At 50.9% G+C, this 230,535-nt stretch overlaps 4 protein-coding genes across 9 annotated transcripts; 2 read left to right on the top strand and 2 right to left on the bottom strand.

The window, feature by feature from the left end:
* The first annotated feature begins 816 nt into the window (after positions 1 to 816).
* Positions 817 to 20,776, top strand: ADCY3 (adenylate cyclase 3). 2 transcript variants are annotated; one of them, XM_082047866.1, is made up of 20 exons: positions 817 to 1,915; positions 5,162 to 5,311; positions 10,915 to 11,045; positions 14,193 to 14,304; positions 15,296 to 15,423; positions 15,587 to 15,745; positions 15,829 to 15,991; positions 16,068 to 16,211; positions 16,323 to 16,465; positions 16,543 to 16,704; positions 16,787 to 16,874; positions 16,977 to 17,093; positions 17,296 to 17,555; positions 17,643 to 17,724; positions 18,144 to 18,302; positions 18,573 to 18,719; positions 18,840 to 18,953; positions 19,025 to 19,151; positions 19,347 to 19,471; positions 19,992 to 20,776. In XM_082047866.1, exons 1-20 carry the CDS (start codon positions 1,241 to 1,243, stop codon positions 20,172 to 20,174), a joined length of 3,369 nt encoding a protein of 1,122 aa, XP_081903992.1. In that variant the 5' UTR covers positions 817 to 1,240; the 3' UTR covers positions 20,175 to 20,776. The 2 variants fall into 2 exon arrangements, with proteins under 2 accessions (XP_081903992.1, XP_081903991.1); XM_082047865.1 differs by having other exon boundaries at positions 16,787 to 17,093.
* A 927-nt stretch (positions 20,777 to 21,703) lies between these two features.
* On the bottom strand, positions 21,704 to 28,525 carry CENPO (centromere protein O). Of its 2 annotated transcripts, none has more exons than XM_082047179.1 (7): positions 28,417 to 28,525; positions 26,947 to 27,227; positions 25,886 to 26,055; positions 25,401 to 25,512; positions 24,122 to 24,381; positions 23,504 to 23,675; positions 21,704 to 22,444 (listed from the first exon to the last, which is right to left on the bottom strand). In XM_082047179.1, exons 2-7 carry the CDS (start codon positions 26,975 to 26,977, stop codon positions 22,320 to 22,322), a joined length of 870 nt encoding a protein of 289 aa, XP_081903305.1. In that variant the 5' UTR covers positions 26,978 to 27,227; positions 28,417 to 28,525; the 3' UTR covers positions 21,704 to 22,319. The 2 variants fall into 2 exon arrangements, with proteins under 2 accessions (XP_081903305.1, XP_081903304.1); XM_082047178.1 differs by having other exon boundaries at positions 26,947 to 27,252; positions 28,417 to 28,477.
* Positions 28,526 to 28,529: 4 nt separating this feature from the next.
* PTRHD1 (peptidyl-tRNA hydrolase domain containing 1) lies at positions 28,530 to 30,309 on the top strand. Its single transcript, XM_082048389.1, has 2 exons — positions 28,530 to 28,764; positions 29,563 to 30,309. The coding sequence occupies exons 1-2, from the start codon at positions 28,555 to 28,557 to the stop codon at positions 29,731 to 29,733; spliced, it is 381 nt and encodes a 126-aa protein (XP_081904515.1). The 5' UTR covers positions 28,530 to 28,554; the 3' UTR covers positions 29,734 to 30,309.
* Positions 30,310 to 32,871: 2,562 nt separating this feature from the next.
* On the bottom strand, positions 32,872 to 220,904 carry NCOA1 (nuclear receptor coactivator 1). 4 transcript variants are annotated; one of them, XM_082049706.1, is made up of 23 exons: positions 220,657 to 220,904; positions 162,475 to 162,640; positions 103,118 to 103,224; positions 97,933 to 98,099; positions 72,452 to 72,546; positions 68,274 to 68,451; positions 66,070 to 66,249; positions 64,621 to 64,716; positions 63,348 to 63,488; positions 62,438 to 62,585; positions 57,842 to 59,189; positions 53,327 to 53,501; positions 51,206 to 51,391; positions 49,200 to 49,326; positions 45,292 to 45,460; positions 40,566 to 40,880; positions 39,644 to 39,745; positions 37,910 to 38,309; positions 36,596 to 36,770; positions 34,967 to 35,150; positions 34,140 to 34,229; positions 33,365 to 33,422; positions 33,147 to 33,268 (listed from the first exon to the last, which is right to left on the bottom strand). In XM_082049706.1, exons 3-22 carry the CDS (start codon positions 103,201 to 103,203, stop codon positions 33,378 to 33,380), a joined length of 4,407 nt encoding a protein of 1,468 aa, XP_081905832.1. In that variant the 5' UTR covers positions 103,204 to 103,224; positions 162,475 to 162,640; positions 220,657 to 220,904; the 3' UTR covers positions 33,147 to 33,268; positions 33,365 to 33,377. The 4 variants fall into 4 exon arrangements, with proteins under 4 accessions (XP_081905829.1, XP_081905830.1, XP_081905832.1 ...); XM_082049705.1 differs by having other exon boundaries at positions 33,182 to 33,271; XM_082049703.1 differs by lacking the exon at positions 33,365 to 33,422 and having other exon boundaries at positions 32,872 to 33,271.
* Between the last annotated feature and the right edge of the window lie 9,631 nt (positions 220,905 to 230,535).

Below are 230,535 nucleotides of genomic sequence, written 5' to 3'. Positions count from 1 at the left end.
GGGCATTGGAACAGGCTGCCCAGGGCAGTGCTGGAGTCACCATCCCTGGAGGGTTGGACAGATGGAGATGGGGTTCTCAGGGATGTGGGTCAGTGCCAGGGGTGGGGTAATACATGGACTCGATAATCTTGAGGGTTTTTTCCAACCAAAATGTTTCTGTGATTTGGGCAGCGTAGCCAAAGGGGGATGTGCTGGAAGGGAACCCTTCAGCTGGTGGCTGTGGCCTCAGGGAGGACCATGGGGTGAGTTAGGCTGGCAGGTTATTTGGGTGCAGGGGGTGAATGTCCCAGCACCCCCCTCACCCCCTGGGGCTGGGGTCCCTGGCACCCAGCGAGGCCGTTGGTTCAAGGTACGTGGGTCCCTGTGGGGAGCTGGGAGCTGCCATGGGGAGGGGTTGGGGGGGACTGGGGTGATGATGAGGATGGAGAGGGGAGCAAGAAAGCAGCACTGGGACCCAGGGAGTGGTGCCAAACCAGCCGCCGGCACCGAGAGGGTTACAGGGGGCGGAGACGCTCCGGGACGCGCCGGTACCGGCACAGCCGGCGGTGGGTGCGCGGCCCCGGGGAAGCCCTGCCCGCTCCATCCCCCGCCACCCCCGGAGCCGCTGCCATGGCCCCGGAGCCTCCGCTGCTTCAGCCCCGGCCCCGGGGAGGCGGCGGGGGCGGCGGGACAGGGCGGCCCCGGCCGTAGGGAGCGGGGGAGGCGCTCCGGGCACCGGAGGATGCTGCCGGCGACCGGGGGAGGCGAAACGCATCGTTCCCCGGGCTGCGACAGGTGGGATCTTCACCCCGCCACACCACCATCACCCCCTCCCCGGTCCTTCTCCATCCATCCCTGCGGAACGGAGCGGCTGGGAAAGGGGGAAAAAGAGGGGGAGCGGGGGGATCGCCCCCCGAAGCGGCTGCCCTCGAAGGAGGAGCGGGGAGGCATCGCGACATCTTTCTGGCTCCGCCACGTTTCGGTTGCAACCTGGCAAGTGCGCAAGGGCTGGGGAGGGAGAGCTGGCAGGGATCGCTGGGCTCCCGGCCTCCCCACGCCGCGCCGGCCTTGATTTATCCTTATTCCCTTTTTCTCTCCTTCGGCCGCTCCTCGGCACGCAGCCGGATTTGGGGTTACGGCTGCGGGAGAAGGGGAGAGGCCTCGCGGTTCCAGGGGGATGCTGTGGGTGATGCCCCGCTGAGCATCGGGACGCGGGGGACCGCGGCGTTTCTGCGGCGCCGGAGCAGGGACAGGTGCCGCGATGCCCAGGAACAGGGATTTTTCGGAGCCCGAGTGCTCGGCCGAGTACTCCGCCGACTACTCGGTGAGCCTGCCGTCGGACCCCGAGCACGGCGTGGGTCGGACCCACGAGGTGACGGTGCGCAGCTCGGGCCCCTGCCTCTGCCTGCCCCGCTTCATGCGCCTCACCTTCGCTCCCGAGTCTCTGGAGAACCTCTACCAGACTTATTTCCGCCGTCAACGCCACGAAACCCTCCTGGTGCTGGTGGTCTTCGCCGCCCTCTTCGACTGCTACGTCCTCATCATGTGCGCCGTGGTTTACAGCGCCGATAAACTGGCCCCGGTGCTGGCGGCGGCGGCCGGGCTGGTCGCCCACGTCTTGCTCTTCATCCTCTGCAAGTACCGGCTGCTTCCCGAGCGGGTGACCCGCAGGTTCCTGCCTTATGTCCTCTGGGTCCTCATCTTGGCCCAAATCTTCTGCTACTTGGGGCTCAACTTCTCCCGCTCGCCCGAGGCCAGCGACACGGTGGGTTGGCAAGCGTTCTTCGTCTTCTCCTTCTTCATCACCCTGCCGCTGCGCCTGGCGCCCATCGTGCTCATCACCACCGTCTCCTGCGGCATCCACACGCTGGTGCTCGGTGTCACCGTCGCCCAGCAGCAGCAGGACGCCCTGGACGAGGGGACGCTGCTGAGACAGGTACGGGGCTGGCAAGGGGACATGGGGACCCTTGGGGTGGTGGGAAGTGACGGGCAAATCATCTGTTTGGTGTTTCCATGAGTTACTGTCGCTGTCCCAACATCCTGAGCCTAAAGTTGTGTTTGATCCGCGCCCTGCGAGCTGATTGTGGTGTTTGCTGGGAGCCAGGGGGCTCCCCAAAACTAGGGGGTGCTGGGGAGTGCGGGAGCACCCACCCATGCACACAGCCGTGGGTCCATTCCCAAGAGCCACCATGGACACACAGGCTATGGTTGGGCTGCTGGGGAAATTGAGGCATGGGGGGGGCTGCAGGCTCCCCCACCCACCCTGCCCAGCAGCCTTGCTGGGGCCGACTTGCCTTCAAATTGCAAAAATGGCCAAAAATGGCCATTTTGAGCAGGAATGTGGCAGGATCCCAGCTTCCGGGCTGGCAAACAAACAGCCACCGGCGCTTTCCCATCGCCAGCCCTGCGCCTGGGCCAGAGCCTGGAGACTCTTTGGGGTGATTTTCTGCACCAGCAAAGGGGCAAAAACAGCGTCCCCGAGCCCAAACGTGGCCCTGAGGATGGGCCACCCATTCACATACACAGCAAAGGAGGGGACGTGGGGGTCGGTCGGGGGAGAGCGGTCCCTGGCCCATCAGGTTCTTAATATTTCCTGGGATTTACCTGCCTGGAGCAGCTGAAACCTCTTTTTATTCCCTAAATCAGTGTGTTTCACAGCTTGGCCGTGTCCCTTTCCTCCTGCCGACGTCCCCATCGAGCTGGGGAGCCTTTCCCTGGCCAGGGTGGGGGGAAAAGGAAAGAAGCCCAAGCTGGGAACTTGTGTTGGCGGCTGCAGATGGTAGAGGAGAAAATCCCACTGGAAGCATCGCTGATGGAGTGGGCTCCGTGGAAGGATGCTGCGGGAATTGGGGATGCTCCGGGTCAGGTCCCAGGAGACCTCCAGCTGCTCCCAGGAAGGGAAACAAGGGCTATTTATTCACTTTTTGGAAAGTTTTGGGAGCGTTGAGCCTGTAGTCACAGCAGGAGTTTGGAAAATGGAGCCAAAAAGCCCCAAAACACTGGTTTTTTTTCCCCTGTCTTCAGGGCGTGTGGTTTGGGGCTGGGACATCTGATGTCACACGGTGTTTTGCTAAGTAAAGTGCTTTTTGGGCGCAATTTCTGGATTGGGTGCTGGGTTGATGGTGTGGGTGCCCTCCCAGCAATGCCCATTTGGAGGAGAAATCCCGGTGCAGCAGCGGCTTTCCCAGTTTTCACTCCCCACCTGGGATGTAAACGCGACACGTGGCTGATGCAAAGCCATGAAAACCTCTCGCTGCCAGCAGCCCCGGTGCGGGGAACGCGGGGGGGACGCGATGCCGGCAGCGGGCATGCGTCGCCGGCACCACCGCGTTAATCATTGCCGCGGCACCGAGAGGCCGGGGCCGCCAAAACCTTGGCAACGCCGCATGCCCGCCGCAAATAACGGGGGAACATTATGTCCAGAAAGAAACATCAGATGCTTTATTATTATTACTATTATTATAGCCAGTGGTGCAGCGCCCGGAGGGCACCGCTATTAATAGGGTTGTTGCTGGAGCGGGGCCGGCGTGGACCGATGGGGGGTTCACGAGAGATGCCGGCAACTCCTGCCAGCAAAGGCTGAATTGTTGGGGTTCGGTGGTTTTGGGGCTGTTTCTGCTGTGGTTTGTGCACAAATATCCTTGAGCTTGGTTCTGTTCGGATGGGATCCCAGCAGGATGTGGAAGGAGGGATGAGGCTCATTCCGCCGGCCACGCTGCACGTGTCTTGCTCTCGCTCCCCCCCAAATTACTGAGCACAAATAATAACGGGTGACCATGCCGGCAGCGGGGTCTCCTCCCTTTGGGGTGCCAGGAGGTGTTTTGCAACTCAAGGCGTGTGCTGGGGGAGGATTTTGGGGCTGAGCATCCACTGCAGGGCTGCGGGATGCAGCTGGAAGATGCTCAGCGTGGGACATGGCTGCGTCGACCAGCGTGTCCCAGGGGTTTCCAGTGGCCCCCGAGCTGCCCCATCCCCATCCAGCCCTGGGAAAATGGCCCGTTGTCATGACAACCCAAGAGGCTGGTTAAAAATAGCAAGTGGCTGCTTGTTTTGGGGATTTCTCCTCCTCGCTCGCCGTCTGCCGCGCTGTGGGTGCAGGGGGTTCCCGGGGATCCCCCCACTGCGGTGGTGGGACCTGGGGCAGGATCAGGCCCTGGGGCACCAGCTGGGGGTCCTGTGTTTATTGCTGCACCAGGTTTGTTTCATCCGTGCCTCAGTTTCCCCCGTGTGGAAGGGGTTGGTAGCTGCTCCCTATCTCCATGTGATGAGACCAGGCTGCTGTTGGGTGGTAAAAGCCCCGAGGACAGGGACACCCAGGGACCAGGGTCACATTGGGGTTTTCCTCTGACCAGGCTGGGATACAGGAACAAGTGAGGGGACAGAGTTGGTACCAAGGAGGGGACAAAGTCCACACCGGGAAACTGGGGACAGGACAAAGATGCTGAGCGCAACGTCACATCCCCAATGGAGAAGAGCCCAGAGGTGGCTCCGTGCCACTGAGAGGGACGTAGAGGGGCAGGAGTGTGAGCAAATACACGATTTTAGGGTTTGGCTGTGTTTTTATTCACTTTCTCTGCACAAAGGGGTGCAAACCCCATGGCAGAGGGGACGGGAGCGGTGGCACGTGAGCCACTCGCCTGCAGCGTCACTGTCCCCTGTCATTGTGCCCGGTCCCTGCCGACCTGCTGCCTTTTTCCAAAACATCTCTGCAAGTTTTAATGAAGCGGCGTCACCCTCCGGGGACAACAAGCGCTCCTGGGATGCTCAGGGTGTGGTTCCCCGGCTGGATCCCTCCTGCAGAACCACTGGGATGGTCCCCTTGGTCCCCGTGAGTCTCCCCAGTAGATAATGGTGGCTGTGGGATGGTCCCCTCGGTCCCCATGGAGTCTCCCCAGTAGATAACGGTGGCTGTGGGATGGTCCCCTCGGTCCCCATGGTGTCCCCCCAGCAGATAACGGTGGCTGTGGGATCATCCCCTTGGTCCCCAGTGAGTCCCCCCAGCAGCTGCTGGTGGCCATGGCTCAGTGCTTTATCCCCAGAGTGTATTTTAAGTCCTTCTCCACCACTTGAATATATTTTTCCACTCTCACCCAAACCAGGACTTGCGGTGACACCGGCACCGTCCCCGGGGCCTTCTCAGTGTCTCCGCTCACCCCTTGTCTCCTTTTCTCTGTCCCCACAGATCCTGTCCAACATTGCCATCTACCTTTGTGCCATCACGGTGGGCACCATGTCGTACTACATGGCGGACCGCAAGCACCGCAAAGCCTTCCTGGAGGCGCGCCAGTCCCTGGAGGTGAAGCTCAACCTGGAGGAGCAGAGCCAGCAGCAGGTGGGAGCCACCGCTGGGCAGGGGACAGCGCGGGGACAGGGCATGGCGATGGGACAGCGGCCTGGCTTTGGGATGTGGACACGGCACCCGCCCTGCGCGGTGCGGAGGGACCGTGGCGGGTGGTGATGGGGACAGGAGGAGCCAAGGTGGGAGGTGCATTCGCAGCTTTGCACCCTGTGCTCAGTTTGGGGATGTTCCGCGTGTCCATCCTCTCCCAGATCCTGCCACGGCCACCACCAGGCTGTCCCCAACCCCAGCGCAGACATGTAGCAGGTCCCCAGGAGCAGCTGTATGGCAGGTCCCTTGGTGGGACCACAGAATCCCGGCCTGTTTGGGTTGAAGGGACCTCTGGGGATCCCCCAGTCCAACCCAGCTGCTCACGCAGGGTCACCAGAGCAGATCACACAGGTGGGTCCAGGCGGGTTTGAATGTCTCAGAGCAGGAGACTCCACACCCGCTCTGGGCAGCCTGGGCCAGGCTCTGGCACCTCCCAGCAAACAAGTTTCTGCTCATGTTCACATGGAGCCTCCTGTGTTTCAGTCTGTGCCCGTTGCCCCTCACCCTGGCGTTGGGCACCACTGAACAGAGTCTGGTCCATCCTCTGACACCCACCCTGAGATATTGATCCATTGATCACATCCCTCTCAGCTTCTCTTCTCCAGCTCAACAGCCCCAGCTCTCTCAGTCTCCTCATCACAAAGATGCTCCAGACCCCTCAGCATCTTTGTGTCCCTCCGCTGGACTCTCTCCAGTAATTCCTTGTCCTTCTTCACCTGGGGAGCCCAGCACTGGACCCACAACTGCAGATGGGGCCTCCCCAGGGCAGAGCAGAGGGGGAGGAACAACCTCCCTGACCTGCTGCTCACACTCTTCCTCATGCACCCCAGATCCCATTGGCCTCTTGGCCACAGGGCACATTGGTGACTCACGGTCACCCTGTTGTCCCCAGAACTCCCAGGTCCTTCTCTGCAGAGCTGCTTTCCAGCAGCTCAACCCCAACCTGTGCTGGTGCCTGGGGTTGTTCCTCCCCAGCTGCAGGACCCTGCACTTGCCCTTGGTGAACTTCATTGGGTTCTTCTCTGCCCACCCAGCCTGGCCAGGTCTCACTGGATGGCAGTGTGGCAGGTCCCCAGGTGCAGCCGCGCAGCAGATCCCTTGGCAGGGCCACGTGGCAGGTCCCCGTCCCCATGCACAGTCACATTGTGGGTCCCCAGGTGCAGCCACGTGTCAGGTCCCCATCCCTGAGCATGGCGTCACAGCACGTCCCTGTCCCTGAGCACAAACACACAGCAGCTCCCCATCCCCAGCCAGGTCCCCATTGGCAAGAGGAGCAGCCAGAGGGGACCCGGTGTCGCGGTGCAGCCGTTCTAGAGCCCTGCTGGGTGACAAGCTGGGCTAATTTTAGCACCTTATCTGGGCCCCATCGCCGTCTCCCATCTCTTATCTGCTGGACTCACTGCCAGCAATTTGCTCCCAATGGCAACAAGAGACACGTGGTGGGGCCAGGTCAGTGCCACCAACGTGCTCTTTGCTGCAAAACCTGGGGGGACGCTCCGATGGCTCCTAAGGGGTTGGGTTTGGGGGGGTGTTGGGTGATAAGGGCAAATCCTGGGGCTGGGGGATGCTCTGGGTGAGGGAGCCTGGGAGACCCCGGCTCATGGCTTTAGAGGGATCCAGGAAGGGACGTGGGGATTATTGTCACATGAGCTCTGTTTCCTTTGGGAACTGAACTAAAAACAGCCCATGATCCTGCAGGAAAAGCTGCTGGTGTGGGGCCGAGGCGCTGGGGACAAGGGGTGATGCTGGATCCATCCAGACCATCGGTGGTGCTGAACCAGCAGCCCCGCGGGCAGGACTGAGGTTAATGGGAGCTGAGAGGGGCTGGGGAGCTCCCGCGTGTGTCCCCGGCCAGCAGCCCCTGGGGACAGGGACAGGGATGGGGACACGGTGCCGTTTCTCCAGCAACGGTCCCACCACGGCGGCGTGCAGAAACAGCCCCGTCCTGGGGGAAAACCCACTTCATTAACCAAGTTACTCACATTCAGTGCAAATCCCCGCGCGCAGCCGGGCAGATTTATCCTTTCTCTGGTTCCAGGGCTGTGGGGACAGCACTGGGTGTGGTGTCCCCAAGTGGGCTTGATCCTCATGGGGGACCTCGGTCCAGTCCTGTGCATGGATGTGGGGTACCCTCCACATTTTAAAATCGATAAATCCTCCCTGGGGTGGTTTAATCCAGGTCTGTTCACCCAGCCCTGGGGTAGGACACCCCAGGTCAGCTCACAGGGACCTTGGGGGACATCGGTGCAGACCCCAAAGTCACCCCCAGCACCGTGTCCCAGGTTTATTTGGGATAAACCCTTGGCCAAGCCAATGCATTTTACTTCTCGAGCTCCCAGCGGGGGGCTGAGCTCTATGTAGCACCTACAGAAAGGATATGGGGTGGCCAAGCAAATTTTGCAGCTGGTGTCCAAATCAGCATATGGGACCATCCCTCCTTCCCATGGTGACAGGGACAGGGAGGCTGGTGGCACAGAAATGCCGCCCTCCTACTCTCCCCTGGCTGGGACTTGCTCCCACTTGCAAACATTTTTGTGAGAACTCATAAAATAAGGAGGAAAATGGTAAAAGCAGCAGCTGGTATCCCTGGCAGAGCATGGCCAAGGGGGACCTGGCACCCATGGGTGCATCCCCTCCACCTGTGGGTGCGGGTTTGGGGTTGCAGTGATGGCTCCCAGCTCGCCCTGGGACACCCCGTTCCGAGCTCAGTCTGCTTGTTCCACCTGTGGCTTGTTCCACTCACTGTCCCCACGTGTGGGTGACATTGGATCAAAGACCTGCCCGCGCCTTGGGATCCTTTGGGGACGGCAGCTCCAGCAGCCGCGGCCCGGGAGCTTGGAAGCGACAAGCGCCAGGAGCAGAGGAAACGGCCTCAAGTTGTGCCAGGGGAGGTTGAGGTTGGATGTGGGGAACAATTTCTTCCCCAAAGGGCTGTGGGGCATTGGAACAGGCTGCCCAGGGCAGTGCTGGAGTCACCATCCCTGCAGGGTTGGACAGACGGACATGAGGTTCTCAGGACATGGGGCAGTGCCAGGGTGGGTTATGGTTGGACTTGGTGATCCTGAGGGTCTTTTCCAACCAAAACGATTCTGTGGTTCTGTGCAATGTCACTTTGCTCTCTGTCCCCATGGAGAGGGGAACGCTCAGACCGCAGCGCATGCAGCGTGTGTTTGCACCATGGGGTTGCATCGTGCATTTGCAGCATGTGTTTGCACTGTACATTTGCACCATGCGCTTGCATTGTGCATTTGCACTGTGCATTTAAACTGTCATGTGCATTTGCATTGTGCATTTGCATTGTGCATTTGCATCGTGTATTTGCACCATGGGTTTTTTGGTGCGTGTGCATTTGCACGGTACGTTTGCACCACGCATTTAAGACTGTGCATTTCCACCATGTACTTGCATCATATATTTCGAGCTGTGCATTTGCACCATACATTAAGACTGCTATTGCACTGGGTATTTGCACCATGCGTTTGCATCATGCATTGAAACTGTCACTTGCGTTGTGCATTTGGGCTGTGGATTTGCACCATGTGTTTGCATCGTGCACATGCACCATGCATTTAAATTGTGTATTTGCACCGTGCATTTGCACGTGTTTAAACTGTCACTTGTATCGCACACTTAGACTGTTCATTTGCATCATGTGTTTACTTGCACCGTGCATTTAAATTGTGCATTTGCACCGTGCATTGAAACAGTCATTTGCATTGTGCATTTACACTGTGCATTTGCACCGTGTATTTTAGTGCCAGTGTTGGGGTAATGGTTGGACTTGGTGATCTCGAGGGTCTCTCCCAACCAAAATGCCTCTGTGATTCTATGATTTAGACTGTACCTTTGCACCATGCATTTGCATTTAGGCTCAGTCTTTGCACCACATATTTGCACTATGGACTTGCACCACGCGTCGCTGCTCTTGGTCTTCACCTGGTCACCATCTCCCTTCCCCGCTGAAATAAATAACTTACGCTTTTTCTATGGATAAACAACATTTAATCCTTTCCTTGTATTCCTTAAACACGTGTTCATTAGAGCATCAGCAAAACAGCGCTGGGCGCGTTGGGGATTCGCTCCGCTCAACGCGCACACTTTTAACAATAAGAGGTGTGCTTAAATACAGTAAGGTGTTACATATTCATAATGAGCCCAGGAATGCCTGTACATATTCATAACCTTTCCCCGCTTCTGATTAAAATGAGTCTCAGATACCCATTTCCATAGTCTCCTCCTTGACCCCTCACTGTTGCGCCTGCTCGGTGCCACTTGGTGAATTTGAGGAGGGTTCTTTGGATGAAGGCTCCTTCAGCTTCATCACAGTGAACTTTGTACCTGTGGCTCATTATGTTGAATTGACTGCAACCCAAGCTGCCCAGTCGATTGAAACCAGCCTGGCGACCCCTTTTTGCTGTAAATCTTCGTTATCTTGTCTCAAGTTTACAGCCAGGTGCAGTAAAACTTCTTGGCATTCGATGGGGTTCTGTTCTTCTTAATGTGAAAAATGCAGTTGTGATTCGTGCTAAGATGTTTAATGTTTACAGATACAACCAAATGAGGCACGGGCTCTGAACCTGGAAAAAGGAAAAGGTGGTTAAGCTCCATGAAACTTGTATATGAAGTTATATTGACAGAGGGAACTAACATTTTAAGGGTTAACTAAAACTTATAATGGGTGCCTACTAACGAACTAACACTTTAAGGCTTAGTCACACAATAAATGCTTAGTTTAGAGCTTTATGTTAAGAAGAACAGAACCCCATGGAATGCCAAGATCAGAAGTTTTACTGCACCTGGCTGTAAACTTGAGGAGACAAGATAACGAAGATTTACAGCAAAAAGGGGTCGCCAGGCTGGTTTCAATCGACTGGGCAGCTTGGGTTCCAGCCAATTCAACATAATGAGCCAAAGGTACAAAGTTCACTGTGATGAAGCTGAAGGAGCCTTCATCCAAAGACCCCTCCTCAAATTCACCAAGTGGCACCGAGCAGGCGCAACAGTGAGGGGTCAAGGAGGAGACTATGGAAATGGGTATCTGAGACTCATTTTAATCAGAAGTGGGGAAGGTCATGAATATGTACAGGCATTCCTGGGCTCATTATGAATATGTAACACCTTACTGTATTCAAGCACACTTCTTATTGTTAAAAGTGTGCGTGTTGGGCGGAGCGAATCCCCCGCGCACCCAGCGCTGTTTTGCTGATGCTCTAATGAACATGTGTTTAAGGAATACAAGGAATTGGATTAAACGTTGTTCATCCATAGAAAAAGCCTAAGTTATTTATTTCATTAACATAAAGCTCTAAACTAAGCATTTATTGTGTGGCTAAGCCTTAAAGCGTTAGTTCGTTAGCAGGCACCCATTATATGTTTAGTTAACCCTTAAAATGCTAGTTCCCTTCATAAACAAGTTTCATAACTTTTTACATGGAACTTAACCACCTTTTTCCCGGTTCAGAGCTCGAGCCTCATTTGGTTATGTCTGCAAACATTAAAGATTTTAGCAGGAATCACAACCGCGTTTCTCGCACCGCTGTCCCCAGGAGCGGCTGATGCTCTCCATCCTGCCCAAGCACGTGGCCGACGAGATGCTGAAGGACATGAAGAAAGACCCGAGCCAGAAGGAGATGCAGCAGTTCAACACCATGTACATGTACCGCCACGAGAACGTCAGGTAGGATGGGGAAAAAAAACGCCCTTTTTTTGGCAAAAAATGTGCATTTTCGCAGGCCTGGCTAGAAAAGAGGGGAGAAATGGGGGTAGTTTGCAGTGGGAGGGGATGGTTGTCAACCCGACCGTGGCTTGTGGGCACTTTGTGGCTTGCAGAGCATCGTGTGCAGGGCACGTGTGGGCGACATTGGGCCAGAGACCCACCTGGGCCTTGGGATCTTTTAGGAACAAGCAGCTCCAGCAGCGCGGGCCCAGGAGCTTGGAAATGTCACTTTGCTGCAGTCTGTCCCTATGGAGAGGGGAGCGCTCAGACTATAGCGCATGCATTGTGTCTGCATTGGGTGTCTGCATTGAGCATTTGCACCGTGCATTTAGACTCTACATTTCTACCCTGCATTTAGACCGTGTATTTGCAGCGTGTGTTTGCATTGTGCATTTGCACCGTGCATTTAGACTGCATTTCTACCCTGCATTTGGGCCGTGTATTTGCAGCGTGCATTTGCACTATGCGTTTGCATTGTGCATTTGCACTGTGCATGTAGACTCTGTATTTGCACCATATGTTTGCACCGTGCATTTAGACTCTACATTTCTACCCTGCATTTAGACCGTGCATTTGCATTGTGTATTTGCACCATGCATTTAGACTGCATTTCTGCCCTGCATTTAGACCATGTGTTCTCAGCATGTGTTTGCACCCCACATCTGCATTGTGCATTTGCACTGTGCATGTAAACTCTGCATTTGCACCATGTGGTTGCACCGTGCATTTAGACTGCATTTCTACCCTGCGTTTAGACCGTGTATTTACAGCATGTGTTTGCATTGTGCATTTGCACTGTGCATTTAGACTCTACATTTGCACCGTGCATTTAGACTCTACATTTCTACCCTGCATTTAGACCGTGTATTTGCAGCGTGTGTTTGCATTGTGCATTTGCACTGTGCATTTAGACTTTGCATTTGCACCATGCATTTGCACTATTGCATTGTGCATTTGCACTGTGCATTTAGACTCTACATTTCTACCCTGCATCTAGACAGTGTATTTACAGCGTGTGTTTGCATTGTGCATTTGCACCATGCATTTAGACTCTGCATTTCTACCCTGCATTTAGACCGTGTATTTGCAGCGTGCGTTTGCACTGTGCATTTAGACTTTGCATTTGCACCATGCGTTTGCACCGTGCATTTAGACTCTACATTTCTACCCTGCATTTAGACTGTGGATTTGCATTGTGCATTTGCACTGTGCATTTAGACTGCACTTCTACGCTGCATTTAGACCATGTATTTTCAGCATGTGTTTGCACCCCACATCTGCATTGCGCGTTTGCACTGTGCATTTAGACTCTGCATTTGCACCATGCATTTGCACTATGCATTTAGACTGTGTATTTACAGCGTGCGTTTGCATTGTGCATTTGCATTGTGCATTTAGACTGCATTTCTACCCTGCATTTGGGCCGTGTATTTGCAGTGTGTGTTTGCACCATGCGCTTGCATTGTGCATTTGCACCGTGCATTTAGACCGTGTATTTGCAGCGTGCGTTTGCACTGTGCATTTAGACTTTGCATTTGCACCGTGTGTTTGCACCATGCATTTAGACTGCATTTCTACCCTGCATTTAGACCATGTACTTGCAGTGTGTGTTTGCATTGTGCATTTGCACCGTGCATTTAGACTGCATTTCTACCCTGCATTTAGACTGTGTATCTGCAGCATGTGTTTGCACTGTGCATTTAGACTCTGTATTTGCACCATGTGTTTGCACTGTGCATTTAGACTCTGCATTTCTACCCTGCATTTAGACCATGTATTTGCAGCGTGTGTTTGCACCATGCGTTTGTATTTTGCATTTGCACTGTGCATTTAGACTGCATTTGTACCCTGCATTTAGATCGTGAATTTACAGCATGTGTTTGCACCCCACATCTGCATTGTGCATTTGCACTGTGCATGTAGACTCTACATTTGCACCGTGCATTTAGACTGCATTTCTACCCTGCATTTGGGCCGTGTATTTGCAGCGTGCATTTGCACTATGCGTTTGCATTGTGCATTTGCACTGTGCATTTAGACTTTGCATTTGCACCATGTGTTTGCACTGTGCATTTAGACTCTCCATTTCTACCCTGCATTTAGACTGTGTATTTGCATTGTGCATTTGCACTGTGCATTTAGACTCTGCATTTGCACCATGCATTTGAACTATTGCATTGTGCATTTGCACTGCGCATTTAGACTGCATTTCTACCCTGCATTTAGACCATGTGTTCTCAGCATGTGTTTGCACCCCACATCTGCATTGTGCATTTGCACTGTGCATGTAGACTCTACATTTCTACCCTGCATTTAGAGCGTGTATTTGCAGCATGCGTTTGCATTGTGCATTTGCACTGTGCATTTAGACTTTGCATTTGCACCATGTGTTTGCACTGTGCATTTAGACTCTCCATTTCTACCCTGCATTTAGACCGTGCATTTGCAGCGTGTGTTTGCATTGTGCATTTGCACTGTGCATTTAGACTTTGCATTTGCACCATGCATTTGCACTATTGCATTGTGCATTTGCACTGTGCATTTAGACTCCGCATTTGCACCATGTGTTTGCACCGTGCATTTAGACTCTACATTTCTACCTTGCATTTGCACCGTGCATTTGCACTGTGCATTTAGACTGCATTTGTACCCTGCATTTAGACCGTGTATTTGCAGCGTGCATTTGCACCATGTGCTTGCATTGTGCATTTGCACTGTGCATTTAGACTCCGCATTTGCACCATGTGTTTGCACCGTGCATTTAGACTGCATTTCTACCCTGCATTTAGACCGTGTATTTGCATTGTGCATTTGCACTATGCATTTAGACTTTGCATTTGCACCATGCATTTAGACTCTGCATTTCTACCCTGCGTTTAGACCGTGTATTTGCAGCGTGTGTTTGCACCACGCGTTTGCATTGTGCATTTGCACTGTGCAAACTAAACTACGCCTTGGGGCCCTTCTGTGATTTACGGAGCATCGTTTTTCAGCCATGTCCCAAAATATCCATTTTCCTGGTGAAAAAGGCGAGAGGGGAGTTGGGGATCCCGAGGGGGCCGGGGGGTGTGACACTGGGGCTGAGCCGCTCGCCCTCGCTCCCCGCAGCATCCTCTTCGCCGACATCGTGGGCTTCACCCAGCTCTCCTCGTCCTGCAGCGCCCAGGAGCTGGTGAAGCTCCTCAACGAGCTCTTCGCCCGCTTCGACAAGCTGGCAGCTGTGAGTGTTCAGGAAAGGGACCCAGGAGTTCGGGAGAGGGGACCCAGGAGTTCGGGAGGACCAAGGAGATTGAGAAGGACCCAGGAGTTCAGGAAAGGGACCCAGGTGTACGGAAAAGGGACCCAGGAGTTTGGGAGGACCCAAGGAGATTGGGAAGGACCCTGGAGTTTGGGAAAGGGACCCAGGAATTCAGGAGGGACTCAGGAGTTTGGGAGAGGGGGCCCAGGAGTTTGGGAAAGGGGCCCAGGAGTTTGGGAGGACCAAGGAGATTGGGAAGGACCCAGGAGTTCGGCAAAGGGATCCAGGAATTTGGGAGGGGCCCAGGAGTTTGGGAAAGGGACCCAGGTGTTCGGGAGGACCCAGGAGTTTGGGAGAGGGGACCCAGGAGTTCGGAAGGACCCAGGATTTTGGGAGAGGGGACCCAGGATTTTGGGAGAGGGGACCCAGGAGTTCAGGAAAGGGACCCAGGAGTCCGGGAGAGGGGACCCAGGTGTACGGAAAAGGGACTCAGGAGTTTGGAAAAGGGACTCAGGAGTTCGGGAGGACCAAGGAAATTGGGAGGGACCCAGGAGTTCGGGAGAGGGGACCCAAGAGTTCGAAATGGACCCAGGAGTTCAGGAAAGGGACCCAGGAGTTCGGGGGGACCTAGGAGTTCGGGAAAGGGACCCAGGAGCAGCGCAGGTCTCAGCCAACACCCGCCCTGGCTCCAGGCAAAAGCCGCATCCCCGGATGGGGAGGAGGAGGTTAAAATGTTCATCGCTCTGGGATGCGGGAGACGCCCCGCGCTGCAAAAATAGAGTTGGGAAAGGCGGGGGGGGGGCCCAGCTGAGCCCTCTGGGAAGGCGGGATGGGAATGGAAAATCCGATTATTTGTGTCCGTGCTGGGCGCTGGAGCCGCCTGAGCGGGTCAAGGTCAGGATGGGGGAGGGATGGGGGGGAAGGGAGTCCAAGCTGATGGATTTGGGGGTGACACCCACCCCCCCATCCCCAGAAACACCACCAGCTGCGCATCAAGATCCTGGGTGACTGTTACTACTGCATCTGCGGGCTGCCCGAGTACCGGGAGGACCACGCCGTCTGCTCCATCATGATGGGCTTGGCCATGGTGGAGGCCATTTCGTAAGGCTTGTCTCCTCTGGGTGGGGGGGAATCACCCCCCCAGGGTGGGCCGGGGTGCACCCCAGGGGTTCAACATGCATTAAAATACAGAGAGATGATGATTAATGATGGGGGTCGGGATGGGGATGGGTCACCCCAAGATCATCCTTGTGTTCCCCCCCAGCTACGTGCGGGAGAAGACCAAGACGGCGGTGGACATGCGGGTGGGGGTGCACAGCGGGACGGTGCTGGGGGGGGTGCTGGGCCAGAAGCGCTGGCAGTACGACGTGTGGTCCACCGATGTCACCGTGGCCAACAAGATGGAGGCGGGTGGCATCCCCGGGTGAGCATCTCCTGGGGGGAGGCGGAGGGGGACACACGGGGTGTCCCGCGCCCACGGGTGACGCTGGCACCCGGTGCCGGCAGGCGGGTGCACATCTCGCAGAGCACCATGGATTGCCTGAAGGGCGAGTTCGAGGTGGAACCGGGAGAAGGTGGCACCCGCTGCGAGTACCTGAAGGAGAAGGGCATCGTCACCTACCTCGTGGTGGTCCCCAAGCAGCCCCTGCGCAACGGCATCAATGGGGTGGTGAGTGGGGGGACGCTGCGGTGAGCTGGGGCTGGAGGGGACACCTCATTGCCACCCACTGCCTCCCGCCTTGCAGAAGCTGTCGCTGACCTCTTCCCATGGTGGTTCCCCACCGTTGGTCAACACCAAGGAACTCAACGGCAGCCTCAGCCCTGAGGAGTCCGAGGAGCCTGATGCCAGGGTGAGGGGCACCCTGGAGAGCGGGGAGGAGGATGGCGAGGTACAACCCGTGCAAAGCGCATCTCACCTGCATTTGGTGGTCACGCTGGGGTGGTTGGACATCCCACCGGTGCCGGCGTGGTCTGGTTGACACCTCGTTGTGTGGGTGCAGGCAGTGAACCCCTCCTTCCCCAACCCTCGGCGGCGGCTGCGCCTGCGGGACCTGGCCGAGCGGGTGATGGACGCCTCGCAGAACGAGCAGGAGCTCAACAAGCTACTCAACGAAGCTTTGCTGGAGCGCGAGTCCATCCAGGCGTGAGTGACGCCGGCCGGCGGCGCAGCTCGGCAGGTCCCTGCTGCCACCGGGCGCTGATGGGCTGTGTCACCAACAGGCTGAAGGGGAAGAGCACCTTCCGGCTCTCCATGCGCTTCATCGACCCCGAAATGGAGACGCGCTACTCGGTGGAGAAGGAGAAGCAGAGCGGAGCTGCCTTCAGCTGCTCCTGCGTTGTCCTTTTCTTCACCGCCTTGGTGGAGGTCTTCATCGACCCCTGGTATGGCAGGGACCTGGTGGGGATGGGTGGTCCCATGGCCCTGCTGGGCTTCAAACCTGTCCCCTCTTGGGCTTTTTGGCAGGTTGGTGGCCAACTACGTGACCTTCGTGGTGGGGGAGGTCCTGCTGCTCATCCTCACCCTCTGCTCCTTGGCTGCCATCTTCCCCCGGGTGAGACAGGACGGGCTCACCGCTCGTGGTGATGGGTCATTGTGGTGGCTCATCGCTGTGTCCTGCCTGGGCGAACCCGTCCCCACTCTCCTCTCCTTGCAGGTCTTCCCCAAAAAACTCGTGGCCTTCTCCACCTGGATTGACAGAACCCGCTGGGCACGCAACACCTGGGCCATGGCCGCCATCGTCATCGTCACCATGGCCGACATCGTGGACATGGTGAGCCACCATGGGGCAGACCTGCTCCAGCCTCCATCCAAGCAGCCTGGAATTGATCATTAAAGCAATTAGCAGGGCTGCACTATAGGGTGGAAATTCAGGTTGGGTCACCTTGTCCTGTCCCTTTGGGTGGCCATGCAGCCCAGGGAGAGGTGACCCCCATCCCCACGTCCCCCTCCTCACGCTGCCCTCGTGCCCCCAGCTCAGCTGCTGGCAGGACCATGGTGGGACAAGCAACATGACGATGGGGCCACCGTGGCCGGGTGGCTGCGGGGAGCAGCCCAAGTACTACAGCTACATCGCGCTGCTGGCCTTGGTGGCCACCATTATGCTGGTGCAGGTCAGCCACATGGTCAAGCTGACCCTCATGGTGCTCATCACCGGGGCCACCGGCACCGTCAACATCTACGCCTGGGAGTATATCTTTGACCAGTACGACCGCCGCCGTGGCCAGCAAAGCATGTAAGGGGTGGCAGGGGGGTGGGCACATGGTGGGGAGGTCACAGCCATGGCCACCACCCACCCACAGCTCGCTCCTTCTGCTGGCAGGTCCTCACTGGTCCCCTCCAAGTACTCCATGACGGCGATGATCTTCATCGTGATGCTCAGCTTCTACTACTTCTCTCGACACGTGAGTGATGCCCCGGCCCTGGGAAGGTCCCTCCCTTCTGCGTCTTCACCCTCAGCCCCTTATTTCTTGCAAGCTCCAAGGCAGAAGGATTTGTCCCCAGCTGTCAACAGCATCTCCAGCTCTTCTCCAAGGAAGGCCACCCAAGGGCTCTCCAGAACCACAGCAGTGCAGGGGACACCTCCGTCCCACCCCCATGGTTAGGGGTGGCCCCAAGGTCCACGCGTGCCCCATGAGTGTCCTGTTTGCACCTCCGAGCAGGTTTCATGTCCCCAGTTAGGGCTTCACCTTGTCCCAGAGCCTTCTCCCAGGTTGTCCCCAAGCCCAGACCAGCCCCATGGTGACCAGGATGCTCCCAGTGCTCAAGGGGACCCACCGGCGGGTGGGAACTGGGGGTGCAGCTGTGTTCCCCCCACCCCCAGGTGGAGAAGCTGGCCAGGACCCTCTTCCTCTGGAAGATCGATGTCCATGACCAGAAGGAGCGGGTCTACGAGATGCGGCGCTGGAATGAGGCCCTTGTCACCAACATGCTGCCCGAGCACGTGGCCCGGCACTTCCTGGGCTCCAAGAAGCGGGATGAGGTGAGGAGCATCTGGCAGGGGATGTTTACCCCCATTTCTGTGGGTGGGGAGTCCTCTGGATCTGGAGGCTTTGCCATAGGTTCTGGCTGAGCACCTTTGGTTGGATGGAGATGATGTGTTGGCCATGCAAGGTGAGGCTGAAGAGCACCCTCCTGTGTTCACACATGCCAAGGGATGATGGTTTCACAGGACGGTTTGGGTTTGCTGGAGGTGCTGGTGTCACGTCTGGACATGTCCCCAGCTCATGGCCACTGTCCCTCCCGTCCCCAGGAGCTGTACAGCCAGTCCTACGATGAGATCGGCGTCATGTTCGCCTCCCTCCCCAACTTTGCCGACTTCTACACAGAGGAGAGCATCAACAACGGGGGCATCGAGTGCCTGCGGTTCCTCAACGAGATCATCTCCGACTTTGACGCGGTGAGTCGGGATGGAGCCGGCCATGGGGACGGCGTGGGGCTTGGCCAGGCCTTCTCTTCTGGGGGCAGAAGGACCTGCCATGGCGCTGGGATGCCTGAGGGTCTTGTCTCCATGACTCAGCTCCTGGATGAACCCCAGTTCCGGTGCATCACCAAAATCAAAACCATCGGCAGCACCTACATGGCCGCTTCTGGAGTTACCCCCGATGCCAATGCCAATGGCTACAGCACCAAGGTGAGAGGTCCCTGTGGTGGGGGGGACAATGGGCACGGGGTGTGCAGAGCTGACCGGCGCTGCCCTTGCAGAAGGAGACCCTCTCGGATAAGGAGCGCTGGCAGCACTTGGCCGACCTGGCCGACTTTGCCTTGGCCATGAAGGTGACGCTGATGAACATCAACTACCAGTCCTTCAACAACTTCATGCTCCGCATAGGCAAGTCTGGGAGCGTGGGGCAGGTTCTGCCTTGGTGTCCCCTGTCGCATCTTCCCCACCAGCACTGGGACACTGGGCAGCAGCCAGGCTGGGGTGGGACCTCATTGCCCCAACCCCTGGGCCAGACTCTCCTGCAGCCCTGTCCTGTCCATGTCACCAGTCACGGAGGTGACATCCACTCCCTGTCTTGCACAGGCATGAACAAGGGGGCCGTGCTGGCGGGTGTCATCGGCGCCCGCAAGCCGCACTACGACATCTGGGGCAACACGGTGAACGTGGCCAGCAGGATGGAGTCCACCGGCGTGATGGGGAACATACAGGTGGGGTGACAAGGGGAACCCATCATGGAATCACAGGATGGTTTGGGTTGAAGGGACCTTCCAAGCTCCCCCAGTGCCACCCCTGCCATGAGCAGGGACATCTTCACCAGCTCAGGTTGCTCAGAGCCCCGTCCAGCCTGGCCTGGGATGTCTCCAGGGATGGTTCATCACCACCTCTCTGGCCAACCTGGGCCAGGCTCTCACCACAGCCAGTTTCTCATCTGGCCTGACATGGGTGCAGCTGTGGGGGCGCTGGAGCCCTCAGAACACGGCTGGTTTGGGTGGGAGGGGGAAGGTGCTGGCAGGAGCACAGGTGCGGGTTGGAGCTGGTGGAGGGGCTCCTGCAAGCTGGGGATGGGGCAAGGTGATGCTCAAAAAGGAGCACCCCAAAACAATGGGGTGGCAGCCAGGCTGGTGGGTAGACCTGTTGTCTGAGCAGCACATGGGGGGCCCTGCTCCCCATGTCACATGCCAGGTGCGCACCCCCGCAGCCTCCCACCATGTCCCCTTGTCCCCGCAGGTGGTGGAGGAGACTCACCTCATCCTGAAGGAATACGGGTTCCGCTTCGTGCGCCGGGGAGCCATCTACGTCAAGGGCAAAGGGGAGCTGCTCACCTTCTTCCTGAAGGGCCGGGAGAAGCAGGGCTCCTTCCTCAACGGCTCCTCCGTCACCCTGCCCCACCAGGTGGTGGACAGCTCCTGAGTGAGGGTCCCACGACCACCCGCCACCACGGCCACCACCTCCTGGCACCGAGCCGGGGGGATACACGGCAGCGGGGAACGTCCATCCCACCGCAGCCCAGACCTGAAACCAAACTGGAGACACCAACCCCTTCGCATGCCGGAGGTTTCTCCTGGGGGATTCGCTCCGTTGCAGGAGGGGGACATGAGGCCACCCTGGTGGGATCCTCCGAACGGTCACGCTCACGCACAAGCTCGCAGACATGGGGCTGGGGACATGTTGCCTGTCCCCAGGTGTCCCAGGCTTCACCAGGCAGGTGGTGACACCATCGAGGGGACAGCATGGACATTAAAGTAGCATCATGGACCGGCCCCGGCCACCATGTGCTCGGCATGAGGAGATCCAAACTCAGGGCTGGCTGGGAAGCCACCACATCACTCCTGCGTGCCAGGAGCTCCGAAGCAGGAGCATCATCCGGGGTTTTGCTGTTGGTACCAAGTTCATCCTCGTCACAAAGCACCGTAGGTAAAGCGGGGAGATGGAGAGTGCAGCGCCGCCTCGGAAGAAAAAAAGAACCAATATTGTGTATTTCAGACATATAAATATATATAATATAAGATGCAGATGGACATTTATATTTTTAATTGTGCCTGTTCCCTCCCCGCGCTCGTCTGGACGCTGGTGTCACTTACTGTCACTTGATGGAGGAGCAGGGACCGGCCCAGGAGCGGACGGGGGTGTAAAACCCGATGGCGCCAGGGCCTGGGGGAGGCTGGAACCCTCAGAGTGTAATTATGCCGCTAATTTCTCGAATAGAAGCAGCTGAATTTCACAGTCGGATTCTGCGCCTGCTTTGTTCAGGGCGGGGGGTGGATGTGGCAAGAGGGGTTTGACCCCCCGTGCCAGGGGATGTGGGGTTTTGGGAACGGTGACATGAGTGATATGGGAGTTTAATCCCCACGGCACGGGGTAGAAGGAAATAAAATCGACATCAAGCAGCACCCAGAGGAGCCCAAAGTGACGCTGGAGTCTTGAATCCCAGACCTGCCTCCCTCTGTCCCACACAACCAGGGGGGTGAGCCCAAGACCTGGGTTAAGCCTGGCTTTGTGACAGCTGCCTCAGTGACAAGCTATGGCACTTTAGCAGCCTAAGTGCCCATTTTCCATGGAATTCCCCCCCAAACCCTGGCCCAGACCTGCACCCCACAGCAAGGTCTGGGCTCTGCCCAAGGTTAGGCAGGCACTTACCCATAAACCTGCGCTCTGCAAGCTCGACCTGCCGTCAGGCCAGGGTACCACTTTTTCCACAGAATTAAAAGTGATGCGGGACGATGAAAAGGCCTTTGGTTGGAGCACAGGTGGGACCGCTACGCTGGAAAGGCAGAGGTTACATTTAAACAGGTTGTCCACGCTGGACAAGAAGCTCTAACGACCACAGAAATAAATTAAAAAATTATAAAGTGTTTGCCCTGTTGCTTTATCACACGTGGGACCGGCTTAAAAATAAGACAGGAGCAAATACTGTTATTTAAACCACATTATAATAATATATTGCAATTTAAACCCTATTCTATTCTACTCAACCACGTTATAAGGCTCAAAGAAAACAGATTATTTTTAAACACCACAATTTCAGTAACTTATATTTGATTTATTTAATGAACAAGTCACGGAAGGACTGTTACAAACCAGCAAGTTTTTAAAGATCTGAGCCAGACTTGAAGCAGGAAGGGATGGCAGCAAAGCCGCCCCGTGCCTGAAGGGAAAGAAATCGCGGGGGTGACACTTTCTGGAAAGTTCAGTGTCACTTCTGTCCCTCGGTCGCTTCCAGCTTCTGACACAAAGTCCTTTATGGCCGTAGGGCGCAGCTTATTCCACTCGCTCCCCTCTTTTTGAGGTGCACGGTGCTGATCTATAAATTGTCGTCCTCAAAACAGTGAGATTTTGCAGTTCAAATACAGTTTCTGATTTCAGCCACGCGATGTTTCCTGCAGCTGTGGAGATGGGCGCTTGAACAAGCGAAGCAGCACAGCGCCGAGGAGAGATTCCCTGCAACAGACACCCCAAAGCCTCAGGAAAACATCGATTTCAGGATCCAAAGAGGCCAATAGAGAATATTTGCCCATCGAGCTCGGGGAGACACGTTTCCAAGGAAAGGCCGGGCGGTCACCAAGCTCCATCCACCTGTTCCCCCGCGCTGCTGAAGGAGCCGAACGCTTTGTGCAGGGCCAGGCGGCGAAACAGCTCCGAGTGCGCCGCTGCCGTCTCTGCGAGGGCTGTGGGAGCGTCCGCTGGAGACAAAGCGATGGTTAAAAGGGAAAGAAACACCATTTTGCCAGCATATGTACAACTGTTCGCTTCTCTTTTCATCCCTCGGGAGTCTTGCGCTTGCCCTCACCATGCAGTTTTTTTTCTTATAACCCTTCTCTCTCCTTCCTGCGCATCCTGCAAACCCCATGGGATTTGATGGCGGTGAAAAGCACAAGTGCCTTCAGAAACACCCATGGCTGGAGGGCGAGGACAGTAACGTGGGAGCCTCAGCCACGCAGCTGCTCCCTGAGCTCAGAAAAGAACTGGAATTTAGAATCACAGAATAATTTTGGTTGGAAGAGACCCTCAGGATCATTGAGTTCAACCATAACCCACCCCTGGCACTGCCCCATGTCCTGAGAACGTCATCTCCGTCTGCTCAACCTTCCAGGGATGGTGACTCCAGCACTGCCCTGGGCAGCCTGTTCCAATGCCTGACAAGGCCATAAAAAACCCCCAGAAGAAGGACTTGGGGTGCTGGGGTGGGACATTGGCCATGACCCGGCCACGTGCGCTGGCAGCCCAGAAACCACCCGTGTCCTGGGCTGTGTCCCCAGCAGCGTGAGCAGCAGGTTTGGGGGGATTCTGCCCCTCTGCACCTGTAGTAACAGGACAAGGGGTGATGGTTTTAAACTAAAGGAGAGAGATTAAGGCCAGACATGAGGAAGAAATTGTTTGCGCTGGGGGTGGTGAGAGCCTGGCCCAGGTTGGCCAGAGAGGTGGTGGCTGAACCATCCCTGGAGACATCCCAGGCCAGGCTGGACGGGGCTCTGAGCAACCTGAGCTGGTGCAGATGTCCCTGCTCATGGCAGGGGGGGCACTGGATGAGCTTTTAAGGTCCCTTCAACCCAAACCATCTGTGATTTGATGAGTCACAACCACTTCAAGACCCAGCACTGATCTCACACAACCCCTTCTACCATCTTTTCTCCCACAGAAATGACAGCTCGCTCCCTTCTGTCCCTGAACTCAAAGAGAAAGAAACCCCGTCCACCTGCAGAGTGACAGGACGGTCTGTTCACCCCACACCATCCACTTACGTGCGCAGGAAATGACAACTTCGGTGGGGAGGCTGCAGCAGAGATCTCCGTAAAGCAGCCTCGCGTTGAACGGAAAGGTCTCGCTTTTACTTGATGGGTTGTAATTAAAGACCAACAAGTTACACAAGGAGTTTCTTTGCATGGTTCCTTCTAGCCGATCTGAAAAGTGCTCCTGGAGGGACAAACACATTGAAGTTAAGAAGACAGAACAGCAGGGTAGGAGTAGGAGCTCGATGAGCTCCAGCCCAGCATGTCTATACACTCTGGGGTGGCTGTGTGGGAAAGACTTTTAAATAAAATAATGCTTGGCCACATCTTAAGCCACATGCTCCAGCGGCTTTTTACTACATTCCAGCCAAGGGACCTCCGGAGAGGAGGACAGCTTTGCATTTGGCAGTAAATTTTTAACGAGCAAGACATCCAAGGAGGTGATAATTGACAGGACAGACAGCTGAGTTCATAGACACACAATAATTTGTGATGTTCTAAAAAAGCAGAACTGTGGGTGCTCCAAAGAGAGAAAACAGCCCAGATTCCCCCCAGCACTTCAGACACTCGTAACGCTTGGTACATCAACGGGAAAAGGATGGTGAACAGCATCATTACAGCCACTCGTACCTGTAACTGGTCTGCCTGGTACCTCCTCCCTACGTAAGCGTTCAGGTGGTCGGACAGGACGGACAAGAAGCGCCTGATGTCTGTCTGCAAGTACTTCTTGGCGATCTGCTCCATGGGGATGAAGGTGGGGACGGAGTGGCGGTGAATCCGCACTTGCGGCTCGGTGAGCAGGTCCAGGTAGTAGGAATCCAAGTAGGTGTCCTCGTAAGCCGTGCTGATGCAGAAACACACGCCCTGCTTGCTCAGCTTCCCACTGATCCCTTGGGGGAGAGAGAGGGTTTATTCAGTGCTTCTCTCATCAGAGGATCACAGAATCATTTCGGTTGGAAAAGATTCTCAAGATCATTGATTCCAACCATAACCCACCCCTGGCACTGCCCCATGTCCTGAGAACCTCATGTCCGTCTGTCCAACCCTCCAGGGATGGTGACTCCAGCACTGCCCTGGGCAGCCTGTTCCAATGCCCCACAGCCCTTTGGGGAAGAAATTGTTCCCCACATCCAACCTCAACCTCCCCTGGCGCAACTTGAGGCCGTTTCCTCTGCTCCTGGCGCTTGTTCCTGGGGAGCAGAGCCCGACCCCCCTGGCTCCAAGCTCCTTTCAGGCAGGTCAGAGATCAGAAGGTCTCCCCTCAGCTCCTGTTCTCCAGCTGAACCCCCAGGTCCCTCAGCCGCTCCATCACACTTGTGCTCCAGCCCCTCACCAGCTCCGTTCCCTTCTCTCCACTCACTCCAGCACCTCAAGGCCTTTCCCGTAGCAACGGACCCAAAACTGACCCCACGACTGGAGGTTTGGCCTCAGCAGAATGACACAGTTCAGTAAATAATAGACCCTGCAACATCCCATAGGCCTCCTGTGAAAGGCAGGGAATTACAAGGTTATGGGTCTTCCAGGTTTTGAGACTCTAAAGGCCCCAGGCACAACAGCAGCATTAACAGGGAATCATAGAATCCCAGAATAATTTGGGTTGAAGGGACCTTAAAAGCTCATCCAGTGCCCCCCCTGCCATAAGCAGGGACATCTTCACCAGCTCAGGTTGCTCAGAGCCCCGTCCAGCCTGGCCTGGGATGTCTCCAGGGATGGTTCAGCCACCACCTCTCTGGCCAACCTGGGACAGACTCTCACCACCCTCAGCACAAACAATTTCTTCCTCATGTCTGGCCTGAATATCCTCTCTTTTAGTTAAAACCATCACGCTTCATGTCAGGCTCATTTTCCTAAATTTAGCACCCCAGAAATGCAGCCGTTGGCAGAGCGCACGCGAATCTCGAGATGTTACCTGTGAGGTAAAAGACCTGCAGCGTGGACTTAACTTTTCTTATCTTCCACTCTAAAACAGTCTGAGCACTGTGCTGTGCTGGATCTGACACAACTCCTTCTTGCCCATGTTGCTACAAAAGGCAGAAGAGAGGTCAGAAATCACTGGCATGAATGTGTCACCTGCACTCAGGCTACAGAGAAATAATAAACAGCTCTGAGAAAAGTGAGACGGGTTTTCAAGTAGAAGAAGGGAGAAATGAAGAAGAAGAGGGGAGAAAAACTCAAGTGAAGAATTCAGAAGTGACCTCCAAGCACATAGACCCAGCAGTTCTGGACAACACGGTACTGAAAACAGGGGACAGCAGGACTGTATGTCACTTAAAAAGGGAAAAGTTACAAGTAGGAGTTGGCTCTGCATGAATAAGTTCAATAAATCCACGTTCTGAGAGCCGGAGTGCACCAGAGCCCTCTCTGAGCCAGGTCTCTGCGGGAGCCTTTTCTCACCCCCTGCTCCTGCAGTTCCACTTTAGCCTGCAGCTCATCCCGCCGCTGTCGCAGCTCCTGCACTCTCGCTTCCAGCCTGGCCAGCTGCTCTTTCCGCTGCTCCGCTGCCGCTTGCTTCACGGCCGCCTCGTGAGCCCGCGCCTCCAGCATCTCCAGGTGAGCGAACACCCCTGAGAGGAAAAGCACAAAATGCTCAAAAATCCAGGCTGTGGTTGTTCACAGTCTGCACTGGTTCCATGCAGGCACATAAAGAGACCACTTACAACAGCTTTTCAAAGGGGCAGAGGACAAGCAAACATCTGGCAAAGGAGCTTTTGGGAATTTTAAACAGCAACGCTGAATGCCAGCAGACCCTAAACACTGCCCCACACAGAACCACAGGCTGGCTGGGGTTGAAGGGACCTCTGGAGATCCCCCAGTCCAGCCCAGCTGCTTCACGCAGGGTCACCAGAGCAGATCACACAGGTGGGTCCAGGCGGGTTTGAATGTCTCAGAGAAGGAGACTCTGGGCAGCCTGGGCCAGGCTCTGGCACCTCCCAGCAAACAAGTTTCTGCTCATGTTCACATGGAGCCTCCTGTGCTTCAGTCTGTGCCCGTTGCCCCTCACCCTGGCGTTGGGCACCACTGAACAGAGTCTGGTCCATCCTCTGACACCCACCCTGACATATTGATCCCATTGATCACATCCTTCTCAGCTTCTCTTCTCCAGCTCAACAGCCCCAGCTCTCTCAGTCTCCTCATCACAAAGATGCTCCAGACCCCTCAGCATCTTTGTGTCCCTCCCTGGACTCTCTCCAGTAATTCCTTGTCCTTCTTCAACTGGGGAGCCCAGCACTGGACCCACAACTGCAGATGGGGCCTCCCCAGGGCAGACACCAGCGAGCTGAGCTCCTGAGGAGCAGAGCAAGTGACCAAACACACCCTAAATTAGCTGAGAGTGACTCCACACATGACTCAACATGCAAGGGGATCACTTCTGCCCCCCAGCCTTTCAGGGTTCACTCCTGCAGCAGGACACACTTTGCACTGGGCTGTCCCACACCCTGCACCCCACAGCTCACCCTCCGCTGGATGTGCTTTCCCTTCCTCCATCCTCCCTCTCCGCTCTCCTGTGAGTGGGCAGGCGGGTGTCAGCCCCCCTGGCCAGGCTCTGTCACTTGAAATGCAGAAATAACGTGGGGGCAGCGACAACTCTTCCTCGGGGGGGACGTTCCTCTTCCTCAGGGGGCTTTCCTCTTCCTCCAGAAATTTTCCTTTTCCTCAGGGACCTTCCTCTTCCTTCTGGAACCTTCCTCGTCCTCCTGCTGCTGCACCAGGACTCCGAGAAGCGCCGAGGGCAGGTCTGGCACCACACATGGACAATCCCACTGAAAAGACACGTTATAACCCCCCATTTTCTATGCACTCTAACCCCCCGTTTTCTATTAGCTCTCCCTCTTCACATCAGCCCCATAAGGAAAGCAAGGACAAGATTAAGTGGCCTCTGCGAGAAGGATGAGCCACCACAGACCTGGGGGGTGACAGGAGGCCCTGGGGGGGTGACAGGAAGCCCTGGGCAGGGGGTTAGTAACCTAAATACTGAAACTAGTACACAACACACCACACAACATAACACACCACACACCACACAACACACCACACACCACACAACACACAACACACCACACAACACACAACATAACACACAACACACAACATAACACACAACACAACATAACACACAACACAACATAACACACAACACAACATAACACACAACACAACATAACACACAACACAACATAACACACAACACAACATAACACACAACACAACATAACACACAACACAACATAACACACAACACAACATAACACACAACACAACATAACACACAACACAACATAACACACAACACAACATAACACACAACACAACATAACACACAACACAACATAACACACAACACAACATAACACACAACACAACATAAAGGTCTGAAGGAGGCTTCCAGTTTTACCTAAATGCTGATCTAAAGGATGCACCACACACAGGGAAAACCCAACACCAAACTCAAAACGTAATGACCTGTCAGAGAATTACTGCTGGGCAAACGGTGAGTCTGAACACCTGTTAATCCGCAAATAACTGCAATAATACAATTGCCAGCTTTTAATATGGATTTCTCCGTTTAAACGGCTGGTCTTCCCACCAACAGCTACTTTTAAAAACAAAGGCTATTCAGTGCAAGTTTGCATAATTACATTGATTTTAAGAGTAATGCATCGGTTATATATTTATATGAAGCATTGACATATTTAACTTTTTTGTTTTTTTTAAGACAGGAAGATGCTGAAAAGATTAAAGATGAAGGACTATCCAGGAGGCCCTGGGGGGTGGACAGGAGGCCCCGGGGTCTCCCCACACGGACGGGCCGGGCTGGGCCGCGACCCCCAGGGTGTCCGCCGAGGGGACGGGGACGCTGGGGGAGCTGGGCAGCAGAGGGGGTTGAGAGGACCCCCGGGCCGGTTCCCCAACGGCTCCGCACTCACCACAGCAACCGCCGCTCGAACTGCGCGCCACACCGGCCCCCGGAAAGACGTTTTGCCGTACAACAAAATGGCGGCGGCGCTGCCTCCCGACTTCCGGCCGCGCCCCCCCAGCAGGCTGTGCGGACGCCGTACGGCAGCATGGCGGCACCTGGAGCGGCGGCGGCGGCGCTGGTGCAGTACGTGGTGCTGCGGGGGGACCTGGCGCGGCCGCCGCTGTCGTGGCCGCTGGGCGCGGTGGTGGCACAGGCCTGTCACGCCGCGCTGGCCGCGGTGCATACGCACCGCCAGCACCCCGACACCGGCGCCTATCTGGAGCAGGGCGGCGCCATGCGCACCGTGGTGCTGGAGGTGCGCGGGGCATGCCGGGAGCGCCGCGCTCAGGGAGGGGGCGGCGGCCATTTTGGGCGGGAGCGGCGGAGCCCTGAGGGGAGGGGGCGAGCAGGACAGCTGTCCAGGCGGAAAAATAAATGGAAACCCACCGTATTTTGGAAGTTTGTCCAACCCCTGTTGGCTCACAGCCCTTCCAGTGCTTGCAGGGGCTGGTGGTGCAGCAAGAATACAACGTCTTTTGAATAAGATGTGAAGTACAGGAACTGCCCTCCCCTCACTGTGTGCCCTGGGGAGACCACACCTGGAATCTTGTGTCCAGCTGTGGCCCCTCAGTTCCAGCAGGACAGGGAACTGCTGCAGAGAGTCCAGCGCAGCCCCCAAGATGCTGCAGGGAGTGGAGCATCTCCCGTGGGAGGAAAGGCTGAGGGAGCTGGGGCTCTGGAGCTGGACAAGAGGACACTGAGGGGGGACTCATTCCTGGGGATCAATATGGAAAGGGGGAGTGTCAGGAGGATGGAGCCAGGCTCTTCTGGTGACAACCAGGGACAGGACAAGGGGCAATGGGTGCAAACTGGAACACAGGAGGTTCCACTTAAATAAGAGAAGCAACTTGTTGGGGTGAGGGTGGCAGAGCCTGGCCCAGGCTGCCCAGGGGGGTTGTGGAGTCTCCTTCTCTGCAGACATTCCAACCCGCCTGGACACCTTCCTGTGTAACCTCATCTGGGTGTTCCTGCTCCATGGGGGGATTGCACTGGATGAGCTTTCCAGGGCCCTTCAACCCCTGACATCCTGTGATTCTGTGACTCTGTCCCCCAGGCTCCGGACGAGGCAGCGCTGGTGGCGCTGGCAGAGACCTTGAAGCAGCACGACATCGACCATGAAGTGTGGACTGAGCAGCCCGAGAACGTGGCCACTTGCCTGGCGCTGCGGCCCTACCCCAAGGAGCGGGTGCACCAGCACCTGAAGAAATTTAAATTGCTCAAGTGACTGTGACCAGGCAGCTGCTTCTCATGGGGAGAAGGGGCTTGGGGAGGCTGCCATGTGCTGGCAGCATGGGGCTAAGAGCAGCAGGATCAGAGAATCGTTTTGGATGGAAAAAGACCTTCAAGATCGAGTCCAACCATAACCCAGCCCTGGCACTGCCCCATGTCCTGAGAACCTCATGTCTGTCTGTCCAACCCTCCAGGGCTGGTGACTCCAGCACTGCCCTGGGCAGCCTGTTCCAATGCCCCACAGCCCTTTGGGGAAGAAATTGTTCCCCACATCCAACCTCAACCTCCCCTGGCGCAACTTGAGGCCGTTTCCTCTGCTCCTGGCGCTTGTTCCTGGGGAGCAGAGCCCGACCCCCCTGGCTCCAAGCTCCTTTCAGGCAGTTCAGAGATCAGAAGGTCTCCCCTCAGCTCCTGTTCTCCAGCTGAACCCCCCAGGTCCCTCAGCCGCTCCCATCACGCTTGTGCTCCCTTCCCCAGCTCCGTTCCCTTATCTCAACTCATGTTACACGGTGTAAAACGGGCTGTTTGGGGGGAAGATTAAACATCATTCTGTGCAGAAAGCAGCTGCGTGTTGTATTAATGCCAGCGCAGGCAGATTTTTCCCATTCTGCCACACTTGAAAATATCTCAGGTGCATTTAAGGGGCGTCTCTCCCACCTCCACCCCTGGCTCCGTCGCGCTGTGGTCGCTTTTTCCAGCGAGCCCAGTTTGTCTGTGACTTTATTTAAGTGGAGCCACATGAACAGCAGACGGCAGCATCGGGACTCGCTGCGGAGCTCGCGCCTCCTTTACAGTAGAAATGTTTGAAGCAAAATCACTTTAAATTAAAACAAAACGCGTTGTCAGCGAGAAGCGCGTGTGTCCCGCCTCTCCCCGTCCTGCTCGTGCTGTTAATTCTGCCGTCACCCCCCCAACATTTCTCGTTTCCCAGGTGAACGCAACGCGGCTCTTTGTGGCCGTGAACTTGGGCCGTCGGCACAGAAACAACCAAACGTTCGCTGGCAACTCGGGTCCTTTTTCTCTCTTCTTTCGGTCGTCTTTAACTCTTGTAAATGTCAATACCAGCGCGATTTTTAGAGAAGAGGGGAAAAAAATGCCCCATAGCCACCCTCCGCCCCCCATAAAGTCAGCAGTGAATATTAGAAGCGACCCGCAGCTTAAAAGAAAACAGATTTATACAGAGCTCAGAGCTATTTACAGTGACAGGCTTGAGGGGGAAACAAAAAATAAGCTATCTCCCAACAGAGAATTCAATTATTATTATTATTTTATTATTATTATTATTTTAAATAGTTTAAGCTACCTCAGCTGTTAAACACAATCAAAGCAGAAAGAACCGACTGCTCAATTTTATTTCATATTTAATCAGAAAATTTTATCTACAATAATTGACAGAGCCCTCCCCCCATCCTTCCCCCTAAAAATTATTGCAGTTTTTCCCCAAAACTGTTCTTTTTGTATCTTTTTTTTTGTCTTTTTGCATGTTTTTCTTCCTCCTGTTGTCATATACACATTGTAACCCCCCCTCCCCAACCCCGGTTCGTTCGGAGGCCTTGAAACCAGCATAAAACATGGAAAAAATGGTGGGTCAAAATACTCTGTTTTTCTCTTTTACTTTAAAACCGACAAACTCACGATTGCTAGAAAAAGCTGATTGTACGCACAAGCGGGCGGGGGCGGAGGGGAGAGAAGGGCTTTGTTTCTTTTTCCTTTTCGTTGTCGAAGCGTGAATTAAAAAAGCGGCTTTTTCCCCCCGCAGAAATCCAGCGCCGATCCCCTTCGGTGCCCCTGCGATCAGTGACAGATCCAGCTGAAACTGAGATTGGTTTTGTCGTCTTCCTCCTCCTCCTCCTCCTCCTCGTGCCGCCGCCGGGAAAGCTTCCTCCGCATGGCGAGGCCAGCGGCGTGATTTACAAAAATAAGAATCATCTGTGGTTTTGGCTCGAGAAAGCGACCGTCCTGCCTCGGCGCTGCGCCGGCTCCAGCGCTTTGTGGAAGTAAAGGGGAAAGGGAAATGGGGGAAGAGGGAAGGGGAAAGGGAAAAGTGGAGGAAAGGAGGAGGAAGAAGGAAAAGGGGGGGGGGAGAAAAGGGGAAAGAGGGAGAAGAAAAGGGGGAAAGGAAGGAAAAAAGAGGGAAAAGGGGAAGGAAAAATAAGAAAAGGAAAATAGGGGGGCAAAGTAAAAAGGGTGGAAAGGAAGGAAGAAAAAAGGGAATGGGGGAAAGGAATAAATAAGAAAAGGAAAATAAGGAGGAAAAGCGAAAGGGGAAAGGAAAGAAAAGAGGGAAAAGGGGGAAGGAATAGATAAGGAAAATAAGGGGGAAAAAGGAAAAGGGGGAAGGAAAGAAAAAAGAGGGAAAAGGGGGAAGGAATAGATAAGGAAAATAAGGGGGGAAAAGGAAAAGGGGGAAAGGAATGAAGAAAGAAAAAAGAGGGAAAAGGGAAGGAATAAATAAGAAAAGGAAAATAAGGGGGAAAAAGCAAAAAGGGGAAAGGAAAGAAGAAAGAAATGAGGGAAAAGGGGAAGGAATAAATAAGAAAAGGAAAATAAGGGGGGAAAAGAAAAAGGGTGGAAAGGAAGGAAGAAAAAAGGGAAAAAGGAGAAGGAATAAATAAGGAAAATAAGGGGAAAAGGGGGGAGGAAAGAAGAAAGAAACAAGAGGGAATAGGGGGAAGGAATAAATAAGAAAAGGAATATAAGGGGGAAAAAGCAAAAGGGGGAACAGAAAGAAGAAAGAAACAAGAGGGAAAAGGGAAGGAATAAATAAGAAAAGGAAAATAAGGGGGGAAAAGAATAAAAGGGTGGGAAGGAAGGAAGAAAAAAGGGAAAAAGGAGAAGGAATAAATAAGGAAAATAAGGGGAAAAAAGCAAAAGGGGGAAAGGAGGAGAGAAAGGAAAGAAAAAAGGAAAAAAAGAGGGAAAAGGAAAAATAGGAAAAGGAAATAAGAGAGAAAAAAGGAAGGAAAAAGGAAAATGGGGGAAAAGGGGGAAGGAAAAGCAGGAAAAGGAAAAGAGGGGGAAATGAGGGGGGAAACAGGAAAAAAGGGGAAAAAGTGGGGGAGGAAAAAAGGGGGAAAAGGGAAAAAAGGAAAAGGGGAAAAAAAAAAAAGGGGGAAAAAAACCCAACCCTCCCCCCAATAAACCGGAAAAAACAAAAAAGACCCCTTTTTGCTCCAAACACTACGAGCTGAAGAATGGCTGCGGGTTGAGATATCAAAAATCTCAGAAAAATATATAATATATATATATTTATATATCTCTGTACGTCTTCTTATTTAAATTTCACATTCCTCGAAAAAAAAAAAAAAAAAAAAAAAAAAGAAGAAACCAACCGAAAAAAACAAAAAAGAAAACCAAGCGGTTTATTCAGTCAGTAGCTGCTGAAGGAGACTCTTCTGCTGGCCCGGCGGCGGGGGCGGCGGCCCGGCGGCGTTTTTCGGGGTGCCCAGAGGAGCCGGCGGATTGAGGTAGGGATCTCCTACCAAATTCACTGTACACTGCACGTCGGCAAAGACCTGAACCTGTTGTACCTGCTGGGACACAAAAGAGATAAGAGGGGATTTTAGCGGGGCCGGGGCAGGGGCCGGCGGCGGCGGAGCTGGGAACTACGTGAAGCGTGAACTCACTAGAGAACTTCCTCTAGTCTGGAGCCACCCCAGAGAAGAACTCTTCTGTCTTCTTGTCCTATAAAAAGAAAACCGCTGCAACTCATTCGGCTCGGGTCCAAAAATTAAAAATAATTTTAAAAAAATGAGGTTTTATGGGGAAAAAAATAAAGCCTCAAGGCATCCCCTGGGGGAAGGTGGTTGGTGGGGTGGCTGCGGTGGTGAGCGAGGTCCAGCGCGGCTGTTTGGTGGAAATTCAAAAAGAGTTTTGGTGTGTTGGCGGCGCTGCCGGCGCGTCCCCGCGGGCTCTGCGGAAGGGGACGAAGCGGTGGCATCATCGGTGCTGCGCAGAGGGACGGGGACGGACGCCGGCCCCACGGCTTCCCCCGGCCAAATTTCCTCGCCGGTGACAGCCCGCGGTGACACAGGGGCCACCAGTGATGGCTGAGCCTAGGAAAGAAACCCTCCCGGGTGACAGCGCGCCGGGGCGAGGGGTGTTTAGCACCAACGCTCGTTTATTTTCATTTTCCAGCTCGGCTGCGGCGTCACCCCGCTCTTCCACACCGGTGAAAATGGTGACGGCAGCGGCGCGAGTTTGGATGCAAAGAGGGTTTGTGAGCGGCACCGATGTCCCTGCGGGCTGGCTGTCACCCAATGCCGGTGGCTTCAGCCTGACCCTGCCACGCGGGGCCAGCTCCAGTGGAAACCCCGGTACGGCCGGGGACTTTCAGCCTTTCTTGGGGGGGGTTTAAACTCCTGGGGGTACCTGAGATGTGCTTAGCGGTTTCTTACTGACCTGCGCCCCATCTCCTTCTGTTTTCAAAAGGTCAGTGGAGGAAAGCTGGTTGCAGTAAAGGCCTGCGGGTCTCAGCGCCGCGTCGTTTACCTGGCAAAAGCAAAATCCGGCTCAGCCGGGGCTCCTGGACGTCGGAGGGATGATCGCCGCCTTCCTGAGCTGAGTTTTGGGAGGATTTGGGGAGGACGGGGGGGGTGACTGCACTGCCAGCACCCTCCCTGCACTGTGAGCTGCAGGGTTTTGGGGGGACCCCAGGAGGACCTTGTTCACTCTTCTCCCCACCTCCTGCACCTTGACCTGGGGCTGCTGCTGGCCCTGGGGGTGTCTCACCGCCCAGGGAGCAGGAAATGTCACCCAGCTCACTCCCTCATTGCTGAGCCCTGTGGCTTCTCCCCGGGGAGGCTGTGAGCCCCGGCCCGCAATGCTCCTGCACCAAACCAACGAGCCAAGCGTGTCCTCCAGGAGCTTCACGGCACCGAGATAAACCCCGGCAGCTGAAAAAGCTGGAGACATCTCAATCTGGCCAGGGAGGATCTCATGGAAAGGCCTCGTATCCAATCGTTCCCGTTCCCCATTTCCCATCCCCAGCGTTCACAGTTCCCTGGGGACACGTGGCTACAAATGGACCCACCATGAGGGCTGGAAGTTCTGGAGATGCTCAGCATGTCCCTGTACTCCCCAAGGAAACATGGGACACCCCAGAGCACCATGCGAAGGCAACTGGACCGTTGCTGTGTCCCCCTTTGGGCACCGGTACCCCCAGGGCCAAGAGGAGGGGACACCAAACCCCCCGGGAGCTGGTGACCATCCCGGGAGCAGGGACTGACCTGCTCCGAGCACATGGAATTCATCCCGGGCATCTGCAGCGAGTTCATCTGCATCTGTCCAGCCATGGGGTTCATGTTCTGGACGTTGGTGTTTCCTCCCGCCATGGAGACAGTGATGCTCATGTTGTTGTACATGCCCTGCTGAGCGGGTGCTGGCTGGTTCTGTCCCGCTTGGCTGAAAACACTGGAAAGAGGAAAAAAACCCGTTACTCGGGTGCCCGCAGCAGGTCCTGACAGGTCCCTGGGGACAGCGGGAGGGACAGGGAGGAAGGGAGGTGGCTCTCGGTGCGATGGGGTAGAGCAGGAGAACCGAGTGCCGAGAGAGGAATCGTTACGGGGTTTCGGGCTGGATTAAGGGCCAGTCAGATGCAAAGCTCTGGTCTGTGTGACAGCGAGCTGTCCCCTTCATGTCCTTCCAGTGTCTTCCTCAATACCTGACTGTCCCCACTCTGCTCCAGGCAGGAGGACAACTCCCCATCGCCAGGCGAGGTGATGGATCCCACCTCATCCCACCCAGTAACCTGCTCCACGCTGCTTGACCAAGACGGGTCAGCTGAGCTACCTGCACACAGCCGAGGCGTCCCCAGGTGAGCTTTTTGGATTATTTTTCCCCATTTCTGAAGACCTGAAGCTCAAACTTGACTCATGCCAAAAAAGGCAACAAGTCTGGTGACTCTTCAATTTGCCTCCGTGAGTCAGAGCTGGACACACCTTAAGAGGGTCACACAGTGACCTGGGACCTCTGCTCTTGATTCAGTTTATTGTTGTGTTTCCTTAGGCCACTTTCGTGACACCTAATTAAGCCACTTCTTTAATTAGAAGCCAAAGACCTGCTTCATGTCTTACTCAACACATGCTCATTCATTTAACTGCTGTGGGCTTCGCATCAAGGTGATGACGAGGACACGAGCTGATGGTGACTTCTGGAGGACATCGTGGAAGGAGGACACAGCCTGAGCTCGGCACGTGTCCCCAGCCAGGTGTCACCTACAGGCAGCACAGCCCCTGCCAACACACCTGGTGGTGACCACCACCTCAGTGTCACCTTCCAGGTCAAGAGAGGTTCTCCTGCCCCTCTACACTGCCCTGGGGAGACCACACCTGGAATCTTGTGTCCAGTTGTGGCCCCTCAGTTCCAGCAGGACAGGGAACTGCTGGAGAGAGTCCAGCGCAGCCACCAAGATGCTGGAGGGAGTGGAGCATCTCCCGTGTGAGGAAAGGCTGAGGGAGCTGGGGCTCTGGAGCTGGAGGAGACTGAGGGGGGACTCATTCCTGGGGATCAAGATGGAAAGAGGGAGCGTCAGGATGGAGCCAGGCTCTTCTGGTGACAACCAGTGACAGGACAAGGGGCAATGGGTGCAAACTGGAACACAGGAGGTTCCACTAAAATCTGAGAAGCAACTTGTTGGGGGTGAGGGTGGCAGAGCCTGGCCCAGGCTGCCCAGGGGGTTGTGGAGTCTCCTTCTCTGCAGACATTCCAACCCGCCTGGACACCTTCCTGTGTAACCTCATCTGGGTGTTCCTGCTCCATGGGGGGATTGCACTGGATGAGCTTTCCAGGGTCCTTCCAACCCCTGACATTCTGGGATTCTACCTGTGTCACCCAGGCTGTCCCCACCACGTTCTTACTTGCTGTTCCCCATGGCTCCTTGCTGCCAGGTCTTCATGTCCGGCGACTGGTAGCCCGGTGTGGGTGGCGCCGGCTGCAGCATGGGGCTCTGCGATGGCGGCAGCTGCGGTGACATCAAGGGGCTGCTGGGGCTGAGCGATGGGGCAAAGGCGGGTTCGCTTTGCTGACCCATGCCTGGGGAGGACAGACGGTGTCAGCAGTGCTGAGATCCCCCCGCAGCAACACCCGTTCCCTCCTCCTCCCCTGCAGCCGCGGGGCTGCTTCTTCCACAAAGGGCATTGGAACAGGCTGCCCAGGGCAGTGCTGGAGTCACCATCCCTGGAGGGTTGGACAGACAGAGGTGGGGTTCTCAGGACATGGGGCAGTGCCAGGGGTGGGGGAACGGTTGGACTCAATGAGCCTGAGGATCTTTTCCACCCAAAATTATACTATGACTTTCGGTCTTGGGCTCTCTGGTTTTCATTTTGTGCAGCCGTATTGCTCAAATGTCAACATTTCAGGGATGAAGGAGCAGAGAAACCCCCTCCTCAAGTGTTTTCCATCCTCTTTAGCATCACACCTGGCTAGGAAACAACCAGGGGAACGATGTGATGATGATGCCAAAGGGGGTTTCTGCAGGGCTCCTGCAGCCACACTGTCATTTTCGCTACTCATAGGGATGTCCGCCTTACTGAGACCCTGCACTGATGCTTGACCCGTCTGCACAACCTCTGTGCGGGCTCACCCGTCTCCTACGAGCTGGGTGCCCACACGAGCGGCACGAGCTGCCTGCAGCTCCTTCCAGCCATCTCAGCCTTGGCCGTTTTCAGAGCAGGTATTTCAAAGGAAGCTCAATTTAGAGCATTGCCTCGCAGTTCAGTTTGCAAGGAAAGAGGGAATTATTTACGCAGATGATATCGTCAGAACATGGTGAGAGCCTGGCCCAGGTTGGCCAGAGAGGTGGTGGCTGAACCATCCCTGGAGACATCCCAGGCCAGGCTGGACGGGGCTCTGAGCAACCTGAGCTGGTGCAGATGTCCCTGCTCACGGCAGGGGTGCCACTGGATTGGCTTTGGAGGTCCCTTCAACCCAAACCATCCTGTGATTCGATGATTCTATGATCTTTTTTGGGTTTTTTTGAGATTCAACCAGAAAACGTCCCCTTGGGAGGTGGAGACCAGAGACTAGACCATTTCTCAGGCTGGGTGAGATGGTTGGGGATGATCCCAGGGTGACAGATGAGCATTTTCGGCATCCTGGGGGGTCCCAGCTCTGCCCCCCGCTCCCTCCCCACCGCCAGACACCTTTCCCATGCAACCAACTGCTCCACGTACCCGATCCCGAATACTGAAAGATGTTCTGCTGCATCTGCGGGGTCATCCCGGCGCCGAACTGTCCTCCGACGGCGCCCATCATCCCCCTGTTCACCATGCTGCCGCGGTTAGCCAGCGCGGCCTCGGGGTTGGATGCCAACGGTGAGAAGGGGCTGGTGGAGGTGGGAGGGTTTCCTGGGCTCGTACCGTAATTTGGGGGGTAAGGGAACTGCTGGGGGGGCGCTTGGGGCAGGCGAGCGGCTCCGATCTGCACCGGGAGCCCGGCGGAGGGGGGGAGGTTGTTTCCGAAGCTTTGCTGTCTCATCAGGATGGCTCGTTGCTGCATGAGCTGCCGCTGCCGGTGCTGCTGGCTGTAGAGCTCGCGCTGACGCTGCGCCAGCATCTGGGCGTTGAGGGGAGGCTGTGGGGAAGGAGGGGGACGCCCCAGTTATCACCGTTACCCTCTGGTTCTGGCAAACAGCTCAGAATTCCCCCCCACGTCCCAGCGTGAGGGCTGCGGGTGTTCCCCTTCCCCGGCTCGGGGCGCTCGTCCTCGGAAAGCTGGAAAAACCCCCAAATCGGCCTGTTTGCGCCGCCACAGGGCAGAGCAGGTTGGTGATATTGAAAGTTTGGCCTCTGGACGTGCTGAATGTCAAAACTACAGGGGCCAGAGCATCCCCCATGCTGGGAAAAGATACTGTGGGTCACCTGGCTGCCCCATCCGCCCCTCTCCTCCATGGGACCCACTTGTGCCCTCACCGGGATGATTCTGGTTTAGTGCTGGACTATAGTTGGACTCGATGATCTCGAGCGTCTCTTCCAACCAAAATGATCCTATGATTCTATGATCCCATGAGCCATAGCCCAGGGTCCCTGACTTGGACTCTTTCAGTTGCAAAATGTTTAAAAAACAAATATCTCACAAGTTTTGCCAACACCGCAGGCTCGTTCCCCATATGGCCGAGCCAGATGTGTTGCAATTAATCACCTTAAAAAGCCCGATAAAGCGGCTGAAATCAGAATGCAACGGGAACCATTCGGTCCCTTTTCCTCACTAACGCTCCCCATGACACATCGGGGACGTCACAAAAATGCAAAGGCTTCTCCAAAAAATGGGATAAAGTCACCAGAACTCAGCTGCGCTTTCCAATTTCTCCTCACACCCAGCAGATGTTTCATCCACTTTATTAGAAGCCAAACAAGAACTTTAGGGCCTGAGGGATTTGCAGGATCATTAAGAAGATTGACTAGAGATTCTGGTATTTAAAGGACGGCATCTCTTTCCTAAAGATCCTTCTCAATTAAATGCGTTAGCACATCCTTGTCTAAGTAATAACGAAGTATTTATACCTTAAGCAGGTGGAGGAGCTGGAATTAAGGCTGAAGCCAAAAAAACCCAACCCAGAGCAGCTCATCTTGCAGCATCTCTCTGCATGCAGAGAACTTTTCTGTCCCATTAACTAAAGAGACCAGGTTGTGCTAATCAGGAGGGATTAACCCCTAATTTGGACCCAAGAGGAAAACTAAGACACAAGAGGGGAATTTTTCATGACACAAACATTGGAATAATCTCCCCAGGGAAGTGGTGGATTCCCCAACATCGGACATTTTTAAGGTTCAGCTGGACAGGGTGCTGGGCCAGCTTGGCTAGACCGGCCTTTTGCCAAGAAAGGCTGGACCAGATGATCCCTGTGGTCCCTTCCACCCTGGGATTTGACGATTCAATGATGTTTTTCCATGCCGCATCCCCCTTACCTGCGGCGTGATCTGCTGCTGCATCCCCGCCCGCATGTTGATGCCCACCGGGGAATTGGCTGCAAACTGGTTGAGGATCGCTTGCCGGTTTTGATGGATCAGCTGGAGAGGAGGAAAAAAACCCAGGGACATCTTAAAAACTCTGATTCAGAAGCTTCCCATCCCTTCCGATTGGGATGTGTGGGCTGCAGGTGGGACTGAGGGTCCCTCCACGCCCGGGGATGCGGAGGGGGAAAGAACTGAGCAGTGTAGGGGAAAGGGACCTGGGGGTCCTGGGGACAGCAGGGTGACCATGAGCCAGCACTGGGCCCTTGTGGCCAGGAAGCCAATGGGACCTGGGGTGGGTTAGAAGGGGGTGGTCAGTAGGTCAGAGAGGTTCTCCTGCCCCTCTGCTCTGCCCTGGGGAGACCACACCTGGAATCTTGTGTCCAGTTGTGGCCCCTCAGTTCCAGCAGGACAGGGAACTGCTGGAGAGAGTCCAGCGCAGCCACCAAGATGCTGAAGGGAGTGGAGCATCTCCCGTGGGAGGAAAGGCTGAGGGAGCTGGGGCTCTGGAGCTGGACAAGAGGAGACTGAGGGGGGACTCATTCCTGGGGATCAATATGGAAAGGGGGAGTGTCAGGAGGATGGAGCCAGGCTCTTCTGGTGACAACCAGTGATAGGATGAGGGGCAATTGGTACAAACTGGAACACAGGAGGTTCCACTGAAAGAGGAGAAGCAACTTGTTGGGGGTGAGGGTGGCAGAGCCTGGCCCAGGCTGCCCAGGGAGGTTGTGGAGTCTCCTTCTCTGCAGACATTCCAACCCGCCTGGACACCTTCCTGTGTAACCTCATCTGGGTGTTCCTGCTCCATGGGGGGATTGCACTGGATGAGCTTTCCAGGGCCCTTCAAGCCCTGACACTCTGGGATTGTGTGAATTACCTGCTGCTGGCCCTGCAGCCGCTGCTGCAGCTGAAGTCGCAGCTGGTTGGGGGCCGTCGGGGGCCTGTTGAGCGTCTGCCGGGGCTGCATGGCCATGGTGGTGGGGAAGGCGCCGCGGGGCGGAGGGACCTGCACCGGCACGGCTCCGAACGACGGCTTCTGCCTCACCATGCCGGGGAAGGCGCCGGGGAGGTTGGCGGTGGGAGAGGCGGAGGAGTAAGGCTGGGGGTACATGCCGGGTTTCTGCTCCATCATGAGCGGTGGGGTGGCTTGTTGGGGTTGGAACCGTTCTGTCAGGGCTTCCAGCCCACCGCCCTGGTGAAAGCAAAAGGGGGGAGGTAAATATATCACTTTGGAGCCCCGCCGGCAGCTGTTTTCTTCTGGGAGCGCTCAGAGCGGACGGGGGGCCCACTCATGAGGATGCTGCTGCCTGGAAGCCGCATCCCTGGGCTGAGCACCGTGTGGGGGAGGCCATTAAACACCCGCTCCCCGGGGCCTGGCAAACCTCAGGGGGATGGAAATGGTACCTTTTGGCTTGCTTGGGAGCAAAGACCAAGGCCAGGCTTTTCGGAAGGGCTCACGGCTCATCTCTCTGGGCTGGCAGGGGGTTGCAGGGGAGCGGCAGGTGATGCTGCCTTCCTCTGCCTTCCCCTGCCTTCCTCCACCTTCTCCTGCCTTCCTCTCCCTTCCCCTTCCTTCCTCTGCCTTCATCTCCCTTCCCCTGCCTTCCTCTGCCTTCCCCTGCCTTCCCCTGCCTTCATCTGCCTTTCTCAGCCTTCCTCTTTGCTCCCCTGCCTTCCCCTGCCTTCATCTGCCTCTCCTGCCTTCCCATGCCTTCCCCTGCCTTCTCCTGCCTTCCCCTGCCTTCATTTGCCTTCCTCTGCCTTCATCTCCCTTCCCCTGCCTTCCTCTGCCTTCATCTGCCTTCTCCTGCCTTCATTTGCCTTCTCCTGCTTTCCCCTGCCTTCCTCTGCATTTCCCTGCCTTCTCCTGCCTTCATCTCCCTTCCCCTGCCTTCCTCTGCCTTCTCCTGCCTTCCTCTGCCTTCCTCTGCCTTCCTCTGCCTTCATCTGCCTTCCCCTGCCTTCATCTGCCTTTCTCAGCCTTCCCCTTTGTCCCCCTGCCTTCCTCTGCCTTCCCCTGCCTTCTCCCACCTTCCTCTGCCTTCTCCTGCCTTCCTCTGCCTTCTCCTGCCTTCCTCTGCATTCTCCTGCCTTCCTCTCCCTTTCCCTGCCTTCCTCTCCCTTTCCCTGCCTTCATTTGCCTTCTCCTGCCTTCCTCTGCCTTCATCTGCCTTTCTCTGCCTTCCCCTTTGTTCCCCTGCCCTCCTCTGCCTTCCTCTCCCTTTCTCCGCAGGGTTTGCTGTGCCAAGCTGCTCATCTGGTCTCCAAACATCAGCACGCTGGGCTGGACCCAACCTGAGGCTTGGAGGATCAACCTGAACATGGGGAATAGTTTGTGCTCTCTCTCTCTCTCCTTTCCTATTGTTACGCGGCTTTGGAGGGAAGCCCAGCTGGAGGAAGAGTCGCCATCTGCTCCAAAAGCACCCTGGACCTGAGTATAAGGTTGGTGCAAAAGTAATTGCGGTTTTCGCATCATTGAAATTTCCCATTTGATACTGGAATACATTCCTAAATCAATGTGGTTACGTCATGCATCATTTTAATGAGCTTTTCTTGCTTTATGTTTTTTTTTTTGCTACTGACTTATTACTTGCCGTTTATTTTAGATTTATTTCAGACTGTGGAAGTGATGTCAGGCAAACAGCAAATCCGAGCGATTTTCTTACTCGAGTCCAAAATGGGTTGTAAAGCTGCAGAGAACTCTCAGCACCAACAGCGCGTTTGGCCCAGGAGCTGCTGCCGAACAGACAGTGCAGTGGTGGTTCCAGGGGTTTCGCAAAGGAGACAAGAGCCTTGAAGGGGAGCGTGGTGGCCACCATGGGAAGGAGACAACGACCCATTGAGAGCACCCATCGAAGCTGATCCTCTTACAGCGACACGAGAAGCTGCCGGAGACTCAACGTCCACCGTTCTACGGTTGTTCGGCTTTTGAAGCAAATTGCAAAGGTGAAGAAGCTCGATAAGGGGGTGTCTCATGAGCTGACCGAAAATCAAAGGACTCATCATTTTGAAGCATCATCTTCTCTTCTTTTACACAACAGCAAACCATTTCTCAGTTGGATTGTGACATGTGGCAAAAAGTGGGTTTTATACATCAACCACTGATGACCGGCTCAATGGTTGGACCAAGAAGAACCTCCAAGCACTTCCCAAAGCCAAACTTGCACCAACAAAAGGTCACGGTCACTGTTTGGTGCTCTGCTCACTGATCCACTGCAGCTTTCTGAATGCCGGCAAAACCGTCACATCTGAGCATTGTGCTCAGCAAACGGATGGGATGCACCAAACCTGCAATGCCGCAGCGGCATCGGTCACCAGAAAGGGCCCGATTCTTCTCCACGCCGCCGCCCGACCGCGCGTCACACAACCAGCGCTGCAGAAGTTGAACGAATTGGGCTGTGAAGTTTTGCCTCGTCTGCCACGTTCACCTGAGCTCTCACCAACCGAGCGGCACTTCTTCAAGCATCTCCACAACTTTTCGCAGGGAAAACGCTTCCACAACCAGCAGGATGCAGAAAACGCTTTCGAAGTGTTCATTGACTCCCCAAGCACGGATTTTTATGCTACAGGAATAAACAAACTTATTTCTCACTGGCAAAAATGTGTTGATTGTAATGGTTCTTATTTGGATTAATGAAGATGTGTTTGAGCGTGGTTATAACGATTTAAAATTAACGGTCCAGAACTGCAATTACTTTTGCACCAACTTAAAACAACCACTCCTATAAATTCGAGCCTTATTACAGCTGGGGATGATTTCCACGCCAGTGAATCACGGTAAGAAGATCTGCACTGGTCTAGCTTGGCTCCGGCACAGAAACGTGGTGTTTGAGCTGCGAACCCGTGGAGAAATAACACTATGGAGCCAGAATCCTTGATCCGAGTCCCACAGGCGATGAGGAGGTTGTGTTAAAGGAAACCGTGCACACAAACCACCCTCAAATCCCAGCGCTCTGGGGACTTGGGGAGATGGTGCCCACCAAAGGGCTGGGGTGAGATATGGGAATGGTTGGGGGGGAAATATACTGCTTAGGATCAATTAAGGTCGGGGGGGGCGGAATAAATTGCTTAAGATAAATTAAGATGGAGTTTATACAGATACCAGGATATGAAACAGCTGCTGGCGATGGCCAGAAACTCCAGACCTGCTGAAATGGGGCTTTTTTACTCTTCTCTCCCCAAATCCCCCCATTTCCAGCCTGCTTAAACTGGGTGCAGGTATCTCCAGCCCACCTGTAGTGGGTTTGGTTAAACCAGACTAAATCCCCAGACTTTGCCCCAGGGGATGCGAACCCCCACCTGCCAATAACACATCCCAACTCTAACATGTTTTCTTCCCAAAGCTGCCTTTATGCTGATGTGTTGTTTCTTTAAAGACGTATTTCAAGCCCAATATTTCACAGAACTATTTCAAAACCTTTCGGAGGTTCAGCTGAAACCACGGAAAAAGCCCAAGACTCCCATTCATGGATGGGAGTGACGCTGGGTCGGGGTCCAAATGTGAGATAAACCCCCAAATCAGGTTGTGCTCGGCAATGGAAGCGCCGGATCGGCGTGGGAACACTTGGTGCCATCCCGGGGCATCTCAATGCAGCGGTGCAGGGAACACTGAGCTGCTGCGGCTGCATCTTTGGCAAGAGCATCTCTGGTCCCTCCTGCCAGAGAGGCTGAATTTCCTACCCCTGATCTGCAAAGAGATCAAACCTCCCCGTAGCGCAGCCACAGATTTGCCACCTCTGGGCTTAAATGATGCAGGATGAGGCCCGGAGCAGCCGGAGGGATTTGCTCTGAGAAGCTTCTTAGGACATCCCATAAATGAACAACCTTTTGAATCTGTTCCTTGTTTTGGAGAAAGCGTGCATGTGCTACGGGGCATGGAAAAAGAAACAGCTCGATGACAAACCCCAAGCGATCCGTCTGCATTGCCTCATTTTCCACGTCCCTCGCTGTCTCCCCCTGCCATGCCTGGGTATTTATCAATCTAAATATTCATTCGGCCCCTTCCGAAGCATCTGTCCCCACGGGTCTCTGCAAACGGAGTCTCCACCGGAGCTCAGCTGCATAAAACAGGGCCCCAGCACCACTAAAAACAAACCTAAGTCTTTTCAAGCCCAGACGGAGGGGCAGCTGCACTGTAAGCCTATCTCGACGGTAAGGGCTGTGTGGTTTCATACCAGCGAGGCCATTCGATATATAATTAGGCGGCACAGCCCCGGCTCAGGAATCCCGGGCTGTGGGATTCCAGCTGGAAGGCTCCTCCGTGCCCTAATCCCCGTGGCGAGGCGGGGACGCGGGACACCCTGCCAGCTCACCCGATACACCACAAAACCGCTCGGCCGCCTCTTGACCGGGCTGCCCGTTCCCATGGGGAATGGCGTTTGAAAAGCCAAGTGAGAGATTGTATTTCCCGGGGCTGTTTTCCAGCTTTTTTGGGTGGGGGGGGTGGGAGAGAACGGCGTGGTATTAAGTATCGCCTCTGAATCTGATGCGCTCGCGCGTTCCCGCTCGCATCTGGCCTCCCGGCACCGCCAGATGTTGGGAATCCTCCTCCGCGCCCACGTGGAGCCCCCATGTGTGACCTCCGGGAGCGGTTCCCTCTTTACCTGGACCAGCTTGTCGATGCCCAGAGCTCGGTCCAGCTCGGCCAGCTCGGTCTCGTCTTTGCCGCTGAGGAAGGAGACGAGCTGCTCCAGCAGAGCCTTCTCGTCGTTCCGCCCCTCCGGCGTGGTGGGGGGACACAGGAGCTCGTCCAGCTGCGAGGTGATGCACTGGCTGCGGAGACAGCAACGGGACGCACCGGTAAGGTTTCACAAAGCCGGGAGGAGGTCGAGCGGGAAGATGCTCGAGCGACGCGCCCCCACCCGCTGCGGCGCCCGAACCCCGCGGGACGCAGCCCCGTCCCGCCTGAGCCCGCTCAACCTCAAGCCTTGTGCCAAAATCTGCTTTTAAAGATGAGCCTCTCCACGAAATAAAGCCCATAAAGTGGTTTTTTTTGCTATTTAGGAAGAAAACTTGGGTGCTTTTGCTTTGCTCCCGCAGGCGTTTTGGGGAGGAAAGCGGGAGACGGAGCAAAACTTGTGCCGGCACGAACGCAGGGAGGCTTGGACGGAGCAGCTGGAAGCAAAGCAGCTGAAGGCAAAGGGGAACGTTTGAGCTGCAAAAAACCATGATTTCTGCAAAGCTTGCTCGATATTCTTTGGGAAGAAGATTAATATGTAATGAGACACATTCCAATGACGTGACTAATTGGAGTCAATGGGATTTGCCGGGTCTGACAGGCCGACGAGAGCCGTGGCACATCACGCTCGCCGAGAGGCACAAAGGCGAGGGCTCCAACGTGCCAGCGGTTCCCGAGCAGCCGACATGTTTATCCTTTCAGCTCCAGATGAGGACCAGATGTACAGCACGGAACCGGAGCCAAACCGAGCGCGGCCGCTGCCGCCAACACACGCGGCCTCGTCCAGGGCAACGAAAAGACTCGGCGCTGGGGTTTCTCACACTGTAGAGCGGGAGCAGAGGGACGGAGGGGAAAAGCGGGGCTGGTTTCACTCCGTAGCCACAGTCCCTGCAACTTGCTGCTTGTATCAAACCCTGTTTTGAACTTGCCAAGGCCAACGTTTGCTGCGCAGGCGTCGTTCTCGCAAAGGAATAGGAGGCCAGGCTGCTGCTCCGCGTTAACAGGCAGCTGGAGGCGAAATTCAGGTTGGCACCGTCTCTTCAGCCCGTGCCGGACCAAAAGTTGGTTTATAAAGAGATCAAGGGGACAATATAACTTTTATATAGTGAATAAACCTCCAGCACGTCCTGCTTTGCAGCCCAACCCAGCTTGCTGATCCATCCCCATCCTCTGCCCGCCATGGTGGGCTCCAGGTGAGTCTCTGGGCAGGTGACAGGGGACATCCTGGTCCCCGGTCACACTGGTTTCGTGTTGCAAACATTTTCTATCCACCACAACCCTTCAGGTTTGGTTTATTCTGAAGGTGAAAACTCTGATTCTGCACGCGGTGAGGAGGAAACATTCAGCTGCTCGCAGAGCTGGCGTCAAATGCTGCTTGAGGTCCCGTCAAACATCTCCCTGGCGTGTTCTCCAAGCGCTGCTCTGAAAGGTCTCCAGCCCGCACAGATGTCCTGGGAACCTCACGCAGCTCAGATGGCACCGAACCGGCCCCGGGTGGCGTGTTTGACCTTGGGGGTTTAGAGGAACACGTGAGAACAGCGACTTGGACTTGCTTGGAGGAGACCTGGACCCAGCCCAAGGCGTCCGTCTGCTGCAGGAGCCACAAGAGCGCTTGGGACACGGAGAGGGGACGTTGCAGCCGTCCCGCTTTGTCAGGAGGCAAAGGCAAAGGATTTGGGGAATGGGAGAATTTAAAGAAAGAAGCTCCTGTTCCCCAGGACACGCAGATCTGGGCACCAGCAGCTCCTTAAGCAGGACCAGGAGCTCAGCCCACGTAAACCTGCCAGCTGGGGAACCTGCGCAGCCCCCAAAGCAAATCTCTGCTGGCTTGATCGTAGCTAAAATATATTTCTTTGTCCTGTAATATCTGCAGTCCAAAGGCTTTGTCTCCTTGCTCTAACTGTGATCTCCAGTGTGGGGACAGGCTGGGACCAGGGGCATCTCCCAGGACGAGCGTGGCCTCCACAGCTGGAGCACATCTGCAGGACTTGAGGACCAGAGGCTTTTCCCCAGCAGAATCCCTTCTCTCGGCTGCAGTGGAAGTTGGATTTTGGTCACCGTGCTGCTAGCTGGAAGTGTTCAGACCCCACCAAGATGCTGCCAAGGTGGGCCTGACCCATGATGCTCCACCAGAAATACGGTTCCTGAAGATACGAGAGGGAACGGAGCTGGGAACCAGCTTCTTCCAGCTGCCCACAACCTCTACGAGGAACTGGTGCCCAGAGACCCTAACTGAGGAGGAACCGATGCTCACCAGGACGAGCAGCCCTCCAGCTCTCATCTCACTGTCATCTCGTGGTCCTGCTCCATGTGTGGATTCTACCGGTGGCTCCACCACGTGGAGAGCCCAACTTTGCTGTAAGGAGCCAACGGAGCCAGGAGATGTCCCACCATGCAGCGTGGTTCTCCTTGCTTTCTCCCTCCTTGTCAAACCTTAACCACGCTGCGGTTTTTAACGCGTGGTTGAAACCATCACTCTCCAAAGGCAGGAACTGTGTGAGATTCGTTACCTCCACATCTCACCAGGCTTCGGGTAGATGCTGCTGCTCCACCGCTCCGACCTTATCTCCTGGCCCAGGGTTCTGCCCTGAAAACCACCCGAGGAGCTTTTCCCACCCGAGGACTCCCGGGATGCAGCCACCAAACTCTTCACTCCTTGATATCCACGCAGATCCCAAACCTTCCACGCCAACACCGCGCTCCCCGGTCCATAATCCCGCTGCGAAGGGGGAGCGGGGAGACAATCCAGCTCCTTTCCTCGCAGCTGCGCTGGCCAAGGAGACAGAACGGTCCCCAGCCAGCCGACTGACGCAGTGCTTGGAGCACACGGCTGCTGACTAAGGGAAGGTCATTTTTACCCCAGAAGCAGCATTTTAAGGAACATTCGCAGCTTCAAACACGGGCTGATTTTTCTAGCAGCTCTGCCTTTTGCCAGGTAGGCCCCACAAATTTATCCCATAAAATAACACCGCCGGCAAGGCTTAAAAAGGAAAGTTACTTCCCTTAGGCTGATGTAAATGCTAAATTAAATGGGGATTTGTTTTATCTCCCAGCTCTTTCAAGCAACAAGCGGCTAAGCCTTTCCAGCAGAAGTCCAAGATCCAGTTGCAGCAGCGGAGACCACTCAGGCAACTCTCTTCTTGGGCTGAGTGAAGAGCTTTGAGAAATTAATCCAAATTTAGCCCCAAGAAAAAGATGTTTGGCTACCGGCTTGCTCACTTACAACTCTTACACGTCTTCTTAAGGACGGGAAAACAGAGACTGTGCTCGTCTGCTAAAGATGTTAATTAAGAGAGGAAATTCTGCCTCTCTGCAAAGCTGGGCTTTGGCAGCCCAAATATCTGACCTGCGGTCTCCTCCAACGCGTTTCTAGCCAAGGAGTGACGTTGTTCTTTGGGCAGATCATCACCCCTCGGCTGTTCCGTGGGGCACGGACCCAAAAAAGGTGGTTAGAGGACCGGAGGGGGTTATTCGATGAGAGCTGTGATCGTTTTAGGTGAAGCCAAACACGCGGGGACTGCGAAAAGCTGTAATGGCGTGAAAACACAAAACCATCCTGTGATTCTCTAGATCCCACCGCTGCCCCGGCGAGAGGGGATTCTGGACAACATCAACCCAAATATTGGCAAGGGACAGCGCTTGGAGTATCCTCCGCAAGACCATGGGTTTGTGGATTATTCATGTCCTCACATCCCTCGGGTGTCTCCTCTCAACCCACGTCCCTCATCTACTTGTGCGTTTGTCCCTAAGAGAGGTGACCCAGGCAGGTCTTGCCAGGACACCGCGATGTTGTCCCGGCAGAGGTGGGGAAGGCGCCAGCCCCGCCGTACTTACTCTTCGGGTTTACTCATGGCACCCCGGTTCATGGCTGCCATGCCATTATCCGGCCAGGGCATCTGCTCCCCCATTCCCGGCTGTCCGAACTGGTGATCCGGCACCCCCATCTCCAGCTCCGGCATCCCTAGGGGGCAAAAGCGGGACAAGGGGAGGAAATATTAGTGCTGCCGGGGTCAGCGGGCAAGCTCAGAGCAACGGGTGTCCTAAAACATCCCCAAAAGGGACACCGAGATTCACCACTCCCAGCTCTTTCCAACCCAAAGTTACAGATAGCAGGTGTGGTTTCCCAACCGTTAATTATAAGCATGAAATTCTGGGTGAAAATCTAGGCAGGTAACGCACACGCATCAGATATGCATCACCCTGTATGCTCTCTATATGCAAACGCTATTAAAAAGTTTCCCTTTTCAGCACATTTCTAGCAAGAGTTTCAAAATTTAGTCAAGTTAGAGGGTTTCTTCTTGAAAGCAAATTGTTACTACTGAAGATTTTAGCTTAAAACCCAAAGCCCACACCCGTTAGCATCTCCTGCCTCTCTTCTGGAGGAAAGTTAATTTGCACGGGGAAAAGAGCCAACGCAATTAAATTAAGTTGTAGCAGAACGTGGAGCCCAAGCGCCGGCCAGAGATTTATGAGGCTGGAGACTTTACGTCATCCCATTTGCAAAAGGAATCGGGACCGAAGATCAAACGGCACCTCGGGTGACGCAGCCTGTGGAGATCCAGGGAGGTGGAAACCGGAGGGGTCAGCACATTTCTGGCCAGGGTGGTGATGATGCCACATTGGGATGTGCCATCGGTGGCCGCCCCTTTGCCAAAACCCCTGAGTTTCTAACAGAAATACTGATGGAGGCAGTTGCTGAAGATGAAAATCTCTCTTCTTCTAACCAAGCTCAGCTGTGCTGATTCTTTTCCCAATAAAAGATGTTATTTGCTTGAAAACACCTGTGGTTACGCAGTGCCCGATGTCTTCGCTGTTGTCACAAGGAGCCACCAGCTTCACGTGCCACCCGGAGCGTGGGGTTGGTTTTAAAAACCAGAAAATAAGATCCCAGAGGGGCGGAAGGTCCAGCTCAAGGATGCTCAGCATCCCAGCGCACGCTCTGGCACGGCAGCTCCTGCCGAGCACTCCTCCATTTCTCAACATATCTTAAAAAAAGCCATAAGGTTGCTCGGCAACAGGCTGACACCAGCGGTGCCACGGCAGCTCGTGGCACAGTCACGGTGCGGCTTGTCCCCAATCCTTCCTCGTCTTGCCCCAAAACAGTCCCCAGGCTCATTGATGCTGAAGATGGTGGACTGTCGCAGGCAGAGCATCATTTATCGGGGTGTGGGTGGCCCTATTTGAGGCAACCAGACCTCCAATCCTGGGGCAGTTCTGGGCCCCTCACACTAAGAAAACCCTTGAGGTGCTGGAGCGAGTGGAGAGAAGGGAACGGAGCTGGTGAGGGGCTGGAGCACAAGTGTGATAGAGCGGCTGAGGGACCTGGGGGGTTCAGCTGGAGAACAGGAGCTGAGGGGAGACCTTCTGATCTCTGACCTGCCTGAAAGGAGCTTGGAGCCAGGGGGGTCGGGCTCTGCTCCCCAGGAACAAGCGCCAGGAGCAGAGGAAACGGCCTCAAGTTGCCCAGGGGAGGTTGAGGTTGGATGTGGGGAACAATTTCTTCCCCAAAGGGCTGTGGGGCATTGGAACAGGCTGCCCAGGGCAGTGCTGGAGTCACCATCCCTGGAGGCCTGGACAGACGGACATGAGGTTCTCAGGACACGGGGCAGTGCTGGGGTTGGGGTAACGGTTTGACTGGATGACCTTGAGGGTCTTTACCAACCAAAATGATTCTATAGTTCTCTAATTCTGTGGATAAGCACAGCTTGGGAACTCGCTGCTGGTGAACAGGGATGCTCGAGCTCCACTTTGCCACCTCTTTTCACCCATGGGACTCCCTGGAAAGCCTCAGCATAACCCGGAGGAGGTGGCGAGGAGCGGGTGCCCGTGTCCGTACGTACCTGTGTCGGGTGGGAAGGGGTTGGGCGCCGTGACCGTGCCCCTGCCCTGCTGGGCCGGCCCGCGGGCGTGCGGGCTGCTGCCATTGCTGGTGGGACCAGGAACCGGCCTCAGCTGCGCTGGCTCCAGGGGGTCGCAGAACTCAAAGGGCGTCCGCCCGGCCTGCACGCCCTGCCCGCTGCTCAGCGCTGCAGGTTCAGTCCATTATTTCAAAAAAGAAAAAAAGAGGAAAGAAAAAGCACAAGTCAGATGTCTCCCCAGGGCTCGTTGCGAGATCACCGGTGCTCAGCGGATTGGGGAGGGGAGCGGGTGTCAGGAAGCTTGGAGGGCAAGAAGAGGGTCACAGAATCACAGATCACAGAATGGACTGGGTTGGAAAAGCCCTCAGAGATCATCGAGTCCAACCCTTGGTCCAACTCTAGTCCGTTTACTAGATCATGGCACTAAGTGCCATGTCCAATCTCAGCTGAAAAACCTCCAGGGCCGGTGAGTCCAGCACCTCCCTGGGCAGCCATTCCAATCCTGACCACTCTCTCTGCACAGAATTGCTTTCTAATCTCCAGCCTCAATTTCCCTTGGCAGAGTTGAAGCCCATGGCCCCTTGTCCTATTGCTGATGCCTGGGAGAAGAGCCCAATCCCCACCTGGCTAGAACTGCCCTTCAGGTAGTTCTAGAGAGTGATGAGGTCGTGGTGGGATGTCACCTCGCCTGAAGCTGAGAGCTCGGTCCCACGTGTGGCTCGGTCACCCGCAGCCACCCTGGGGCAGCATCGTGTGCAATAGGTGACGGTGACAACAGCCCCTGGGCAGCACTGTAGCTCCTGCTTGTTGTGTGGAGGGTGAAGGGATCCAGAAGCTGGGCTGGCACCCACAACCCAGTAGCTGCAGCTTAAAATAGTCAGCTGGGCAGAAGAATTAATCAGCTGGCTGTATTAAAGGCCACATCAAGCAGGCTGTGCTCCCTCTGGGGTGACCCCAGCGCGGGAGCCGTGTCCCCCGTAACCTGGCAGCTCAAGGGGATGATCAGCAGCGCTGCTCCCCGCATGGGCAGCTCTCACCTGCTGGCTTTAAATCAATGAAAGACATGTCATTAGGCCTGGCATTATTCTCCTTTTTATTTAGATAGGGTTTTTTGCAGGCTCAGCTGCAGTTTGCCATCAGGGAGCACATCTCAAACGTTCCCGTTGAACTGAAAAACAAATGGAAGAGGCAGCTTTGCAAACCGGTGGCCACGGGCCACGGCTGTTGGCCACCTCTCTCCCAGCCAGCAGCACCTCTAAACCCTTGGGGAGCAGCTCAGGGGCACGTTACTGCCCCCCAACATGAGTGAAACCCAAGGGCAGCACCTTCAGAAAGGCTCGTGGTGGAGCTCCTGGGTGGTAAACGCTATTTAGGACCCTGTAACCCAGGAGAGCAACAGCTGGCATTTCAACCACGCTCACCCTCCTCCCCGCTCTACTTTGGATGTGGGATTCCTTTTGCTCCGAAGGCAATCAGCCCCGCTTTTAATTATGTCGCGGCATGACGAATGTCCCCGCTGCTGAAGGTGCCAACTATGTCAGCCCTGGGACAAGTGTCTCCTTGGTGAGGAACTGTGAGGCTTGAGCGAGAAACCTCGTGATGCATTCAGCTCAGAGGTGATGGCTGAATTGGTTCATGGCTACGGAGACGGGCCTGACAGCTCTTTGTCACCTCCCTGATGTGTCCCCAAAGTGGGGAGGCACAGCACGGCTCCCCAACCCCTCTGGGCTCAATGCAGAGGCAATAGCCTCAAGTTGCGCCAGGGGAGGTTGAGGTTGGATGTGGGGAACAATTTCTTCCCCAAAGGGCTGTGGGGCATTGGAACAGGCTGCCCAGGGCAGTGCTGGAGTCACCATCCCTGGAGGGCTGGACAGACGGACATGAGGTTCTCAGGACATGGGGCAGTGACAGGGGTGGGGTAACAGTTGGATTTGATGATCTTGGGGGTCTTTTCCAACCAAAATGATTCTATGATCGCTGTGGCCAGATCCAGGCTGGTGCTGCGCCAGCAGAGCCGGTGATACAGGAGACCCTCCCCTCGCACCCCCGGCAGGGACCCGCTTTGGGGACGATCCCCGGTGTTCCCCGCGGCCGGACACGTACGGTTGAGTCCCGCGGGGGCTCTGGCGGCGGCGCTGGGCGGCAGGGGGGCCGCCAGCATCTCCGCTTTGACGGCCACGCCGCTCTCGTTCCTGTCCGCTCCGCACAGGCCGGGCAGCTGCGCCGCCTTCTCCAGCGAGGGCAGCAGCTGGTCCAGCTGCTCCAGTTCGGCAGCAAACTACGGAAGGAAAGAAAAGAGAAATCACGGGTGGGTGATTGAGCCCAAACGCAAGACCAAGCGCTGCTTTCGCATCCACGTAGCCCCCAGTGCTGCTCCCCCAGCCCTTCACAACTCGCGTGGATAGAGAACCAGCCCCATGTCCCCTGCCTGGCCACACGCAGACCCTGGGGGGACAAGGACTGTCCCCCCGTACATGGGTCCCCACCCTGGAGCCTGGTCCTCAGCGGCAGCTTCGAGATGCTTGTGTGCTGCAATTAGCGTAATTATTAATGGTACGCACAACCTCCAGTTGTTTGAAACGAGAGATAATTTGCTTTGTTAATATACATACGCTTACGTGGAAATGATAATACTAAAGAATTGGTCTTTCCTAGGAAATAGAAGTGGCTTTTTGGAATGAGTGTCCGAAACCAACGCTGGTCTGGGGTGTGTGATTCCCCTCAGCGGCCGATCAAAATATCATCCAGCTTTTCCAGCCTTTGTCAGCGCTGCGAGTGGAAATGTAGATATTATAGCCAGGGACCTGAATAAATGGGAAAGCTCCTGGGAAAGGGATTTGTACCGGTGGCTGAACACGCGGTGCTGTAAAGCAGCAGGTTGGGATGAAAGGGGCTGAGATAAATGGGCTTGAGCTAAGAAAACTCTTCCAAATAGTGTAATTTCTCCACCTTTAAAGCTCAAGTTTGCAAAGCAAAGAGAACCAAAGCAAAGGGGAGACATCCACAGTACGGCAGAAATACATCTCAAGTTCATCTCTTCCTGCAGGAGGTTATTTTGGAAGCAGAGGGAGAAGGAGGGCACAGAGGCAGCTGCAGGCACCCAAAATGGACATTAAGTGGAGTTAAAATGGGAGCAGTGAAGCTCTTTCGTTGCTTGTTGGGTTTGTGAAGAGGTCGGAGGATGGAGAGGTTGATAGGATGAGAGGAGACGGCCTCAAGTTGCGCCAGGGGAGGTTGAGGTTGGATTTAGGAACAATTTCTTCCCCAAAGGGCTGTGGGGCATTGGAACAGGCTGCCCAGGGCAGTGCTGGAGTCACCAGCCCTGGAGGGGTTGAAAAGGTGTTTAGACGAGTTCTTAGGGACATGGGTTAGTGCTGGAGTTGGGTTCTGGTTCGACTTGGTGATCCTGAGGGTCTTTTCTAACCGAAATGGTTCTATGATTCTATGGAGACACAGGGTGGCTGAATATTCCTGGGCAGCTTCTCCCCCAAACCTTCAGCTCCCGGGACAAACAAGGTTCCAAAACAAGGAGCAACCCAAAGGCAAATCAAGGGACAACATCTCTGCCCGCGGATGGAGAGAATTCTCCCCCCGAGCGCCTTGGGCAACAAAATCCTTGCACAAATTAAATAATCCCATGATTTAATTGCAAACTTCACATCATTCAAGTCTTCCTTTCATTTTTTTTTTAACTCCTGCAATTCCTATTCGCTCTTTTCTAAGCCTTACCTAAATATGTTTTGTTCTCAGCCCGCTAACAGGTGACTCTGAGCAAACCTGGGTTAATTCCATATGATAAATCCAGGAAGAAAATAATTCCTTCGAGGCTGACGAGCTCACCCCACAACTCGTGTCGCTCCTAATTGATATTTTGATACTTAAAATAAGAAAACAAAAATCTAGCAAGATTTTATTAGAAACGGCAGCTCCCCCTCCCCACCAGAGGAGCCTCTAACAGAAAACACGTGGAAATGAAACTCGGTCCTGAGCTGCTGAGCAGCAAAGGCTTGTTCGCTCCTCAGAAAAGCCATTTTAAGAGTCCGCAAAACCCTCTCCAGGCTCTTAACTCTTTGGAAGCGCTCGGTACGTTCCAGCAAATAATCCTGATGCTCTCCAGCTGCCGGGGGAGGGATATTTGGAACTGAAAAGCCACGGAGGAGCCTAAAAATGCTCAGCTGCTTCCAGCATTGCAGGAGAGGGGCTGGTGAACACGGCCGGGCTGGAGCTGGCCCGCTCCGCGCGCCTGTGTGCGGGCACAGCGCAATTAGCTCACACAGCCTCGTTAAATTAATAGGGCTTTCTGGCCTCTCTGGGGGATGGAGGACCTGGAAGCAGCACTGATGCTCAGCAAATCGCAGAATCACAGGATGGTTTGGGTGGGAAGGGACAGTTAAAGCTCCCCCGGTGCCCCCCCTGCCATGAGCAGGGACATCTGCACCAGCTCAGGTTGCTCAGAGCCCCGTCCAGCCTGGCCTGGGATGTCTCCAGGGATGGTTCAGCCACCACCTCTCTGGCCAACCTGGGCCAGGCTCTCACCACCCTCAGCACAAACAATTTCTGCATCATGTCCGGCCTGAATCCCCGCAGGACGCTCCTTCTGCAGGAGCATCAGGGTGGGTACCCAGCTCTATGGGCATGTTCACTCCGCACCAGCCAGCTCCAATCTGCCTCCCAAAATAAGAAAGTTTTACCTTGGGTTTTCCTTATCCAGGGGCAATTTATGTTAATCCAGATCACAGAATCACAGAATCATTTTGGTTGGAAAAGACCCTCAAGATCATCAAGTCCAACCGTTCCCTCCTCCTGGCACTGCCCCACGTCCTGAGAACCTCATGTCCGTCTGTCCAACCCTGCAGGGATGGTGACTCCAGCACCGCCCTGGGCAGCCTGTTCCAATGCCCCACAGCCCTTTGGGGAAGAAATTGTTCCCCACATCCAACCTCAACCTCCCCTGGCGCAACTTGAGGCCGTTTCCTCTGCTCCTGGCGCTTGTTCCTGGGGAGCAGAGCCCGACCCCCCTGGCTCCAAGCTCCTTTCAGGCAGTTCAGAGATCAGAAGGTCTCCCCTCAGCTCCTGTTCTCCAGCTGAACCCCCCAGGTCCCTCAGCCGCTCCCCATGATGACAGATCTCACACGGGAGGTGATGGGGAGGTCCCACCATCCAGCCGATGACACCAGGAAAGTACATTACAGAAAGAGATAACGAGTGCGATTCCCACTCGCCTATAGAATAACCGACTGCGGCTCCCAAGCCAACTGAGCCCTTAACCTTATTAAGAGACTTATTGTGTGTTTGTCACCCCAGGCTCTCCCAGCTCCGTTATTCATCCCCGATCTCCAAAGCCGCAGCCTGTAAGCGGCGATCAGCCCCGCTCTTCATGTCAGCCGCTCTCTTCTCTTTGCTTAAAAAGGATTAAGCAGCCTTATCCGTGTTACCATCTCCCCTGGCTTTCAAAAATAAGAAATCTCTTCTATTCATAGCGGCGTGTAATGAATATTTATACCCCCAAATCTCTATTGCAGAGATCTGTCACTGGATTATTCAATTTAATAATACTTTTAGGAGAACTAAAAGGCCCGTATAATTGCTAATCGCAGCCAACAAGAGGGCAAGGGATTGAAAATTCCCTGGGACACGAGGCCTGAATGTGCCCAGAGATGCAGAATTAAGAACCTTTTTGCATGGCAACGTGCACGTGGTCTTCTCCTCACTCAACCCACCTCCTGCAGTGATGTGCTGTGTTTCTTTCTCAGTTTTATACGCTTCCCTAACGCTCCTTCCCTTCCCAACATCACCTTGAAGGTCTGAGCTACCAAAACATGAAGCATCTGGACAAGAGGGGACAGCAGTGCTGGAGAAGGTGGCATGAGCACTGGAGGAGGTGGCACCAGTGTTGGAGAAGGTGGCACCAGTGTTGGAGAAGGTGGCACCAGCACTGGAGAAGGTGGCAGCAGCACTGGAGAAGGTGGCAGCAGCTCTGGAGAAGGTGGCACCAGTGCTGGAGAGGGTGGCACGAGCACTGGAGGAGGTGGCACCAGTGTTGGAGAAGGTGGCACCAGCACTGGAGAAGGTGGCAGCAGCTCTGGAGAAGGTGGCACCAGCGCTGGAGAGGGTGGCACGAGCACTGGGGGAGGTGGCACCAGCACTGGAGAAGGTGGCACAAGCACTGGAGAGGGTGGCACCAGTGCTGGGGAAGGTGGCACCAGCACTGGAGGAGGTGGCACCAGTGGTGGGGAAGGTGGCATCAGTGCTGGAGAAGGTGGCACCAGCACTGGAGAAGGTGGCACCAGTGCTGGGGAAGGTGGCATGAGCACTGGAGGAGGTGGCATGAGCACTGGAGGAGGTGACACCAGTGCTGGAGAAGGTGGCACAAGCACTGGAGGAGGTGGCACCAGTGCTGCGGAGGGTGGCACCAGCACTGGAGAAGGTGGTATCAGTGCTGGAGAAGGTGGCACCAACACCCAAAGTTGTGGCAGCCACACAACATCTCCCCACGCTTCTCCCAGCCCCACCACCTTGCTGTGGAGAGCCCACGCCAGCAGATTTGGAAGAACCTGCCCCCAAAACCCAACTTGTCAGGAGCATCCCACCAGCACAGACATGGATGGGCCCACTCACCTGGCCCTGCGTCTCCAGCTTGACCTCCTCCGTGGCAGGAGGTTTGGCGAGCGGCACCGGGGCCGTGTTACAGGGCTCCATCTGCTCCGTCTTCTCCACCTTCACCTTCACGTCGTCCAGGCTCAGCGCCGGGGCTGCAGCAAGTTCCTTCTCGTCCTTGTCCAGCAGATACCTCAGGAGCTGATGATCCTTGGCGTCTTTTTTCTTCAGCGCGTCTGGCTCCAGTTTGACGTCCGAGGTTCCCGGCAGCTGGCTGGGAGCCGCGGGGGTGGTGGTGGGGTTCGGCGTGCTCTCCTTCTTCTCGTGCTCCATGGCCAGGGTGGTGATGTCCGAAGGGCTGCCCTCCTGAAGGAGTCTGTGCAAGATCTTGTGCCGCTCGGTCAGGGAGCTGTGGGAGGAAGGGCAGGTGCTGCTGGGAGGGTTTCCGGAGGCCAAGGTGCCACCGGTGCCCGCACAGGCCAACGAATCTTTGCAACTCGTGTCCGCGTCAGCGTGTCGAAGCTGCTGCTCCGCCGTGCTGGCCAGAAGCTGGACCAGCTTGTGGCTGGTGGCTTGGGAGCACTTGTTGTCCCCTTCTGAGAGCCTGTCATTGGCATGCAGCATGCCCGAATCCAGCGGTTTGCTGTCCCCCGCCCCGCCATCCGACTGGATCATCTCGCTGAGGATGGAGGCGATCTCCTTGCTGTCCTTGGACTCGGCTTTCATGGGCTGCATGGCGAGGCGGCCGGGCGAGCTCTGCGAGCTGAGCTGTCTCAGCACGGGGGGTGGTGTGGAGTAGCCCACCGGGGTGCTGGGACCTTCGGCCAAGCCCTGCATGGAGTTCATGGGGGCGCCGGGAAAGGATCTGGCGGCACCGGTGGCGCCGCCGGCCCCGCTGCCGCTGTTGGCCATGCCCACGGGAGAGTGCATGGTGGGCATGGTGGGCGAGAAGGGATTGCCGGGCACGCGGGCTCTGGGCACCAGCCCCGGGCTGACCCGATGCCTCGGGGACATGAACTGCGGTGGGGTGATCCCCGGACTGTTCATGGGGGAGCTGTTGAGGTTCAACGTGTGGTTACTGTTCTGGGGACCGGCTTGTCCCTGGCTTAAGGCAACGTTGGCTCCCATCTGGTTCCCAGGTGAACACCCGAAGTTGGTTTGGCTGGTGCTGGAGTTGCTGTTGTTGTGGAGGCCGGCGCCTGGCTGCTGGTTGACGTTGGTGGCCAACATGCTGCCGTTGGAGGGGGGGATGGAGGGCGGCAGGGCCATGCCTTGGCCCGGGGAGATGCTGGGGTTCAGCGAGGGGCTGACCCGGGGAAGGGCCATGGCGGAGTTAGTGTTCTCCTGGGGTGAGAGCATGCCGTGATCCCTGCGGGAGAGGAGAAGGAGAGGAAACGTCACAAGATGCTTTGCCCAAACCTTCAGTGTCACTCAGGCAGCTCCTGCCCCTCTGTCCATAGAATCACAGGATGGTTTGGGTTGAAGGGACCACCAAAGCGCATCCAGTGGCACCCCTGCCATGAGCAGGGACATCTTCACCAGCTCAGGTTGCTCAGAGCCCCGTCCAGCCTGGCCTGGGATGTCTCCAGGGATGGTTCATCCACCACCTCTCTGGCCAACCTGGGCCAGGCTCTCACCACCCTCAGTGTGAAAAATTTCTTCAAGTCTGGCCACGCTGCAGAGCTCTGAAGGCTGGAGAGCAGCAGGTCACAAGCCCTGGTGGTCTCAGCCTTCCCATCTCCACCAGCCCTTCAGGATGCATTGCAGCCCCATGGATGGGGTACAGCAGCTTTAGCATCTCCTCAGAAACATGAGGCTGCTCGTGATCACAGCTGCCCCCCGGCTAAACCCCAAAGGCTGGGTCTCTGACCCCATAGACTCTGCTGGGTCTATCGTACCCCCAGGGCTGGAGGACCATGCTCTGCAGCATTCTCCTCCTCCAGCCCCCTCGTGTTTCTGCAGCACAGCCCAGGTCCATGGCCTCACCTCTCCCTGTCCTGCCAGTTTGTCAGAGCCTCTCCCTCCCCAAATATTTGAAGTTCTCCAGGGCAAGGCAGAAATCTGAAGCACGTCTATAAACCTCCACCTGAACTCCTGGGGCCACCTCTTTGAGAAATAAGAATAATCAAGAGCAACAGAGCTCTGGCTTTCAGCCTCAGATTCCTCATGGGGATCACACCTCCAAACCAGCATCAGAGTGGGTGGCATTCAGAGATTGCTTCTTCCACGCTCAGGATCAGAGCATCCCCACACGTAGGAAGTCAAGGAAGGGAGCCAGGAGGCCTGCGTGGTTGAATAGGGAGCTGTTGGGTATGCTCAAGCAGAAGAGGAGAGTTTACAGGTCATGGAAGCAGGGGCTGGCCACTTGGGAGGAATATAAGGCTGCTGTTAGAGGATATAGGAAGGCAGCTAGGATAGCCAAGGCCTCCTTAGAATTACAGCTGGCGAGAGGGGTCAAGGACAGCAAAAAGAACTTTTTCAAATACATAGCAGATAAAACTAACACCAGAGGCAATGTAGGCCCACTGATGAATGGGGTGGGTGCCCTGGTGGCAGAAGATACAGAGAAGGCAGAATTACTGAATGCCTTCTTTGTCTCTGTCTACTCTGCCGGAGGCTGTCCTGGGGAGCCCTGTACCCCTGAGACCCCGGATGAAGCCAGGTCAATGGAGGAGTTTGCTTTAGTCGATGAGGACTGGGTTAGGGAGCAATTAAATAGTCTGGACATTCATAAATCCATGGGTCCAGATGGGATGCATCCGCGGGTGCTGAGGGAGCTGGCTGAAGTCATTGCTGGACCGCTCTCCATCATCTTTGCCAAGTCTTGGGAAACGGGAGAGGTGCCCGAGGATTGGAGGAAAGCAAATGTCACTCCAGTCTTCAAAAAGGGCAAGAAGGAGGACCCGGGTAATTATAGACCGGTCAGCCTCACCTCTGTCCCTGGGAAAGTAATGGAACAGCTTGTCCTTGGTGCCATCTCAAGGCATATCAAGGATAAGAGGGTTATTAGGGGCAGTCAGCATGGCTTTACCAAGGGTAGGTCATGCTTGACCAACCTCATAGCCTTTTATGAGAATGTAACAAGGTGGATGGATGGTGGCAGAGCGGTGGATGTTGTCTACCTTGACTTCAGTAAAGCCTTTGACACAGTCTCCCACAGCATCCTCACAGCTAAGTTGAGGAGGTGTGGTCTAGACAATAGAGTAGTGAGGTGGGTTGCAAACTGGCTTAGGGAGAGAAGCCAGAGAGTGGTAGTCAATGGTGCGGAGTCTAGTTGGAGGCCAGTATCTAGTGGAGTGCCCCAAGGGTCAGTGCTGGGGCCAATATTATTCAATATATTCATTAACGACTTGGACGAGGGAATTGAGTGTACTATCAGCAAGTTTGCTGATGACACCAAGCTAGGAGGAGTGGCTGACACGCCGGAGGGCTGTGCTGCCATCCAGCGGGACCTGGACAGGCTGGAGAGCTGGGCAGGGAATAACCTGATGAAATTTAACAAGGACAAGTGTAGAGTCCTGCATCTGGGCAGGAACAACCCCAGGTTCCAGTATAGGTTGGGAGATTACATATTAGAGAGCAGTGTAGGGGAAAGGGACCTGGGGGTCCTGGTGGACAACAGGATGACCATGAGCCAGCACTGTGCCCTTGTGGCCAGGAAGGCCAATGGCATCCTGGGGTGTATTAGAAGGGGGGTGGTTAGTAGATCGAGAGAGGTCCTCCTTCCCCTCTACTCTGCCCTGGTGAGACCACATCTGGAATATTGTGTCCAGTTCTGGGCCCCTCAGTTCAAGAAGGACAGGGAACTGCTGGAGAGGGTCCAGCGTAGGGCAACGAAGATGATTAAGGGAGTGGAGCACCTCCCTTATGAAGAAAGGCTGAGGGAGCTGGGTCTCTTTAGTTTGGAGAAGAGGAGACTAAGGGGGGACCTTATTAATGTTTATAAATATATAAAGGGTGAGTGCCATGAGGATGGAGCCAGGCTCTTCTCAGTGGCAAACAATGATAAGACAAGGGGTAATGGGATCAAGCTGGAACACAAGAGGTTCCACTTAAATTTGAGAAGAAACTTCTTCTCAGTGAGGGTGACAGAGCACTGGAACAGGCTGCCCAGGGAGGTTGTGGAGTCTCCTTCTCTGGAGACATTCAAAACCCGCCTGGACATGTTCCTGTGCGACCTCACCTAGGTGTTCCTGCTCCAGCAGGGGGATTGGACTAGATGATCTTTTGAGGTCCCTTCCAATCCCAAACATACTGTGATACTGTGATACTGTGATACCACTCACGGGTCCTCCTTTCGCTGTAGGGAATCACAGAATCGTTTTGGTTGGAAAAGACCCTCAAGATCATTGAGTTCAACCATAACCCACCCCTGGCACTAACCCATGTCCCTGAGAACCTCATGTCCGTCTGTCCAACCCTCCAGGGCTGGTGACTCCAGCACTGCCCTGGGCAGCCTGTTCCAATGCCCCACAGCCCTTTGGGGAAGAAATTGTTCCCCACATCCAACCTCAACCTCCCCTGGTGCAACTTGAGGCCGTTTCCTCTCATCCGAAGGGACACTTTGATTCCTGGATCGCACTGACACGGCTCTGGAGCGGTGGGGTGGGGACGTACCTGTCGATGATGTGGATGCCCATGATGAAGGGCTGCATCTCTGGGCTGGTGGGGTAGCACAGCTTACACTTGGTGTGGGCGCTGAGCACCGTCCCGTCGCTCAGGGTGAATCGGTACGAGGGGCTGAAGGCCGTGCCGCGTGTCATCACTGAAGGAGACAACCAGAAACACATCATTTCCCCCTTAGAAACTCAAGGCAGAAACCACAACACCCTAAAAGTACCAAGAAGACGATGGAGGGAGCAGAGAAGAGAGAGAACCTGCCTGGCACAATCACCTTCCCAGCAAACAAAAGCACACACTGCATGTGTGCCAACCCCAGAGATGTAGAAAATAAGAAGGTTATGAATAACCACAGTGGCACCAAAATCCTCCCAGTTGCTTCTTCAGCTCCAAATTCTAAATCTAAACCCACCCAGTGCCACCCTTGAGTGCTCAGAGCTTCTGAATGGCCACACCAGCACAGAATGTCCAAGCTGGTGAAGCCCAGCCCGGCTGGGAAGGTGCAGCAGGATGTAACCCCGGCAGAGTTACAGCTCTCCGGAGGCTCAGCGACCTCCTGCTCCTGCCTTCCCCACCTCTCTGTCCTGAGAATCCTCATCAACAGAGCAAAGATGCTCATCAAAGAGCTAACAGAGCAAAGATGCTCACAAAAGAGATGCTGCTACTTCTGCTTAAACGCTGGGGATGGCGTTTGCAGATGGCATGAGAAAAGAAATGTAAAACCGTATTTAGCTCATATTTGTCTCAATTCTGTATTTCCTGAAAGGCGAGAGGAGCCCCTCCCGCGTTACTCAGCCCTTCCTCCTCCCTGCTTGGCGCTTTGTGATTATTATCGCAGCATCCACTTTTCCAGAAAGGGTTTATCCGACCAGGAGGACCACGCTCCGTTGGGAAGAGGAGCTGTTACCTTCTTGAAAGAGCTGTTTGGCGTAGGATGGCTCTCTGCCCTGCGGCTGGAAGAAAGCGTAGATGCATTTTCGCACCAAATCCTCCCAGCCCGTCCTGCCGGCGGCTCGCAGGGAACTGGTGTCGATGGAGATGATTTTACCTGGGCAGAGAGAGAGAAGCCACGTTACTCAGGCACAGCATGAGGAGTCCATCAGCAGAAACAGGTCTGTCAATGTGGAAAATGAAGCCAGGTCCTATTTGGTGTCAGGCAGCAGGTGCAGGAGGACACCAGGATGTCCTCCAGAAGGAGGTGGAGGTTCAAGGAGTTTGCTCTGGGTCCTGCGCTGACCTCTACGCACACCTTGGCCAGTCAAAGCAGACACAAAACCCAACAAGAAGAACTTCATTGTGAAGGGACCCCCATTATCCCAGATCTTGGGTCCCCAGATTCACACCCCTCACCTGGTGGGACACCCTCCAGCCACCCTGCCCACACCAAGGAGATCCTCCAAACAGGACCTGCCGCCTGCTTTTCCCTCGAAACAGAATCATTTGAGTTGGAAGAGACCCTCAGGATCATTGAGTCCAACCATAACACGGTTGGAAATGAAACCTCAGGTAGCTTTGCCGGCTGTTTTACAGCCACGGGCAGGGAGCAGTGGGCAGAGAAAACATTCACTGAGGATCTTCAGGCTGCAGGGAAGTCCAGATGATTACCCACCAAAAAGATGGTCACCAGAGTGACCATCACAACGCAATATTTGAATGAGAGCAAACCGGATCTGAAATGTTCAGGGAGACCAAGGTTAGACATGAGGAGGAAATTATTAACCCTGAGGGTAGTGAGAGCCTGGCCCAGGTTGGCCAGAGAGGTGGTGGCTGAACCATCCCTGGAGACATCCCAGGCCAGGCTGGACGGGGCTCTGAGCAACCTGAGCTGGTGCAGATGTCCCTGCTCATGGCAGGGGGAACTGGATGAGCTTTGAAAGTCCCTTCAACCCAAACCATCCTGTGATTCCATGATTCTAAGGTGACAACTGTTTCATTCCCACCAACCAGCTACCTCGACAGACCCTGAAACCCAAGGGAGCAGAGAGGGGTTGGGTGCAGGACATGGCTCTGGTGTTCCTGGATCGGTTGAGGTGTCTCCAGTTGAGGTGTCAACTCCATCGGTCCGTTTGCAAAGGACAGGACCACGCTCACGCTCTGGGGTCCTGCACCACTGACCCATCCCCACCCCAAGACAACAAATCCTCCGGAGCCAGGACCCCCCAGCATCACTGGGACGTTACCTGTGGTGTCTTGCTTGGTCACGAAGGATTCGGAAGGGGCGACGGCTGCCGGTCGAGGTAATCGTCTCGCAATGCATATCAGACACGACTGGAAATCTGCCAAAGTAGGAGAAGGGACCAAGAATATGAAAATCAGACACTACAGCCACCACTTGCAATTTAAAATTTTAATTTAAATACCACTGCTGGGCTTGATTGCCACATCCTGCCCTGGCAGAGTTTACCCTGAGCCCTTCAAAGCAAATAGGCTCTGTCTAAACTCTATAAAATTTGCTGGAAAAGAGGTTTCCAGCACTTGGAGAAATTAATTGTAAAGGCTTCTCAGATCTGGCAGCATTGTACAATAAAAGTCAGTACTAAAAGCCAGCAACTGTCGGCTTCGGGCAAAGGATTTGGTCATAAAATACCATAATTTATTCCTTCCAGTCATGATCTCTTGTGTAAACCGCAATGGATTAATCCAGCTAATGCGCTGGAAAAATAATAGCTGGGACACCAAAAGGAGAGTTGTCAGGGCACTAGCAGGAAAGCAACGGCCCCCACGGTGCCAAGGGAACCCTGACTGTCCCAAATCCCTGCGGACATCTGCCTGCAGGGAACTGATTCAGCCCAAAAGCGTGAGAGCAGCACTGTGGTCTGGCCCAGTGCAAGGTCCTGCACCTGGGTCGGGGCAACCCCGGTATCGGTCCAGGCTGGGGATGCAGGGATGGGGAGCAGCCCCAGGAGAAGGACTTGGGGTGCTGGGGTGGGACATTGGCCATGACCCGGCCATGTGCGCTGGCAGCCCAGAAACCACCCGTGTCCTGGGCTGCGGTCCCAGCCCCGTGAGCAGCAGGTTTGGGGGGATCCTGCCCCTCTGCTCCACTCTGGTGAGACCCCCCTGCAGTGCTGGTCCAGCTCTGGGTCCTCAGCACAGGACACACATGGAGCTGCTGGAGAGGGGCCAGAGGAGCCCCAGGAATGACCCGAGGCTGGAACAGCTCTGCTGGGGACAGGTGAGAGAGTTGGGGGGTTCAGCTGGAGAAGAGAAGCTCCGGGGAGACCTTAGTGCGACCTTTCAGTGCTTAAAAGGGGCCGAGAAGAAAGATGGGGACAGACTTTTGAGCAGGGGCTGTTGTGATAGGACAAGGGGTGGTGGTTTTAAACTAAAAGAGGGAGATTCAGGCCAGACATGAGGCAGAAATTGTTTGTGCTGAGGGTGGTGAGAGGCTGGCCCAGGTTGGCCAGAGAGGTGGTGGATGAACCATCCCTGGAGACATCCCAGGCCAGGCTGGACGGGGCTCTGAGCAACCTGAGCTGGTGCAGATGTCCCTGCTCATGGCAGGGCTGGCACTGGATGAGCTTTGAAGGTCCCTTCCCACCCAAACCATTCTACGATCCCCATCCCAGCCCCCCTCCTGTCCCCCCTGCCCAAATGCCATCTCACAAGCAGCGGACACTCTCTCCTACCTTCTCCCTCCTCCTTGAAGGACTTGGGCTGGGACACGGTGAAGCACTGCATCACCTCGTAGCGCTGACGAGCCTCCTGGTTCTCGGTGCCCGGCTCGTCGGGCGGCCGGATCAGCATCCTGCAGCTGAACGTGTGGCTGTTGCGCCGCGTCGCTTCCTGGGGCCAAGGAACTCCATTGACTGGGGGATGGAGGAGAAAAAGAAGGACTGTTAGGAGCTGTGCCATGCGCATGTCCCTCTGTGACTTTCTGAGGAGGTAGGTCCTATCATCTCCATTTTACGGGCAGGGAAACTGAGGCACGGGGTCTCTGAGCCACTTCCAGAGCCCAGGAGGGCTCCTGGCTCTTGCTGTTGTACTTGAATGCCCCCTCAGATGATGCTCATGGCACCTTTCCAGCAAGTCCAGCTAAACATCTCCATAGGGATGGGGAGCAGCAGCGAGACCTTTTAGTACTGCAGCAGCAAATCTATCCCCTTTTTTCTATAACCTGCCTTTTCCAAAAACTTCTGGGCAGCAGCTGAAAGATTTCACTAGCCCTCTACATCATCTTTGTGGATATCCATCTTCAACCCATGTGGTCAATGGGGCAGAGCCCAGTTGGAGGCCTGGATCTAGTGCAGTGCCTCAGGGGTCGGTGCTGGGGCCGGTATTATTCAATATATTCATCAATGACTTGGATGAGGAACTAGAGTGACTGTCAGCAAGTTTGCTGGTGACACCAAGCTGGGAGGAGTGGTGACACTGGAAGCTGTGCTGCCATCAGAGACCTGGACAGGCTGGAGAGTTGGGCAGGAAAAATTTAATGAAATAGAACAAGGGCAAGTGTAGAGTCTTGAATCTGGGCAGGAACAACCCCAGGTTCCAGTGTAAGTTGGGGAATGACCTATTAGAGAGCAGCGTAGGGGAAAGGGACCTGGGGGTCCTGGGGACAGCAGGGTGACCATGAGCCAGCACTGGGCCCTTGTGGCCAGGAAGCCAATGGGACCTGGGGTGGGTTAGAAGGGGGTGGTCAGTAGGTCAGAGAGGTTCTCCTGCCCCTCTGCTCTGCCCTGGGGAGACCACACCTGGAATCTTGTGTCCAGCTGTGGCCCCTCAGTTCCAGCAGGACAGGGAACTGCTGGAGAGAGTCCAGCGCAGCCCCCAAGATGCTGGAGGGAGTGGAGCATCTCCCGTGGGAGGAAAGGCTGAGGGAGCTGGGGCTCTGGAGCTGGACAAGAGGAGACTGAGGGGGGACTCATTCCTGGGGATCAAGATGGAAAGGGGGAGTGTCAGGAGGATGGAGCCAGGCTCTTCTGGTGACAACCAGGGACAGGACAAGGGGCAATGGGTGCAAACTGGAACACAGGAGGTTCCACTGAAAGAGGAGAAGCAACTTGTTGGGGGTGAGGGTGGCAGAGCCTGGCCCAGGCTGCCCAGGGGGTTGTGGAGTCTCCTTCTCTGCAGACATTCCAACCCGCCTGGACACCTTCCTGTGTAACCTCAGCTGGGTGTTCCTGCTCCATGGGGGGATTGCACTGGATGAGCTTTCCAGGGCCCTTCAACCCCTGACATTCTGGGATTCTGGGATTTTGCCACCAGCAGATTATCAAGTTTTCATGCAACCTGCTCTCCAAGAAGAGCCAAGAGGCTTGTAACATCCAAGGAAAGGCAAAATACACAGCCTGAAACTGGGTAACCACAGGGAAAAGACAATGCCTGAATCTCTACAGGCTCAATCCGATGAGTGCCAATAGATTTGGGTGTTTAAAGACATCATTGTATTCACCCAGAAGGAAGATGAGTGTGAATTTCAGCAAAACTTGTATTTTTAAGTCAAGCTACTTGGGAAAGGCTCATCTCCCTTCTGTGTTTCTTCCAAGGTGGGAGGGGATGAGGGATCAGGGGAGGCTGGATCTGGGGAACAATTTCTTCCCCAAAGGGCTGTGGGGCATTGGAACAGGCTGCCCAGGGCAGTGCTGGAGTCACCATCCCTGGAGGGTTGGACAGACGGACATGAGGTTCTCAGGGACATGGGGCAGTGCCAGGGGTGGGTTATGGTTGGACTCGATGATCTTAAGGATCTTTTCCCATGTGAATGATTCTATATAAATAATATACATAAAAACCACTCTAAGGCCAACATCACTGAAGACACAAGAGTGTTTTTTACAGTGCTCTCCAAGCACCAGCTGATTAAAAAAACCAACCTCAAGCGTTTTCTTACCCAGAGACTTTGGCAACAAGTTCTTGACGAACTCGGCGTGATCCCCCACGTGCAGGATGCTGTAGACACTGGTGTTCATGAGCTCCTCCTGGTTATAACCCAGGTAGCTGGTCACGTTCTCGGAGACGAAGACGATCCTCCCTTCGCGGTTCACGACGAAGAAGAAGCCATCCAACGCCTGCAAGGGGAAGAAACCCAGCTCAGGATGCTCCTTGACAATGGACAACCCTCCTCTGCCTTGATCCCCGCTCCGTGTCCCAGCAGCGATCAAATAACAGCCCGTTTGCTTCAAACACGTCTTCAAGTCCGCAACCTCCTCTGCTAAGGACGTTCCTGCCACTAAGGACGGTGCCAGCAGAGGAGAAACGATCCTCTGCCAAGGGCCAGAGCAGGCAGAAAGGCTCTAATTTGGCAAGGCACTGAAATTAAGCATATGCTTGATTTGCTTAATTACAGCCCAAGAATGACAGAGCCTTTGCATCGTGCAGAATGAGGGGTTTGTTTGGTTTGTTGCTTTTTTTCATGCGTTTAGGATGCAAGTGGCAAATTCAGCCCTGGAATCGAATGGAGGAGGACAAGCACGACCCAGACCAAACCACACACCACCGGCAGATCTTCTGCTTATTTTAACGAGGACACCATCACGGATTTTAATTAACTGCCGTGGTCCGGGGTGGTAATTTCTTCCATAGCTTTCTGGTGCTACAAAATAAACTCAGAGCTGAAGAGCCCAGTGCTTGCACATTGAGCCCTTGAGATGGCTGATTGATGATTTACGCTCTTCCAAGCACCTCAAATGTTTAATCCAAGCAAGATTTGGTTTTTCTGGAGCCTAATTCCTACTTATCCTGCTCATGGACAGCGAGCTCTGGTGGACTGTGATCCTGCAACAAGACCTGGTCACATTGCAGAGCTGGAGATGGTGCGGAGACAGGAGAAACTCGGGATGCCCAAAAACTGGTACCCACAGCATCGCCTTCCCCTCCCCATCCTCCCATTTGCCTGTGCTGGCAGCGAGGGGCTCCGATGGAACTTTATTTAATGCAGTTTCTAAATAAAACCCCAGGTTTTGCTGTAGAGCAACACTGAAGGGCAAGAAACGGGAAGCATTTAAAAAAGAGAAGGAAAAAAAGAAAGAAATCGTTTGTTAAAATGGTTCTGGCAGATTGGCGGCAATTTTCCTTATTCGCAGCCGTTGCCAAGACAACCAGCCTTTGCTCTTCAGGCACCCACAAAACAGAAAAGGCCCCTGGATGGGTTTTAAACCCCACTTGGACCCTTTTCTCCAGGTGATGCTGGTTTTGGGGGCCGGGGGAGCCGGGAAGAGGTGGCGGCTGCTGGGCATCCAACTTGCACACCCCCCATTCCATTGAATTATCAGAGTTAAATTCCATTAAATTACCTCATCAGCTTAATTAGTTACGGAAGTCAAGCCCGAACAACAAGTCAAAGAGGCAAAAAACCTTCCTAAAAATGAACAAAACGCTTTTTAGCGGCCCTTTTCACCTCTGCTTTTCTGGGTCTGCAATCCCCCCTGAGCCCAGGGCTCCCGAAGGAGCTGGAAGTCACTTGGGGGATATTTTTTCGGCTGCGGAGCCCTTGGGGACCAGTGAAACCACTAATTGCTCCTTGCAATCAATCCGCATGGAGAATAAAGTCAGCGAGGGCTTGGCATCCGCATGGGTTGGGGTCAGCGCCTCAAGCGCACGGGAGGAGAACGATTAAGAAATGATTCCTCAGCTTGTATAGATAATAACCATCGTCTAAACACGGGCTTTAAACCACATAATACAGGGTGAGTTGTTTACAAAGCGGCATCGACCGAGCAGTAATGCATCGATACCCGGCCCAAGAGCGGAGGGTAATTTGGAGTCGTGAGCTGGCTGATTTAATTAATTTCCTTTTGCTTTCCTACGCGAGAGCTCAGGTTTTCCAGGGCTGTTTCTATTATGATGTGCTGCTGTCCTCGCTTCACTCCCCAGCACCCAAGGGCCACAATGAGCCGCCTTTTCCCACGTGTGGACACGGACACGAGGGGACCGGCCCAGCGGAACGATGCTCAGCATTTCAGCGACGGAAAGGCACGTTTCCAAAGACCACACTGCAAACCAGGCAGATTTACAGCGGATTTAGGGACGCTGCTCTCTCTCACGGATTCATTGGCTCTGCCGCTGCTCTCGTAGGATGATTTCTCCCAATTTAAGCCAAATCCTGGTGTTTTGTTGAGGTTCTGCCTTCTTCTCCTGCATCGCTTTATATTCCCGTGCCTGTTTCACTCCTCAAAACCTCTCCAGACTAATTTCTAAGCCCCTCCTGCATTTTTCACAGAATCACAGAATCCCAGAATGTCAGGGGTTGAAGGGCCCTGGAAAGCTCATCCAGTGCAATCCCCCCATGGAGCAGGAACACCCAGATGAGGTTCCACAGGAAGGTGTCCAGGGGGTTGGAATGTCTGCAGAGAAGGAGACTCCACAACCCCCCTGGGCAGCCTGGGCCAGGCTCTGCCACCCTCACCCCCAAGAAGATTCTTGTCAAATTCAAGTGGAACCTCCTGTGTTCCAGTTTGCACCCATTGCCCCTTGTCCTGTCCCTGGTTGTCACCAGAAGAGCCTGGCTCCATCCTCCTGACACTCCCCCTTTCCATATTGATCCCCAGGAATGAGTCCCCCCTCAGTCTCCTCTTGTCCAGCTCCAGAGCCCCAGCTCCCTCAGCCTTTCCTCCCACGGGAGATGCTCCACTCCCTCCAGCATCTTGGTGGCTGCGCTGGACTCTCTCCAGCAGTTCCCTGTCCTGCTGGAACTGAGGGGCCACAACTGGACACAAGATTCCAGGTGTGGTCTCCCCAGGGCAGAGCAGAGGGGCAGGAGAACCTCTCTGACCTACTGACCACCCCCTTCTAACCCACCCCAGGTACCATTGGCTTCCTGGCCACAAGGGCCCAGTGCTGGCTCATGGTCACCCTGCTGTCCCCAGGACCCCCAGGTCCCTTTCCCCTACACTGCTCTCCAACAGGTCATTCCCCAACTTACACTGGAACCTGGGGTTGTTTCTGCCCAGATTCAAGACTCTACACTTGCCCTTGTTCTATTTCATTAAATTTTTCCCGCCCAACTCCCCAGCCTGTCCAGGTCTCTGATGGCAGCACAGCTTCCAGTGTCACCACTCCTCCCAGCTTGGTGTCACCAGCAAACTTGCTGATAGTGCACTCTCTTGCCTCTTTTAAACCCAGCACCTCTGTATCCAGCTCCTGCTTAACTCCACCCACACGTTTCCAGCACCCATTTTCCAGCCGTTCCACAAATTAGACCCCTCCACCTTTTGGAGATGCAGAAGAGGCCAAAAACGTGACTTGGGGGGGTGGAATCTCTCTCCCCAGGTATCCTGAAACCCAGCCTGGTTTTCTGTCTCAAAAACGATGCCACATTTTACCTCCCAGCTCTTGGACTCCCACCAGAAAAAGGCAGAGTAAATCATCGGGCTGTGTCATGTCAGCAATTAAGCTCTTACAGTTAATTAAATGAATCAGATGTGACTTCCTTTTGGGTTGCGAATGTGTAATCTTCTCAGGTGGGTTCAAGGCATGAAGGCGGATGCGGGACGGTGATCGTCAGCCCCCCCAACCCAACCACCCCCTGAGAAACTGATGATTCTGATTCTGTGAAATCACCGGTTGAGCCGTTTTGGATTTGAAGTTTATCTCTGGGGCCTGGATATTATAAAACTCTGACATAAAAACCTTCTCCATACCCCATCGGGTCCAACTCGGACCTTCCTCCTGAGACAGGATTCTTTCTGATTTATTGATGCCAACAGAAATGCGAAGCGCCCTCCTCATCCTCCCTATTTTTCAGAGCACTGGAAGATCCAGATCTGCTGAAAACCACCCACCACAAGACTCAACTCACCTCCAAACCAAAAGCAACTCAATATTTTAATGCTGATATTAAGAAGTTACGCAGAACAGCTTCAACTTAACCAAGTCCACGTTCCATCAAGAGTCACTTTCCAACGCATTTGCTGACGCGAAGGACTAGAATCAGTTTAACTGCAACTTAGGCCAGGGATGCAGCTGGGTTTAGAGCATCCCAACTCTGTCCCCGTTGCCTTCCTCCTCTGTATTTCACTTTCTTAGGGCAGTAGCGGGACCTCAGAGCATCAACCACATTTGAGCACCCACCTCTAGGAGAAGAGGTCCCAGAGACTCCTTCTCAATCACGCCTTGGCTGCTGGACGAGATGTCGGACTTCTGCACTTCATCATCAGCCGCTTTCTCTGTAGCAAAGGAAAAGGGATGGTTTAGCAACAAAAAAGTCACTTTACTACTGATTCATTGCCTATAATAACATTTTTAGGGACATGGTTTAGAGGTGAACTTGACGGCATGAGGTTAACATCGAACTCAATGGTCTTAAAGGTCTTTTCCAACCAAAATGATTCTATGATTCTAAAATACTAAGAGGCAATACAGGATGTGCACCAAAAAAGTCCAGTATTTGCATTTCATCCCTCAGTCCTGTGAAGATATAATGTCATTTCTATTTATTCATTATTATAAAAGAAAAGCACTCATTCGATCACCATCTACCGCTAGAAGGAAGGAAAAACCCATCTTAGGCAGAAAGAGACATCCAAAATCAACATTTTGAAAAGGAAACGGTATATCCAGTTTAGCGTGAGCTACAATATTTGATCTGGAACTTCTCGGACAACACTTTGTGAAAACAAACCCGCTGGGAGGAATTCACAGAGAACACGCTGTGCCAAAGGGATCCTGCTGGAGGAAACATAAAGCAGCTCGAACCAGTGATATACGGGGAATATCATGGATGCTGGGCAGCTGGGGATGGGAAAAGAGCATCCGACACAGAGCGGGTGATGCTGCTGAGGAAAACTCTTATTGCTGAATAATCCCTTTGGGGAAAAAAACCAAACAAAACAACCCTAAACTCATAGAGAGGGCCCTGTTATTCATCTCGCACTCCCCCGAAAGGCGCCAGCCATGACGCGCAGCTTCTCCGAGGAATTCAGGGTAAATCCAGCAGCCAAAGGCGGGTGGCAAGTGGGATGTGAGAAAGCTGGTGATCGCGGGCAAGGGAGCCATGATGTGGCTGGGGTGTCAGGGCTGTTCCACAGAACCACAGGATGGCAGGGGTTGAAGGGCCCTGGAAAGCTCATCCAGTGCAATCCCCCCATGGAGCAGGAACACCCAGATGAGGTTACACAGGAAGGTGTCCAGGCGGGTTGGAATGTCTGCACATAAGGAGACTCCACAACCTCCCTGGGCAGCCTGGGCCAGGCTCTGCCACCCTCACCCCAACAAGTTGCTTCTCCTCTTTCAGTGGAACCTCCTGTGTTCCAGTTTGCACCCATTGCCCCTTGTCCTGTCCCTGGTTGTCACCAGAAGAGCCTGGCTCCATCCTCCTGACACTGCCCCTTTCCATATTGATCCCCAGGAATGAGTCCCCCCTCAGTCTCCTCTTGTCCAGCTCCAGAGCCCCAGCTCCCTCAGCCTTTCCTCACACGGGAGATGCTCCACTCCCTCCAGCATCTTGGTGGCTGCGCTGGACTCTCTGCAGCAGTTCCCTGTCCTGCTGGAACTGAGGGGCCACATCTGGACACAAGATTCCAGGTGTGGTCTCCCCAGGGCAGAGCAGAGGGGCAGGAGAACCTCTCTGACCTACTGACCACCCCCTTCTAACCCACCCCAGGTACCATTGGCCTTCCTGGCCACAAGGGCCCAGTGCTGGCTCATGGTCACCCTGCTGTCCCCAGGACCCCCAGGTCCCTTTCCCCTACACTGCTCTCCAACAGCTCATTCCCCAACTTACACTGGATCCTGGGGTTGTTCCTGCCCAGATTCAAGACTCTACACTTGCCCTTGTTCTATTTCATTAAATTTCTCCCCGCCCAGCTCTCCAGCCTGTCCAGGTTTTGTTTGCTCCTCCACGTCCACAGCGTGGAAAATCCCTTTGCCTCTCCAGATGTGACAAGGTCAGCAGTGTCCCCATTGCCATGGGACACAGGTGAGAAGAATCCCTGATGGCTGGGAAGCGGGCACCTCTGGGGCTATGGATGTATTTGCAGAAAAGAGATTAATTACTGCTTAATTACACCATTTGGGCAGAAAATGAGCAGAAAGAGGCAAGTGGGAGCTAAATCTTAATGGAGAGGATACCTGCTCCGTTAATCATGCATTACGCAGCGAGAGGAAAGCAGGGACACCTCAGCCTGCAGATGCTTTTTGCTCCGGTGATGTTTTGCTCCGCAATAGGAACAGGCAAGGTCCTGGGACAGCCGGGGGGGCAATGGGAATTATCAGCTGTGCAGGATGCAAAACCACACGGGACACCCGAAGCATCCGTGGTCCAGGCTCACACAGGCAGCTCTGATTAAATATGAAGAAGACTCTCTGTGGGTAGCCAAAAAATGACTTGGAATGTGGTCTTCTTGTTAATTTTACACTATTTACAAGGTTTTCCCGGGTACCGGCACCACAAATTCAGCCTCGTAGCTGAAAATAAGCTGTGTTCTTTCTGTATAACTGTTAATTGTTGGTATAAAGAAAGATGCGGGGGGGGTGGGATGCGGCTGGTGATTCGTGCACAATGGGTCCAGGGCGATGCGGCCCCGTCCTTGCAGGAATAACATCCCGGGGGTTGCCGGGAAACCAAGGGGATGCTCAGCAAGCACCCAAGGACCAAACACGAGTGTGGTGGGGGGAGCTGGAGGAGGAACGTCACCCAGACTGGCTTCAAGAGGGATGGCAGCAAGTTGTGAACACAGCAGGACAAGGGAAAAGGCTCCTCAACCCCCCGTGCGTCGCGCAGGACCTGGAAACCCTCCTGTGCATCAATAAACACACGCTTATCAACCAAATGTCTTTGTGTACCAACAAACCAGGCCGATGAAAGTTCCCAGAGGGCAAGAGATGTTTTCTTGGGATAAATATCCATTAAATAAACAGCTGAGAGGTTTCTAGGACTGTTGGAGGTTTCCTGCTCATCCCTCTCGACGTTGGTCTCCGTTTCTCATCATTGTGGCACCAAGGCAGCTGTTCCCCCCACTCATCCGTAAGCAAAAGCTAAATTGCATTTGTTGTTTTGCAGCATGTTGGATGCAAAGTTTATTACTCAACATCAAATCACATTTGCAAAATGCACAGATGCGGCACTTTAAACCCTTCACCTCTGCGTCCTCTCCGGACTTGACACATCTTTATCCATCTTCAAGCTCACTTTGGGTGTTTCTCCTTCCCGACTCCGTCCTTTACTCCCTGAAGGGTTTGCCCAAAACTTGCTCTTGTGGCCCCAAAACCAACAAGCAACAGGCACCCCCTTTCCAGCATGCACAGGTTTTGGGTGCTCAAGCAACGGTCTGACTTCAACCCTAAAATCCCTGACCCCTGCATCCTGCTACAGACCCCCTGAGCAGCTTATCGTGTCCCCACGGGCCTCAGTTTCCCCTGTTTCAAGCAGAAACCAGAGTTCACCCCACCCAACCCACCTCTGAGCGACGATGGTTAAATGGTGAAGGAGCAGCACCCCTGATGCAGACACCCAAATCCCTTCCAGGGGTGGGAAAACTTGCCATACACCCAAAACCACGCGAGCTGGTGGGTGCCACAGCATGAGAAATGGCTGCTTTTACTTCCATACCCTTAATAAATTGATGCACTTAAAGGTGATGCGCAGGTTTCAGCTCTAATCCTCTAATTGGGCTGCAGGATCCTCCTCGTGTTTCGGTGCAATAGTTTCATCTGCCCGTTATTTGGGAGGATCGGAACGATGTGCTGGCACCGTCTCCCTCCCGCACAAGTTCTTCTCCTTCCCACCTTTGCAGCACCAGGATCCAGGAGCAGATGAATCCCTTAAAAATCCTGCTCGTCTCCTCCGAGCTGACACATCCCAGAGATGCACCAGCATCAGCGCATCTTCAGTTCATGTCCTTAAAGCAGCTCTTTAGCTTTTCCATCCCGAGCATCAAGGAATACACGACAAGCAAACCGCTGGTTTGCACCTTAACCCATTCATCTCAATTTGATTGCTATTTTTCCAGCGTTAATTGCGGCTGGCAACAGGCTGATGCACTCGGGGAGCGGGCCAGGCATCCCCTGCGCTCAATGCAGCCAAACACAGAGCAAATTCCCACTTCCCCGAGCTCGTAATCTGATTATAAAGCCGGACAGACAGATCCACAGGAAAACAAACCAACGGGAGCGACACGAGCCCCGGCGCTGCTGCTGAGGCTGCGGGGATCCAGCTTTGGCAGCCTCGGGCACCGTAAATCCCCATCGCACAATAAACACCAGGCACGCCGACGGCCCCGATTGGAACTTCACGGCCGCAAATGTCATTAAAGCCTTTTCTTTTTTCTTGCATAGAGGAGCTATTTGAAATGCATTCCTCAAAATACACCCCGTTTTTCTGATATCCAGAGAGATATCTAGGCGCATCTGGAGTCTCTAGGAACCGTGGGGTCCTTGCTGCTCCAAAAATATCATTGGATTTGAATGGTGAGATAAGTGTGCTATAAGCAGGTCACCCAATACCACCGATAGATACCGCGGATACCTGATGCCCACTGTGGTGCCTGGGAACACCACGGACGCTTTGAAAACAACCTTGTCCCGTGCCAGCCCGGGCAGCCAAGCTCAGTGTGGGAAGAGGTGACATTTCCAGCTCAGCCTCGCTGTTCCGCGGCCACACGAACATCCTGGCTTGAAGCAGCTGATTCTTTGCAGGATGAAAAGAAGGGATGGAAAGGGATAGAGGATGCTGCTAAAGCACAGCGAGACGGGGAGTGATAGACTCATAGAATCGTGGGAACACAGAATCATTTTGGTTGTAAGAGACCCTTAATATCATCCAGTCCAACCATAACCCACCCCTGGCACTGCCTCATGTCCTGAGAACCTCATGTCCGTCTGTCCAACCCTCCAGGGCTGGTGACTCCAGCACTGCCCTGGGCAGCCTGTTCCAATGCCCCACAGCCCTTTGGGGAAGAAATTGTTCCCCACATCCAACCTCAACCTCCCCTGGGCAACTTGAGGCCATTTCCTCTGCTCCTGGCGCTTGTTCCTGGGGAGCAGAGCCCGACCCCCCTGGCTCCAAGCTCCTTTCAGGCAGTTCAGAGATCAGAAGGTCTCCCCTCAGCTCCTGTTCTCCAGCTGAACCCCCCAGGTCCCTCAGCCGCTCCCATCACACTTGTGCTCCAGCCCCTCACCAGCTCCGTTCCCTTCTCTCCACTCGCTCCAGCACCTCAAGGACTTTCTTGGTGTGAGGAGCCAAAAACTGCCCCCAGGATTTGCAGTTTGCCCCCCCCAGGTCCCAGCACAGGGACGGTCACTGCCCTGGGCCTGCTGGCCACACTATTTTTGATCCGCTCGGGTGCCCTGATGCTGGAAGCGCTGCCCAGCAGCACAAACCAATGGGAACAGATTGGGCATCACCAAGAGCCGCTCTCCCCATCCCCAGCCGTGTCTGGGGGTACCGCAGGCTGCTGACGGGGGGGCAGCGCCTCCCGGGCTCACGCGATGGAAGGATGGCATGGAGAGGCAAAGAAAAGGGGGGGTGGGAGGTGAACAGGGTGATAATCAATCCCCCTGGCAAAGCGAGGGTGACAGGGGGGTGACAAGCTGCTGAAACAGTGGGGAGCAGCCCAGGCCGGGGGGACAGCAGCAAGTCGAGGTGTGCGGACGAGCAGCCGATCTGTTTGGAGCGTTTTCCCCGCTGATTTTAGAAGACGTCAACGCACAAAGTCCTTCTTGTTAATAAGAGACCTAAGCATACACAAGAAAGGCAAACTGTTCTTTCTGTTCCTCTACAAGGGACGGCCCCCCCAATAAACTGCCTCACACCCTCTGCCCCAAAACCACATCGCGCAGAGCAAAACCGAAAACTGTGGCTTTGGCAAGCGGGTGCCAGCACCCCCATGCCCACACAGGTGCAGGGTCACTGGTGTTTTCCCCTTTCTTCGTCTCTTTTCCCTCTTCGCATTATTATGTTTTATTTTCCCAACGTCCCCAGTTCATCTTAGTCGCCTCTATTCCTATTTCGGGTCGTCTGCTCTTTCTCCACCATGATTTTGGTGGCACGGGGTACAGCAAAACCATCCTACACTCGCCTCCCTCCGCTTCCAGACTTCTGTAGCTAAATCCCCAATATCTGGAGAAAATCAGGCACCCAAAACAGGGAGAAATCCAGCACCTAAGGCAGGGAAAAGGGGGAGAGGAGCTGCGACCTCCTGCCCACGGCCAGAGACCTTCCCCAGAGCAACGTTGAGACCACGACCACGCAGCTCGAGGATATGACCAGAAAAGCCCCCAAAAAGCTGTAACTCATCATGTTTTACCCAAAACATGTTGTGTTACAACAAGACAAAGCCCCTTGGTCTTGGGGAGTCAACCCCGGCCCGCAGGCTCCAACGCATGGAGCTCCAGTGCAGCATCCAGCGAGCGCTCCAGTCTCTCCATCTTCTCCATCTCTTAAATCTTTTCAATTAAAATCATACCAGCTGTCTGATTCTGCTCTTCATGTAAAATTTTGCAGCTGAAATGCCTTTTGTTTTTCCCCCAGAAATGGGAAAGGAGTATCCAAAAAACCAATATATTGCATGTGGGTCTTCTAAAACAGAACACAAAAACTACAAAATACAGTTTTGTTGAGAAACGTCATGAACATAGAAAATCAGAACAATTGTTTCCACTTACCCAGAGCAAAAATTTGTAATAAATTGCGTTTTGCCTGGAGTTGCGAGGAGCTCGTTGCTGCTCCCCAAGGAAACCCCCACGGAGAGGCCCCGCGACCCAAACGCCGCCCCACGCTCTCCAAGGGCTCGTTTGCAACCCCGGATTTCTATGCGCAATGTTCATTCTTCATTTGTCGTGACAGCAGCCCCAAAAGTCCTTAGGTTTGGATTTTTCTATTCAAAATTCAACAGCTCAAAGGCAAAAAAGCCCAAGTGAGGAGGATTTGAGGCCGTTCCCAAAGCGCGTTGGGTGCCCCGGTGGGTACCAAGGATGCAGGACAAGATGGAGACGTTGATGTGATGCCTAGAAAACGCGATGGAGCACCAGGCACAACATCTCCCCGTCCCTTTCCGCAGCCTCCCGGAGGGTTATATCAGCTGAACACCCCAGATCTCAGCCAGCTCTGTCTGAGCAAGCTGGGAGGAGTGGTGACACTGGAAGCTGTGCTGCCATCCAGAGACCTGGACAGGCTGGAGAGCTGGGCGGGGAAAATTTAATTAAATAGAACAAGGGCAAGTGTAGAGTCTTGAATCTGGGCAGGAACAACCCCAGGTTCCAGTGTAAGTTGGGGAATGACCTATTAGAGAGCAGTGTAGGGGAAAGGGACCTGGGGGTCCTGGGGACAGCAGGGTGACCATGAGCCAGCACTGGGCCCTTGTGGCCAGGAAGCCAATGGTACCTGGGGTGGGTTAGAAGGGGGTGGTCAGTAGGTCAGAGAGGTTCTCCTGCCCCTCTGCTCTGCCCTGGGGAGACCACACCTGGAATCTTGTGTCCAGTTGTGGCCCCTCAGTTCCAGCAGGACAGGGAACTGCTGGAGAGAGTCCAGCGCAGCCACCAAGATGCTGGAGGGAGTGGAGCATCTCCCGTGGGAGGAAAGGCTGAGGGAGCTGGGGCTCTGGAGCTGGACAAGAGGAGACTGAGGGGGGACTCATTCCTGGGGATCAAGATGGAAAGGGGGAGTGTCAGGAGGATGGAGCCAGGCTCTTCTGGTGACAACCAGGGACAGGACAAGGGGCAATGGGTGCAAACTGGAACACAGGAGGTTCCACTGAAAGAGGAGAAGCAACTTGTTTGGGGTGAGGGTGGCAGAGCCTGGCCCAGGCTGCCCAGGGGGGTTGTGGAGTCTCCTTCTGTGCAGACATTCCAACCCGCCTGGACACCTTCCTGTGGAACCTCATCTGGGTGTTCCTGCTCCATGGGGGGATTGCACTGGATGAGCTTTCCAGGGCCCTTCAACCCCTCACATTCTGGGATTCGGTGATTCTGTGATTTTTAAAAGATGAGCAATGAAAAAAAAAACAACAATCCACATCTGTAATTTCTCAAATGAGCAGCTTTGATTTCCAGTTAATTAAAATCAGATGGAACAGACTCAGTGCACCCACGGACCGAGAGCGTGACAGAAAGCTGGGCCATTAATTAGTGCCTAATATGGGGTTCAACAGCCCCGCAAACCCAACAGGAAAATAAAAAGCCATAAAAATGAAGTCCTTGGCAGAAGGTGTGCACCGCCGGTGGAGCAGGAAAGAGATGATTTCAAAAAGCCACGAGAGGAGAAGACGACAATGGCATTGATGCAGGAATGTGGAACCAGACTGCAGAAATGGCATTTTTTCATGGTTTTAAGTGGTGCTTGAAGAGGACGGCGTGTCCAGGCCTGTCTGTGAGGTGAGGGATGTGTTGGGGGAAAGACTCGGAGCATCACCGAGCTGGAGGTTCCTCTAAACCCAAATTCAAGATTGGAAGCTGCGATTTGCCCAACGCCCCCATATTCAACGTCAGCACATTCCCACGGAGGCAGCTGCAGAAAACCCGGCCCAGAGCCCTCCTTTCTTCACTTCCACAAATACCAGATTCCTCCAAAACACTGTATGGAAATCAGCAGCTCTTGGGTTGTGTAACTTCTTATACTAGTGGGAGGAAGGAAATTATCTGATTGATGAATTTTAAAAAAAACTGTGGAAAAATACAATCTGTGAGATTCAGAGCTTGAAAATACCAGTGCAAGAAACAGAAGAGCAGATCTTAGGATCCTTCCGACCCCTGCGCTCGCCGGTTTTACACCACCCATTGGGATGGTCTATCGGTGACAAACCCAACCGCGACGCCAGGTCACCCTGGGACACCGGAATGAGATCCATCCCATGGAACATGGGACATCTGCGATGGAGACACTTCCACCTGAGCTACTCGCCTTGTGCTCTCCTTACAGACAGAGCGAAGAAAAAGGTTTTTTTAGAGGAGATTTTGCCAGATCTATTTTAAATTCTTATGCTAAGATAGAGTCTAATTTTGGGGTTTTGGGGTGTCGCGACCCCTATTCCACAGACAGCACTCAACCAGCTTTTGTTCTCTGTCTCTTTTGCTCTGTCTCTCCTTGAGGCGGCCGGACCTCCAATCCTGGGGCAGTTCTGGGCTCCTCACGCCAAGAAAGGCCTTGAGGTGCTGGAGCGAGTGGAGAGAAGGGAACGGAGCTGGTGAGGGGCTGGAGCACAAGTGTGATGGAGCGGCTGAGGGACCTGGGGGGTTCAGCTGGAGAACAGGAGCTGAGGGGAGACCTTCTGATCTCTGAACTGCCTGAAAGGAGCTTGGAGCCAGGGGGGTCGGGCTCTGCTCCCCAGGAACAAGCGCCAGGAGCAGAGGAAACGGCCTCAAGTTGCGCCAGGGGAGGTTGAGGTTGGATTTAGGAACAATTTCTTCCCCAAAGGGCTGTGGGGCATTGGAACAGGCTGCCCAGGGCAGTGCTGGAGTCACCATCCCTGGAGGGTTGGACAGGTGGACACGAGGTTCTCAGGACATGGGGCAGTGCCAGGGGTGGGTTACAGTTGGACTCGATGATCTTGATGGTCTTTTCCAACCAAAATGATTCCGTGATTCTATGACGGCTCCATCTAACGCTCTCAGAGCCGTTTGCCAACAGCCTGTCCTCACCAGCCCATGGTGGCACTGGGAGGTCGCACTAAAGCCCAGGGCTGGTCTCAGCAGATACCAACCTCTCCAACCACTGCATAAACCATCAAATCCTAAAAGGATGAAACCACACAGACTTGTTCATCTGCCAGCACAGATTCGCAGGTGGGATGCTGGATTTATAATGAGGTCAGTGATTTCAAGGCAGCTTTTAAACCACCTGAGAGAAAGATACAACAGCGTCTACATAAATGCAGCAATGACTTATTCTTCCGCTTGCCCAAAAAACTCTTCAACATGGATATTTCAGAACCAGGACAACACCTCATGATGCTTTGGTGCAATTTGCCATATGGAGCTGGTGGCAGGTCCCAGCGGCAGGAGGGCTGTAGCCACCTCCACCACATCTACAACCAGCCCCAAGAAATGGACACTCCTGACAGGCAACAATCCAACTCTGTAACGGGGCTTCAGCCTGGTCATCCCACACTCAAGCAACATTAGAATCATGGAATCACAGAATAGTTTGGGTTGAAATGACCTTTAAAGCTCATCCGGTCCAACCGCTGCCATGAGCAGGGACATCTTCACCCAGATCACCTTCCGTGGCTATGGGCTGCTCACCTGTTTTGGCTGCTCCTCCAGCTGGTATTTCCCCTGTTCTCCCACACAGAGGATAAAGATTTCGAGGGCAGGAATTTTATTTGGCTTTTTTTAACTTTTTGCTTATTTTTTGAAATATGTATCTAACCAGCAACAGGCACAACCAAGTTCCTCAGGACCCCACGACGCAAATACATCCCTAGTCTTGTTTTAACCCATTTGACCCTTACTATAATTTGCAAAGAACGTATTCCAGCGTTGCCCTCGTCCTCACCAACGCACTCAACCAAATGGCAACCGGTGACATCCTTCCAAGTGAGGACCTCAGGGAGGACGGACAAGACACGTGGTTCCCTTTAACGAGCCTAAGACATTAATCCCCGTTAACACTCCCATTTTCCAGCTGAAGAAGCGCAATGCACAACCACAAACGCTTCTGCAACTCCTCCTGGAGTGGATTAAGAAGTTCGTTGGCATCTTCTGAGCGGCCATAACACGCCGCATGAACGCTCGTAACCCAAAAGCAACCAGAGTTGGCTTCAACCGATAGTGGTTTCGTGCCCCATGGTGGTTGACCAACTGGTGGGTCTCTTGAAGGACTCTGGGTAGACCTGATGTACCATCAGTGTACAACAGCACCAGGAGTACAGGTTAAGATCCAAGACACCACTCCTTACTCCAATCAACAAACATCACTTTGGCAAAGTTTATATGGAAAACTCTATTTTTCTGCATCTGATGAAACCCTTGTGCGGCGGCGAAGGGCTCAGAGGAAAGCGCGCTGCCATGAAACAGAAGGAAAAGGGCTTTTCTTTCTGTCTTCACACCTTTTAGAGTTAAACATTAATGGTGTCGAGATGTCTTAAGTAAAAAAAGGCTGGTTGTCTGAACAATGTCAGGAAAAATTATATGGTGCTGAGCGAAATCAAAATTAATGAGCACTGAATGCTGACAGGAGAGAACAGGCATAAGGAGCCGAGACTTTTTTATAGTCGACGCTGAGATCAGGCAGGTAGAACATTTCCATCTTGCTGGGGGAAGGAATAAAGGGAGGAGAAAACTTTAATCTCAAATTTAATTCCTTCAAAAACTGTGTCACCTCTGCACGGCCAAATCTGCAGAGATGAGAAAGGGCTACAAGCATCTCCCCCCCCGATTTTAATGCAGCCCTGGCATAGCCTTCCCTCTCCTCCTGCAGGCATAAAATACATCGCAACACCACTTTAACGATCCGACTTAATTAATTTTGCAAAGAATTAGACTGTCTTTTCTCAAGACGTAGCAACTTGAAGCCCTGCGTGTTCAAGTCCAAGAGAACTTCCTATTAAAAATTCACTCGTGTCGACTGTTAAACCAGCTCGATGCTCAAGTTGCATGGGCACGGCCAAGATGCGAACGGCACCGGCGAGAAGCCGCCGGCCAATATGTGCTCACAATGCAAAGCTCGAGCGCGGCGAGGGGGGAGCGCAGGCGGCTCCTCCAACCCGACTGCCTTGTGTCTCCCACCTGTCCCTCCGCGGCGGCAAAGGGACGCTTGTGAATCTGCAGCCATGGCGGGGATCGACTTGCGCCAAAGGGATCTGTTGGAGGCCAAGGGAAATGTTGTGGTGCGGCATAAATGAACTGAAGGGTGGATGGAACACGTGCGCATGAGTGTGATCAGTAGGTGCACGTGCAGCTCCAGGCTGGGAGATGCCCCTGGGGGGACAGGGATGGGCAGGAATGAGCCACATGGTATGGGAAGCTACAGAATCCCAGAATCCCAGGGGTTGGAAGGGCCCTGGCAAGCTCATCCAGTGCAATCCCCCCATGGAGCAGGAACACCCAGCTGAGGTTACACAGGAAGGTGTCCAGGCGGGTTGGAATGTCTGCACAGAAGGAGACTCCACAACCCCCCTGGGCAGCCTGGGCCAGGCTCTGCCACCCTCACCCCAAACAAGTTTCTTCTCAAATTTAAGTGGAACCTCCTGTGTTCCAGTTTGCACCCATTGCCCCTTGTCCTGTCACTGGTTGCCACTGAGTAGAGCCTGGCTCCATCCTCCTGACACTCCCCCTTTCCATATTGATCCCCAGGAATGAGTCTCCCTCAGTCTCCTCTTGTCCAGCTCCAGAGCCCCAGCTCCCTCAGCCTTTCCTCCCACGGGAGATGCTCCACTCCCTTCAGCATCTTGGTGGCTGCGCTGGACTCTCTCCAGCAGTTCCCTGTCCTGCTGGAACTGAGGGGCCACAACTGGACACAAGATTCCAGGTGTGGTCTCCCCAGGGCAGAGCAGAGGGGCAGGAGAACCTCTCTGACCTACTGACCACCCCCTTCTAACCCACCCCAGGTACCATTGGCTTCCTGGCCACAAGGGCCCAGTGCTGGCTCATGGTCACCCTGCTGTCCCCAGGACCCCCAGGTCCCTTTCCCCTACACTGCTCTCTAATAGGTCATTCCCCAACTTACACTGGAACCTGGGGTAAGATGAGAAGATGGAGGCACATGGTATGGGAAGCTACCCAGGGGAGGAGGACTCACGTGGTATGAGAAGCCACCCAGAGAAGATGGAGCCACATGGTATGGGAAGCTACCTAGAGAAGATGGAACGACATGGCAAGGGAAGCTACCTAGAGAAGACAGAGCTGCATGGTACAGGAAGCTACCCAGAGAAGTTGGAGCCACATGGCATGGGAAGCTACCTAGAGAAGATGAAGCCTTCTGGTATGGGAAGCCACCCAGAGAAGACAGAGCTTCACGATATGGGAAGCTACCCAGAGAAGATAGAGCTGCATGGGAAGGGAAGCCACCTAGAGAAGATGGAGCCTCCTGGTATGAGAAGGCACCCACAGTAGAAGGAGCCCTGTGGTATAGGAAGCCACCAGAGAAGATGGAGGCTCCTGGAATGGGAATCCACCCGCAGAAGACAGACCAAGCCACACTGGTGAAGACTGATGGCTTTCTTGTTGATCTGCACAGAGCCTCCTCAGGAGGACCTCACCTCCAAAATGAACTTTAACTCTTCCAGTGCAACCATCACCTACAGAACTGTGGGTGCAGCACCAGATGCTGGATGTTCCCAGTGGGTACATGAAGGCGGAGCCCTTGGGTGCTCCCTATCCCAACATGGGAGAACGCCTGGGAGAGCAAGGAACCAGGCTGAACATCCATCCTTCCTGGAAAATACTGCAGAGACCCATGTGATGGAGTTCTGCGCCTAGGAACAAGGTGCAGCTACCTGCAACTAATTTTTTAAGGACCAAATCCATTATTTCCAGCACTTGGGTTAGTCCAAACTATTCCCTGTTCCCATAAGAAAGTGTCCACGCACATAATTCACTGTCTCAGCACAGCAGCTGCACCAAACCCAGAGCAAACACCAGCCTGGAGAACCTGATCCACCACTCCAGCATTCGTCAACCCTGCTCATTGTAATATGGACTTAATGAGTTAAAGGGTAGTTATAGAATAATAGAACAGTTTGGGTTGGAGGGACCTTCCCAGCTCCCCCAGTGCCCCCTGCCATGAGCAGGGACATCTGCACCAGCTCAGGTTGCTCAGACCCCCGTCCAGCCTGGCCTGGGATGTCTCCAGGGATGGTTCAGCCAACACCTCTCTGCCCAACCTGGGCCAGGCTCTCACCACCCTCAGCGCAAACGATTTCTGCATCATGTCCGGCCTGAATCTCCCTCCTTTAGTTTAAAACCATCACCCCTTGTCCTGTCACAACAGGCCCTGCTCGAAAGTCTGTCCCATCTTTGTTACAGGCTCCTTTTAAGTAATTAGGTGAGACTGGAGGTTTAATTAATGAATGAAAACCTGTCTTGGAAGGCGGACTTCCCAAATAATCAAGGGCAGGAGGAACGGTGAGAAGTATAATTTCAAACCATCCAGATGGCGTTGTTGGTTCTCAACCCAAGGCTCTGGTGAGGCTTTAAGTGCCACCAACCCCCCCGGGATGAAATCATGGGGCTCGGGGAGGCAGAAGAAGCCAGATGAGGAGCTCGACAACCAGGCACCGGGGAATAAAGCGGCCCCGGAGGGAGAGAGACGGCTCCTGTGTCTCTCACGCTCGTGTCCCGGCAAGTTTGTTTGCTTTGCCCAACCACAGCGCTCGGCACAATAAAAGCCATTATCTCCTTGTACAAATCTCCCTTTATTTCCTCTGCTCACAGGAGCGTTAGGAGGATTAAGGTCTAGAAAAGTTTGTTCAGGGGAAGATTGGAAATGAAAACAGTCAGACTTGCATTGCTGACTCCAAGTATGGGGTTTTTTTCCCTGTAAGAAAATAGGTTTATGGTGTTAGTTCTTGCTTTTTAGGCATGGAAATGCTCGCACCGCCGGCCGCTCTCATGGGTCAGTAATGAGATGGGCACTTGCAGAGATGCTTTAGGGTGAGTTTGCCTCTGAAACCCCTCTTAGATGGGACTAGGTCAGATGAGACGCCTCCAACACGGCTGCTAGAAGAGACGTGCGATGGGCCTCGCTCATCCTGCTCCTGCAACCAAAGGGATGGAGCTCATGGGATCCACGAACCCACTGCTGATCACCAACCAAACGAACCGGAGTCCAGAGCAGAGGGAGGAGAAGCTCCCAGGACACAAAATCCTGCCCGGCTGCCATCCCGGGGGGAAGATGAATCTTCAAATAGGTTTTGTCCATCTCTACAAAGGGCAAGAAGGGCCACGAAAAGGGTTTGGAAAAAAGGGGATGTTTTTCCTCTTCCTTTCCAAACTCTCTTAAAAATGAGATTGAATCGAGGGAAAAAACACAGAAAAAAGGAGTCAAAAAAAGCGAATCTAAAGCAGCAGAAGGCAGGAGGAGGAGTGATTTCTACAGGTGGTTTATGAGTTCCCGCATGATCCCCACGCCTGTTACATCCTATCAGATCCTCTTCTTACGGCGAGGTGCTAAAGGATTTATTAGTTCTTGACAGTGTGAGATGTTTAAAAGCTTGAGGATGTAATAACCAAATGTTCACTTGTTAAAATAACGGCACCGTTTGGAGAGGTCTGTGCAATTCTTAGCAGCCTCCCCTTCCCCTTGCTCTATATTTAAGTTGCCAGCTAGATTAAAACTGTCAGGGCAGGGATGCGAATCTTATTGACATGCTTTGTAGGTGGTACGGCTCCATAGAATAAACATATAGAGGGGATGCTGCTGCACAGGCAGAGATTTTTATAGTACTGACCCGGGGGAGCTTGTATCTGAAATCAATCCCTGATCGAAAGCGGATTATTCCAGAAGATACAGAGACAGACTTCGCAACGTCTGCGGGGAGCGCGGGATGCAATCTGGTTAACGTTTCACCTCGCAACCGAACTACGGAGAAGGGGAAGGCGTGAAATTCCCCACACCCGCCCCAGCAAACTCGTCACCCCTCGTGCGCGAGGTGCAATTAATTACTCTGATAACGGGGAGGTTTCAATCCCGGGAAGGGCGTAGGAGGGAATGTGGGGCAGGGGTTTCAGGCGGATGCTCAGGAATCAAAGTGAAGATTCTCGCCCCGACTCTGCGCTGGCACAAGTTGCTGCCGTAGGTGGGAATTTCACTCTCGAGGCATTTTTCAGAATCAAAATGTTCAGATTTATAGAGATGGGCCAGTCTGACTTCCTGAAGACCACAGAGCCATCAAGGTTAACTTCTCTAGCAGCCAGCACTTCCCATTCTTCTTAGTGTTTATAGCATCACCATCACGTCCCCACTCCATTTCCCCCCCTTCAAATCCATTCAACAGAGCTCAAGCTGCAAGACATCTTCTCCAGCCTCTGGCTCTGGATCTTGCAATCCCCTTCCAGCCTAGGCTCCCGTTTTGTCCCACCACCACCACCCACACGTAACGTCACCCAAGAGAAGCCCACCTTGCTTTCCATCGCACCCCAAGTTCACACCGGCTTCGCTTCCAGGATCTCCACATCTTCTTGAATAATTTTGTACGTCCTTTCACATCCATGAAGATGTTGGACGGCACTGAGATGTAGCAGAGACTCCCCAAAAGCTCCATGAAACTCGATTTTAAGAATAAAGGCGTTTCATCAAGATGAGGGGAGGTCACCAGTGTTCCTCTGGCACCCGAGGTAAGATGGGCAAAACACACACCAGCTCAAGGGTGGGTTGACCGAAAAGAAGACCAAATGGTAACAAAACTACCCAACTGCTCTGCTAAACTGTGCTAATTTCTCCCAGATTCCGCTACTTGAAGGTCATGCACTCATCCACCAAGAACATGAGCTTTGGCTACAAGTTGGAGATGCCTTAATGGAGGTGACAAGAACAAATAACCACCGTTACCTCCAGTATACCATGGGTGGTACCAGCAACAACCTAATGCTACTGGTAAGAAAAATCATGTCAGTCTGGGCCAATTCACTCAAGAAAAATCAACTTTACTTGGAAGAAGTACAGAAAAGAGCTGTTGGGTTGATGAAAGGAAAGGTGTAACTACTTGACACCAAGATCCTACGAGAGCTTGGTTTGTCGGATAAGTCAAGTGAAGGTAGAGAACAAGAGCAACAACTTCATAAAAATATATTAGGGAAGAGTCATAATTGCCAAACCGAAGAAAAAAAAAAACAAATTAAAGGGCAATGTTGGCACAGAAACGATCCGAAACTCATTTCCACCCAAACCGAGCAGGTGGTTTCATGCTCTTCAGGATCTCAGAAGGATTCCTGGAAGGATGAAGTTAAACAGCTCAAAGGACTCGATGTGTTTGTTCTCTGTTTACCTTGGCCCAGCCCCACACTTGAGGCCTTTCAGGGGGCACCTATGGAAGCCAAGGAGGAATTCCCCATCCCCGCTGGCGTCTCATGTGCCCTCCAGGGCTCGGTTGTTTGTCTTTCTCTGGAGCCCTTGAACAAATGGGGCAAGATTGGCCACCAAGACGGGATGGACATGGTGCCAATCCCCCCCTGCACAAGCAGCTCCATCGGGATCAACCCAACCACCAGATTAGGGAAGAATAAAGAGTTTTCCCATCTGTAAGAGCCAGCAGCGTTGGTCAAGAAGGTCCTTCCTGACCTCAGGGATGAAGGTGGAGGAACCCGGAGCCTGCCAAAGCAAAACTCCCCTTTTCTGACCTCCCTTGAAGCAAACGAAATCAGGGTAACTCTGCTAAAAGTCAATGCATTTGAAGAGGAGACTACAGCACCAGGCTGACAGTTGTAGCCTGAAGACATTCCAATCTAATTTTAGATTTGACACAAACCTTAATGTGGTTTTAATTAATTAAAAAAAAAATCCTTTAATTAATGTAAACCCCTTAAAGCGGTTTTCATTTACTCCATTTCCAGGAGACGTTTCCACTTATATCGCTCCTCAGCTGCCGTTCTGCCGCTTGCTTTTGTTCTTCAGTCAAACCTCAAATGTTGCACCTAAACTTCTCTTTATAATGCATTGTTAGCCTTTAAAGTTGGGATGCTTTGAGCTCAGACTATTTCTTGAGCCTTTGCTTTAATAGTTTTCCAAGCAATGGCGTTTCCATCTCTTCTCTGACTACGCAAAAACTCTACAACTTGTTCTTCCACTGCATGAATGTCCTCTTGTGGGTCTACGGGAGGATCTCTGTGTTGACTCAGCATATGAAAGTGACCAAAAATTACACTTGAATTCTCTAAATCCTGTAGTTTCTCTCAATTTCAGTTTCACACAAGGCAAAGGTGGTGGTGATGTCCTCCTGGTAGCAACACCCACCTTGGGCAGCTCTCCAGGCCACCAAGGAAGGAGCTCAGATGTGATGTGGGAATGCAGCAGGACATCCCCAGGGTCCAGATCCCCTGGGACCTCTCTCCCCTTGGCTCTCCTGATGGCAACCGGTACTTGGTAGAGCGGCTACTGGCTCCTGTCTTCAACCTGCTCCATCTGCATGTCCAGCCCGGGCACCACATCAATGTGACCATCGCACACTGCGTCCAGTTTTGGGACCCCAGTGTAAGACAAACTGGAGTGAGTTCAGTGGTGGCCACCAAGATGGTCAGGGCTGGAGGACTGATCCTGAGAGCAGAGGCCAAGGGAAGGGGTTTGCTCAGCCGGGAGAAGAGATGGCTCAGGGGCACCTGACAGCCTGCCTGTGCCTACAACAATTGTAGAAGCATTTTGGTTGGAAGAGACCCTCAAGATCATTGAGTTCAACCATAACCTAAATCTAGCACTAACCCACGTCCCCAGGGTCCTCATCTATACATCTGTTCAACCCTTCCAGGGATGGTGACTCCAGCACTGCCCTGGGCAGCCTGTTCCAATACCTGACAACCCTTTCCATGAAGAAATATTTCCTAATATCCAATCTGAACCCTTCTTGGCGCAACTTGAGGCCATTTCCTCTTGGAGAGGAGTTATGGAGGTGCTGGAGCCAGGTTCTTCACAGCAATGCATGGTGAGAAGATGAGAAGCAATGGGTGCAAATGAAGCAAGAGATGTTCAGGTGGGACAGGAGGAAAATCTTGTTCATCGTGAGACCAGCCAAGTCTTGGAGCAGGTTGCACTTGTGCTTCTCCATCCTTAGGGGCTTCCAAAGCCCAACTGGGTAAAGCCCTCAGCAGTCTGGGCCAATGCCAGAGCTGACCCCGCTTTGAGCCCACTTGTCAAACACCAACACTATCTGAAATGGAAATAAGCTTGATGAAAATGAGGTGGTTCCAGCTGCACAGAGACATCACCAACCCCCAGTAAAACGTTCAGTTTCTCCAAAAGGACACTGGATTACAAGACGGGAAAAGGAAGAGCTGAAAGAGCATTCAAAAATATAAAATGCAAGGAATAATGCAAGGATAAACAAGGCAGAGCACGTTATGCAGAAGGTACTTTCCATCAGCGGAGTGGAGGCAGCAGCTCCAAGGACCTGAGAAATTTAACCAGAAACTGGAAATACTGCCTGGGATTCAATGCACGTCAAGAAAGATGCGTTCGAATTGGCGTCGGTAAAAGAAGGATATGCAGACAATTCAGGAAGATCCTAAATGAAAAAAAGACTAACTACATTATCCTGGCAAGACAAAACCAAGTGAGGGGGAAGGTCCCAAAGGCTCCATCCCCTCCTGCACTGGGGATCTCCAGCTCCATTGCAGACACAGTAACGTGGACTGGGGCTGGATATTTCCTCCAAGGTTGAAGGTCCATGCAGAGCCCAGGGGCTGCGGCCACAAACCCCTGTGGACTGAGGGTACCGTGGGAGCCTGGAGCTGGGCAGAAGAAACCAGCTGGTTTAACTGGGCTGCACCAGGCTCCTCTGCTTCGGGGCAGAGCTCACCAAGGGGCCTCGGCTCAGCTTCCACACACCGCACGCAGCTACTCGCTCTGTGGTTTCATGGGAGTGATTTTATGATCTTCACTCATGTACCACATCACTTGGCTGCTGGGACAAGAAGGGGCTCTTGACTCGGTGCCCGAGGACAATGTCTTCTCCTCCCCGAACCTCACGCTGCTGTCACAGGCCGTGGGAGAAGCCTCTTCCCAGACCACTGCTAAATAGCAAGCCAAAGGCTTTTTTGTTCTCTTTTGAAAGCTCATCATGTGTTGGCATCCCCAAAGCCAAGCAGAACCTCAGCATTTGTTCTGAAGAGGCTTCCAAATGTCCCACTGAGGACCCAGGACCTCAACATGCTCAAAGCTGTCCATGTATATCACAGAATAAACCCGGGGCCAGATCTAAGCATATGACAAGACAGCAGGGAAACTTAATTAAAGGAAAGCCACTGACAGCCCAGTGATTGTGTGCAACAGAGCAGCCAAAATCAATAATTATTTCATATACTTCAATTAATGAACCTACTGTATTTACCCAAAAGGATAATTACTTCCCCAAGTAGGTTGACTTCCAAATGGGGGGTGGTCTTCAATTCAGGGTCCTCCTCTTTTTGGGCTGATGTGCCCTATGGACAAAGCAGCACAGACTTGCCTGAAGAAGCCTGTGTCCCAAAAGAGGACACTTCCATGGAGTAGAGGAACAAGCTGTGGAATTTTGGTGTAATCTGACAAGAGACAGAAATGCTCTTATCTCTGAAACCTCTCAAATTATTAAAGTAAAGGCTCAAGAAATAGCCTTCTCCTCCTCCCCGCCCAAGGTAACTGTGCGGGTTAACACATTAACGTTTGAGGAAGCAAGCTAATTCTTCACCTAGGTCCCTTTTAAAACATCCTGATTCAGGTCACTATTCTGTAGAATTATTACAGAATAAAATGGCATTAATTAAGATCAGATTTTTAAAAATTTTCCTTATCCATCTATAAGAATCAATTCAGCAGCTTGGGCACAGAAAAGCCAGGATTCACCGGGGCCGAAGGTGCCACACACGGGGTCATACGACCCTCCATGGTCACAAGAAGCTTTGTACTGAAGTCAAAGCAGTGACTTGGGGTCCTTCAAGAACCAAGGCGAGTTGCACAAATCCAAGCAAACACAGCACAAATCCTTCATTTTGGCAACTACGGAGTAAATCTGCCGGGCGTTTTGGACCTCGTAGGAGCAGAAACACATGAGCATCACCCCAGGTGTCCTGGCGATGCCGGGAGCCGTGCGGCGGATGCTCCTGGACCAGGTACCTGCCGGCTCTGCGCACCGATTGCTGCAGAAGCCGAACATACGGCGGCTCAGCGGGAGAGACGTCAGCGATGAGCAAATGCCGGGATCCGGGGGAAGGAGGTGCCTTGGATGATAGAGTCACTGGTGATGCCTTCGGAGCTGTTTCAAGGGCAACCCTCTGCGGCTGTTTGAGTTTGTATGCAGGGGAATGAAAAGCTCAATGCTACGTGATTTATTCTGTTACGGTGCTGGATTTATACTCCTGCTCTGGAAGGAAACAAAGCAGCCTATCAAAGGAGAGGGTTTCGGGGAAAAGATCATCTTAAAAAGGACACTTGCAAGGTTGGGTGCTCTACAAGAGAGATGAGATGCCTTTCAGTACATAAAAGATAGGGAAAGACTTTTGAGCAGGGCCTGTTGCAATAGGACAAGGGGTGATGGTTTTAAACTGAAGGAGGGAGATTCAGGCCAGACATGATGCAGAAATTGTTTGTGCTGAGGGTGGTGAGAGCCTGGCCCAGGTTGGCCAGAGAGGTGGTGGCTGAACCATCCCTGGAGACATCCCAGGCCAGGCTGGACGGGGCTCTGAGCAGCCTGAGCTGGTGCAGATGTCCCTGCTCATGGCAGGGGGGACTGGAGGAGCTGGGAAGGTTCTTTCCAGCCTAAACCACCCTGTGACTCTATGACTCCTCTGCTGGCTCCCATTCCATCAGATCTCTGCATGCTGCTCATTGCCCCTTCCATAAGCGAAAGGTTATTGCCATCCCAAAACCTGGGTGTTTAATTGAAAAATTCTTCCAGGGCATAAAGAGAAATACTTTTCCAGAGCCTACAGAGTGTGGTGTCATGGGGTGCTGGATGCTGAGGCTCTGCCTCTCCTTAGGGCAGGGGTGACCCCAGCCTCTGTGAAGAGTAGACATCAGGCATTCCATCATGTGGTGATCTGCACGTCAGTGCAGCTTTTCCAACATCTCTACTCATTTTTGTACTTTGCTGTATGACCAACATGACTTATTTTTACATTTGCAGCCACACATCAGCTGCCTTCCTGGTGGCAACTGAGCCTCCTCCCTGTCCTGCAGCCTCTTGACTCCATCGCATCGCCGCCACGCTGCCTTGGTGGCTTCTTCTACCACCTCTGCTAACCCTACAAGCCAAAAAGCAACGCACGTTGAGCAGCAAAGCTGTGCAGGTTACTGCCATCCATTGGGCTTTGACCACAGCAGCACTTCTCTGAACTAAAACGACCTTGAGAGAGCTCACCTGCACGTGATGGATGGACACCAGCTCCATCTCACAGCGGGGGTTCCGCAGCAGAATAGAATCACAGAATCATTTTGGTTGGAAAAGACCCTCAAGATCATTGAGTCCAACTGTCAACCCACCCCTGGCACTGCCCCATGTCCTGAGAACCTCATGTCCGTCTGTCCAACCCTCCAGGGATGGTGACTCCAGCACTGCCCTGGGCAGCCTGTTCCAATGCCCCACAGCCCTTTGGGGAAGAAATTGTTCCCCACATTCAACCTCAACCTCCCCTGGCGCAACCTGAGGCCGTTTCCTCTGCTCCTGGCGCTTGTTCCTGGGGAGCAGAGCCCGACCCCCCTGGCTCCAAGCTCCTTTCAGGCAGTTCAGAGATCAGAAGGTCTCCCCTCAGCTCCTGTTCTCCAGCTGAACCCCCCAGGTCCCTCAGCCGCTCCATCACACTTGTGCTCCAGCCCCTCACCAGCTCCGTTCCCTTCTCTCCACTCACTCCAGCACCTCAAGGCCTTTCTTGGTGTGAGGGGCCCAGAACTGCCCCCAGGATTGGCGGTTTGGCCTCCCCATTCCCAGCACAGGGACGGTCACTGCCCTGGGCCTGCTGGCCACACCAGTGCTGGGACCAGCCAGGATGCTGGTGGCCTCTTGGCCACCTGGGCACACGCTGCCTCATGCTCAGAAGACTCACCCCAGGAGGGAACCTCCAGCATCCACGTGCTGGGCACAATGTCCATCTGAAGGCCAAGAGGAGGGGACCCACACACAGCCCTGAGGAGCCCAGGAGGGACTCTTGGAGAGACCTTCTCCTTGCTGACCTCCGTGCTGCCCAGGGGACACTGGTGGCCTTTCCTCCTCCTTTCCCCGGCCAGCAATGCCCACAGACACAGCCCAGGCCCCGCAACTCAAACCACCCAACTCGAAAAAGAAAAAAAATCAAGAAAACTTTTTGTGGGACGGACAAAAGCTGAAAAATTAACTGTCTGGCCTCTTCCTCCGCTGCGTTTATTGCTGTCTTGGCAGATGAATGTCAGGTTGCTGCCACAGCCGCAAACCGCGTGTTCTGCCAACTGTACATTACTAACGTTGGAAGGTGGCCAGCCCTCGGAATCTTTTCTAAAAGCATTTGCTTCATACTTTAAATAGCAGCCCGGCAGGCGGGGGATGGGAGGGAGGACTCGGCCCCTGCGTTCGATCCATCTGCCCGCTCCTCTGCGCCCCAACCGCGGGGACAACCCACGCTGGACGTGCAGGGGGGGGACAGGTGGGATGTGACCCCCAAACCCCGCGTTCGATCCATCTGCCCGCTCCTCTGCGCCCCAACCGCGGGGACAACCCACGCTGGACGTGCAGGGGTGGGACAGGTGGGATGTGACCCCCAAACCCCGCGTTCGATCCATCTGCCCGCTCCTCTGCGCCCCAACCGCGGGGACAACCCACGCTGGACGTGCAGGGGTGGGACAGGTGGGATGTGACCCCCAAACCCTCCCGGGATGTGACCCCCAAACCCCCCCGGGATGTCCCCGATCCCCGGGCGCTGCCACCTGCCCCTTCCCAAGCTCCCCGGCTTTGCGCCTGGCGTGTCATTAATTAAATTAATAACAGGACGTCGGCTGTTTTTTCAGTGAAATCTGCTGCGCTGCGAGGTTTAGCGTTATTTTCCCTGGTGCTTATGGCTTCTTGCTTATTATTGGGCTGAAGAGCATTATTTGCTGGGATCTGTTTGATTCTCTGGTTTGTTGGGACGTCCTGAGCCTGCTGTAACACATCACTGCAAAGCCCAAGCTCCCCGGCTCTGTTCTCTTACATTGAATCACATCTCCCAACGAGTTTCATACCGTAGAATTAGATGCGACACGGCCACGTGTTGCAGGATATGTGGCTGTTCACAACACTATAGCTACAAAACCACGTCCTCGGAAGTTAGCAAATATTAATCAGGTTTATGGCTGAGAAACAGAGAGGAGGAGGAAGGACACGGGAAGGGAAACGCAATGTCTAACACTTCATACAACTACAAGGACAGAAAATTGTCCCTGGCCACAAATATCCTGACTTTTCGCCGTATTTCTCCTACCTCCTCATGTAAAATGCTCTTGCAGCAAACTGCTAAGAACAAATACAGGTGAAGTTTCTTTTCTTTGATAATTTGGCGCCGCATGAGATAAGCCAGCAATACAGAGCAAAGCTCAAGGCATCGTATTTTAAAGTAGTGCTTGTCCTAGTTAATGTTCAGCCCTGTGGTGCAATGTCAAGGAAACTAATGAACAGTCAAGCGGCGGCGAGCAGGAACCCAGGCGTGCTCACCCGCTACCAAACGCCTTTCACAGCCCGGGCACGACGTGAATGAAACCCAAAACCGGTGGGCCCAGTTCACCGGGAAGCCCGGGCAGCCGGCGGAACGTGAACCGAATGGTTTGCCACTGTGTTTGCCCCCAAATTCTGTGCCTAAAATAAGAGCGAGCTGGGAGGATCGACAGCAGTGCCCGGGTTAAACTAAAGGAGAGGAGATTCAGGTCACATGAGGGAGAAATGGTTTCTAATGAAGGGTGGTGAGAGCCTGGCCCAGGTTGGCCAGAGAGGTGGTGGCTGAACCATCCCTGGAGACATCCCAGGCCAGGCTGGACGGGGCTCTGAGCAACCTGAGCTGGTGAAGATGTCCCTGCTCATGGCAGGGGTGGGACCAGATGAGCTTGGAAGGTCCCTTCTCACCCAAACCATCCTGTGACTCTACGGAGTGCCCACCCATGTCCCAGCCATGGGGTTTGGGCAAAATTGAACATCTATTATCTGGCAACACGGCTCCACTCGGAGCGTGCGGTGGGAGCTCTGGCAAAGGCAGCGCTTGACGGATGCCGTGCCCTCAGCGTGAACACTGAGCGGGACTCACCTTGTGCACAAAGGACGAAGCATTTGCACGAAGGACAAAGCATTTGCACAAAGGACAAAGCATTTGCACAAAGGACAAAATGTTTGCATGATGTGGAGCAAGTTGGAGCCCACTTGCAGAAGTTCCTGGAGGGATGCTGGGGTTGCACCTCAGCCCTTCCCCTCTGCATCACTCGAGCCCTTTGGACTTCCACATTTCAGTCTACAAGTTGACACTCAAGGTGAATTTTAACCTTTATATGGCTTCTCAAGCACCTCATCTCCATTTGCTGGTGACGGCACCGTATTCACCGGCAGGAGGTGGATGAACTCCTCCTCTAATCTCTTTGGTTGGCAGGAGAACAGATCTGACAAGGGTAGGTGGTTCTGCACCGAGTCTTGCACAGCTTGTGGCAGAGCTGTCTGTCCTTCACCTTACCCGGCCGTCAAATGGGGTTTCTGCCCACGGTTTATCGCAATATCGCTGATAAGCGCTTAATGGGCCTGATCCTGAAAGCTTAACGAGCACTTCTGATTATTTAATCTAAGGAGTAATTGCAGAATGAAGCATGAACACAAAGTGCCACCTTGCACCAGAAACAAAGGTGGTACCTCAAACAAGCCAAGCGCCGGAGATGCAACATCCCCTTCCCTATTAATGCTTCTGTAAAAGCGGGAGAAGGAAAACGATCGCAAATGGAATGATTACGTCCTGATTTTTCACTAATTACATCCCGATTATCGGGTGCAATTGGGTGCCAGGAGAACCCGTGGCCTTACCTTGCTCCAACCTCTTCATCTGCTGGATCTGATCAACCGTCTTCTTCAGGATCTTGCATTTGTCAGGTTTGACACTCAGCGTGTCGATGTCCCCGATGTTTGCAGACAGCAGCTCCGCCAGCTCCTCCAAGTATTTGTTCTCCTGCTCCCGTCGGCGCTTTTCATTGCTGTTACAGAAAGAAAACAAAATATAAGTCATATTAATGGGGTTTTTTCCCTGCTGTTCAGTCTGGTCACACTTGGGTACTGGATAAGAACCCAAAAATATAAAGAGTGGCCAAAGTGACAACCGTGTCATAATCCGAATAGCTCCAAAATACCGGGGAGTTCGTTCAGGATTTTGTATGTATTTTTATGCATACAAAAATGAACAAAATTAATGATACATAGGGCTAGCCAGATACCCCCAAAAAACAGATCTACAACATTCAGGACTCTGCCTTCCTCTTAAAAATAGTTATAACAAAAATCATCAAAAATAGCCACTATTCCAGCTGTTGCCAAGTTTAATCCTCAATTCACACGTCAAGGTTAACAATATTCACCAGGGTTCACCAGAGTGAAAACCTGAATCGACGGTGACAAGAGGAAGATGAGAAATATTCATGAGATCTCCCTTTTTGCCGCAGTGAAAGCAGATTTTCTATCAGCTCCCGGCGGCTGTGGAAGCCAAACGCTCTCCCACCAACTATTCCTACATTCTGGGAATGGAGAATATGTCATTTACGTGCTATGACATGGCACCGTGGACACTGTAACATATTCCTCTACCAAAGCACTATAAGAATCAAAGCCACCCAAATGAACTGTGTATGTGGGATAGACACATTTTCCCTAAATATCTTGCTCTACATCAACCACGGGATGAAATGAGGACAGTGCAGAATGCCCAACATGGCTCTGTACCGGTTGTGATGCCTTTTGGCAGGTTGCTACAACTTCCACAGGACACCCAGCGAGAAGCATTGCCTGAAAATCCCTGTTATTTACTGGACGCCGAGAAGCTGCTGAGATGCTTGTGGTCATGGTGAGATGTTCCTGGCCCCACCGCGCATGGATGGGCTGAGAAAACACGGGTTAGAAAAGCCGATTCCAGAAGTCCAGCTCGGTAGACCTGTGTCCCACCGCATTGAGCTCTGGCTTGTGCTACGTGGCCAAACAAACTCCACCAACAGCCAAAGGCTTCAAGAAGAGCGTGAATATACCCTGAGAACGCTGCTGAGACCCTTCAGAAACCACATGTGACCAAAAGGGGATGGAACAACCCCAGCCCTCCCCTCTAGGAGCTCCTCAGGCTGCACAGATGTTTCTTTATTTGTTCCTAATTCCCCTTTATTAGCTCAATATCCAGGTCTGACAGGTCGATGTTGTATCTTGGGGATTGTTCTGCTGATTAAAATTGCTTTCCCATGAAAATATCTGATGACTGCAGGGCTGAATCTCCGTGAGGAACCTCCCCTTGGCTCCCACGTTCACCCTCCATCATCTCGCTCCTCCTTAGGGCTCCGGAGTTGGTGCAGGGTTTGGAGAGGAAGCTGTATGAGGAGAGGCTGAAGTGCCTGGGTTTGTTCAGCCTGGAGGAGACTGAGGAGACCTCATCGTGGTCTACAGCTTCATCAGCAGGAGCAGGAGGGGCAGGGTGAGCTCTTCTCTCTGGGACAGTGACGGAACCCAGGGAATGGCAGAAGATGTACCAGGGTTTAGACTGGACATGAGGAAAAGGTTCTTCACCCAGAGGTGCTGGACACTGAACAGGCTCCCCAGGGAGGGGTCACGGCCCCAACCTGACAGTGTTCAACAAGAGACTGGACACCGTCCTCAGACACACGGGGTGACCTGTGGGGTGTCCTGTGCAGGGACAGCAGTTGGACTCCATGATCCTGGTGGGTCCTTCCAGCTCAGGACATTCTGTGATTCTGATTCCTCCTGCCCACAGTGGTGGGGCTGCCCAGTGGAGCAACAGGAATCCCGCATCCTACTTGAACTCAGCGGGGAAGCAGAATTTAAAAAGAAAGAAAAAACAAAAGGCAAAGCCAGCTATGAGTGTGGAGAATCACGGAATAGTTTGGGTTGGAAGTGACCTGAAAGGTTGGGTTGGAAGGAGTGGAGCATCTCCCGTGTGAGGAAAGGCTGAGGGAGCTGGGGCTCTGGAGCTGGACAAGAGGACACTGAGGGGGGACTCATTCCTGGGGATCAAGATGGAAAGGGGGAGTGTCAGGAGGATGGAGCCAGGCTCTTCTGGTGACAACCAGTGACAGGACAAGGGGCAATGGGTGCAAACTGGAACACAGGAGGTTCCACTGAAAGAGGAGAAGCAACTTGTTGGGGGTGAGGGTGGCAGAGCCTGGCCCAGGGAGGTTGTGGAGTCTCCTTCTCTGCAGACATTCCAACCCGCCTGGACACCTTCCTGTGTAACCTCATCTGGGTGTTCCTGCTCCATGGGGGGATTGCACTGGATGAGCTTTCCAGGGCCCTTCTAACCCCTGACACTCTGGGATTCTGTGACCTCAAAGCTCATCTAGTCCAACCCCCCAACAAGCCATGTTTCTGCTTGGGCCACCTCATGAAGTCCTCAAGCAAGACCTTCTATGGTGCAACCTGGAAGCTCCTCTGCAATGGGCTTGGGCAGCTGCAGGAGCCCTCACGTCCCTGGCAGGGGCTGCCGAGGGGTGACAAGGGACAACAGGCGGCAAAAACAGCTTAATGGATGTAGGCTGGATGTTGATCTGCTGCAGAAGTGCTGGGTCCAGCCATGGACCTCGGTCTCTTCTAGCGCAGGTATCGGTGACACCCGCGCTGGCACGTTCCCCAGCAACGGGCAGGCAAATGCTTCTCGAGTGAGTATTTTAGTTAAGTCAAATTAATTCCTCGCTCTCCCCCTGAACAAAAAAGCAATAGCAGAGGGGAGAAGAAAAAAACCCCTTCTGTTGTGGGTGAGCTCATTTCATGAAAACCCTTAATGTCGCTGTTGCTGTGGCAACTTTCAAATTGTAGGAGGGAGAATTGGCCAATTTTCCTTACATAAAAGCATCATGAGAATATTACAGCAGTGGGCTGTTCTTTATGACTCCCAAGTATCATCAATAGCAATAGTTAAACCTTCCAGATTTTAACAAAGGAGTTTTGAAGTTCCCTTTGCTCCGGAGGACGTTCCGGAGGGGCCCGGTCAGGCCAGGGAGGAGGACGAGGTCCCTCCCCAGAGTGGCCAGTGAGGAAAGGCTGAGGGAGCTGGGGCTCTGGAGCTGGACAAGAGGACACTGAGGGGGGACTCATTCCTGGGGATCAAGATGGAAAGGGGGAGTGTCAGGAGGATGGAGCCAGGCTCTGCTGGTGACAACCAGGGACAGGACAAGGGGCAATGGGTGCAGCCAGTCGGGACACGGTCTGAAAGAAGGAAGATGCAGAACGGGTGAGGATTTTGGTAACATGCTTCAGCTCCAGAGTTCGGGGTTGGATGGTCAACCCAATGACAAGTACGTGAGTCAACACATCCAAAAATGCCCGTAGGTGCTTTGTGGATGTAAAAGCTCACGGTGCTTGGACAGGAAGGAGAATCCTTCATCCAGAAGTTCCTGCTTCTCCACAATCTCACCATATATTTTGAAAGACCCCTGGTGTTGGCAGCAGAAGGTTTTCTTGGGGTGCTTAGGGGTTAGGAAACAAAACACAAGAGATCTGCTTCCCAAAGGCAGAGCAGATGAAGCAAAGCCACAGAATCATAGAATTGTTTTGGTTGGAAAAGACCCTCAAGATCATCAAGTCCAACCGTTACCCCAACCCAGGCACTGCCCCATGTCCTGAGAACCTCATGTCCGTCTGTCCAACCCTCCAGGGATGGTGACTCCAGCACTGCCCTGGGCAGCCTGTTCCAATGCCCCACAGCCCTTTGGGGAAGAAATTGTTCCCCACATCCAACCTCAACCTCCCCTGGGCAACTTGAGGCCGTTTCCTCTCACCCCATCACTTGCTACTTGGGAGAGCTGTTCCTTCAAGGAGAGTTGCCCATGGGGACCCAAGGACCAAGAGCTTCACCCCACACTCACCTCCGTGGTGAGGACCAGTTTGGAGACCAGGCTGGAGACGGCAGCGAGGGCTGCAGAGCTCTGACCCAAATGACTCATCCAGAAGGGGGAAACATTGCACATGATGACAGGAGCATTTGGTAGGAATAAGACAGCTACAAGTGCCATCAAAACATGTTCTGCAATTATGAGTCCTCTAATGACACATGAACTGCCGAGTCTTTATAAGGTGTGTGAGCTCAACAGAACCAGAAAGTGCAATAAACAGAAATCCTCAACCAGCCACTTAATGTTTCTCTACTGGAACACCGTAGCCTTTACATTTATCATCTAGAATATCATGTATGAGCTGTAAATGACAGAAAATCCACCTGGGGTTTGCTCGGTGCATCAATATTCTGCGACGACGAGCAAAACCGCATCCGAGGCAGCAGAGACATGGAGTCAGCAGCAGCACTTAACACTCATCCTTACTAACAGACTGTATCACCACGGAAAAAGGCACACGGGATATACAGGGAGCCTGGAAAAGCCAGTGGAAGGAGATCACAGCCGCCTCCACCCATGAATTCGGAGTCTTACATGAGGTGGTGAGGCAGCTGGGACGGGAAGGTTCGGTCCTAAGCAAAAGGCGCCTTTCTGCAGCGAGCTGAGCTTTGAAACAGTCTGCACGAGCACACAGAAATGAGATATTTCAGACAGGAATGTTCTCTGTTCTGTAATTGCACCCTGGAGCAAGGTCTCCACCGGCCTTCCTGAATATTACAAAAATAAGGATTTCTTGGGAATCTTGTGTGTAGAGGCAGAAGGTTTGGGATGATCTGCAGACCTCACAGATTTACCCCAGATTTACCCTGAGAAAGCTTTCTTGTTGCTCCGAGCGCTCTCCGTTTATAAAATCAATACATTAACTTTGATAACCAGCCTTCAAATCATCATTTGCCACCTAACAACAAGCGGAGCAGATGGGGAGCCGCATTTCCATCGTGCTCCATCTTCCACCGCAGCCACCGTGAAAAGCAAAGCGAAGTTCTGGTGGGAAGTGTGAACGTTTCCGAGCGGCTGCAACCCAGCTCCATCTGCTCGAGCAGACGGGACGGAGCGACGCGGTGGGAATGACAAAGTAGCCGCGGCCGGGGACGGATGGGGCGCGGCGCACGTACCTCTGGGCGGTGTCGCAGGGCGAACCTTTCCTCTTGCGAGAGTCGGGGTTGGCAGGGTCCGTTGAGCTGTCCCCAAGGCCACTCATGTTGGTTGACCTACTTTGCACCTGGAATCAAAGAGAGACGGGGTCAGGACAAGGTTCTGGTGGCTGTGGGAGAAGCGGTTCATCCACTACAGAGCCAGGAAACATCACAGAAACACAGAATCCCAGAGTGTCAGGGGTTGAAGGGCCCTGGAAAGCTCATCCAGTGCAATCCCCCCATGGAGCAGGAACACCCAGATGAGGTTACACAGGAAGGTGTCCAGGCGGGTTGGAATGTCTGCACAGAAGGAGACTCCACAACCCCCCTGGGCAGCCTGGGCCAGGCTCTGCCACCCTCACCCCAAACAAGCTGCTTCTCAGATTTAAGTGGAACCTCCTGTGTTCCAGTTTGCACCCATTGCCACTTGTCCTGTCACTGGTTGTCACCAGAAGAGCCTGGCTCCATCCTCCTGACACTCCCCCTTTCCATATTGATCCCCATGAAAGTGTCACCGCTCAGACTCCTCTTGTCCAGCTCCAGAGCCCCAGCTCCCTCAGCCTTTCCTCCCATGGGAGATGCTCCACTCCCTTCAGCATCTTGGTGGCTGCGCTGGACTCTCTCCAGCAGTTCCCTGTCCTGCTGGAGCTGAGGGGCCACAACTGGACACAAGATTCCAGGTGTGGTCTCCCCAGGGCAGAGCAGAGGGGCAGGAGAACCTCTCTGACCTACTGACCACCCCCTTCTAACCCACCCCAGGTACCATTGGCTTCCTGGCCACAAGGGCCCAGTGCTGGCTCATGGTCACCCTGCTGTCCCCAGGGCCCCCAGGTCCCTTTCCCCTACACTGCTCTCCAACAGGTCATTCCCCAACTTACACTGGAACCTGGGGTTGTTCCTGCCCAGATTCAAGACTCTACACTTGCCCTTGTTCTATTTCATTAAATTTTCCCCACCCAGCTCTCCAGCCTGTCCAGGTCTCTGGATGGCAGCACAGCTTCCAGTGTCACCACTCCTCCCAGCTTGGTGTCATCAGCGACCAAGCGACCTCTGAAGAAGTTACCAACCCAACACAAATCTTTCTTCTTGAATTGATGCCTCATTTGTGAAGAAAATGGCACAAAGGGAAGACACCAAGTGATCACATCACCCTCTTTTCTGTGTCTCCTGGTCACCGGTTGGCCAAGCAAGCCCTCACACACCAGCACCGTCTTCCTTTTGTCACAGACTGAGCTCTTCCCCGTATCCCCACAGATTTTACCTTCCCGGCCTTATAACATTTTAACAACCATCTAAACACGGGCCCGTTCCAATGCTTTGTTTACATGTGTTTGATTGCTTTGATTTCGTTTCCTCCTCCTTCAGCCCATCTTTGGATCTTGTGCCGTCTCCCCCCGGTTCCCCTGACTCACGGCTGCCAGAGGACGCTCCACCCCTCGCATTGTGTCCCCGTGCCTGCTCCCCCACCACCTCCTTTCCCCATAGCACACGGCCCGGGCTTTAATTAGAGCTGCAAATTGACTCATCTCTTTAACGGGATGTGACACCCTCCCACGACCCCCATCTCCACCTTCTGCTGAGGTGCCACCCATGCACGGTCCTCCCGGCCCCATCCTTCCCACCACGGCCGGTCCTTGGCCCGTCCCAGCGCTGGGCACCTCCTGGGTTCCAGCTCTCGCCAACACACCGACATTTCACCCTTATTTTTTGGCTGTAATTTCAACAGATGTTGGGTAAACTAGTCCATGCTGTGGCAAACAACAGGTTCAAGCAAATAAACACGGTCCAGAAGTCACGAGGACTTCAACGTTGCAATATCCCGTGTGTGAATTCTCCTTAACAACGAATTATGCATTTTGATTTAACTGAATAAAATACGGTGTAAACCAAATAAGGGCAAGAAAACCAATTAAAGCTTCTTTCTGGTTACTATTAAAGAGGTTTGGCCAAAGACCTTGACACTCTCCAAGCCGAGAACTCAGCCAGACCATTCCAACTGCCTACATGGGACTAAGCACCAAACCTCATACAACACGGTAAACCAGGCACGGAGCTTCTCCAGAAAACAAATCAGCTCCACGTGTTGCTTCTCTTGCTTTTCTAAAGCCATTCAGTGATTTTTCATTCAATAACCACAATAATCCGATATTGGATAATGCCCCTTCCAAATTCTTTCTTTATTTTATGACTTTGGAAGTGTGTATCAGTGTGAGAAGATACATTCTCTGACAAATAAAGCAACAGGATCCTGGACAAGAAGGTAGATGTTTAGAGAGTAAATGGACTAAGTTCTTCATTTCTTCCATTATTTTCTAAAAGCTGGAATTTTAACAAGGATTAAACTGCTGATGGATTGTGATAAAACAAACCCGAGAAGGTGCAACCACAGTCCCCACAGCCCAGGTTCTCCCCAGGGTTTATCAGCCTGCCCGAAAGCACGGTGAGATGCCTTTAGTGCTCCAGCATCTCCCACCCTGTGCCCGGACCGGCACAAGGCTGCTGCTCATCACAAGCCACCGGCGCCGGCTCATCTCCTGCTCAGACAGGTGACAATTTGAGTCCCACCAGCTTTTGGAAGTCCTCAGAGACCCAAAGCACACCTGCAGACCAGCTCCTCCTGACCCCAGCGCAGCGCAGAGGGATGGACACAGCCGTGAGCATCAATCCTGCTCCCTGGCTGTTTGAAGACCCCAGTGTTTGTATTAAAAGCCAGAAACCACCCGTGTCCTGGGCTGTGTCCCCAGCAGCACGAGCAGCAGGTTTGGGGGGATTCTGCCCCTCTGCTCCGCTCTGGTGAGACCCCCCTGCAGTGCTGGTCCAGCTCTGGGTCCTCAGCACAGGAGCTCTTTGCTCTTCAGGACCAAACGAGGAGATGGAGGCAGAGCTGAAGGTCTCTTCCCACCTTGGAGACCGTGGTGGGTTCGCTCCCCGTCGCTTACCAAGAAACCAAAGTAGAAAACTGAACTCCTGGCACCAAACCCATCCTGTGTTCACCACTGCAGGAGGTTCTGCAGAAGATGAGGCAGGAAACCCCAACAGGGGGCTGTGCCCATGGGGAATAAGAGTGGTCCTGGGCTTGTGACAGGACAAGGGGTGATGGTTTTAAATAAAAAGAGGGAAGATTCAGACTAGATATAAGGAAGAAATTGTTTGTGCTGAGGGTGGTGAGAGCCTGGCCCAGGTTGGCCAGAGAGGTGGTAGATGAACCATCCCTGGAGACATCCCAGGCCAGGCTGGACGGGGCTCTGAGCAGCCTGAGCTGGTGCAGATGTCCCTGCTCATGGCAGGGGTGCCACTGGATGAGCTTTGAAAGTCCCTTCAACCCAAACCACCCTGTGATTTGATGAAAACCAGCATTACCAGCTTCATTATCTCCTACAACTGAGTACTCCATGGGGTGCTGCACATTTTGGCTCCCCAATGACCCACCTCCACACTCAGCATTGAACACCTCCGCTCCAAAATCAGTGAAATATCTGTGCTATGGGGAAAGAGCCTGTTTTTCAGCAGAACACAGGCATTTCTGCTAACACGTGTGTCACCGGTGCTAAGGTGAACGCGGTTCCTGAAAGCATTTCAGCAAGATCAGTGCAGGTGATCGGTGCCGCAGGCACGAGAGCTCGTCCACAGAAACCCTGAGCAGTGCCAGCAAGGCAGCCAGGACCAGGGATCCGGGTCCATCGCCCGCGTCTTCGGCACGTTGGCAAGAAGGAATGATGCCAAAGCAGATATAAGGAAGGGGGGAAAACCAGCAAATTCTTGAAAAATTTAGACTGGAAAACTAAAAGTGCTGCATCATTAGCTCTGGGTGAGAAGGGATTGCTGAGGTTTCAGCCAAGCTTCCCGGGGTTTAAACCTCTTTGAAGGTTTAACTCGCTCTCACCAAAACACTGAGTCTCTGGAAGTGTTGTTGCTCTGACAGGTCCTGATCTTTCCTCTCGGCAACTGAATTAAAGGAAAAAATGCGCGGTGATAGGGCAGGTAAAGTCGACCGTCCCACCAGGATGCTCCACTGCAGGACCGTGGGTTGGCAAGAGCGACCATATGTCCTAGAGGGGTGAACTAAGGACAACATCGCAGCCTGAGCTGAAATCCTTGGCTCGAGTTAAGCCCTTGATGTAATACACTCAATGTTTCTTTTTTATTGTAAAAGTCGTTTATTTTACAGCAAAACTTGCCAGGGCTGACAAGTTGAAAAATGTCATTTGGTCTAAAAATAACGGGGGTGACTTGGTTTGGAACTCCCGGTGGGTCAGGGCACGACCAGGGGACGTCTCCTGCCGAGGTGAAAGGCAGAACCCTGATTTCTAAACACGGGCTTGTTGTAAAAACGTGAATATTCTGCTGGCTTTGGAAGCCAAACAGGCAGAGGAAGGAGATGGGATGGTAATAAACACAAGCTAATTAGTTCAGGCTGGGGAGGGGACGCGCTCTCCAGGTTTAATGCAGGGTCTCTCCAATGCAGACTTGCACTGAACTGATTGCTCCTCCACCAAAAAATATATATATTAAGGAACAATATAAAATGTTGTTGGTGTCCCCAATGGTGCTGCTCGCTCAGTGAAGCTCCGTAGGACATCACAGACTCATAGAATGTCCCGAGTTGGAAGGGACGCACAAAGATCAGAGTCCAACCCCTGTGCCTGCACAAGGCAACCCCCAAATTCACCCCACGGATCTGACGTTTGACCGCAGCAGGATCAAGACCTAAGCGCTGTGTCAACGCAAAGAGCGTTGGCCTCTCGCCCTCCTCCAGATGCACATGGATGAGGCCGAAAAGACATCACATGGTGCGAACCCAAAACGTGGAGGTTTTTGTTCAGCAAAACGGTGCCTGCGATGCCGACTGTAGCTCCTGGCTCCAGCTAAACCAGGGCTGAGCTCCAGCTAAACCAGGGCTGAGCTCCAGCCACCAGTGAGGCCAAAGGTTTGGAGCTTCTCAGAGGTGGTTCTCCATCTCCATGTTGTTGTTGCTCCCCTGCTTCTTGGTCCACAGACGTGGATACAGCACTAGACTCTGGTCCCTCCTGATGCATCACTGCATCTGCTCACCAGAGACTAATTAGTCTCAAAAAGACTAATCAGAAGGAAAAAAAAAGAAGAGAATGGCCCATGGCCACACAGATGAAAATATCTCTGATTTCCAACCCTATCCTTTCTCACAGAATCCCAGAGTGTCAGAGATTGGAAGGGCCCTGGAAAGCTCATCCAGTGCAATCCCCCCATGGAGCAGGAACACCCAGATGAGGTTACACAGGAAGGTGTCCAGGTGGGTTGGAATGTCTGCAGAGAAGGAGACTCCACAACCTCCCTGGGCAGCCTGGACCAGTGTTCTGATACCCTTAGTGAGAAGAAGTTTCTTCTCAAATTTAAGTGGAACCTCTCCTGTTCCAGTTTGAACCCATTACCCCTTGTCCTGTCCCTGGTTGTCACCAGAAGAGCCTGGCTCCATCCTCCTGACACTCCCCCTTTCCATCTTGATCCCCAGGAATGAGTCCCCCCTCAGTCTCCTCTTGTCCAGCTCCAGAGCCCCAGCTCCCTCAGCCTTTCCTCCCACGGGAGATGCTCCACTCCCTTCAGCATCTTGGTGGCTGCGCTGGACTCTCTCCAGCAGTTCCCTGTCCTGCTGGAACTGAGGGGCCACAACTGGACACAAGATTCCAGGTGTGGTCTCCCCAGGGCAGAGTAGAGGGGCAGGAGAACCTCTTCTCCTCTTCCATCCGTCCCTCAACACGTCAAACTGGAGCGTGTACCTGAAGAAGATGCTGATTTTCGCGGTGCTAACGAATATCCCAGCAGAGACCAGAGCCCTGGCATGGAGAACAAAGCACCAGCCAACATCAATATTCCAACCCAGCTTTGGGGATCATGACTTGAATGCAATTTCCGCATTAACAAAAAAGGATGTGAATTATTGTGGCTTAATGCTTCTGCTCTCTGGATTTCCAATAGCTTCCCGAAGACCATCGCTACCTCTAGCAGACACAAAGAGCCCCAGTGATTTGAACTGACAGCGTGGAAGGTGGAACTGGCCACCCAATACTTCATTCTAACAGAATTCCCTATTTCTAAAATGCATTTGCCACATTTTGGATGAATTTGACCACAAAAAATGCTTACAAAATAACACTAACATACTGAGAGAGAAACAATTAGCTTGTTTTTAAGCACACAACAATGTTGGAAAAGTCCCTTATATTACAGCTATTTATCATCAAAATATAACCCATCTGTGCGTACGCAGTCTCAATTAGAGGCAATTAAGAACATACTTGGAGTGTCGCAAGGACACATCTATATTGTTCCCCTCCTAAGTTCATCATCAGCTGCTCCTCTCAGCGCCGGGGGCAGAACAAACCTTCATTTTTATATATTTTATTAACTTTTTCAGGTTACAGAAGAAACACCAGAGCTGTGGTGTGGAGAGAGAAAAGGCAACGGGTGAGGAGTGAACCATTCGCTCACCTTCTGCGTGTGGGGGCAGCTTTGGGGTGGGTTTTTTAAATGGAACTTCTGTTCTGACCTCACCCTCCAGAAAACAAGGCGAGAGATGGAAAGTCCTAAATAAAAGTTGGTTTTTTGGTGGCTGAAGTTGTCCAAAAAAAATGTCACATCTGTTTTGTGCAACAATCCTTGGAGGAGGAAAAGAATCCCAGTATCCATATGGCATCACTTCAGCCTGCAGAGACGTCTGCCTTCCAACTAAATCCTCTTTTCTTGGAGCTCACCCCAATTTCCCTGCCTTGTTTCCTCCTGTCTCTCCCCTGGTCTGCGAGTCCATCATCTTCTGCCCAAGCCTGGTGGAGATGCTGCCAGATGGACCCTCTGGGACACCCAACCCAACACACGTTACTGGGAAGGATGAGCAACTGGGTTTGTCTTGGTTCCCGTTACCCACCCTGAATGTCCCCTCATGGCACCAAACGACGTTATGATATTTACAATGACCACAGAATCACAGAATCATAGAATCATAGAACTGGTTTGGTTGGAAAAGACCTTTAAGATCATCGAGTCCAACCATTAACCTACCACTGTCGAGTCCACCTCTAATCGATGTCCCCAAAAACCTCGCCTACATGAAACATTTCATCTGTTAATCCCATGTTTGAAGAGCATATTCTTCAAAGCACAGCAGTCAGGAGAAAACACTTGGAAATACAACAAATTTTAAAAAGTTAACTTAGGAATTAGTAAATAATACAAGATTACAGTAGTAGTATTCTCCTGTTTTTCAAGCTAGAATACTGAAGCCTAGAACAATGCCCACATTTTAGCATGCTCAAGTCAAGGTTGGATGGAACATGCTCAAGGTCAGCAGGAGAGGCTGCAGCAACCCTACCTTGAGCCCATGTCTCTGCGGTCATAAGGCCGGATGAGGAGGGAGCTGATAAAGATAGATTTACTTTCACTGGGGAAAAGGAGAGATGAATCATCAAATCACAGGGTGGTTTGGGTGGGAAGGGACTGTTAAAGCCACCCCTGCCATGAGCAGGGACATCTGCACCAGCTCAGGTTGCTCAGAGCCCCGTCCAGCCTGGCCTGGGATGTCTCCAGGGATGGTTCAGCCACCACCTCTCTGGTTACCTGGGCCAGGCTCTCACCACCCTCAAGGTGAAGGCAAAGGGAGATCCACCCTCACTGATCTCACATCCCTTCTTTAAGCTGAGCCCACGGCATTGGGAGGAGGATGAATTTAGGGAGAGAGCAGCATGCTCCGATGTCCCCAAGTCCATCCAGCCTCGTGGGCTGGTGTTTGCTTTCCTTGCTAAGCAGGAAAATGTGCAGAAATCTTAATGATGGCCGTCTCTGCGGGGGCAGCAGGCTAATAAAAGCTGTCAGCTCGGGGAAGCGGTGGAGCGAAAGCTTGGCATCTCAATTCCCCGCATCCGCACCCACGGGCAGGGGACGGGCAGGACGCGTGAGATGCCTCCACCCTTCAGAAGAAGGTCTCCTCTGCCACCGGCATGGAGAAGAGAGGACCACGGCAGGTTGGGTGGTTCCGGGCAGGTCATTTCTATGCCCCAACCCCTGCTGTGCCACGAGGGAAATAAGTTTAAATATCGCTGATGCAATGCAGGTTAAGAGGCAGCAATCAGAAACTCGACTGATGTGCAAGAGACTAACGTTATGAAAGATTTAACATTTTGACAGCTTAAAACGTTTCTGAAGATGAATTTCACTTCTCTGTCTCATTATTCCCCTCCCTCGGGGGCTCCGGCAGGGGGACAGGGACTTGTCCCAGGTCACAGAGGGAATCACAGAACAGTCTGGGTTGGAAGGGACCTTCAAAGCCCATCTAGTCCCACCCCTGCCATGAGGGGTTTTGTTTTTCCACTGACTAATGAACAAGCAGCTCCCCAAGTGCTGGCAACCCACGGGAATTAATTGACTTCATATTTCCCTGGGAATTAATTGACTTAATATTTACAAACCGCTCTGGATCCTCTTGTGAAGGGCACCCTGGATGTCCAAAGTCCCCACACCGAGCAGAGAACCATGAGCTGGCACCAAACCTCCCAAGAGCTCTTTTGTTCTTCAGGACCAAACGAGGAGATGGAGGCAGAGCTGAAGGTCTCTTCCCACCTTGGAGACCGTGGTGGGTTCGCTCCCTGTCTCTAACCAAGAAACCAAACGTATCCCAGTAGAAAACTGAACTCCTGGCACCAAACCCATCCTGTGTTCACCACTGCAGGAGGTTCTGCAGAAGATGAGGTAGGAAACCCCAACAGGGTGCTGTGCCCATGGGGAATAAGAGTGGTCCTGGGCTTGTGACAGGACAAGGGGTGATGGTTTTAAACCAAAAGAGAGAAGATTCAGACTAGATATAAGGAAGAAATTGTTTGTGCTGAGGGTGGTGAGAGCCTGGCCCAGGTTGGCCAGAGAGGTGGTGGCTGAACCATCCCTGGAGACATCCCAGGCCAGGCTGGACAGGGCTCTGAGCAACCTGAGCTGGTGCAGATGTCCCTGCTCATGGCAGGGGGAGCTGGGGGAGCTGGGAAGGTCCCTTCCCACCCAAACCATCCTGTGATTCCATGATTCAATGATTCACAACCACCCATGGTGCCCATGGTGGGCCAGCCAGCACCAAGAATCAAATCCTTCATTCCTAGGTCCTACAGATCCGTGTCCTCTGCAGAACAGCCATGGGGAAGAGTGAACCTCATACTAACAGGGTGGAGAGACAGGACACTAATCCCACCTTCCAGGGCCCCATTTGTCTTTTAATTCTAATTCTGAGCCCTCTAAATGTCTTCATACCGCACAATGGAAAAGCTGAGCTTTGCTCTCCAAATCCAAGCTTCTCCATCAAGAAATCCTTTGCTTTGGGAAGGTAAAGTGGGTTGTACAACTCATAAAATCAAACCTATTCGTCTAAAGGGAATTTTGCATATGGTAACAAAAATACACAGATCCAAGTCAATTCCTGAAGGACAAAAGCAGCGGCCAGTTGCACATCAGCTCTGCAAGTGTTTGCTCTCTACATAATCCCTAAAAACACCAAGAAAAAGAAGGGAAAGAGGTGCATAAATCAATGTCCTGCAGACTAAGTATCACCCGTAGAGAGGCGACGATCCAAAGAGAAGGTGTGAATTTTAATACGCCCGTCATCTCGCTCACATTTGCAACTCGCAGACCCGCAGCAGCGATTCCCCTTTAGCCCGGGGATGATTCCAACAGCTGATTCGTTTCACAAACGACTGGGAAAATATGGGAAAGGGCTTTGCCTTAGCGCGAGGAAAACAAATAATCCAGCTGTGGGTAATCAATACTTGATGCCTAAGGAGACCTCTGGAAATCCGCCATGCCGCTCCGCTGTTTTCCCAAGCTCTTCTTAAAAAACCCACCCCAGCTCAAACACACCGGACAGGAGATAATTGCAGTGCTGCTTATTGCACTAATTGCAATCAACTCCTCGTTACCTGGTGCTCACCCACATCTGTCTGTCGTAGCCATCTGGTGTCTGTCTTAATTATTTCGTGCGCTCCGAGGGGCAGCGACTGTCACCGCACGTGATTTTCTACCCCCCGGTATCCAACTTCTATCCCAGCATCTACCTCTGCAAACCTTCCCACGAGGAAAAAGAGTTTGAAAATAGGAAGCCAAAAATAAAAACCACCGCAAAAATAAAACGAATTAGCTCAGTAAGAACCATGCTGCACCATGGAGGGATCACCCACAGCTTCCAATGCTTCTCCTGTCTTTCTAGGATTTACTTTCTGAGATGCTCTGGGGTTGTTTGGAAGAACCACGGGGCACCAAATCAACCCAAAATCCCAGAATCCCAGAATGTCAGGGGTTGGAAGGGACCTGGAAAGCTCATCCAGTGCAATCCCCCCATGGAGCAGGAACACCCAGATGAGGTTCCACAGGAAGGTGTCCAGGCGGGTTGGAATGTCTGCAGAGAAGGAGACTCCACAACCCCCCTGGGCAGCCTGGGCCAGGCTCTGCCACCCTCGCTGTGAAAAAGTTTCTTCTCAAATTTAAGTGGAACCTCCTGTGTTCCAGTTTGCACTCATTACCCCTTCTCCTATCACTGGCTGTAACCCAGAAAAGGACCATGGCTCCATCCTCCTGACACTCCCCCTTTCCATCTTGATCCCCAGCAATGAGTCCCCCCTCAGTCTCCTCTTGTCCAGCTCCAGAGCCCCAGCTCCCTCAGCCTTTCCTCCCACGGGAGATGCTCCACTCCCTTCAGCATCTTGGTGGCTGCGCTGGACTCTCTCCAGCAGTTCCCTGTCCTGCTGGAACTGAGGGGCCACAACTGGACACAAGATTCCAGGTGTGGTCTCCCCAGGGCAGAGCAGAGGGGCAGGAGAACCTCTCTGACCTACTGACCACCCCCTTCTAACCCACCCCAGGTACCATTGGCTTCCTGGCCACAAGGGCCCAGTGCTGGCTCATGGTCACCCTGCTGTCCCCAGGACCCCCAGGTCCCTTTCCCCTACACTGCTCTCTAATAGGTCATTCCCCAACTTACACTGGAACCTGGGGTTGTTCCTGCCCAGATTCAAGACTCTACACTTGCCCTTGTTCTATTTCATTAAATTTTCCCCGCCCAGCTCTCCAGCCTGTCCAGGTCTCTGATGGCAGCACAGCTTCCAGTGTCACCACTCCTCCCAGCTTGGTGTCACCAGCAAACTTGCTGACAGTCACTCTATTCCCTCATCCAAGTCACTGATGAATATATTGAATAATACCGGCCCCAGCACTGACCCTTGAACACTCCACTAGATCCAGGCCTCAACTGGACTCTGCCCCATTGACCACGACTCTCTGGCGCAAGGGAAAGAGGAAACATGGAAACTAAACTTTTCCTTCTAGCCCAGTATAAAAAATATAGGAAAACTACAAAGAATGAGCCACCTCATGCCACTGTCATTGATGTTGAAGGGAACAGAGCCCACCAGTTCCAGCGACACCTTCAGAAGTTGCTGTCCTGCACCCCACCGCATTAATTTCTGGAGCACTAAAATGCTGCAGATGAATTATCACCAACTTTGAGCGTGGGCTCAAGTGCTTGCTGCTAAAACACCGTGTGTTATAGGTTCTCTTCAGCCTCCCTCAGAAGGTAATTCCTGACTCAAAAGATCAGAAGCAACCATAGCCACGTATGATGATGTTCTTGACGAGGAGCCCGGTTCCTCTCCAAGAGTTGGGTCAATCCAGGTGCCCACTTGGTCACAGCTGTGGCTCTCCCTCCATTTCAACCCTCTGGCTAAGATCTTAGACAAAACCAAGCCTAAATTCACATCAACAGCACGACAAGCCAAAGATAAAGGTATTTAAGAGACAGATGCCTCGGTGCTACATAAGATGGGAACCCACCACTCATGGGTCATAACTCCATATCAACTGAGCCACTCCACCACCCATGGGAAAAGCCCATTTAGAAGGATAACAGCGCATTATTTTCCCTTGAAAATGACTCCAAACAGGTATTTTAAGCCTGTGTAAAGATTTGCGAGTATTAAAACCGCTTTGTTTTTTATCCTCATTAAAAGCCCAGTAGAAATTCAAACTTCACCAGCTGTTTTCCCAAAGCGCACCTTGTCAGCACATAATCTGCATTTGAATCCAGATACTTCCATGTTCAAAAACCAGAAGAAAACCACTCAACCGTTGCTGTTAGCGGACACGGAGCCATCCACGGGAGCAGAAAACTAAACCTACGTGGGTTGAACAAGCACCATTGGCCAAGCCATGGGCTGGTCGCGGTGGTCTCTGCAGCGGTGGACGCACTCGGGTTTAAGTCTTTCCTTAAGATCTCGGCTTAAGTGCCATCCTGCTTGGATTTCTTTCATTCTTTTTGATTTTGGAGCTGTCGGTCCCAGATAACCCCCAAGGCTGCATCACGCATGGTTCATATGTTTGGAAGCAGTGAGGCTGGTAAAAGTCGAGATAAATGTACGTATGGCACCAGAAAGAAAGAGCAGCGGCGTGAGGAACCCGCTGAGAAGGTGGGTCAAGGTTTGGTGGGTATAATTTTAATAATAAATAATAATTTTTCTCGTTGCCCACTTCCTTTTAGGACACTATGATGAGGGAGAGGGAGGGAAATTTAGTCAGCGGATGGTAAAAATGGCAATGTACTGCTTAAAAACACACGAGAGCAAGGGCTTGTAGTGCGGTCCCACATGGGAGGTTGGACTGGATGACCTTTGAAGGCCCTTCCACCCCAAACTATTGGACTAGATGACCTTTGAAGGCCCTTCCACCCCAAAATATTGGAGTAGATGACCTTTGAAGGCCCTTCCACCCCAAACTATTGGACTGGATGACCTTTGAAGGTCCCTTCCAACCCAAAGTATTGGACTAGATGACCTTTGAAGGCCCGTTGCAACCCAAACTATTGGACTAGATGACCTTTGAAGGTCCCTTCCAACCCAAACTATTGGACTAGATGACTTTGAAGGTCCCTTCCAGCCCAAACTATTGGAGTAGATGACCTTTGAAGGTCCCTTGCAACCCAGACTATTGGACTAGATGACCTTTGAAGGCCCCTTCCACCCCAAACTATTGGACTAGATGACCTTTGAAGGCCCCTTCCACCCCAAACTATTGGAGTAGATAACCTTTGAAGGTCCCTTCCACCCCAAACTATTGGACTAGATGACCTTTGAAGGCCCCTTCCAACCCAAACTATTCCATGTTCTATGATTCTACGGGGGTCAGCCCTTGCTGGCTACAACAGCTCCATCCCATTTCTGCGAAAGGATGTTCTTCTCTACACCACAAGCAGGAACCATGCTATTTTAATGCAAAAATAAAATAGAATTATTATTTTTTTTTGCAATTGCTTCACACTAATAACGAGAATACATTGCAAACACAAACCGAGGTGAAGCCAGAAATGGAGATACAATTTAGATGCCATCCTTGAGCAGTTTCCCTTGATGCCAACAAGCATCGCTTGGCAATGTTCGCAGCAGAGATAATACACAAAACAGGACGGCACGGAGCGCGACCTTTTCTCCCAGTAACCGATAGGAAAAGTGGGTTAATTTATACAGCTTCTGAAAGGGAAAAAATCAGGCTAATTCCCTCGCAGTCACAGAACATTACACACTTAGTTTCATATTACGCCCGTGAATTACATGTTGCAATTACACAATTTTCTCTGTGGGGAGAAGCAAGTATTTGGCAGAGCGTACAAATACATCAGGTTCGCGTGTAGGGCAAATTAAACTGCGGCGTGAGCACACGTGGCCTCGTAAAAATCACTTAATTCACAAGAAAGCAGCGGCACATCGTATGTCGGACCACGGCATGGGAAACCCATCGGGAGAGACAGCGCTTGGCTGTTGGCGTGGTCGTGGCTTTTCCTGGTGGAAAAAACCCTTTTTTAGGATTTATCTATATACACACCCCCCTAATTTCATTATTACATGTTTCTGTACTTGCATAATATCTCGGATACCTCAAATGCGTGGATTAAAGAACTAACTGAATACTCCAGCAGCATAGCGAGAGCCACCACAGCGCCGGTGATGGACGCCCAGCAATGTCATATTCCAGATGTGCATCCAAACCACACTTTTTGGGGAAGGTACCATGCGAAACGGCGGCTCCGGCCGCTCCCAAACAGCCACAGCGCTCCCCACTTTTGGAGCAAAAAGCGTATTTAATTACCTTTTACACTGCAGCGAGGCAAAGCGGAATTCCTCCCTAAAATCCAGCGATTGATGCCCATCTTCCTGTCTTTATTTTGGGTCAATTTCAGTCACAAGCCCAGCAAAAACTCACTGGTGGAGGAAGCCTGTTTGGGGAAGCTCTTGGATCAAGCCGTACCTTCGTGTTTTAGCAAGGAGCTTGAGCAAACTCCAGAGCCCTGGTGGATCAGACAGAAATGAAGGCACCATATGCTGGCTCGATATAAAATACATCCACCGACAAGACCAAAAATGCCAAGAAGCTGAATTGGTGGGAAGGCTGAGACCTTGTATCTAATGACCTTCTAACCATTGGAAGATGTCTAAAAGAGTTGTTGTGATTGTATCAAGCAGAAGTTCTGGCTGGTTTTAATTCTTCCTTTTATTTTGCTCTTTCTCACTTTATATTCTTTACTCACATCTCTCCTGCTTTTAGTCCAACGCTTTGGATTGCTTCTGCTTTCTCCTGCATGGTCCCACCACCAGCAGCATCTGCAGGTGCTTCTGGCACCACCCAACAAAGGTCAGTGCAAGCAACAGGACAAATGGTCCTCTGCTGCCTCCCCCACCACCTGAGACCTCTGGTTTCCACTGTCCACCTCTGCTCTGCTTCTCCTAAGCCCTCCCAAGGACTTGTGGTGCTCACACTGCTCTGCAGGTTCATTTTATTCCTTCAGGTTCTCCAGCTTTGACTTGTCTGTGAGAGGAAAGCGAAATGGTGAGGATCGCAAATGGGAGCTGTGAAGATGTGAAGAGACTTAAGTGGGTGGAGAAGAAGAGATGATGAAGAAACCCTCAATAATAGTCCTTACTGGGAAAGAAAGGGGCAAGGTGGTCAAAGGTCCCATCCGTCTCGGAGGGATGGGAATTTGTCACAATCATAGAAAGGTTTGGGTTGGAAAGGACCTTTGAAGATCATCTAGAGCAGCCCCTGCCATGAGCAGGGACATCTTCACCTGCTCAGGTTGCTCAGAGCCCCGTCCTGGGATGTCTCCAGGGATGGTTCATCCACCACCTCTCTGCCCAACCTTTGAGAAGACGCAAACCTCTACTGAGCCATTTTTAAAGGTCCTACCAGTGCTCGCAGGGATTGGGGCTGTGGTGCAACGAGCAGAAGGTTTTGCTCCCCAGGGCCTCGGGACTGACCATTAATTCATTAACCGGAGCGGCGAGACGAGCCAAGTGCTGTGCTGCAGCTTGTTCAATGGAGAAGGAAAGCCATTAGTAAGACAGAACGAAAAAGATCCACTGAATGGGGTCTCTTTTCTGCCGAAAGTGAATCTTTTGAAAGGCTGTAGAGGGAGATATAAGAAAAATAAAACCACACAGAAAGAAAAATCCAGCTTAAACAACCGCAGCATTAACACCTCTTCTAAATGAAGACAAACCCTTATGAAACCCACCGAAGATAACTGGAAATTCCTTGATAATTGGATGACTGGTGTTGAAGAAACACCCTCAAGATGCCGCCAGCTCCGTGATTATCCTCTACCCAAGTAGAGGTGACGTGTGACAGAAGCAGCACGTTTGCCTTCAATCTGGGCAGATTTTAGAGCTACATGAGACCACTTGTGACCACAAGATCTCAACCAGCTTCTCAACCACACCTGGTACCTGGGCCAGGGTAGATACCACCTTCTCACCTGCCTGTAGAAGGTGGGATGGGGTCACCATCCTCCTCCTCGCAAGGATGAAGGAAAGGTTCCAACCTCTAGAATATATCCCGCGTGATTTTGCTGCCCGAAGGGATGAAGAGTGTTGTCACCCACAGATGCATCCTTGATGCTCCTTGAGCACCTCAGCGGGCTGGGCTTTCAAAACGTACCAAAAATAAGAATATACCATGTCAGATCTTGCTCTTGAGCAGATAACTGATAGAAAGACGCAATGCAAACTCTTCTTCCACCAGTTTGCGGAGCATCACCGAGAACATCCTAAATCCCTGAGCGGCGCGGGGCAGAGGAACCTGATGGTGCTCACAGGATCCCTGCTCAGCCCGCTACCATTTATTAACCTAATTAGGGATGAGCCAAATGTTGTAGGGATGAACACAAATGTACAACACAACATTTGGAAAAGACGTAACCATCGCTGAGAGCACAAATGGATTACGAAGCATCGCAGGGAGCTGAAAAATACGGGCAAGAAACAAAATGAAACTCGGTCAAACACAATTTTAATCAGTAAGCGCGGGGGGAAATAACCTCAGGTACAGGGAGAAGTGGCTCCCACTGCCATTTACTGGGGTGGGGTGGTGTTATGAGTATTTAACAGTGGTCAGGTAACACCGGTGAAACGTTGGATGGGAAATGCAGCGCTCCCAGATACTTGGGCACGGTCACCAGAGACGGAGGACGAAGGGTCGGGGGTTTTAGGGAGCGATCGCTGCGTAATTAGCAAAGCAAACAGAGGATTATGCCCAGCTGAGATCACCTTCTCAGCACACAGATAGTCACACCGCGCGCTAAAAGAGCAGCCGGGATGACAAAGCCATTAAAGGGATTTAGAAGCACAAGATTAAAACAACAAAGTGGGTGCAGTTGGAGCAAAACCCGGTGAAATGGAGAAGCTGCTTGAACTCAACAGGTCTGGGTTGTGTATATACGGTCCCTATGGGATCCGTATGGTGGATGTAAAGCGGGGGGATTTTCCAACCTGGGTTGATGAGATAGAATCAAGAATAGAATCAAACAAGATAGAATCATAGAATAATAGGGGTTGGAAGGGGCTTTTTAAGGTCATCTAGTCCAACCCCCTGCAACGAGCACATTATCACAGCGCTTCCCGCCGAGGACGGCAGGGGAGGGCCGGGAATCATTTAGACTAATTAGAGCAGGATCCTGCTTTGGGAAGGAGAATGAATTAGGGAGCAAAAGGTTTCTTTTTACTGTCACGAGAGCGAGTGCAGAGTTGTTTCCTTCAGAAATCAACCCTGCAAGAACCCCAAAGCACCTCCGTATAGTCCCGACCTGCATCCCCCCGACACATCCCAGCCAGGGGACGGACCGCCCCCCCCGGCCGCCTCCTCCTCCTCTTCCTCCACGGCATCGCAACCACAAAGAGCCCCAAAAGCTCCGGTTTCATCACCTTCCAGCTGCATTTCCCTCCTGCCGCTCCGGAGCGAGGGGACGCGGAGCTGCAAAGCTCCGAGGAGCAGCCGCTTGCTCCTGCTTGTTACGCACGCTCAGGCACCCAGGGGCAGACAGAGCACAACAAATATCGGGTTTTCTAGAAAGCTACAAAAAAGCGACGAATAGCAGGTAATACTTTAGGAGATGGGTTGGTTTCCTGAATGTTTACTTGCATTTTAGCAATACCCAGAGGTCCCGAGCAAGGGTAGGACCGTTATGAGATGCTCTGCGGGGAGGATGCAGCGGTTGCCGCCTGCAAGTGTTTCCACATTAAAACACATCCCGGGGCTGGGAGACCACAAGTTTGGGACCGCGCAGTAAAGCACAACCTGCCTCCGAGACACCGAGTCAGGCTTAGCAACCAAATTCCGTGGTCTAAACCCCAGCGAGACAGAGCAGGACTTCAGCATCGTCGCGGGTGGCACCGTCCCCCGGCCGGGGACCGGGGCTTACCTGGCTCTTCAGATTCCTCCTGGAGCTTTCTTGAGATGGAGAGGTCAGAGCTGTCCCCACACACGGTGACAATGTGCCCCAGCGAAGCAGGAGGAGGAGGCACAAGGGGGACGAGCAGAACGAGCAGGGGTGAAAGCCAAGGCTGGAGGGATCCCCCTTAGAGAGGAACCGGGCGAAGCGCAGTGAACGCCGCTTCAAAAATGCAGCTGAGTTCTTTTTCTCCCCATCTTCAGTTCTCTTCGTTTGTGCAGGGCTTAGATTTCCAAACACCTCCCTCTCTTCTCAGCTGATATTTTAGACTAACCATATGGAGGAAAAGGGAAAAAAATAAAAACCACCACCCAGCAACAGTAGCAGCGACGGAGGCAAAGTCGGAGCTTGTTGCATCATTATTAATCCCTTATTACCATCACTCGCAGCTGCGGCAGACGCCTCCGAAACACGAGGATCCCTGCCCTGAGGTATTTACAGAGCCAGTTAGATGTGATATAATTAAGAGGTAAATAAGGCAGTAGGGAACGTAGTGGGGGGGGAGAGGGAAAGAAAGACACAATTAACTTGAGCAGCTTTGCAGAGGTTGCCCATATTTTACATGACAGTGTGCTGTGCCCACAAACTGTCGGGTTGGGGTTTTTTTGGGAAACCATCTGGTGTTTGAACCACTGAAACCCCCTGGTACTGGTCTCTAGCATCCATTCTTTTCTTATTTAAAGCTGCTGCCGAGCGGGATGGTACCAGCGCTGCCCAACACCCCGATTCTGTCCATCCTTCATCCCTCCAGCGCACTCACATCCCTTTGGTACCCTGAAGTGATGCCGGGATGTTATACACCCCCCGTTTGAGTACACAGCCCCCAGGACCACTTATCTTTTAAAATACACTTTTCAGGTCTTAAAAAGCAAGAGGTAAAGAGGGGCAGAAGAACCCAACCACAAATCCTATTGCCCTTCGGGAAACGTCCCACAAACACCAACCCCTCCAAAACTCAGCCCATGGGGAGCAGATTGATGGGCACCAGCTTGGCGACGACACGGGGCATTATTGATTAATGGGACGCGGCCGACCAGCAGCAAACTGGTGCCCAGGTGCCCTTCCCAGCTCCCAGGGCCCCTGAGCACAGACCCAAGCACGTGAGCAGCACCCGGAGCATACAATTCCTATTAATTTCAGATGCGCACCCACCACGTCCTTGTCCTTTGTGTGCGGATCCCAGGCGGATCTGGATACAATCGGCACGGGGCGGGATCCTAAAAGCCACTGACAGGTAGCTGGTAAGCGGGAGCCTCGGGCAAGGCACGTCAGAAGAAGACACTGCACATCGCACTGATTATGTTTGAAAAGAAGAAATTCTCGGTGTAGATGCAGCCTTGGATCTCACCCTGATTGGAAAGCACAAGGTGACACAGGAGCTGAGGATGAAGGTGGTGGCATCTCCATCCTGGTGTCATTGTGCCTTTTCTAAGACAAACTTTCGAAGCCGACCTCGGACACCTATTTCTTGGTCACCGAAAAGCCAGGAACAGAGCGGGTATAACTACCTGAAGGGCAGTTCTAGCCAGGTGGGGATTGGGCTCTTCTCCCAGGCATCAGCAATAGGACAAGGGGCCATGGGCTTCAGCTCTGCCAGGGGAAATTGAGGCTGGAGATGAGAAAGCAATTCTGTGCAGAGAGAGTGGTCAGGATTGGAATGGCTGCCCAGGGAGGTGCTGGACTCACCGGCCCTGGAGGTTTTTCAACTGAGATTGGCCATGGCACTTAGTGCCATGATCTAGTCAATGGGCTGGAGTTGGACCAAGGATTGGACTTGATCATCTCTGAGGGCTTTTCCAGCCCAGTCGATTCTGTGTGATTCTGTGTGTGTGGGTTCCTCCCCAAAGAGCAGAGGAGGACGGGGCCGGCAGAGCCCTGAGGACCATGGTGGGATCTCAGCAGCATCTCCCCCAGCACTGACATCGGCTGAAACTGGGACTAACCCGGCACAACGTCCCCAGCCCGACTCCAGCCATGGGATCCGGGAGACAACGCCGCATCCCGCACCTTGAATCACAACTATTTTACTTTCACCGTTGAAGCAACCGACTTAATTAAAAGCGCTCTCAATAATTAAAGTTTCAAACCAACCCTGCTTCGTTTTCTAAGGATGGAAAGAGGGGGAGCGTTTTGGGCAGGGGCTGAGGCTCGGACGCAGCCAGGGATCACTGCAAGGAGCAGCACGGCTGAAAATGAGATTATATATATATATTTTAACTTATGCAGCTGCACTCACAGCATTAAAAGCAGTGGTGAGGATTAGAACATTGAAAACAATCCCAAAGTCGTGGCGTTCTACATCATAACAAGCATTTCCACGACAAGCCGGGCTAAAATGCATTCAAACAACCCGCAGCAAAACATACACGAGGACGTTTCAGCATCACATTCCCCCGAGCCCCATGTCAGACGCAAACCCACGAGGAAAGGTAAAAAAGGAGCAAAAATAATTGCATCACTCCGTGCCCTTTGAACAACCTTTGGATCCTGGTGGCTTTTGCCAGGAAGAATAATGAAAGTCAAACTAATTAAGTAACGAACATGCCTGCGGTACAAAGTGTGAACATTTTCGAAGTCTGGCGAGTTGTTGGGAGCGCTCGGCGCCGGCTCCGCTTTCCTGCTGTCGTTCTGCGAGCAGCCGCCATGCAAAAGCTGAATTTTAGTGTTATTTTTCAATTTAAGCATCAACTCCGAGCTCCAAAATGGAGCGTGGTGGAAACCATCCATTCGGAAAGTATTTCCCATGGAATTAAGTCAATGCTGCTCGGCACAGCGCCCTGAACAGCCCCAGGAAGTCGTCCCGGGCCAACCAGCAGACACCAAGCCATGGACACCCCATGTGTCATGGTCCTACCAAAGAGGTGGCGCCATGTTTTTGGTTCTGGAGCAACCTCACCATTGCTGGTGTGGTTGGCAAGGACAAGCCATGATGGACACTCCACCTCGGCCGGTATCTATGTAGATCCTATGTCCTCTTGGCCACCAAGCAAAGCACGGGCCCACGGACCAAACCATCCACCTGCTTCACCCACCCAAGTCCAGCATGACCAAGTACCAGAGATGATCCAGTTTTGTCCATTCAAGAGGGACAAAACAAGAGTTTCTTTCCTTTGGGTCTCCAGCTGGGACCAACAACAACAGCAAAGAGAGTCAAGTCCTTCCACAGAATCGTGGTATAGTTTGGGTTGGAAGGGATCTTCAAAGGTCAGAATAGTTTGGGTTGGAAGGGGCCTTCAAAGGTCCATCTAGTCCAACCATCTTGTATCAATGCAGGGTAAGGACCAGGAAACTGTGGAGATCTGTGAGTATTCAGACTGGGCGAATGGGGACGATGGATGTGGAAACGCCAGAAGGAACAAACAGCAGGAGAAGGGCTAAAAAATGGCAGATGTTGGTGGTAGCCAGGTGACCAGGTCATCAGGATCTCAGCAAACATCTATCTGCAGCGTTTCAGGAGACTCAGGTTGGGAGACAGAAACCGAGAGGTAAATCTTGGTGAGCCATGGAGATGGGACAGGGTGGCCATACCAGCCACCAGCAGCTCCTCCAAGGTGTGAAGAAGCACACGCAGACCCTCAGAAGAAGCCAGGAGGTGTGAGGAACACACGAGCTGCCATCTCCATCCCATCTCCAGGCATCCTGCATCTTTGAGACTGAAACACAGGAGGCTCCATGTGAACATGAGCAGAAACTTGTTTGCTGGGAGGTGCCAGAGCCTGGCCCAGGCTGCCCAGAGCGGGTGTGGAGTCTCCTGCTCTGAGACATTCAAACCCGCCTGGACCCACCTGTGTGATCTGCTCTGTGACCCTGCGTGAGCAGCTGGGTTGGACTGGATGATCCCCAGAGGTCCATTCAACCCCAGACAGCCTGGGATTGATTCTGACCTCCTGGACACGAGCAGCTTGTGTCCAACACACGTCTTGGTCCCACGACTCGGTGGGTACGAGGACGTGAGTACGGATCTGCGAAATCCACTTTGGATTGAATTCATTTCCAACTAAAATCACCTTTGCTCTGGTTTAAGGTCTTGCACGGAGATCTGCTTCATCGCTGATGCGATGCTGGGGCTTTATTTCCCGCAATATGCTGCTCACTGAGATCTCACCCTGGTCACCATCATCACCGTCACAACCACTAAAGGATGGGAAAGAGAGGCCCTGCAGGACCACAAAAACCCAAACAGCACAAGGAGACAACCAAGAGGTGTGAGTCTGAGATTTCAGGTCCCAGCTCTTCTCAGCCCTCTTGGCAAATCGTCATCTGCCCTTTAAAACCAATTTGCCCACCTTCCAGACATAGGATGCTTTTTGCTACTCTGTCTCACCCGTCTGGATCCCATGTTTTTAACGAAAAAGAGGGTTTTTAGTGCCCCTTTTTGACAGAAGACCTACTTTGACAACCCCCAAAATTTAAAAGGGGTGAACAAAATAGCTCTGAGAGCACAGAGGGAGATACAAACCTCAAGAGCAGCATCACGATACCCAGCGCTTAGATCTCATGCTATTTAGTGATGCGCTGATGTCATCGGCGACGGAAAAAATGGAGGAAAAAACAAGATAGAGCCATGTTTGGAAATGGGAATTTGCTCGTGCCACTCCGAGAGGTGCAGCGGAGCCTCCGGTTACGATTTAAAGGCTTAAATAAATCCTAACCGATCTTCCCCATCGCTCCAGCCCGTCGCAGCGGTTTAGGGTGGAAATTCCTCCACCCCCTTCCCCACGCCGTGGGATTGAAGCGGCGGCTGCGTTTTAGTCACCCCGAGTAAATCAGCGACTTTCACGCTGTCCCGGACTCAACAAGCGACTTATGGGCAGGAGAAATTAAAGCGCAAAACCTCCCGGACACAACAACCCCACAGCGGCTTCAAAGCGCCTTCAAATCCTGCGACGCTTTGCTAGAGCGGACGAATATACATGTGAAATCATTAACTTCATCTGCTGCTTCTACTTCTTCCATCAATGATTAATGAACGTTAAGCAATCAGCATTTTGTTTTTCTTCTAACGAGGAACGCTTTAAAAGGAAAATAAAGCACGTTGATGTCCTTACTTGTGCGAGTCGCCGTGAGGATCCGCGCCGGCTCTGCCCACATCAGCCATTTCCACGTCGCTTTTCAAGGTCACCGCTGAAATAACGTCATTTTCTACCCGGCGCGTTGGCCGAGGAGCGCGCGGCCGCCTCCGAAACGGCCTCGGCAAAGTTCGATCGATCCGAGAAATGCAAAGTAAAATGCCTGAGGGAAACCGGCCGCGGAAAATGCAAATATGGCTCGTTAGCTGGACGCCGGCTTTTCATTGCACTGGTGTATGAATGCTGAATAAATGGACAGCAAAGGGGTTTTCCCCCCCGCATCCTGGCAAGAGAATGTGAACACCCCGCTCTTCACTCCCAAACCCACTAAGAACTGTCACCAAAGCCTAAATCAAAAGCAATTTGGCCTTTTTTAAAAAAAAATTCAGCCACAAGGCAAGTGTAGAGTCTTGAATCTGGGCAGGAACAACCCCAGGTTGCAGTGTAAGTTGGGGAATGACCTGTTGGAGAGCAGTGTAGGGGAAAGGGACCTGGGGGTCCTGGGGACAGCAGGGTGACCATGAGCCAGCACTGGGCCCTTGTGGCCAGGAAGCCAATGGTACCTGGGGTGGGTTAGAAGGGGGTGGTCAGTAGGTCAGAGAGGTTCTCCTGCCCCTCTGCTCTGCCCTGGGGAGACCACACCTGGAATCTTGTGTCCAGTTGTGGCCCCTCAGTTCCAGCAGGACAGGGAACTGCTGCAGAGAGTCCAGCGCAGCCACCAAGATGCTGGAGGGAGTGGAGCATCTCCCGTGGGAGGAAAGGCTGAGGGAGCTGGGGCTCTGGAGCTGGACAAGAGGAGACTCAGGGGTGACTCATTCCTGGGGATCAATATGGAAAGGGGGAGTGTCAGGAGGATGGAGCCAGGCTCTTCTGGTGACAACCAGTGACAGGACAAGGGGCAATGGGTACAAACTGGAACACAGGAGGTTCCACTTAAATCTGAGAAGCAACTTGTTGGGGGTGAGGGTGGCAGAGCCTGGCCCAGGCTGCCCAGGGAGGTTGTGGAGTCTCCTTCTGTGCAGACATTCCAACCCGCCTGGACACCTTCCTGTGTAACCTCATCTGGGTGTTCCTGCTCCATGGGGGGATTGCACTGGATGAGCTTTCCAGGGCCCTTCAACCCCTGACGCTCTGGGATTCTGGGATTTTAATCCATACATCCCTATCGCGCTGGATGTGCCGCAAACGTTTTTAAACTGAACTGTCCCAACCTTCTTCTGTAGCACAGCAAAATTATCATCTCATGAGGGGAAAAACTAAGGTGCAAATAAATTCTTTTACCTGAATCATTCCTCCGGCACCTCCCACGTCCCAGCCCGCTGATCAGTGCCTGTGGTTGCTCCATAAAAAGGGGCATTTTTGCACTTGAAAGCAGCAGCTTTTTTATTTTCCAGCTTGGGCAAGAGGCTCCTCTGAGCATCAGTTGGGACTTAGAGCCAGGGGACATGGGACAAAACCAGGACCAGGCTGCACATCGTCCTGGAAGGGATCAGGACACCCTCATTGGCTTCTTCCCCAGAGCTGACATGCACCACAACAATATATTCTGGTAAAATCATGGATGAGTTTGGCTTGTGTATGGAGCTAGAGGCAAAAATAAAACAATTCGGGGGAAAAAAGCCCAAATTATCGTCAAGCTTTTGCTTTACAGCAAAGGGACCCGTGTCTGGGGATCCTTGGTCCTGATGACCATGCAGGAACTTGGGGACTCATCATCACACCAAGAATCACATCACAGGCACCAGCAAGGTCTATATGTTACTATTTTAAGTATTATCAATGAAAGTAAAGAGGAACCTCAAGGTGTTTGGGCTGTAAAACACCTCTTTTGATCCGCATCCAAATATTTTCATTTTTGCCATCAAGGCGGCACCTGAGCATCTGATTTTGGGGACGCTGAGGAAGGTGAAGGTCCATCCTCCGCTGCCCTACTCAGAGGAACATCAGTTTTCAAAGTCTTTTCATGCAAAGCCGAGATGAACCACAGAATCGCAGAATGTCAGGGGTTGGAAGGGCCCTGGAAAGCTCATCCAGTGCAATCCCCCCATGGAGCAGGAACACCCAGATGAGGTTACACAGGAAGGTGTCCAGGCGGGTTGGAATGTCTGCACAGAAGGAGACTCCACAACCTCCCTGGGCAGCCTGGGCCAGGCTCTGCCACCCTCACCCCCAACAAGTTGCTTCTCATAGTCAAGTGGAACCTCCTGTGTTCCAGTTTGCACCCATTGCCCCTTGTCCTGTCACTGGTTGTCACCAGAAGAGCCTGGCTCCATCCTCCTGACACTCCCCCTTTCCATCTTGATCCCCAGGAATGAGTCCCCCCTCCGTCTCCTCTTGTCCAGCTCCAGAGCCCCAGCTCCCTCAGCCTTTCCTCACACGGGAGATGCTCCACTCCCTCCAGCATCTTGGTGGCTGCGCTGGACTCTCTCCAGCAGTTCCCTGTCCTGCTGGAACTGAGGGGCCACAACTGGACACAAGATTCCAGGTGTGGTCTCCCCAGGGCAGAGCAGAGGGGCAGGAGAACCTCTCTGACCTACTGACCACCCCCTTCTAACCCACCCCAGGTACCATTGGCTTCCTGGCCACAAGGGCCCAGTGCTGGCTCATGGTCACCCTGCTGTCCCCAGGACCCCCAGCTCCCTTTCCCCTACACTGCTCTCCAACAGGTCATTCCCCAACTTACACTGGAACCTGGGGTTGTTCCTGCCCAGATTCAAGACTCTGCACTTGCTCTTGTTCTATTTCATTAAATTTTTTCCCGCCCAACTCTCCAGCCTGTCCAGGTCTCTGATGGCAGCACAGCTTCCAGTGTCACCACTCCTCCCAGCTTGGTGTCACCAGCAAACTTGCCAGGATGGGATTTGCACAGCACAGCTCCAGACATCAAAGCACAGGAGGAGGAAGCACTCGAAAAGCGACAGAGCGCAGCAACTTGGATGAGAAACTTGAAATAACACGTGTCAGTAGGATGGAGAGATACAGATAAGAGAGAGATAAGAGATACATGATGCTCCAGAAGAAGTCAGCAAAGTAGAAAATGCTTCGAGCTCCTGCAGCTATGTTATATCAAGGAGCAAAAGAGCCAAATCCTTCAAAAAATTAAAGAAAGATGAAAAAGGGTATGAAAAAAAAGGAAACTAGAGATAGAATGGAATAAGGTCACAGAGAACTAAAAGCCTCTCTAGATAAGGTGCAGAAAACTTTCATTAAAGAATAAAGTCCAGGTAGCATTTTCCCTGCTCGTGGCAGGGGGGTTGGACTCGATGACCTTCAAAGGTTCCTTCCAACCCAAATTATTTGGTGATTTTAGTGTTTTTGGTGCTGTTATTCGCACGGTGGAGCCTGCAGGACCATAGATGTGGAATGTCCCAGGGAGAAGATGAGAAAATGCAGGAGAGAATGGCCAGGGGTGGGGAGCAGTAATATTGAGATGTATGAAAATACAAAATAATCACGTACTACAGGCACAAACAATGTAATAAATATGGTCTCGACTGCAGAGACCTGATGCGGTCCGGCTGTGTCAAGATGGCACAAGGGGAAATGGAAAAGAGATGAAATGGGAGTGGAATTCTATCAAAAATCCAGCACCCAAATGAGGACCCTATTTCATCTACACCCGCGGAATAACCGACGCTGAAGACTAAACCCCATCACCTGCTCCAAACCCGAGGGTCTGGTCACATTCGCGCACAGCAAAGCGTTTTTTGGAGGGGATCCTTCCAGCTTCGCTGCTTTTCGCAGCCTCGGAGGGATCGGGAGGCGCATCATATAAATCAACACCAAAATCGTGGAGAAATATGGTGAGTTTCAAGAGTTTCCCACCAAATCCCACCCCTTCAGCTGTTCCAGTTTTTTACGACTCCAGCAGTAAATAATTCCCCTTGCTGGGCTGGCCCGGCTCCAGCGCCGGCTTCGGTTCCAGCTGCTTCGTTAAATGGATGATTAATTGATGTCTTTGTCCCGGCTGCATCTGCCTTTCATGAGAGCATCAGCCCCCGGTTCTGGGGGATTGTTCGCTCCATCTCTTCACCTTCAGGATGCTGGAGGGAGTGGAGCATCTCCCGTGGGAGGAAAGGCTGAGGGAGCTGGGGCTCTGGAGCTGGACAAGAGGAGACTGAGGGGGGACTCATTCCTGGGGATCAAGATGGAAAGGGGATTGTCAGGAGGATGCAGCCAGGCTCTTCTGGTGACAACCAGTGACAGGACAAGGGGCAATGGGCGCAAACTGGAACACAGGAGGTTCCACTGAAAGAGGAGAAGCAACTTGTTGGGGTGAGGGTGGCAGAGCCTGGCCCAGGCTGCCCAGGGGGGTTGTGGAGTCTCCTTCTGTGCAGACATTCCAACCCGCCTGGACACCTTCCTGTGTAACCTCATCTGGGTGTTCCTGCTCCATGGGGGGATTGCACTGGATGAGCTTTCCAGGGCCCTTCCAACCCCTGACATTCTGGGATTCTGGGATGCGACGTCACCATAAAAGTTAAACAAGACAAAGAATTTGGAAGACAAAGAATTTCAGACGCTCCTGTGAGGAGCCCAAGTTGTGTTTTCTTGCCCGTTCTGGCGGGCACAGTGATGAACTGTGAATTCTGCAGCATTAATGCACCCGCCGCTGGGAACATTGACGCATCCACAGACCTGCGGCCGCCCACCAAATGGACCCGCAAACACCTGCGCAGCATCGGCCTTCGCAGGATGGATGGAACAGCAGAGACTGAGAACCTTCCGGGATGAGATGAAGTGAAGTGATTCAATGAAATAGAATGGAATGAAATAAAGTGAAGGAAAACAAAACAAAACAGAGTGAAATAAAACAGAATGAAATAGAAGAAAACAAACCAAAATGACATGAAATGAAATGAAGCGAAATAAAATGAAACAGAATAAAAATTAAACAAAATAAAATAGAACTAAATAAAACAAAATGAAATAAAATAAAAATGAAAAAATAGAGTGATGAAAACCAAACCAGAATAGAATAGAATAGAATAGAATAGAATAGAATAGAATAGAATAGAATAGAATAGAATAGAATAGAATAGAATAGAATAGAATAGAATAGAATAGAATAGAATAACAAAATCAAACAAAACAAAACAAAACAAAACAAAACAAAACAAAACAAAATAAAATAAAATAAAATGAAATAAAATAAAATAAAATAAAATAAAATAAAATAAAATAAAATAAAATAAAATAAAATAAAATAAAATAAAATAAAATAAAATAAAATAAAATAAAATATCTTGTGGCAATGCAACGACACAATGGGCAAGCTGGAGAAGTTGTGGATGCCCCATCCAAGGTCTTCAAGGTCAGGCTGGATGGGGTCCTGAGCAACCTGAGCTGGTGCAGATGTCCCTGCTCATGGCAGGGGTGCCATTGGGTGATCTTCAAAGGTCCCTTCAACCCAAACCATCCTTTGATTGCATGATTTTCGAGTCCCTTCAAAAGTCCTTGTGCAGCTGTGGGCAACAGACTTACCGAACATCAGGAAATCTGAATTCTCCTCCCCCAGCATTCAAAGTTCCCTGATTCAAACAAGCCCCAAGAGATGGAGAAGCAAAATGCAGGAACTGGAGTAAGATGAGGCCTCACACAATACCACAAGCGCCCACTTGTAACGTAGGTAAGATGAGCACTTGACATTGACCTCTAAAATCCAGCATCTCCACTGATGTCACTCCAGGTGAGGGAGGGAAAATGAGGTTCAGTTTACCCGAGACACGGCCGCCCCGCGGGGAGCAGATGACGCTCCAGGAGAAGAACTTCACGGCTGAAAATGATTTTCATGGTAAATGAAGGAGTGGAAAACGTTCCTCAGATTGGACAACTGCTCAAATCAACTCCCAGCTTCACATAAGTCCCACAAGGACCCTCTAGCAACCTCCTTGCAATAGTGTCTGTTGACCCACAGAGCTGACGTAGCACCAGAAGTAGATGAGGCCACCAGATCCCTCTACTACTCTGCAGTTTGTGCTTTACACACAAGCCCCACAAATGGCCCTATACTGCCCAGCTACGAGGTCCTAACTCCATCAACACCAATCTATAATCTACTAATTATTTATAGAGACAAACGTTTCAGCAGGAGATTGATCCTGATGCTCAGGCAGCTGCAGGAACCTCCAGCTTCTCCCCAAAGATGGATTTGCTCCTTCTGTCCCACAGCGGCTTCTCTTTGGTCCACGTGCCCATGGACCACGGCCGGAGCCGAGCAGGATAAATCCAGCCCGAACACGCGAGGCTCGTGATGAAATGCACACGATTGCGTTAACATCGTTTGACAGCCAAGCTCCAGAGAGGTTTCCGACCCTCTCCAGGTAGCAAAGAGCGGATGAGGAGCATCCGAGGTAAAGATCGGAATGGGAAAGCGAGAACAAAATCGCTTTGTTTCGTTAAAAAAGCAACAAAACCAAGCTGCACGGTCACGTCTGGCCAAGCCAGCAAATTCAGCGCTTTCCAGCCTGGCTGCTTCCGTCGCTTAAGAAAAGCTCTAAAAAACAGGAAAAGTCACTAGGTTATGATTTCTACATCTAGAAAACGCAGTTCATGGTAAATGTCTGGTTTAAGCAACTGTCAGCACTTAATGTTTCTGTTTACTCCAGTCCAAAAGAGCAAACTTTAAATAAAAACTGAACTTAATGAAGCGTGTCACATTCTTTCGGGCACGCCAGCTACGGCGGTGACCAAGATGCTGTTCCCAGCCTCTCCGCTACAAACTCCAACACAGCAACGCGCTGTTTAAAAACCCAAAGTCCGGCTTTATTGACGAAGAAATTGGTGACAAAACACAACTGAGCCCGAGCTGGCTCATCTCAGAGAAGCTTGGAGGTCGCTTGGTCCCTGCTCTGCGACAGCAGCTCTGAGGCTTGTGGAGGTGTTGACACAACATGTGGCTGCTGCAAATTCATAGCAAAACAGAGTAAAACACATCGAAAGCACGGGAGAAGGACATGGACCTCTTGGAGCAGGTCTGGAGGAGCCCCAGACATGATGCGAGGCTGGAGCAGCTCTGCTGGGGGACAGGTGAGAGAGTTGGGGGGTTCAGCTGGAGAAGAGAAGCTCCGGGGAGACCTTAGTGCGGCCTTTCCAGACTTAAAAGGGCCAATAAGAAAGATGGGGACAGACTTTTGAGCAGGGGCTGTTGTGACAGGACAAGGGGTGATGGTTTTAAACTAAAGGAGGGAGATTCAGGCCGGACATGATGCAGAAATTGTTTGTGCTGAGGGTGGTGAGAGCCTGGCCCAGGTTGGCCAGAGAGGTGGTGGCTGAACCATCCCTGGAGACATCCCAGGCCAGGCTGGACGGGGCTCTGAGCAGCCTGAGCTGGTGCAGATGTCCCTGCTCATGGCAGGGGGAACTGGGGGAGGTTTGAAGGTCTCTTCCCACCCAAACCATCCTGTGATTCTCTCATCTCCCCATTTTTGGTGGTAACAACCACCCCTGTGAGCTACAGCAAAACCTACACCCTGTGCCTCTTCACTTGGCTCCATCCTGGTGACCAGCACGAAATGCTTGGGGAAGATACAGGAGCACACAAAGACATGGAGAAACCTTGGGGGTCGGCCGGCTTGGGGGTGCAAATCACAGAAGACACGGCTCACGACATGTTTGGGGCTCATCAGCAGTTCTCCAAGTATCAACTCAAAATTTCTGAGGCCTCTCCTGAGCAGCTGGACCACGTATCTCCACCTAGTGCTAATCCAACATTACAGGACATTCCCAACAAATAAACTTGAAATCAAAGTTACGAGGAAACAGGCAGGAACTTCTTTTCAGTACCAGCTGGGCTTGCAAAGAAATCTCTCCTTTAAGAATGTCACACGCGATTACCAGTGCTAAAAATCAGCATTTTCCTTCTACCCACCCCAAATGTGCAGCTGCAAACTCTTCTGTGTGCAACCGCCTTGAGGTTTGAAGATTCTGCTCCTGAAGGATGAATAAATAAATCAATAGCCAGCACTCGGAGACCCCCACAGCTGGTTTTGTAACCCAGTTTCTGCCCACTAAGGAATAGCCTGAAATGAAGCTTTATTGTCCTCTGGGTTTCAGGCTGAGCTTAAGCCACGTTGTCCCAAGAACAACAGTTTGCATTTGTCTCCCCAGGAACCACCTCCAGGTCAGGTGTGGACACATCTGACCACTGTTTTATCTCCTCCATGTACCCCAGGACTGCCAAACACATATGATTTTAGCTGTAGAACCTTCTTGACTAGAAAACACATTAAATGAAGCAAAACCTCTGTGAGCTCTGGGTAAGTGAAGGGTGAATTTTGTCGTCGGAATTGAAACTCAGCCCTGGAATTGCTAAGCGACAAAAACAAAAGATGTTCTTCCCAACGGATGGTGTGTGTTACAAACTCTGCAAGCTTGATATTCAGCAGGAAGAAGTGCAGAGTTAAGGGGAAATAAAGACCCAGCGCAGGGTTCTACCTCCTAAATGGCTAAAACGCCCATGTCAAAGGGGTTAAATATATACAGTAGAGCACATGAATTTGGAGCGGCCATCAAGGAATCTAAACATAAAGCCAAAATTCTATAAATCAGGGTATGGTTGCGAAACCACCATCGTTATAAAACTCCCTCTTCTTATTTTGCTGCAGTGGGGGTTGGTCAATGGGGAGGGTGACGCAGGGAAAGGTGTTTAAACCAACGCACGATGCCTCACTGCACTTGGGCTCCACGATAAGAACTCGATGTATGTCGCAAAGGACAGAGGTGGGTGCTCGGATGGGATGGGGACACCTTTTCATCTTCTCTTCCTAAAAATATACGGAGATATTTATTGAGTCAGTAGCAAGACTTGCTAAATAATGCATATATGCATTTATAGATATATTATTATTTAATATTGATGGCAGAATCGCAGCCTGGTTGGGGTTGAAGGGACCTCTGGGGATCCCCCAGTCCAACCCAGCTGCTCACGCAGGGTCACAGAGCAGATCACACAGGTGGGTCCAGGCGGGTTTGAATGTCTCAGAGCAGGAGACTCCACACCCGCTCTGGGCAGCCTGGGCCAGGCTCTGGCACCTCCCAGCAAACAAGTTTCTGCTCATGTTCAGATGGAACCCCAGATGTCCTCAAACGGCCCATTCGTGGCCCGTCTTCAGGAGAAGACACAAACTCCTGGTTTAACTCAGGGCTGCCTCGGAGGTGGATCCTGTGTGTAGGTAACTGCGCCTTAGCACGCACCCCAGAAGGAAAAGAGTCAATTAAGACACCAGACAATTAACTTGCAGCCTAATTTGAGCAGAGGCCACCCCAGAGGGTGACACTGGGGTCGGTGGTCCTGCTGTCTGATCCCTTCTGAATCAATGAACCTTTGCTCTTCTAACGCCAGAAGGACGTCGTTCTTCACACGTGGGGGCACCTTCTGTCCCCAAAATCTTTCATAAACACCACAATCAGGAGCCAAGCGCTACACGCAGAACCTCCCTGTGCCAAGGGAGGGATCGACGACTCCTCACTCGCCTTGCTGTGGTTTTAATGCCTCCTAAGAGGTTCCACAACAGGAATAATTACAAACCGGTTATGAAAACAGCTGACCTCCCATGGAGCAGAGAGGTCCTGAGGGTTCAATTATGTGACAAGAGAAAACAATCAGGAGACACCCTGGGTTCAGCCTTGCTTTTAGAAATGTCTCGCCTTTGTTATTCTTACCTAATTGTAACGGCTTAGGTAACCAACCTTAATTGCGAGGGAGCTGCACACAGAGGTACCGGCAGCGCCCGTCAACAAAACGGGGTCTGCTGAGCAAGGATCATCCAGAGCATCCTCCCTGCTCCCAGATGGGAAGGGACATCAAAAAGGTTCATTATGGTTTTGAATTAAAGCTCCAGTGATGATGATACTGCTCTTAGTGCAAGGCCACTTTCTTCTCGCTCAATAGTTTGTATCAAGAAAATTTGGGGAAAAGGTGGGTTTGGGGTTGAGGTTCAATGCTGCAGGTTGTCGCAGTGGGCTTCTCGTGTGCTCACCTCCAATCCTGAAAAGCAGGAGAAATGCTTCTCCAATGAACCACGGAGGGGAGGAAATTCTTCACTGTGAGGGTGGTGAGAGCCTGGCCCAGGTAACCAGAGAGGTGGTGGCTGAACCATCCCTGGAGACATCCCAGGCCAGGCTGGACGGGGCTCTGAGCAACCTGAGCTGGTGCAGATGTCCCTGCTCATGGCAGGGGTGGCTTTAACGGTCCCTTCCCACCCAAGCCACCCCGTGATTCTATGAAAGACAGCAACTTATCAACGCTGATGTTCTTCTCCAGATCCTCAGCTAGGAACACAAGGCATTTCTAAGATGCCTCCAGAACCACAGAGCAGCACATGAAAACCAGTATCACAACACGAATAGTCCCACTCTGACCACTAACAGGCTCAGAAAGCCACTGCACATCCAGTGTCCCCACCAAAGGGACACAGGACAGATCCCAGTCGGTCTCTGCCGAGGAACACGATGGTCTCAGTTCCTTCACCACAAGGATGCAAAGAACCCAGCCCAGTCTATTATGAATTATTTGAAAAGGAAGATCTGTGCGCCTCTCATCATCTCTGCACTGCCATCAGCAGCAGTTAGAGCAAAATTATACACTACCAGCGAAGCACTTTGATAAAATAGCTGCATCACAGAAGAGCGCACCCTGAGATTGCCGAAGGCGGCACGTGCAAAAAGGGACCGAAACTCGCAGGAAATGTTGAAATCCTTAACCCTTAGGGATCCCAATCTCATTACGTTCTAAAGATTCAAATGCACACAAGCTTAATCTTTTCATCTGCGCACAAAAGGAAGAAAAAAGCCCCGACCATTTTCCGCATTGCACTGAGGGTCGAGTCTCTACCCAGCAAAGCACAAAATGAGGGCAGAGAAAAGAAAAGCAGCAGGGCCAAGCGGCTCTCGCTGAATGAGGGACACAGCGGGGACCGGGAATCTCTGCTTTCTGACAGAAATCCCGCTGCTCAGCAAAGCCTCCGCTCTCAAACGGGCTCCAGAGCCAGCGGGATCCCGGGCTCGTGGCCTTTCGCATGCAGGATCCGGACGGCGTGACGGGGGTTGCTCGGGAGACGGGGCACCCAGCGACCTCCCAATGCCCAGCACCACACCGGCTCATCGCTGCCCTATTTACAACAATGGTTCCCAAGCAAACAAATAAAAACATTAATCCTCAAATTGCTACGGTTGGAAAAGTCGCGTGTTAAGTTCCAGTATAGGTTGGGAAATTACATATTAGAGAGCAGTGTAGGGGAAAGGGACCTGGGGGTCCTGGGGACAGCAGGGTGACCATGAGCCAGCACTGGGCCCTTGTGGCCAGGAAGCCAATGGGACCTGGGGTGGGTTAGAAGGGGGTGGTCAGTAGGTCAGAGAGGTTCTCCTGCCCCTCTGCTCTGCCCTGGGGAGACCACACCTGGAATCTTGTGTCCAGTTGTGGCCCCTCAGTTCCAGCAGGACAGGGAACTGCTGGAGAGGGTCCAGCACAGGGCAACAAAGATGCTTAAGGGAGTGGAGCATCTCCCTTATGAAGAAAGGCTGAGGGAGCTGGGGCTCTTTAGCTTGGAGAAGAGGAGACTGAGGGGTGACCTTATTAATGTTTATAAATATATAAAGGGTGAGTGCCATGAGGATGGAGCCAGGCTCTTCTCGGTGGCAAACAATGATAGGACAAGGGGTAATGGGATCAAGCTGGAACACAGGAGGTTCCACTTAAATTTGAGAAGAAACTTCTTCTCAGTGAGGGTGGCAGAGCCTGGAACAGGCTGCCCAGGGGGGTTGTGGAGTCTCCTTCTGTGCAGACATTCCAACCCGCCTGGACATGTTCCTGTGCGACCTCACCTGGGCGTTCCTGCTCCAGCAGGGGGACTGGACTGGATGATCTTTTGAGGTCCCTTCCAATCCCAAACATACTGTAATACTGTGAAGTGGGAAAACTGTAGATTGCCTCCTCTTCCTGACGGGGAGCTGTGAGATGAAAGGCCGCTTGATCCCTCCAAGTAGGTGCTACCTGTGGTCCAGCAGCGAGTTCTTTAAGCCCAGATCTCCTGTCTATGAAAGACAGCAACTTATTAACGCTGATGTTCTTCTCCAGATCCTCAGCTAGGAACACAAGGCATTACTAAGATGCTTCCAGAACCAGCTTTTGGGTTTGGTGTCATCCCTCTGCTTGGTTTTCTCAGTGAAGTCGGGGATGGACCAGAAAATGTGGCATCTTCATCTTTCCTCTTCAGAGCATCAACATGCACCTGGGTCGCCAGAGAGGAGGAGAAGACTTTCCCTACAGGATAAGCTGTAGCTGCCCACTCCAGGCATTTGGTTTTGCATCTTCTTTAAGCTGTTGCCATCAGAGAGGGGATATCAGATCAATGAGACCTCTGCTCCGAATCCACTCCAGATGTGTATTACAACAGGACCCAGGGGCAGAGCGTTATGATGATTGGCACAGCTCAAATATGCAGAATTAGATTGTTCCTGCTCCAGATGTCACACCCTGAATGGATTAGACTAACCAAAAGGAAAATAAAGGACCATTTCCATTGTATAAGCTGGGACTCTGCTCAGAGATCTCAGCATCTCGCCAAAAGGCCTAAGCAGAGCCAAGCCGTGCCAGCCCAAACATGACAGCGGGGCTGAGCTCTGCAAGGAAGGACTTGGCTTCCCCACCACCCACTCCATGTTGGGTCTATGTGCCCTTCTGGTGACCAGGCAGCTGGGAAGATCACAGCGCACACTCGTCTTTCCTGCTTAACATTTAGTTTCCATCGAAGCAGTCACAGCAACCTCCAGACTTAGACCAGGCAGCGTTTTGGCAGCACCTCAGCATCCTAAGGCTGGTGAGACGCTGGGGCAGGTTGCCCAGAGAAGTTCTGGATGCTCCATCCTTAGATGTCTTCAAGGTCAGGTTGGACAGGATTTGAGCAACATTATAGAATCATAGAATCACATTGGTTGAAGAGACCCTCAAAATTATCGAGTCCAACCATAACCCACCCCGGCACTGCCCCATGTCCTGAGATCCTCATGTCCGTCTGTCCAACCCTCCAGGGATGGTGACTCCAGCACTGCCCTGGGCAGCCTGTTCCAATGCCCCACAGCCCTTTGGGGAAGAAATTGTTCCCCAGATCCAACCCCAACCTCCCCTGGCGCAACTTGAGGCCATCTTCTAGTTGAAGATGTCCATGCCCATAGCGGGAGGTGGGACTTGGTGATCTTCAAAGGTCCACTCCAACCCAAACCATCCTGTGATTGTACGATCCCACTGATAATCCCAAATCTAAAAGTCAAAGCCCAACCCACGACAGCGATAATTTGATGATATTACAATCTACATCACCACTAACAAGCAGGACACCTTGCTCATGCCAAAGAAAACCATAATTCAGACCCTGCTCCCCAGAAGACAACAGCCCAGCTCTTGTTTTCGGTCTGCTCTGGGTTCCCCACGGCACCGAGCGTCTGGGGCTCCGGAAGCACGTGGGTGTAAACAGGTCACCGACTCCAGGCTGCGCAAGGCGGCGCCTTCCAGCTGATGTAACACAAAGCAAACGCAGGTGAGGCGACCACAGACAACTTCTGCGGAAACCACAGCTCGTTCCAGCCAGGGGACTCACCAAAACAAGCCCGCGAGGGTGGCTGGGAAGAAAGGAGCATCTTTTCTGAATGAAAGAAAGGAAGAGAGAGAGGCAGCGCGATGGTGAGAGCGGCACGGTGCGGGTGTGGGCAAAGCGAGGCATCCAGCATCACCAACATCCCCAGTGAAAGCCCTGGGGAATTCAGGGAGGAAAAGCGTATTTTGTTCACAAAACTGCATGATTAGACTGATTTTGGTGGGGATAGATTAAACCCCAAGTAGAGAGATGATGATGTCTTAACAACTGCTGAAGCAGAGAGATGATGATCCCCACGGAGGAGGCATCTCCCACCTCTTCTTGGACATTGGCCCTGCCAGAACTGAGTCCTCATATCATTCACAAACATGGGAATCACGTTCAAATCCCACGTTTGAACAATACAGCTGGGTGAAAAACTTTGCCCTGAAATCTCCTGCAGCAGGTAACACCACAAAAGCCTTCGTGGTGATGGTGAAGCCCCTTGGAGAAGCACCTCTCGGTGGGTTCGTGTAATGTTCTGGGCACTAAACTTAATCTCTCCTAAAGCTAAATTCTCCAGAATTTGATATTCCCCCTGCTCAAGCGCATTCACTCGCAGAGCAGGTCCTGCAACATTCTCCCCGGGTTGAGTAAGATCGCTCGGGGGCCAAGTCTGCTGGCAAAGCAATGGCACGTTGAACGTGGGGCGCGGGTCCCCACGGCCGGCACACGCGGCTGCAACACGTCCCCTTGCTCCAGGGAGCCTCCAGAGCTTGGGGAAGAAGGGATCAAGCTGTTTTCAGACATACATAGGAAAGAACCGGCCACCAGGATGGTTACACAGGAGCAGAGATGCTCTGGGCCCCAGGACCTTGCAGCATTCCTGAGCCAACATGTGCTCCCCAGATCAGAAAGATCTCTCCTGAGAAATGCCCTTCGTGATCACGCAGTCAAAACAACCCCGACTTGAAAGCCGCTTGGCCCAAACTGAGTTTCACATTGCAGAGGAGATTGTTACAACTGCGGCATCTACAAAAGCAAAAATACAATTATTCTCAGGGCCGCACAAGGCTCAGGTTCCCCAGGGAAGGCTGGGAAAGAGACACCACGAGTGAAAACTGGTTGGGGTGATGAGGACAAGGAGAAGGTGTTTTAAGATGTATAGATGAGGCTCTTAGGAACATGGTTTAGTGCTAGACATAAGTTATGCTTGTCGCAATGATCTTAAAGGTCTCTTTCAATCAAAATGATTCTGTGATTCGATGACAAAGGACCGTGCCTCTCACTGGGTTTGTTTGTTGACCCAAAGAACCAAACGCCACCCCAAAATGCTACCAAGAAACATATGGAAAGGCAGAACGAAGGATCCACTGGTGGGGACTTCCCAAAGCACTGCCCAACAGTTCTGGGGTCCAGCTGAGATCCTGGGGCGGGTTTGATGGGCCAAAGCTGGAGCTAAAGAGCACCTGGGACAAAGTTATTGATGGCCAAGTATCTCCCGAGAACGCCCGTCATCCAGCAGCACCGGTCCAGAGCAAACCTGCGCCTCCTTCGTCCCAACCCTCCTGCTTCAGGGATGCGTCAGCTGCTCATCACCAGCATTAGAAAGACATTTTCTCTGCAGAGCAGCTCTTCCACCATTTCCACAGCTGGTTTCTCGAAGGTTCCTGGCAGCGCTGGATGGTGCTGAACCCCGGGTCCCGCTGCCATCGGTGTCCCCCATATCGCACACTCCATCTCCTTGCTCGGCGTAGATAGACACAAACCGCGGTTAGCGCAGCTCCAGAAACGTCATGAACCATGACCAGCCTCAGGAAGCCAATCAACACCATTTTCTAACGAGTGCTGTAACACTAAAGTCCAAAAATATCACATTTCTCAGGAGGCTCTGAAACTGAAACCAAACATGAGCTGAGGAGCAAAGCCCTGCTCAAACTGAAGAGTGTTTTTAAGAGTTCTTCTATTTCAAACTGTTCTATAAGAAAAAAAAGGATGGAGTCGTCTTCTAAAATATTTCTAATTGCTCTCAAGGAGTTGCTATGCTACAAAATCTTTACAATTTAAGCAACTATTATGAGTGTGTATGGATCTCTGTGGCACAAGCAGCACAGCTTTGGCTTCAGGATCAACACAATTCCTCCTGTGCCCAGGACAGGGACAAATCCCACCCAGGGAACCTGAGTAAACTCGGAACTGCTTAAAATCAGCTCAGCCAGGGTTTGTTTCCAGCCACATCACGGTACTTTAAACATATATATATGTACATTTGTATTACAAGCTAAAAAGATTGGGGATGTTTTCAGCTAAAGCTGGATCCATCAAACAGGTTGATATTGATAAATTCAGCACTCGTGCTCTGTCCCAATAAAGTTTCCAGCACAGACTGACTTTGAAATGAAGATTTGAGGGTCTCCAAGATTCACACGTGAGCCGGCATGAGATGGATTCTCATTTAATATCCAGGAAAGCAGGTATTCTGAGCGCCAAACCCAGCACCCCTCCATCCCGCTTCCTGCAGATAATAGAAGCAGCTTCACAGAATCCCAGGATGTCAGGGGTTGAAGGGCCCTGGAAAGCTCATCCAGTGCAATCCCCCCATGGAGCAGGAACACCCAGATGAGGTTACACAGGAAGGTATCCAGGCGGGTTGGAATGTCTGCACAGAAGGAGACTCCACAACCCCCCTGGGCAGCCTGGGCCAGGCTCTGCCACCCTCACCCCCAACAAGTTGCTTCTCCTCTTTCAGTGGAACCTCCAGTGTCCCAGTTTGCACCCATTGCCCCTTGTCCTGTCACTGGTTGTCACCCAGAAGAGCCTGGCTCCATCCTCCTGACACTCACCCTTTATATATCTGTAAACATTGATGAGGTCTTCTGACCTTCAGCCTGTTCCAATGCCCCCCAGCCCTTTGGGGCAGAAATTGTTCCCCAGATGCAACCTCAACCTCCCCAGCACAATTATTTCACCTCTGTTTCCATCTCTCTTTTGCCCCGTCCCTTTTTCTCCTTAATTGATGAGGTATTACGAGAGATTGGAAGACACTATTTTTTCAGCTGCCACATTCACCTTCCTTTCTTTTGTCTATATTTTGAAAACTGCAAAGACTCAAGAAGTCTATACCAATGATTTTTATATATATTAAGGCTGAAATAAAAGAAAACATATAAAAACATGAAGCTGAGCGATGAAGAAGAGCTGGGGCAGAGTCTTCTGCTTGGCCAAGATCTCCATTTGATGGAGGAGGGTGCACAGGAGGGTGCAATGATAAGAGACGATGATAAGGAGATGATAAGAGGATAATCACACGTGATTCAGGGGGGACATGTGGGCAAGAGGCTTAATTCTTCAGGAACGGTATTTGTTACCCAGGAATTAAACATGCGGCAACGCTCATTCTAAGAAGGAAGGTACAAGTTCAAGCAAACATACCTGTGAATACTCATATCCTTGGCTTATGTAAGAGTCTGTGAGCTTATATGCAAATTTTGTGGCCTTTGGATATTTTCCGAATTACCCTCGTCGCTTTGGAGTTGTTAGATCTGAGCAAACTGAGCCTCGGCCATGAATCTACCGTCAAAAACCACAGCGGGGCCTGTTCTGGGGTGGTGAATCTGTCCAAACCGTCACCACAGAAGTGACACTTTCCCCATGTAACACATCCTGCCACAATTTTAAAGATCTTGCTAATTAATTACAAAAACATACAGTTTTGCACTTGGAAAGCACCAAGAGCGGTCCAAAACGGTGCAGCTATTGGCACCACCAGCCCTCTGCCCATCACCTTGTCCATCTAGGAACAGAGGAAACGGCCTCAAGTTGCCCAGGGGAGGTTGAGATTGGATCTGGGGAACAATTTCTGCCCCAAAGGGCTGTGGGGCATTGGAACAGGCTGCCCAGGGCAGTGCTGGAGTCACCATCCCTGGAGGGCTGGACAGACGGACATGAGGTTGTCAGGACATGGGGCAGTGCCAGGGGTGGGTTATGGTTGGAATCAATGATCTTGAGGGGCTTTTCCAACCAAAATGATTCTATGATTCTATCAGGCGTCCCCAGGGTGGGACATTTGACCAACGTTTTTCCAGCACTCCCGATGTGCTGACACCAGCCAATTTCAGACCCTAAAAATGTAATATATGGGTAACACCAGCTTAGGAAGGTCCAAGAGTTGGTGTTGGCCAAGCTGGAAGCCCCTGGTAACCCTGGGCTGGTTGTCTCTCAGCAGGACACTGTAGGAGGTGTTTCTCTCCACGTAGGAATGGAAAGGGACAAAGGAAGCCAATACAGCTCTTTTATTTCTGCTGTAATTGATCCAGACAAACGTTGGTCGGCTCCTAATGAAGGTTCAGGATTATCCCCACTCATCTCCAAGGTGAGGAACACCCTCCCAGGTCACCACAACCCGGGGAAAGAAGAGCAGGAGGGACCATTTGTTCCACCCATCTGCAATTTGGAATTGTTTCCAGCACAAGGACGTTGTGAGAGATGCACTCGATAAGCAGAAAACCAACAAAACCCAACAGCAAAATGGAAACTCAGCTTTCTGGAAACGTTGTGCCCAAAAACCTCGGCACGCGGCTTCGGACGACGTTAATGAAACGCAGTGACATGTTCTGCCATAAAAACTCCAGCACCGCTCCGCCGGCACCGCGTATCATCAATTATATCGCTGCTCGGTACATCCTGAAATATTAGAAGCTCGTGTCCTAATTAAATAGTTTATACAGGCAAAAACTAGAATTACAGCGGGTAATTACGCACCAAATTAAACATTTTTTACGCTCTAATCAATACGAGGTAACTAGTGATGCTGTGGCCCGATAAACACCTAATCCATGACCACCCACCGCAGCGAGGGATTTACAGTCATAACGGAGCTTGTTTTTAATAAGAGGTTCAAAACCACCCCCGGGAAGACGGCACCTTCCTTCCTTCATGGGAATTAAGTCACAGAGAACATCGTTAGAGTAGATTTGATTGCTCCGGCTACATTGAGTCGCCCTTTGGTGTCAGTGGGGGGACCTCACATCCCAAACACTTTATAAATGTATATAACAAGTTATATACAATTTTTATCTCTTTCTCTCGAGATATATATAAATAAATATGTATATAAACTATATATATGCATAGGTATATTAAAATGTCTATCTAGAAATTATGTAAAAATAAATATATATATATAAATGATACAAACATGGATATATAAAAATTGTATATAGCTCACTGTTATATGCAATTATTACCAAGTGTCATATACAATATAAACACACGTGCACAGATGGGCCCCATAAACACACCCCTCTTATTTTCAAATTAAAAGAAAAAAAGAGGGGAAAAATAAATCAGCAGCCTGAAGTACCCGGTGGTAATTGAGCCGGATAACTCCCTCTCATTTTGGGGCAGAAATCCCAAAAAGAACATTTCCCCCCCCCGCTGACCCTTTTTACAGGATTGATGGGGACAGTTCGCTCCATTCACACCAGGGTTCCCACCCCCATCCATCCACGTGTCTCCATTTTGCTGTGTCCCCCCCATTATTACCCACATTTTTTCACCCATCCTCCTATCCCTCCAATCCCCATTGTTTTTCAATGACCCAATTCCTTCACCTGCTTTTTCAAGTTAAAACCTGCAAGCTCCGCTTCATTTCAACGCGTTTCCCTTATTTTACTTTCCACTTTACTTTGTTCTCCCCTTCCCCATTTCTCGTCTTTTCCACCACGGCTCCCGTTACCTCTTTAAAGCCTTTTGACATAGAATTAATTCACGTTTGGGAGCGCAGAGGAATCACAGAATCCCAGAATGTCAGGGGTTGGAAGGGCCCTGGAAAGCTCATCCAGTGCAATCCCCCCATGGAGCAGGAACACCCAGATGAGGTTACACAGGAAGGTGTCCAGGCGGGTTGGAATGTCTGCAGAGGAGACACTAAGTGCCATGTCCAATCTCAGTTGAAAAACCTCCAGGGCCGCTGAGTCCAGCACCTCCCTGGGCAGCCATTCCAATCCTGACCACTCTCTCTGCACAGAATTGCTTTCTAATCTCCAGCCTCAATTTCCCCTGGCAGAGTTGAAGCCCATGGCCCCTTGTCCTATTGCTGATGCCTGGGAGAAGAGCCCAATCCCCACCTGGCTAGAACTGCCCTTCAGGTAGTTCTAGAGAGTGCTGAGCTCAGCTCTAAGCCTCCTCTTCTCCAGACTGAACAAGCCCAGCTCCCTCAGCCTCTCCCCATAGGGCTTGTGTTCAAGTCACTTCTAACCGGCCCAATTCACCTTCTTGTCTCCCTGGATTGTAGCTCCAAAAATGAATGTATTGCCACACTTTGTATTTGCATAGATGTGGTGACCATATTGAAGTATTGTAGGAGTGTTCAGCTTTATGGCACATGTGGCTGGTAGATATCACTTTCAGAAAGAGTATCGAAAAGTAATTTAATAAAGAGACTACCTCGCCAAAAGCTGCTGAGAAATACAGGGAAGAACCCAAATGACACACTCCTCATCCACAACAAAGATGCTGAAGGGAGTGGAGCATCTCCCGTGGGAGGAAAGGCTGAGGGAGCTGGGGCTCTGGAGCTGGACAAGAGGACACTGAGGGGGGACTCATTCATGGGGATCAATATGTAGAGGGTGAGTGTCAGGAGGATGGAGCCAGGCTCTTCTGGTGACAACCAGTGACAGGACAAGGGGCAATGGGTGCAAACTGGAACACAGGAGGTTCCAGTTAAATTTGAGAAGCAACTTGTTGGGGGTGAGGGTGGCAGAGCCTGGCCCAGGCTGCCCAGGGGGGTTGTGGAGTCTCCTTCTCTGCAGACATTCCAACCCGCCTGGACACCTTCCTGTGTAACCTCATCTGGGTGTTCCTGCTCCATGGGGGGATTGCACTGGATGAGCTTTCCAGGGCCCTTCAACCCCTGACACTCTGGGATTCTGTGAACTTGCATTTGAAAAGCAGAATTCAGTCTCCAGGTGAACGGCAGGTAAGCCAGCAATCCTCGATCCACGCCTTGCCTTCTCCAATATTAATTAAAATGAAGTAAATGAGAAATGACTGCGGGCTGGTGGGTTTTTTGGTGTACGGAGCTCCAGAAATTCCCCCAGCAAAGACGACTCCTCCTTCCCAAGCTGCTTGATACACGAATCTCAAACTCAAGAGTGTTGGTGACACTTCTGGGAAGACAAATCTTCCCAACAACCCAACCTGTGCACATTCCAGAGTGGAGCTGGAAGATCAATCCTTCTCCTGAGAAATGCGGAGGTTGCTTTGACTCGGCTTCCCAGCCCCTGGAAAAGGCGTTAAAACCCAACCTCAAAGAGCACATCTCGAAATCAGTTGATGGGGCTGGTTTGAAGCGTTTTGTAGGCTGAAAAAAAGGCTGAAAAGTCCAAGCAAAGCATCTTCTGGCTCATGCCCTTTCACCACGAAACAAGAAGACAACTCAAAATTGGGATGGCGAGACCAGAGAGGGGACATGGGAGAGGAAATTAAAGTTGGTGGTGGTGGAAAGCAACTTATCTCGCATACAAACACACCGGCTCGGGACGGCACCAATGAAGCAGAAATCCCATACTCTGATTCAATAAATCTCTGCTATTTCAATAGAATATGGACATTCAGAGCAGAAAACACAGGAAGATAATTAAGTCTCCTTGCCCAAGATCAAGTTGTCAGGGGTAAGGCAAATTTCTGACCCTACATTGCTGCAATCTAATCTCTAGATACCATCTGACTCCCCGTACGACTGCACACAGCAATATCCTGCTTTTAAATGCTGGTCTGGTACGAACGAGAATTGCCAACGTACTCTCAAGCATCGTATAAACGCCCCAAGAATGAAAATGAATCACAGCAGGAAGGAAAAACTTATGGGTTTAATGTAGTATTAACTACTGTTTCTCGTGACCAAGAAGGAATTTCAGCAAGAGGCAGAACTGCTCTCGTTCAGCAGGGACGTCGCAGCGGCTCCATCAGATATTGCCCCGGGGAGGAGCAGCCGGGGTTACAAGCCCAACTGAGGGATCCCCAAGCGCCACCTGCATCTCCTGAGCCCCACACACACACAGACATTTGGCCTCCCAACCCCAGAGCAACGCACAGAAGCTGTTAACGCTCTGTTCCTTAAGAAGGAAATTAAGAGCAGCCTCACGTAGTCAATCAAAGGGGAAGCCAAGACTCCCGCTTCAATTCTACCCTTAGAATCATGGTGCGAAGGGACCGTTAAAGCTCATCCAGTCCCCCTGCCATGAGCAGGGACATCTGCACCAGCTCAGGGTGCTCAGAGCCCCGTCCAGCCTGGCCTGGGATGTCTCCAGGGATGGTTCAGCCACCACCTCTCTGGCCAACCTGGGCCAGGCTCTCACCACCCTCAGCACAAACAATTTCTGCATCATGTCTGGCCTGAATCTCCCTCCTTTAGTTTAAAACCATCACTCCTTGTCCTATCACAACAGACCCTGCTCAAAAGTCTGTCCCATCTTTCTCACAGGCCCCTCTTAAGCCTGGAAAGGCCACACTAAGGTCTCCCTGGAGCTTCTCTTCTCCATCTGAACACCCCAACTCTCTCAGCCCGTCCCCCAGCAGAGCTGCTCCAGCCCTTGGGTCATCTTTGTGGTCCTCAAATGTGGCCCCTTCTACCCTCACAAGTAGAAAAGTCTTGCTCAGCATTTGCAATGTGCTTTGGAGCTTCGTGGTGAAGTGCAAGCTCAAGGCATGAACATCTCATCCCATAGAATCATGGGATCATTTTCTTTGGAACAGCCCTTGAAGTTCATCAAGTCCAACCATAACTCACCCCCGGCACTGCCCCATGTCCTGACAACCTCATGTCCGTCTGTCCAACCCTCCAGGGATGGTGACTCCAGCACTGCCCTGGGCAGCCTGTTCCAATGCCCCACAGCCCTTTGGGGAAGAAATGGTTCATAATATTGAATCTGAAATGCAATCTGCTGTCACTACTGCCACTATTTTACCAGCCTACACAGAAATGCACAGATCAAGCATCGCCCAGCAAGCGCAGGGTTTGCAAGGGCAGATTCCTCCTTTCCCAGCTCTCCGGTGCCATCGCTCCAGCTGTGGGTAACCTGGGCTAAGTGCACGTGAGACGCACGATCCCAAAGATGGAAACCAACAGCCTCACTTCATTTCTCAATAAAGACGCTTCCTCAGATACACACTTTGTAAAAGCTCTTTAGTGAGCAGTGACAGAGCCCAGGGAACGGCAGGAGATGTGCCAGGGAGGGGCAGTGGGACATGAGGAAAAGGTTCTTCCCCAGAGGTGCTGGACACTGAACAGGCTCCCCAGGGAGGTGTCACGGCCCCAACCTGACAGTGTTCAACAAGAGACTGGACACCGTCCTCAGACACACAGGGTGACCTGTGGGGTGTCCTGTGCAGGGACAGCAGTTGGACTCCGTGATCCTGGTGGGTCCTTCCAGCTCAGGACATTCTCTCATTCTATGATTCTATGACCCGCTTGGAAGGGACACTGTCCATTTGAAATCTAATTAAAAACCTGAATTTAAACAGATTTGGTGATAGAGGCAAACACCCCCTCTACTTCATAACCAGTTTTTTCCATCTAATGTTCTCTTCATGCAAATGTAGAAATGACTCGCATTTTCTTGACTGTTTATCCCCTTCCTGGTCCACCCAGAGCATCACAGTTCCATCCCCATGTATTTCCCAAGCAACGCATTTGCGGAACATAAGGATTTTATAGGTTGTTTTTCCTTAGAGCCCTGCCCTAGGGTCACCTCCAACCCCTGCCCCAAAACCTCAGCTACACCTAAAAGCCACTTTTCCTTTTTTAAGGAAATACATACATCATTTTGCAGCTGCGCCCATGGGGAGGGAAAGCAGAGCAGCGAGGGCGCCGGGGCTGCCTTTTAGCAACACTTTTATCCAACACCACATTTCTCTGTTGGGGTTTTTTTTTGGCTTTACTGCAGCAAAACTGTTCTGCTTCTTCATTATATAATTTCTCCTTTAGGCTTTCTCCTTGAAGCGGGCTGCGGAAAGCTCTGCAACAAAGGCATCTGCAATAGGAAGCCTGCAAAAGTTCAGGGAAATCCTCCCCCAAAATACATTAATTCGCAGTGAAAAATAATAGGGCTTCATTATGTACCTCGGCATCACCTCCATGTTCAACAGAAACACCACGGGCTGTTTGTTTCACGTGCATGAGAACGACCGACATGATAAAACTCCGCAGGCTGAAGCGCTGAAGGTTCCCTCCGCTAAGCTAAAGCTTAAGCTGAGCTTAGCTAAAGCTCAACCATTTTGCACGGTGTGAAGCAGCAGGACCGAACCTGCGTCCTTTGAGAGCTGATCCTTAGGTTTGCAAAACCAACAGGCATGAATGAAACAAACAGCAGGATAAGAGATAAAGCATTAAAAAAATAATGAGGAGGATGGAGAGATTTACAATTAAGTCTTAAGAATGAAGAAACAGGATGGGGCAGCACCACAAATGGGACCTTTGCTACAAGAAGCTGCGGGAAAATGATGCGCGGGGTGCATCTCCCGCCCTAAATACAGCGGGTGTGTTGAAATAAAACATCAGAGTAGTGGTCAAGTGTATTCATACTACAGAAATGGGTGTAAATATACCTTCAAAAAATCAATATATTGTAAAAAGCACGAATGCACAGAAGGAAGGGGAAAGCAGGAGAGGGTCAGGGGAGTCCAGCTCCCTCGTGGAGGGAACGTGAGGTGAAACTAATTAAAATGTACAGCCCTGGGAGGGTTTCGGGAGGAAAGAACTGCAGAAATAAGTCCATAGCAATGCTATTAAATCACAGATATTAATAGCAGGAGAGATCCACAAGTCTCTCGCCTGTTAAAATGGAGGGCGAGAGACGCTCGGCCGCTTTGCAAAGCATTGCGGAGAAGCGACCGCATTCAAATCCTTTCCCGATGCTGCTCGGTGCTCCTTGAAACTGTTTCTACAACACAAAAATAGGCGAGTGCCCGAGAAAATACAGGAAAATGGCACAAAACCCCCCACATAAGGTTTCGGAAAAGTAGGACACCCTTTGAAAGGCGCAGGATCCCAGCGCGGTGACAAAGGGCTGGGACTTCTAAGTAACCCAGTGTCGCTTTTGTTGAATTCTTCCCCAAAATTCTTCACTTCTCCGGAGAAAAGAACTTCTTGCTTTGTCCGATGAATTAGGAATCGTTGCTAATGAACCCAATGCTCCCAAAGTGCAAGAAGATTCAGTCTTTTAAAGAAAATGCCAATAAAAGGTGGCGGGGGGGGAACCCTACCTGGCTATAAATCCCTGGAATTTGGTAGAAGATAAAACAACCCACAGAATCCCAGAATGTCAGGGGTTGAAGGGCCCTGGAAAGCTCATCCAGTGCAATCCCCCCATGGAGCGGGAACACCCAGCTGAGGTTACACAGGAAGGTGTCCAGGCGGGTTGGAATGTCTGCACAGAAGGAGACTCCACAACCCCCCTGGGCAGCCTGGGCCAGGCTCTGCCACCCTCACCCCAAACAAGTTGCTTCTCCTCTTTCAGTGGAACCTCCTGTGTTCCAGTTTGCACCCATTGCCCCTTGTCCTGTCACTGGTTGTCACCAGAAGAGCCTGGCTCCATCCTCCTGACACTGCCCCTTTCCATCTTGATCCCCAGGAATGAGTCCCCCCTCAGTCTCCTCTTGTCCAGCTCCAGAGCCCCAGCTCCCTCAGCCTTTCCTCCCACGGGAGATGCTCCACTCCCTCCAGCATCTTGGTGGCTGCGCTGGACCCTCTCCAGCAGTTCCCTGTCCTGCTGGAGCTGAGGGGCCACAACTGGACACAAGATTCCAGGTGTGGTCTCCCCAGGGCAGAGCAGAGGGGCAGGAGAACCTCTCTGACCTACTGACCACCCCCTTCTAACCCACCCCAGGTACCATTGGCTTCCTGGCCACAAGGGCCCAGTGCTGGCTCATGGTCACCCTGCTGTCCCCAGGACCCCCAGGTCCCTTTCCCCTACGCTGCTCTCCAACAGGTCATTCCCCAACTTACACTGGAACCTGGGGTTGTTCCTGCCCTATCTTACAGCACAAAGTAGAAAAGCTGAAGGCCAGTTTATATAACAAAATTTGTGCGCATAACAAACACGTCCTCCATGCAACTGTAAAGTCAGCGTCACAAAAGCATCCGCGCAGCAACGCGCTGGAGCTGCCAGCAACGTTTTGGTTGGAAAGAGAAGACGAAACTCAATGTTCAAAAGAAATGAATTTAAAAAAATAGAAAAATCCTGGTATTTATTAAACCATTAAGAGCAATAAAAATGGCGGGTTCACGAAGAACTGTAAATGCGCGAGAGGATGAACTTCAGGACCGTGAAGTAGATTTGTGCGCAAGTCCTGCAGCTGCACGGACAATATGGGCACATAAACCAGCTCGAGCGCTTGGGTGGGAAGTTCACAGCGGTGCAAGGCTGCGGTTTATTTTACAACCGTGCCATCCCGCTAGGAGACAAGTAACAGCTTGATTTTCCACTTGATAATGAAAGCCTGTGAAAATAAAGTGAGGAAAAGACCCACTTGCAGGGAGGGTTGGGCTGGAGGTGCTGCCTTGGGGACGTGGCAGCGATGCGACACCTGCGTAATCACAGCCGAATCACATTAATTGTGTTAATATTAAAAATATTTGGCATTGGGGGCTCTTCTCTAAGAAAGAGGCTGTTCCTCCCCTTTTCTCTAGAGGATGATGCAGAAGGCACCAGGACGGTGAAGCCAGAAGGTGACACTGTCCTCCAACACCCCCTACCCTTGTGTCAAGGCAATGAGTCCTCTCCTTCACCAAGTACCTCTCGGAAACAACGAAGAATTGGGCTGTTATGTAGACTTTGAATTTTCATTCTTCTCTTTCAAGCCACAGCTCTCAAATGGTAAGATGGTAGGGCTGAAGACCTCACCGCGCTGGAGAAGAAGGTTCATCACAACCACCTGCGAGACTCAGGAGCAAGAGCGATGGTTTCCAGGTCTCCTGCTGAGGATTCCGCGCTCGCATTTCATTCACTGTCATGAAATATTTATTACCCTGCCGATGAGTTAATTAAAATTTTTAATAAGATTTCGGTACTTACTGAAATTATTTAGCCCGTGTACAGTCACGGTGTTGACAATAGATGGGTAAAGTGGTTTATGAAGTGATTCTATTTTTTTAATGACTTATCTACTTGTCTGCAAATGCTCTAATCATTGCTAACAGCTGTGAAATTTATCTGTCCTTCATATTTAACATGCAAAAGAGTTGCTAGATTGCTTCTACCCTGTCATTCACCCATTATTACCCCATCATTTTCAAAGACCACTGCAGCATCCCAAACCAAGACCTACCGTACAGTAAATAACTGATTAAATACTTCGTTACCAACACTCACGTTAATAACGGCAGGGAGGGAAAGGTCTAGAGTGTAACTGCAGACCCTCTAGGGAAATAATGAGCAAACGACATCTAATTGTAATGAAGTATTTTCATCTGCCAGAGAAAGAAGGATGGGGTGGGATGGGATGGGGTGGGATGGGATGGGATGGGATGGGATGGGATGGGATGGGATGGGATGGGGTGGGGTGGGATTGGGTGGGATGGGATGGGATGGGATGGGGTGGGATGGGATGGGATGGGATGGGGTGGGGTGGGGTGGGATTGGGTGGGATGGGATGGGATGGGATGGGGTGGGATGGGATGGGATAGGATGGGATGGGGTGGGGTGGGGTGGGGTGGGGTGGGACGGGACGGGACGGGATGGGACGGGGTGGGATGGGATGGGATGGGATGGGATGGGATGGGATGGGATGGGATAGGGTGGGGTGGGATGGGACGGGATGGGATGTGGTGGGATAAGATGGGGTGGGATGGGATGGGATGGGATGGGATGGGATGGGATGGGATGGGATGGGATGGGATGGGAAGGAAGGGAAGGGGAGAGGAGGGGAGGGGAGGGAAGGGGAGGGGAGGGGGCGGGACAGGATGCGATGGGATGGGATGACCATTGTGTTGCAATGCCATTCTTCATGGTATATTCAGAAATAACGTGCTTACGCCAAGCGGAAAAGCTTCCTCCCCATTTTTACATCAGTCAGGAGGCCGCTGTGCAGCTGCATTTTCCATCTAAAGATAGATGGAGTCCGGAGAAATGTAGAGCAAAGGGAGCTCATTTGCGACATTACACTATTATATTTAAGAAAAAAAACCCCAACAACGCTGCAGCTGTATCTGTAAATCATCACTCTGACATGTGCACGGGTCTCTAATTACTCACTTTCACGAACGAAAGACGCGGGAGAGAGGGACTGAAGAGCCCGCAGAACGCGAGAAGACAACAAATGTAGGAAATTTGGAGGAGTTTCCCATTCATGAGACGAGAATCAGCAAAATTCGGCGGCGACACTTCTCTCTCCTCCACCGGGATCAAAGTGGGGAGAAATACTAATTTTCTGAGGTTACAAAGAGGGATGAAAACCCCACCGAGCATTTGACGCCACAGATGTGCAAGCGGAGCTCCGCTCAGTAGAACCAACTCAAAATGTCTAAATAGCTTCAAATTGGCTGCCGGGGAGAAATACGCGGTGAAGCCGCCTACGGTGCGGGAAAAAGGAAGGCATTTCTACTCAAATTCATTTAATATCATTACATTTAATGTCATTAAACTCAACCGCTGATGGCTTCCATGACCAATATCTGCTCCCTAAGGGGTTTCTCCACACCTTGGCAGTAGGCATTCGTGGATCTGGACTGTATTTTCTATACATTTGAGCAAATTTTGCTGTCAAAACGTTGACAAGCACCATGTATTTAAATGCAAAATATTTAGTAGAGCGGCGGGAAAATTGAGGTTGGGCCTTGGGATGTATCTGGTCCAACCTCTGGGCTCTGTCCTCATGGTGAAGAAGTTTTTCCTCATTTACAATTCAATAATAATAATAATAACAACAACAAGAACAAGAAGAAGACGAAGAAGACAACGAAGAAGATGAAGAAGAAGACGAAGATGAAGAGGACGAAGAAGAAGACAAAGAAGAAGACAAAGACGAAGAGGAAGACGAAGAAGACGAAGAAGAAGAAGAAGAAGAAGAAGAAGAAGAAGAAGAAGAAGAAGAAGAAGAAGAAGAAGAAGAAGAAGAAGAAATCAGTAACACTACAAGATTCTGTTCTAACATTTGTCAAGATGTGGGATGACCTTTCCTTGCTCGAGAACACCCATTTCCGTCGCAGTTCTTCCAGTTGTGCAATTATGGGGTTTGAATCACCCATTCACATATTTACTCTGTTTCTTTGAAGATTTTTCCATTAAATCTTCCACTTCAAGTAGGAAGCTTCAATTATTTTCCACCTCTGGACCATGCACTGTGATGGTTACCGTCAACTTAAGGCTGCTTAAATCAGAATTTTATTCCGGGCAGGGAAAAATTAATGAAATATAACAAAGGAAAGTGTAGAGTCTTGAATCTGGGCAGGAACAACCCCAGGTTCCAGTGTAAGTTGGGGAATGACCTGTTGGAGAGCAGCGTAGGGGAAAGGGACCTGGGGGTCCTGGGGACAGCAGGGTGACCATGAGCCAGCACTGGGCCCTTGTGGCCAGGAAGCCAATGGGACCTGGGGTGGGTTAGAAGGGGGTGGTCAGTAGGTCAGAGAGGTTCTCCTGCCCCTCTGCTCTGCCCTGGGGAGTCCACACCTGGAATCTTGTGTCCAGTTGTGGCCCCTCAGTTCCAGCAGGACAGGGAACTGCTGGAGAGAGTCCAGCGCAGCCACCAAGATGCTGCAGGGAGTGGAGCATCTCCCGTGGGAGGAAAGGCTGAGGGAGCTGGGGCTCTGGAGCTGGACAAGAGGACACTGAGGGGGGACTCATTCCTGGGGATCAAGATGGAAAGGGGGAGTGTCAGGAGGATGGAGCCAGGCTCTTCTGGTGACAACCAGTGACAGGACAAGGGGCAATGGGTGCAAACTGGAACACAGGAGGTCCCACTTGAATATGAGAAGCAACTTGTTTGGGTGAGGGTGTCAGAGCCTGGCCCAGGCTGCCCAGGGGGGTTGTGGAGTCTCCTTCTGTGCAGACATTCCAACCCGCCTGGACACCTTCCTGTGGAACCTCAGCTGGGTGTTCCTGCTCCATGGGGGGATTGCACTGGATGAGCTTTCCAGGGCCCTTCAACCCCTGACATTCTGGGATTCTGGGATTCTGTGATCTTCATAAAATATTTTCCCTTCATTTGCTACGCATTCAGATAGAAACCGCTCAGCTCTATAAATCCAATGCTAAAAGACACACCATCCATCTGATATTCCCTTACTTTGTTATTAAAATTTGCTAATTAGTTTGCCTTTCCCTCTTCACACTTGGGCTTAAGACAGCAGAGAATTTCCCTGCAGATAAAACTGGTCCCTTCTTAACAACCCATCCACGCTTGGAAAAGGAATCCGCTTGCTCCCAGGTGACGTTGCCATACGAACCGTAACAAGCACCAGGGCAATTTTCCTTTGATTCTGAATTTCATTTTAACGGCGTCAAGTAGATTTTAATATAAATCCGTAGCCAGGATTCGTGACAGCTCCATTAAACAAACGTGTGCTTTTCACTGTATAAAGCAACGCGGGATAACAAGGATGGGGACGCGGGGCTGGGGAGGGAAAGCACATTAAAGCTCAGGCTTTATTAATCTCACGAGGCTCTTCTGAAACCTCCAAGGGGAGTCTAAGGTCTTTATGAAAAGAATATTTAAAAAAGAAGCATCTAGGAGGAGTTTGCTGTATATTCCTATGTATTTTTTTGCTATATATTCCCATCGCCTCGTCATTTGTAACTCCCAATTCCAAGACGTAAGGAAATTCGAGGAGGAAAGCAAGTGTTGTATGGGGAAAAAAGCCAGTTTTATGGAAAAAAAACATCACTTTACAGCTCAGAGAGATGAGAGTTCACTGGGTATTAATTAACTTGATGCCACGGATGTCCCTGCATCCTCTCCATCCCACCCTAGTGGGGTATCGGGCGCTCCAGATGATTTTTCTACAGATGCTGAATTTCACCCCGAGTTGATAATTCTTATCAACAATATACTCCGAAGCTTTAAGCATCAGTTGAGGTGCTTTGAGATGCTGGAAGAGGAGGAGGGAACAACACAGAGGAACACTGAGCAAGGATGGACTCGATCTTCAAGCTCTTTCCCAACCAAAACGATTCTACGATTCTATGAACATTAAGATTCTCATTCCAAATCATCAGGATTTCACGGGTGTTGCGCTCCTAAAACTTGCTTGTAGTTAAAATTTACCACTATTATTGTTTTTTGGGAAGTATTACTATACATGATGCAGCTCACAACAGTAAATAACCATTTAAACCAGTATTTGGGTGAAACTGCTGGGAAATACTTTAATTTTGGGTCCTTTCCTGATGGCAGCAGGCGCGCACGTGTGTTTTAACGCAGATAACCTTCACCTTCAAACCACAGGACCTAGATAGCGATAGTTTTCTTTGTGAGAAGCAAAGGGAGCCGCGTATTTAGCAAAACCTGGCTCTGGTGGAACATCCTCAGCACCAACTCAGCGCGGAAATCGAGAAACACCAGCAACATGCTGCTCGTTTTTTGTCCCCAAGCGGTGGCTTTGGAGGTTTTGTGTTGATTTATCTCTTGAAAAGTTTACCAGAAACAGTTCTCCCCACTCTCCTGAGTTATTGACAAGCGGTTACACAACTCCCATCAGCTCGAGAAACATGTTCTTAGTGATAACTGGAGGATAAAAGAGACTCCTCCAACTGAAAGCACAAATAGTCCTTGCTAAGGGTTTAAGCCATCTAACATCTTCCTCTTTCAAAGACAAGATCAAAAGTGAGGGAACAAACAAAAAGGCAGGTCTAAGCAGGTTTCTTTGTTATTTTTAGAAGATAAAAGGACCTCCCTTTGCAGATATCATGCTGTTTTCCCCAGAAGCTGCAGCTCTGCAGCAATAGCTGTAACCACCCCGGAGCAGAACCTGCCACTTGCAGGGTTCAACTCGCCGTCCCCAGATGGTTTCAACCCATCCAAGTGCCTTCAGAGAGAAGAAAAAGCCTCGCAGGAGGAGGAAAAACTCTGGAATGGAGAGATATCACCCCAAAAACACAGCCAGGGTGGTGATGCTCATGCAAGTCTGGAGATGACATCGAGCTGAGTGGTGCGGTTGGTGCATTAGAGGGATGGGATCTGTCCAGAGGGACCTTGATGAGCTCAACAAGTGGCCACATGTGAAACTCAGAAGGTTCAACAAGGTCCTGCACCTGGGTCGGGGCAACCCCAGTATTGGTCCAGGCTGGGGATGCAGGGATGGGGAGCAGCCCCAGGAGAAGGACTTGGGGTGCTGGGGTGGGACATTGGCCATGACCCGGCCATGTGCGCTGGCAGCCCAGAAACCACCCGTGTCCTGGGCTGCGTCCCCAGCCCCGTGAGCAGCAGGTTTGGGGGGATCCTGCCCCTCTGCTCCGCTCTGGTGAGACCCTCCTGCAGTGCTGGTCCAGCTCTGGGTCCTCAGCACAGGACACACATGGAGCTGCTGGAGAGGGGCCAGAGGAGCCCCAGGAATGACCCGAGGCTGGAACAGCTCTGCTGGGGACAGGTGAGAGAGTTGGGGTGTTCAACTGGAGAAGAGAAGCTCCGGGGAGACCTTAGTGCGGCCTTTCAGTGCTTAAAAGGGGCCGAGAAGAAAGAGGGGGACAGACTTTTGAGCAGGGGCTGTTGTGATAGGACAAGGGGTGATGGTTTTAAACTAAAGGAGGGAGATTCAGGCCAGACATGAGGAAGAAATTGTTTGTGCTGAGGGTGGTGAGAGCCTGGCCCAGGTTGGCCAGAGAGGTGGTGGCTGAACCATCCCTGGAGACATCCCAGGCCAGGCTGGACGGGGCTCTGAGCAGCCTGAGCTGGTGCAGATGTCCCTACTCATGGCAGGGGGGACACTGGGGGAGCTTGAGGGTTCCTTCAACCCAAACCATCCTGTGATCCGATGACTCTAATCCTGCCAATCTCTGGAACATCTTCTATGAACAAAACCAAGGCAGAACTGCTTGTACTCCCCTGGCTTATGGAGGCAGCGACCACAGTTGTGTCCTGCAGGGAGAATCTGCCACGGCTGGTGTCTCAGCTCCAGCCAGCGGGAAGCACGACACCAAGGAGCTGCCCTTGAGAAGGTCAGAGCAGTAACTAACACAAACTGACAAAAGGTACCAGAATAGCTAAAACAATGAAAGAAAGTAAATAGGCACCGATTTATAACCTCCCATCCACAGGAAAGGCTTGCGCAGCAAATACCGCATTAGGCAAAGAACAGCAAATCGTTAAATCCTGAAAACCCGGGGACTCGCTTGAGTGTGGTTTTCAATGAAGCGATACATCATCTTTGTGGGCCAGGAAGCAGAAATTCCTCGAGGGCAGCAGAGAACCCAGCAGATTAAAAAGTCATTTAACACACCCGGCATCATTGACTGTCCTGTTGGACGCCGATTACAATCCTGCTTGGCCAAGACACCATCACGTTCCCACCTCATCTCCTCGGCATAGCAAGAGCCACCAACATGGTGGGGCTGGAAACAACGAGTTAAGATTCTGTTGTTGAACGAACCACCACAGACGTGGAGGAAGGGGTTACAAGCTGTATTAATGATGTACATACCACCACAGACGTGGAGGAAGGGGTTACAAGCTGTATTAATGATGTACACACCACTGCAGACATGGAGGAAGGGGTTACAAGCTGTATTAATGATGTACACACCACCGCAGACGTGGAGGAAGGGGTTACAAGCTGTATTAATGATGTACACACCACTGCAGACGTGGAGGAAGGGGTTACAAGCTGTATTAATGATGTACACACCACCGCAGACGTGGAGGAAGGGGTTACAAGCTGTATTAATGATGTACACACCACCGCAGACGTGGAGGAAGGGGTTACAAGCTGTATTAATGATGTACACACCGAAGATGATGATAAATTGATCACCGCGTAGCTGCATTTGCTTAAAATTTCTCAGTGTAGCAAAGGCAAATGGATGAAGCGGCTTGTCCCAAAAGATAAGCAAAACCACAATCTGGATATTCCAACACAACAGATCTAATCTAAGCAACGTCTAATGGAAGATGAGCCCATCCTTACTTAGACGTTTTAATTTTTTGAAGGAACTAAACACCAAAAGTTTCTACTTGATGGAAGAGGCGCCTCAAATACTTTCTGTATAAACAAAGCACCCAGTCTCACTGTCCAGCTGTAGGATTTCTGCACGAAAACAAGAGTATCTAATGGTATTTTTAGAAAATAGGAACAGAAAGAGCTCTCAGATGTGAAACTACAAGCAGTTCCCTATGAAAACAGTTCTTAATGTCACACGGAAGAGCCAAAGTCCCCAGCAGGCTCTGAAATCCCATCGGCTGGTTTCTTCTCAACCTACATTTGAAACTTGTGTCTTCAGCGAGGCGCGGGTGCCTCCAAAATACAAACGTCTACCAGAAAGGTATTTCTAACAAACCCCACGTGATAGCGCTGGAGCCTCTCAGTGGGTACAGGGGACGTTCCTGGTTGGTTTGGGCTCTTTGTGTTTTAAAAGCAAAGCTCCAGGAGCGGCTTTAATTCATTCAGCCTGGGATTTCTCCTCCTGAAGTCCCCAGAAGTGCTTTGTGCATCTTCGTCTGCATCAACAGAGCGTTTCAAATCCATGGTTGAAATGATGTCCCTCTCAAAAATGAACAGAAGAGGTAAATAATATGGGAGCACGGTGACTCCCAAACCCGTCATCTGTGTCCCCCCTACCCCAGCAGCCCCGGGAACAGGGACCGGCCAGGCAGAGGTTACAGCTTCAAGGAAACACACCTACGGCAAATACGTCTCACGAGATACCGTTTACAAAGTGTTGCGACACTTGAAAACGCTGTTAGCAGCAGAAAATCTATTTAAAGTGGAAGGAATATGACCTTTAAGGAATAAAGGAGGAGTTTCAGCTCAGCAAAGCCCGAGGGTTTGGGTGGGGGAGAGCGATCGCGTTCATCCCAAAGCCCCATCGGAGGATAAAGGGGTTGGGAACTCAGTCGCAGCAACTGGACGTTTTGGCTTGGCACGAAATCCAGTTGCTAGAGGAAAGAATGACATTTAATAAGACAGATGGGGGGTAAAAACAAAACATAACAAAAGGCCGGGAGGTGCCAGGTGGGATGAAGGTGGGACCCCATCATCAGGCCCCTAAATTAGGGGAAATCCAGAGCAGCCGAGGAGGCACCTCACCCTTAAAATTAACCTAGAACTCACTCTTCCTCCCTGCAACGATCTCTGATTTCCCAGATATTTAACTCTTGGGCTGTATCCATCAAGCTGCCTGATGTTCAGATGTCTCGGGTAAAGCCTGAGAGCGCGATTTGCTTTGGGGAGGGCGGAAAATAGGAGAAAATTAAAGAAGAACACACACTCCAGCCCAAGGGCCTCGGTCTGCAAGCTCCGGCCTGGGCAGGTGTTAATTAGTGGCTGGAAATTGGGGAGAAGCCACCACCGCACCACTCTGTAAAAGCTGAACCTGGCCAGATACCGGAGAGAAGAATAAAGGCCTCTTAAGAGTCGCAGGAGCTGATTTTGACTTTGGTTTTGCGTGATACGGCTCATCTGCTTCCAGCCAAAAAGGAGCTGTTATGTGCAGAGGGAAAGGGGAGCTTGTTGCGGTGAAAAATCCTGAATCCAAGCGCTTATCGGTTTAATAATTAACTCCGAGCAGCTCTCCCAGCATTGAACTGGGGCTCTGCTGCTTTCTTACCACCAGCTCCTCTCGGGTGACTCCGGCCTGACACTGCATTGCACACAGCAATACAGAACTGCTATCGTTCCCATATTTTACAGCCATTCCCACCACCAACGAGGCCCCAACACCTCCAAACCACCACCGATCGTCCCACCTCCGCTTAGAGAAGCAGCCGACTCGGGGACAGCAAGCAGGTGGCCAAAGGAGGACGCACACCACCAGTATCTTACTGGGAGCAAAGGAACAGGCCCCACTCAATCCAGCAGAAAACATCCCATTTTCCATCGCACTCCAGCCAAAACCAGCTCCGACGCCAAAGTTTCTTGCAACACCGGCTATCGGACAGGGAACTGCGATCCAAGCAATATCAAATTTCATCACAAGAAAGCAGCTGTAGCGATATATGTAATTTTTGCCTTACAGCACGTCAGCGAGAAGCTGGTTTTCCAGGGGAATTAGCAGGTTACAGGTCCCCTGTCCTGCGTACTCATGGTCCATAGGGGTAAATTCTCCCGGTCTCGATGGAGCGAGGCTGCGAACCCCACAGTCACACAGAAGCTGAAGCCAACCCCTCATCCAACCACTATATTTTTCACCGTTTGGTTCATTTCTATATCTATTCTGTGGGCAGACCGCAGAAGAGTTGGAGTTGTCACATGCATCCGCTAGTAAGAGCTATAAGGATGCTGAGCACATGCTTCTTGCTCTGGAAATCCTATCGGCCCTTGCCATAAAACATTGTGATTTCACAAGTTTGTGACTTGAAAAACACTCTAGTTAGGGACTGAATTCACCTGAGCAACCCCGCGAGCCGGCCTACAGCATAGAACCCATCGACCAAAACCCGGTATTATCCTTTAGCCCAAATCCTTCGCATACCATTCTGCCAGCGCAGCAATTAGCTGTTCCCTTTTGCAAAACATATTGAGAAAGCGCGGTCGATTCAGGCAATAATTCCATCTTTACGAGCTTCTAAAACAGCTCTCGTAGCTACGAATGCAATGCAGAGTGACTGCACGGCTCACGGATGGAAAACAACCCAAAGAACGCCAAGGATGGGGAAAAACAAGGGAGTTTTGCAGTCCCAGTAACTCGTTTCGCATCAAGAGGTGCTCCAGCAAAACCACCTCCCGACTGGTTGAAACATTTTCCACCAGAGGAAAGAAGACACAGAGACTCGCGACCTTACCTCTGTCTTCCCAAGGTGAAAGATGGTTCATGGGAGAAATGGGATTCTTCGGTGAATTAAACGGGAAAACAAGGGGTTCCTAAAGCCTTGGCAAATGGCGCCGACCTTCCATGGGCCGTCTTCACCTGAGCTCTGCTGATGGGCGACCAGCATCAACCGCTGAGTCCTGCAGGGGGAAAATATAGTTCATTTGCATTACCTTTCATTTATATTTCTGAATGTTATGCAAACAATGCCATTTTCAGTTGAAAACCAGCAACGTTGTTAACTTGCAACTATTAATTCACAGCCGACCATCTCAATACTATCAACTGCACGGTGTCTTTTTTATCTCATTGGAAAGTAGCTCAGCGAGGTTCCTCAAGTTTTAAGCTACTTGGGGAAATGAAGCAAATGAAAACTTAATACTGCAATTAATACGTTTGGTTTTTTAAATTCTCCCCTCCCAACGGCACTTTGAAGAAATAAAGATCACCCTCCAGAAAAACCCAGATGGAGGAGCAAATCTGCCATAGTGAGACGGCACCGACGCAACACGGGAGATGAAAAACTACCACCCGAAAATGAGAGTTGGTGTTTGCACCATGGAACATGTAAAACCCCAAAATAATCAGATCCCTCCCTGCCTCACAAAGACACCGGGAGTAAATTGTTGATGTTATTGAGCATAAGCTACAAGTGGATCAAGGGGATGCTGAATGCTTATATATAAATTAATCTGTGGCTTCCAAATACTTTGGAAGCTTTGTTGAAAAAAACAAGTTCATAAAATAGAGCTGTTCATACTGTGATGAGCTGCCTCAATTCTAATGAAAAAGTAAGTACATTTTTCCCATATAACAAGCGCCAGGAGTAGAGGAAACAGCCTCAAGTTGCGCCAGGGGAGGTTGAGGTTGGATGTTGGAACAATTTCTTCCCCAAAGGGCTGTGGGGCATTGGAACAGGCTGCCCAGGGCAGTGCTGGAGTCACCATCCCTGGAGGGTTGGACAGACGGACATGAGGTTCTCAGGACAAGGGGCAGGGACAGGGTGGGTTACGGTTGGACTTGATGATCTTGAGGGGCTTTTCCAACTAAAATGGTTCTATGATTCTATTTTCTTTCTTGTTACTAGGAATATTGGGTTAAGTTTATGCCTCCAAATCCAAGCATCTCAAGTCAGATAAGGGAAGAACCAGATGAGGGAAGAAACCTGCTTGTCCCCATCACTGCTCCTGCTACCACAAAGGAAATGACTTACACAAACACATTTGTTAGAATATCGACTTAATAACGCATCCATCATTAGCAAGGCAAGACTCACAGAATCAGAGAACCATGGACTGGTTGGGGTTAAGGGACCTCTGTAGATCCCCCAGTCCACCCCAGCTGCTCACGCAGGGTCACAGAGCAGATCACACAGGTGGGTCCAGGCGGGTTTGAATGTCTCAGAGCAGGAGACTCCACACCCGCTCTGGGCAGCCTGGGCCAGGCTCTGGCACCTCCCAGCAAACAAGTTTCTGCTCATGTTCAGATGGAGCCTCCTGTGTTTCAGTCTGTGCCCGTTGCCCCTCACCCTGGCGTTGGGCACCACTGAACAGAGTCTGGTCCATCCTCTGACACCCACCCTGAGATATTGATCCATTGATCACATCCCTCTCAGCTTCTCTTCTCCAGCTCAACAGCCCCAGCTCTCTCAGTCTCCTCATCACAAAGATGCTCCAGACCCCTCAGCATCTTTGTGTCCCTCCCTGGACTCTCTCCAGTAACTCCTATAAGTCATTCATTGCAATTTATTCATGAAAGATCAAGTAGGCAGAAGGAGGGAGGAAAACTCAGATGCAGCATCGTCTCCAATGTGCCAGCAACGACCAACCCCACAAGTTCACGGATCCGCATCCAGAGACCAGGGGACATGCCACCAGGACATGGGACACCTGCCTTGTTGAGCATCCGTTTTACACACACGTGTACAAAACCAAACACAAAAGACGCACAAACCACTGTATCGTTCAACCTTCCCGTCTGAAAGCTGCATTTCACCAGTAGGAGACGGTTTTTTAATTTCTAAATCACATATATATAAATAATATCTATGTCCCAGCTGCTTTCACTGCGCTCACAATAATTAGACAAAATGACACTAAGGAACGTTAAAACCAGCAAAACATAAATAATAAAGGAAACTTGAAGATTATATTTCCAGATTCCCAGGGCAAGGTGTGTTCCTGGGGGAAATTGAGCTCCCCAAACCAAAAAAGGGATGATGTTCCTGTTTTAAAACAATACAATAACTCTTCTCAACCCGTCTCTCATGAATAGGAAAGCAATAATCAGAATTAAAATATATCTAAAACAACGAGAAGAAAAACTAAACTGTTGGCATATTAAAATACATCAGAAATGTAGTGATATGAAACGGCAAGAGAAGCAAAATGAAATGAGAGGAACCACAATATTCACAGGTTTGGCTGTATCTGCTTATAAAAATTACCCAGGAACAGCAAATTCCAGCAACGGCCAGAACAGAAACAGAGCGAGCGGCAGCAATATCATAGGAACCGCAGCAGAATGCAACAAATATTTCTGTTCATTAATTAAGAAAGAAACCAGATGGTCCAGTCATGCCACAGGAAACATTTTCTATTCCAAACAGCAACTCGGGCAGATGTGAAACACCAGCGAGCGGAGCTGCTTGGTTTCAAGTCAGGGGATCTCCAACTGCGTCCCGGGGGATTTAAGAGCTGGACATTAAAAAGATTTAAAAGAATCAAATAAAACAACTCTGGCCCATCTATCAGAGCTCCTTGCAAGTCAATTTGGGAGATTTCAGAGCGGTGCGGTGTCGATATTTTAAACACGTGAGCAGAATGACCAGGTTAATAATGAGCTATCGCTCCAGCCGACATCCAGGAAGAAAAGAAGAATGTTGGTATAAAATCTAATTAGGAGTTATAGGAAGTAAATAAGTGATGTCTATCGACATATAGGGCTTAAATCAATTGTGTGTGTTTTTATTAAGACAAAGAGATAGGCTGCAAACTGTAACAGCTCTGACGTAACGTACTTAGCGCTCAGTAAATCATTGAACTTTGTAAAGTATGATTTCTCGAGTAACTAGAACTACATTACATACCATAGAATATACTAAACATATTAATAATTGGCCGAGCAACAAGTCATAAAATACAACTCGATCATCACTCATGACGTGGCCCAGAAGGAGCCACCAAAACGTGGCATCGCGACGACTCCGAGAGCTGCACAAAGCCCAGGACACGACACCCGGAGCTTTTACCAACGTGACTACAAACCAAAGACCTTGCGCGTCTTTAGCACCAGACACAACGAGGAGCAGAGACCCGTCCCGATGAAGATGAGACAGAGCAGAGGAGGGACGCAGGAGCAGCCTGTTCGGTGCAAGAACAAGGGGGCGAGAAACAAAAGCAGCAGGTGGCAAGTCCAAAACCAAAGAGGAGACAGTGATTTCTTCACACATGGCCCAGATAAGTGGTTTAGCTCCCTGCCCAGGATGCCGCATGTGTTAAATGTCTGTGCAAGCTGAAGGGAAGATGGGCCATGTCGCAGAGCAGACACCCACCGTGGGCATGAAGAAGATGGACACCATAGCATGGCCAGCAGGCCCAGGGCAGTGACCGTCCCTGTGCTGGGACCTGGGGAGGCCAAACCTCCAAACCTGGGGCAGTTCTGGGCCCCTCACGCCAAGAAAGGCCTTGAGGTGCTGGAGCGAGTGGAGAGAAGGGACCGGAGCTGGTGAGGGGCTGGAGCACAAGTGTGATGGAGCGGCTGAGGGACCTGGGGGGTTCAGCTGGAGAACAGGAGCTGAGGGGAGACCTTCTGATCTCTGACCTGCCTGAAAGGAGCTTGGAGCCAGGGGGGTCGGGCTCTGCTCCCCAGGAACAAGCGCCAGGAGCAGAGGAAACGGCCTCAAGTTGCGCCAGGGGAGGTTGAGGTTGGATGTGGGAACAATTTCTTCCCCAAAGGGCTGTGGGGCATTGGAACAGGCTGCCCAGGGCAGTGCTGGAGTCACCGTCCCTGGAGGGTTGGACAGATGGACATGAGGTTCTCAGGGACATGGGGCAGGGACAGGGGTGGGTTACGGTTGGACTCGATGATCTTGAGGGTCTTTTCCAACCAAAATGGTTCTATGATTCTATTTTCTTTCTCTCTCATTGTTACTAGGATTATTGTGTTAACTTTATATCTCCAAGCATCTCAAGTCAGATGAGGGAAGAACCATCATTAGTTCCAAACCTACTTGTCCCCATCACTGCTCCTGCTGTCACAAAAGCAATGACTCACACGGACATGGTCGTTAGAATACCGAGTTAATAACGCACCCGTCATTAGCAACGCCAAGACTCCTATAAATCGTTCCTTGCAAAATTTATTCATGAAAAAATCAAGCAGGCAAAAGGAGGGAGGGAAACTCAGCAGCATCATCTCCAAGGCACTCACAATGACCAGCTGGAGCGTTGGGAAAGTATCATGCAGGGCCTGCCCAGTTCTCACGTCCTTCTGGAGTCTCTGCATTTAGAAACAGGGCGCAGATCCACCAACATTCTTCTTATATTCTCAGCTCAGAGCAGAGCAAACTGTCCTCAGGACTTGACCCCAGGGCTGGTGGGGCCACCAACCGCCCCGGGGTCCCCAGCGCAGCTCCCTCGGCACCAGCTGCATCATCCAAAACTCCTGAACGTGGACCTCAACCCACTCTTTCCAAGACAGCTGAACTCAGGGATGTCCTACAGCTTCTCAAGATCATATTAGATACTATTAACAACCTCTTCCTTTCCAGAGCTGGTGGAACCGTGGCCTTTGAACCACGTGCAGCTTCCAGGCAGCCCCAGAATCAGCTGCACAAGCGGCGGTGGGACGATGCTGGTCCAAGGCCACCAGATGATCTGGGCCCATATCAGCAGCAGAAAGAGGGTTTGAGAGGGAGCCAGAAACACACGCTTCATTTAGAGAGCACTCAAGATCTTCCAGCCATAACCCCTGGCAGAACCGCTCCGTCCCCTCCAGCTCTCCCATGTCCCACCCGTTTGCTTCTCCTCAACCATGTATGAAGATCTTGCCGAGCTTTCCCAGGTCTTTAGCACGCGATCTGTCTGCAGACAACCACCCGCCGTCCAGAAATCACAGTGAGAAGCTAAAGGAGCTGGATCTCAGCTTTCCTTTCCAAAACTCACCCCCTCGAGGCAATAATAAAAGACACTTCACAAGCCCTATTAAGCACAAGCTTTCAGTTCAAGATACAGAGAGATCTGGAGGACAGATAAAAGTAATAAGTATCTGTAGATTCTATACATCAACAGCCAAGGATATTTTTCCCTTTCATCAACAAGCCTTTTAATTAGTAGGCATATGCACTGAGAGATTTCCAACATTAAAAGCTCCAAGCCCTTTCACTGAAGCTCATGTTGACTGATGACCTTTGCTCTTTTGTTTTCTTTCCAAATCCTGTATTCAGCGTTTTTTGCTCGAACTATTGACAACTTCCACTGAACGGTTTGAAGCGAATTGGGCGTATCCATGTTTTTCCACCCAACAAAGCACCCAAGTCACGTTCCCCTCAACCCAACAAGGCAGAAAGGAGAAACATCCCGTACAAGTCGTCAGATCGGACCTTGGGTTTCAACGGTTGAAGCTGAGGGCAAGAGGTGGGTTATCCACGATCTCGTTAAGCGCGTCCTCTGAAGCTGCTTTGAGCAAGGTTCAGACCAGATGACCTCCTGAAAAACCAGTGCAGAGCGTAAGGAAGATAGAATCTACCACGGCGTTTAGGCTCAAGGTCAACCGCTAATATATTTTTGAGTCAAATACATCCACTAAACCATTTCAGACATCCCAGCGACCAGCAGACACATCCTGCCCTCCTCCACCCTAGCGAGTTCTCACCCCAAACCTTTCATCTTTAGCTTCCTAGGACATTTTTCCAGCCATTTTTCCAATTCATGTGCTTTCTCCTGCAGCTTTGGCCGTGGACCTACGGGGCATAATCACTTTGCAGCAAGTTCTCACTTGGCCCGTGCCGGACCGAGCCGCTTTTGAAGCGGTTCGGCATGTGAACCATCCCTCAATACCTCCCTTCTCATATCTTACTTAAGGCTCTCGATATTTTATCGGCGGCTGTTGAATATTAAAACGCACCAACAAGGGGCCGTGGAGGCAGGAGCAGGAACAGCATCACTCTCTTCACTTGATGGACCTACAACGTGGAGACAACTGTGGGTCTGGCCAACCCTGGATCCTCTCCTGTCCATCAGCTGCGAGCTTGTTCCATTTAGCCCAAGTAATCCAAGATAATAAATGATACTCAACTACAAAAAGCAAGCGGAAAGGAGTTGGGAGGGATTTAGTGTTTATTGTATGAAGCCTCCCCAAGGACCTTCCTGCTCTGCCCGCTCACAAGGAACGTGCGGCACCAAATATATTTGCAGCTTCTCCAAACTGTTGGACCAGTGTAAATGCTGCACTTTCAAAAGAGATATTTAATCTCCCTGGAGTAAAGACAACAGGCAACAGCTTCATTTCAATGCTCATTCTCACTACATTTCCCCTCCCCATGAAAATAATCTTTCGGGTTCCCTTTAAATCTGATTTTGCTTAACAACTCATACACATTTTTGGGCATCTGGAAAGCCTGTTTTCCCTCCTTATCTACTTTTTCATGTACTACTGCCTGATTTATACCCAAAACCAAAGAAGTGTTGCAGGAGACGGAGAGAAAAGCCGTTTTGCAAGAGGGCTAAATCTGTTTGCCAGTTTGCTGTTGCGAATTAAAAGGTCAGAAAAACAATCACTGTATTTGGAAAGGATAATTTTACACAACTAAGACCTCAGAAAAAAATAAAAAATAAAAAAAAAAAATAAATTAACTTTGTTCCAGTAAAGCGAGTTGTCTTATCTACCCGCGAGGAAGTTTAATAAACAGCTTTGTGTACTGCGGAGGTTCTGAACGCGTGCCAGGGTTTGCAGGGATCTCGCTCCTCCCAGCTGAAGCTGCGGGGCTTAAACTGGAGAACAGAAAGAGTAAAACAGGCTTTAAAAGAAACCTGAAGGAGCGATTGATCGTGTTGGTTCGTCTGGGCCATCGGTAACGACAGGCAACACAAATACTAAGGTTCCATCTGCTGCTACTGGCTGAGATCAAGATTAACCTGCTGGTTCCCAAAGCCTGAAGTGCTCCGGCAAGACCGGAGAGGCCCATTGCAGAGCCCAGCTTAGAAGCCCTGCCAGGCTTTGTTAAGTCCAGCCTAGGGCAGCTCCAGGTGGAAACAGTGGCTGCGGGAGCCCTAGAGGGACAGGAGAGAGGCACAAGTAGATCCAAGGTTGGGACAAAGCAGCAGCAGCCGCATTTTATGGCACGTTGTTCAAGTCTCCGGGTCTTGACCAACTGTCCAGCAGTTGCTCATGGGGCTATTTGAAGGACTGAAGAAGACAGGCTGAATTTCTCTGCCACATGCCCCCCAGTGTGGGGTTTGACCCACCGAGAGACAAGTGAGGAGATAGAATCAGAGAATCATTTTGGTTGAAAGAGACCCCTAAGACCATCGAGTCCAACCATAACCTAAGACCACCACTAAACCTCATCTGTACGTCTTTTAAACCCCTTCAAGGATGATAAGCCAAGATGAAGGGCTCTTGAGCTCAACAGAAAGGAAAAGCTGTATTTATGTCTTCAACACTAAGCAGAAAAGAACTTTCAGCAGGTCACCACAAAATCTACTATGTCCATGAATGCTCCACCTGCCACAGATCTCCTACACCACTGCTGGCTTTTCTTCATTCCTCATTCACCCATCTCATCACAACACAAAGCCCTCGGTTCCCAATTTTGGTATTTATGCCAATTGCTGTAATTTTGAACCAGCTCAGGGTTTCCCAAGTGCGGTGAAGCCGTAACAGCGCTTTGCTGGCAGCTGGACCACGCGCAGAACCACAGAACCCCAGGATGGTTGGGGCTGAAGGGACCTCTGGAGATCCCCCAGTCCACCCCAGCTGCTCACGCAGGGTCACAGAGCAGATCACACAGGTGGGTCCAGGCGGGTTTGAATGTCTCAGAGCAGGAGACTCCACACCCGCTCTGGGCAGCCTGGGCCAGGCTCTGGCACCTCCCAGCAAACAAGTTTCTGCTCATGTTCACATGGAGCCTCCTGTGTTTCAGTCTGTGCCCGTTGCCCCTCACCCTGGCGTTGGGCACCACTGAACAGAGTCTGGTCCATCCTCTGACACCCACCCTGACATATTGATCCCATTGATCACATCCCTCTCAGCTTCTCTTCTCCAGCTCAACAGCCCCAGCTCTCTCAGTCTCCTCGTCACAAAGATGCTCCAGACCCCTCAGCATCTTTGTGTCCCTCTCTGGACTCTCTCCAGTAATTCCTTGTCCTTCTTCACCTGGGGAGCCCAGCACTGGACCCACAACTGCAGATGGGGCCTCCCCAGGGCAGAGCAGAGGGGGAGGAACAACCTCCCTGACCTGCTGCTCACACTCTTCCTCATGCACCCCAGGTCCCATTGGCCTCTTGGCCACAGGGCACATTGTTGGCTCATGGCCAACTGTTGTCCCCCAGAACTCTGAGGTCCTTCTCTGCAGAGCTGCTTTCCGGCAGGTCCACCCCTAAGAGCCAGTGGAAAACGCACAAGTCAAAATGTCTCCCTTGCCGTGACTCGACCATCTTCAGCTCTGGAGAACACTGAACTTGCTGCAGGATCCTGCAGAGAGAAGAACTCTGGAAGCTCTTTAGCAGATGCCACTTTCCAAGGGTTAAGCAGGGAAAAGAAAATCCCCAAACCAACAAAACCTGAAGCATTTTTGTATCCACACACAACCCAACACCCCAGGTGCCCACCCCCTACATTTTGCCAAATCAATCCATAGCTTGCTCCAAGCCAAAATAACCATGAGATTTCTGTCCAAAAGCTCTCAAGTCATTAACAGCCTTAACCACACACCTCATACGAGTTTTTAATAACTTCCAGATACAGACTAGATCCAACCTTATTCCTCCTTCACCGGCTGAACTCCATGAACACCCTGATTTCTGGAACAGCATCCGCATCCTCAGAATAGTCGGTTTCTTTCATTAGGGCAAATTTGCTTTCCAGCCAAACGACATATAGATAATTATTAACGCAGCTCAGTCCTCGTGCAGCGCTCAGGCCCCTTTCCTTCCAAAGCCTCGCAGTTATCTTAGCAAGCATCTACCGTCATTTGCAAACGATTTTGTCAGACCGATGCCAAAGGATGATAAGCGCTTGCTTGCCTGATAGCTCCTCGGAAAGGCTGAAATCGCGTGACGTTTCCAAAGGACCTTATTTGAGGTGATGTCTGAGTAATCTAGGAGAGACGAGCTTGTACAGAAGAGCTTTGGAGAGCTCTGCAAGCGCTCATTCCATGTGCTGGAAAAGAAGACGCATGTTTGAAAGTGGAATTTTAAGTTGTCACGGGTTCCCCGTTCCAACAAAACCAGCTCCTGCCACACTTTAAAAATAAATCCCTAATCTGAGATCTCCTGCAAAGAACAATCTCGCTCTGAGGAACGGGAGACTGACTTGTAATTCTTTCTACTCAAAGCCGATGATGATGATTAAAGGATGACAAATGGCTTTGTGTAGGGAGCATCGTGAAACAGGCTGCTGGCCGATACACCTGAAGGGATGCACAAACACGCGGATACACCACACGACGTGCAAACGTGTGGATACACCACACGACGCACAAACACGCGGATACACCACGTGACGCACTAACGTGCAGATACACCACACGACACACAAACACGTGGATATACCATACGAAGCACAAACATGCAGATGCACCACACAAAGCACAAACCCGCGGATACACCACGTGATGCACTAACATATGGATATACCACGCGAAGCACAAACACGTGGATACACCACGTGATGCAAATAGGCGGATACACCATGTGATGCACAAACACAGGGATACACCATGTGATGCACTAACACGCGGATATACCACGCGACACACTAACACGCAGATACACCACGTGACGCACTAACACACAGATACACCACATGACACACGAACACGTGGACATACCACATGACGCACGAACACGCGGATACACCATGTGACGCACAAACATGTGGATACACCACGCGAAGCACAAACACGCGGATACACCACGCAATGCACAAACACGCGGATACACCACACAATGCACTAACACGCAGATACACCACATGACGCACTAACATGCGGATACACCATGCAATGCACTAACACGCGGATACACCACACGAAGCACAAACCTGTGGATACACCACATGACACACAAACACGCGGATATACCACGCAACACACTCACATGCGGTTACACCATACGACGCACAAATGCGGATACACCATGCAACGCACAAACATGTGGATACACCATGCGACACACTAACATGCGGATACATCACATGACGCCCAAACACGTGGATATACCACGCGAAGCACAAACACAGGGATACACCACACGACGCACAAACACAGGGATACACCACACAACGCACTAATACGCGGATACACCACGCGACGCACAAACAAGCAGATATACCACACGACACACAACACGCAGATATACCACACGACGCACGAACATGTGGATACACCACACAACGCACTAACACGCGGATACACCACATGATGCACAAACACACGGATACACCACATGATGCACAAACGCGGATACACCGCGCGACACACAACACGCAGATATACCACACGATGCACGAACATGTGGATACACCACGCTAAGCACAAACACGCGGATGTACCACGCAATGCACTAACATGAGGATACACCACATGACGTACAGACACGCGGATATACCACCTGATGCACAAACGTGCAGATACACCACGCGATGCACAAACACAGGGATACACCACGTGATGCACAAACACAGGGATACACCATGTGATGCACAAACACAGGGATACACCACACAACGCACAAACACGCGGATACACCATGCGAAGCACTAACATGAGGATACAACACGCGATGCGCAAACACGTGGATACACCACGCAAAGCACAAACACAGATACACCACGCAACACACAAACATGCAGATACAACACACGAAGCACAAACACGTGGATACACCACGCAAAGCACAAACACAGATACACCACGCAACGCACAAACATGCAGATACACCACACGAAGCACAAACACGCGGATACACCCCGCGATGCAAATAGGCGGATACACACACCACCACGCAAAGCACAAACACACGGATGTACCACGCAATGCACTAACACGAGGATACACTACGCGACACACGGACACCGAGGTGGGCTCAGCGCTGGATCACAAGGACGTGGTCCAGAACTTTAAGCTGTTTATTCTACTATCCAGCACTAAAATGTGCTTAACAAGAAGTGCCAGCAGCCCGGGACAGATGTTCCTGCCTTTTCTTCTTCTACAACAAAATGGAATTGAAAAAGAAACCAACCTAGCAGAGCAGGATATCATATCTAAAATATTTAAAGGATATTGTATAGAAAATTAGAGTTCAAAATTTTTCATTAATATATTAACACAGAGAACATGTACCAGAATCCAACACTGACAACATGGCTATTCAGTTCTATGTCTGGACTTGCAGCTCTTAATTATTCTTGTCTTACATTTTTAATGCTTTATTGTCAAAACAATGACGGGGAGGTATCAGACATTGTGAAATCCTCATTCTCTTGGCTCCAATGAATTTGGAATTCCAATGACATTAGACCTCAAGCATAATTTCCCGTGGGCCTGGGTCCTGCCGAGCCAAGCTCAGGACTGGGTGTGAGCTGGAGATGCAAAGCCCATCATGGGTCCACATCTCTACTAAAACCCTCCCTGTCCTTAGCCCTGGGATTTCAGACCTGTGTCTCATCACCTTCATCGAACCCAAACTGTGACAGAGCCCATTATATGCAGAAGCAATTTAGAAGTTTCCGAGAAGCCGACTCAAGAGGTTTCTTTCAAAAGTAAAGCCCATTAAATAATTTTAGGATGTTCTGCGACGCTTCTTAAGCGTCGTCTCTTGATGATTAAATATATTGGGATGATGGAAGAGAAAAAAATGAAGATAACTTTCTGAAACAATCACACCACTTCAAGATTGGGAAACTGTTGTTCTTTCGCTGCCCTCGTTACTCATATCATTATATTGGAGATTTTTATACAACACAGATAAACAGATTGGATACGAACGCAGAAGTGCTGTGTTTACTCTAATCCCCAGCTGACAATTTAATAACACAAAGCATATTAATATGAAGAAAACAATTATACTGGAGTTATAACTCCATATATTAAGGAACAGCATCAATCCATATATGCACAATATAAGAATGTGTAGCTAGAGCTACAGAAAGAAAATACAGTAGTAAAAAAGGTAATGTTGAGGACTCGGAGTGAAATTCCATGTATAACAGCAACCAATGCAGCAGCTGCCACCATGGATGAGGACCAGTAAATGCAGCCTAGAATATATATTTTATATATACACATATGTATAAAATAGCCAAAGATTTAAGACGATAGGCTTATCAGCCTGAATGCCTAAGCAGTGCTTTAGAAATAAAGGATTACTGGGTGTAGAGGGCTTGAGTTTATACAGAGGAGCTGGAGTGAACTTAAAACTCTTTCTCGTGTATTTTTACTTATTAAAATAAAAGTTAAAAAGAATAAAAACCCCAAGATGCCATAAGCTTATGTGTCTTTATAACTTCAGCTGTTTAAATGTGTTGTCTGAATCAATACCCAGTGGAAACTGGGAATTCCAGCGTCAGCTTTCACGCACTGTTTCAGCTTCAGCATTGTACGGGACCACGACAACAAGGACAACGGCGTCACCTCCCCAGCTACCAGCACCCGCTGGTTCGATAGTCATAATTTCCCATATAAAACCTATTCTGTGCTATTATAAACTAACAGAAAGTAATAATAAAATCGAAATAAACTGGCCTTGAGTGGGCACTGGTGGAAGAGCAGCTCCAGAGCGGGGTAAGGGAAGAAGAGCCACCTCGAAGAGAGAAACCAAGGGTTAACCATCACTTTTCTCCTCCGCCGCCGCTTCAAACAGCTCGTGAAATCTCCCACCATCAGCTACGCTCCCCTAAGCCCGTTTTCCAGGAATTTTAGAGCAAAGGGACACATGCGGACCAGCGAAATGTCAGCGCTAATACACATCTTCCCCATCTCCTGCATCCATCGGGTGTTGCCATCGCTCCAGAAAATGAAGCGTCGCGTTGGTTTTTGGTGCGGTTTGCCATGAAAATGGGGCACGGGCAGGAAGGAAAAAGCCTTTTCAGAAGGGATTGACTGCAGACGCTCAGCTGAATGTAACGTTATAAAAGAGGAGGGGAAAAACTGTTTATAAACCACTTCAAGTCAATGCGTCGAGATGTGTTTTCGGCAAAACGTGTCTCCTGCGGACAAACCGACCTCTTAACGCTCGAGTTTCTCCCATCCAGCAATCCAGAGCTCCCTGCTGCTCCGATCCTTCCAGGGAAACCGGCCCCATCGCCCAGGATTTGGCTGCGAATCCCCACCTGTGGCCGGTGGCAACGTGAAGGAGCCTTTTTCTGCGACGCTCCTCAACGCAGCCCCAACCCACAGCTTTTCCTTCTCGGAATTAAAAGCAGATGGTAAACAAATCAACGGACAGTTATCTAAACAGTTGCTGAGATTCAACATCCCTCTTCATTATCCAGCTCAAATAGATTGTTTTCACATTCATAGTCCCAGCTCTGATCTGTTTATTGGTTTGCAATAGCGGGGAATTTCCTTCTGCTTTTCCAACAGCAACTCGGTAACCACGGCGTAGTTGGCAATTTCTTAGACGATATTCCTTTGAAATGTTAAACCGAACGGAGCTGGAAATGAGAAACGGCTCCAGTGGAGGTGGTACAAAGATGCAACTGGATGAACTTCAGCGAAGAACGAATCTCCTGAAATAACTCCTGGTGTCTCCATTGGAGGGGAGAATTTGATATACCTTTTTCTGACAAAGAAGCTAGCAGCAAAGCGAAGGATTCCCAAGTGTCACCTCCTATATCCCTTCAAAACCCGTGCAACACGCAGCCTCCAAATCGCTTTGACCTAACGAGGAACGGCACGTTTTGAGGGAAAAACCACCTTAAAGAAACCGGGGGCTGTAGATACTTCAGGTGGGCACACAAAACGTGCCCAAAACGCCAGTCCAGCGAGGCCAGCGGGTGCTCCTTGACCAAGCTTCTTAATTGCAGACCCATGTCCCAAAGCAGAGGGAATAACCATGGTGAGAACCAAGACTTATCTGGGCAGAAGACACCAGAGTGGAGAAGCAGCACCCTGAGGTCACAGAATCCCAGAACATCAGGGGTTGGAAGGGCCCTGGAAAGCTCATCCAGTGCAATCCCCCCATGGAGCAGGAACACCCAGATGAGGTTACACAGGAAGGTGTCCAGGCGGGTTGGAATGTCTGCACAGAAGGAGACTCCACAACCTCCCTGGGCAGCCTGGGCCAGGCTCTGCCTCCCTCACCGAGAAGAAGTTTCTTCTCAAATGTAAGTGGAACCTCCTGTGTTCCAGTTTGCACCCATTGCCCCTTGTCCTGTCACTGGTTGTCACCAGAAGAGCCTGGCTCCATCCTCCTGACACTCCCCCTTTCCATCTTGATCCCCAGGAATGAGTCCCCCCTCAGTCTCCTCTTGTCCAGCTCCAGAGCCCCAGCTCCCTCAGCCTTTCCTCACACGGGAGATGCTCCACTCCCTTCAGCATCTGTCCAGTAGTCTTCAGGTCTTGAATTTGGCCCAGTAATTCCTCCATCGAGCCCAGAAATCCTGAGCATAGAATTGTAGAATATCAGGTTGGAAGGAACCACAAGGATCATAGAGAATCACAGGATGGTTTGTGTTGGAGGGACCTTCCCAGCTCCCCCCGTTCCCCCTGCCATGAGCAGGGACATCTTCACCAGCTCAGGTTGCTCAGAGCCCTGTCCAGCTTGGCCTTGAATCTGGATCATCTGGTTCAACCTTTCTTGGCAAAGCCCAGTCTAGACAAGCTGGCCCAGCACCCTCTCCAGCCCAATCTTCAAAGAGTCCACATTGGGGAACCCACCACTTCCATGCGGAGATTATTCCAATGGCTGATGGTTCTCAGATTAAAAATTTCCCTCCTGTGTCCAGTGGGAATCTCACCCTCGGCTTTTCCACGAGACTCCTTGTACAAGGGGAATCTGCACCTGCTTTGTAGCCACCTTGAAATACTGGACCATGGGTTCTCCCCTAAACCTTTTTTCCTCAAGGCTGAACAAGCCCAATTCTCTCAGCTTCATCTCCAATTATACTTCGTTCAGGTAACGAGAAAGGGAGAATATAGGAAAACACAGATCTCAACTAACGCATCCATTATAATTAATCCCTGATCGCTCCCATGGTGTTTATACTGTAACACGAGGGCGCTCCAGCTGCAATGTGCTGTATAGAAACACGACCAGAAGGGACAGAATGTCGCAAAGCCAGCAAAAACAACACCCATCCCTCTTTTATATGTATTAACCAAAACGGCCTCCTAAGCCATCAGGATTTTAACGCCATCCTGAGCTATTTGAGGGGGTTTCCTGACCCAAAAAGGGGGTGATTATCACTAATTGCAGCAGCAAAACAACTCAAGGAGACACAGAAAGGAGAAGGACAATCTGAAAAGCTGGGCAAGCTGCCTCCTGCTCCAGTTTCTGCAGGTGTAAAATGAGCATTATTGATGCGGACACTGTTTGTAAAGTGCTGCGGGCTTTGCTTCCTGCACCTTGTGAAGCAGCAGCGGCTCCTGCCCAAGCGACTTGGAAAAACCGCCGTAGATCTGGAAAAGGAAATTACACGGATCCAAACAGATGGCTAATCAGAAGGTTAATTGCTGGTTCTGCAGCCAAAGGAAATAGGTTTGTCTTTAGCAAAAATAAATCAGAGAAATTATATAAACATGCGTGGCTTAAGGAAAAATAATAGTTTAGGTCAATCTGGGTTTAAAACCTTCAGCATCATCCCGCTAATCTCGGCATTCCTGACTTTCAGCAGCTGAGCCTTAAAATCGTTTAAATCGTTATAGGTCTGCCCGGGGCTTTCGTCAGTTCTGCAGCCACGTCCCAGGGATTTAATCCCATTCCCAAAATGCATAGAGGTACCAAGAGCAGCACCCGCGTTTCATTTCAGTGCCAAGATTTTCATGTAGCAGCAGTAAAAATCACTGGGCTATCCCAGGGTCCAGTGTAAGTTGGGAATGACCTATTAGAGAGCAGTGTAGGGGAAAGGGACCTGGGGGTCCTGGGGACAGCAGGGTGACCATGAGCCAGCACTGGGCCCTTGTGGCCAGGAAGCCAATGGTACCTGGGGTGGGTTAGAAGGGGGTGGTCAGTAGGTCAGAGAGGTTCTCCTGCCCCTCTGCTCTGCCCTGGGGAGACCACACCTGGAATCTTGTGTCCAGTTGTGGCCCCTCAGTTCCAGCAGGACAGGGAACTGCTGGAGAGAGTCCAGCGCAGCCACCAAGATGCTGCAGGGAGTGGAGCATCTCCCGTGGGAGGAAAGGCTGAGGGAGCTGGGGCTCTGGAGCTGGACAAGAGGACACTGAGGGGGGACTCATTCCTGGGGATCAGTATGGAAAGGGGGAGTGTCAGGAGGATGGAGCCAGGCTCTTCTGGTGACAACCAGTGACAGGACAAGGGGCAATGGGTGCAAACTGGAACACAGGAGGTTCCACTGAAAGAGGAGAAGCAACTTGTTGGGGGTGAGGGTGGCAGAGCCTGGCCCAGGCTGCCCAGGGGGGTTGTGGAGTCTCCTTCTCTGCAGACATTCCAACCCGCCTGGACACCTTCCTGTGTAACCTCATCTGGGTGTTCCTGCTCCATGGGGGGATTGCACTGGATGAGCTTTCCAGGGCCCTTCCAACCCCTGACATTCTGGGATTCACCCCAACCGTGGGTGTTGGGGACATTGATGTCTCGGGCTTTATTTTTCCCAAAATTGGAAGGGACAGTACCAAAGTTTTCAAATCACAGGATGGTTTGGATGGGAAGGGACCTTCAAATCTCATCCACTCCAACCATCTTCACCCAGCTCAGGTCACTCAAAAGTGTCACCAAATCCCAGTATCACTGTTAAGAACCGGATTCCAGCGCCTTAAAATAAGCTCTTTGGAGATGAGCTGTATATATAACATTTCCATGGTTACCTCCATGCAAGTTACCACGGATTAGATGGCACTAAGTACTTATTTTCCAAAGCCATTTAGAAGTGTTTAAGACATTTTTTCCATTCTTGTCTCAAAGCTTTTCATACCATTAGTCACTGTTTTTCTGATCATATATATTATGTGTTAAGTCTTAACCAAAACTTAATCTTATACTTCTACAGCTTATAGGAACCGCATTAGAGAGAGGTACGATAAAAAGATGGATGTTTGTATAAATTGTCAAGCTAATCTTGACAGCCGGCAAAGCCCTCGTGTGAATTAAAGGCTACGAGAAAGTATTTTCTCATTCTCCCAGATGAAACAGCTGTTGGATCAGACAGATCTTTCCAGATGTTCGAAATCAGGGCGCTCCACTCGTATCAATAACCATGACCAACACCTACACAACTGTGTTTAAACAGTAATATTAATGACTCTTGTCGTGGCTGCAGGAAATGGAGCTGAAGCGGCGATGTTTGCAGTCCAAAGAATGAAATCCAGAAGATTATCCAAAAGGAGAGTTATTTCTGCTCAGCATCACTCCTGGAAAAACTCTGCTCTGGAAAGAATTCCTGGATTGGTGTTTGTAACGACATGTTGGGGGCTGCAGGACACTCCATCAGGGAAGGCACCTCCAACAACCGATCTCCATGAACATCGATCATCCTCCGGTTGGTTGAGCAAACACACAACCCACCTACCCCAGCATTTTTTCCACCTGAAAATTGTGAGAAATTGGTTTTTATGAGGATCTTATACCCAAAATCTAACTATTCTTTCCCAGGGGATGCCAACACATGACAGAAGATCCCAGCTCAAAGCCAATTGCTCCATGCGAAGGAGCAATGCAGTTCAGCAGGATGGGTCCTGCCGTTCCTGACCCGCGCTGCCCAAATGTGACAAAACAACCAGATTTACGCGATGGATCTTCTTTCTATCCACCAGCCGGCCTTGCTTTGCATCACGCACCCAGAAGAGCCAAATTCTACCAGGCTCCGCTCCACCACCCCGCAAACACCCACATCTTGCCCCTTCTTTCTTGGGCATTTAAATCCCCACAAACCTACGGCAGAGCAGACAATTCATTTACAAGGTCTCGGTGCCATATGACTGGGACGGTGGGTGTGTTATAATGGAATTAAGATACAGACAATGAGTTACACGCCCCTGTAATTTGCAGCCCTGCTTGTCTTCCTCAAACAGCCAGAGGCATCCTAATCCCCAGTTTCAAGGGAATAATCTCTTAAAAATGAAAGAAAAGCCATTTTCACACCATCCCACCTGGTAGGAGTGTGGACACCGGGTGGGTTTGACTCTCCAGACCAGTGTTGTCCCCAATATGTGCCAAAGTCTCCAGCAACAGCAAAAAGAAACAAGGAGCACCTGTTTCATGTTGGATTTCCATAGGGTTCACACGGCACCGTCATGAGCACGGAGGGAGCCAGATGTGCCCCACAGCTGGCGCTGAGAGCGATACCCAAACGCTGGGAGGTGATATTGGGAATCCGCTGGATTAGCCGCTCCATTCATCCCCATCCTCCCCTGGGATCCGCTGTTTGAGCTCCGCCATCACCAGGCACAGCGCCGAGATCAGTAAAGATGCTTTAATTTCTGCAGAAAAAATGCAAATCCGGGATGTGATGATGAAGTCGTCATCTTCTCCATGATGTCTTCTTCAGATCCATGGATACGATGGGCAGGTACCTGTCACTAACCGGTTCCTTTGCACCGTGTTCTCACTTGCTCAAGTGCAACTTCAACAGATTGTCAGGACCTGGGAGAGTTGGAGGTTTCGACCATGGGTAAAACACCTTTCCACCAAGTTTTCCAACCAAAATGTCTTTCTTTTAACTTGGACACTGTACAATGTGATTTCTCAACCTCCCTACACGTTGAGAAGGACTCACAGATAAATAGTGATTTTTATAAATACTGTACAGGAGCGTATGCAGACTGAAGGGAACTATTTTATTCCCAAAGCCATTGCAAAGCAATAATGTGTGTAAAACACGCTTCAAAAATGAATTCTTTTTTTCAGATCAATCTTAAAACAAGAGTGTGATCAAAACCATACAGAGAAAACATTAGAGAAGCCCAAGATTATTTGTTAAAGGGATTTACTCCCATTTTTTTCCTTTCTTTAGAGGTTGGGCTCGATGGACACTGGAAGAGCAGGTACCGGGGGATTTGATGCATCGCTCGAGTGCGGATGCAGCAGATGTGCACCCCAGGGATGCTCCCGCTCACCCCCGTGCTGGTTCCGAACAAAACCAGCTTTTCCATCTGTTGCAAAGGAGTGATTTTGGGATTTTGCGGGAACGTTTTGTTCAGCTGCAGACACCGTTCATGGTCCATATCCTTGCAGGTACCGTTTTGTCTGGATAAATCCTTTCTCCTCAGCGAAGTGCAAAACAGGCCCCGCTTTACAGATGTCTGTCTCTGTTTTAGCCTTGGATCGTTGTTTTCTCAGTCAGTTCCGTTCTTCCCAGCGTAATGCAAGCTGGACTTTATCTTGCAGGCGTTCAGCGTCGTCTGCAGTTGCTTTTGGTAAATACGAGCTCAAAATTTTAGCCAATCTAGTCTACCGAGTAACATGAATCAAAGCATATATTAAAAATCATACAACCTTATATCTCTAAATAATCCATTATGTTTAGTGTGCATCTACTTAAGCTAAATGATTAATATTGAACTTGAATGGGGCTCATCCACTGACCTGTGAGCAGTAAAACCATGGCCACCCAGCTCACTTATTTAGCAGGGAGAGCTCACAGTAGCTCATCCAGGCTGTTGTATTTAGAGAGTAAAGGGGTTTACTCATAGTCAAATTGCACACGGTAGGATACGAACCACCAAGAAGCCCCAGACCACGGGCACTAGGATGGGTGTCTTTGTACTATCTCCAGGTGGGTTTTGTTCAGTTTCTCCAAGCCAAGCTCAGAATTATCAACAGGTAAAACGATCCAAATATCACCCGTGCGAATCCCCACCTGCGCAGGGACACGGTGGTTTAAAAGCAACGGCTTGAAAGCGCGTTAATCGCTGCTGAAATCCTTCATCTCGGGAGCAGCCCATCTACAAACGTTTGGTGTTTTCGGTCGCGTTAGAGCAAATTAACTCCGCGGCGTTTGAAGTCTGAAGCGAACTCGCTGCGCGGTAATTACCTCCTGCTCTCCTACAAGTAGCTGCTTGTGCCGGCCCCGCTCACTCTGGCTCCGAGTGGCGACGCTCCGACGTCCCGCGGCTCTTTACATCACTCAAGACCACTCGAAAGAACTGTTTTCTCCTCCCCTTGCTTTACAAAAGTCTCTCCCGAAGAGCCTGTTTAGCCAAACACCGGGGAAGCTTTTGTAAAAAATAAAACGGAGAAGCTTTAAACACCATTTCCAAAGTACTTCCTAGAGCGAGGCGTATAAAATGATCTTGGGTATGTGCTTTTCCCACTCGGTTAGGCCGGGCTGAAAGGGAGAATTCCCCGGTGATTCAGCCCAGCGTTGGAAAACGTGATGTTTTTATTAAGCCTGAACAAAGCGACGTCTCTCGAGGAGGCTCTTGATTGCCGAGCACCCGGAGACATTCAGCGCAAAGTTCTGCTGATGAACCTACAAAGCCACAGGTAGCGGCTTAATATTGAGCGTACCTCCAGGAAAAGGATTTATCGGCTTCATTTGGTTCTCCAAAAGGGTTCAGCACAGCGTCAGCAAGTTAGTCCGTGCTTCAGAGCCATAAAAAGATGCAAGGCGCTGGAAAAAATGTGTTGCGTGTTGAGCCCTTTCCATCCCTGTTATCAAGAGCTCTCCTCCAAATATACACCCTCATCTCCCAAACTTTTCACTAGGACTACCTGCTAAAAATTCACATTCCTTAATACACCAAATGCTCTGTCACAGGAGCCAACACATCTCCATGTTGGGTGGTTTTATATTTTACAGTGGTCTTCACACTTTGCAACGTAACCAGCATCACCGTTGGCCTTTCTGTTCTCTGTAGCTCTTGCCAGAAGGTCCCAAAATGCATGGAAATCAGCCCAAAAGTCTTGCACAAACGTGGTGGTGAAGGTCCTGGTGGCTGGGAGAGACTCTGGTCCTAATGCAGGTCTTGTTCTCATCACTCCTCTCTCAAGTTTTATTTCACAGACCTTAAGGATATAAAGCGTAAAATGTGGGGAACGAAACCAGAGCTCAAAGGTTGCCCCGGCAGCCTGATATGAAACTTAAGCCTGAAATTAAACTTAATATGCCTTGAGTACGCTCTCATATAAATAAGTACTTTGAAGCTGATCAAGTGTTGGTAAGTATTAATATGCTTAGAAATATCTGCTCGCAGGAAGGAAGAAAGATCAGCTAGGAGGATTTAGCGATATACAAAATGTACTCATTTCCTAAACGCAGCAAATTAAAGGGAAATATTTGTATTTGAATGCACGTGATGTTCGAGCTGATTGTGCCATCTCTGGAAAGGTATCCAAGTGGGAAATAGGCAAAACTCATCCCGGAGCAACCCCGTCAGAACGAAGCGGCCGCGTTTCCTCCCCGAAGAGTGGAGACCCTCAATAAGAATCCAAATTAAAGAGCAGCCGGAGGGCGGGCCAGGCAAACCGCAGCACAACCCAGAAGCTGAATTCAGCAACCGCTGTTTGCTCCAAATGAGGATTGAGATCCAAAGGGCAGCTCCACGTGTGTCCATCTGGCAAACGGAGACTTTTCCTCAAGCTCCTTCGGCTCTGCAGGACCAGGACTTGATCCTCTAAGGAAAAGAGATGGGAACCAGCTCCCAAAATGCCTCCCTGACAAGTTTAGTCCCCGTGGAAGTTTCTTCTCTTTATTCCCAGCATGGGAAATACCAGGAGATAACGTTATCTTTTCCTAATAACAAGGCCAGACCTCTTTTAACATCTGAAAATCTCCGCCTGGCTTCACGTTTACGGGCTTGGGAGTTAGAAATAAAGAAAAATAGACGCAAATTTCACTCCCAAGAACATACGCAACTGTATCAGAAACTGGGATATGGGATGTACAGAGGGGACAAGGGACACACAGAGGGGACGAGGGATGTACAGAGAGGAGGGGACAAGGGACATATAGAGGGGACAAGGGACATATAAAGCGGGCAAGGGATGCACAGAGGGGACAAGGGACATACAGAGGAGACAAGGGACATATAGAGGGGACAAGGGATGTACAGAGGAGACAAGGGACATATAGAGTGGACAAGGGATGTATAGAGCGGGCAAGGGATGCACAGAGGGGACAAGGGACATATAAAGGGGACAAGGGATGTATAGAGCGGGCAAGGGAAGCACAGAGGGGACAAGGGACGTATAGCGTGGACAAGGGACGTACAGAGGAGACAAGGGACATATAGAGTGGACAAGGGACATATAAAGGGGACAAGGGATGTATAGAGCAGGCAAGGGATGCACAGAGGGGACACAGGACGTATAGAGGGGACAAGGGACGTATAGAGGGGACACAGGATGTACAGAGGAGACAAGGGACATATAGAGTGGACAAGGGACATACAGAGTGGACAAGGGATGTATAGAGCAGGCAAGGGATGCACAGAGGGGACAAGGGACATATAAAGGGGACAAGGGATGTATAGAGCGGGCAAGGGATGCACAGAGGGGACAAGGGACATATAGAGCAGACAAGGGACATATAGAGGGGACAAGGGACATATAAAGGGGACAAGGGATGTACAGAGAGGACAAGGGATGTATAGAGGGGACAAGGGACACACAGAGGCGACAAGGGATGCACAGAGGGGACAAGGGACATACAACTTCATACTTAAGCAAAACCTGCGAATGGTGGAGCCAACACAAGCGCCTGTAACTCGTTAACTCTCCCGACAGAAGCGACTGTGGCCAAAGAACTTCAGTCAACTGATGAAACAAAGAACACTTGCCCCGGGCTCCAATGGATATTTCATTAATTACGAGAGAATGAAGCGCAGATAGAGACCTCTCTTAAAGAGCACAGGTCAAGAAGCAAGAACTTGTTTAATTTCACGGATAACAACAAACAGACATCAATACGAAACAACCTCTAACAAACGCCCTCTTGAACACAGGCCTGAGATTTTGTAGCGCTGATATTTGCGTATGGAGCAGATCCACCAAAGCCTCCCAGTTCATGAACCTTCTTCACGTGGCGAAAAAGACTCAATTTGGGTAATAACATTTACAGTTGATTGGGAAGTGCTGGTACATCAGGATCACGCAGTGATGACCATATTCCATTTTCAGTGACCATTCCTTGAGCTTCTTGCTTAATTCATTTACACAGGTTGGCTCTTCTCTACGCTAAACACAAGAATTGGGCTAAACCTCCAAAGCCCTGGGCAGCAAAACCCAATTCCAAGCACAAAAAGTACTGCTGGAGGCCACATCTCCGCTCAAGACACATTGTTGTGCCCCCAAAACACGCTGCTATTCCACAAAGCTGGTGAAACAGGGATCTCCCTCCCCATTGCCATAAAGCGTTACAGGCGCCGCATCTTGACGCTGCGTAAGAGGTGAAGCAAAACGTGCTTTAGCGTTTTTATATGAATTATAGATAAATATATAAATTCTATAAAAATAGACCATAAAGATATTCACCGTGTTCTTCCAAGGGGATTTTGCTGACCTCTGAGCTGTGTTTCCAGCTGGGAGACTAAACTGCCATGATATTGCAAAGCCTCCAGCTTTCTAATCCTAAACCTCCCCATGACATGAAGAGCCTGTGACACCATCTAAACTGACCCCTAAAAACAGGAATTCCAAGCAAAATGTTCTTTTTTCAGGCACAAACATGCAATTTTGTTTTCTCTGTCCAAACAAGCGCAGGTAGGAACCCCCGTCGTTTTAGTTTCTGAGTGCAAGGAACGGTTTATGAATCTTCTAAACCTAAAATAAGGGCCCTTGTGGAGGAACTCGGGCTGAACTTGACCATTCCCTACTTGGCAAGTGCTTCGATTTTAATGATTTGTCCCTAAACATCCATCCAAGAGCTGGGGAACAACTCCATCCAAGAGCTGGGGAACAACTCCATCCAAGAGCTGGGGAACAACTCCATCCAAGAGCTGGGGATGCAGATTTTGGATGCAAATGCATAGATGACTATAGGGAGATGATACTTTTTAAAAGGATTGGATGCAAATGTATAGATTACTATAGGGAGATGATACTTTTAAAAAGTATTCTGCTTCTAATAGCTCTGGCACAAAGCAAGGAATTACATCATTTATCCCAACCTGCGAATTCTGGACTCTTGAGGTCTAACAGCTCCTCTCCCTAAGAATCCTGAAAATCATCGGTCCCTTTGTGATTTCTTCCTGAAAGCGCCGTCTCCTCCTTTAAAGAAGCGGGTAAAGCAAATCCAACAGAGCGTATTTGTCTCCATATCCTGGAATGAAGCAGCAAGGCTCCATCTCCACGCCGAGCTCAGTGTCCGTGTCAGAGTCTTCAAACCCATAAGGACGAGCAGCCGCACGTCGCTCCCAAACCAGCCCGGCTAGAACCCATTCTCCGGGACAAACGCGCTGTGTAAACAGCAATCCCATCATCTGCTTTCAAAGCCCTATTACCCATGAGACAGAACCACGGCAGCTTTGCCGACGCGGAGCCAAACGCCGGCGCAAATATTTGTTTAGCGCTAAACTGTAAGACCCGAGCGGGAGCGATTCCGGCCCCGATTGCTCCATCCGCTGCAAAGACAGTTGGTTATTTATTTATTTGTAATTTTACAAAGCAATATTAATATTTTATGATTGCACGCTCCCGCGTTCCAAACATATAAATAACTCCAGATTGCCGAACGCTTCCGCCGCCAAGAATATATTCGCTTTACCCTTTTCTGCCTTTTTGTGTTGCGGGGGGTGGGGGAAAAAGTGTATTAAGTCTAATGGAAATGCAGCCTGACATCATGAGTAATTCCAGGCTTGTTCAAAGACTTTTGATGTCTAAAAGAATATGAAATCAAGCGAGCAGGTCTGTTTAACAGCGACGTGTAGTAATGCAGATATAATATAAGAAATTGGAAAGGCAAGATAATAGGCTTGGAATGCTGTACCAGGATTATTCACTAATTTCTGCTTTGGTTTAATTCTGGGGAGATGAATTCTACACTCAACGACTCGCGGTCAAGCATTTTGAGGGTGTTATTGCAAATTACAGCACGGGAGAAACTGGGATCGCTGCAATCACAACCAGCAAGGGCCGTGGCAGAAACGATACCAACCCCATTACCAGAATAAGTCCTGAAATTTTCCATACACATCCTCAAGTTTCTGAGGTCACCCTTTCCTCGGGAATTCCTCCAGTCATTCTCAACAATCGCCTTTTTTGAATAATCCCCATTGAATATTTTGCCCCGATGTATCAAGTACCATTAGCCCATCGCAGCCTCATGCTCGTCTTAAGGCATCAAAAACTCAACAAGTCCTTTTATATAAAACTGGGGTCCCACCTCAAAGTACAGTTGGACTCAATGACCTTCAAAGGCTTTTCCAACCAAAATGATTCTATTCTAAAATTACACATCAGGGAGATGCTCCCAGACCTGGGACAGTGTTGAGATCTAAAATATTGACCTCGTCTCAAAAAAGTGAAGGGTTTAGGTTAAGTTTAAATGGACCAGCCCCATGATTGATGCTGAGGAGAGCGATCGGATGATGGACCACGACACAGAATCACAGAATCCCAGAATGTCAGGGGTTGGAAGGGCCCTGGAAAGCTCATCCAGTGCAATCCCCCCATGGAGCAGGAACACCCAGATGAGGTTACACAGGAAGGTGTCCAGGCGGGTTGGAATGTCTGCACAGAAGGAGACTCCACAACCTCCCTGGGCAGCCTGGGCCAGGCTCTGCCACCCTCACCCACAACAAGTTGCTTCTGCTCTTTCAGTGGAACCTCCTGTGTTCCAGTTTGCACCCATTGCCCCTTGTCCTGTCACTGGTTGTCACCAGAAGAGCCTGGCTCCATCCTCCTGACACTCCCCCTTTCCATATTGATCCCCAGGAATGAGTCCCCCCTCAGTCTCCTCTTGTCCAGCTCCAGAGCCCCAGCTCCCTCAGCCTTTCCTCCCACGGGAGATGCTCCACTCCCTCCAGCATCTTGGTGGCTGCGCTGGACTCTCTCCAGCAGTTCCCTGTCCTGCTGGAACTGAGGGGCCACAACTGGACACAAGATTCCAGGTGTGGTCTCCCCAGGGCAGAGCAGAGGGGCAGGAGAACCTCTCTGACCTACTGACCACCCCCTTCTAACCCACCCCAGGTACCATTGGCTTCCTGGCCACAAGGGCCCAGTGCTGGCTCATGGTCACCCTGCTGTCCCCAGGACCCCCAGCTCCCTTTCCCCTACACTGCTCTCCAACAGGTCATTCCCAACTTACACTGGAACCTGGGGTTGTTCCTGCCCAGATTCAAGACTCTACACTTGCCCTTGTTCTATTTCATTAAATTTTCCCCGCCCAGCTCTCCAGCCTGTCCAGGTCTCTGATGGCAGCACAGCTTCCAGTGTCACCACTCCTCCCAGCTTGGTGTCACCAGCAAACTTGCTGACAGTGCACATCCCGGTCTTTCAAAACCAAGAAGAGCCATTGAGCAAAGAAGAGAAAAATGGAACCGACTGCAAAGTCACAAAATAAAGGGACATAAACACCAAGGCTATTCAAGAACAAAATTTCTATGCCAAACTACTTCTCCTACACTGTGTTATTCTTAGGGCTAAAGCATGCAAATTAAAAAAATCAATCTCAGTCTAATTTAATTACAGCAGAAGTTACACTCGCCAGTTTGTCAGCGTTTGGAATAGGGGCGACACAAGGAGGAGGAAAAAGCTCGTCCAGCGGCAGACCGGTTCTACACGGCAACATCGCACGTTTGGCTAATACATAATATATCAAACGGCTTAATAAAAAATAAGCTCGTTTCTGACAGAACAAATATTCAAGGGCAGGAAATACTGGTTTCAATTATTTCTCTTCTAGAGGAGAAAGAAACAAACCAATCTTGGCTGAGCAAGCTGTGTGCGAATGGGAGCGCTGTGCCAGCAGCCACGGGGCTCCGCTGCAACCACCACACAAACACCCCTTATTCTTCCCATTTACAACATAGATTTTCAAGCATCCTGAAGCCCAAAGAAACCCGCAGCTCCCCTCGTGCCACGGGGCTTTTTCGCACTCGGTCTGATGGTCGGGAACTGCTTTGGTCAAGAGATAATTCCTCATTTGGTTGTGTGTGTAGGAACAGATTCTTTCCTCTCCGGGTCAGGAGCATTTTCTGTGGTTAATAGCGACAAACTCTGGCGGTGCCAAGTCCTCACTGCAACAATAGGATAAAAGATCCCCACGTTTCTTGGGAAAAGTCCTAAAGAATCTTTCTCCTGTATATAAAGAAATATTACACAGCCTTATGTTCAAAATCTGCTCAGCTTGCAAGTCATTTTGATCTTTTCTTAACCTTGTAAAGTCACCTGGGAGTGAAATGTCAATATAACTTGTGCTTTGGAACAAAGCCTCTGCAATTAGAATATTTCATTACGGTACCAGGTATATTAAACACATTTATGCCTTATTACTCATTCTTTTTTTGTTGTTTTACTTACTTTAATTTTGCTGTTGTTTCTTCTTACCGGTTTGTGTCACTAGGAAATAAACTATTTACAATCATGTTCTCCTAAAGAGATCTCATGCGTTGGCATGAACCAGCAGTGAGCTTATTACCTAAAAAGAACAAGGATGTTTGTAGGGAAAGACACCAGCAAAACTTATTGAACAAATCCACTTCAAAGATAAAAATACCAAGCGCAGCCACGAGGCCACGAGGAGAAGAAAGTGGTTTAGCAGGTAAAACGAGCTGCAAAAATCCAACCGATACAAGACGACAGTTCTCACCCAGAAATAACACCCAGAAATAACACAACACCCAGAAAGCGGCTGGAGAGGGTCAGTAAATGATCTTTAGCTTCTTATCATCCAGCAAAACAAATCAGCTCTTCATTTGAAACGCCAGCGATTCCCACCCTGACATCCTAATAGACTCAGCAACTGGAGGTTTTAATTTCTAAAGCCTCATCCCCACAGTTTGATTTAATTTCCAACCATCGCCAGCAATAAATGACTTTAAGCCGGGCTTTGCCTCGGCGAGGTTACTCATCCGGAGGTAAAACAAGAGGAAGGGTTGAAAAAGAACTTCTGGGAAAGTCGGTGTTTGAAAGGTTGTCATTTACAACAAATTATGCTGCAAAATGATTAAAACAAAGCTTCGCGCTATGAGTCAGAAGATAAAGGTGAAAACCGACCACGAGCTCTGGAGCAAAATGAGTTTTCTTGTCATCCCTGTTCCTGCACATTTGCTCACTAACTGCTATATAGGAGAATATATAAGGATACGCTGTAAAGTTTTCAGCGTTTCGCAGTTTTCTCTGGTTCTCACAGAATCCCAGGATGTCAGGGGGTGGAAGGGCCCTGGAAAGCTCATCCAGTGCAATCCCCCCATGGAGCAGGAACACCCAGATGAGGTTACACAGGAAGGTGTCCAGGCGGGTTGGAATGTCTGCACAGAAGGAGACTCCACAACCCCCCTGGGCAGCCTGGGCCAGGCTCTGCCACCCTCACCCCCAACAAGTTGCTTCTCATATTCAAGTGGAACCTCCTGTGTTCCAGTTTGCACCCATTGCCCCTTGTCCTGTCACTGGTTGTCACCAGAAGAGCCTGGCTCCATCCTCCTGACACTCCCCCTTTCCATATTGATCCCCAGGAATGAGTCACCCCTCAGTCTCCTCTTGTCCAGCTCCAGAGCCCCAGCTCCCTCAGCCTTTCCTCCCACGGGAGATGCTCCACTCCCTGCAGCATCTTGGTGGCTGCGCTGGACTCTCTCCAGCAGTTCCCTGTCCTGCTGGAACTGAGGGGCCACAACTGGACACAAGATTCCAGGTGTGGTCTCCCCAGGGCAGAGCAGAGGGGCAGGAGAACCTCTCTGACCTACTGACCACCCCCTTCTAACCCACCCCAGGTACCATTGGCTTCCTGGCCACAAGGGCCCAGTGCTGGCTCATGGTCACCCTGCTGTCCCCACGACCCCCAGGTCCCTTTCCCCTACACTGCTCTCCAACAGGTCATTCCCCAACTTACACTGGAACCTGGGGTTGTTCCTGCCCAGATTCAAGACTCATTTGGGGTTTTGAAAAACAAAGTGCAAAAAAAACACAAGATTGAGAAAGCAACGTCTTCAAATCCACCGCTGCGGCAACACACAAAGAAAGCACAGTGTGGTGTGAAAGAAAAACCCACCCTCCAAGACTTCGGTTTTAGCTTTTCTGAAAGCCAACAGAGAGCGTTCAACCCCTATTTATTCGGAAATGAAACCCTGGCTGAAAGGCGAAACGCTCCGTGTTCTGTGCGCGGAGACGAAGCCGGCGCGCAGATAAACCATCCCGATGAATAAAGCAAAAGCCCTTTTCCCCAGATTTAGCAAGCCTAATAGGTTAAAGTACATGTCACACCCTTTCTCTACACCCACTACATAACTCCGGGCTTTGTTATGTAGACAAGCAGGCAACCAGCTTAGTAAGCATCTTAGTGTATTTACAAAAGGCCTCCACATTCGCACTCAGATATTATGTAAACTAAGCCTTTGCGAGAGAGAGATCCATTGCAGAACGGAGCAAAACAGACATTTCCCAAAGGGATCCGTGTTTGGAAACAATACTTTAAAGGCTCCACCACACGCTGCTGGCCCGGCCAGACAATTAAAAACACAAGCTCACCAAACAATTAAGGGTTTGTTGTTGGCACGGAGAAAAGGGGAATCAATTCTGCGAGGAAGTGGCAGCTTTGGAGGGGCATAGATGGGGATTTGGAGGGGATATGTGAGCCTTCCCAGCGCCACCTATTTTGGGGATGAGAAATAAGGAATAAAGGAGTGAGAATTGGTGTGTTCACGGCAATGTGAGGGTTCCACAGCATCTCCAGCCCTCTCCCATCGCCCCAAAACCCCCCAGCACGCCGGGCTCCGCATCTCCTGCGCTCCAGCGGCTCAAACGCCGGATAAGCCACAGCCCAAATCCACAATGTGCCTTTTCTCATCCTCACCTTCACCCTCCTCATCCCCTTCATCCGCAGGACGAGTGTAAATCCTCACGGCGAGGAGCGCGTACCTGAAAAGCACCAATTTCGGGTGGTTACACTCAATGTTCTTCTCTTCCTAATGGATGCCCAGACCGGTCTGGATGAGGACTAGAGAATGAAGTTGGCCCCACAGAGACCACACGCTTCACGAACGAGGTCACCGATATGTTTCTAAACGAGGCGATGCCGAAGCCCCACGTGCCCGCAGAAGCGATTCCTCCCTCCGCCTGATCCTCCGGGGGTTGTAATTACCGACAAGAACCACAAACACACGCTCAACCTTCCTCCTCCGCCAGGTTTGGGCAACCGGGCTACAAACCCATTTACAAGACCGGTGTCCATCAAGACACAGCTCCAGAAGACAATGTCACGAGCGCTTCTAATTGATTCCTGCTTTGGAGCTGAGCAGCCAGACCTCTATGAATAGAAGCTGCAAGAGCTCAGGAAATAGCCTTTTTCCCCCGTTTTGAAGGAGGGGATTTTCTGGCTCCATTATTTTCATCGTTGTGACTCAACACAGGCATTTGCGTGCGTGCGTAGACGGAGCTGCTATTAACGGCCTCCTGGAAATGACAAAAGGTTCATTTCTACTCATCGAGGGGTCTCATCAAACTCCACTCAGCGCTCGGGCTCATCCCTCAAGCACCAGAGCGAGATGTTTCAGGAGCTCGGAAAAGCGCGGCCGTTCGAGCCCCACGCAAACACCGACTCCCTAGCAACACCAGCTTCCTATTCTGGAACAAAAGCTCTCCAAGAAAGAAAAAGCTCGCGCTCCAAGGAGGGAAGAGAAGGCCTGACGTGATGGGGAGATGCTACCGCTCGAGCTGCAGGAATGAGCCGAATCGGCGTCAAAATCATGTACGGTGTGGTGGGTTCACTCAACCCTCCCCAGGCAAAGCAGAGCAGTTTGGTCCAGGCCAAGAACTACCAGGAGACCCACGGGGAAGCAGAACGGGAACTGAACCCCAATAACTTGTGGGCTCAGGGAGTCTCGTGCAGACTTTTCCTACCGTGTGCAATTTGACCACGAGTCAACCCCTTTACTCTCTAAATACAACAGCCTGGATGAGCTACTGTGAGCTCTCCCTGCTAAATAAGTGAGCTGGGTGGCCATGGTTTTACTGCTCACAGCTCAGTGGATGAGCCCCATTCAAGTTCAATATTAATCATTTAGCTTAAGTAGATGCACACTAAATATAATGGATTATTTAGAGATAGAAGGTTGTATGATTTTTAATATATGCTTTGATTCATGTTACTCGGTAGACTAGATTGGCTAAAATTTTGAGCTCGTATTTACCAAAAGCAACTGCAGACGACACTGAACGCCTGCAAGATAAAGTCCAGCTTGCATTACGCTGGGAAAAACGGAACTGACTGAGAAAACAACGATCCAAGGCTAAAACAGAGACACGCAGACATCTGTAAAGCGGGGCCTCTTTTGCACTTCGCTGAGGAGAAAGGATTTCTCCAGACAAAACGGTACCTGCAAGGATATGGACCATGAACGGTGTCTGCAGCTGAACAAAACGTTCCCACAAAACCCTAAAATCGCTCCTTTGCCACATATGGAAAAGCTGGTTTTGTTCGGAACCAGCACGGGGGTGAGCGGGAGCATCCCTGGGGTGCACATCTGCTGCATCCGCACTCGAGCGATGCATCAAATCCCCCGGTACCTGCTCTTCCAGTGTCCATCGAGCCCAACGAGCCGCACTCAGCACCATCCCGAAGGTTTTAAACACCAAGCGGGGTCTGTCCCGCAAGCCCAGCAAGATTCTAGGAGCGGTGAAGCAAAGATTCTGGAACATTTGGAGAGCAAAGAAACATCAGATGCGGAGTAGTCACTCATCATCGATCACCATATACAAGACATTTATCCCTTTTTTTATCCTCTCCTTGTGCTACAACAACATCATTTAAGTGGGGGCCCACGTTCCCCCAGCTCTGGGATTTTCCACGCTGGTTACACGCCCTTTGCTTCACCTCTTTTCCTCTTCATTTCAAGTCTTTCTTCGCCATGGGCGCCTTTGTGGCAACTTCCTGCTGGTTCCAACTCCCCGTTTCAGGCTCTGCAAACACCCCTCTCCTTAATTCCTCCTCTTGGAGCCCATGCGGCGCAGGGAACGGTTCCCCGCTCGTTATTATCAGTCACCCAGATCCCTCAGAAAAGGGCCTTTTTTAAAGCACTTGAGCATATCACGGCAACATAAGAACAACTTGGGTTACAGTCTGAAGCCTCCTGAAAATTAAAGCCAATTATTTCTAGCCTTTTACCATGGTTTTCTTCTTTAAAGGTTAAATAAGTTTGTTCAGGTTATGTGACCACCTGCAAACCTGTCCTGCCTCTTTTTAACTCCTTTTTCCCTCGTCTTAAGTGTTTCTTTTTGTTAAAGAATTGCATAAGAATGGTATTTATTTCACAAGCTGATCTCACTACCTATTTACGGAATATTAATTCCTTGTATGCAGTATTCTTAGTCAAACTTTATCTCATTTTCTTTCGAAAAGGTTTGGGATTAACCCTCCTCTTCCCCCAATACACCAGGAGTAGCGTTAAGCCGGGTGATCCCCCGCAGGCTCAGCTCTGGGACCTGATGTGAACAACCTTCGCACAACCCTGAATCATTTTCTTGCGCCAAAGACTTTTGGGGTTTTCAACCCCCAATTTGCAGGTCAAACCACCAAGAAGCCGGTTGACTTTTCAGAGGTTATTTTCCTTATTCCAGAGCCCTCCGGGTCTGAACACGATCAGCAGCCGCTTTTCAGCCTTTAGCTGGAAGCCAGCTCGGTTTGTAGGGAGCGCTGAATTGTCATGGCAAGATTTCAATGAAGTCATAATTACAAGAATTCATAACATCTGCATTTATTCCCCTTACCAGCTTCCTATTCCTCTTTCTCTTTTGTTTTTTTCCCCAAAATCTTGGCCAGTTGCTAATTTTCCAGTGCATCTCAGCATTCTGCAAGCAACGAGGCAACGGAGCCGCCTTTGGTCAGCAGGAATAAGATGAACACAGCTGGGTTACGCAACAAGTTGGAGCTGCACAAGTTCCGACCCATTGCGAGAAGTCGACCGTGCAGAATTAAATCCTCTTTGGGACGTATATATTGACTGGAGATACATGGGGTTGTTTTTTTGTGAGAGGGGAAACATCTATGGATTCATCTTGCACACCCCAAAAGCAGCAGTTTGTTGTCAAGCGCTTTGTTGAACGAGGCATCACGTCCATACTGATGAAATCCCTTCTTTGCAAACATTTCCTTCAGTTTAGACTTGAAGATTTTGGGGTGTTTAAGGGCTGATTTGCTTTGTCCCAAATCCACAAAATCTTGCAGTCAAAACTTGTCCAAACTTATTTCAATTCCTTACCACCGAAAATCCGATCGTTGCTTTTCACCTTCCTTGTTTTCCCACTGCATTTGTTTCTTTACACTTCACACCTTCTCCTTTTTAATGCCAGGATTATTATATTAGAAACACTACTTGAGACAACATAATTTATTCATCTTTAGAGCACGAGGTTTGACAAGCGTCGTTCTTAAGTCCTTTCGCAAAGTGAATCTTATCCTCATGATGAAGGGTCTTCATCATCCTCAGCTTTTTAAATAACCCACTCCCCAGATAGAAATAAGATACACAGTGTCTAATGATTCCAATCCCCTCCTGATTTGGGAGTATTTCCCTGCACCTTGTATTTCTTAGGTCTCTTTTCCCTCTTCCATCATCCCTACCTGGAGTAGCTCCTCGGGATCGCCAATGGGTACAAACTATCGCGGTTTCGCTAAATCCAATGGATAAATTCCTATTGCCTGAGAGCGTCTCCTCTATTCCAACCTCTGCACAGCTCAAATCCCACTCATTCCCTACGCTGGTGCTCCCATTCCCCATCAACTCCTCTTCATTCACCTCCTCACGGGATACAGCGTTGTCTGCTCCGCCTTGTAAATTTACTCCTTACGCACATTCGCTCTTAGGGATTGGACAATCATGAAATACCTTGTGTGCTGTTGCTCGCGCTGAAATACATTATCTAGAAAAAGAATTAACTCCTGGTTATAATAGCTTGTTAGCTAAAGCAAAAAGATGCCATTAGTCGCAAGGGTGGGTTTTGGACGCTGAGTATTTCGCACCCAGAGCGGCTCCCTCTGTTTTGCCACGTCTTCAAACTCTTTTTACACCAATTAAATAAAACTAAATAAATCCAAATAAAAGCCATTCGCTGCCGGCATCGCATCTGCTTTCCCTTTTTGCAATTTCCCTTTTCGAGCTTTTGCTAAATAAATAGTTTTACGGCCTTATTATAGTGACAATGGTCCAAATGATCTTCTTATGCAACCTGTTGAGACAACGTTTGGAAAGCACGACGGCTGGAAGCCGAACGAGGTATTAATTATTACAGCGTGAATAAGTAGTTTCACCCTTCGGATGTCCAAGGATGGGGCTTGATGTAACTTTGCAAGGGAACGGGGTGATGTTCATGCTCAGATTGTTCTTCAAGAGGCTTCTCCTGAGGTTCTCAAGTCTTGGCTCCCGCTCTGCAGGATTCCACCAACAACTTTACTACAATCTCCCAGGCAATTGAGGATTCTGGCAAGACTCAGTGCAATCTATCACTGGGGTGACAGACAGAACATAAACTGTATCCTGGCTGACATCACCACCGGAGTCTCGAGTGGAGTCAGAAGAAACTATTGCAAAATGAACAACAACGCTGTCCGAATCGCAGCCTTTCCAGCAGCCCGAGCTTCCCGTATCGCTTCCTCGGCACAGGTTATCTGGTTAAAAGGAACTCGCTTTATCCAAAAGGACTTTTACCGTCATGACGAACCGAACCACTCAAATAAAAGACTAAATAAAATAGTACAAAGCGAGGCTGAAAGCAGGAAAAGGGAGGCTGTCAGGATTCTCAAAGCCGCCGCTGTGCTGAATCTCCATGAAATTGAAGTATATTTTTAACAACTAGTAAAGCCTTCCAAAAAAATTAAGTTTAAGAGTAAGGGTTGAAAATGAGCAAATGATTTGATGCTCCCATTAAAAGGCAAACTGGAGAGGACTACAATTTGCTAAAGGCGTCGGGAAATGTCTCCTGACCCTCCTGTAATGAAGTAAGGATTTTACTTGGATCTAATTCACTTGCTACACAATTTAACCTCATTACAAAGCCCTACTAAAACCTCACAGAAAGGTAATTAAAGCAGGTGGACTCTTTGCATTCCCTAATTCTATATGAAGAAGATACACATTCCCCCCCCAAGGGAAACGTGCTTGCTAAATATGCCAAAAAATGGAGCAAGCCTTGAGGAAATGCCATCCATCCATCAACAGAGGTGGGTTATCAGAAATTCACACAATCGACTGGGCTGGAAAAGACCTCAGAGATCATCAAGTCCAGCCCTTGGTCCAACTCCAGTCCGTTGACTAGATCATGGCACTAAGTGCCATGGCCAATCTCAGTTGAAAAACCTCCAGGGCCGGTGAGTCCAGCACCTCCCTGGGCAGCCATTCCAATCCTGACCACTCTCTCTGCACAGAATTGCTTTCTAATCTCCAGCCTCAGTTTCCCGTGGCAGAGTTGAAGCCCATGGCCCCTTGTCCTATTGCTGATGCCTGGGAGAAGAGCCCAATCCCCACCTGGCTAGAACTGCCCTTCAGGTAGTTCTAGAGAGTGCTGAGCTCAGCTCTAAGCCTCTTCTTCTCCAGACTAAACAAGCCCAGCTCCCTCAGCCTCTCCCCATAGGGCTTGTGTTCAAGTCCCTTCCCCAGTCTTGTTGCTCTTCTCTGGACCCGCTCCAGCACTTCAATCTCTTTCCTGAGCTGAGGGGCCCAGAACTGAACACAATACTCCAGGTGTGGCCTCCCCAATGCAGAGCACAGGGGAAGGATCACTGCCCTTGTCCTGCTGACTACGCTGGTTTGGATACAGGACAGGACACCATTGGCCTTCTTGGCCACCTGGGCACACTGTTGGCTCATGTGGAGCTTCCTGTCCATTAGTCCCCCAGGTCCCTTTCTGCCTGGCTGCTCTCCAGCCACTCTGTGCCCAGCCTGGAGCGCTGCAGGGGGTTGTTGTGGCCAAAGGGCAGGACCCGGCACTTGGCCTTGTTGAACTTCATCCCATTGGAATCAGCCCATTTTTCCTTTGAGGAGAACGCCTTCTACCCAAGGAGAAGCCCCAGTGACACATCAAATGATCCCATCAGCGCTGAGGTTCTTCGACCGAGACAACGGGTTCATTGGGTGAAGCGCCAAGGTCACCGACACCCTCCCATGTTCTCACTCCTCAAACAAACTCAACTGGAAGATCAATATTTGCGTAGAGCTGTTAAATCTCAAGCCTCAACGCCCGTTGTTACACACCAGTACGTAGCAGCTTGGTACCGGCGCTGAGGGTCACCGGTTTCCAATGATCCAGCGGTTTTCTCAGGGATTAAAATTTACAGAGGTAAATAAGGGCGAAGCCGTCGGCTGCTGTGGGTCCCTTCTTGCTGCTCCACGCTGGAGAAGACTCATATGACAGCAAACGACACGAAAATTGACACTTTTACCTCCCACCCACGACTGCGGCGGCCTCGAAACTTTTCCCCGCGTACCCTGGTATTCTGACTGACATTTCTATTATTACCACGTGCTTCGTAAACCGAGCAATTAACGCAACGCTGACTTGGCAACTCAACCAAACACAAGAGAGACCCGGCCTATTTAGCTGCCTGACACATCCAAGTGTGGGCAAAATTCGCACCGTTCTACCAAATCCCACCAGAGAAGGAACAATAAGGAGATTTTTCTACAAAAACGAAATAATTTAATTAGCGTGCGTAAGTACTTACATATATCCTTTCGCTTTCTGCCTCTCATTCCAGCCTGTTCTCATCTTCCCTCTCTTCTCTGATACCTTTAGCCAGTTTTCCTCCTCCCTTCTTTTCTTTCCCTTGTCCCTCGTTTCCCCTCCACAAAGGGAAAGGTTTGAAATATCAAAGCAGCATCCGCTCCTTCTATTCCTTTAAAGGCTTTTAGAGCTTTTCTCCTTGCTGGGGCTTTTAAAGGCGAGATGCTTCATTGAAGCATCGCCTGCCCAGGGCCATGGAAAAGGAGCTCTGAGTGCCCACCGCAAACACGCACACAAAAGGTTTGTAATCTTTAACATTATTAATACCCAAAGAACGCAGCCAGAGTCACAGAATGAGAACCAACAGTAAAATATTTGTGTACTTGTTTACCTCTCTTGCTAATGGTCCTCATTACGGAGGCTACTGTGGTTTAGTAATTTACCTCTCAGGGTGCAAAAGTTATTTCTAAATATTCACTAATGCCTATGAAACTCTGAAAAACAGGAGGCTCGGATTAAAAGAAATCGACCCAACCTGCATCCGTGCCCAAGCCAGACCACAGCAAAACCACCCATGAGGACAGGCTGTGATGCTACATGTTGTTAAGTTAAAAAAGCAGAGCAAAGATCCTCAAATAGTGTTTCAAACCGGAGAGAAGACACTGCAAATACTCTTGGCCACCAAGACTCTTCATTGAAGAGGTTTCTGCTGCAGCCGAGCTCATTAAAACACTCAAAACCCCGCGAGATCACTTTACAGACGGCGCTTCTGTGAGATAAAGACTGAGTTTAACCTAAAATACACATCCACCTAAAGGGACAGCTGTGCTTTCAAAGCCAAAAATACTTCTCAACTTCCCAAAAAGTTTTCTTGGAGGGTTTAACATCACTTGCAAAAGTTTCCAGGCAGCAGGAATGGGAACGTCGTGCTCCTGCGCCGGAGATGACGGTCAAGACCGAATCCAGCGACACAGCTCCGGGAACGGGAACGCCAAGCCCGTGGATGTACCGCCATGGCCTTTTTATCTAAATCCGCTTAAATAAATAGAATTTGCATGTGCCTGGAGACAGGGGGTAGATAACACGCATTCCTGCCACGCCGCTTGCAAAACCTGCCTGTTGTGGGTTGAGATTTGTGCTTTTCTAGAGTTCAAGGTGCCTGAATTCCGGTCTCCTCCACAGCCACAAAATCACCTCACAGCTTTTGCTGTGATTTCTTAAATGGAATTTATAACTTATTTTTTTATAACGAATTTATTCACATTGGACATACAGGTTTTCAGCTAATATTTTAACAAACTTAAACTTCCAAAGGGGCTTAAGCTACGAGAGCGACTCTGCAGCTGTGACAACGGTGCAGAAGAAAAGCAGCGGTGGGGAAAGAACCTGGATCACTTATAATTTACCCAAAAAAAATCCACTTAGATGATCCTTTGATCCCATTTTTCATTCTAGCCCCATAATATATCTAGTATATGGGTAAATACAAGGTCGAGAGCATCCTCTGCTTTTGCTGAAGAAGCATCATGGATTCAGAGCCTTCTGCAGATGATCCTTAGACTACAAAACATTATAAGCAAAGAAAGCCAAACAGGGAGAGAGAACAGCAAGCTAAGACTTGCAGTATTAGGAATGACCACGATTCGCCCGCAAACCTGCCCAGCAGCGCCCAAGGTGTAAACCGGCTTTCCACAAGCTTTACTACAGGTGTAACCCAACATCCAGGACCCACAGGCTGGCACGTGGACACGGACACTCACGATTACGTGGTCTGAGCCCAGGTTTAAGCAAATGGGCCCACCATGGACGTAACAGCCACTGTCACCTTGCACAAGAGCAGTTCCCACTTGCAGTTTCCTCGTCGGCACAAGCCGGAGCTTTCTCTTGATGAGGCTTTTTCTCCAACAGAATCACAGAATCAACTGGGTTGGAAAAGCCCTCAGAGATGACCAAGTCCAACCCTTGGTCCAACTCCAGCCCATTGACTAGATCATGGCACTAAGTGCCATGGCCAATCTCAGTTGAAAAACCTCCAGGGCCGGTGAGTCCAGCACCTCCCTGGGCAGCCATTCCAATCCTGACCACTCTCTCTGCACAGAATTGCTTTCTAATCTCCAGCCTCAATTTCCCCTGGCAGAGTTGAAGCCCATGGCCCCTTGTCCTATTGCTGATGCCTGGGAGAAGAGCCCAATCCCCCCCTGGCTAGAACTGCCCTTCAGGTAGTTCTAGAGAGTGCTGAGCTCAGCTCTGAGCCTCCTCTTCTCCAGACTAAACAAGCCCAGCTCCCTCAGCCTCTCCCCATAGGGCTTGTGTTCAAGTCCCTTCACCAACGATGCCCTTAAAGCAATTACACAAGCTATGAGCTGCTCACCGCCTCAACAACTATTTCTTTCCGACGGACCGAAACAGCTTAGAAAAACACGCCGTCAAAGAGCATCTCACCTGGGCACAAAAGAACAAACCGCGGCTCCTCTGCTTGAACACAGAATGGATGGAGAAGGTGAAGCTGCTCGGTCCCTACTCCAGCTAGTAAACACCACGCAACCAGCAGCATTTGGGAAGAAGGATAATAAACATGTTACAAACATTCGTTCTTTTTCCAAAGCTAGAGCAAGGCTATTGCTGCGAGCTGCTCAAAGCTATTTCGGTTTTACTGCTTTCTGGCAACCAGTGGTGAAGCGACCGAGGCTCCTCACGAACTCCTGGTATGAGCTGTGGTTTCCTGTTTGTTGTGTTTTCCAGTATACTTAAAAGCAACTTGAAATAAGTTACTTTGTCCCTGCCCCCCGTTTGAGATTAAACTGCGTAAACATCTGTTTGAGGTAACAAGTTTGTCTTGCTTTCAGAAAATTGCCTAAATTTGGGGTCTCTATTGCATCCCTTTGTAAATATGTACCTCCTATGTTATTTCTTTTACTAAACCACTCCTCGGTGAACTTTCAAGCGTTCAAAAATAAGCTGAGAAAGCTCGAAACTCATTTTAATTATGCTTTGATAAAAGAGTCAGCCCACTCCTTCAAGCAGTCATTTCGACTGTCATCCCAGCGAGGGAATTAATTTTCTTAAGAGCAAGTCAGAAAATGAGGATGATTTAAGCGAACGCCAAGCGCCTACTAAATGCTTGTAGCATTTCCCCAGGTTGTGCGTTACACCTCCCTCCCTTTAGGGAAAAAGGGCAATTGTGTTGTAAAAAGCAAAATCCTGTTGAGTCAGGACAGCAGGTTGTGACAATAGGCGGCACAGAGCTCGTGAGTCCCTTTAGTCACCTGCGAAATGAGCCGCCGGGTGACACGGCGCAGGCGCGTGGAGCACGAGCTTCTGAACAAAGAGGCTGCACAGACATCATGGATCAGCCTGGGGTGTTTAATATAGTCAGGACAGGTATTGTACGTGGCTTAGAGTGGTGAAAAGTGTTCCTGTTGGCGGAGTTCGCTTCACTCGGGGTGGAGGATGTGTCAGTGTAAACCGGGTTAGCGCCTCCCCAAGATGAGGATACAGCTGGAGCAGCAAAGGTACACACAGGGCCTTGGAATAAACAACGTTGTGCTGCTTTTGGAAAGACTGGTGAGACTGCATCTGGAATCTTGTGTCCAGTTGTGGCCCCTCAGTTCCAGCAGGACAGGGAACTGCTGGAGAGAGTCCAGCGCAGCCACCAAGATGCTGAAGGGAGTGGAGCATCTCCCGTGGGAGGAAAGGCTGAGGGAGCTGGGGCTCTGGAGCTGGACAAGAGGAGACTGAGGGGGGACTCATTCATGGGGATCAAGATGGAAAGGGGGAGTGTCAGGAGGATGGAGCCAGGCTCTTCTGGTGACAACCAGCGACAGGACAAGGGGCAATGGGTGCAAACTGGAACACAGGAGGTTCCACTGAAAGAGGAGAAGCAACTTGTTGGGGGTGAGGGTGGCAGAGCCTGGCCCAGGCTGCCCAGGGAGGTTGTGGAGTCTCCTTCTCTGCAGACATTCCAACCCGCCTGGACACCTTCCTGTGGAACCTCAGCTGGGTGTTCCTGCTCCATGGGGGGATTGCACTGGATGAGCTTTCCAGGGCCCTTCCAGCCCCTGACATTCTGGGATTCTGGGATTACCAGAAAAAAAAAAAAAAAAAAAGCAACCCAGCACAGGCAAATGCTCTCTGCTGGATCATAGAATCATTTCAGTTGGAAAAGACCCTCAAGATCATCGAGTCCAACTGTTACCCCACCCCTGGCACTGCCCCATGTCCTGAGAACCTCATGTCCGTCTGTCCAACCCTCCAGGGATGGTGACTCCAGCACTGCCCTGGGCAGCCTGTTCCAATGCCCCACAGCCCTTTGGGCAAGAAATTGTTCCCCACATCCAACCTCAACCTCCCCTGGCGCAACTTGAGGCCGTTTCCTCTGCTCCTGGCGCTTGTTCCTGGGGAGCAGAGCCCGACCCCCCCTGGCTCCAAGCTCCTTTCAGGCAGTTCAGAGATCAGAAGGTCTCCCCTCAGCTCCTGTTCTCCAGCTGAACCCCCCAGGTCCCTCAGCCGCTCCATCACACTTGTGCTCCAGCCCCTCACCAGCTCCGTTCCCTTCTCTCCACTCGCTCCAGCACCTCAAGGCCTTTCTCGGCATGAGGACGGTGATGTTCTGCTACATCACAACACATTTTGGATCTCATTACTCTCCTAAAGCCCCAGTCAGGACGCACTAATGATATCGTGTCCGCCCTCCTCCTGCGACACCAGACCTCTCTCAACTTGTTGACCAAGAGCATCCTGAGGATTTGTCATCCATCGGGTTGGGGTAGGACCAAGGCAAAGAGCGTTTCCACCTGGCATGCAGAAAACCCCTTGCTGCGTGTCACCGAGCTCAGCTGCGGTGTCACCTGTGGCCCTGGGCTGAGGAGATGAGCTGATGGCACCAAATGGAGCTGAAGGAACCTCCTCCTGGTGCTGTGAAGCCCTTTTCTCTGACAAAGCCACTGCACGAGGTGGCTCATTCTCCTGGGACCACACACGCGTTTTGCAGAGCGAGAAATCTGTCGTACCTTCCTAAGATTCCAGTGCATTAGTATTATTGTTAAACGTATCTAGAGCCCCGTTACGCATCATATTACAAAACCTTTACAAAGAAAGGATGTGAAAAGTTACATTCTGGAACATCTCTAGCATTTCTCCCTTTATTTTTCCAGCAAGTCATCCTTCACTTTGTCATATTGTGCAGAACGCAGACTTTAGCTGACCGTAAGCACAAAGTATCCTCTGCAACTGCACGCAAAATTTTATACTTGCAGCTGACGTCGGTAATTAATTCCTCTCTAAAAGTGCCGCTGAGTGATGAGCTGTGTTAGAAGCCTGGGGTTTAATAAGCTCTTGCAGAGGCACAAGCTGCTACACGTGCTGCCTTTAGAAACCCCGGTGTAACATACACCGAGTTTGCACCTCGGCCCCAGCACCTGAGTTTCCAGTTGTGAAAGTGCATTGTAGCCATAATCCAACCTCATGTGCCTCTTGGCTTCGGTGACTCTCACCAATAAGGTGGTTTTTTGCTGTCGATAGGGCTATCGCAGCTACAGGGGTTTATCTTCAAAATGTCCTTGAAATACAAGGATTCGGAAGTTTCTTTATGAATAATATCAGTACAAAATATTCTCCTGGAAAGGCGTGAACCGGGTCACGGGGAAACAGAAACTCAGCGTAATTCATGTTGTCTGAAAACTCAATCGATAATGTAAAGTCATGACAGGAATGTTCTAGGCTTCCCAAGGAACGTGGTTCTGTTCATTTTTTGCTACTCTGTTACTCCAATTTTTAAAGCAGGATTTTCATCCCTTCACAAGGAACCTGTGAGCAGTAGCAGTAGCCAGACTGAAACAAAGTAAAATCCTTTCTTCCAAACATCAAGTTAAACGAGAAATGAGAAACCTCATTTCTTACAGAAACACGTACATTAGACACAACAACAGCTGAAACTTTTCCTGCAGAAACCCCGAAAAATTCAAGTTACGCTTCTAGCATCAAAATGGCAACAGGTAGGAGGCAGCACTGGCTTTTTGGGTTTCGTTTTCAGTTCTAGGGGGAAGGTTTTCAATGACTCTTGTGTGCAACTCACCCTTTTGCTCCAAGCGCCAGTTTGGCCGCCCAGTTCAATTCAGCGCCCAGCAGCACGACCCAGCTCCCCCCATTCAAAGCGATTCCTCCCCCCTCCTAAACCACCGGGGTCATCTTCTCAGCGGAAAAACCAAACACGAGAAAATCAGCTCTTTGCATCGTCCTTTAAGTTGCGTTTGCAAAAGGAAAGAAGAGATTTGCTGTATTTCCATAGCACATGCGTAGCCGTTGAATTAGGAGCAGAAATATCACTTAAGCCATTCCGAGTAGAAATTACAATCGATTCCAGAGATCCTGAGAGGGTATAACACCCCAAACAAATGTTGCCAAAACATAAAGAAAAGAAAGAACACAGATGGCTACCACGTGCTCCTGCTGGAAGCAAATACAACCTTGCCCATGATAAAAATCTTCATAAACAATAAAATAAAGCCCTGCATATTTTTAGCCTGACTAAGAGGATTACACAAGGGCTTTATGAAGACGTTTACACCAGGGCTGACACACTGCACGGTAGCGACGTAGCCACGCGTGGAACTGCGCGTGGAACTATTCCTTTGGGAATTGCTTTCAAACCCCAAGAGGAAAATGATGTTTCGCTTGTGACTTGGGACAAAAAGGACCTGGAGCAGCATCACGACAGGATTATTTCACCCAACAATGCTCCTTTCCTCAACGCCACCGTCCCAAGGACACAAAGTCCCCAAGATAAGAGGACGATGAAGGTCTAGCGCCACAATTATTCTATTATAAAGCCTTGGGGTGGGGCTTCACTTATAAACTTCCACATTAAGACACGGTTATTCCATTAAAGCAAAAAAAAAAGCCGCGACAAAGCACGCAACAAATCTGAGACTTGGGTCTCACTGTATCCTTGGTTATATCTGTATCCATCTGTATCAGCATTGTCACCAGTGGTGAATCCAAGGCAAAACGCACTTGCAGGCTACACGAGGAGCTTGGTTATCCAGCCTAAGGGGAAATATTCTAGAAACATCACAGATTTCAAAACAGGTCTGCAGTTTGACACACGGCACAGCGATATAACGCAACCTTGTTCGTGGAACCATCAAACCCCAGGGATTTGGGACATCCAGGTCCAACCTTCCTTGGCAAAACACCATCTAGACAAGCTGGTCCGGCCGAACCCTTAAAACGTGCGATGTCGGGGAACCCGCCGCTTCCCTGGGAGATTATTCCAATTGCTGGTTGTTCCATCAGCCACAGTCAATACTTCTAAGCCATAAAGCGTTCGTTAACTCCTACCCCACGTGCACTTGTTCCTCGGTCCCTACTCCTCGGAGAATCGCTCAGTTGAGCAACTTTGCTCCAGCTGCGCTAAAGGAAAAGTCCTTTTCCCCCGGCCCGGTTCACCAAAGGGCACCCAGAGCCTCCCCTTAGTGCCCTTGATAAAGCGATATCCACATGCAAAAGCAGATTTTTAAGAAATGCTAATTACCGGCAGCGGCTTAATGGGCTCATTAGAAACCAGAGCTCTCCATCAACGCCGGAGATCGTGCCAGCGCAGCAAGGAAAATAAACTTGGGTTCTTTTATTAAAGAAAAAAGGTATTTCCAGAGCAATAAAAGTTGAAAGCACAACTCAAGGATTACAGTATTTCATTTTTTTTCAAGTATCAATATTAAATATACACACCTCAAGAACTTGTTCGATACATAAGTATCCATTTTCGGAGGGAAGAGTTACAAAAAACAAGGGTATTTTGCTACTCTGTCACCACTCGCTCCACAGGTTTAAATTTGGATTCAAAGGTCCAGTATCTGCGCTGACTAAAAAGCTGCGTTTTGTGGTTAAAACACAGGGTTACACAGCAGAAAAGCCTTGGATGGGTTTCCAGCTCTGCCAGAAACATCCACCAAGATCCTGAGCGAGCCCAGTTGAGCCAGATCAGAAAAAACAGCCACTTTTCCTTGAGAATCTGAGAGTAATTCTGTTCTAAGAGTGAACTGCACTACTGACTTACACTGTGCAAATACATCATAAGCCATTATAAATTATAATCAACTCCCTAACAAATGTCTGAAATGGTTAATTCCTCGTGTTTGCGGAGACAGCCTGAATTTCAGCCATTTTTAGGAACCAATCAGATTTACAAGGGTGAGTTATTCCCGTTCTAACACCTTCCCATCACTCTTCTGCAATTCAGCTGAAAATTCGGCCTGTGAAGCTGGTTTGGACCTTTATTTTCTACCTTTTTGGTTAAAATAGTGTTGGGGGGGGATGTGGAAAAAAAACACCAAAAATGTCTCCAACAGCCTGTCAAGATAACAACTAAAAAACATCTCCCAGCTGAATTTCGGGAGTTGGCCTTGAACTCCTGGAGCCTTTAACCCATCGACCAGAAACAACGGAATCACAGAATCCCAGAGTGTCAGGGGTTGAAGGGCCCTGGAAAGCTCATCCAGTGCAATCCCCCCATGGAGCAGGAACACCCAGATGAGGTTACACAGGAAGGTGTCCAGGCGGGTTGGAATGTCTGCACAGAAGGAGACTCCACAACCCCCCTGGGCAGCCTGGGCCAGGCTCTGCCACCCTCACTGGGAACAAGTTTCTTCTCCTCTTTCAGTGGAACCTCCTGTGTTCCAGTTTGCACCCATTGCACCTTGTCCTGTCCCTGGTTGTCACCAGAAGAGCCTGGCTCCATCCTCCTGACACTCCCCCTTTCCATACTGATCCCCAGGAATGAGTCCCCCCTCAGTCTCCTCTTGTCCAGCTCCAGAGCCCCAGCTCCCTCAGCCTTTCCTCCCACGGGAGATGCTCCACTCCCTTCAGCATCTTGGTGGCTGCGCTGGACTCTCTCCAGCAGTTCCCTGTCCTGCTGGAGCTGAGGGGCCACAACTGGACACAAGATTCCAGGTGTGGTCTCCCCAGGGCAGAGCAGAGGAGCAGGAGAACCTCTCTGACCTACTGACCACCCCCTTCTAACCCACCCCAGGTACCATTGGCTTCCTGGCCACAAGGGCCCAGTGCTGGCTCATGGTCACCCTGCTGTCCCCAGGACCCCCAGGTCCCTTTCCCCTACACTGCTCTCTAATAGGTCATTCCCCAACTTACACTGGAACCTGGGGTTGTTCCTGCCCAGATTCAAGACTCTACACTTGCCCTTGTTCTATTTCATTAATTTTTTCCCCACCCAACTCTCCAGCCTGTCCAGGTCTCTGATGGCAGCACAGCTTCCAGTGTCACCACTCCTCCCAGCTTGGTGTCACCAGCAAACTTGCTGACAGTCACTCTATTCCCTCATCCAAGTCATTGATGAATATATTGAATAATATAGGCCCCAGCTTGGGTGTCTCAGCCCAGCAGGAACCACGGCAAGCAAAATACAGACCACATATATGATTAAATATCATGCTTACATGACTAAGAAAAGTGCGCTAAATATCACCTTAGAGACATTTCAGACGAGAAATGACAAATACACTTGAATCACTGCAGTCCCTCCCTAAACAGCTTATTTGTTTGTTTAGTTTCAGGCGCAATGGGAGCTCGAGCTAATTCAGGTTGCCTGTTACTACCTCATTAGAAATACTAATTACTGCTATTACTTACTAACCGTTTATTTGGGTTAACCTACAATGCAAGCCAAGACGCCTTTTCGAGTCTATCTCAGAAGCCCCGTTGCGATTCCAAAGCAAAGATAATACTTATTATATAGACTTTGTTCTCTGTAAAAATCACTAGTTTTGGGGGAGAATTCAGCAAAAATCCTTCAGAATAACTCATAGGAAGCTCCATATGGGGAGGAGAAGGGGGAGCTGAGTTCAACTCATCTCCCTTTCAAAAGTGATGACTTTGATTTAAATTACCTTAAATTCCCTGGTTTGGAGTTACGTTCAAGGCGCTTTGTGATCAGCTAATTAATCCTGGATACCTGGTAATTTTTGATAGGAGTAGAATCAAGGGGGACAAGGAAATTACTTAAGTCAAAAAAAAAATCAGGTTTTGAGCCATCTTGAATCAGGGAAACGTAAAATGTTCTTTAGCAACCAGCAGAATATCTTTTGTTTGAAGCAACCGCCAGATCGCTTCAACCCTTCTGTGCTGACTTAACAGATAATATTTCAATAATCCTCATTTTTGCCCCCATGAGAATTCTCACAGGTCATTTCAGAGGAAAAAGAGGATGAAGTTTGACACGGTCAGGTACATAAAACCCGCGGGAGCTTACAGAGATAAGACTGTTCATAACATTTTCAGGGACCTTGAACCGAGTATGCGGCAGCAAAGTAAAAAATGAGCCGGGAACGAACAAAGCTTTCAATACTCCAGGAAAAATAAATGCAAAAGAGAAGACTTATCTTCAGTCTTGACAATCTGCTGTGAATGGGGAGATGGAAAGAACTCAAGGCTCGGACGAGGAGTCTTGATATACATTTATAGCCATGGATGCCGGACCTTTCTTTTCCCTGCAGAGCAGCGCAGGGTCTTCCCTCCTATTCCACCTCCACGTGTCGCTCTCAAAACCACATCAGAATTAGAATTTCCAGAGCACAACCTCTGGATTACGAGAGGAACCTCTGGCCTGAAGAAAAACTCCAATCCTTTGAATCTGTTTGAGTTGGAGTCAAAATGACGGACGCTTGCACGCCACGAGCAGCGAACGACCGTCCAGCCATGTGTAGATCCATCACAAGGATCCTATTAGTATTTTTGTACAGGTCATCTCCTTTTCGCCGCTCAACAGGGAAGAAGCATCTCCACCTTTGTGTTCCTTACTACGACTCTTCCTCGCTTGTGCTCTTTCATTATCTTCTACTGATGGAGAAACAGAACACCCTTTTAGAACCTTCCAGCACTTGGAAGACACATCTTGCACTCATCACGACAGAGAACACTTAATCCTACAGCCTCTTGACGTGTTTGAAGTTCCAGATAACCCTTTTTCACTAGGAACACAAGGACAACTTCCCTTGTGGACTTCAAAAAATGCTTTATATCTACTTAAGTCATCTTCTGAAGGTGGAAACGACTCGCTGATTAAATCCAGTTTGCAGCGTATCGCAATTTCCTAAATTATTTCACCAGCGAGGGCTGCCGAGAACAATAGCTCTGTGCATCATTCTGTGGGTTGGGAGAGAACTCATTTAGTGCTCTAAATCTCATTAGAACTCGCTGGTCGGGATGTAAAATACACACTTATCTCTGAACCGAAGGCTTTTAAACAGCTTGAAACCAACTCGGCTCTTCTGTCTTCGAGGAGCAGTTGTTCCGTATTCCTCGCACTTCGGGAGGCCCAGCTGAAGAGCTCTCTTAGTAAACAAATTAAAATCATAGTGCTATATTGCTTTTAGACAATATAAAGAGAAAGCTGAAGGCTGCAGAGCAGCTGTTCGAAGAGTAAATGCAGATTAAGGGTCAAACGCTGGATCTCCAGATTTCCCCGTGGCAAGCTGGCCGAGCCCATGCCCATTGGCGAAATGGCAATTACACTTCCCTCCTCCCCAAAGATGATATTTACACTTAGAAAAAGTTCCAAATAATCTCTGGGGCTTCGTTTCAACAAACACAAGTTCTCAAAAGCACCTAAATTTGCAGCAAAACCTGATTTGGGGGCCAAACACCCAACAGCACCAACCCCCGGAACATTTAATATCAAAGTTCTCCCCATCAGCAAACGAACAGGCAGCACTGGGGGAGGAAACCATTTCTACATCGTGTTCTTTGGGGAGTTTGTTGCTTTTTTTCTTTAATTTTTAATGGCTGTTCTGTGTATTTTCCTCTCGCACTTTAAACCTCTGCAGTGAAACTTAAATCTTGTTTAACTAGATTTGTTTAAAATGTTTTTACAAGCCCTGAAGAGGGTTGTTGGTTTTTTTTTCCCGGCCCACCAGTCGCACGCGAAATGTCTGAATTACCGAATGGGGGTATTTTCCAGCATCGAGGAGGAAACCCGAGAGTCAAAGCGTGCTTCTTGGGTTGAAAATACCTCCTTAAAAAGCCTCCCGAAGTTATTTACCGCTGTTTTGAAGCAGTCGGCGGTATCTCTGCGATCATACATTCTGTGGCGGAGCAGGAATTCAGGAATCCAGCTCTCCTCGCACGTAGCACCACGCACACACCTACCAGCAAGTCAACAACCGCACAGCAGTTCAGGTTGGGAACGGAGACCACAGGTTTTTTGGAGGCCATCGGTAGAAACGTGTTTCTGCTTTTTTAGTGACATCTGAACACGTTTGACCTCCTAAAACCAGGGTATCCCTTTGGCTGGGTGACAGTTCTCCCCGGCAGGACTTGATCACCAACTTTTCTGCACCCCAAAATGAACACATCTGTGCTATCCCACCCCGCCTAAAAAGCACACCGCATTCTCCACAGATCAGGACATGAAAATGATGTTTATTCCCTTTCTGCACCCCGAGCCCTGCTGACCTGAATCCCAGGATGTCGGGGTTGGAAGGGACCTGGAAAGCTCATCCAGTGCAATCCCCCCATGGAGCAGGAACACCCAGATGAGGTTCCACAGGAAGGTGTCCAGGCGGGTTGGAATGTCTGCACAGAAGGAGACTCCACAACCTCCCTGGGCAGCCTGGGCCAGGCTCTGCCACCCTCACCCCAACAAGTTGCTTCTCTTATTTAAGTGGAACCTCCTGTGTTCCAGTTTGAACCCATTACCCCTTGTCCTATCATCGGTTGTCACTGAGAAGAGCCTGGCTCCATCCTCCTGACACTCCCCCTTTATATATCTGTAAGTATTAATGAGGTCACCCCTCAGTCTCCTCTTGTCCAGCTCCAGAGCCCCAGCTCCCTCAGCCTTTCCTCCCACGGGAGATGCTCCACTCCCTTCAGCATCCTTGTTGCCCAAGCTATGACCTCCCAAACACCAAAACCTTTGCTTCCCATCTTTCACACTCATCCCAGCTCCCCAAAGCGAGACTTGACGCACATCCTAGAATCACAGAATCGTTTTGGTTGGAAAAGACCCTCAAGATCATTGAGTCCAATTGTTAACCCACCTCTGGCACTGCCCCATGTCCTGAGAACCTCATGTCCGTCTGTCCAGCCCTGCAGGGATGGTGACTCCAGCACTGCCCTGGGCAGCCTGTTCCAATGCCCCACAGCCCTTTGGGGAAGAAATTGTTCCCCACATCCAACCTCAACCTCCCCTGGCGCAACTTGAGGCCGTTTCCTCTGCTCCTGGCGCTTGTTCCTGGGGAGCAGAGCCCGACCCCCCTGGCTCCAAGCTCCTTTCAGGCAGTTCAGAGATCAGAAGGTCTCCCCTCAGCTCCTGTTCTCCAGCTGAACCCCCCAGGTCCCTCAGCCGCTCCATCACACTTGTGCTCCAGCCCCTCACCAGCTCCGTTCCCTTCTCTCCACTCGCTCCAGCACCTCAAGGCCTTTCTTGGCATGAGGGGCCCAGAACTGCCCCCAGGATTGGCGGTTTGGCCTCCCCAGGTCCCAGCACAGGGACAGTCACTGCCCTGCGCCTGCTGGCCATGCCATGGCTAATACCAGCCAGGATGCTGGTGGCCTCATCCTCATCCACCATCTCCATCCTCACTCCTCTGCAACCTCCATCACAAGCCCACCTGAAATCCCCAATTTTACAGCACTTTGCAGGTGTTGACAACTCCCAAGTGCCACCACGAGGACTCACCCACACCGAGGGTCTCACAATAACCTCCGGCATCAGGAGTTCCTGCGGTCATGTCACAAAATTCCCCGTGTTCTGAAGTGTTGTACAGACCCCACCACGTGTGCACCACAGTTTGGGAACCTCTGCTCCAAAGACCAAAAGCCACCAGCCGCCTGTCACCAGAGCTACTTGTGGATGACGAAGGGACCACCGGAGCCAAAGCCTCTGGAGGTTTGCTGGCAAATTCAAGGCAAGTTGCACCCAATTTAATAAATCTGCATATATAACCAGCGCGGTCGAGTGCTCTGGATACTTGAGAATAACCTGTCAAGTGCCTTTTACCTTTCACAAACCCCCGGCTACTTGGGCAAATTATCCAATCGATGCGATTCTGGTTTATTCACCTGAAGAAATTGGGATAGTTCTTGGTCTTGCAGGGAGGGGCGTTACAAAAAGCAGCCGATAGACGCGCGACGCTCCGTTCATATCAAAACTCAACATCATCAAGCAGCTTATCATCTAAAAACATTCAAAGAAAATCAAGTAGGTTGCAAAATCAAGCACTGAAAATTATGGAGTAACAGATTTGTGATGGTCTGCGCAACCGTAATCCGTCCCACTTTGTTAGTCCAACCCATCCAGTGAATAAGACACAGAACCTATGGAAAAATATCACGTGGCTACAAAATTATAATTGCAGTGGCATCTGGTTTTCCTAACTTGAATGTTCGGCTTTACAAACTAAATAGCTTCTTGATTTAATGCAACTTCCCAGGTTTTGGTTCTAGCCTGCAATATCAAACTGTACTTTTTTAATATGCTGTATTGTAACATAGTTCATCCACAACAGTATCAGAAAATAATATTAAATTATCACATTATGTCACATGGGAACAGATGTATTTAACAGAATTTAGGTAGTTTATTTTTCCATTTTCACTGTATTTGAAAAATAAACTAGATTAAAGTATATTTACCAGATATTTTCCATACAGCGAGCTTTGTATATACAATATTGTTTCCATTTCCAACAACAACAAAAGCGTAAAATCAAGCCAAATGCTATTTTCAATGGCATTTTTCAATCCGGTAAAGCTTTTTGTTCATTTCTTTTGGGCCTTCAAAGGGATTATCACCATCGCACCTTCAAAAACACAGAACTCTGTGCCAACTCCGTCAAGTCTGGGGAAACTGTTTTAAAGGTTAAGGCCATAACTATTAATTTGGCTGTCGGAGATGCCACAACTTCCACTTGGCCTTCGGTGGATATTCCACGCGGAACACAACCCGATTACACTACAATACGGACCCGGGAAAGGTGATTTAGGACACCCAGGGAAAACCCACATGGAAGTATTTTTACAGAGAACATTTCTATAGAAAAAGAATTGCTGAGGCAATAGGATCCAGTTGAACGAGCACCGAGGAAGTTTGCAAACAGTATAAATACAAAGCGTGTTCTAAAGTGGTGGATTGTCATAACCTTAATTTAAAAGAAAGCAAGAGTTCCGCGCTCAGAACTGGTTCGGTTCTTGTTCTCCATGAAACTGAAGCCAATGTAATGTGGGGTTTTACCTGATCCTCCACCAGCAGCTCCCACTTGTTCCATAAACCAACATTCTTAAAATGACATTTGGAGACATTTTACCCCAGTTCCACTCCAAGAAATTCTAACTATTCATACAACAGTAAATTAGGCTTCGCACTAATTACATTTCAATACACATTGGGACTTTGCGCTCCACTTTGCAGTAAGTTGAGCCATCAGCATATTGTAAACGCTCGAGTTTTATATCCTCGGCAATGCTGTGCGTGCAGCTTTGCATTATTAAATTTGAACTTAGGAGTCGTATAAAAGCGCGGCGTGATCTGTTGGGTTCTGCTCTAAATGTTTCTGCTGTCAGTGTTTCCAGAGCGCCCAGTGATCGTTCCTTCAATCCTAAGGCAGCACCTTCCATCATTAAAAACCACTTGTCTGCTATTCCCCGTTCGGCCGAGCGCAACTGGAGCATGGAGGAAAGTCTGGCAAACCCATCCTGCCAAGCTGTGCTGGTAAAATCCAGCTTGGAAACCTCTGCTCATAAAACAAGAAACAGGTAGCGTAGCTGCCAGATATTTACAGAATTAGCAGGGAGACACCAAACTCATTTTGCCAGCGATCGCGTTCAAGAAACGCATGAAAGACAAAGAGATTGAGCTTTACACACCCAGCCTGCGATAGGTTTAATTCTAGTTACATGTTGATTTTCACACACAACTTTTCCAGTGTGATTCGACGTAACTGGTCACAAACATGCGTCAAAATCCTTTTCGGGTTAGTCAGACTTTCGTTAAGTGAAAAAAACAACTTCAGAGACAGAGGGTGAGCGGCACTTCCACTCAAAAGTGCATCTCTCAACTTATTCAAGGTCTGGGAAGTGTGTTGATAAAACTGGATGCGAAGTGTCAGATGAAAAGCAAAATGCAGGTTCTGGGGAGAGGGAGGACAGGCAGCAAGTATGGGATTCACAAGAGAAAAGGGCTACGAGAAGTTCAGGAGTCCGAGCTGTGAGATTTCTTGTCCAATTTACATATGAATCTGATCTAATGGTCTGAAAAATTCAGGGCTTTTCTCTCCTATTTCTTCAATCCGGGAGTTAGAGAACGTTAACAGGAAAGGGAAAATACAAGAGAAAAAGGGTTTAGTACTCATTGTCAAACTTGCAGTGCAGTTTTACTAGAAAGATTTTAATACCTATATTATTATTATTATTGAAATGGCAAATACTGTTCCGAAACCTTCTGGCCAGGGGATCCCAGTGCTGTGGGAGAATCTCTCTCCCCTCCCAAGGCCTTTATTTCCAAAGACAGGACAAAAACCCACTAATATGAAGTGTATAACGTTATCAACACCCAACCTTCTCGCTACTGTGTGATATCATTGAATAGCATTTGATCCCAGGGCAGTGTTATGATTCTAAACTCACCCCTCCACGCACAATGTGGATTCCACATACACAGGAAAGCCACCGATTTGTTTGGGTTTTCAACAGCTCCTCTTTCATAATTCCATCATACAAATACAAGAAATAAACCTACTTCTTGCCCTGCCTGACATATTGCCTTATTTTTGAAGCCTTCACACTCTGAAAATTAAAGAAAAAAGAGACCCCACATTAAAAAAGTGGGGAAAATTAAGCCAAAGAAACACTGGTTTGAGCTTGTTTCATAGCGTATTCCATGATAGATAATTAAAAAGAAACATAAATAGCTCAAAAAGAGACGTTTTAATGATGTACGTTCCGAAATAGCAAGTTGCAGGATCAGCCTTGACTGAGACATTCCTGAGACTTGTTTAAAACAGGACCTGACGCTTAAGGATCTTTTCCCTCTGCAGAAAAACACACATTGAAGAGCCCTTTCACCAAGCAGTTTTAAGAAGCTGACAATTTGGGAATCGTCAGAGCATAATATGGATGCTGTAGAATTCACTAACCCGAGCAAGTCAGCAAAATGTTGGTTTCTATATTCACTGCAAGGTTTTCTTTTCCCAGATCACCTTTCTGTAAGTCGTCAGCTCCGCTAAATCAAGGCGAATCTCCGCGTGGACACACACGACCGGCTTGCAGAACGTAATAAACCACTAAGCAGGTTTAAACAGATTTCAGAATATCTATGTGCGGATGGCCCTACCTTGGTGAACAAATCCACCCAGTTTGGGCCACGCAACCTCACCCGAGGATCCTCGCCGCAAAATCCACGTGAGAAAACCCGCCCTCGATTCTTCCCCCGCTCACCCAAGGGCATCCGAGGGGAAAAAATCCCCAACTCCTTGTGCCGAGACACGTCCGAGTCGTCCACACGAGAACCCAGCGCTCTTTGCGGAGGAAACAGGAGCAGTATCGCAGGATTATCGGCGCAGAAGCTGTTCCGCCTGCGTTTTCCCTGCGGAGTGCGCTGGCTCTAGCCCAAAGCTAAGCGAAGCCTAGTTTCTAACCTACATTCCCAGCCAGGTAAATTAGTTCAGGCTTAAAGAACTTCCAAACCAGTTCAGCGGTGGTTTTTTTCTTCCCCTTGTAATGACAGGAGCCCAGGTGAAGCGCACGGTGCTGACACGTCCTTTAGACCCAGCCCGGGCCCCCGAGAGCTTTGCAATGTGTCCCACGGCAAAGCCGCAACGTTTCGAATGGTCAGTTTAACACGGAGATGCTGCCGCGGTGGTAAAAACCTGTTCTGCGTCGCCCTGACTCACACGGCCAGGGTGTGCAAAGAGGCGCAAGCCGTAATTGTTAATATTGCAGCTACAGGCAAACAGCCTATTCCAGACCATAAAGCGCCGTTGCGCTGCGACGTTGCTAAAAAACTCCCAAAAACTCAATATTCAGGCTGCTAATGCGACTCTCCTGCTGCCCACCACCATCCAGCCGCTTTCCCATCACAACTCGGCTCCTCTTCCAGTTCAGGCTGGAAGTTTTGGGAAGCAGAGGCCACTTTTGCTCTGGTTTGGCATCACTCTTACCCCGCTGGTCCGTTCCTGGGCTTCCTGGGTGCCGCAGCAACAGCAATGACATAGAACCACCAATAAAAATTGCTTATTTGTATCTGCCAGCAATTAAAATTCATATGTAGAATGGTGGCCACATGCTACAGGGTATTACACACTATGTTGGCCGTTCAGAAACACCTGGTTAAAATATTTACCTGTTAGCCCAACCCCTTCCTGCTTCAAATCCTGTCTTTAAAGGCAGAATCTAACTTTTAAAACTATGGTTTTTATCCCTCCTCTTTGATCATAGAGATAAGAACCGAGCTTCAAAGAAACACAGTCAACCAAGCAAAACAAGAATAACTTGTCATATAAATACTTGCCTTATACAAAATATACTGTTTTTCAACCAGCAAACTATTTATGCAGGAGACGGGATATTTTTAGTAGTAGCACTCACACCTTCATTTCTGGCAATCCCTGCAAAGTCTGATGCAAATTACCCCCCCTCCGATTAGCAAGCGACGAGGTGCCGATCTCCAGCATATCTGCTCATTGAAAATATGCTTATATAATTAAGCGAGCCTAATAATCCTAACAGGCTTTGAAGATTTGTAGCAGCCCACCCGACAACAGCGCCAGGAGACCCAAGGGAAGTCAACAGAGGGTCCACGTCCCCAAACGCAGACTTTTACAACACGAGAATGACAGCGATCCCGCTCCAATAAACCTCCAGTGGAAGCATATGACTAATTGTCTGAATTAGTCATGCAGTTGTGAGCATGTGTCGTAGAACGATCAGAGGGCAAGGCTCAGGGAAAAACACGCACGCTCCAAATCAAAGTCGACCCGGAGCGAACCCGAAGTCCGGGTCTGACTCCCGAAGAGCCAAAGCCCCCGTTCGCCTCTTTATTTTGGGAGGAAAAAGGGGGTTTTGCGCTGCCATATTGTTTGGCAACGCGTTTCCAAACAGCAGATACCCATCTTGAGCAAATAAGTCGAGATTTAACATTTCACCGTGCCCGTCGGCTTCGAGCCAGGCGCTGGATTGCCAAAGTTACTACTGTTTATTATCTGCCATCAAGAGCTGTTTGTCCCCTTAAGTGGCAACTTGAACTTTAATCATTGTCACCGAACAGCGCTGCAAAGCTGCGGATACCACAGCACTTACTCCTCCACACATTTGTGGCTTTGCATCCATCTTTTCCCGGTTTACAATGTTTCTCTGCCGCTTTGCAAAAGGCCTCAATGTAAAGCTACGGATGCACCACATACTACCTACACTTCCATATGTAACACCTGCTTTTTACTTGTAGAAACTGATGGGCACAGCAGAAAGAGTTCAGAGCACAAACACCTTTGCCGAAATATTCTGCAGGCAGATCACAACCTCCAAACTGCGATGGGACAGCGCGCCCAGAAAGGGAAACGAAGCATTTTTTGTTCATATTTACCATCTTGCCACTAGAACTCACCAGGTACATTACTCTTTTTATATATATTTATATATACGCATGCACATTTTGCACACACACATATGTGCATCCTGCCAGCCCACACAAACCAGGTCTTTTTTTCAGTTTAAACCATCAACACAAAGCATACAAGCCACGAGACAAAGCGAAGAACATACAAGCGCCACCCACACGAGTCCAAATTTCCAGTTTTAATACACTTTGCTGTGTCACTATTTTTTTTTTGGGGGGGGGGGGAGGGCTCCAGTGAAAATTTGATATCTACCGTATGCTGATTAAGCTTCCAGTGGATGCAAGCGGCAGCCCCAGACGGCGCTCCACACCTTTCCGCCTTTGCAAACGCGCTCTTTCAGGTGCAAAAAAAGACAAGAAACCAAAGCACAAACAGGAGACCGTCACCCAACGCACACGACCCAGTTCTCAGCCAGCGAAAGGTCAAAACGCACCTAGGAAACTGGAGGGCTTGCGAGCGTCTAGCAACCTACACGGGAAAGGAAACAGCCTTCCCGCGACGGGTTTTTCAACCGCTAAATGTCATATTCCAGCAGTTGGAGCCCCCCCGGCGCACAAGCCGGGGCTGCCGCTCGCCTCTGCGCTGGCAGGTATTTGGGATTATTTGCGATACGCTGCTGGTCCGTGTCTCTAAGGGAGAAATGAAGGAAATTTAGGGCAAGCGCTCTGCTAGGAATGGGGGGTGGACTCCCCCCCAAGCTCTGAGGAGCCCGATTCCCCACTCACCCCACCTGACAAGCAGCTGTTCCCCACTCCGGTGACCCCCAAACCCCCCACGGCCACCTCCGGCTCCCCCTGACCGAACTTACTCACCTCAGCTGACAACCAGAAGAGCCCCGGCGGGGTGGGGGGGTGGGTTTTGGGGGGACACAGCCACACACCGGGGAGGGGGGACACGCACACACGATGTCACACGCAGACAAAGAGCTGTCACCTAAAACGCCACCAAACGGAGCGTCCTCCCTGCCCGGGGGGGTCATCCCCAGGGGCTGGGGTGGGGGGGGGGGGCGGCGCTTTCACTTTTTTAATCAACTTTGAATTAATAATAATGAGGGGTGAGGGATATATAGCAAAAGGAGGGTTGGGGGTGAAGCGCCCCCGGGGCGCTTCTCCTCAGGGGGCGGCGGGCGGGCGAGGGGAAGGTGGCGGGAGGGGAGCGGAGAGGCCGCGTCGCCCCTCAGCGCTCCGCCCGCCGCCATGGCAGCCCGGGGCGGGGGGCCGGGCCGTCCCCCCCCCTCCCGCCGTGCCCGCCCCCGCCGTGACAGCTGCGCCTCCCCGCAGGCCGGGGGCTGCGGCGGGGGGCCGGGGGGGCGCCGCCAGACACACCCCCGCCCTGCGCGGCCCCGGCCTCCCCCGCTTCTCCTCCTCCCTCAACCCGGGCGCCACTCACCTGCCTGGCTGACAGCCGCCTCCCCCCCGCCGGGGCTGAGGCCGTGGAGCTCAACGGGCAACGCGACAGCGACTCCCCCGGCCAAGCCACGGGGGGGTTCGCAGCTGCGCCCGCCGGCGAGCGCGATGAGCGGGCGGGCGCTTGAGCTGGGGGCCCCGGTTCCCGCTGCGGGGCTCCCGGGGGTAGCCGGGGCCCCTTGCCTGGGCGGCGCGGCGAGGCTGTGGGGCTTCTCCGGCTCTGCTCGCCGCTCTCCCTCCCGGCGGGACGGGGCGGAGCTGGAGACGGAGGAGGAGGACGGGGGGGCGGTGTCGGAGGAGGCCTCCTCCTCGCTCAGCCGCTGCCGGCCGCCATCTTCCCCTGCCTGCCCGCGGCCCGGAGGGGCTGAGGAGGCCGCGGGTCGCCCGCTGTTGTCCCCATGGCCGCTGTTGGGCCATCTAAGTGGCGGCCGGGGCTTGACCGGGGGGGCTGGGGGGGCTCCGATGGCACCGGAGGTGCCATCGGAGCCCCCCCAGCCCCCCCGGTCAAGCCCCGGCCGCAGGCGCTGCCTCCCCAGCCTGGGACCCCCATGGCGACATCCCCCTCATCCCCACACTGAGGAGAAGCTGCTAAAGTGATTAAGTTATAAAAGACGTCCCCATTATGAGCAATGCTTTCTGGCGACCTGCAAAACAAGGATGTCCCCATGGCCACCCCTCATCTCCTGCTGTGGCTGCTCCTCATGTCCCCATGGCCACCTCTCATGTCTCCATGGTCACACCTCATCTCCTGCCATGGCTGTTCCTTGTGTCCCCATGGTCATCTCTCATCTCCTGCCATGGCTGCTCCTCTCCTGCCCCCAAGGCCACCCCTCATGTCCCCATGGTCACCCCTCATGCCCCCATGGCCACCCCTCATCTCCTGCCATGGCTGCTCCTCATGTCCCCATGGCCACCCCTCATGTCCCCATGGCTGCTCCTCATCTCCTGCCATGGCTGCTCCTCATGTCCCCATGGCCACCGCTCACGTCCCCATGGCTGCTCCTCATCTCCTGCCATGGCTGCTCCTCATGTCCCCATGGCCACCGCTCATGTCCCCATGGCTGCTCCTCATCTCCTGCCATGGCTGCTCCTCATGTCCCCATGGCCACCGCTCATGTCCCCATGGCCACCGCTCATGTCCTGCCATGGCTGCTCCTCTCCTGCCCCCAAGGCCAACCCTCATGTCCCCATGGCCACCCCTCATCTCCTGCCGTGGCCACCCCTCATGTCCCCATGGCCGCCCCTCATGTCCCCATGGCCGCCCCTCATCTCCTCTCATGATCTCACAAGTTGCCATCCCTGGAGAGGTTTAAAAGACACATAGATAAGTGAAGAGAAGCTGCTAAATTAATGTACACTGTGATTAAATTATCAAAGACCATCATTAACCAGCCGATATGATAAACACTTTCAGACCACCTGCAAAATGAGGGGATGCTCTTCAAGTTTTAGATCCTTCTGCCTAATGAGACAGAAGAGTCGTACATTGTTTAGAAGCACAGTGCTTAGTTTATAATTAACTAATAATTAATAGATGTATTGCAAGTAAGAAACGAAGCAATTATAACTAACATCGTCAATTATTTCTTAGTATAGATGTCAAAAATTTCAAAAATTGTAATGCATATGTAATAATTATGTGAATATAAGCAACGCGAGAGCATCCAGTCTTTGGAGCGCTTATGGAGGATTGTCCCTAGTGTTGATAAATGCTGCTTAACAGTATAATTGACTCTGCTGTTCAGTTTATTTCTTCGTTTCATGAGGTTCTCAGGGACTTGGGGCAGTGCCAGGGCTGGGTTAACGCTTGGACTCAATGGTCTTGAGGGTCTTTTCCAACCAAAATGATCCTGCGATTCCATCTCCCCTCATGGCTGCCCTTCACCTCCCCTCAAGGACGCTGCCCCTCGTCTCCCCCCACACCAGCCCCTTACACCCCATGGCCATCACGCCTCATCCCCTCATGGCTGCCTCTCACTCCCATGGTCGCCCCTCATGTCCCCTCACTATATCGAGTCGTACATTGTTTAGAAGCAGAGTGCTTAGTTTATAATTAACTAATAATTAATAGATGTAAGTAAGAAAACAAACGATTATAACGAACATCATCAGTTATTTCTTAGTACATCAACATTTTCAAAAATTGTAACGCATATGTAATAATTATGTGAATATAAGCAACGCAAGAGCATCCAGTCTTTGCAGCGCTTATGGAGGATGGTCCCCAATGTCCTGCAGTTCTGATAAAATAAAGAATCGCAGAATCCCAGAATGTCAGGGGTTGGAAGGGCCCTGGAAAGCTCATCCAGTGCAATCCCCCCATGGAGCAGGAACACCCAGATGAGGTTACACAGGAAGGTGTCCAGGCGGGTTGGAATGTCTGCACAGAAGGAGACTCCACAAGCCCCCTGGGCAGCCTGGGCCAGGCTCTGCCACCCTCACCCCCAACAAGTTGCTTCTCATATTTAAATGGAAAAATAAAGCTGCTTAACAGTATCGTTTAACTCTGCTCTTCAGTTTATTTCTCCGCTTCAACACCTCCCTGCTCTAAAGCACCATCTGGTTGAGCTCGACCAGCCCAACCCATCTCCCAAACCAAAGAGGCCTCCACGCTTGTGGTCTCCTTGTCCCACTCTCCTGGACGGGCTGGTGTCACTGAGCAGCGGCATTTTGTGTTGGAATTTACCTGTTGGGGGCTGTTTTCCAATCGCCATCCCCTACCAAGGCTTCAAGAAAGACCTAAAGGCTTTTGTCTTTCTTCTTGTTCTCTGACTACACATCAAAAGGGCTGAAAAGTCCCTGGATCAGCTGGGAACACCAACACGAAGTTCAGCGAGCAGTACAGGGTGACAGATTGTCCCACACAGACCCATCATTTGGTGTCACTGACATTTTCGGCTACTTCCACACAAAGATGCCACCCATGGAACAGTCACAACTGCTGTATCAACTATTTTACCACATCCAGGCCGCATCTGGTTACATTATTCATCATCTCTACGAAACTACAAAATCCCCAAACACTTCATGTGTTATGAAGCAAAACAACCTGATGGCTTGAACGGTTTAAAATAAACCAGAGCTTCAGGTGCCTCGTTTTCCTCCACAGGGGCTCTTTATTCCTCAGGGACTTGAGAGTGCCTGTGTTACAACAAAACAAATTGGCCTTAAAGAAAAAAAAAAACAGTCAAACACACAACATCACAAATCCACCTGCCATGATCACCCACATCATCATCGTCATCATCATCATCATCCTCCAAACTGGATTTTCTGTCATCCTCAGAAATCTGCACCTTCCCTGGGGTCCCAGTTACCCCCAAGGTTCTTGCTTCTCATAAAAAAGCCCATGCCAGGTGTATTTAATAAGTGACTGTGTCTGCAGCACCTGTGAAGGGGATGGGCAAGATAAACCCCAGTTAACCCTTCAGCAAGTAAAGGGACAGGGGATATTGATCACAGGCTTACGAATTGGGGTTTTTTCTTGTTATTTTAGGATCAATGAGATGTTTCCTGGGCCATTTCATCCAAACCTGCTTAACTGTAGGTGCATTTGCATATAAAATACTGTATGTTTTGTCCATCTTCAACTAGACAGCAAACTTCTTATTTTAGAAGAATTTCAGGCCTGTGCTTGTGAACAAAAGCATCGAAATGAGCAGGGATGCGGTGGAGCAGCAAGACGGAGGAGATGCGGTGGAGCAGCGAGACGGAGGAGATGCGGTGGAGCAGCGAGACGGAGGAGAGCGGCGACCTGAGATCACGCACCCCCAGCCAAACCGAGGTCCAAACCCCCGAGGTAACGAAGGGATGCTGCCGATTCTCCTTTAATTGCGTTCTTGGTAGGAACTGAGGCGACGTGAGCAGCTGCTGCGTGACCCTTGGTTGCAACACACCGAGGTGGAAGTGCTAATAGATTCCTCCTGGTCCCGCTCGCTCCGCAACATCGGCGAGGGAAGGAAGCTCTGCAAAAGTCCGGAGCTTTCCTGCATTGCCAGCTCTCCAGTGCCTCTGCAGGCTGTGCCCACTTGGGCTTTATTCAGGCAGAAAACGTTCAGCCTTCCCAACTAATAACAAAACTCGGTGTTAGAATATTTCCCCTCTGCGAATTCCTCGTGGGAAAGTAATACATGAGCTAATCTCCGGCAGTAGGGACATTGTAAGTTTTCAATGATATTAGCGCTGAGAAGTATAAAACCATTTTTATTACTTTAATCTGCCGGCTAATTTTTAAATGGAATGCGAGTATAAACAATGCTGGGTTTAAGTACGTTACGGAGCTGTCAGGCTTTGACAATTTAAATGAATGAGACTTCAAAAAGTATTAGGAAAAAGATTAAATGTCTCCTTGAAATACACATGAAATAGAAATGAAATCCATCAGCAAAATGAAATTATTTCAAAACTTCCTAGAATTAAACCCAAAACAAAGGCCTCTCCCACCAGGTAAGTGATACCACAGTGGGTGAGACTTTATCTGAGAGCTTAATTTCCAACTGATACATGACAAATAGTTTATTGGTGTTCGATCTTTCTAGCCTGAGCACTTTGTAAAACAAGCTTATTTGATCCTCTTCATTTTACACAGGCAAAGCAGTGTTTAAGAGGTTTAAATGGGGGTCAAGCAACAAATGAGTGATGGAATCCCCAACCAAAACAGTGTCGAGTTGTCCTGTTTCCTGACACCAACCCTCGATGTGACGCTGTCACACATTATTCTGTACAACTCACTTGCACTAAAGGCCATTTTTCAGGCTTGATTTCAGTTTAGGAAGCAGAGGCTTTTCAGAGTTTCTTGCAAGCCGCAAGTTGTTAATCTGAGAAGGCAAAATTAATAGTATGGAGTTCTTTAAAGCTTCTTGGCCAAATTCAGCGTTGTAATAAGTAATAAACAATCAATAATAGAATTGCATCCATTTAGTACATATATGATTCTTTAGAGCTCCACGTAACTCCTGAATATGAGCTTGACTCTGTTTCACACTGAGAAGTGCTGAGCTCCTCCCTTACTACTGACTTACTTATGCCCTAAAAATGTAATTAAAACCTTCAGGTTGTCCTAAATGAGGGGTTGAACAGGAATGCCGAGTATGGGAGCACCGGGAGGAACAAAAGGCAGGAGAAGGGGACGAGAATGACATCTGACGATGGCATCTGGGCTAGCAGGTCACCAGGATTGCATGAGGCGTCCGCCCGCGTGGAACGTGGAAGAAATGAGACGTGAGGATGAATGTCCCTTGTCCTTCAGCTCGTCCTGAGATGGGACAGAGCAATGGACACAGGCGCTTTGGCATTTGAAGGTACTACCTGGTGCTTCTGAGTCTGTGTGAGGATATGATTGAAATCTGCTTTGTTTAACGTTTTTTCCACCTTCTAAGGCCTCAGGTGCAGGTGTGCAGCGTTGTGCCATAATTTCCTGCGTGACAGCCTGTTTGCTGGCATTCAGGACCACCTAAAATATGAACTTTTGGGGTATTTATGCACCAGAGGATACATTTCACTAAAAAAAAACCCCAAAAGCTCCAAGCCGAGAGCAAGATGCTTTCAACATGCTGATTCAACAGCTTTTCCAAACCTCTTTTACAACTTTGCAAGCATGCTTTAGCCGAAATTAATGCACTAGCCCATTAAGTTGTTTCGCTTTCAGCCACCTGCGTAGTCCACACAAACGCCTCGGCCTGGCTGTGGACCCGGGGGCTCAGGGCAGGATGAAATCCTTGCCCGGGATGGTTGTTGGAGGCAGCGCCGGCTCCCAGCGCCGCTCGGGGAAGCCTTAATGAAAAGCAGCTCATCAAGCAGTTACGTAACCTAATGATAATCCGGCTCAGGCCAGGCAATACTTAAAGCCACAGAGTCTCTCTGCCGTGACCTATTTTACGCTGGACACGAGGGCAAAAGTGTGCGGTTTGTAACTTCGCGGTGTCTGTTACCGCCGAGTTATTCCCCGTGGGTAGAAAAGCCCCCGGCGCGTGTTTCTTCTGCTTTCCTGGCTGCGAAGCGACCGCGGCGCATCTGCCGGTGGCTTTTTACGGTGTCGGCGCCAAGCACATTGTAAACAATTCAAAGGAAAACACTTCGCGTCCCGCAGGAAACTCCGCGGACTTTAATTTCAGCTTCCGAAGCTGCGGAGAGCGCGGGGGTAGGTTGCAAAGCGCCTCTGATGCTGCGTTGAAGCGGAGAGAAAGCTTTTGTGTTGTTATTAGACCTCAGAGAGCAAAACCGTGTGCTTCCACAATTCCAGGGTCATATTTACATTTGACTGAAGGAATTCCTTAGGATGGCCCTGCTGTAACTCACACTTGTACGACTGTAATCATTTATTTTTTACCTCTCAATCTGCACAAGTATCAACAAGAGATTAAATGCAGAGATGTTGATTCAGATCTCAGCATTTAATCTGCCCACAGATGGTGGCAAAAGAGGGACAGCCATGCGAAATTGCGACAGATTTATTGTAGTTTTTCCTAAACAATCGCTTTTTGGGGTTAATAAAGCTAGAGAACAAGTGGCCCCATTTAAAATACAGAGGAAACCTCAGTTTCCTACAGTGCCTCTGCTTTGAAGCAATATTAATGGGCTGATTTCTGTTAATGATTAATAATGCGTTTATGTACTTAACTAGAAGTTATTGTGACTATTATTAACTCCTGTCTTTCGTAGGATAATTATTTCATTTCTTATAACACCGGACGACTTAGCGACAGCGCTGGTTGCAAAAAGGAGGTTGTAGTGTAGATATACTCATTTTTGGTGATACTTATGCTTATACAGAACCCTGTTGTTCCCAAATCAGTGCTAAAAAGCTTTGTATTTCCTACCACAAGGAATACCAGGTTTCCTGCCAGGCTCAGCACTTTGTGCCGCTGGATTCTCAGAGCAGATCATGTGGATCTGCTGATCTCTTATGGGTTGAAAAGTTACTCAAGCTAACGCGTAGTTTTTGTATTTTAATTCCTTACATTAGCCAGTTGAAGGTGAGAAATCACTTGGAAAAAGATGTACAAAATTTCCTGTCGGTGGAAATATTTCCTGACATTTAAAAGGAAAAATAATGATGGAAAGAAAATTGTGGTGATGGTGTTTGTTGGGTTTTGAAACGTCTTCCTGTGGAGCCTGCGACCCAAACGCTGCTGCGTTGTCCTGGCCTTTGAGAAACAGAAAGTGCAACTAAATGGAGATTATTAAAATAGTCTGGCTGATTATAAACTCTAAAGGGAAACCATGTAACCTCATTTCCTTATCTCATCTGAGCAAAAGGCTAAAAAAAGGGGGGGGGGGGGGAAATACACTATTTCGGTTTCAGTCATCTCAAGTGTTACTAATCACAGAAGTAAATTATATTTCTAAGTGCATTTAAATATGCTCCAGAGCCCTTTAAAGTGGACTCATTAGATGCAGGGAGGGTGGTTCTAGATGGTTAAGGGTTAAGCGGAAAGTGTTAAACAGCTTTTTTCAGCTCGTTTAAGGTCCCGAGCCCTCGCACAGGTCAGATCGCTGGTCGCTATCAGTGCCTGTGTTTGCCTTTATCTGCAATTCACCCCGATTGTAAAGTGCTCGGTTAATTAGATAATACTAAATATGAAAGAAAACAATATTTTTCTCATTCGTTCCTGGTGGTATTTTTTTCGTTGTTGGCTTTTAGGTGGCCTGTGTAAAAAAGGATCTATTATTTCAGTCTGTTGGTGAGTGGAATGATAACTCCCATCAGAGTTGGTGTAACTTGTCCTTTTTTGGCAATCGCGCCGGAGAGACCAAGTGCTGAACAGGGAATAAAGCCGAGCTGTTCTCTAACCCTACAGAGATGATCCCCCTGAGAACCTCCTCTATTTACTCATCTGCGCTTAAAGACTGTCAGTTTTATTCAGATATCTGCTCAGTCTGTGAAATACTTTTCCTTAACCTACTTTTAATGCCTTTGAAGTATCATCTGCTTGACTAGTTTGAAGAGCGCGAAAGCCCTCGTGCAGCCAGTAGGCACTTAAGGGCTTCCTTTTACAACCAGGAGTAGTTTGTGAGGCTCACCAGACCTGCTGCCATCACACAGAGCTATCAGTCCATCTCCTTCACTCCATCGTTTCCAAGAGCGCCCAACACCGGATTCCTGCTCCTCCACTCTGGCTCCCCCCATCACTGCAATGAGAAGAAGAGGGTTGATGCCACCTCAACCACTTCCCCACTAATTTGAGATCTCGAATCACCACAGGCACCACCGCCCCTTCCACCACCGATGCCGACACCACCACGGCGACCACCAGGTTTCTGTTGCGTTGATTGCTGTCAATAGAGGTTTAACACAAAATCTTAGGACAAGAGGAAATGGCCTCAAGTTGCGCCAGGGGAGGTTGAGGTTGGATGTGGGGAACAATTTCTTCCCCAAAGGGCTGTGGGGCATTGGAACAGGCTGCCCAGGGCAGTGCTGGAGTCACCATCCCTGGAGGGCTGGACAGACGGACATGAGGTTCTCAGGACATGGGGCAGTGCCAGGGCTGGTGAACAGTCAGACTCAATGACCTTGAGGGTCTTTTCCAACCAAAATGATTCTATAATTCTATGATCTTTCCCGTTGCCTCATCATCAGGAGCGGTACTTGCACCTTGAAGCACAAGGTGGAAGAAAAGAAAAAAGGTGTTTTTTTCCAAATAATTTTGTTGTCCTTCGCTATGAGGATCCCGGGTATCTTGTTATCCTCAAAAGTGCCTCATTCTGCCTGGGGTCTGCCTCTCTGAAATCCTGTGCCGTTAATTAGGTCCTTACTTGTTCCAGAGACCCCTGCAGAGGCAGATGCTTCAACCTGGAGAACAGATGCACCAGAAGTGATTAGAAATGCAAGAAAATACAGGGAAGCAGCTGAGGAGAGAGGAAAGAGGTAAAGGTGGCACTCCAGGAGTACAACATGCAGGATGAATGGGAAGCAGTGTTTGTAGTTAATGAGTTCTTTGTCATTTCAAATCAATGAAATCCAAAGGGAAGATGGGGATGCTTATCACAACCTGGAACCCCGTTCTGGCCTTCACAGGTAGCAGAGAAACATGAAAAATCATGGAATATTAAATATTAGGTTTCCTCTGCTTTGGTTGCTTTTCTTTCAGCTTTTGTGAGTATTTAACACCTTCCCTTGTTGGTCAGCTGCTGTGGCTGAAATCAGAAGCAAGAAAGGGACGGGAGGAGAATAAGGGCAGGGAAAATTAAAAAACAATTCCAGCTTCAGCCGTGGGCAACTGTGTTTCTGTTGGTGCCTCCTCATAGTGATAATTGTAACCCTGCTGCTTTGAAGATGATAAAAGTTGTTGCAAACGGTCACTAATATTGGTAACACTTCAGGATGCTGCAGTTTCCCAGTTGGTGGAAAGTACGATGTTAAAAATGGCAATGACCTAAATTGGAGAAATGGTCCTTCTTGTAACTGGTGGAGAATTAGTGCAAAGGAGAGGAATTATAATGGAGCTTGGACATCGAAGTGACCCAAGATGTGTGACTGGAGAATCCCACAACCTGAGGTTAAACTGAATATAAGGAATACACTGGTAAACGAAACCCGGTATTAAACATATTTACCTCATGGCTTTCTCCTTTAATAATCACGGATCCTTCCTAAGAAAAAGAAAGCCGTGGGTTTAGCAATACGAGACTTCCCTGCAGTGGCAACGAGGCTGTTGCATCACCAAAAAGATTTTGATTGATAAAAACGTGGCCCCTAAGTAAAGGAAATATTGCCAGCACGGGCTCCCGACTGGTACAATGGTATATGACATTGTGAGAGGCCTGAGTGATGCTGTTCTATAGGCTGGAAGCGTTTAACTCTTTCTGTATGGAACCTATAGCCAAGAGCTGCCCAAGTAAGGAGGTACCACACACCCTGTTC

Source organism: Streptopelia decaocto (assembly GCF_964273445.1).
Source record: "Streptopelia decaocto genome assembly, chromosome: 3".
NCBI lineage: Eukaryota > Metazoa > Chordata > Aves > Columbiformes > Columbidae > Streptopelia > Streptopelia decaocto.
This window is presented reverse-complemented; position numbering and strand designations above follow the sequence as displayed.

Coding starts and splice junctions, on each gene's coding strand:
- NCOA1 (XM_082049703.1), bottom strand. CDS start 103,203: ATGAGTGGCCTTGGGGACAGCTCAACGGACCCTGCCAACCCCGACTCT. Junction 98,100..103,117: donor CCCTGCGACACCGCCCAGAG/GTACGTGCGCCG, acceptor TTTCTGTAACAG/CAATGAAAAGCGCCGACGGG. Junction 64,717..66,069: donor CTTCAAGGAGGAGGGAGAAG/GTAGGAGAGAGT, acceptor CTACTTTGGCAG/ATTTCCAGTCGTGTCTGATA.
- ADCY3 (XM_082047865.1), top strand. CDS start 1,241: ATGCCCAGGAACAGGGATTTTTCGGAGCCCGAGTGCTCGGCCGAGTAC. Junction 5,312..10,914: donor AGGAGCAGAGCCAGCAGCAG/GTGGGAGCCACC, acceptor CGCTGTCCCCAG/GAGCGGCTGATGCTCTCCAT. Junction 15,424..15,586: donor GCCATGGTGGAGGCCATTTC/GTAAGGCTTGTC, acceptor GTTCCCCCCCAG/CTACGTGCGGGAGAAGACCA.
- PTRHD1 (XM_082048389.1), top strand. CDS start 28,555: ATGGCGGCACCTGGAGCGGCGGCGGCGGCGCTGGTGCAGTACGTGGTG. Junction 28,765..29,562: donor TGCGCACCGTGGTGCTGGAG/GTGCGCGGGGCA, acceptor TCTGTCCCCCAG/GCTCCGGACGAGGCAGCGCT.
- CENPO (XM_082047179.1), bottom strand. CDS start 26,977: ATGGAGGAAGGGAAAGCACATCCAGCGGAGG. Junction 26,056..26,946: donor GAAAGCACATCCAGCGGAGG/GTGAGCTGTGGG, acceptor TTTTCCTCTCAG/GGGTGTTCGCTCACCTGGAG. Junction 22,445..23,503: donor AGTTGTCATTTCCTGCGCAC/GTAAGTGGATGG, acceptor CTTTGTCTCCAG/CGGACGCTCCCACAGCCCTC.